This window comes from Gopherus flavomarginatus, chromosome 7 (assembly GCF_025201925.1).
Source record: "Gopherus flavomarginatus isolate rGopFla2 chromosome 7, rGopFla2.mat.asm, whole genome shotgun sequence".
Classification (NCBI taxonomy): domain Eukaryota; kingdom Metazoa; phylum Chordata; order Testudines; family Testudinidae; genus Gopherus; species Gopherus flavomarginatus.
The window spans coordinates 100,627,259-100,915,616 of NC_066623.1; the positions used below are offsets into that span (position 1 = coordinate 100,627,259).

The 288,358-nt window shown below is 42.2% G+C and overlaps 4 protein-coding genes, 3 long non-coding RNA genes and 1 pseudogene across 11 annotated transcripts in view; all 8 read left to right on the top strand.

Moving 5' to 3' along the window:
- The first annotated feature begins 20,157 nt into the window (after window positions 1–20,157).
- Window positions 20,158–40,643, top strand: LOC127055280 (uncharacterized). The gene is made up of 4 exons (XR_007775447.1): window positions 20,158–20,370; window positions 22,065–22,163; window positions 31,661–31,738; window positions 38,685–40,643. It is a non-coding gene; the product is annotated as an uncharacterized LOC127055280 (long non-coding RNA).
- Window positions 40,644–57,643: 17,000 nt separating this feature from the next.
- LOC127056021 (FRAS1-related extracellular matrix protein 1-like) lies at window positions 57,644–158,438 on the top strand (annotated as a pseudogene).
- LOC127055202 (40S ribosomal protein S28-like) lies at window positions 71,261–71,470 on the top strand. The gene has a single exon (XM_050961915.1). It carries the CDS (start codon window positions 71,261–71,263, stop codon window positions 71,468–71,470), a length of 210 nt encoding a protein of 69 aa, XP_050817872.1.
- On the top strand, window positions 79,889–96,093 carry LOC127055284 (uncharacterized). The gene is made up of 3 exons (XR_007775451.1): window positions 79,889–80,077; window positions 93,153–93,208; window positions 94,440–96,093. It is a non-coding gene; the product is annotated as an uncharacterized LOC127055284 (long non-coding RNA).
- A 1,652-nt stretch (window positions 158,439–160,090) lies between the features above and the next one.
- On the top strand, window positions 160,091–182,763 carry LOC127055283 (uncharacterized). 2 transcript variants are annotated; one of them, XR_007775450.1, is made up of 5 exons: window positions 160,091–160,155; window positions 167,560–167,739; window positions 173,425–173,497; window positions 180,713–180,786; window positions 181,541–182,763. It is a non-coding gene; the product is annotated as an uncharacterized LOC127055283 (long non-coding RNA). The 2 variants fall into 2 exon arrangements; XR_007775449.1 differs by lacking the exon at window positions 173,425–173,497.
- Window positions 182,764–201,222: 18,459 nt separating this feature from the next.
- Window positions 201,223–231,105, top strand: C7H1orf87 (chromosome 7 C1orf87 homolog). 4 transcript variants are annotated; one of them, XM_050962047.1, is made up of 12 exons: window positions 201,365–201,460; window positions 202,382–202,539; window positions 205,796–206,015; window positions 210,026–210,154; window positions 210,761–211,024; window positions 212,535–212,656; window positions 214,774–214,912; window positions 216,574–216,671; window positions 218,302–218,372; window positions 224,563–224,606; window positions 227,086–227,284; window positions 228,734–231,105. In XM_050962047.1, exons 2-12 carry the CDS (start codon window positions 202,424–202,426, stop codon window positions 228,892–228,894), a joined length of 1,563 nt encoding a protein of 520 aa, XP_050818004.1. In that variant the 5' UTR covers window positions 201,365–201,460; window positions 202,382–202,423; the 3' UTR covers window positions 228,895–231,105. The 4 variants fall into 4 exon arrangements, with proteins under 4 accessions (XP_050818002.1, XP_050818004.1, XP_050818003.1 ...); XM_050962045.1 differs by lacking the exons at window positions 201,365–201,460; window positions 224,563–224,606 and adding an exon at window positions 201,223–201,300 and having other exon boundaries at window positions 227,192–227,284; XM_050962046.1 differs by lacking the exon at window positions 224,563–224,606 and having other exon boundaries at window positions 201,367–201,460; window positions 210,764–211,024; window positions 227,192–227,284.
- A 16,936-nt stretch (window positions 231,106–248,041) lies between these two features.
- Window positions 248,042–263,398, top strand: LOC127056022 (cytochrome P450 2J2-like). Its single transcript, XM_050963662.1, has 9 exons — window positions 248,042–248,248; window positions 249,833–249,995; window positions 253,562–253,702; window positions 254,954–255,114; window positions 257,805–257,981; window positions 259,136–259,277; window positions 260,284–260,471; window positions 261,995–262,133; window positions 263,016–263,398. Exons 1-9 carry the CDS (start codon window positions 248,042–248,044, stop codon window positions 263,192–263,194), a joined length of 1,497 nt encoding a protein of 498 aa, XP_050819619.1. The 3' UTR covers window positions 263,195–263,398.
- A 7,388-nt stretch (window positions 263,399–270,786) lies between these two features.
- LOC127055254 (cytochrome P450 2J2-like) overlaps window positions 270,787–288,358 on the top strand; it is a 19,445-nt gene continuing 1,873 nt past the window's right edge. The window contains exons 1-8 of the mRNA XM_050962040.1: window positions 270,787–271,245; window positions 274,064–274,226; window positions 281,772–281,921; window positions 282,640–282,800; window positions 284,421–284,597; window positions 285,165–285,300; window positions 286,329–286,516; window positions 287,913–288,051. Coding sequence (XP_050817997.1) covers window positions 271,036–271,245; window positions 274,064–274,226; window positions 281,772–281,921; window positions 282,640–282,800; window positions 284,421–284,597; window positions 285,165–285,300; window positions 286,329–286,516; window positions 287,913–288,051 — 1,324 coding nt within the window. The 5' untranslated portion in view covers window positions 270,787–271,035. The remainder of the gene's footprint in view (window positions 271,246–274,063; window positions 274,227–281,771; window positions 281,922–282,639; window positions 282,801–284,420; window positions 284,598–285,164; window positions 285,301–286,328; window positions 286,517–287,912; window positions 288,052–288,358) is intronic.

Sequence of the window (288,358 nt, forward strand, 5' to 3'; positions counted from 1 at the left end):
AAAACACTCTTTTATGACTCTCGTAGTCTATGCAGTTTTAAAAACACAGAATAAAAAGACTTGGCTGTGGTCCAGTCACCAGAATGATATTTGTTCTATGAATATTTCTTTGGCCACTACTTGCTGTTGATCCTTCTGGTATTTTTCAGTTTCTTGAGTTTTTACATCTTACAATTGACATCTTTTTTTTAATTAAAAAAAAAATCTGGCTTTAGTTGCTTTCAATAAAAAGGCCTAAATCCTACTGATAAAGCTATTTATACTGATATCAGAAACCATCACAAGATTTTAAACTCCAGTGGTAGGGAGGAGGTAGCGTCAAAGAGTGTGATCAAAGGCAGGGCTGGCTCCAGCTTTTTTGCTGCCCCAAGCAGCAAGGGGAAAAAAAAAAACCTGATTGAGCTGCCGCTGAAGTGCTGCTGAAGACAAAGAGAGGGAGTGAAGGACCCGCTGCCGAATTGCTGCCAAAGACCCGCGCATGCCGCCCCAATAATGGATAGAGTTCCACCCCTTTCTATTGGCCTCCCCAGGCACCTGCTTCCTTCACTGGTGCCTGGAGCTGGCCCTGATCAAAGGTCATTTGTCCATCAACTCTTACGGGGCGGCACTTATGTAGAGTAGCATTTACTCATGCACAGAATTCCATAGACATATAAAAGTCAGATTTTGCCATGGTTATGTTGATTAGTAGCTCACTCTGCATGTAGCCCCAGTGACTTTGAAGGCTACTTTAAAATGTTGCATCAAAATCCGTAGGGCTAGTTGCAATGTAAGGAACTACTCAGCTTGTGCACGAGTGTCAGAAACTGGCTACTTGCATAAGTAAGTGATACTCAACTCTAGCATGGGTTGCAGAATCTGCCCCACGATAAAGAGTCTAATAACATCTAACTAGTTGTAAAATACAAGCAGTTCTAAAAAGATCTTGAGTCCATGCCATCAATGTTAATTGTGAAATTAATATTTGGATAAGTGAAGAAAATTTGTTTTTTATAAAACATGCACTCTTTAAAAGTGTATGAATTTTTGATTACCAGTCTCTGACATTTGCAATTATGAAGGGTCCTTGAAATGTTTTAAAGTAGCCTTTTAAATTTCATGTGGAACACACACACACACACACACACACACACACACACACACACACACACACACACACACACACACACACACACACACACACACACAAAATACAGGGAGGTGGCAAAGGGGCTTGCTCAGTTTGAGGTGGCGAAAGAAAAAGGTACAAGCAAAATCACTGAACTTTAGCTTTTACTTGTAACTTGCTCCAATAACGATAGAGAGAGGACGTTAGAGCTCACCCTCAAAGAGTGAAAAGTGCTTTGACTTGGCTTGGTATGGGAAAAATCCTGCAGAGGCCATCAGTGTTGTGGATTTCTTTTCTCTGCAGTAGATAATTTTTTTTAAAAAGTGTTTTGTACACAACTTCCTACAGCCAGATTCTGATATCCATTCTCATGTTGACTAGCATCTTACTACTGGAGTAATTTATTTCAAGGTTACAGCTCATAAATTCATCTTTTTTTTTTTTTTTTTTAGGCCAGAAGGGATCGTTATGATCTTGTCTGACCACGTGCATAATGCAGGCCATAGCCTATCACCCAGTAATTCCTGCACTGAGCTGTTAACTTGTGGTCAAACTAGTGCAGGGGTAGATAACCTATGGCACGGGTGCCGAAGGCGGCACGTGAGCTGATTTTCACTGGCACTCACGCTGCCTGGGTCCTGGCCACCAGTCCAGGGGGTTCTGCATTTTAATTTTAAATGAAGCTTCTTAAACATTTTAAAAACCTTATTTACTTTACATACAATAGTTCAGTTATATATTATAGACTTATAGAAAGAGACCTTCTAAAAACATTAAAATGTATTACTGGCATGCGGAACCTTAAATTAGAGCGAATAAATGAAAACTCGGCACACTACTTCCGAAAGGTTGCCAACCCCTGAACTAGCGCATATCTTTTAGAAAGACATCCTGATTTGATTTAAAGATTTCAAGTAAAAGAAAATCAATCACATCCCTCAGTAAGTTGTTCCAGTGTCTAATTGCCTGCACTGTTAAAAACAGAAAAATAAATATGCTCTTAGAAGGGGGAGGGATAGCTCAGTGGTTTGAGCATTAGCCTGCTAAACCCAGGTTTGTGAGTTCAATTCTTGAGGGGCCACTTAGGGATATGGGGCAAAATCAGTACTTGATCCTATTAGTGAAGGCAGGGGGCTGGACTCCATGACATTTCAGGGTCCCTTCCAGTTCTATGAGATAGGTATATCTCCATTTTTATTTAAATAAAGTACTATTCAGTATGAATGAGGGTATCAGAATCTGGTCATAAAGGCTCACTTCTTGTAGCCGTGACTCCTCCTGAGTAATGTGGAGTGGTGCTGTAGATGATCCCACACTGCAGTTTACTCAGGAATGTAAGGATATCATCAAATCCTTCCCCAAACAAGTCCAGCCTCTTTAATCCTACTGAGTGGCACATACACATACAGTACCACTGTTGTCAATAAAACTGCTCAGAGGAGTACTATTGATCATGGAAAAAGGGCTGCAGAACTGAGTGTAGTACCAAACTATTATTGCCCTAGAGGGACCAAAAGAAATATTAGACAACAAAGACATTTAAAGCCTAGTGATTTTTTTTAATGATCTGTAACCCTAAAATCAGTTTGCATAAATCTGTTTAAAGTTTGAAGAAAAATTCTCCTTTGCCTTCAGAGTAAAAATGGCAGTTTTAGGTCAAATCAGTTTTGCAAGCCAAACTTTAAGGGGACTAAAAATTTAGGTTATAATGGAAGCCGATTGCAACCTCAACTACAGTGTCAGAGAGCCTGTTGTCTCCATAAAATGTAGTTTCTCAATGGAGTTTCAAAGTTCTGAGTGTCCTCAAGTGAGTTTTCTACTCAGAAGTAATGTTCACTTTTACTTCAGGAGAATTTGCCTATATTAAAGGGTTATAATAGTTTGTGAGTAGAGTCAGTCAGTCAAATACTTATCTAATGCCAATGACAGATTCAGTTTCTGAAGTTAAATAAGTTCAGACTTAGGTTCCATTTTTTAAGTGAGGGTAATTAACCACTGGATTCTCCATCAGTTGCAGTCTTTAAGTTGAGACTGGGTATCTTTTAAAAAGATATGCTCTAGCTCAAGAGAAAAGTGATAGATTTGATGCCGGAATTACTGGGTAAAATCCCATGGCCTGTGTTATGCAGGAGGTCAGACTAGTTCAGGGGTTCTCAGACTTTTGAACTGGTGACCCTTTTCACACAGCAAGCCTCTGAGTGTGACCCCCCTTATACATTAAAATACTTTTGCATATATTTAACACCATTATAAATGCTGGAGGCAAAGTGGGTTTTGGGGTGGAGGCTGACAGCTCACGACCCCCCATGTAATAACTTCCTGACTCCCTGAGAGGTCTTGACCCCCAGTTTGAGAACCACTGGACTAGATGATCACCAGGGTCCCTCTTGACCTTAAAAGCTATGTGTTTTCACTCACACTAACACAGCTGTTGTTTTTCAGTTTATCACATTTACTCTAAATTGGCATCTTAAGGATATTGGCACTTTTATTTACCAAATAGCAAGGCTCATCTTTCTTGTCCACGTCTGAATAAACTGTCAAAAGCTGGAAAACAAGAGTTACAGCAGAGCCAACCATAACTCATCAGTTTATAGCAGGTGATACCATCTATGCCCATCTGAATCCATGCTAAATAATCTGGTTCCCAGTGTCCTTAATTGTAGAGAAGGGTGGAGAGTCAAGCATTAGGAATGCTTAGGGAATAAAAGTATGAGCTTGCAATGGAGCAGAAGGGCCCTGCACTGGCAAGGGGTTGGGGAGACTGACTGGCTCTTTGATGACAATGAGAGGGTTAAGAAGAGCCTGTGGACCCAGTTGACCTCTCCCCCACTACATCTGCAGCCAGTGTTGGGCATGGAGAGAATAGCTAAAAGCAGACCTAGCCCATTTCAGAGATTACCAGAAAGGATAGCGGAGCTCTGCTCTTTCCTCAGTGAGGGAAAGGACAAGGGAAGCTTGGCTCCAGGCTAGAGCCTAGGGGAACTTGCTACTGGTGTGAACCCGGTGGTGGATGGGATGACTTAGGCCCCGGGAAAACTGTCAGAAAAAGGCAAGTCTGGAGCCGATGGGCAAGCGTCCTCCTGAAGATCCCATGAGCGAACCAGATTCTGATTGTTTCCTTTTTGTTTGGAATCTGACTTCTTGGAAGGGGTAGGACTACAGTGTGTCTTAGCCAGATGCTGTGACAGCGAATTAATGGAGTGGTGTCCGCAGACCCACAGCGGAGGTGAGTCATGCCCTCATGGGCCACAAGGAGGTGTTGCCTAGACAACCTGGCAACAGAGCTTGTCATACAGGAAGGCTGTTGCCACTGATGGACTTTTGCATGGTGTAAAAATTATGGATGACTTCCCCCTCAAAATGTGGCTGCTGCTAGCTGGATAGCTAAAACCATTAATTCTACTTGCTGGACATGCCCAGCTACATCCTACTGCTGGTTCATCTGAAAAACATGCCATATGCCAGTTCATACAGGTATAGTAGCCTGGCATGGACATCTGTTTACAAGGGAGGTCTACGTCATGCTTCCACCACCACTGCCCTAATTGTTTTCCTATTTCAAATTCATACTCCGATGAATGAAGGTTTGTCCAAGCATCCTTGGACAAGATTTCCTCTCCTCCATGCTGTAGTGCAGCATAATGGGCATTAGTTGTCCATAAGGTGGCTGCCCCTTCATGCCAGAGATAGAATGGCTTTACTCACCACTAAAAGCTTTTTGATATTGCATAGTGTGTAAAGTGCCTTGTGGTCCATAGTCATCCAAAATATCATACAAACATACCAGACTACTACAATATGGATCCAGTTCAGCAACCTCTGTTCACAATGAGTAGCAGTTGCCTATTTGAATAGCTCCATTGAAGTCAATTGGTCTACTAGGTTAAATAAATACTACTCATCCTGAGTAAGGATTGCAGAATCAGGTTCTACATTTACTATAGGGAGCATCAACAACTGCCTACCATATTGGTAATGGTAATTTTTCTGTACTGTAGCCAGAAACCAAAAGTTTCAGGAGCAAACCCTTTCCGGTTTGTTTTGTTGTTGTCAAAGTTGGGCAAAATACAACCTATATAGTAACAATTTATAAATGTCTAAGGAGATGTTTTTAAAAGAACCAGGTGAAAGTATACCAGTCGTCACTCCAGCTCAGTCTTTCTCCAGCACTCTAACCCTATACTTTAGTCACTACTGACAGGTAGAGGGCAAATTTGCATAATGAACTGTTTAAATATTCAGTTTTATCAAGGCTTCAAGGCATTATTTGTCCTCAGCATCTTCCATAGCTAGTGACCCTATCTAAATCAACATCATTTGTCAAATCAAATTAGGTTTGTTGTTAATTTCAGACAGTGATGTTCATCTTTTTGATGCTTTCAAACAACTCTGAGGTAAATCCCTGTGACATAATGCTACTTAGATATGCTAAATGAGTCACTTGTTCAATGCTGCAATTGTCAGAAAAATATGAAACTTAGCTCTAAGGTAAATATTGTTGGGTCACTTGAAATGTATGCAAATTTGACATTTCTTTACTGATTAGCATATCCACACATCAAAGTTTTCTATATATCACTTCAGATATTTTTGATTTAGGAGAGGTAAGGTCAGTAGCACTTGGCATACTCTTTTCTTTATATCTGACAAGATAATAAACTAAAGCCTTCTTGAGGGAAACTTTCTAGCTGAAATCTTATTTTGTGTAAGCTGAGAACATTTTCTTGCAAATGGCTAGAAGAGGGTGAGGGAAGGCACCAATAATGATAATTCTTCAACGTAAAATTAGTAAAGGAGCATACATTGGCTCTCCAGTGCAGTGGTCCCCAAATTATGGTGCGCTCCCTAGGTGGGTGTGGAGGAACATTCAGAGCGGTGTGGTGGGGCCTGAATAAGGCCTCATGGGGGGCTGGGAGCACCGCCTACCCCTACCCTTCCCCAGATCACAGCTCCGACTCCTGGCCCTGACCGTGACTCCACTCACAGACCCGGTCCTGGCCTGACTCTGTCCCTGGCTATACTCCTGGCTACAGCTGCAGCTTCAGCACCCGGTCCCACCCCTGAACCACAGCTCTGTCGGGTGGAGGGGAGTGGGGGGCGGAGACAGATTCCATTATGGGCAAGGGGGGGCACAACATAAAACTTTGGGGACCACTGCTCTAGTGAATCCTCAAAAGGAATGTTGAAAACCAGGGAATTGTACATCCTGGCTCAAAAAACCCTGCAAAATATCCATTACTCTATAACATACAATTTTCTAAATGGCAGCAAATACATATTCATATCCCCTTCATACTGGTTCAGATATCTGATGCCTTTGAAGTGAGTCTTAACTATTTACTAAGAAACAGAAGTTAGATGCATTTGTTTCCATTAAAAATTGCATATTAATGACCCTTTGTGTCTTCATTGGATATAGTGAGAATTTTGCCCGAACTAAAATCTGCAGGATGAGTCAAAACTCTGTTAGGGTTTGATGGAGCAAAATACTTACTCATTTGAGTAACTTTACTCAATGAGTTGTCCCATAGATACCAATGTGACTAGTTACTTGAATAAAGTTATTCATGGGATTTGCAGAATCAGGCCCTTAAGGACCATCGCTGATTTGGTAGGATGGTCTCCAGAAACTCTGTGGATTGTTTTATCCTAAGGACCATCGCTGATTTGGTAGGATGGTCTCCAGAAACTCTGTGGATTGTTTTATCCTATAAGTCCCTTGCTTACTCTTCATGGCAGTGATAAATATTGCTCCTTTAGAATTATAGGTTGCTGTGTAAACACTCACAGAAAGGATTATTTTACTCAACCATTCATACTCCTTCGGAATTCTGTCCTAGTAGCTGAACAGAGCTACATCAATACAGGTGATGACATGCACATCAAACCTGAGGCATGTGCTAAAAATTCAGATGAACATCTTGATAAGAATTAAACACAGCTCGCACTCGCCGTAACTGGCTTTATTTTATTTCAATGCAATAACTCAGTCGGGCAGATTTTTCTTTCAAAAATAGCAAGAGCACCTCATATGCAGGATGCTTTCAACTCCAGCACAATTTTGTTTAAAAATATAACAAACATTTTTCAAATTATTGGAGCAGAAAAAAGTGTCAGACACCACTAACATATGTTTATTTTTCTTTCTCCTCCTATCACTGAAACATGGCCAAACAGCGTTCCCCCTCCCTTTACATTTCTTATATATATATTTACTCTTCCACTGAGACCTCGCATGCTAAATTCTAGGAATGATTGAATGGATGACTTATTAGATCCCAGAAAATAAGGAATGCAAATGTTGATGGATCCATTATTACTGCAGGGCAGATAGCACCACTACAATAAATTAGTAGTTGATGTTTGATGATAAATCAATAATGGCTTTTATCTTCTAAGTAAAAGATATTTTAATCTCCCCTCCCTTCCCATCTTTGATGGCATGGTATAAAACTGGGAAACCGAACACATATTCTTAAGGCAAGATTTAAAAAACTCCTTTAGTGCAAGATTTACATTTGCAAGCTGCCCATGCTTCCCATATTGGCAATGATTTTGACAAATGTAAAAAAGTCACTAATATTTTGACACTTTCACTGCCCAGCTATGATACCAGCTGGCTGTGAATTCAGTTATTCATTGTTCTGCTGTATTTTAAAGACTGGTCCAGAGCCAATGTACTGGACCAGCTCCATTCATTCATTTTCAAGATTGAAGTTTCAGCTAACTGTAATGGCCATTTTTCAAATAGATCTGGAAACCTCTTCCAATTTAACAGGATCATACAAATTACAAGAAGTCAAATGTGCATTCAGATTTAAAGCTATTCTCTCCAAGAGAAATATATTTTTTATTCAATATAGAAATAGCTATTCTTCACATGATTTAGGAACACAGTTCTTTTTTGTGTCACTTTTTTTTGGGGGAGGGTCTGGCCAACACCTTCTCCACAATAAAACAAGCAAAGAAAAGGTATGGTTTCTGTTGATTAGATGCATATAAAATAAAACTAATGTAATTTCCCCCCCTCCAGCTCTCAAAAGAAAAATCACTTGCCATGTGCTCAGTGCAGCTCTTATTCACACTCATTCAATAGCTACTTTAAAAGAAACGAAACAAAAACTTACATATTTGGCTTCAGGTAAACAAACAGAACTTTAAAACAGACTTAGGTGAAACTCCCCTCAGTCCTAAATGCAGCTGCAGTACTTATCAGAACCACAGGATGTTCTTTTCTGCTTGAAAATCTTGGAGAGAGGTAAAGGTTCAAATTTAACTGTCCCTTTTGCAAATACTCTTTTAAAAAAAATAAAAATATGCTTACTTAGTAAGTCTTTTTTATTGTGCCTGCTAACGTTTTACAATATTTTCCAAAGCCAGTAACTATATTCATCCCTCTGGCTTATAACTCACTGATTAAAAAGCAGATTGCCAGCAGTCATCTGCTATTGTCTGGCTTCTTAAATTCTGTTTCTGGTTTAATTTACTTGATTGTCCCATGCACTATTCATGAGTTCTATAATATTCCAAACTTTAATTTCAACAGATTAATTCTTTCTAATTATTCAACATATGAACCTGCACATGAGAATTCTACTGTATGCACCGTCCTGAGGCACAGAATGCAATGTCGAATCGTTTTCTGATTTCAAGTGGAAAACAAACTAATTATGTGGAAATATGATAATATATTGTGCTGCAGGGACCAGCCCTTTGTCTGTTTAGAAATGTTTACTTAAGATCGGCTCCCTGTGTTATTTCTTCCAGGAGAAGCTGCCCTTTCTTAATGCATAAACATTATTGACTGGTCCATGATTCTTTACTTCAAGTAAAGTCAATTTACATAATTTTATATTACTTCCGTCTGGTGAAAACAAACAAGACATCCTAGGAAAGTAATAATTGTACCAATCAAGTGGAAAGATAGGATGCATAAGGTCCTGAAAATAGAGGACTACTTATTTTTCTGTTATTTCTCTTAGCTTTCCTTTACCATCATGCAATTTTACTCCCTTTCTAGTTGACTTCATGAGTATCAGCATCCAGTGCCACCTCACATCGTGATACACACCAGCCATTAGAAATAAACTAGGCCTGATCTATCAGCCTGTTACTCAGATTTTAAGCCAGTGTAACTCCAGTGAAAGCAATGGCTTTACAATGGTGTAACAGAGTGATAAATCAGGGATACTGGGCCAGTTCTCAATGGAGTAATGCGACTTACACCCGTTGAGGACCAGGCTGTTTAAATGTTATGGATTTTCTGTCCCACAAAAAATTGCATTTTTTTCATCTTCAATTGAGACAAAGAGCCAAAATTTCCAAAAATGTTCATGAAAAAAAATTCTGGAAAAAAAGCCTAGGAGAAGGTGAAAAAGCACAACTATAAGGTGACTCCTAGGCAGATGGCCTGGGGAGTGAGAACAGCATGGATAGAGAGGCACCTGAAGGAGCCCCTGAATCAGAGCACTAGCTGAGAGAGGTAAAGGAAAAGCTCATATTGGGCAGAGGAACTATTTTATTTTGGTATTTTGCCTAAGTTTTCAATTAAACCAATAAATTGTGCCCAGAGGCAAGGGCCAGAAACAGACTCTGGTGGGGGATGGATCCTTCCTGGGCTGGTGAGCTTGGCTGCTGGCATACACTGAAGTGAGGTAATTATTCAGTGTGAGTTGGCGGGGACAGAATCTGGCCCATACATGGTCTCCTTCACAAGCACTCTTTTCCTGGCCTTGTGCCTTGTGCATTAATTTTCTGGGCCACACACTCAAATGAGACTTCTGCTCTATACCTGCAGTAACTTCCCCCCTACACTTCTGCGCTCTGTTTTGCACTGCAGAGTTCTGCTACTTCCTGACTTTTCCCTGTACTCCCTTTTTGAAATACACTTGTTAGTTGTGTGTGATCATGACTAGCATTGCTGACTATTACAGCTTGCTACTTGCTCAAGCCCAGTATTTTGATGTTGAATGTGCCAGGTTCAACCCTACAGACAACCATAGCATATGTGTGTATGACAATGGTTCATTGTGCAATGACTATTGTAGGGCATAGCTTTTTAAAAGAACTGATGATTCCTCTCTACTACAGGAATAAAGGGTGAGAGTCAAGTCTATAGACCGCTATTAAAGGGTCCACAAGCAAGACTTGGGAATCTTAAAAGGGGGTACAGTTAAAGATGGGCTCCCTTCGGGAGTGAGGTTAATAACATTTATTTTATATTTTTAATTTGGTTTTTATATGAATCAAACATTTGCCATTTAGAAAAACCTATGGGAATATCTGAGTTGTGTGAAGGTGAATGCTTTTATGCTTAAAGTGATCAGCACATGAGGAAGAGAGATTTAAGAATTTATTGAGCAGTCATCCATTGTTTTCTTTATTTAAAGTTCAAACTTGCACTGTAGTCCACCCTTCTGCTCAGAAACAAGGACTGCGCTAAAACTTGCTTGTGAGGCTGTTTCAGAGCATCTCTCTGAGGCTCTTAATGCTTTTTAAATAATTGAAGTTTAAATATCGTTTGAACTCAGCCGACTGTTTTCTCTCTGTTGCACCAATACTGAGCATGCTGGAAAAGTAACAAAAGAAAATACAGAAAAAAGGAATCGGTTTTTCTGATCCCTGGATACTTTACTCTTTCTGCTATGGCCTGCCGCCATACCACTCGCTATAGGCTGTGAGCTCATCTGATCTTAAACTAAGCTGTGTCAGATCAGGTCAGTACTTGTCTGTGATACGTCCCTGAAAAATCCAGGTGTTGTAGGAAGGGAAGTTGTGAGTTTACTCAGGTCAGTACTGAACTATTGCCCTTAGCTGGGTGTTAGGGAGCAATGTGCTGATGGCAGATGGGACTCTAAAACCGACATCTTCATTGGTGTTACGAGACATAGTTTGAATGAAATGATACCATTTCTGCTGAGAAAGATTATTCTGCTGGCAAAGGAAGATAAACCCATTTGGAAGAATGAACATTGTTTTAGATGTTTGACACAAATCCATCTCATTCAGCATATTTTATTAGTTAATATTTATATTATAGTAGCACATAGAGACCCTGATCAGGATTGGGGTTGGCAGGGACCCCTTCTGCTAGGTGTGTACAAACATATAGAAAAATACATTCCTTGTCCTAAAGAACATATAATCTAAGAAGTCAAATGAAGGAGATAGGGAGTCCATCAAATCATATGTAAAATAATATATACATGTATATTTGTTATTTGAAAAAAACTACACATAGATAAATTAACTCTCTATCTATGGTGTGCATTACTATAACATCTGAGCACCTCACATCTTAAATGTATTCTCACAATACCCCTGTGGAGGAGAGAAGCGCTGTTATCCCCATGTTACAGATGGGTAATTGAGGCACAGAATGATTAAGTGATGTGTCTAAGTTCATACAGGAAGTTTGTGGTAGACCAGGGACTTGAACCCAGCACTCCCAAATTTTTAAGCTAATACCCTCACCAGAGGACCATCCTTCCTCTCCTAAACTAATCTAATCTTTCCGCTGTCTAGCCATCATGAATTGACTGATTTCCTTAGGCATGTTTTTACTGGGAAACATGCATTCATTTTTGCAGAAATCCAGAAATGATTCAGTGAATATACAGAAAATGAAAAAAAATCATACAGAAATATGCAAAGAAATGTAGATTTTTTTTCCAATGCGGTTTTACTAAGATAAGATATTGTTACAGTGGGGATCACCAGATGGCGCTGTTTCACATAGTTCTTTTTCATAGTGTACAAGCACTATTTCAGTCTTTGGAGAAATGCTGCATTGTTGTTAGTTTATGATAGTTACTTTTTGAGAAAGCTGTTGCAAACAGCAGGAAAGTTTGCTCTGCCTTAATCTCTCTAAATAAAGTCAGAATTGCTCCCTGGGATCCAGTCATTCATGTTCTGCTTGAGTTTCCTGAAAGAGGGGCTTGCCACTGTAACCTGCATGCTTTATACTGCAGCATTTGATTTTTTTCCACCCAAACAAAGGGAGAGAAGCAGTGGGGAGGAGACATGGATTTTAGTTAGAATACTGTGTTTCTGCACACCTGCTGAGCTGGGCAGGGCATCTCAGCCACAAAGGCCCAGAAACATCCAGAAGTAGGGTGTGTCTGTTACTGGACAAGTTCAGCAGCTGTTTTGGAAGCTCCACAGGAAGTTTTCATTTAAAGGAAGCAGGTTTTGTAGATCCTATACAAAGTCACCATATCAGACCTGAGTGAATCAGAGCTTGGAAGTGTGAGAAGTGAATTCATAAATATAGGCATTAAAGACATCCCTGTGGACTTAGTGGCTGATTGACAGAGGACCAAGAGATGTGTCTGCTGTGGGGGCTGGGTTCTAGGATGAGTGCGATTCCAGCTTTATGTACGAAGGAAGCCCTCCAGTAGGATGCTGTTTGGTCCCCCATGGTGCTTTTTATACATAGTGGGGAAGTTACATATATGAAGATCCCCAAGACTTACTATCTAATATCTTTTGTTTAAAAACTATTCATAAGTATTCCAAATACCATTTCCAATGGGCTGTGTGTTAAATGTTTGTTTACTAAAAATGGTCTGATGCTGTCTCTATGATGCTGACTGGGCACCATTGTTCACAATTAGATGCATGGTTTTGCATACAATAGTTCTGAGTATCAGGGGGTAGCCATATTAGTCTGTATCCACAAAAACAGCAAGGAGTCTCATGGCACCTTAAAGACTAACAGATTTAGTTGGGCATAAGTTTTTGTGGGTAAAAAAACCCACTTCTTCAGATGCATGGAGTGAAGGCGTTATATAATGACACATGAAGAGAAGGGAGTTACCTCACAAGTGGACAACCAGTGTTGACAGGGCCAATTTGATCAGGGTGGACTTCCAATAGTAGATAAGGAGGTGTCAATTCCAAGAGAAGCAAAGCTGCTTTTGTAATGAGCCAGCCACTCCCAGTCCCTATTCAAGCCCAAATTAATGGTGTTAAATTTGCAAATGAATTTTAGTTCTGCTGTTTCTTTTTGAAGTCTTTCTGAAGTTTTTTTGTTCAAGTATAGCTACTTTAAAATCTGTTATAGAATGTCCAGGGAGATCGAAGTGTTCTCCTAACTGGCTTCTGTATGTTACCATTCCTGATGTTCAATTTGTGTCCATTTATTCTTTTATGTAGGGACTGTCCATTTGGTCAATGTACATGGCAGAAGGGCATTGCTGGCACATGATGGCATACATCACATTAGTAGACGTGCAGGTGAATGAGCCCTTGATGGTGTGGCTGATGTGGTTGGGCCCTCTGGGGTGTCACTAAAGTTGATATGGGGACAGAGTAGGCAACAAGGTTTACTACAGGGATTGGTTCCTGGGTTAGTGTTTCTGTGGTGTGATGTGTAGTTGCTGGTGAATATTTGTTCCAGGTTGGGGGGCTGTCTGTAAGTGAGGACTGGCCTACCTCCCAAGGTCTGTGAGAGTGAGAGATCATTTTCCAGGATAGAGTGTAGATTGTTGATAATGTGCTGGAGAGGTTTTAGCTGGAGGCTGTACATGATGGCCAGTGATTAGCATGTTTTGAGAACTATGTCCTTGCAATTAAGGGCGGAGAACTTTCTGACCCAAGAAAACGTGGCCTCATTCACTGCCTTGGTGCAGAAGGGCAGCGTATATTCTACACTTTTCCCCTTCTGGATGATGAATATGATACTGCACTGTCTGCCTTAAAGAATTTTGTGTCTAAAACAAATGTGGTAGCAGAACACTATACATCCTGCCAGTATGAATAGAAGCTGGGGAGTTGACAGATCAGAATATTGCCGCTTTGAGAGAATTGATTGTCACGTGATTTTGGCAACACAGCAGATGAAATTATTCAAGATCAGTTTTTGGAGCAAACAGTTGTGCCTACAGTTTGAATTGAGTATGACATTACAAAAAGCCACAATCATTGCTAATCACGTAGAGTCAGCTATGGCAGAGGTGAAAATAGTGGGTCCAGATACAGCAGGTGCGATCCAAGCCAGGGAACCACTGCAGAGGTGGACTGCAACAAAGCAGTCGAGGCAATGCAAATGAGAAGTCACAGGTCCAGCGACTTCCAAACACGCAAGGAAAAGTACGTTATTGCTGTGGATCTACACAACATACCGCAAACTACACAGCATGTCCTGCAAAGGCAGCTCAGCGCAATCATTGTGAAAAGACTAAACATTTTGCTAAAGTAGGCTGAAGCAACCAGCCTAATCAACAAACCAGTGCAATTACTGTGCCTGAGGCTACTGTTTTGAGAGTGGACGGAAGCAGCTCTACACGCGTGGCAGATATAAGAATGTGTACTGTTCATATTTCTGCTACAGCAAGAGGAAAGCCCTAGGCAGTGGAACTATGCTACTTGATTTAATTTACTTGTAATACTTTGGGTGGGTGCCACCTACTGAAGCAAACTTACACCTAAGAAGAACAGGAGTACTTGTGGCACCTTACTGCTTGATGACCCACTTTCTTGTGCTTGGTTGCTTGCCTGTAACTGTGATTGTTGATTCATACTGCATACAGGCGGAATTCTGTATTGTGCATGGGGTACTCCTATCTTAGACAGAGATTTGTTTGCTGCACCTAAACATGCAGGTCCTCAATGGGTGCATTGCTTCTACCCCAAGCAGGCACTACTACAGCACAAACTCCAGTCTCTGTGCTTAACGAGGATAGTACAGAGGAGCCCCTTGGCTGTGCAATTGGATTTGTTCACAAAATTTAACTTTGACCTCATATGGCACCCGTATGACAGACGTTGACCATCTATTGATCTCAGTCAGGGATTATCACAAGAGCTTAAAAAACAAATACCATACAGTATTATTGAAGCAATTGCATCACCTGAATAGGTCTCATTGATAGTGATGATGAAGAATTTATCTTTGCATAGGCTTAAGGGAGTCGAAGAAAAGCATTCTGATTGACAGCCAGCCACTCCCACATACAAAATAAGTGTCCATGGAACTTCATGGTGCAAAAATGTTTTCTACTTTTGATCTACAGAGTGCATATCCCCAGCTTGTGCTACAGGAGGTCAGCAGAGATTTCACAGTATTTATTATGCAAATAGACTATTCCACTTTAGACGTGTACCATACAGATTTGAATCAGTACCCAGCACTTTCCAAAGAACGATGTTAGTGATTCTCAATAACCAGCCTGGAGTCCAGAGTTATTTGGGTGATGATATTGTGTTTGTGAAGTCTCCTGAGGAGCACAGAAAAATCTTCACTATATACTATGCCGCATCAGAACAATAGGGCTGAAACTGAATTTGACCAAATGCCAATTCAGATGGCTATAAAAATGTATTACTTGGCAGTTACGTCACAAGACAGTGGTGATGCATGTGCCATCATTACAGCCTCTTTTTTCCAGATGCAACATGGCAAAAACTTGCCATTGATATTAGAGGTCCATTTGACAATGCCCCAAGTGACTGTTGCTATGTTATCACCTTGATCAACTACTTCGGTAAATGGCTGTCAGTGATGTTTACATCTCAGGTTAGCTCTGTTTTGGTGATCAAATTCTTGTTGATGCCTTTAGCAAGAAACAGAACTTGAAAGAATTAGTATCGGACAACAGAATGCAATTTACCTTTCTGGGATCTGAAACTTTTTTGGCAGAGAAGAATATTAGACGTAGAAGATCATCCATGTATGACCCTCAAGAGAAATTAAATGAATCAACAGTAGTTTGAATCTACAGGCAGCTATGTTTGAAAGAAAAGCATGGAGGACCTTCGTTACAGATTTCTTACAAATCTACAGGGCTATGGGCCATGCTACAATGCAAGGGTCACCGCCTGGATTATTACATAGCAGAGAAATGCATACTAAATTAAACATTGCTGAGTTACTGGGAGCCGCATTTGAGATATCTGTGCAGCTGGATATAAGAAAAATATTCAACAGAAACAGCAAAAATATACAGCACATACAGATAAATGTTGTTTTATCTAAAATTTCAATGTGTCTCATTGATAAGAGTACAAAAACCTGAAATCTTACAAAAAAGAGAACCCAGGTTCATGTCTCCACTGAAAATTGCTGTGAAAAAAGGACCATACGCTTACAAACTGTTAGATGGTTGAGTATGGAACTTCATTCATCTTGCACCTGCTTACCAAGAGCAAAGCAGAGATGTTTCAGACCATCTAACTGGTCCTAGTGATTTTACTTTGCCACTGACAACACAGGATAACTGACAGGATGTTGGGCTTGATAGACGTGCCGTCAGAATCAGATGGCCACCTGTAGGGACTGGAGACGGAGTTATGAAATTATTAAAGGAAAATGGGATTAGTTCCTCCGTATAACTAGAATTCTAATTATAGTTACATATTGTTTGCTTTTTAGTTATGGTCAGCAGCTGCTGCTTCAGCAACTGCTTCTGGAGCTACACAATTGTTGTCTTAATAAACCCTTGTTGGTGGTTTTTACTCTTTTGGTCTCGGTCTCCGCTACTCCACAAGAAGCCAGTCAGAATGGCTACTAGATAAAACAAGGAACCATCCCTAGATACAAGCTTCTCTATGTTTTTGATAATGTGGCTGAGTGCAGACTGTTCATCAAATGTTTTATTCTTTCTGGCAGGAAAAGTAAAGTGGATTTTTTTTTAAATGGACAAAAAACCAACTAATTGTGCCTTTTGTCTATAATTTTAGATTTTTCTAGATCCGATTATTTTCCTTTGTAAAACTTGGATCATGCATCTACTGTACATGTCTAGAGATTTATATGGAGCTTGTCATCGTGGCATCTGAGTACATTACAGAACTAAAAACCAGTTCATTCTTGGTCTGACTCTTCTTTCGAACACCTGTTGTGCATTAAAGTAAAATCGATAATAGGGAAAGTGGCAAGTATATCGTTGTAGAAAATACACATTCTTCTAAAGAATGAGATGCAAGTAAAAGAAGCCTTAGCACAGCAGTGACATCTATTTACATGGGGGTTGCATGCACCTGTTCATTAGGCAATAACAAATGCTTACCATGGTGGTAGCTGCATCACACGGTACATATGCTGCTTCTGACATACATAACACCTCTTTAAGGAAACACATGGCCCCATATGTCACAAGAACTTGTTTACATTCTGCAATACAGTAAGGAAAAATATGTTTCATAATAAATGTTTTCATACTTTTTGTGTGTGAGGAGAAAATGGGGATTTTACATCCTGGCTGTCAGTCTTAACATGCTTTTGTATTGTTCTCCTTCAGAGGTGTGTGTGGTTGTGTATTAAAAGAACCCAAACTAACCCCCTCAGATCCTAGCACCCCCAAACTTTGTGACAGTTTGGTTCTGAACTATGGGGATTCTGGGCCCAAGTCTATGGATCAGACAAGAATTTTTAGAGGAAGTAAATTTGTGTGTGTGGAAATTCGTGTATTTAATTATTTTAGTTTTTACTGAAGCTCAGCATTTTAATAAAAGGTAAATCATATTACATACACAATATACACTGTCTCCACAATTCCTTTTAATATTGATATTGTCCACCAAGTAGTAATGTCCCTGTATCTAACCATCTGACATCTTCAGTTCACCCATTAACCATGAGCTGTAGAGAAAAAGAGCTTTGCACTATGTTGACAAAGTTAACATATCCAGATCCCCTGAGTCATGCTGTAAATGAACTATTGTAAGGCTACAGGCAACTAGTGGTGGGGTTTGGTTCAGATAAGTCTCCTTACATAGGCTGGAGCCTTATAAAACCATTTTTAAGGTCTACTTCCTCTGACCATACTTCTTCCCTTGACAACCAAGTTCCCACTGCTGAAACTCTCCAGATCGTATCACAGAACTTTGAGTCATCCATTCCATTTTACTGCTGGTGCAAGATTGTGTCCTACTGTAAAATTTCTAATATTTAAATGTCCCCAATAATGGGGCTTGCTGCTTCCTTTGAAAGATAATTCCAAAGGCTAGGTCTCATTGATGGGAAATTTTACCTTTATTTAGCCCAAGTTTTCCTTTGGATTTATTGTAGTGCTATGCTTGGAGTACTTTTGTAAAACTAATGGAATGACTGAAAATCAAAAAGTCTGTTTTACTCCCCTAGGGGAATGCAGTCTCCCATGGATATTGGTAAAGTGAGAATATCAGAGAGAAATGTGCAAACAGAGCTTTGATTATCCTGATTTAATAAATACACCTCTACCCCGATATAACGAGGTCCTCTGGAGCCAAAAAATCTCACTGCGTTATAGGTGAAACCACATTATATCCAGAGGTTAAAGTAAGCTGGTACAGTCAGGCTTCCCCGGTGGTGATTTAAAGGGCCCGGTGCTCCCCGCTGCTTTACCAGGTTATATCTGAATTCGTGTTATATATGGCCATGTTATATTGGGATAGAGGTGTAGTAAGTAATGTATTGATTTTTCCCACCTCAGCCCCTCTGCAACAGGTATTGAGAATTCCAGCAGTTCATTTAGAGGAAGAGAATAGGAGAATGATTTTTTTTTTTCAAAATTCTGTATCCTAAAATTGTCAAATCTATTTGTTGTTAGGTCATCTAATAATAAAATCAATGACATTCACAATTATTCTGTAACATGCACACCACTTAGGGCTATTGATTACATCAATTCTAACAAAAAAAAACACAACCAAAAAACCAAGGACACCAGGAGCTAAAGAAGTTGTATCTGTATATGCTTCACTTATTTTCAGTATATGAAAGAGCTAAACTGATGTTAAAGGTACTTAAGATGTCCCTGAGCCTATATCCCAAGAAATCAAGAGGGCAGACAGAGAGTAACTTTCATGGATGGATTCAAAACAGAAAAGAATGAGTCTATAGGATATAATTAATGAAGACTCTGGAGCCGAGGACTAGATTCCTGTGTTCTAGGCCCAACAGTTCCACTAACTTCCTGTATGAATTTGAGCAAATTGCATTCAATTTCCCCTTCTTTCAGTTTACCCATCTGGAAAATGGGTGTAGTAGTTGCCTACATCATGGGGGATGTGTGTGTTATGAAACATAGTGGTTATAAAGCACTTTGAAAACCTTTGATTAAAAGGACTATTTAAATATTAAAATAATTATCAAGTAACTAAAAATGGGTTAAAAATCAATACTTAATGCAAGGTTTTCTTTCTTACAAAGGGCACAACATTTAGTTGTTGAGCTACTTTCCTGGCGCTTACACAGGCTCATTGGTATATGCTCAGGAATGAGTTCGCTCTTGGGTGTACATATTAGGAAGCAAAAGATGTCACTGGTCATCTATATAAGATGACTGCCCCCAGCAACTTTGTCTATCAGGCTGCTTGGACTGTCCATTCCAGGCAGTTTGCTCTTGTGTAGTCTAGACTGGAGATCTATCACAAATCAACCATCCTTTAAACCAATAAAATAGGGAGTTGTGCAGAAAGGCCATGTCTGCACTACTGGCTAAATCGGCACCACTGCGATCGATGCAGCTGTTTTGATTTAGTGGGTCTGGTAAAGATACACTAAGTCAATGGGTGAGCGCTCTCCTACCAATGTTTGTACTCCACCTTCCCCAGAGATGGAAGCTGTGTCAACAGGACAGCATCTCCTGCCAACATAGCATGGTGTAGATACTGCTGTAAGTTCACTTCAGGGTTCTTTGAACCATGGGCATTGTGGAAGTGCATATGAGTATTTAATTGGAAAATTGAGTGATCATGGCTGGAGTCAGTGTCAGGGCACTTACTGGTTCCTGTGCCATTTCATCATGCCCCAGCCATCAGGTATAACACTAAATGAATTCATAGCTTATGGGGTGAACATCAAAAGAGCCTTTGTTTTTCTTTGTAAAATCAATTCTCATGGCTTTGTATAACTTCCACTGGATGGTGAAGGATGAAGTTGCTATCTTGAATAATGAGCTTCTGTTGAAGAACTACTGTTGATTATTGTAATTCCCTGTATCTGTGTGTGAAACCCCCAACATTAAAAAGGTTCAATTAGTTCAGAGCACAGCATCCCATTAGCAGCAACTCATGCTACTGAGAGACGTTGCCTCTGACATTACTCCATTCTCTTCACAGGCACTGCATTGGCTGCTGATTAAATTCAAGATTTCAGTTCTCATCTTTGAAGACCCATGTTACCAGAGGGATTTTCTCACCCATGTTGTTATGGCCTCCCATGACAGCAACACTCCAGGGAGACAACAGAGCTGCCAACCTCAGAGTGAAATCCCTGGGTGCAGGAGCTGGAGCTTTCTCAGTACCTAGCCCACAAGCCTGACACTCACTGCCGGGTAAGATCAGAGCATCTGTGATTCTCAGTGCCTACAGAGCAAAAATGCAAACACCACTTCTTTAACAAGTATTCCTACAGTCTCACTACAAAAATAAGAGCCAGACAAAAAACAAACTAAGCTGAGTCCCTGCTGTCTGGCTCGCAGAGAAAGAGAAATATAATGTGGCATGCTTAATAACTCTGGAAAACACTTAGGCCCCAGTTCAGGAAAGTGAATACGCGTATTTAATTCTTATTACCTTCAATGGGATTTAAGCACATGGTTAAAGGTAAGCATGTGCTTGAGTGCCTTGCTGAACTGGGCCTTAGATGATGATATAGGCATCGTATAGAAACCTAGCTGGATGGAATTCAATTTTAGGTATTTTCAGGCTTAGGAGCTCTAGGCTTCATTTATGAATTAACTCCCTGATCTTTAAAAATATCCATGTAATTCACAAAAATACTATGGCTTTTGTCACTGACGTAATTTCCTATCAGCAGAGGGAATTACAGCTAAGGTTCTTTTTCTTCTCTTATTAAAGATTGTTCTTTGATCCAAAGGAGACGTTCTCATTTTTTTTCATCTCACTCCAAATTCCAACCCCTTTTTCTCCTTAAAGAATGAGCCCCAGGACTGCATTTGCATTTATAAAGAGTATGTGAGGAAAAACCAGACTTCCTACATCATGTTTGGACTTAGGATTCATGGGCAGGTAGCTTTTATTTTAATATATATTTGACATGAGTGTATTATTCCTTATAGCTCCATGAATAGAGCCCTTTATATCTTATTTTATTGTGCCTACACACATTTTATTACATAGTAGAGTACTGTATCTTGGTGCTTATTAATATCTTCTAAGAGAGTGAAGTTTTCACTGTCTTCAACTGTGTAAGGGAGGGAATAGTCTCTTTCCAGGTGCCTTTTAATGTGGTATTTATTGTTACCACATTTTTGGGCTCTTGTCTACTAAATGTGCTACTGAAGACTGGAATGAAGTCACTTACATATTTCCTCTGTGAATTCTATTAAAGTACTAATGTTCATTTACTTAGGTGTCTTGCTTAGAGCAGGGTGCTGACAAGCTTCATGAATAGGAGAATGGCATCATTTTAAAAAAAAATAAAGTTAAATCCCTACGGAAGATCTGTTCCTTGGCATTTTGAAAGCAGCATAAAATGTTCCATTGGTCTGAAGCCAACCTTTTTTGATTTATGCTTTTTTAAACGTAAGAAACAATATGATAAAAACATACACAAACTTGGCGCCAGGCTTAAATAATCATTTTCCTGCAGTGTCAGATCTGGGTCATAAAAAAAAAAAATTCTAAAAGATGAAACAAATTTTATTTTGCTATCATATTCTGTGAGTGGTTTCCAAGAAATATTGTTTCATCACTGCAGGGAACCAGAACTTGCTAATACCAGAGCCAAGGAAAATTTTTGAAAATTGTTATTGTAATGTTTATCTAGTGAGATCATTATTTTTCCCTGGTGAAGCACAGGTGCAAAATCTAAATACACTGGTTCCAGTAGTACAATTTTCTAACCATTTCCTTTCTTTGCAGGCCTAACAAACTTAGCCTACTATTAACAGGATACCAAAGACCCCTTGGACTCTCATTTTCTTCACTCCACCATGGCAAAAACCCCAAAATCTTTCTGCCCTTGTAGAATTTATATTTTGTCTGGTCATATTTTTTTTTCAAGGCCCATTCAACCTAAATGATAGCATCTGCTGGGACTGGGGAAGCAGACATGCAGAATCCTCACAAATGGAAATGCCAGGGATGGATCAGATACCAGATGGTAAGAATGTTAACTCGTAATAGGGCTAGGAGGTTCTTTTGCCTTCATAAGAAGGAAGGCAGCACCCTCTAGCACTGAGCCTTTGCTACCACTATGATGACAGAAACTGCCAAACATAAATCAGAGTGATAACAGCCTCTGTTGGGGATTCAGACCCACGTTTTCTGGCATGGAAGATAAAATCTTTTCTTGGTTCTTAATTCAATCACACACCCAACTGGCAATCTTGCATATCAAATTGGGAATCCTGGGAGGCTGCTGGAATATGCAGATCAACAGAAGCTAATTAGCATTTACTCGCAGCCATCCTTAACTGATTGGCAGCACAGCTGTGGGGACCAACCAAAACATGCTGGGTTGCATATTTGTAAGGCCACCTGCCACTTGGTGGAATCTAAAATTGTGTAAACTACCACTTCGTAATAACTCGGTGACCTTAGTTTTGAAGTAATACTGAATGGGTATATTTGGCTAAGTGTATAATTAGTGCTTATTTCACCTGACATGCAGCTCAGCAATAGACGGTGCAGCAGTACCTTCTTAATTTGGCATGTTGATGTCTTAATTAAGTTTGACAACTTGTTAGAGAGGCGCTGTATTTCCAGTGCAGGCTGATATGTACCCCATAGCACCGACTTCACTACCAATATGAAACAATGCACTTTTATGGCTTTATACACATTCCAGCCATTCAAGATGGAACAAGCAAACATTGAAAGAAAAAGGTCTATTTCCTGTATACGTTTATGTAAGTACTTTATTGCCTTACACTCTGAATATAAATTGGGAGAGGATGCGGGAGGAAGAGAGAGATGAGGAGAAATCCCAGAAAATTAAAACATCAAAAAGCATGACAAAGAAAATAGAGGAGAAAGGCATATGTAGATAGAAGGAATTCCAGCATTGTGGTCTTACTTGGAACATAATGGTGAAGTGAAAATTATAACAATGATATATCCTAGGTTGTTTAGAGGAGAATGGTACTTTTCATGGGTAGGCAAAAAAGAGGTTTATAGACTGGTTGCCTCATCCCCTAATTGGAAAACAGAGCTGTCCATGTTTCAAGATGCTCATGCTGAAGCAAAGCAAAGAAGATGAGAAAGATCCAACATGTCTGCATGTGATTAGCCAAATTTTTGACTGGTGTAAGTAAATGCAATTCCATTGGCTTCAGTGTGGTGGCTTATACCAACAGAGAATTTGGTCTTAAATTCAGAGTAGACCAAGGAGGGTTGAAAGGGCAGGTATAAATGTATACAACGATGCCTGGAAGATTGCAGAGAGATGACATTTCATTCAGAACTGTTAATCTTAATGAAAATAAATTGACCATAGTAAAAATTATAATATATAGTTTAGGCCATCTGAAAGAGCCAACAACATGATGGGGAACAACAGAGGAGGTAGGTCTAAAAGACTTCATAAGAAAGCCAGTGAATAGTGAAAAGCAGCTGTTAGGAAACAATTCAGCTTCTTTGTATCTCATTATTAGTGATTAAAAGATACAGTTGGATGCAGGCAGGAGTTTTAAGTTTTCATCTGCTGCTGGATCTTGTTTCTCACTTGAGATCATGATGCTGTGTTGTGGAATCACCATCATATTCTTTATCAGAAAGAGAAGGAAAAAACCCTAAAATATCATTTGCATCCCTGTTCACTGAAGAGAAATTTTGGGGAAAGATGCCAAAGAGCAAATGCATATTTTACAGGGACAATGAAGAAATAATGTTCAGGACAAGCAAATTCATGTGCACTAAGCTCCATACTGCTCTTTCTCTACTTGCATATCCAGAATCCTTGGAATCTAAAATTAACCAGAGATACCTGTAGAGTCTGGGCATCTCTACCAGAAGAATGAGTAGGGCCCTACCAAATTCATGACCACGAAAAATGCATCACAGACTGTAAAATCTGGTCCCCCAATGTGAAATCTGGGCTTTTGAGTGCTTTTACCCTATGCTATACAGATTTAATGCGAGAGACCAGCGTTTCTCAAATTGAGGGTCCTGATCCAAAAGGGAGTTGCAGAGGGGTCACAAGTTTATTTTTGGGGGTCGTGATATTGCCACTCTTACGTCTGTGCTGCCTTCAGAGCTGGGCAGCCAGAGAGCGGCGGTTGTTGGCCAAGTGCCCAGCTCTGAAGGCAGCAGCACAGAAGTCAGGGTAGCAATACCATCCCATCCTTACTTCTGCACTGCTGCTGGCGGCGGCTGTGCTTTCAGAACTCAGCTCCTGATCAGCAGCCACCGCTCTCCAGATGCCCAGCTCCGAAGGCAGAGCCACTGCCAGCAGCAGCACAGAAGTAAGAATAGCAATACTGCAATTTCTGCAATAACTTTGTGACACCCCCCCCAACTCCTTTTTGGGTCAGGACCCCTAACATTACAACAATGTGAAATTTCAGATTTAAATAGCTGAAATAATGAAATTTATCATTTTAAAAATCAAATTACCATGAAATTGACCAACATGGATCAGGAATTTGGTAGGATCCTAGTAATGAGGAGGGAATGGAGAAGGGTGCAGTGCACTTTCTGTCTCCTTTCCAACTCTTATATCTGTTGCTGTTATTGTCTTTGTTGCTGTTAAGGCTACATCCAGCCATACCACAGGACAGGTTCTCATCAATTTTCTCATCATGAACTTAGATGGGGTTACATCTGGTTAGTAGTTTACCAAGGAGCTGCCATGGGAAATAATGGTTGATAGTTTAATGGGTGGCATGCTTTATGTGGAGACAGTACTTAACCAGTGCCACAGTGTGGGGGTAAAGTGCTGTGCTACTGAAGGCCCTAAATAGAACAGAACTGGGATCATAAGAACCTGTGGCCATTAATGAACACAGATCTTTCACAACTCTAAGTCCAGTAGGTTAATGCAGTTTGCATATTAATTGTGTTCTGTTTATTCCCCCCCCCCTCGCCCAGTTTCAGTGGCATGCACTATTCTTCACTCCCTAAACCTAAACAGTTATACAGCATCTTTGCTCACTGGTTTGCAGTTGTCATGCTCTGCACCAGGTTGGCTGCATTTCGGTGGGGTGTGTTTGTGTGAAGTTATTTCTGTGCATTCCATTTAAAAAGGACTTTGGGAATGAAGGTGCACTGAGAGATGCAAAGTGACCTGGCTGTATGAAGTAACACTGCATCCTTTTTTCTTGTAGTTTAAGTTTGAACGTTTGACCCTTGAGCTGACAGTTGTTCCTAAGGAATATCACAAGATATTGAAACAGCAGCTTCCCCTCAAGCAGCAGATGCAGCAGCAGGAGCAATCAGATGCACATAAGAGTGACATGGCATCAGGGCCGGCTTTAGGAAGTGCGGGGCCCAATTTGAACAGTTTCGATGGGGCCCGGCAGGGATGACTTTAAAAAAAAAAAAAAGGGGGTAAAAAAACATGTGGGGCTTGTATTCACCAGGCGGTGATCTGAGTCTTTGGCGGTGTGTCCTTCACTCGCGCCAGGTCTTCAGCGGCACTGAAGGACCTGACGCTGAAGTGCCTCCAAAGACCTGACGTGCCACCAAGTGAGTAAAAATTAAAAAGGCACATCTAGCCAGGGAAGGGATTCTCACTGGGCGCGGGGCCCGATTCGGGGGAATTGGTGGAATAGGCCTAAAGCCGGCCCTGCATGGCATGCTGTAGCAGTTAGCTGCCTTTCATAATATCCTTGTGATATGTACATTTATGGGTGTAACCCTTCTGCCCCTCTGGTTGGCAGCAACAAGGGCCGGGTTCAGTATCCAGGGGTTCCGTTTCAGTAACACAATGCATAACCGGCTCGAGCCCCCACCCAGTGACTTGGGACACTCACACACCACACCCCCCTGGGCGCCTCTAGGAGGCAATACTTCCCCTCTCGCAAGCACGGAGTCTGAGTGTAGCAAAATCTTTTTTAATAAAGGAAGGAATCAATGCGGCATCCCATTGGAGAAACACCACAAACAGGGTTATAACACAAACCATAAACAAAAACCCACCTCCAAGTACGTTTGGCACTGTCCTTTTTCCGCTTAGGGTTTTAAGTCCAATCACCCCAAAGTCCAACAACCCAAAAGTCTCTGGTCAATGCCACCCCAGAGTTCGAGAGTCTATCTGTAGAGGTCCCTCCCCCCAGCCTGGGTAGAAAGGGGCACCTTACGTGGTCCAGGGCCAACTGCCCTGCCTCTCCGTGGGTTCTGCTTCCGCCTTCTCCACGAACTGCTCTGCTTCACCAGCCGCTCCACTCTGCTCCTCCAGCCGTCCTCAGGAACTGCTCCGCTCCACCAGCTGCTCTGCAAAACTGCTTGGCTCCGCTCACTCTGTGGGCCGCTCCACCCGTCCCACAGCTACTCCGCTCTGCCAGCCGCTCTGCTGCCACCAGCTGTCCCGTGATCCACTCCAGCCATCCCCGCAACTGCTCCACTCCGCCAGCTGCTCTGTTCCACAGCATATCTTCAGGCTCCCCCACTAGCTAGCACAATGCTCAGTGCTCTCAGCTCAGTCATTTCAGCTCTTTTGTGATTTCAACTCTTAGTGATCTCAGCTCTTAGTGGGGGAGCCCCAGTGCTAGTGCACCATTAGCCCAAAGTGCATTCAGCTCAGTAACCTGTATTTAGATTCTTGAGGGAATAAAAAAATCAACTCTGACATTCCACAGTGGAGAGAGGAGGGGGTGCAACTGGTGCTTCTGGCTCCACAAGGCACCTGCACCACCAGGCACAGATACCTGTCCCCAGCCTCTCTACTTCACTGGGTTTTGGAACCCATGTCCCTTGTCTAGCAAGTACCACCCAACTGAGGGTGAGTCATTTGTCACCAAGCAGTCCCACCGCTCAGCAGTCTGGGATAGGGTAGGCGTGTCTATGCAAATAAACTCTCTGACATTCTTTCCACCAGATGTCAGGGTAGAGCTTATCCTGACTCTGCTTACATGGGTATTGGGGTTTTTGTGTGTGGGGGGGACATGCAAGACATTTCGCTGTTACAAAACTATTGTGCATTTCTGATATTGCACATAAACAGGTAACAATTTACCAGAAAATACCAAAATACCTTGGTGATTTTCATAAATCATAGAGGGAAATGACTTTTTAGGTCATTCCGTCTATCTCCCTGCCACTGTATGAGTTAGTCCTATAAACCCCTTGATAATAATTGTTCTGAGCGCTCCTCAGTTGTCAGTATCTTTCTGGTAAAGTGGTAACCACAGTTGAAAACCAGAGGGAGAGAGAATTAACTTCCTGCTCTGTGCCGTGTCCTTTCTACAGCCATCTTGCATTTCAAACCATGCTTCATAGGCTCACTAAGTAATTGTTTCCCAGGTTCCTCCCTTCTACACTGAGTGTTTGTGTTTGCAGAATATTTTCCCCCAGATCTATCACACTGCACTTTAATTTTTGCACTCTGCTTCTAAGCACCTCTAAGTCCCTTTGCATTATTTCTCTGTGCTGAATGGTGTTTGAAGGTCCTCCCAGAAAAGTAGATTTGGGAATTTCATTAGTGTGCTGTTCTCTCCATGCTCTCTCATTAAGATATTATATCAGACTAGACATGACCCTTCTGTTTCCCACGACTATATAGGTCAGCATCACCTCCATTTAAAAAACTCTGAAACTCAAGTTCAGACAGGAAGTGACTTCTCTCAGACACACTGTGGTTAAGTGGCACAGGCGTTGCCTTCAGTGTGAAGAGGCCTCTGTCCTAGTCAGGTTCTGAACGTATCCGTTAAGCTTTCTGAGCTTCAGTTTCTGACTCTGTAAATGGCAGTGATTACACAGATTCACTTATAAGTAAATGATAATCGTAAGGTGCAAAGTAGTGTGCCTAAAGGCTTTACCTCAGACTCAGGACTCATTGTGTCAACCACTAGATACAGAGAAACAGGCAATCCCTGTCTTGGAGTCTTTAGTCATGGGGCAGAATTTCCAAGCCACAAAGCCATTAAATAGACAAGACAAATGAAGGGTGGGAGAGAGGAAATATTATAATCCCTCCCAGAGGCCCCGGCCCAGCCTGCCAGATGGACTGCCTAGACTCCGGGACTTGCAGGGTTCTTGGCTCAAGGGAAGCAGGACATGCAGACTACTGTGGAGTTGAGCAACCTTGGGCTCCCTAACTCCTGGGCTAGCTGGCTGCCTCAGCAGGCGGGGATTCAGAAACAGGGCTGACAGAGAGCTGAGGGCATGGAAGCCCTGACAGCATTAGCTGTGAGGCTCTGAGCTAGCCTGGACCCCTTAGGGCTTTCAGGCTCCTAGCTCCATTTCAGCCCGCCAGGCAGGATTTAATTTAAAAATTGTGGTAACAAAACATTTTTGATTTTTCAAAAGTAACTTTTTTTTTTTTTAGATTTCTGTGCCAGAGAGAATATCAGTTTTTTCCCCTTTGCATTCCAAATGGGATTGAAACACATTTTCAAAATACGAAAATGCTCTGCAAAATGGAAACTCCATTCTCTACCCAGCTCTATTCTTATGTTTGTGAAATAACGTGATTTGTGACTGTTACATTCTGTTAATCACCCTGTGTAATTGACAAGCTGATGAAATGCGTGCTTGAGTTGTCACATTGCTTTAGGTGGGTAAAGACATCCTGTGTCCTGCTAAGCAGGTAGAATGGGTAAAGTATCTGGTGACATTCAGATACATTACTGAAAATGCAGAATTCACCTGAAGGGTCACATCAGTGAATCTGACCCCCTCTGTTCCTAGCATTTTGTTAGAGCTTGTAAGAGTTAAAGACTGAAGGTGATCCTAACCAAAGTCTAATTTATCACAGAGCTGATGTGGATATTTTGTAGAAACCAGTTCCCTAAAGATATCTGATCTGGCAGATGGTATCACCTCAGCTTTAGGTCTTACTGATGTGATGACTGATGAAACCTGTTGCCGAAGAGGTTTTGATGTTCTTTGCCCATAAGTGTCTAATGATATGAAAAGGAAGGATTGTCATTTGAAATGAGGAGGAGTGACTCTTCCATATAGAGACCTTTACTTGGTCTGCTAAATGAATGTCTCCAGTAACTCAGTTAGTAGAGAGAACTGTTACTCAGGAATATGTTGTTCATGTATTTTAGCAGAGGGCAACAGGACACAGACACAGGGGAGTATATTCCGGTATATTTTGCAGCTCATGTACTTTCACTGGAGCTTAGGAATTGCTCTATTGCCTCTAGCTGTTGGGTCATTCATATTATAATATGGACACCCTGTTAATAGACATGAGAACTGCATTATCTGAAAACCTCTAGTTCAGTTACAGATTATTGGGCTGGATGCAGGAATCGCCTCAGTTATGCAGGTCAGAATAGGTGGTCACAGTGGATACTTATGGCCCTAAAAATCGATGAATCTATAAGACTCCCCACTTCCCACTAATGATGAAAGTAAGTCAATTCACAGAAGACTGCATGCTGGATTTTCATTTAATGGCAAACATCCATCCCTTGTAACTAGCTGAGATCCCAGGAGTTACGAGATGGTTCATGCATCAGGCAGACTATAGCAAACATCTTCATTAAGATTCATTCTGACCTGTGATGATGCCATTGATGGTTAATGTAATAATGGTTCCAGTTTAAAGTATTGGGTAGTGTCAATGAGAAATCTTTTTCGTAAATATTTTTCTTTTTTTTTTCTACCATGTAAAATAACAAAAAAGACTAATCTTAAAAATGCTGTTAATGACTGTAACCAAAATATTAACAGTAGTAAACAAGAATACATTTGCTCATAACTTGTCATATCAGTGTAATAAATTAAGCCAGGAACACATTAACATTTGACAGCTTAAACAATGCAGGAAAAAATACAAACCTCACAGGGACTACGTGAAGCATGTTGGCAGTTTAACAGACATTTTGAGATGCAGATACATATATCAACCTCTCTGAATTTAGTCTTGATAACTCCTTTTCCAGTTTGTGCCAAAACACTGCCATCCAAAGACTGAGTTCCAGATTTGTTTATCTGTGGTGGCGAAGGCAGATTCATGAGCCCCCTGAACCCATTTTACAGCAGACATGTGATTTTATCATACAACAGCAGAGACAGAAATTTCTTTCTAAATTAATGAATTTAGAGCATATAAAAATATCTTATTAAGAAAGATTTGCCTGGCCATCTAATACAAGGGACCATATCAAACCTGTTTCGGAGGACTCGACTGAATGAGTAGTCCTGCACAATTTGATATAAGTTTCATCCTTGTTTTCGTTCATGTTCCGTCTGGTGCAGGATAACAAATATTGGAAGTAAATCTTGTAACCGGAACCATGTGAGCTGATGTGTAGCATCAAGATGGTGTGACATGCAAGCAACAAATGCATACATATGGATTTCTTTCTTTACCTTTTTGCATTATGTAAATCCTAGGACAAGTAGAGTGTTTACAAAGAAATATTGTGCCCTTACTCCACATAAGTCAAACTCTCTCCCTTTATATATTTCCTCTTTTGGACTTCTGCTGCTTTGTTTCTCCTTTTATTGTTTTTCTATTATGATTTTATGACTGAATATTTATAATTCTCTGCTAAGATCTGCTCACTTTTTCTGATGGTGGAGATTCTGTGAATAAATGTCACCACACTTAATAGATTGCATTTTGTATAGATTTTTGCAATGGAGCAAAGTAATGGAGTTGAGCAGTTTCCTGTTGGAGGTTCCAGTTGATTAAGGCCAGAAGGGACCATTGTGATTGTCTAGTCTGACCTCCTGCACATTGCAGGTCACAGAACCTCACCCACCCACTCCTGTAATAGACCCCTAACCTCTGACTGAGTTGCTGAAGTCCTCAAATCATGATTTAAAGACTTCAAGTTACAGAGAATCTACCATTTATACTAGCTTAAACCTGCAGGTGACCCATGCTGCAGAGGAAGGTGAAAATCCCCTAGGGTCTCTGCCAATTTGACCCAGAGGAAAAGTCCTTTATGGATAGATTTTTTTTGTTCAGTGTTTTGAAGATAGCTAGCCAGACACTTGAGCCTTCTATGGCTGCTTTCCGTCTCTTTGAAAGCACAACATGAATGCAAAGTTGGCTTAAGCAGCCAGTGGAAGAGTCTGTCAGTGTGAGAGAGTTCCTGGATAGCTGATAGTTATTGTAGGGGCTCTTCCACACTGCCCCTTCCAGTTGGAGGAAAACCAGGGAGTGGGCGGTGCACCTCCGAGCATTAGCAATCTGGCTGCAAGAATGGTCCCTGGGGCTGGCCATAGGCAACGGGGCATAAATTGGAACAGCCCTGAGGTGGTTCTAACTTATGCCAGGGCCAAACCTAGTTCTGGTCAAGACTGGAGGTTTGTGAAGTCGCATTTCCTCCTCCGCCCTGAACTCCTGTGCTCAGTGGAGTTTGGACATAACCCAGTATTGAGACAGTAAACTGAAGAACAGCCCTAAATATTACTAATATTGTAGCGGGTCCTATGGCCGAATAACTCTCTAGCTTTCTAGAGTCCCAAAATGAAATGCTTACATTGAAATTTGGTGTAAAACATTAGATCGTTATGTGGTTCTTTTTGCCTTAGCAGGTGCCCTTGAACCAACTAATCCATTGGTTAGTGTTTGAAACACCATAGGAGTCGTACTACAGCCAGCTATTTGTCGTAAGTAATATTTTTCCAATGTTTCTTTGTACAATAGTTATTTGATTATGGTCGAGTAGCATTCTTCAGCGTCAAAATGTTAATAATAAAACTATTAAGACCTTTTCTAAATAAAATCCCAACTCAAGAACAATAAAATCTAAACCCAGCCAAAACAAGCTCATATTTTCTACAGAAATCTGACTCCAGATAATTTTCTTCCAGCGTTTCATGCAGTAATGGGAAGTTGAGGCACTTGTGGATATAAAGAGGCGTTGTGGGGATCTGCTAGTTATTTGAAAACATAATAAATCTTCTGGATAGTTGGATAGAATTCTTGTTCTCTTGACACTTGGCAAAACAGACTTGAGTCCTGTTCATCGCTACCCCTCTAGGATAGAAATTCTGCCTCTGCTGCACGCAAGCTACCCAGTGAAATGAAGCAGTGGTCTGATTTTGTTCACAGCAATGCATTGGACTCCAGTCTAGTTAGGTTAGTCTAGTTAGTTGTAAGAGAGGCCTGAACATCCATTAACTGATTTTTAAATTGCTTACAATGTCCAGCTTTATGGGTTTTCACTAATCCTGGCTATCTTCATTATTTAATATGCGTATTACAGTAATGTCCAGAGACCTCAACCGAGATTGTGCTAGGCACTGTACAAATACATAATGAGTGACATGCCCTGAAGAGTTAACTAAGTAAACAGAAAAAACAGGTGAAAAACATGTGTGTGTGGGGGAGGGGGAGGAAGGATTATTATCTTTGTATTAAATGGGGAACTGAATCAGATAAGAGGGATTGCATCCACAGTTATATCAGGCATCTGTGGCAGAGGTAGGGATTTAACCCGGACCCCCACTTGAAGTCTTTAACCACAAGTTAAGGGCTTTTAAGGGTACTTTCCCAATATGTAGGTTAGGGAGGCTGAAAGCAGCCTCTTATTTCTTATAACAAACATAAAATTTGCCATATCAGATCAGACCAAAGCTCTTTGTTAAGTGTGATATCATTCCACCAGCAATAACTTGTAATATTTTAGTAGAAACCAAACCTCCACATATTTTGTAACTTCTGAACTATTAATTATAATTTCTTTCTTGAACACTTGGACTTGGATCACGTTACTCAATATTTTTATATATCTATATATGTGTTTTTGAAGCTGCTGGGTTTGGGTTATATCTTTTCCATATGCCTAACCCACACAATCCCATCAACACTTTCACACACTAGTCTAACACTCTATATTTGTGTGAAACTCACTGGAGGAAAAAAACCCAACCTATTATTACTATTACTAAAAACTAATTTCTCATCACAATTATTAGTGTTTTCTTTAACACCACAAAATGCATCCAGTGCATTTGGATGTCTAACTTTTCCTCCATTGACTGAATGTAGATTTATGATTTATGTTCAGAATTACCCCACTTCTACCACTACCTGCCCTTTTTTCCTTTTGGTTTGACAAAGCTTCCTTTACAAAAGTTAATCACTTTCTGTATAAGCAATTCCCTAATACATTTTATATTCTGTTGTTCATGGAAAATGACGTTCTGAAAGTTAATGTCCATTGCAATACCAGGTGTTAAGACAGAAGTAGGGAACAAAAGCGCTGACTGCATGAAGAAGTCTAATAATAGACAATTTGTTCACCTGGCACAGGGTGCATTAGCATTTGAGATGAGCTCATTGTTGTCTAGCAATCAGCTTTTTGCTAGTCCGCAGGATAAAAGTATGGAAAATCTAGGTTGTGGAAATAAGGGCTTGCTAATATTAGAATTACATAGTACATTACATGATAGAATTAGAAAGCTACACATTAGCTTTTTTTTAAAAAAAGAGGAGAGACATGGGATTGTAATTATTTAGGTAAGTAATTAATAAAGTGACAATCATATATAATCATATATAGTCTTGCCAAAAAACCATACATAGATAAACATTTTAGATAGCTTTACAACTGGGTAAGCTGTTCAGTGCAAGCTTTCACTCTGAAATGCAACAAAAGCTCTCCCAGTCTCGTTGAGAATGCAGCCTTTAGCCTGGGAAGCTCACCAGGAAAAACAGAGTTATTCAGTGTGTTCAAAATTGAATCACTGCTCCATGAACATGTTCGTGCTCCACTGTGCAATGTAGTCACCAGGGCTTCAGAAACCACTGACAATAGTGAGAACACTTCCACCAGTTGACTCACCACTCAAAACTCCTTGTTCCCTGAGCTATATTGTGATGCAAGACTTTATGCAGCAGGTATCAGAGGGGTAGTCGTATTAGTCTGGATCTGTAAAAGCAGCAAAGAATCCTGTGGCACCTTATAGACTAACAGATGTTTTGGAGCATGAGCTTTCGTGGGTGAATACCCACTTCTTCGGATGCATCTACAAAAGCTCATGCTCCAAAACGTCTGTTAGTCTATAAGGTGCCACAGGATTCTTTGCTGCTTTTGTGCAGCAGGATGATTAGGAAAAGGGGAAGCATGGAATAAGTACCAGGAAACACTCTTAAGCAACAATTATTTGGTTGAAGACACAACCTTGAGTGTTGTTTGAGCCTCCTCCTTAGTTGGTGAGGTGATGACACACCAGAAAGGAGAATCTGAAAGTGAGGGGAAGCAGGAGCTGGTGTTTGTCTGGGCAGTTTCTGGGGCTCTTGATGCATTGGTAGTTGGAATGTGATGGAGAAAGAGAGGCTACCACAGCTGAGCATCACCCATCCACTTCCTGTCTCTAAACAAATCCTACTCCTGCAGCCAACTTCCTTCTGGCTGAGGAAAAGGGGAAGGGTTCACACCAGCTCCTTCTAGGAAAGAGAGAGAAATGAATGTTTATACTTGGTATTTAAAACAAGTCTTTAAAATTTTCTACAATTCAGCAAATTGCGCTATAATTTCATGTGTTTTGTGGAAGAACCCTCTGATCTAATTTTTTTTATGTCCACACACATTCTCCATTCTGGTGAAGTAGAGATGATAGCTTTTATAGGAATGGGGGTGGGAGTTCTAAAAGTGTGCCCCTACTCAACTATGTAAGCTGTGCCTGCAATTTTGTTTGACTTGCTATGGGGTTATGAATATCCATGTATTTATTTCCTGTAGCTATAATGTCAGACCTATGATGACAACCACCAGATTTGGTGAGCTCTCCATCCTGTCTTGTTTTACTTTAACTACTGCTAAAATCCAATATTTATTTTATCAAGACAGTCCAACTTTACAACTCAGTTTTTTATCAATAGTTTTAATGTCTCAGTTTTATAGGTGCAATTACTGGGAAGTAACAATCTTCTGTTTAATTCCACCTAAGCTTTATCACATTTGTCATGTGCCACTGGTCCTGGACTGCCATGTGTACATTGAGCTTACCCCCAAACTAAGAATGAATTAATGTTTGAGTGTTAGTGAACATGTGTTCTTCAGAAATAACAGAAAAAATGAAAGTCTGTCAGTCACGTTTCAGTCAAAGGGCTAGTCTAACTTCCATGCAATCGCTCAACTGCCAGATTTGTTAGCATGAGCATTAACAATGGAAATCTGATTCTAAGAGTTACACTTATCCAATGAGGGAACAGAGAGACACCATATGTCAATGTACGTCCAGTAAAAACACATCAAGATCAGAATACCAAATGCTTGTAATGAACGGCTTGCAGTAGAGCTATCGACCAAAAATTATTCATGATAATTCTTTACTGTACCACATTTCAAATAACATATTTTGGAGAAATTAATAATCTGTTGGTGTTCAAGTCACAAATAGTTAACGAGCTGAAATTTGTTGAATAGGGCCCTAATCCTCCAGTGATGACCCTTATGCAGGCATGGAGCTCCACTGAAGTCAGTGCCCATAGATATGTCATTGTAGGTTTGGAGTCAAATTAGTTGCTCAATATCAGACAACATTTTTAATCTTCCATTAATTCTTTCTGCATAAATGCCTGTTGGAATTCCGAGCAATGGTATCTCAAGAGAGACTAATCCAGAACAGCAGATCAGGTTGCTTTTCCATGTAAAACTCCTCTCAGATCCCAACCCTACAGAATGTTATTGCAATTACATAATATACAGATAACCAAGTGCTTTAAAATGCTAATTACAATATATGATGCCTAACTCTGAGGTTATTTTGTTTATGATGGAATAGAATGGGAAAGCAGAGTTATCCGTTCTCATTATCATCAGAATGTTCTTTTTTTCCTGTTCTTATCCAAGTAATGTATCTCTCCGATCAAAGGAAGTCAATCCATCTAAACAGCATAATTTCTAACAGAAGCTTTTTCTAAAGACAAGGATTCTTTTTTATCCACTTTCCCACCACAGATTCTGAATGGATTGAAGGATAAAACTATCTTAAAGCAATACATGCTAAGCCCTTTGGGTTTTTCCATTTGAAACCATATATTGGAATTGTTATAGCCTGTAATGCTTTCAACGCTGCTCACCGTAAGCAGAAATGCATTCTCATTAATCAAAGGAAAAGCTGAGTAAAGTGGTACGAGCTGTAGTCCCATTCAAGAAAATTAAAAGGCAGTATGATTATTAAAAGGCAGTTCTGCTAAATGTTTTCTGATGGAGAATTGGGACACGCTATACAGTGTCCAGTGACTTTGCCAAAAATATGACACCAGGAGACGCAATAAATGAATGTATAAATAGGAATTTGTTCCAAAGGAGGTAGTCATAAATCACTAAGCAAGGTACAAAATGTTTCCTTTTTGGTGATGCTTAAAATGTGATCTGCCTTCAATTAAAAAAAAACAGATTTTTTTTTTAGTTACATTAAAATGATATCAAAACTGGAAGCATAATTTTTCACCTGGGTGAAATGCGAAGCAGGATGTAACCTCCATACTAAACATCAGCCCAGATAACAAGCTTTGCAAAAGGGGGAGATTTCTTGAAGAATGCAAACCAGCAGTTTGTTGGACTAAGTTATTAATCATATAACATTTAGGAATCTCTGAGATGGTGAAGTTCTGGCCTTGTATCAGCGATGCACTCTAATAAATTGGATTACATCAATAGGAATAGTTATGGCATTTGCTTAAGGTCCTGGGGGGAGAGGAGTCCTGTGTTTCTTCATCACTGTTTAGATCTAGAAAGACTTTTTCCTTCATGAAGCAATTGGTTTTAAAACCAAACACTGGTCTTATAATTTGTGGACATCTGCCTGCAGAATTGAGGCCTTCCTTCTCTTTAGGACTCATGTGGCTTTGCTGTCTGTTCTCTTTCTAAAGGGTTAATCCATCAACCTTTGTTTCCCAAGGGGGCTTCTCCATCAGTAGGTGCATGAGGCTAGGAAGCTGCAGTAGCAACTACTTAGAAGCTGAAGTCAGGAAAGTTTGAAATGGACATAATATGTAAATTAACAGGCAGTAAGTAACCACTGGAATTTATCAGGGGAAGTTGGTGGATTCTCCATCACTTGGAGTCTTTTGAATAAGATAAGATACTTTTCCAAAATGTGTGATCTAGCTCAATCATTAGTTATTGGGCTCGATGCAGTATTCAGTGGGTGAGTCTGTGGCCTATTCTACACTGGAGGTAAATTAGATTATCATAATGGTTTCTCCTGGCCTTAAAAGGTATTAATACCCCCATCCACCTTCATAACCTCCCCTGTCATGCGGATACTGGCCTTGAGCTCCCCAATGTCAGCTTCTTCCATAAATGTCAACCCTGCTTCCTTCTTTCATGCTCCTGTTAATTCTTAAAGCCACAACACTCTCTCCTTCAAATCCCTCCTCAGATCCAATTTCTACTGCAACAACTCCAATAAATCAGCCATCCAGTTGCGGCTAGGTTGAGGGACAGGCTTGGCTGGTGATATGTATCTGATTTTTTTATATCGTTTTTCAACCATTGAGCTTTGCAATAACTATCTCTTATGTATCCATGTGATATTAGTTTTATGACCCTCAACTGCCTATTCCCCTTCCTTCCTATTGTTTGTCATGCTCACTTTTGTCCTGTTTCAAATTAGATTGTAAATTCATCTAGGGATGGACTGTGTCCTGCATCTCTTGGTACAGTTCCTAACACCATGGGGTCCAGATCCTAATTTAGGTCTTTGGACTCTACCACAATTCCCCGGGGTCATCGTAGACTCAGCCTGGGTAGGGAAGGAGCAGTAACATATTGCAGTGTCCCATTAGGCCACAAAGAATTCTCCTAAGCCATGCAGGGGCATGGAAGGAGCGTCACCCACTCCTCTCATCCCTGCCCTGTCATTGAGGTCAAGTAATTGTAGTGGAGACGCCCCTCCCCCACCTGACAACTCAGAAGGATTTGAGACAAAGGGAGCAAAGCCTCCTGACTCGCCTACAGGATTAGGAGAGAATGAGGCCACACGAATGGCAGGCTAAGTCCCCCAATCCTTTCACAAGTCCACAAGTGAGAGGAGGAGGAAGACAGTTTTAGGAGAGGAGGTGCCGCTAGTGCCTTCCTGGGCTGGGAGGGAGAAGAAGAGCAGTGGTGTCATGGAGACCAGTCTCCCAGTCCTGTCATCCTTCCACAAGCCCAAGAGGAGGTAATGTGGTCCTGGTGTAGGGCCAAGAGGGAGAAGAGGAGCCCCTTTCTTGGTTCCTGCTCAGAAGTGCTTGCTATCAGCAGCCATCCCCTAGGGACTCAGTGGCTACTGTAGTAATTTTTAACTTAAAAATGGGAAATGGATTCAAAATAAATTTGTAGAGTGTTCATTACATCTGAGCTGCAATCCAAGTTTCACATAGGAATGGGCTTTTACAGATTTACAAATTCCTGTTATCAGGAATTTAATATGGGAAAGGCAGACTCAACGCATAGGTCACAGGCATATTATTCTGAATCCAAATTGTTGGTTTCTTCACTGGGTCCCTAAACTGATAATATGTACTTTGTGATTCAGTCACTTAAGATGCTTAGAAAATGTTGGTGACTGTACAGTTCTGAAACATTTTTGAAACTAATCTCTCATTCTCATCCAGCGCAGGTGATTCGGTCCCATCTCTTCTGCAGATGAGAAGTTAGCCTGTTTGCTGAGCTGGCTGGTGGAAGGACATCGGGGGAGAGGCCAAGATTTCCAAAAGCGAGAGTGGAAGTGGAAACAGTTGCAGGGTTAGGGGCTTACAGGGTATTTTTGTTCAACGTGGCCTTCAGATTGACCAACACATGGTAATAAACAATTACTGACAATGTTGCCATTCTTCTGCTGTTATAGTGTTTTGAATCTATATGACATAGGAAAAATAACCAAATGCATTGTCAGACTTTTCTTCTGCTAATGCTGGTAGAACTGTGCATATAACCAGTGCCCCAGGCACTGAATACATAACATCTGTGGCTCAACAGCTAACTCTTCTGTGTAGGTATGTGAATCTCATCCAGTCCTGGCATATCTTCTGTCTCATTAATATCTGTATGGTTGACCTGCTTCCTTGCCAGAGATCATTCCGTCAGTAACTAATCAGCTTTCCAATGACTGGTTAGTCACTCTATAAAAATCAAGAAATCTGTCACCACTGTTTCCTTTCTCCCACTTATTTCTGTGTACTACACACTTTCATCCATACCATTAAAACTCATCAAATAAGCATCTGTGAGATAATGGCTGCAACACATTTTATGATACATTTCCAATAAACGAAGAGGTTTCTTTTTCCCAATTATTCACCTAGTTTAAAGTGGGGAAAATAATTCAAAATATTTTGTTTGAAAAATGTTGCCTCTATTTTCATGAATACTCACAAATTATTTGTCCAGCTCTATAAACATCAACAAAAATAATCATAGAAGACAAAAGAAAAAGAGCCGTTAGATAGCTCTTCCTGTTCACTCCAAGACCCCTCAAAGAGAAGTGTTATCTAACTGATGGCAGTTCATCAAATAGCTATGTAAGCAGAGTCAGGATGAGCTCTACCCTGACATCTGGTGGTGAATTATGGGGAGTGTGGAAAGGAATTTTAGGTATTTGCATTGGCACACCCACCTCACCTAGCATAGCCCATGGCAGCCTAGGATGGTTATTTTTACAGCTTTGGGATCCTCAATTTCTTTGTTATTGGGGCAGGAGGAATAAAGTGTTGTCACCCTGATTATGTGAATGAGGAACTATGAGACTGCTTTATGCCAGAGATGTCTCAATATCAATTAAGTAGCACTTGCTAGACAAGGGACATGGGTGCCAAAACCCATTGAAATGAGAGAGGTTGGGGACTGGTGTGTGTATGTGATGGTATGGGGCCCTTTTGAGGGCCTGGAACACTAATTGCACATCTTCCTCTCTCCACTGTTGAAGAGTAGAGCTAATTTTGATTCCATTAGGACTCCATCTAGAGGCTGCTGAGCTGAATTCATGTTGGCCAATGGTGCACCAGCACCAGGGCTCCCCTACTACAAGCTGAAATCACTAAAAGAGCTAAGCTTATTGAGCTGAGATCACTGAGTGCTGTGTTAACTAGTGGGGGAGCCTGAAGACCTGTTGCTAAGCAGCTGGCAGAGTGGAGCAGTTTGCAGCATGTTGGAGCAGCCCATGGAACAGTGAGCGGAGTGGAGCGGTTTGCGGGGACGGCTGGAGGAGTGGCTGGTGTAGTGGAGCTGGTCGTGGTGAAGGCTACAGCAGAACTCCACGGAGAGGCAGAGCAGTTTGCCCTGGCCCATGTAAGGTGCCCCTTAACACCCTGTGTGTGCCCCCCTCCCATTTCCACCCAGGCTGGGGGGGTAAAACTCTGCAGATAAACTTTTGACTCTGGGGTGGCACTGACCAGAGACTTTCAGGTTTTTGGACTTTGGGGTGATTGGACTTAAGACCCTAAGGGGGAAAGGACATTGCCAAACGTACTTGGAGGTGGGTTTTTGCTTATGGTTTGTGTTATAATCCTGTTTGTGGTGTTTCTCCAATGTGATGCTGCATTGTTTCCCTCCTTTATTAAAAGGATTTTGCTACACTCAGACTCCGTGCTTGCGAGTGGGGAAGTATTGCCTCCTAGAGTTGCCCCGGGGGAGGGGGTATGTAATTGTCCCAGGTCACTGGGAGGGGGCTCGAGCCAGTTTTGCATTGCGTTATTGAAATGGAACCCCCTGGATACTGAACCCGGCCCTTGTTGCTGCCAACTCAGAGGGGCAGAAGGGTTACAGCTATAAATAATATATAAATAAAACAGAAAATATTGATATGAAAATTCTGGAATTAACAAGACAGGCTCTGTATCGTGGCTCAGTAATTGCTCTTTATTGCTTACCAGTCCCATCCCTTGTTTGTACATTACAGGCCAAGGACCATAGGCATTTGCAGACCCTGCACTCAGAAAACTGCTCCTTCCTCCAGTGCTAATCTCCTTAAAATGGGTAGGGAGTATGGAAACAGCCCTACATTTACCCCTCCCTCCACAGTGGCCAATGGAGCTGGCTGAGTATGGAAAAGGGAGCACACTTCATCATCCCAAGGGATGATGCAGTTTGTGCCTTCCCCTTGGAATTCTGGAAGGTGTCATGACTCCTAATGTGCTCTCTTGGCCCTGTTTTCATTCCCACCTGCCAGGCTCTTGGCTAAACGGGCTGCAATCCATGCCTGTATAGTTTGAGCCTTGGGGCGCAGGGGCATTGTTTTTATACCTGCCGGTAAAGTGTCTACCTATCATAGAGATGTTATCAAAATGAATAATCCATAATCATTATGCATTCAATCTTCTGCCAGTGCAGGACTGTTCCATACAATACATTGTCTAGTATTTTATCCAGTCTAATTTTGTGCCAAGTCAAAGGAATTCTTCCACTTTCCTTGAGAGAATCTTCTACAGCCTAATACATCTCAATGTCAGAAAGGTTTTCATGATATTCCATCTCAGTGTTCCTTGTCTATCTCATCCCATTAATCTCAGTGTGCCCCTTTGAACGTTTTCTCTCTTCATCCCCCAATGCCTTTAAGTCCACTTGATTATGTTAATGGGTAAACAAGAATATGGCTGTGTGCTTTGCCTGCCTTGATTTGAATCTTGCATTGAGCTTTAATTAACAGGATTTAAGCCAATTATTTTGGCAGCTGTTTCATTGTCCAGATATCCAGCTCTCTCGTTGTATAGCTTTTCTCAGAGAAAGGGAGTTATTAATCCTTCAGAAGTTGCCAGGGATTCGCTCCTTTGCATCTCAGGATGAGTGAAATGACTTGTCTAACATTAGAATCCACTCTGTACACTTGTCTCAAATTTAAGTGGAACTCTTTGGGTTTTTTTAGAGTAACATTTTACCTTGTTATCTTTACATTCTCATCTTTCTTTGTACTTCTGGGTTCTGTCTGGGAGCAGAAGTTAGAGCTGCAAAATCTGGTCCTGATCCTGTAAACACTCATGAATGTGGTTATCGTTATGTGCACAAGTAGTTTCATTGCAGTAAATACAGCTCCATTTGTATTAAGTGAAGTACGCGTGTTTCCAAGGCATTGAGTCTTGTAGAAGGGTGGGACCAGGGCTCAACTCTCCCTGAGAACGGAGGGGAGCCACACCGGCTCACCAAACTCTGTTGGCCCGGGTCCTGCCCTTTGCTTCTGGGCTGAGCGACAATGCACGGTCACTTGGGGCTCCGGCCTCCTGTGGCAAGGCAGAGCAACACCACACAGTTAATTAGGAGCTCAAGCCTTCGGCTGCAAGCCTGAGCAACAGTATACAGTCAGTTGGGAGCTCAGGCCCTTTGTCTCAGGGCTGAGCAGCAATATACAGTCACTTAGGAGCTCAGGCCTTCTACTGCAAGGCTGAGCGGCAATATACGGTCTGTTGGGGGCTCCGGCCCTCGGTCTCAGGGCTGAGCAACAATATACAGTTAGGTGGGGGCTCAGACCCTCTGCTGCAGGGCTGAGCAGCAATATACAGTTAATTAGGGGCCCAGCCCTAGGTTTGGGCGGCGCACCAAACGCACTGGCAAAGCTCAGGCCCTCTGCTGCAGGGCTGAGCAAACAAACAGTCTAGAAGCCCAGGCCCTGGGGCAGGGCGGGGCAATAAGCAGTTCAGGTGTATAAAGCCCAGGCCCTGGCTCAGGGCGGGGCAGCAAGTGATTCAGGGCTCAGGCCCTTCAGGAGGGCTGAGCAAACAACCAGTCTGCGTGGCCTCCTCAGGCCAGGGGGAGGGGGAGTCTGCCATCCTTGGAAGGGTGGCAGGGGGAACGCAGGCCCTCCCACTCCACTGCGTTCCAGCCCGGGGCCCTAGCAGCGGCAAGGATTCGCTGCTGTCAGTGGGGATCCTGGCCGCAACACACTGACATAGGCTCAGGTATGTCATTAGCCTGACTGGGGTCGGCTACCCCTGGGCCACTTCCAAGCTCCCCCTCAGTGGGTACCTGCCAGCCACTGGCGCCGTCCGGTGGGTTCCAGAGCATGGGTTCCTCAGGATACCAGGCGTCGGGAACGCTCAGCCATTCCTCTGTGTACCGGGTGTGGGGTGGCTCAGGCGGCTCCTCTAGATGCCGGGCGTCAGGAAGTGCAGGCAGCTCCTCCGGGTACTGCGCACGGGGCAGGTCAGGCCAGCGCTCCTCCGGGTACCGCGCACGGGGCAGGCTGGGTCCGGCGGGAGCTCGGGCACCAGCGTCTGTTCTCTCCGGCAGCCTCCTCCTAACTGAGCGCCGGGGCCGGGCTTTTATACTTCCTGTCCCACCCCTTGACTTCCGGGGGGCGGGGACAGGTGGGGTGGCTCTGCCCACTGCCACGCCTGTTCTGGCTTGTCCCTCTCAGGCGCGGCAGGGAGTGAGGCCTCCTCACTACAAGTCTACAGAAGGAAGACCTGTCTTTGCCACTCAACATCAGACTGCACGTACTGAAATCTCATGCAAAAGTGCTTCTCATGAGATTCCCAGTGTTTTCTGATTTAGGTCAGACTGGGATATACTGCAATCTTCTGAATCATTTGAAGTTTGCCCGTCTCTATGACTTATAATAGCCAGGGATGTTTATTTTATTCGCCATCATATTTGTTCTTTTTTGTTACACCTTCAGGAAAGTAATGAACTTCAGGAAGGCAGAGTAAATTGTGGCAGAGTATTTAGCTCTGTTGCCCCACTAGCTCTCCCAATAGTTTAGCTTGAAATCAGACAGTTACTCATCTGTGAGCCAATTCCCCATTTCCTCAGGAAAAGTTAACCTCTTTACCCATCAGAGGAACTGTCTCAAGCAGTGAGGGCATCAGCTGTACGCAAGTTTTCTGTTTATATGTCACGATATTTTGACTCTTGGGTTCAACATATGGTATCCACAGATATATAAACAAGCTGTCTCTGTGGTGATGTATTCTGAAAGACACACAGTGGATAAAATGAAGTCCTCTTCTCAGAAGGGTTCAGTTCATCTCTGTGATTTGAGCTGACTGATTATTTAGCGCCTTTTTCCTGTTAATAATTTTAATGTATTCATTATTCTAAATTATAACTATATGTAGATAGATTTTATGTGGATATTTGAGCTATGGATTATTTGTAACTTAAGTATAATTATGGTGTCCTCAGTCACATGACATTGGTTTCTGTTCTGCAGCTGGGTGACCAGTTGGAATCTGATTATATTAGTTCCTCTTTTGCTCAAAACAAATTTCTTTTTTGCCATAAAACAAAATTTCTTTTCTTGATTAAAAAATACTTTGGCAACAGGTCTGAAGTCTGACTTGTGTAAACATTTTTGCAAACCAAACAGCGACATGAATATTCATGATGAGTGAATAATAAACTAGCTTCTAAATCAGTGAACTATTCACAAGCAGTTTATTTCAGGTGTTTTCCCATCAGAAATATTAAGATACAATTAAAATAATTGAGAGGTGTAGTGAATTAGGCACTAAAGTTTGAATACCTTATAAGTTGTTTTCGGTGAGCGCATCATCTGTTTTTAAACCTGTAGCTAAGTACCACAGAATGCTCTTGTACCATACTGCTGCCATTGTACTCAGTGGAGTCACCCGGTAAAAACGTTCTCATTACAGGACAGTCAACAGAACATTCTGCAAATATGCCTTGGCTCAGGCATTTGTCCCTCTGCGTCCTTGGTATAAAACAGTCCAAATCTACTGATTTTCTGGGCGTGTTATAAAGAAAAAAAGTAACTTACAGTTTTAGAGGAAGGCTGATGGCATGGGATTTTGAGTTGGGTGGAATGGGGTATAACATGTTGCTTTATATACTGGCTGGTCAAGTTAAATTGCTTTATTGTGCAGGAGGATTGTTATGCTGCACTCATTCCAACTGAACTGTAAATTTAGCTAATTGCCAGGGCACCTAGAGCTTGTGTATATGCCTCCCCCCCCAAATTAATACCTATAATGTTGTAAAGCTTTGTTTCCTCAGCTGCTGATTGGAAATATGAAACGGAACAAAAATAAAACTTCTCATTTCACACAGATCAGAATTTCAGAGCCAATTACATTAGCCAGAGCAGAACTTTTAATATACTGACACAGTTTATCCCAAAGGCCATGCCATGAAAGGATCTTTGTCTTTGGTCGCTGAGCTTCAGATGGGTACAGTGAACTCTGCATTGGGAGTTAGGGAAACCCTTCCTGACAGGGACTATCCATTCCTCTTTTAAAAGGATGGTGTATAAAACACCACTGCTGTCAAAAACTAGTTAGATTTGTTTTGAAGCTGATCATTGTAGGGCCAGTTTCTCACACAGGTGTCCAGCAGGAATAACTCCTTTAAAGCCAATGCAGTTATACTCATGTAAAACCGGTGTGAGGTCAGCACTTGGCCCATTATTTAAAGATACTCTTAGGGAGCTAGAGCTGGTTTTCTTAGACTAAAGGGCCTGGCTCCATTGATGGGGACTGGACAGTGTCTGAGTAGGGCCTGAGAGCTTGTCTGTCTTTTTTTATTTACAATCTTGATGAAAAGAAAATGCAATTGGCTGCTGGGATTTTCTGTGAAATTCCCTGTGTGCTTGTTCCAGCTCCAACATGTGTCTGTCTCTCATGTATCCAGCAAGGTGCAGGGCCCATCAGGGTTTCTCCTACAGTCACTCCCTGTACGGCTGCCAGAAGCCGCTATGATGCTGGCACTTTGGGCAGAGAGACTCTCCCATACTCCACTTTCAGTGCTCTCCAAAGTGTGGAGATGATGAGGAAAGTGAAGGAAGTGGCTGGCTGTGTGTATGAGAGAGAGAAACCGAGTTTGGGAAGAGATGGAAGGATAGGGGCTCTGAAGGAAACCCCTTCAGCCCCTCCTTCCCTGTCAGCATCTTGTAGGTTCCAGTGTCAGTCAGTTTTTACCATATCAGTGTGCTCTAGTGGATAGGGTACTGGACTGGGCTCTGCTCTATCCCACTCTTCTTCTTCCTTCCTCCTGCGTGACCTCGAATCAGTCCTTCTACCACTCTCTTTCCCCACCTGTTTATTTGCATTATGAGCACTTTAGGGCATGGACTGTCTCTCACTATGTGATGGGGCCTTTGTGTCATTGGAGGTTATTATAATAGCTATAATTCATGCTAATTATGCACACAAACATACTTGTCTGTCTCATTGAAACGTGTCATGGCAAGACTATTATAAATGCATATACTTTATCATTTTAGTAAGATTTGATATATGTTGTCTTGGGAACATGTGAAGGTTGGGCCTATTCTCTTTTGCTTTGCTAAAAGTGGGGCATGATTGTAAAAAGGGAATGATTGGGCTACAGGGCAGTCCTTAGGAAAAGTGTTACACAGTTTCACCGAAAACAGCTCACCACCTAGTTTTCTTTGGTTTGTTTTTGAGACCACACTGAAATGTCTCAGAAAATGATATCCCTGCTATAGTATTCTATAGAAGATTTTTTTAAACTGTTCTACCAGGCTTAGCATTTGCATTTAAATTTTCTAGGTTTTTAGCGTAATTTCAATAGAACCCTATCGTATTTCCTCAAACCCTATTACTTTGATTTTTTAAATTCTGTTGGTAAATCTCAGTAGAAAAATTTGACATATTTCCCTACAAATTTGCAGTGCAGCCTGAGTTTTTTAACCTCCTTGGCTTTGCATTCAATAGGTCAATGGATATCCTATTTGTCATTACTCTTTAATTACCATGGAATCTCTAATCCAGGCCACAAATTCCTCACTGCCCATACTTCTTTTTTCTTCAGAATGCGTATCTAATAGCAACCAATGGCTTTTCCTATTTTCTCACTTGGAATCTGTTTTGGGAGCTTGGAATTGCTATTTAATTGAATCAGTAACATCTGTGACTAGGGGGCAGCTTGAGTGGGAATAGTTAGAGGGTTAGACAGATTTCCTGCATTTTAAGGTTCTTTTCCTCTGAAGAGATTGCTTTGGGACAATTACATTTAATACCCATTTCTTTCTTTCTGTCTTTCTCTCCTCCCCACCCCAAGTTGTTTGGGTTTAAGGAGTAAAGTGACTTTAAGGAACTATACCAGCATTTTGAAAAGTTTCAGTTTCAAACACATGAAAAGAAAAGTCTGAAGGGATTCCTAGAGCTGTATTGCAGCTTGCAGGTATGGCTTTGATTTACCTTTTGGCAGGCTTTTGCCATTCACTCTTTCATTGCCCTTTCAAGAAACACTGCTGGGTGCCTAAAGACCACTATGCTTTTTGCATTTGGCAAGAGCAGATAACACTAATGCTACAGTTTGTGCTTTGAAAGATTAGAAGCAATATTTATTCCTTACAGGACTTTCAAACTTCCTCAAGCTAACTTGAAATCCATTTTAGAAAATGTTGAAATACTAATATTATATATTTTTAAAAAAATCAGTATGTACTGCAACTGTTATTTGAAGCAAATAGGGGTAAATTAAAGCAAGAACAGCTTTTAAAAACTTATTAAAAGCTTTGTGCAGCTTTCTCTGTGTTATGGAAAGGAATGTCCTGTCCTAGAATAACTGGTGTCTTTACAATATGTCTGAAAGTTCTGGCAAGGAATGATCATGCTTTAAGACAGCAGATTTTATTGTTTAGAATTTTTTCTTTTTTTGGTGGCATTGCTAGTTCAGTAGACAACAAAAGTATCATTCTTCTGGTTTATGGGGCTGCAGATAAATTATTCATACTACTAATGAGAAATCTGAATTTTCATGCAAACTGATGGCAGTTTTAAAGACTTGCACCACTTAGTCAACATTTCTCCCACACCTGCATGCTTCAGGCAATCAGGTGTTTAAAATTACACACACAAGTGTTGTTCTTAACAATGGAGTCCTGTGGATATTTTGTGTGTGTGTGAGAATTTCCCCCTAAACTAATTAGTGCAAGGGGAAAGGGGAATCTAATAGGACTCTATTAATTAGCAGCAGGGTATCACATACCTTGGCTTATATTAATTTTCAGTGATAAGGTCCAGGTGCATTTTTATCTTTAATGGGCCACCCTCACACACACACACATTATGCTATGGGCCTGCTGTTACTTTAGGAAGAGTCTCTATCAGAAAATCTCAAAGTAAAGGAAGCTGTTGCTGGAGCTAAGAACTACATGAATTGAAAGGACTGATTATGTTTATATTACATGTTCTTCTGTGGAAAAAATCAAGCCCCCTAGCTAGTGGGGAAAGAAAGGTCACTGGAGCTAAAGAAACAACTGACTCTGTGTCTTAATTCTAAAGGAAACGAGCCCTTTGGAGATTAGAAGGATTTTCTGATCTAGTTCAGTGAAAGGCATGTAATGAAGAAAATAAGCTTTTCCTGCAATGTTGGAGAATAAAGCAGAGAACCAGAAGGACTGGGGGTTGAAAGGCAAAAGAGATTTGCAGTTTTTTTTGTCTTTACATTTGCAAATGCTATAGATAAGATGTTGGGGGGATTGATTGCTATTTATATTACCATAGCACCTATGAGCCCCAGTTATGGACCAGAACCCCCTGGGTTAGGCATTGTACAAACACAGGAAAAAAAGGCAGTCCCTGCCCCAAAGACCTTACAATCTAAGTGTGAGACAATAACAGGTAAATACAGACAGATGGAGAGAACAAAGAAACAGTGAGACAATATTGCTTGGCACAATAGGCAGCCGTCTCAGCACACCAGCTGCCTAACTGTTGTCAAGTGTTTTTGTATGAATTACAGCAAAGGAGAGTTTGAAGGAGGAGCAGGGCCGGCTCCAGGCTTTTTGCCATCCCAAGCAAAAAAAAAAAAAAAAAAAATGCTGAAGTGCCACCGCCCAAGCAAAAACAAAGCTGGAGTGCCGCTGCTGAAGCAAAGTGCCGCCCCGAAGGGCCAGAATGCTGCCCCTTGAAAGGTGCTGCGCCAAGCACGTGCTTGGAATGCTGGTGCCTAGAGTCAGCCCTGAGGAGGAGGAGAAGGTATTTTTGTGGAATGTTTATGGAGAGCTCCTCCCAAGTGTGTGGAGCTGTATGGGAGAAATCATGAGGGCCATTGTTTGAAAATTTAACAAGGGGGTGATGGAGGCTGGTGGTATGGACCCGATTGGAGATGGAAGTTGATCACTCAGTAGAGAACGAGAGATGATAGGTAGTTAATGTTTTATGATTAATGTTAAGTCATTCTCCTTGTATCTCCTTCAGACTGCAATTTAAAAAAACAACAGTAGTAGGCACTGGAAATATTACAAGATTCCTGGTGCATATGTCATTCTCAGATCTCCTTCTCACATGGCCTCCTTGCCAATATTCCAATGTGAGAGGGATGGTGTAGAAGGCTTATGGTCTCAAAAGATGTGATCCTTGTAGAAGATGTGAGCCTACAGAAGATGAGAGCCTTTTACAGCTCTTGGCTGCAGGAGCTGGTCCTTTAGCCAAGCAATACAAGTTTGTGCTTTTAGTTCTGGATGTCCCTAGTTCAGTCCCTGATGTTGACCAAGATGATGGCAGTCATACTAGATTAGCAGGGGGGCTCATGGGTGTTAGGCAAGAGATAAAGAAGACCAGCCATAGCTGGAGGAACGTCACACTCTAGTAGTGTATACATAGCATAATTCTATGCAAAATTACAACATCGTACAGCAGATAACAAAAATAACCATTTTTCAAAACTGAATCACTCTTGGCTCAAATTGCAAAATACAAATAGCAAAATACATTTCTTGGTACAGTCCTTTAATAGACGCACACAGCAAAGTTTGGGACATCAGAAATAAATTAAGAAAGGGCAAATTTGAAAATAAATATTGGGGCTGATAATTTTTCCTTTCTTCTTCTCTTACCTGTTTAGGTCCCAGTTCAGCACTTAAACACGTGCTTAACTCCCACTGCAGTAGGTGCTTAAGTGCTTTGCTGAAATTCAGGGCTTTAGCTTTTTGGCTCAGGGCCTGACTCTTGCTTTATGCTTGTATGTTGGCTAACACAATGAGATCAGTCTTGATGGGACTTCTAAGTGCTCCCCTGATAAGACTGCAACCTAAATACAGTAAATGTATGCAAAACGGTGAGTGACTGCTCAAATGTGAAATCAAAAACCAAACAGGTACGGTTCCTTGGTATCCACTCCCAGTCAGTAGCCATAGGTGCCACTGGGATTCTACCAACTTTCAGGGAGGAATGTCCTCAGCCCCAGAGTAGATCATAGACCTGAAAAGCTCCCAGCATTGGGTCAAGAGGAAGAGGGGAACTGCTACATCTAAGACAGCTCCCTCTCCCTGCCCCATGCCACTGCCTCATATAGAGAATCTCCCTCCCTGTGTAGAACTGGCAGGGTAATGAAATTTTATGCTGATAGTTTATCATGAGTTTTAAAAATTATCAGGATTTTTTAAATTTTAAAACAGTGCTCACTGTTAATATTTATTTCTTTGAGGACTACTCAGCATGTGTTGCACAAACTACTTAGGCACTAATAAGTCAATGTGTTACCAATATGTTTAGCCATTATAATTGCAGCCACATGTCCTTTTTACAAATAGTCCAGACTTAATTGCATCATTTTTCAGAAGGATTTATGTGGACCTCTTTAATTCAAAATTAGTACATGGACAAATGAAGTGCAAACTATTTTCCAGCACTGACCCTTGTAATGCTCAGGAGAGTAAAGGTATAGCAACACGTTCCAAATCTGATACAACAAGCAATTGGCCTAGCTTGTAATATATCAGTTATGAAAATTAGTCTTTACTGGTTTTAAAAATGTAGGGGAAAACTTAGTAAATAAACAGTAAGTTGAACTAAAAACCCCTTCCATTAAAGCAAAGTAAATTGTACAAATATCTGCATATTGTTATAATTAATAACATGAAGGATGGGGAAATCATACATCTATCTTGCTATTTAATAAATGCTGAAAGTTGTTAATATATTATATGTGTGTTAGATTACATCTGTGTATAATGTGAAAATATGTAATGTTGAGAAAACACTAAAGCAACATCTACCCTACACAGCAGTGTTGGTGGTGTGTAGTGTATGAGTAGCCAAGTTGCAGCCATACTACACTGTGGAGCTACACCTGTCAGTGAAACACTCCGGCAGAGGGGAAATGTTTCGGCAGCTCCTTACTGCCAGAGCCTTTCACTGTTGCTATCTGTGCTGGGGGAGGGGGTGTTATGTGCATATGTACACTACATGCTGCTGAAAGAAGTGTGCATTGTAGACATACTTTAAGGTATTTTTAGCGTGTTTTTAAAAACATAGGTTAATTTAAGAACATAAGAATTGCCATACTGGGTCAGACCATTGGTCCATCTGTCCCAGTATCCTGTCCTCTGACAGTGGCCAATGCCAGATGCTTCAAAGGGAATGAACAGAACAGGGCAATCATCAAGCAATCCAGCTCCTATTGTCCAGTCCCAGAATCTGGCAGTCAGTGGCTTAGGGGCACCCAGAGCATGGGGTTGCATCCCTGACCATCTTGGCTAATAGCCATTGGTGGTCCTCCATGAACTTATTTAATCATTTTTTTGAGCCCTGTTATAGTCTTGGCCTTCACAACATCCTCTGGCAAAGAGTTCCACAGGTTGACTGTGTGTTGTGTGAAGAAATATTTCCTTTTGTTTGTTTTAAACCTGCTGCCTATTAATTTCATTGGGTGACCTTTGGTTCTTGTGCTATGTGAAGGAGTAAATAAAACTTCCTTATTTGCTTTTATAGACATCTATCATATCCCCCTTTAGTTGTCTCTTTTCCAAGATGAATGGTCTGTCTTTTTAATCTCTCCTCATATGGAAGCTGTTCCATACCTTTAATCATTTTTGTTTTCCTTCTCTGTACCTTTTCCAATTCTAATATATCTTTTTTTGAGATACAGTGACCAGAACTGCACACAGTATTCAAGATGTGGGTATACCATGGATTTATATAGTGGCATTATATTTTCTGTCTTATTATCTATCCTTTTCCTAATGATTTCTAACATTTTCTTGGCTTTTTGACTGCTGCTGCACATTGAACAGATGTTTTCAGAGAACTATCCACAATGACTCCAAGACTCTTTCTTGAGTGGTACCAGCTAATTTTGACCCCATCATTTTGTATGTATAGTAAGGATTATGTTTTTCAATATGTATTACTTTGCATTTAGCAACTTTGAAATTCATCTGCCATTTTGTTGCCCAGTCACCCTATTTAATGAGATCCCTTTGTATCTCTTTGTAGTCTACTTTGGACTTAGCTATCTTGAGTAATTTTGTATCATCTGCAGACTTTGCCACCTCACTGTTTACTCCTTTTTCAGATCATTTATGAATATGTTGAATGAACACTCAGAAAATGGCAGTGGGATGTTCTCAGTAGAAAGCCTAACATTTCTCTGGTGTATCACAAGAGCCAGAGATTACTGATCTTTGGGGCACAACATAAGATGTCTTGTCAAGCTTTGAGTGACCCCCTGAGTTATTTTGGGGTGAGGACATGAACATTTATTTAGAGATCCTTTTCAGAATTTTATGAATTTTAGTTTGTAAAGAAAGGATGCCTCAACGGCTAAGGTAATTAGCACTGTTTATATGGTGTCTCTTTGTAACTTTGTTTGTCTTTAAGTTACACAGTGGGTTCAGTAATAGTTAGGAATAGAATTAAGGAGGCTTGAATCCTAGACTGATCCTATAACCACTGGCTCACACTATAATTAACAAAGCTTAGCACTTATCTAGGACTTTTAAGCACTTTATGAAAATGGTTATGCATTATTAGCCCCACTTTGGATGGAGGTACATAATACAGATGGGTTGTTTGGAATGTACTCAGAATGAAGATGGGAACTGAAGTGTAGTATTTTTAGAGTTGTCTACATGGGGACACTCCATGAAGTTAATCCAAATTAACGAAAAGATGTGATTTACTACTGGATTAGTTAAATTTCATTAAACTTTTATGTGAACACACTCATTTGACTCTGAAGTGGTTTCAGTTTAGTTTAGCTTTGTTAATTAAGGCATACCAAATTAAGGCCACTTCAGTTCTGAATGAGAGTCTCCACACAGGAGTTTAATGCAGTTTAATTAATCCAGTTGTAATTCATATATTTTAGTTAATTTGGATTAATTTTCCTGAGCATCCCCATGTTGACAAGCCCCACCTATAAACAACCTCTAGATAGGGAGCACACTTAAAAGCTAGGATACACTTATCTAAAGGACTATAATAAATTCAATGGGTGAGCTGTTACTTTTATAGTGGACTAGTTTGACCACATTTGCTGTGAAATTCACCCCTATGCAGAGGGTTTATGTACCTTTTAAACACTATATAAGTGTTGCATAGGCCTTGAAGCACAGTACCAAATAATGGTGATCTTATATACGGAAAGGGTGCAGGCAGGTTGTGCACTATGCTATGTGATAATTATGTTCCATGTATTAACTTCTTTTCTTGAAACCAACCCTCCAACCAACCCTTTGGATATTGTTAGAATCAAGCTACCTTTTCCATTATTGTGTGTGTGTCCTCTGCTTCTGAGGTAAAGTTCTCATGATTTCTCTTACTTTATTGTAGGCTACCATTTCACTTCAGCATCTTTCTTCTCCCTATAGAGTGACTTTAGTCACTTTGAACACCAGGGGAATGATCACCATCTGTTGAACGCTTGTCAAATGAACTGCAAACTATGCTGCTGTAATACCCAACAACACCTGTGAGATACTCAGCTGTAGCCAATTGGGCAACTGGGTGATATGGAGCAAGAAACCACAACAGCATGAGAGAAAATAGGTCATTTTTTTCTTTTACTTTGAAAATAAAACAGGAAGCAAAATGCCCTTTAATATCTGCAGAGCTGCAAGAGCTTTCAAGCCTCTCTTGAGCAAAAAAGGCTTTGGTAACTGCATAAATTAATTACTTTCATCCATTGAATTTCTTTGCCTTATAAAAGGAAATAGCTGAGTCGAAAAGCTGGAAGCTGTGAGCAGTTTTCTGAAGTTGGATATTCTGATATTTCTGGTGCATCTTGGACATGGGGAAGCGGCAAAACTCTTAGTAAACAAAGACATCAGTGTTGAAAGGGGACGGGTGGTGTATGTGACTGATAAGGAATTACATTTTAATGTCTCCAAAGAGAGGTACCCTTGTAAGGTAGAGGTGGTTTTAAATGAGCCAGGTACACACAGAATGGGGAAACTTACACCTCAGGTAAGTGATCCTTCTCATGAGAATCAAAACCTGTCACAATGCAGATGGACTTCTGACCAGTTGCTTTTGTTGTTTTTGTTGTTTGAAATGTAAATCAGCTCGACCAAAGCTCATTGGCAATTAACTTCAGCAGGCTCATCTTCCTGAGCAGGCTCATCTGAACTGAAGTCAATAGAGAGAACAGCTTAGACTGATACATTAATCAGTGTTCCCCGGGGAGATGCACAGTGGTTGGGGGAGCCCAAAGGATCTCATGCCCCTCCCCTACTGCCTGGGGGAGGGGCAAGGAGCCATCAGTCAGGGAAATGAAGCGGGCGGGGCCAAAGTCTCTCCTCTTCTGGCCATGGTGCCTGGGATGCTGCCCAGTGCAGCGCAACGGCTGCACTCTCCCAGGTAGCTGCTGTGCTGCACCGGGGAGATTTGTTGATGCTTTACTTATTTTTTACTGCTCCATCCATTTAGTAAAGCCCTTTTATAAGAGCCATCTTCACAGTTTTGATGTTCATGACACAATTTGCACCCTTCCTCCTATCTTTTCCTCTGTAACAAGCCCTGCACCCAATGGGAGATATAGGGATGGGCAAGTATTGTGAGATTGAGCTTCCCCAAGTGTTGCTGAGATACTAAGAGACATTGAAGTTAACGAGACCTTTCTGAGGAGTAGCCATGTTAGTCTGGATCTGTAAAAAGTGACAAACAGTCCTGTGGCACCTTATAGACTAACAGACATATTGGAGCAAAAGCTTTTGTGGGTGAATACCCACTTCGTCAGATGCCCCTGATGAAGTGGGTATTCACCCACAAAAGCTTATGCTCCAATACATCTGTTAGTCTATAAGGTGCCACAGGACTCTTCATCGCTTTTTTTATAGACCTTTCTGGTTTCCAAGAAATTCCCAGCAAAAATGCCATTCAAATTATGAAGAATGAAAAAGCGGGAGAGATGCTTTTCCTGACATGGTTTGATACGTATTAGGAACATAGGAACTGCATACAGGATCAGACCAATGGGTGCATCTAGTCTAATATCCTGTCTTTCACAATGCCTGGCAGCAAGTGTTTCAGACAAAGGTACAATAAGCCCTGTAGTTATGTCACCCAATATTGATTGTGTAGTCCCTGCCCCCAGGGAAAATTTCTTTCTAGAGTGAATGGGCCCTGTTCAAGACATCTCCATGGAAGTGGGTGAAATAATGGACACAGGGTAAGTAATACTTTTTTACTTGATCTTATGTGATCATTTTAACTGGACAATTTATCCAGAAAGTGTAGTATGTGTCCAATCTGGCAGCCCAATCCTCAGGCAAAACTCCCACTGGTTTCCTGACTGAAGCCTACAAGATTTGACTGATAAAACTACATAAAATTATTTTTATCAGTTTATTGATGCCGCTTACTTTAAGAGAGATTTGACAGCCACTTCTTGCCCAGTGAAGTAAAATATATTCATAATGGCTGCCCACTTTTGGAAGAGGGCCATGTGAGGCTGCAAATTTATAGGTAGGTTCTCATTGGTGCTGAAATAGCAGATATTTAAGTTATTTTCTTTCAAGAGCATATTCATTTGCTGGGATTCAGGGATCATAACAATAAAAAAAAGTCTGAAATTTGTTTACAAAATTTGCATTTTAAGGTATAGCAAAAATCCCTGTCCCTGTATGTGTATTTGAGTAAAATAATTGTAATCCATAAGAAGAAAATCTGAAAACAAAACAATTATATCAAAGTTGGTCTGTGAAATTAAGTGAGGTTTTTGTTGTTGCTGTTTTTGGTCAAAGATTCTTAAATATGTGTGTGTTACTTTCCTTCTAGAGTGACTTTTAGATGAAAAAGTATATCTGTTTGCATCCTTCTCCAGCTCAGATGAAATCAATAGGAGCTTTGCTGTTGATTTCAATTGGAGTAGGATCAGGACCATAATCCTTTTACAATCTCCAATATTCACCATTTATTTATAAGATCCCTCCTGCCCAGGTTGCTCAGTACATGGTGCAGCATTCTAAATTACAGTAGAAACGTCATCCAAAATCGATCCCCTGCATGGAAAAATCCCTAAGGGGGACAGGAAATTCAGGTATGTTGCCCTTGTGAAATTTCAACCACGTCATTGTATTAGGTGAAGCTTTACCCTTCCCTTCTACAGGATGATCCTCAAACTGGTAGCTCTCAGGGGAGCTGCCAGAGACCAAGGCCATTCTGTAGTACCATGTTTTTTCTTAGACCCCTGTTCCTCATCCCTCAAGCTCTGTTAGCTTAGGTCTGATTGAGCCCTGCCAACAGGTCTTTTTGTAGACTGTGGAAGTCCTCCTAAACATAGGTTCACAACTTGAAAAAGGGTTACAATGAGTCAGGACACTCTCTTAGGCTCTATGAACGCTATAGTAGATTGCAATGCCTTGTTAGCAAACCTTCCAAGTCCCATTCCAAGCTGTCTTCTGTGTTATAGCCACCTCACATCCTTGTGGTAAGCCCTTTGCTAGGTCAGGGAACAGGAAGGTATGATGTCTCATAGACATTTTCTCTTCCTCCTCCTCATACAACTGAGGTTTTCATACCCTTCACATGTAGAGATAAAGGTGATGATTTGACCCATTGTTATTTGCTGGAATTTTCAAAGGGGCCTAATGGAATAAGACACCAAGTCCCATTGAAAGCCAACAGGAGTTGAATGCCCAACTTCTTAGATATCTTTGAAAATCCCAGTCATTATTAACATCCCTCCCCCTACCCAAGTTAGACCGTCTCCAGTACTCACAAAGAGCCACTTTGGTCTATGTAATCACGCTTGGAAAGCTCCATTTGAATGTGACACGGAGTTGAAGAGCTTTCAGTTACTGATAAAGTGTTACTATACTAGAGTTTAGTACAACAGAGATTTTCTAATATTTTTCCTCTTAAATATGAATTCAAAGGTAACCTATCAGTTTAATATAAGTTGGGAAGGGGACAAGTATAGTACCACAGAGTGAAATTCACTCCCGTGGAAAAAGCAAGTACAAGGCCCATGCACCACTTAAGCTCTATTTGAGGTCTTAAGTAGAACTTAAGTGATGCATTGCCAGGCTTCTGCACAAGGGTGAATTTTGCCATGTAGAATTCTGATAGGAAGCAAAGATCATGTTAGTGAAACCATAGGCATAAGCTAGTATCCTCAAAGACACATCTCCCCCAGGAAACAGGCAATGATTTTCTTGTCTTTAAATTACTTCTTGTTTTAACAGCAAAGCAGAAATTCAAATTCACAGTGATCTCCCAAGGGTTTACTTTGGTGCAATGTACCTAAGTTTTTCTGACGTACAAGTCTTTCTCAAAGACCACGCACAATGTCAGAGTATTTGAACATTTCTTTGATACACATTTTTATTTTAAAATGCTTGTGCATTGAAGATAGAAACAGGATCTTGTCTTGTCTTATAAATGATTTGCATAGATGGAGATGTTTGCATAGATCTTAGGAAAATGCTAAGACAATGAACAGCATGCTGGGAAGCATCATTGAAAGTATTGATAGGATATTGCCGAGTACAGCAATGATAGTCATTAGGGGCTAGAGTCAGGATATGAGAGTCAGGAATCTTGGGTTCTATCCTCAACAATACCACTGATTGCCTTTGTGAGGTTATGCAGGTCTCTTAGCCATTGTGTGATTTACTTCTCCCAACTATAAAACAGATACATTATCTGTTTCTGGGAGGTATTCTGAACCTTCATTAGTATTTACTGAGACGATCACAGGGAACCAAAAATATATGGAGTCATATCTTCAGCTGCTGTAAATTGACTTATTGATTTGTGACAGCTGAGGATTTGGCCCATAATGCAAGTCCAAAGTATTATTTTTAAGAATTTGATTTTGTGAGGCATTGAGCACCCTCACTTCCTATTGACTGTCTATTTACAATATAGATTTTGCTGAAAGTAAAATTGTACAATAAATGCATTCATAGGTCGCTACATAAATGGCTAAAACAAATTGCATTTCTTTATATAGGATGTAATACAATATTAAATCTCTCACATCTGGTTTACTGAACTGGAGACCATTGTAGAGACTTATGTTCTTCATGTAGAGATCAGGAATCCAACATCAAATATTACTCAGTTTGGAAAAAGCTCTCTAGACATTCCTGAGTTTCTTGGCATATCTTAGCAAGTGGACAGAAGTGTCTTAACTTTCAAGTACAATGCTGATGGGCTAGGTGTACGGTCTGCACCCATTAGGATCATGTCTTCAGAGACCTCACTTCCTGCTTTTGGCCAGATTGTAGCAGAGCATCCTATAGGAGTGGAAATGTACCCAAGCTTCTGAAAAACACTAGAGCTTGGACAAGTGATGAATTTTAAAACATTCAATACATCTACAGTACTTTTTTAGTGGGGCAGAGAGAGATTCTTTTTATTTAAAATCTTGTTAAAAATGTATGTGTTGTATTATTCTTGACAAGGAGATAAAGTTGTACTGTGGGAGCTTTTCCAACTTTGCTCTGCATCTTCCAAATTTCCTCATGCAAAAATAGTAAATCTGTAGAGCAGGGTTTATGTGAATGGGGCTGTGGGCCATAAAACAAGTGCTGAATTCTCCAGAGACGAGGGAATCTTGCCAGCATCCCAAGTAGTTTTATTGATGTAAGAATTGTTTAAAAACAAAATGTTGTTTGAGGAATCATTCAGTCCTGAACATAGAAGAAAGTTGAAAGCAAACTGTGTTCCCCTTCTTGTAGAAAAGTGACAGAAAATAAATAAGAGTAACACACATTTTATTTGCTTGTGTTTTTAAGCTGGTAAATGGTTAACTCTTTCTACAAAAATGCATAACAATAGAACTAAAGGATAGAAATAACAGGATCAGAAGGACCCAGATCAAATCTTCTCATTTTGAAATACTGTAGGATTCAGTATTTGGTTATCTGGTTTGGATTATTATTTAAAGATTAGGGCTTGTGGAAAATTTTCTGTCAAAACTCTTGACCAGTGATTCCCATGATGGAGTACTTCTCCTTTCCAACAGGGGACACAGTGGTTCATCATGAGAAGTGGAAGACAGAAGCATGTGATCAAGAGGCACCCAAACAACAATTTCCATAGGCTCTGCAAGAGATATTTCCAAACTGAAATATTTCAATTTTCTATTTTCTACCAAAAAATTGGAATGTTGTATAGGGGGAATCTCTCCATATTTCAATAATCTTTAATAACTAAGTTACAGCAGCACGTGGATGACCTTGTTAGGTTCTGGATTCCATTGTATTGTGTACTGTACAAACATAGGTGCTAATCTTGAAAAAACCTATGGATGTGCTTAATTTATTATACGTGAGTAATCCCATTGAAGTCTACAGGACTACTTAGATGGTAAAGTTATTTACATGCCTAAATCTGTACAAGATCTGGGCATTTGTATATAGAGTACCTACAGTTATTCCAAAGAGATTAACGTCTAAATTACAAATTCAAACAAATCAATGGCCAATCAAAAGATTGTGATGCAATAATTGTCAGAAGATTTGTTTGACTTAAATGTATGGTTTAATGCCTGCCATCCAGGATCAAAGGAAGTGCATATTCTAAAGACCAACTGTGAAGATTTCCTGGAGATGCAACTCTGATATCAACACCTCAGCCCCCTATCGCCTGACAAAGATTACATCCTCATCCAAGTGGAGATCAGAGATAAAAACAGCCAATGTCCATTACAGGTGAGAGCAGATAACCGATTTTGACAAACACTTGGAAAAACAATAAAACATTGCAAGCTGGATGTCTGTGCCGTATTGAATTATTGGTCTTAACTTGGGTGCACCCTTGGGAATGAGTAGAAAGTAACAGGCTTCATCCTCCATGGGAGTGGCATTACCCTGGTATGACTCACATTTTGAAGTGTCTTAATGAGACTGTGCAATGTAGAGACATATTAGTGATTTCATCACACACACAATTTCTGACATTGCCTGCTTCAAGTTTACAAAACTCATATGAAACTGGAGCAATTTTAATAATTGTTTTAAATGAACTATTTTGCTAATCAAATATTTGCAAAAAGAGAAAAAGCCACTTTTGCTCACGTATTCGCATTTGCAAATTTTGAAAAAGCTGCTGGAGCCAAGCGATGGAAGGAGAGGAGGAAGTATCACCCATCCAAAAGCCAAGTTATCTGGAGGAGTGAGCACTGGCTGGAAGTATGAAGCATTAATAGGACTGGGCAGTAAAAACATATCTCCTCTTGTTTGACTCTTGCATGGCTAAAAAAAAGGCAAATGGAGAGTGCTTGGCCTGTTATTGATAGGCCTGCCTTCCTTCTTCATGTCAAATTGCCTACCACCCTAAGGCAAACAATAGTTGCGTCAATGACTATGAGTGAAATCCATGCCCCATTGAATTCAGTGGCAAAAATTTCACTGTTTTCAACAGGGCCAGGATTTCACCCACTCTTCTGAGATTAACAATCTTGCCATGTCCACCCTGACTAGAGATTTCCCCTTTTGAAGAAGTAAATTGAGAAGGTGGAAGTTGACCTAACTGAAGATATACGTTGATTTCTCTAGTTTCTTTGAATCGTATTGGTCTTGCTTTAGACCTAGGTATGACATAAGTCTGCACTTACTTATTTGATGACCATGGGAAGAGATCAGGTGTCCATTATTATTATTTATCATTAGCAGTATTACGGCAGCACTCTAGGCTCCAGCTGAGATCTGGGTCCCATTCTGCTAGACATGATACAAACACATAGTAAGAGACTGTTCCCAAACTGCTTATGGAATAAATGGCCCAGACCGACAAAATGTAGGAGAGGAAACAGAAGCAAAGAAAGGGGAGATGACTTGCCTAAGATCACACAACAGGTCTGTGACAGAACTAGGAATACAACCCAAGCTTCCAGACTCCCAGCTGAATGCCCTATCCCAGTGGACTACTGCCTTGCTGCTTTTAGATCTTCCAGCAGCCTTTAATCTATGTGATAAGGAGATAAAGTTGACTCCTTTATGAGGCATGGCCAGGGTGAGTGGCTGTTTGTTCTTTTTGAAGGTCCTTTGCTCTAGAACCTGCTCTTGCTGACAATTCTTGAGAACTTGTGCCAATTTATTATTGTTGCATTCTGCATTTCTGGTTTCTTTTTCTTACTTTTCAGGCTTTTCCGTTATTGAGTATTGTTAGTTGGAGGTGTGAAAAGTTTGGGACAAAGTTTGAAAGGGATTTTCTGGTCAATTGTATATTAGTTGTTTCGTTTTGTTTAATAGAGGCCAGGTACTATGGTAAGAACATAAGAATGGCCATACTGGATCAGACCAATGGTCCATCTAGCCCACTGTCCTCTCTTCCAACAGTAGCTGGGGCAGAGGGAATTAATAGAACAGGGCAATTTATTGAGTGATCCATCCCCTGTCATCCAGCTTCTGGCAATTGGAGGTTTAGGGACTCCTACAGCCCGGAGTTGTCCTTGACCATCTTGGCTAATAGCCATTGATGGACTCCATTAACTTATCAATTCTTTTGTGAACCCAGTTATAGTTTTGGCTTTCACAGTATCCCTTGGCAATGAGTTCCAGAGGTTGATCGTGCATTTTGTGAAGAAGTACTTCCTTTTGTTTGTTTTAAATCTGGTGATGGGTCCCCAAAAATTACTTGCAATATATACATTTCTGGATATACATATATTTCCTCTTGAAGAAGTGTTTGCAAAGGGATTAGCTGAGTTCTTGTTTGTAGACAAAAAATGTTTGGATTCCTATGGGGATAAAGGGAGCCATCCCAAATACACAGGCCCAAGCTGCATTTATATCCATGTTCATCTTGGAGATTGATCAATTTATTCTCACCCCACTTACAACAACAGTTCTAGATGCTGAAGCTGGAGAAACCCCAAAAGACAGATTAGTGTTCAGCATTACCAAATGCCCACTAGAAGAGTATATTACCAGGGCCGGCGCTACTATTTAGGCAGCCTAGGCACTCGCCTAGGGCACCAGGATTATTCGGGGGGCGGCATTTTGCCGGGGGCGACAGGTGGCTCCGGTTGACCTGCCGCAGGCATGCCTGCGGAGGGTCCATTGCTCCATGGCTCCGGTGGAGCTGCCGCAGTCATGCCTGCGGGCGGTCGGCTGCTCGCGTGGCTGCGGTGGACCTTCCGCAGGCATGCCTGCGGCAGCTCCACCAGAGCCGCGGGATCAGCGCAGGGGGCGGCGAAATGGCCGTGCGCCTACGGCACGAGAAACCCTAGCGCCAGTCCTGTATATTACCCATTGGGAGGACCACACCAAGGCCATTACATCTTTCACTTGGCATGAAGATTGCCTGTCAGTTGCCCAACATCACTCATTCTGAGAGACAGAACTATGAGGTGAGGCATGGACCTGGAGTGCTCTTAGTCAGGATTACTGTACGTGCATCCACAGCAAGCTTGCCAGTTGCCAAATGTTGCATTAAACTTTCATGGAGTGTTTGTTTTGCTATGTTGAGTTTCAAGCAATTGATAGTGCCTTCATGAGCAGTTCTCCTATCATGGTCCATTTTCCAATCAGAAGTGCTCCTAGGGTTGCATGGAACATGAGTAAGAGGAATTTTATCCAAGGTTGTTTAAATGTATGAATTCACAATGCTTTGGTGTGTAGTGTAAACAATCTGTGCTACAGATGCATCTCTGGTGTTGAGACTAGCACTAAGGTCCTGTAGATTCCTCAGTGGGTCTACAGAATAACTACTCTTAGCTCTGTAATTACCTTCCCTCTCCCCTTCTGTTTTTAAATTGGGCCTCCTCATTTTTTCCATCTGTTTAAGACAGTTAAGTTTTTTGTTACGTTTTATTTCATTTTATTTTCTTGTACATATCTGGCAGGTGCTAGAAAAACAAGCATCCAGAATCCTTTCTCTTACGTTAGTGTAAATCCAGAGTAATCCCACTGGTAGAGTTACACCATTGTAAGCAAGAGGAGAATTTGGTTTGGTTTTGCTGTTCGTTTGTTTTTTCTTATTAGATATAGCCAAATCTTCAAACTCCAGATGGACAAAAACCAAAAGATTCTATGGTTAAGATAAGCACGTTTCAAGTAAAAGGAGATGGTGCTGGAATTTACTGAACACAAATGTGCCTCATTCCAGTTTGCACTTGCGATACACATACTCTGTGAAGTTGACTTTCTATAATTAAAGTTACCGGTTCTAATAATATACCCTTACAGTCACCTACAGTACTGGAGCCTTGAAATTTCACGTCTGGCAAGAAGGAAGCTTTTTTTTTTTTTTTTTTTTTTTTAAAACAGGATCTCTGCTACTTAGTGGATTTCATCCCGCAGACAAGCAATTTTCCGCCAGGCCAAACAGAATTGTAAGGCTCCAGGCTGCAGTACAACGGATCACTAATATCTGACAATCTTCTGGACTATGTAATCACTCAGCGTGCCTGTTTTAGTACAATTAAATGTTGCAATCTTTTTTTAACCTGGTAATTAACACAGTTCTAGTGAACTGTGAACGTACAAAGTTTCCAACAGAAACATGTATATTAATAAAAGATCTCCTCTTAGCAAAAGCTGTTCAGCCTAAAGAAGATGCCAAAGGTACAATACAGATACATTAATGTTGACACAGTTAAGGCATGATATAAAATATGCTTTATTAAACGTAAGCTGGAAATCTCATGAGGACAGACTTTCTTGCAAAGTTTTCAGTACTTTCCTTTATTTCTTATTGAGAACACTTTTAAAACAGTCTTTCCAGCACTGTTATCTGATTTTTCCATCCCGTCCTGGGCAGGATAAGGAAATTCAGGATTTGAGAACACAAATTTGAGAGATGTGTTGAAAAGTGCAAATTCTGCAAGTTTGGTTTGACTGAGCAAAGGTTTGAGCTGACTGTGTTTCTTCTGAAATGGAGTTCCTGTTCCTAAGGGCAAATCTTACCCTCTCCTTCTGTGCCAGGGAGGACTTTAAATGCAGCAAATTGTGTGCAATTCTGATGTGCAGCAGACAGATTGGATAGAATGGGAGCTTATGCAGGGGGTTTTTCACCCCCTGCACACTGCAGATTCTGACTCTGAAAAGGTTCCTTCTGTGTCCTTGTGCAGTGGGGTGTTTGGGAAGTAGACCCACCATCTGTTCACTCTGGGTATGAGGCACAAGGTGATTACTGCAGCCTCAGCAGATCTGCACAGCAGCTTGGGGAAATGACTCTTTCCTCTCTTTACAAGCCCATAAAATCTCCCTTCACCAAGCCCAGCTGTTTAAGCTGAGTCCAAGAGGGAGGATTTAGCCCCCAGTAATTTTGCTGTACCACCTACTGAATAATATTTGAAGAACAGTCTTCCAAATCCTTATGATCGATCCTTAAACTGTTATGCTTACATGTGTACATTATAGGGCTTGACTTATTGGAAGTTCAGTCACATCCAGTTACCTAGGGTACCTTTCAGATTGTGGACAATGATTAACTTGATGCTGTTCAGCTGGTGGTGGTGGAAGAACCACAGCATGGATGGATCACAGTTCGATGTACACTGTATCACAGATGGGCATGAAGGCTTGTGAACTGTCTTGATGAATTGATTATTCAATTTTGAACAGGTTGCTTAACTTCACTTTTCCCAGTGAGCTTCCCAGAACAAAATACCAACCCTCCTATACCCCAACCGATTCCTTGGGCCACGTTTCATATTTTGTTTCTTTTTCAGATGTTCTGGATAAAATAGCTAAAGTTCCCTGAAACTGTAAGAACCTGTAAGATTTGTGATTACTATTTGATTCACCTATCCCTCCAGCTCTCTGAAACTCTTAAACCCGGCCTCATTTTAGAGATGCACCTGAATTGGAACTACTGATCTGAACATCCCTGAAATTTGAGAAAGTGAATTAGAATCCCAAAACTGAAAACTTTGTAACACGGGTTCCGCAATAATCTCACTGTGAAGAACTGATGTTAGCAATGCATATGCAGCCTCTCCTGAAGCTTCAGTTACGTGCTTCCAAACATCCATCGTTAAATTCATAGAACCTTTTCAAACACATGCCCGTAGTGCATTTCTAGGCACAAATGTCTCTTGAGTAGAGCTGATTGAAACATGGAATTTTTGTCCCATGGGAAATTCTGATATTTCATCCCTTGTGTTCATCTTCAATTAGATAAAAAAAAAATCAATATATTAAAAAAAATTGTGCAATGAAAAGTTTTGAAAAATTATGGTTCAGAATGAAACTTCCCATTGAAACATAATGTTTTAACATTCACAAATCAAAATATTACATTTCTGCTTGTTGACCCAAAATGAAACATTCAGTTCCTTATTGATGTTAATCTCGGTTTCTATCTGAGCCATATTACATTTCCCATGATGCACTGCAGTCTCTCTGGCTTGCTTAACACTGTTGTTTTGTTTGAAAATTTTCAACCAGAGCTACTCTGAACACATACCCCTTCCTTTATTCTGCTTCTGTTGTTGTGATATTAGTATTGCCAACTTTTTACTTCTTGAGTGTTACCTCAGTACTTTTCAGGCTGCTTTTTATTACACTGTTTCCCACAGACTCCAGGTGGCTGTTTCAGCAGCTGCAAATTTCTGGGGAATAAGAATACTCAGCCATATGCCCTTTCTCTCTGAAATACCCTTTGCAATGGAAGCTAGGAGGGGAGGCGGTGTAGGAGCTGCTGCAGTGGTTGTATTCTGCCTAAAGATTCCCCTCTACGTGGGTTGGATCTGCTAGGTTTCCAGTTGTTCTGAAGGGCCCTTAGTCTGATCCAAGATCCTCCCCCAGTTCTAGGAGTTTAAAATATAAAATAGATGGATGACCAAACCAGATTAGGCAGCATTTCATAGGGGTTCAGGAGGAAAAAGAGGATAAGGGAAAATAATTCCTGGGAGATTATTGTTCATAGTGACTTCAAAGCATTTATTTTGTTAGTGTTCTGTGTGTGTGGCAGGGGGAGGAGGGACACTATTATAGTTTTAATGCTTCATTTTTGGGAAACTTCAGATAAGCAAATAGATTTGTCCAGTAATAGTTGAAGTATCTTTTTGCTCTAATAAAGGCCTGTTTAATAATCGTGAACCTGTTTTAAAATATTTGAGGAGCTATTAATGCTGTTTAAAAAAACAACAGTTCTTTGAGTTTGAGTGATTCCTAGATGCATGCTGTCTTGTCCATTTGCAGTGTGCAGATCTTCATGGCTTCCAAACTGTCAAAGTCAGTAGGTATTATTACAGTACAGTGTATCTCTGGAAAACATTATCATTTTACTACTTTGGGTCTAGTCTAAAACCTATTGAAGGGAATGGAAAGGGTCTTGTTGGCTGCAAGAGGCTTTGGATCAAGCCCCTACATAGTGGAGTAGAAGCTTTGTGTCATGGCTGCGCAGATGTGAAAACTTTGTTGGTGATTTATGTTGATAGAAGCAGCACATGGTAACTCTCATCCTGTATTTATATAAAAGGAGGCAAAGGCTTCAAATTCACAGTTAAAGATCTCAAAGATGGAGTTGTTGGTTTTCAGCATGATGATAGTGATGCAACCAAGGACTATGCAATCTTCAGAATCTTTGATGGAAGGCACAAGTTTCAGATTAACATCCTCCCTAAAGATGACAGTGCACCATTCCTGATGAGCAACATTGTCTTTCAGCTGGCAGAAGGGGAGACAGTCCTCATAGAAAAGCACATGTTGATGTTGTCTGATTTTGACCCAAGTGATGATTATATTATCCGCAAGATAACCAAGCCACCCAGTGCTGGAGAGATTATCAAGACACACTTTCCAGGTGGATCAGTAGAATACTGATGGTCTCTGAAAGAAACAGTCAATTTCGTATTACTCAACAATTGAATAGCTAGTAACTTTTTGAGATAGGTAGCTTTTTTAAGGATAACGAACAGCTATATAAAACGTACTAGGTATATGCCCCACACTCTAGGATACTACTGTGGTGGGATGGGACTACCAGTTAATGGAAGGGGAGAAAAGCCAAGGATTGTTTTCTGAAAACTATTTGGGCTGTATCTGTTGTATTTTCAAGGTATTCCTGTGTCAACCTTCTTGCAATGGGATGTCTTCCATGGCCTCATTTACTATCACCATCTTGGAGGAGAGATTTTTCAAGACTTGTTTGATTTCATTTTATCTGACAGGAACCTCCTAACCTTTCAGATACTTAAGTGAGTATGGCTAGCTTTTTGACAATGGTCTAACATGCTGTGGTGGTTGTGGGGAAGCCCAGAAGATATAATACTGCATAGCAAGGAACTGTGTGGATGATGGGACTTTTGTAACAAATGTCTTGCTAAAAGCTAACGTTATACTTCATGAGCCTGATTCTCATCTCATACTTGTGGAAAATTAGTTTTACTGCAGTGAAATCAATGGAGTTACTCCTGATTTGCACCAGAATTAAAAAGATCAGGAGCACAATTAAAGATTTAGCTATTAGTTCCCTCCCATGTTTCCTTTGGAAGGATTGCACAAATAAAATAAATGAATAGAAATATCAAGGTATTGGAAAGCACAAGATAAATGGAAAATTGTATTTTTCATTTCCAAACATGTTTTATTGTTAGCAGCAGAGCAGAATTCTCTAGCTGCTGCTGATCAGATTTCATGGTCTACGTCCCCAAATTTTTCAATTCTTTTATAGACTGTAATGATTCATGTTATGCTGGTGAAAGACCAGTTGCCAGAGGAAGTTCCTGGGACTACCAGACAACTTGTTGTCAAAGAAACTGAGATAGCACACGTCACAAAGAATCACCTCCACTTTACAGACACCAAGTCCCCAGAGAATCAGCTTATGTACATGGTTACTAAATCATGTTTCTCTCCTTCTTCTCCTGGGTATGTATGAAACTGTTGGGCTAAATTAGACTTTATAAGCCAATTAAGAAAAGATCTAACATTTTCCCCCTCTTACAGAATTTATATGTGGTGAAGCTAATTTTCATAGACAGCATGGAAAGCTATAAAAAAGATCCTGCTATTTCTATGCTGACATCTTTCACTCAGGTAAACAACTGGAATATTTTAATTACTAGAAATTGTGGTGCTGTTTTGAGTGGGATTTAAACGGTGACTAATCATGATATTGTCCAACTTCAGAGGGCTGGATTTCACCTGCTATGAATGGTGCACTGGGTGCTTCTAAACAAAATTTTGCAGCTTGGTGGTATTTACTTAAACCATAATATATGCAGTGTACTCAGAAATACTGGGGTAAATTCACTCCAGGTGGTAAGTGTATAATATTTTTTAAAGGCACTCATTTTACTGAATCGGATCTTTTGATTAAAGTAGGCATTAGGGGAAGATTTTCCAGTTGGATTTGGACACCTAAATCTCCTTTGTGATTATGAGGTTTTCATTGTTTCTATGATCATGCAGTGGGTCAAATTCCCTTGTTTCAATGGAGTCGCACCAAGGATCAGTTTGGCCCAGCATGGCTGCAATAAGTCCCAATGATCCTGAGTGGTTTCCTTCTTGATAATGTTTTAAAAACATGCAAATGCTCTGCTGTATATGTACATCAAAAGGATCGTGCCAGAAGAACTGCTTGGTTGCATTCATTTTGATTACAGTAAGAGCTTGATTTATGATGAATATGCCAAGTGAGTCAGGGTGCAGTGGTTTTCACCAGTGCCACATCTTGCATTATGTTCTTCATCCATAACTCAAGAAATTAAACTTGTGAGGTCTACATGATACTGTCATGTCTGTTCCCCACAGCATGCTGTAACACATTTAAAACTGGCGTACATGCCTCCAGAGAGAGAGAGTGGTCCTGACCCACTGTTTGTACAGTTTGAGTTTTCTGTTAGTGACCAGCAGGGACAAGTAGTGGCTGGACTCAACTTTAACATCGCAGTGATGCCTGTGGATGATGAAGCACCTGAGGTATTTATCAAATATCCTAATTATCTGTCGACATGATGCCTTCCTAATGACTTTCCACTGTACAGCTCTAGAGTAAACAGGAGAGTTGAGGGATTTGAATCTATGACAAAAAGGATGATTATTCAAGTGTGTGCTGGTTTTTGATTGTTGTGCTTCAAATATTCAAACCAGTCAACCAATTAATTTTTTTGCTTATTTTATGAGGATACATTCCTTTACCCCACACAATTGTTGCCTGACTTCTTCCCATGAGGTGAGGTCCTTCCAGCATTGTCTGAAGCTTTAACACAATTGTTTGCATGCAGCTCTAACTTCCCTTGCTCCATTTTTAAAGCCTTTCCCGTTCAACGTAACTTCTTCTTGACTAAAAAGAACAGCAGCCCTCCATGATAGGGGAGGGTGTTTCTGCTCTCTCTGCATTGGGCTTATTCTGTATTAACATCTTTTAGCCAGAGGTGGGACCCAGCAAGTCCTGTTGGAGCACTGCTTCTCGTCCAATTTAGTGAGTTTGCAAAGACTGCTAAGGCATTGTGAAGCATTTTGTCTCCCTTTAAGCTGAGACCATTACTGCTGTGATTCCTCTGCCTCTTGTTGGCCTAGGCAGTGAAAGGATGAGAATGGGATGTGAATGCAAGACCTTATATGCCAGGACAGTGGTATGGTACTAACTGGCAAATGAGTCATTCCAAAAGCTGTATGCTTGGACTTTCCAGTGTGCTCTCATTCTTTTGAACAGGCTAAACATTTTCTGGTCCTATTAGTTGGAATTATTCACTCTATTTGCTCCATCTATATTTATGCTCCTGCAGGGCTGGCTCTAGCCATTTCGCCGCCCCAAGCATGGCGGCACGCTGCGGGGGGCGCTCTGCCACTTGCCGGTCCCGCGGCTCCGGTGGACCTCCTGCAGGCGTGCTTGCGGATGCTCCACCGGAGCTGTGGGACCAGCTGACCCTCCGCAGGGATGCCTGCGGGAGGTTCACTGGAGCCGCCCTCCGCGGCATGCCGCCCCAAGCACGTGCTTGTCTTGCTAGGGCTTGGAGCCGGCCCTGTGCTCCTGTTACGTGTACTTTCCACAAATATTTTAGCAAATGTGTTCACTGGCAGGAGTGTTCAGCAAAACAGACAGCTCTGTCAGTATTAGAGAATGTCTGTGGAAAGTCACTGTTAAGTACACACTTGGAACCAGTTAATGCACTCCAGTCAAATAACTGAGTCTTTCCTTGAGATCTGTTTGTCCAAGGCAACTGGAATTTAGAATATTAAATACAATGAACTACTCATGAACAATCTACAAACCAAGATTATTTGCAGGAAGTATTTGGCAAGTAATTATGAAAGGTGAATGCTTTTGAGAAAACTGATCTTCCCAAAAATATTAACAGAAAGAGGCAAAACTCATTGAACTATTCAGGCAGTTCTAGTCACTGGCAAGGTTTTGATCATATTCGGAGTAGAAAATGATCACTGATAATATTCTCAAAATAACAGTCAATGTTTGTTAAAGAAGAAAATAAACATTAAGTTTAATTAAAACTTAGTCACTTTCATTGCTGCTTTTTCTTTGAGTTTTTACTTCAGGGCCCTTTTCTTTAAAACTAATAGTTATCGAATATGCATTTGTGCTTGGGGCCATTCTCTGATCTCAGTCTCCTTTATCTAACTATGTCTTTTGTGGCAGGACACCACCTTTACCTTAGTGGCCTCAGCATTTCTCCCTTGGGCAGTGGGGGTGGTGGAATAAATCAGTCCGATTCTGGAGGTTTTTTTTCACCCTCACTCTGGCTTTATTTCCCCCTATTTACATGATTGGCCACAGGGTTATACCAAGGAGTTATCTTAAGCAAAACAACCCCCCCACCCCAACTCACAGTGCAAACAGAAATACTTTCCCCTGCCTCCTCTTCAGGGCGTTACCTTACTACGCTGGCTCCTAGTTACCAGACCTATCCCAAGCAGCTGTTAACTTTCTTTCCCTATAGGGAGGAGAGAGAGCCTTCCACTAGGACAAGTTTTCCCTTCCTGCTGCCAGTGCCTCTGCTGCAGCTTCTCTCATAGCTCTCCCCTCCTTTCTCTCACCCAAAGAGAGGTTTTGAAAGGTCACTGGCAGCCCTTACTGGACTCAGGTGTCTGATTATCCTGAGGTAACCTTTTTTCCACTCATAGGTCACAGGGCCTTCACCATTCTAGGGCTGATATATCTGCCTTCCACCAACCAGAGCAGCCGCCATGGATATGAGCCTCATAGAGCCCCTCAAACTGGCCCAGGTTACCAAGGTGCTGGGCTGGCTGGGTTCACAGGGCCAGTGCACCCAGGTTCATGTTGAATTCATGGACGACACCAGTAGATCCATCATCCAGAATGTAAAGAGGCCTGTCCGTGAGGGGGATGTCCTGATGCTGCTGAAATCTGAGGATGAAGCAAGGAGATTACACTGATCTGCATGCTGCAGCTCAATGGCAAGCCTGATGTGACTACCATTTCTGATTTCCTCTAATGAAGAGGCAACAGTTCATACCTATTCTGCTTGACTTAATGAAGACGAATGTTGTGTTTCAAAGACTAAAATAAAGGATTTTTTTCCAGTTAAAAAACCCCCCAAACCACTCTTATATCTGTATCAGGACTGACTTTGTCACACCTTCCAGCCATTGATAAGCCCTGAAAACCACCACAGTGCAAAGAAAAAGGTTCATGTCCATTACAAAAGTCTCTTTGATAGAGTACTAGGCCATAACTTTTAGCAGCTTAAGTTACGACTCAAAGGTCTCTGGGCAAGTGCATCTAGCCCTTCCTTAGTTGCTTTGTCTGTTATTGAAGGAAGGGGGAAAGCTCTCCTCCTCCTAAAGGAAAGTTAGTTTTTCTTCATAAGCTTTCTTATATCTCAGTGGATAGTCAGTGGTTTTCTGTAGCCCGTGTGCTGTCCCAGTATTTGTTAGGGATGTAGAGACAGCAAACTTTTCTCAGGCAGGCAGATAGAGAAAGATTTTTATTTTAGTTGGAGTTTGAGGAGAAGAGAGAGAGACTCTAAACATTTTTACATTCTCTATCTATGGTTTTACTCACTGAAGTGGGCAATATTTTATGAGCAATGTGATGGAAGCAAACATGTTGTTAAATTGGTTTTCTTCCTGCTGTTTGATTCACAGCACCAGGTCAGAAATATTATAACTCACCTGCGAGTGCTAACTACCTTTCATCAAGCTTATAGTGCTATTGAGTAGACTTGCAACCTTTTTAGTACAAGCTTTCCACCAGAGGGCTGGAGAGAAGGTAACTCATGCCAAGTAGATTTTGGCAGTACTGTTAAGCTCTAAAACAGGGACTCTTGGGACCTGTGAATTCTGCTGATGTGAATGTCAAGCCTAAAAGCCTTCCCGAGGAATGAATGATGTTATCCGCGACCACACGTTCCTCACTGGCCTTGTCTCTCTGACATGCTCTTTTCCTGTCTGCTTCCTTGAGAGTGGCTTTGTCTCCTTGTCTTTTATTTTGCTGGTTTGCTGTTAGTTTGCTGTGGAAATAGCTGTGAGTTTCTGTGGTACGACACATCCACGTGCTGCAGACAGCAAATGCAATTACATGTGCGTAGGGAGCTGGGAGTAGAACTTAGGTGATTCAGTTCCAAACATACAGGCCTCCACCGCTGAGCGTAAGGAGAACTCCTATAGCTGGAATTAGTAGTAAGTCACTTTATCACCTCCATGGATGAGCCGCTACAGGGCAACACCACCTCTACTCATACACACAAAGTGAATACATCCCGGTGGTTATTGATGTTTTTGTTTCATTGTTTGACTGTAGGTTTGTGTATCGAGACTTCTTTGCAGGGCCGGCTGCAGGCAGCTGCGCAGGAAGCAGGTGCTTGGGGCAGCCAATGAAACAGGGCAGCACATCCAGGTCTTCGGCGGCAGGTCCCTCGGTCCCTCTTGGAGGGAAGGACCGGCCACCGAATTGCCACTGAAGAATGAAGTGGCACGGTAGAGCTGCTGCCGAAGTGCCGCCAATTGCGGCTTTATCTTTCTTTTTTAATTTTCTTCGCCCGCTTGGGGCGGCAAAAATGCTGAAGCCAGCCCTGCTTCTTTGTGTTGGGAATCCTCGGGTGTTTTGAGCCTGTCTGCCTGCAAAGGAAGAGGAGACTATGTTTAGTACTTCTGTGAGGGTTTTAGAACTTATTTGAGGGGCTTTGAAAGCACAGGAGGACTGTATGTGCTGATCCAGATTCCAAGCAGCGTTGGGCAAGCCACCTAGTTAAATGAGATGACCTGCATATGTGTTCACTTGTCTCTTGTATCAAACTGAGATGCGCTTTTGTGCAGTTAAGAAAAGATTGGTTAAAGACACTTCTTCCCAAACCTCCCTCCTATGCAAAGAAATGTAGTAGATCACAATATCCTCCTGCTCAGTTATGGCGCTTACTCTGTCTGGTAAATGGCCTGTATTTTTTTGCTTAGTTGGTTTTAATATCTAACTATGCTTCTCCAAGAGAAGTATAGGTCTCATCTGATTGCTAAAATAGGTGGTGTTTACCTGATTAAAGCAGAGATGGGCTGTCATGGTTCTATGTGGGTACAACATTGAAAGCTATCTCCACCCCTGTCACAGGACAGCAACAATAACTTAAACCAGTACTACTTTCCCCATATCCATGTGGTGTGATAGCACCATCTGAAAGTTAACATGGGCAATGCAGGTGGGTTTCTTTCTCATGAGACGTGTGGATGAAATCTGGGAGGCAGACTCTGAACCTGCACTGAGAATGGTTGCAGATCAGTAGGAAATCCAATATAGACACTCCTATGCCAAAGTCTGCCTTTGAAATACTTGTTAATTGCTGACATGTTGAACTCATTATTTTCCCGTGTATATTATTTTGTTATTCCTTATAGTGCCTCAGTGCATTTTGTGAGCTCATCACTGTTTAAGATTTTCACCAATCATTTAACAGAGGAAGGAACCAGTTTCTTCATCTCTTGGGAGAATCTAATGGTGTCAGACTTGGACATCAGGGATGATCTTCGAATCCAGCTGAAGATATGTCCTCAATATGGGCACATTGAACTGTATGGACTCATTATGCAGGAAGGAGATATGTTTACCCTTGAAGATTTGCAGTCTTACAAAGTCAGGTAATGCATTTGGGTTCCACCTTTTATTTATTTAATTATTTATTAAATAAATCTCTGCATTGCAAATAATGTTTCTATTTCAAAAGAATTAACAATGGTTCTGTTTCTCCAATAGAATTTTTTTGGGAAAAAATCATGTTGTCATTAATTTTAGATTGCATTTAGAAAACAGTGCTATCTAAATTGAATACTGTCCAAAAATGTACATGACTAGGTGTGTTAGGTTGTTCACCTATTAGAGGTGAGGACATAAATGTCTTTTACATCATGTCATGCAAGACATTTTCACGATAATGTGCACATGGGATTTTTTCTTTGTTTATGTTCACTAGTGAAGACAATTGTGATTCATGTCATGGACTCATCTCTGTCGCTTACCTCTGAACCACTGCATAATGATCATGATCCAGAGCCTCAGCTGGCATAAATCAGTGTAACTTCATTGAATCCAATGGAGTGATGCTGTTTTATGCTGGTTGAGGATCTAGACCAATATGCTAAGATTAAACAGAAGCATCTCACAGGATCATTTGTAAGTGGTGGGCATTGGTAGACCTTAGTCCTCCCCCCACCCAGCACGTTCTATTTATAGGTTTCTAATTTTCACTACTTAATTAATCACTTTTCATTATAATTATGTTAAAAGGTACCAGCATGATGATTCAGAAACCCTTGAAGATATAGTCATATTTTCAGCAACAGATGGATTTAACACTGCAGATGGAGTGTTAAGAGGGCAGGTAATAACAAATTCAGCAATGTACTCTACTGAAATATAATTGGAAAGTATTAATCACATATTGGTTATTTTAGCTTGACTAAGTAGATTTTTAATTTTCATCAATCTTTTTACCAGATTTCCTGGAAAGATTTCTGCTTAGGCTGAGTCTGACTCCTGGATGAAATGTCTATAAAACGACTCCAGAGTTATTAATGACTAAGGCTCTGATCTTGAAAAGACTTATGCACATGCTTAACTATACACACTAGATGTAGATCCACTGAAGTTAATAAGACTGCTTACTATGTGTGTCTAGCTAAGCATGTGCATAAGTTTTTTTAGAATCAGGAGCCTACCTATAGACCAAAATGGGAAAAGACACTTTGGTTTTCTCTCTTCCTAGCAGCTATTTTCTCCTGCTATTTAACCGTCTCAAATCCTGTGTAATAGACACAGCTACCTCTTTAAAATCACGGTAGCAATTTACCATAGCCCTTTAAAAATCTTTGAACACGTAAATGCAGTTGCACTAGGAGCCCAGCTGGCATTTCAAAGGGAGTCTTGCCTAAGTAAGGAGTGCAAGATTGAGTGGTTTGGTGACTGTTAGTTGTATGCTTTGTTCTCATGCAGATAGATTTCCTTTACTGTATTTCTACAAAACACTACTTCATTTGTGAAGTGAGAAAATAGATCACATGATGTAATCCATCTTCCTTCCTTGGGGAATCTACAGAACAATGAACTTGGGAGTATTGAGTTCTGAATAGAGCTGTTAGAATTTTTCATAGAAAATTTCAATTTGTTGGCAGAAATTGAAAATCAGAAAATTTGTGGCTGAAGAGTGAACTATTTCTGTTTGGAAATGCTGTCACAGAGCCTTATGGGGACTTGTAGATCATGTGTCTCATGCTCGCATTCTCCTTTATAGGCCAGGCTCCCTGGTTGGACTACATATCCCACAATGCACCATGGATTCCCCTTTTGGAGAGAAGGCCCACCATAGTGGGGGAGTGCACCGTGGGAGACGTAATTTGGCCAAGGAACCCTGCCCACAGAGGAGAATAGGGATAAAAGTTAACCAAACTGCAACTCACATAAGTCACCATGGCAGCACAGCCAAATTAAAATATTTAGGTTTTTGGGCATTCTTCCCCCACACCAGCTCCACCAATGAAAAATCAAAATTTTTCTGTGGAAAGCAGATCCTTTCATGAAAAACTTTGTTCAGTTGAAAAACCCATTTTCTGTTGAATAATGTTGATGGACATTTTTTGAACGGCTGTAGGTCTGAAATATAACTCAAAGTTCCATAAGTAATGTTAAAGTGTAATATTTTATCTGAGAAGCTAGATGCCCAGACATAGATGAAGATGGAGTTAAGGCTGAGAGAATATACATCAGAGTGAATAAAACAAATGACAACATTGTAGTTTAAAATAAAAAACAAATGTTGGGAACCCAGGAATTCAGAACTGAGATAAAATGTATAAGCAACCCAAACCTCTTGCCACCTCCTCCCCTAAATTCTCTTCCCTGGTCCCTACCTCATCCTTCAATAAAGGCTAAAGTGTTGAAGGAAAGGGAGGTAGAAAATGGAAGTGTAGGCTCACTCTTAACTATTGCATCTCAACCAATTGCTCCATAACATGTAATAATGTTTGTAACCTCCTCTGCACTGAGTTTGCTATTCAGGATGCTGATAGAAATGAGATATTTACATAATAGCTCATCAAGATGTTTTTGGTGAAGTTACTTTCTAAAGAAAATATTTATTTTTTTTATTTGCTCTCTAATTGGAACACATTTTGTAGGATTTCATCTAACTGGGGAAGCTACCCAGAATTCATTACATCTGTAGTTGGTTGGGAACAAATCCACCAGCACCACTGATGTCCAAAGTTACTGATAGATCCCAGATCCCAGAGACAGACTCAGATGCTAAACATTTGACCGTAACAATTATGATAAACAGCAGCTGATAACCATTATGGATCAAATAACCTTCCCAGAGTGTGAAATGTTCTACATAAATATATTTGAGAGGCAACAGTTTATTACTTGCTTGTTAGATGAGCTCCCCCATATGAATGATAGAGGAAATAAGGTGGTTGTTAGAATAAAATCTAGGCCAATACTGCTTTTTGGACTTTGAACTATAAATGAAATTATCTTTCCTCTCCCTCCTCTTCTCATTCTTTCAAGATTATACCAGTTAATGATAAGACCCCAGAGCTACAGGCAGGATTAAAATCAAGACTGGAGTGTCTGGAGGGAGGACACGTTATCACTACAGAATACCTTTATGCAACAGATGCTGATAGCGATGACACAAAATTGACGTAGATGATTGCTCATCCTTGACTTCAATGCATGTTTGTGTAGAGACATACCATCACCACAGCTTGACGCAGGTATCTCATAGGTGTCTGAAACAAACATTTAATCATCTGCTAATGTGGGTGATTTGAGACAGTTCGTTGAGCCCTAGACCTGCCCTGTGCCACTTTCACTGAGTTACCTGGGCACTACAGGATGAGTTAAGGGTGGAATAGCTGCCTGAATTGTCCTTCCTTTTGCTGTTTTGAGTTAATGTTAAATGTTCAGTGAAATTCTCTCCTGCACCTTTTCTGATTTTACTTTAAAACTGTGTTTGTATATACTAATGAGTATTAGAAGAAGTCTCTGCCAACCCCCTTTCTTGTGCAGTTTTGGTTGCAATAAAGAACATCAAAAGACTGTCTTTTAAAATACTTTAATTACTGTAGGAAAAAATCCTCGTTTCTTACTGGGTTTTTTTTTTTTTTGCTTTTATGTCCACATACATTATCATTCAATTCCTCCTGCACTGCAGCAAGAATGCTCCTGTTGTACAGATTTCAGGCACGGCAGATTATTGTTCATGCCATCAGCCTGGAGAAGAGAACTGCTTCAATACATTCATCTTTCTTTCAAGTTCAAAATCACCTGCTTTCCCTCCTCCCCCACCCTGTGACTGTAGCAGCCTTTGCGATGGGAGACTGCTTTCTCTGTTGCTCTGCTCTTTTCCCCAAGAACCCTGCTATTCATCCTAAGGGCAGAATGGACACTCGAAATATTGCCAGTTTGCACACTAGCATTCTGTATGCTCATCTTGGTGGATACTGTTTTGTCAGTAGATATGTTCTAGTGATTGTTAAATAATATGTCTCCATTGAGATCAGCTGCAGCAACCCTTTATGGAAGTAGAGGTCTTTTGTGTTCTCTTGAATTTTCTGACCAGAGGGCTGGTCTACACTACGGGGGAAAATCGATCGCAGATACGCAACTTCAGCTACGTGAATAACGTAGCTGAAGTCAAAGTATCTAAGATCGAATTACTCACTGTCCTCATGGCGCGGGATCGATGTCCGCGGCTCCCCATGTCGACTCTGCAACTCCGTTCGGGTTGGTGGTGTTCCGGAATTGATATAAGCGTGTTTGGGGATCAATATATCAAGTCTAGATGAGACGCGATATATTGATCCCTGAGCAATCGATTGCTACCCACCGATATGGCGGGTAGTGAAGACGTAGCCACTGTCTTCTATGAGATCCCTTAGTTGTTGGGATTTTTTTTAGCTCTTTTGTTTTCTTAAGGATACAGCTGTTTTTAAGAATATTGGCCTATCTGAAATGAAATCCTGTAACCTGTTAGTTAATAAAGCCCACCCAGTCTAGAGAAATGAATTCTGCTTATATACTGCTATTGTTTTAGTACAGTATGGTACATACAAATTTTTTTTCAAGGATGGGCAATAATTTTTTCCCCTTATGATGCTTTCTACACGTGGCACTTATTGCCTGTTGTACTAAACAGAAGACTTTTATTATTAAAAGGATTTGTGCACTGCACAGGGTTAGATGATCAGATTTCCTCACAGTGGACTGTGTTGTGTAGGGCAGTTAAAAATTTTCTGTTGAAACTGATTGTAAACAGAAAATTATGTTTCTGACCAAGTGACATTTTTATTAAAGAAGCATGTGTGGTCAGTAGAAAATTTAATTTTTTTTTGTCAAAACACTGAACTATTTCAATTTTTGGATACCTTTTTCAGTATTGGAATTTCTGCCACAAATCCGAACATTTCTGTGGAAAGTTAGATGAAAAGAATTTTGGAGGGCATCTGTCAAAATCTTGTGAAGGGACACAGTGAGAACACATTTTTTTAACCAGTTCTAGTACCTGTTATATTTTAGACATTCCTGACTCCATTTGTTTTCTTGCAGCTCTAGACCATGACTGAGAAACCAGACATGTGAGGTATGTTCCTGGCTTTGTCACAGACTTCCTGTGTGACCTTAGACCTATTTTTTTTAAGTATCTACTAATTTTGAGTGCATCCATTTTTGGGGGGCAGGGGTTCAACATGAGACCCTTATGTCCTGACTGAGAGATTATGAGCACCCACAACTTCACTTCAGTCAGAACTGTGAGTGCTCAACATCTCTGAAAGTCAGAGAAAAACTAGCTGATGATATTGAAAGCATAAGCCTTAAACTCTTTGACTCTGTTCTTCCATTTGTAAAATGGAAATAAGACAGGACTTCCTTACCTGACAGGCTTGTTGTGATGTTTAGTTCATTAAAGTATGCAAAGAGCTTTGAGCGCCTCACACTGACGACGCTATGAAAGGGATAATACTGTGCACTATTTCACATGTGATTCTAGTATTAACTTTCCAGTAATATAGCTTACAGGTTTGCTATGTGGGAGAGCATTAAATGGCACTACTTAGGAGTTTGTTGGGCTGGTCTTTTAAATTCAATGGCTGTTATGAGACTGAAATTTATTTGACAGCCAAATCTAAAACATTTCCAAATACACACAAGTTCCTTTGTTTTTTTGATCCAAAGTCCTCAGCCTTTGAAGATACTTGATTGATTTATTGTTTTTCAAGGAAAGATCAGATGATCTTTTTTGCTCTTCTTGTATGCTCTCCTGAGAGTGTGATTTCAGTATCTCTATTCTTTGTTTCTTTCTAGGAGGTGAAATAGGACATAGCCTTTGTGACGACAACTTGACTCTCATTGTCTCAGATGGAGAGGCTGGTACAGTGGATAGTTGTTGTTTTAATAAAGCTCTCTCTCCACCGTTATCTCTTCACACACTCTCCCAGGCTGTGATCTGAACATCACAGTCCTCCCCATCACCAACCAACGTCCCACCATTCATCTGGGTATGTTTACTAACAGTTTCACATTTCAATGTATTCAGTTTGAACTACCGGACTATAATTTTTTCCAGATTATAATTCAGAAGATAGATTTCTTGCCTTAGTCTGGTTTGGAGTTACTGTAATGACACCAAAATACACACCCAAAGCTTGGAAGTGCCATGCTGTACTCCAGGTTGTATAGTTTTTCATGACACAGGATGGAGAGCTGTGCTGTCATAAACCTCATTGCACAGGACCCAATAGACATGGAATGCTTCTGTTCAGAGATCAGTCATGCTACCAAAACCATTTGACTAATTGGTAAACTGAGCTATCTGCTGCTTTGCAGACAATGTAGTATTTGCTTTTTGGTTTGCCTCCATGCAGTGCTCAAAAATTTGGATCCTTCACAATTAGGATTTGAATATAGATAGCATCTAATCCAATTTATCTCATTCACGTTGCCAGTGCAAATAACACCGACAGTTTAGAGAAAATACTTAATTTGGCTAAGTCTTTCTAGTTTACTTCTCAAAATATTAAACATTCTAAAGGCAACAAAAACCCTATACACAACAGGCATTAGGTGTCTATAATATTAATCTGCTTTTTCAAGTTAATTACAATAGGCCAGATACTGCCATCTTTAGGGAAAACTTGTGCTCAAGGCAATGGGAGTTTGCCTGAATAAAGTCTGCAGGATCAGGCCCAATTTTATTATTTGCCCTACTGTTTAACAGTAGCATTTCAACATGATTAAAAAATAGCATTTCAGCTCCTAAGTGAAATACAGAACACTGAAGATTAAATTGTGGACAATATTGTAGCTTGTGGCCTCTACTGCTCAGGTGATATGAAAGGGCTGGATTCTGGCTGTAGCTGGGCAGTGGAGAATTCCTATCTGGGGAGAGGAACATGCTGCTGGTGTAAAGCTGCTGAAGCTGGCTCCTGTACCAATCACTACCCCAGTGAGGTAGGAGTGTGGTGCTCTGTCATGCTATCTGAGTAATTTAGAGCCACCTCAAGGCTGCTCTAACAGATGCCAGGGCCAGGTGCACAGAAGTAGGACTCCAACCCACTATTCTGAGCAGAGTTTGGATTTAGGGCAGAATTGTGCCCTATGTCTTCAAGCCACTGTGCAGCAGTAGAGAATGTAGAGGTGGTAACTTGCAGTCACTGTCCCAGGAGCAGGAACTAGACCTGCAGCAGACCCTGGAGGAAAGCATATAGTGACAACTGCTTCTAAAACTTTTTAATAGCTTGAGGCATGTGCTTGCCCTGTCTGTCCATGCTCCCAGTGGATTTCTAGCATGGCTGTCAGCATTACGGTATCAGGGTCCTTCTACACAGAGGGAGCTCAGTGATAGGTACTGTGTGTATCCTCTGCATGGTCACACAAAATTGGAGAAGACTAACTCTTCCCCTCACCTTGTACATCTGAACAGGTTAAGTACAGTCTAGTCTTAAATGACTTCTCCATTTGGAAAACATGCGTGAAGAGAATAGAGTAGGACAGGTTAGAAGTCAGAAAGCCTGAATGAGAATAGATGTAGAGATGAATTCAAAAATCTATGTCTGGATTTGAAACTTTGCAAGGCTTTTGAGACCCTGTGCTCTTTGAGTCAGGTCCATCTGTAGACTAGAGTTCATCAGAAATTACCCATGTCAATTCTGACTCCTGTATAATCCCATTCCCACTGACAGAAAGCACATATAAAAAGATCCCTCTGCAGTGGATCCTTTAAAACCATCAGATAAGAGCAGGTAATTAACTACTACACTTTCATAGCCTAGATCTCTGGTAATGATTACTGACAATCTCCAGTTATAACAGGGGTGATATACGTTTAGTGCTGCAATGTTATGCTGTGCAATGATGGTTATTCTGCTCACTTGCCAGGGAAATCGTTCTCCTGTCTCTCTTTTTTTTTTGTTTTGTTTTCAAATGAGTGCTTAAAGACATTCCTTTCAATGATGTGTGCTGGCAAGTCACAATACCTCTGAGGATGGAAGGTCCGTAGCTCCAGTAGGAGGAAGAAACTTGAAAAAATGGAGTTGGTGCGGAAGAGTGAACAAGGTCACTGGTGACAGTGCTCCGCTCCATCTGTGCAGGCACACTTTTAGCAGAAGTATTTCAGCAACATGACATTTTAGAACTCCTTAATTCGTCACATTATTTTAATTCCTTTTTTTGTTTTTTAAATTATTATTCATTTCTTTGGTTGCATTTGGTAATGAAACCCAGGCACCTCTTGGCTTAGTAATTCAACTTGGCTGACCCATTTAATGGAGAAATTAAATGCTATTCTCACTGTTAACCCGGGAATCAGTTAATGCAAGAATCATACTCCTCTCATGGGAGAAAGGAGCATAGTCTAGTGAGTAGAGCTGGAGAAGTCAGTGGTGCTCAGCACTTCTGAAAATCAGCTGCTAGGTGCCTTTAACTGACATAAGGAAGAAACCAAAATTAGTGGACATTTCTGAAAATGTTGACCTTAAAATCTCTGTGGCTCTGTTTCTTTTTGTAAAATAGGTATACAAATTACTTCACTTACAGAGGTTTAAGAGCTCAGTCCAGCAAAGCATGTAAGCACGTGCTTAACTTTAAGCATGTGAGCAGATCCCAGAGGGATTACTCACGTGCTTATAGTTAAATGTGCTTAAATGCACTTCTGGAGCAGGGTCTAATTTATTTCTGTTTATAGAAGGCTTTGAGAACTTTGGATGGAGGACATGATAAAAGTGTAAATTAGAGTTGGTTAGAATTTTTTCATCAGTGTTTTGTTTTTGTTTTTGTTTTGAAGAGGGGGCAGGGGATCAAGCCACAATGTTACCATTTTTTCCCCAGATCTACTACAAACTAGATAATGATACTAAATATAAAACTAACCTCACTGCAACAACAAGGTTGAGATAGCGAGCAAACAAAGATCAGGAAATTCAGAAAGTTTAAGATTTCTATTGCAGCATTAACTTATACCATTGAATTGCATATTATAATACACAGGTAATTGAAATTACTCCTTCTGGAAAAATTCTACAAAATTTAAGCAGCAAAGAGTCCTCTGGCACCTTATAGACTAACAGACGTATTAGAGCATGAGTTTTCGTGGGTGAATACCCACTTCATCGGATGCATCTTTTACAGATCCAGAATAACACAGCTACCCCTCCGATACTTTACAAAATTTAAGATTATCAGTTTTTAAAACGAAATTTTATGGATTTCTTTTTTGTAAAGAGATTAATTTTTATAGAGTCCTCTTGATTTTCCTGTGTGTCACCACCCTACCTGAGATCAAAATTTGGACCACTGAACTTTTCTTCATATGACTTTTTTTTTTCTTTTTTTCCATTTCCTTGTTTCTAGTTTTGGCTTATTTTGAGTTATGCAAGTACAAATTTAAGGGGGGAAATTATTTTTCATGTTTGTGGAGCACAAAAATACCTGAAATGATACTAATCAAACTTTCCAAAAGGAGTTTTTACCTTTTGGACCACCATCAAATATGAGAAAAGTTCAGCCATGAAAAAGATTGTCTAAGCTTCTGTCTCCTGATTCTCCATTGCATTCCTTCAGTTGTTTGCCAATGTAACTCTGCTGAAATCAATGGAGTTTTATTCTAATGCAAACATCTGAGAATCAGGCCCATGGTATTTGAGTTGTTGGCTTTTAGTTCTTGAGAAGCGGCAGGGACTTCTCTATGATGATGGCATGTTGAAAAGGATGTCAGTTAAATCTGTGAATAACCACTGCTGGATGCCAGCAAAATGGGGAAGATTTGCTTTGATGTTTGTTTCTTTACACTGGTGTTTCTCCCAACCTCCCCCACATATACAGATGCACATCACACTTTACCATCCCCTTTAAAAATTCTTGTTGAGTCCTTCTTCAACTATTTTACAGGGTACAAGTCCTTAGAGCCTGAGAAGTGCTGAGTACTGTCAATTCTCTGTGGCTTCATTGGGACTTCTGGTTACTTATTCAGTTTCAAAAACACTAGTTTGTATCCATTGCCATGCTCCCTTTTTCCTTTCTGCAACCTCCCACTTGCTTTCAGCTCCATCCTGCCCCCTCACTAAGTTCCAAAATCCCATCTCTGGCTATGTCATGTGCAGCTCCGCCTCTGTGCTGAGCTTCAGCTCTGTTCAAATTTTTTGTGCTCTGATGCTTCCCTGAGGTGGTGAGGGCTGTGGCCCTACTCTGAGTAGGGTTTCAGGTTTCAGAGTGGTAGCCGTGTTAGTCTGTACCAGCAAAAAGAATGAGGAGTCCTTGTGGCACATTAGAGACTAACATATTTATCTGGGCATAAGCTTTCATGGACTAAAATCCGATGAAGTGGGTTTTAGCCCATGAAAGCTTATGCCCAAATAAACTAGTTACAGTGCCTGAAAATAAGTTTAGACTTGAATGTTAGTATAGAATACTATACAATCCTACTGTGATCCTACTCTGATGGTGGACCTGCATGTGGTGATGCAATCTGGGATGAGAAATCAGCACTCCTGTAGGATCTTCCAAAAGGGCAGAGTCTTAGCAGTGGGGAATTAGAGGCACACTGGATACTACAGTGATAGGCGTGCTACGAATGCCTAGCTAGATTGGCTGGAGGAGAAGGGTTCAGAGGAACCAAGTGGGGAGTCAATTCAGACCTCAGTCCCATAATAATATCGACAATAACTGGCACACTGAACTGTGCACATTGCTACAAGTTTGTGGTTTCAGACTTTGCCAGCAATGTCAGAAGACCATTTAACCTCTGGCATTAACTAGAAATGGGCAAAGATACAAGCCAGTGCAGTAGTGTTGATTAATGCATCCTGGGGAGATTTAGTGAGGCACTTGGCACTACACACCTAAGAAGTGCATTAGCTGGCTTGAAGACTCCACTTGGCATGTCCAGTCATAAATATAAACCATGTTTCTTAGAAAAGTCAGGTCTTGCCCATATATTGTAGAATCATAGAAATGTAAGGCTGGAAGGGACCTTGAGAATCATCAATCCAGCCCCCTGTGCTGAGGCAGGACCAATAAAACTAGCCCGTCTTGCACAGATGTTTATCTAACCTGTTCTTTAACAACTTCCAGTGATAGGGATTCCACAACCTCCCTGGGAGCCTAGTCCAGAGCTTAACTACCTTTATAGTTAGAAAAGTTTTCCTAATATCAAACCTAAATCTCCCTTGCTGCAGATTAAGCCCATTACTGCTTGAATGTTCCACCTTCAGTGGACATGGAGAACAATTGATCACTGTCCTCTTTATACCAGCCCTAAACATATTTGAAGACTGTTATCAGGTCTCCCTTCAATTTTCTTTTCTCAAGACTAAACTTGCTCAGTTTTTTAAACCTTTCCTCATAGGTCAGGTTTTCTAAACCTTTTACCATTTTTGTGGTTCTTCTCTATACTCAATCCAATTTGTCCACCTCTTTCCTAAAGTGTGGTGCCCAGAATAGGAAACAATGCTCCATTTGAGGCCTCACCAATGCTGAATACAGCAGGAGAATTACCTCCTTATCTTACATACAACTCTCTGATTAATATCAGAGGGGTAGTCTTGTTAGTCTGGATCTGTAAAAGCAGCAAAGAATCCTGTGGCACCTTATAAACTAACAGACGTTTTGGAGCATGAGCTTTCGTGGGTGAATACCCACTTCCTCAGATGCGTGTAGTGGAAATTTCCAGGGGCAGGTATATATATGCTAGCAAGCAAGCTAGAGATAACGAGGTCAGTTCAATCAGGGAGGATGAGGCCCTGTTCTAGCAGTTGAGGTGTGAAAACCAAGAGAGGAGAAACTGGCTCTGTAGTTGGCAAGCCATTCACAGTCTTTGTTCAATCCTGAGCTGATGGTGTCAAATTTGCAGATGAACTGAAGCTCAGCAGTTTCTCTTTGAAGTCTGGTCCTGAAGTTTTTTTGCTGTAGGATGGCCACCTTAAGGTCTGCTATAGTGTGGCCAGGGAGGTTGAAGTGCTCTCCTACAGGTTTTTGTATATTGCCATTCCTAATGTCTGATTTGTGTCCATTTATCCTTTTCCGTAGAGACTGTCCAGTTTGGCCGATGTACATAGCAGAGGGGCATTGCTGGCATATGATGGCGTATATTACATTGGTGGATGTGCAGGTGAATGAACCGGTGATGGTGTGGCTGATCTGGTTAGGTCCTGTGATAGTGTCGCTGGTGTAGATATGTGGGCAGAGTTGGCATCGAGGTTTGTTGCATGGATTAGTTCCTGAGCTAGAGTTATGTTGCGGTGTGCAGTTACTGGTGAGAATATGTTTCAGGTTGGCAGGTTGTCTGTGGGCAAGGACTGGCCTGCCACCCAAGGCCTATGAAAGTGTGGGATCATTGTCCAGGATGGGTTGTAGATCCTTGATGATGCATTGGAGGGGTTTTAGCTGGGGGCTGTATGTGATGGCCAGTGGAGTTCTGTTGGTTTCTTTCTTGGATTTGTCTTGCAGTAGGAGGCTTCTGGGTACACGTCTGGCTCTGTTGATCTGTTTCCTTATTTCCTCGTGTGGGTATTGTAGTTTTGAGAATGCTTGGTGGAGATTTTGTAGGTGTTGGTCTCTGTCTGAGGGGTTAGAGCAGATGCGGTTGTACCTCAGTGCTTGGCTGTAGACAATGGATCGTGTGGTGTGTCCGGGATGGAAGCTGGAGGCATGAAGGTAGGCATAGTGGTCGGTAGGTTTTCGATATAGGGTGGTGTTAATGTGACCATCACTTATTTGCACCGTGGTGTCTAGAAAGTGGACCTCCCGTGTAGATTGGTCCAGGCTGAGGTTGATGGTGGGGTGGAAGCTGTTGAAATCGTGGTGGAATTTTTCCAGAGTCTCCTTCCCATGGGTCCAGATGATGAAGATGTCATCAATGTAGCGTAGGTAGAGAAGGGGCGTGAGTGGACTAGAGCTGAGGAAGCGTTGTTCCAGGTCGGCCACAAAGATATTGACATATTGTGGGGCCATGCGGGTGCCCATAGCAGTGCCACTGATCTGGAGATATATATTGTCATCAAATTTGAAATACATTCACAGATGGAATACAAGCTGTCAGGAACACTATCCCTGATGATACCACAGCACAACTGGCTGCTGAGCTCTGTGCCTGTTATAACCTTAGTCCCAGTATTGGACCTTAGCGTCCAAAATATGGGGGTTAGCATGAAAACCTCCAAGCTTAGCCACCAGCCTGGACCTGGTACCTGCTGCCACCACCCAAAAAATTAGAGTGTTTTGGGGCACTCTGGTCCCTCTGAAAAACCTTCCCTGGGGACCCCAAGACCCAAATCCCTTGAGTCTCACAACAAAGGGAAATAATCCTTTTTCCCTTCCCCCCTCCAGGTGCTCCTGGAGAGATACACAGACACAAGCTCTGTGAAACTACACAGAGAGACTCCCCCTCTCTGTTCCCAATCCTGAAAACAAAAAGTACTTTCCTATTCCCCCAGAGGGAATGCAAAATCAGGCTAGCAATCCAACACACAGATCTCCCCTTGACTTCTTCCTCCCACCAATTCCCTGGTGAGTACAGACTCAATTTCCCTGAAGTAAAGAAAAACTCCAACAGGTCTTAAAAGAAAGCTTTATATAAAAAGAAAGAAAAATACATCCAAATGTCTCTCTGTATTAAGATGATACAATACAGGGTCAATTGCTTAAAAGAATATTGAATAAACAGCCTTATTCAAAAAGAATACAAATCAAAGCACTCCAGCACTTATATTCATGCAAATACCAAAGAAAAGAAACCATAGAACTTACTATCTGATCTCTTTGTCCTTACACTTAGAAACAGAAGACTAGAAAGTAGAAAGTACTTCTCCAAAGCTCAGAGAAAGCAGGCAGACTCACAAAAGACTTAGACACTCAATTCCCTCCACCCAAAGTTGAAAAAATCCGGTTTCCTGATTGGTCCTCTGGTCAGGTGCTTCAGGTGAAAGAGACATTAACCCTTAGCTATCTGTTTATGACACGCCCCCCAAATTGCAGACAGTGGGGAAGCTTACTGGCGGCGATTTTCTTCTAGAACTTTAAAATAAACAGATTACTACAACACATGCACCTTTACATATACTACTAAGTATATAACTAACAGACTTCTACATTTTAAGAACACTTTTTAACTACTGAATTCTGGGAAACTCTCACGGGAGAGTGCATCAGCAACTTTATTAGAAGCTCCTGTGATGTGTTGAATTTCAAAATTAAAATCTTGGAGAGCTAAACTTCAACGAAGAAGTTTCTTGTTGTTCCCCTTGGCAGTATGAAGCCACTTTAGTGCAGCATGGTCAGTTTGTAGTTGGAACCGCCATCCCCAAACATATGGGCGTAGCTTTTCCAGGGCGTACACAATGGCATAGCATTCCTTTTCACTGACTGACCAGTGACTTTCCCTCTCAGACAGTTTCTTGCTGAGAAACACGACAGGATGGAAGTTGTGATCTGTTGCTTCCTGCATGAGCACTGCTCCTATACCACGCTCAGATGCATCCGTGGTTACTAGGAATGGCTTGTCAAAGTCCGGGGCCCTGAGCACAGGGTCAGACATGAGCATCGCCTTAAGCTGGGTAAAGGCCTTTTGACACTCAACAGTCCACTTAACGGCATTTGGCTGGGTCTTTTTGGTCAGGTCGGTCAATGGGGCAGCGATTTGGCTGTAGTGTGGTACAAATCGCCTGTAGTATCCGGCCAAGCCTAAGAAGGATTGGACCTGCTTCTTTGACTTTGGGACAGGCCACTTTTGGATAGCATCCACCTTGGCCTGTAGGGGGTTTATGGTTCCTCGACCCACCTGGTGCCCCAGGTAAGTCACTCTGTTTTGGCCTATTTGACACTTTTTGGCCTTAACAGTTAGTCAGGGCCTGCCTGATGCGCTCAAAGACCTTTTCCAGGTGTAGTAGGTGTTCGGGCCAGGAGTCTGAAAAAATGGCCACATCATGGAGGTAGGCAACTGCAAATTTTCCAGTTCAGCTAGTAGACCATCTACCAGCCTCTGGAAGGTGGCGGGTGCATTTCGAAGGCCGAAAGGAAGGACATTGAATTCATACACCCCCGCATGGGTGACGAATGCTGACCTCTGCTTGGCAGGTTCATCTAGCGGTACTTGCCAGTACCCCTTGGTTAAGTCTATTGTAGAGATGAACTGGGCACGTCCCAACTTTTCCAATAGCTCATTGGTACGTGGCATTGGATAGTTGTTCGGACGAGTTACAGCATTTAGCTTACGGTAGTCCACGCAAAAGCGTATTTCCCCATCTGGTTTGGGTACCAGAACCACTGGAGATGCCCATGCACTGGTAGATGGGCGGATTATACCCATCTGTAGCATGTTCTGGATCTCCCGTTCTATAGCAGCTTGGGCATGAGGAGACACTCGGTAGGGTGGGGTTGTGATTGGGTGAGCATTACCTGTATCAATGGAGTGGTATGCCCGTTCAGTCCGTCCTGGGGTGGCTGAGAACAATGGGGCGAAGCTGGTGCACAGCTCCTTGATTTGTTGCCGCTGCAGACGTTCCAGGGTGGTTGAGAGGTTCACCTCTTCCACGCCACCGTCTTTTTTCCCGTCGTAGTAGACACCGTCAGGCCACTCAGCATCCTCTCCCTGGACTGTAAACTGACAAACCTGTAAGTCCCTGGAATAGAAAGGCTTGAGAGAATTAACATGGTACACTTTAGGCTTTAGTGAGGAATTGGGAAATGCTATGAGGTAGTTTACAGCTCCCAGGCGCTGTTGGACCGTGAATGGCCCTTCCCATGATGCTTCCATTTTATGGGCCTGTTGTGCCTTGAAGACCATAACCTGGTCTCCTACCTTGAAGGACCGATCTCTGGCATGTCTGTCATACCAGGCCTTTTGCTCTTCTTGAGCATCCTTTAGGTTCTCTCTAGCAAGGGCTAAAGAGTGTCGGAGGGTGCTTTGTAGGTTGCTTACAAAGTCCAGAATGTTAGTTCCTGGAGAAGGCGTAAACCCCTCCCATTGCTGCTTCACCAACTGTAATGGCCCCTTAACCTCGTGACCATACACAAGTTGAAATGGTGAAAACCCTAAACTGGGATGTGGTACAGCCCTGTAGGCAAACAGCAACTGCTGCAACACTAGGTCCCAATTATTGGAGAATTCGTTGATGAATTTTTGTATCATGGCCCCCAAAGTTCCATTGAACCTTTCCACCAGGCCATTGGTTTGATGGTGGTACGGGGTGGCAACCAAGTGATTCACCCCATGAGTTTCCCACAGTTTTTCCATGGTCCCTGCCAGGAAATTAGACCCTGAATCTGTAAGGATGTCAGAGGGCCAACCTACCCTGGCAAAGATGTCTGTTAGGGCCAGGCACACAGTGTTAGCCCTGGTGTTGCCTAGAGCGACTGCTTCTGGCCATCGGGTAGCAAAGTCCACTAAAGTCAGTACGTACTGCTTTCCTCTGGGCGTCTTTTTTGGGAAAGGGCCCAGAATATCCACAGCTACTCGCTGAAATGGGACCTCAATTATGGGGAGTGGCTGGAGAGGGGCCTTGACCTGGTACCTGCTGCCACCACCCAAAAAATTAGAGTGTTTTGGGGCACTCTGGTCCCTCTGAAAAACCTTCCCTGGGGACCCCAAGACCCAAATCCCTTGAGTCTCACAACAAAGGGAAATAATCCTTTTTCCCTTCCCCCCTCCAGGTGCTCCTGGAGAGATACACAGACACAAGCTCTGTGAAACTACACAGAGAGACTCCCCCTCTCTGTTCCCAATCCTGAAAACAAAAAGTACTTTCCTATTCCCCCAGAGGGAATGCAAAATCAGGCTAGCAATCCAACACACAGCTCTCTCCTTGACTTCTTCCTCCCACCAATTCCCTGGTGAGTACAGACTCAATTTCCCTGAAGTAAAGAAAAACTCCAACAGGTCTTAAAAGAAAGCTTTATATAAAAAGAAAGAAAAATACATCCAAATGTCTCTCTGTATTAAGATGATACAATACAGGGTCAATTGCTTAAAAGAATATTGAATAAACAGCCTTATTCAAAAAGAATACAAATCAAAGCACTCCAGCACTTATATTCATGCAAATACCAAAGAAAAGAAACCATAGAACTTACTATCTGATCTCTTTGTCCTTACACTTAGAAACAGAAGACTAGAAAGTAGAAAGTACTTCTCCAAAGCTCAGAGAAAGCAGGCAGACTCACAAAAGACTTAGACACTCAATTCCCTCCACCCAAAGTTGAAAAAATCCGGTTTCCTGATTGGTCCTCTGGTCAGGTGCTTCAGGTGAAAGAGACATTAACCCTTAGCTATCTGTTTATGACAGTGCCTTTATACTTACACACAACTATGCCTACCTTCATGCCTCCAGCTTCCATCCCGGACACATCACACGATCCATTGTCTACAGCCAAGCACTGAGGTACAACCGCATCTGCTCTAACCCCTCAGACAGAGACCAACACCTACAAAATCTCCACCAAGCATTCTCAAAACTACAATACCTGCACGAGGAAATAAGGAAACAGATCAACAGAGCCAGACGTGTACCCAGAAGCCTCCTACTGCAAGACAAACCCAAGAAAGAAACCAACAGAACTCCACTGGCCATCACATACAGCCCCCAGCTAAAACCCCTCCAACGCATCATCAAGGATCTACAACCCATCCTGGACAATGATCCCACACTTTCACAGACCTTGGGTGGCAGGCCAGTCCTTGCCCACAGACAACCTGCCAACCTGAAACATATTCTCACCAGTAACTGCACACCGCACCATAATAACTCTAGCTCAGGAACTAATCCATGCAACAAACCTCGATGCCAACTCTGCCCACATATCTACACCAGCGACATCATCACAGGACCTAACCAGATCAGCCACACCATCACCGGTTCATTCACCTGCACATCCACCAATGTAATATACGCCATCATATGCCAGCAATGCCCCTCTGCTATGTACATCGGCCAAACTGGACAGTCTCTACGGAAAAGGATAAATGGACACAAATCAGACATTAGGAATGGCAATATACAAAAACCTGTAGGAGAGCACTTCAACCTCCCTGGCCACACTATAGCAGACCTTAAGGTGGCCATCCTACAGCAAAAAAACTTCAGGACCAGACTTCAAAGAGAAACTGCTGAGCTTCAGTTCATCTGCAAATTTGACACCATCAGCTCAGGATTGAACAAAGACTGTGAATGGCTTGCCAACTACAGAGCCAGTTTCTCCTCTCTTGGTTTTCACACCTCAACTGCTAGAACAGGGCCTCATCCTCCCTGATTGAACTGACCTCGTTATCTCTAGCTTGCTTGCTAGCATATATCTACCTGCCCCTGGAAATTTCCACTACACGCATCTGAGGAAGTGGGTATTCACCCACGAAAGCTCATGCTCCAAAACGTCTGTTAGTCTATAAGGTGCCACAGGATTCTTTGCTGCTTTCTCTGATTAATGCACCTCAGAATGGTATTAGTCTTTTTTACAACTGCATCACATTGTTGACTCACACTCAATTTGTGATCCACTATAATCTCCAGATCCTTTTCAGCAGTACTACCACCTAACCAGTAATTCCCCATTTTGTAGTTGTACATTTGATTTTTCCTATCTACGTTTAGTATTTTGCATTTGTTTGAATTGAATTTTATCGTGTTCATTTCAGAACAATTCTCTAAATTGTTAAGCTCTTTTTAAATTCTGATCCTGTCTACTAAAATGCTTGCAACGCTTCCCAGCTTGGTGTCATCTGCAAATTGTATGAACACACTCTCCACTCCAATATCCAAGTTATTAATGATAATATTGAATAGTACTGGACCCAGGACTGACCCTGGCAGGACAACTAATAATTGATAACTACTTTTTAAGTATACAGTCTTTCAACCAGTTGTGCCACCCACTTTATAGTAATTTCACCTGGATTACATTTCTCTAGTTTATGAAACTGTCATGTGGGACTGTGTCAAAAGCCTTCCCAAAATCAAGATCTATCACATCTACTGCTTCCCCTTCTTCACTAGGCCAGTAATCCTATCAAAGAAAGAAATTTGATTGGTTTGGTATGATAATTTTCTTGACAAATCCAGGTTGGCAATTACTTATATCTCTATTCTGTAGGTGCTTACAAATGGATTGTTTAATCATTTGTTCCAGTAACTTTCCAGATATCGAAGGTAGGCTGACTGGCCTATTATAATTCCGAGTCCTCTTTTTCCCTTGTTTTACTAAGAATTATGTTTGCCCTTCTCCAGTCCTCTGGGACCTCACTCATCCTCTATGATCCAAGACTGCTTCAGCTAATTCCTTAAGTACCCTAAGATGAATTTCATCAGGCTCTGCCAACTTGAATATATCTAACTTATCTAATGATCTTATTTAACATGTTCTTTCCCTATTTTGCCTTGAATTTTTCCCTCCTTGTTGTTAATATTGTTTGTGTTGAGTATCTGGTTGCTATTAAGCTTTTTAGTGAAGACTGAAGAAAAGTAGGCATTAAACAACTCAGCTTTCCAGATGTCATTAGTTCTTCTTCCTACTAAATAGAGGACCTACACTTTCCTTTGTCTTTCTCTTGCTTCTAATGTATTTAAGGAACCTCTTCTTATTGTCATTTATGTTCCTTGCTAGATGTAACTCATTTTGTGTCTTAACCTTTCTGATTTTGTCCCTATGTGCTTGTGCTATTCATTTGTATATATTTTAAAGAATTTATTTTCAGAAATCGTGTGTGTGTGGTTTTTGAAAATACTTTTTTTTAAAATATGTATGTATGTTTAAATAAATCCTTATAGTACATAGCAAAGAAGAAAAGTTTTAAAAGCAAACACAATGATAGACCTAGTAGACCTGATCTAAAATGACTCTTCAGTTAATTTATTAAGACTTCCTGGCTACCATTTCTCTTACTTTCTATTTTTCTAGAGGGCTTGCTACAGCCCTTGCCCTATGGGGGAGCGACCTCCCTTCCTACAAGTAGGCCAGGAATAGGTGGAGTCTGAATTCCAGCTCCTTAATGCACCAGCGGTCTCATTTGGAAGGGGGAAGTAACCTGCCATTGGTATAGAGCCGGTACCGGATTGTTCCATCTTGGAGCAAGTGAGGAGCCAGGTAGGGATTTGAGCCTTTGAAACTTCTAATTCTCTCCCTGTTCTGCTCCTGGGGCAGAGCAGCTATGGACTGCCCTTTGCTAACAAACTCTCTCGCTAACCCCATAGTAATAAATATCACCACCCCCTTACAAACAGCTACTCCTCTGGTTGACAGTCCCTGTATTAATCAATTGCCCATGTAGCTGTTGGTACTTGGTAATCTTTTGGTTTGATCAATTAACCAGATGTCGATAACTGATGCAACTAAACGACTTGTTCCAAATAGTTAGAATAATGCTGACCTGTCTTTTCTCAGGACACATGTTCGTAGTGGATGAGGGATCTGCAGTATGTATCAGTTTGGAATATCTGAATGCCTCAGAAAAGGACGCAGTCTCTGAGGAACTAACCTTCTTCTTGGAGACAAACTCTCAGTATGGTTACCTAAAAGACACTCTTCCCTCACCTTGCTATGAAAAAAATAATGCTGGAATCAATATAAATGAGTTACAGATTTTTTGTGATGTATTCCTAATAATAAAGGGGCTTATTGGAGTTTAATGTGGTAAAAGATGATTGGGTAATGCTTCACAACTGGTTATATAATGATGAGTATTGGTAGGTGAGAGAGAGAACATCTTGAGGAAATACAGTGCAGCAAGTGGCTTCTAGTTAGCTAATCATTATCTATTTAAACAGCATCAGATCATAGAAACCTATTGTTATCTTGTCCATCGTTCAGCACACAGTTCTTCACAGTGTATTCATGAGTGCTTTGTCTAGTATTATTTTCAATGATCCACTACTTCCTTGGGAAACTAATCCACAGGCTACTAGACCTTACTGGTGCTTATTTGGTCTTATTAATAATATTTAGAGATGGGTCTGACCTACAAAGTTTGAGTCTAAATTTCCCCTAGTTTATTTTTAATCTCACCTACTTTGTACAGAGGTTCATTCAGTCTTCAGAGTCTCTGGGCTGGTTATATCAACTATGTTCTGTCCAAGAATGAATGCTCAGAACCCACTGCCAATCATTTCATGATCTCTGTTTGCGATGATCTTCGTAAGTCCACAGTGATGCCTTTCTACGTTGTCATCAATCCAGTTAATGATGAAATCCTGGACCTGCAATTTGGGAACATAACGGTAACTTTGATCTTACTTTCCAAAGGTTAAAAAACACAAACCTCTGATCTCCCCAGATGTGCATTGGGGAATCTCTGCTAATTGTGAGGGTACACCTCATAAGGATTTATGGAAATATGCTTAAGAATGTATATATGTCATAACTGGAATATGTTTTATGCTACATATGCCGTGTAACATATCTCTGTAAAGGTTATAATCTACTGAATCTATTTGTATGCATGTATCACTTTTGTATTCAAAGTTATGAATATTGGCTGTGTACTTGATTTCTAAGTAGCCTTAGTAAAGCATTTGGCCAGCTTCTTGAGAAAGGAATGTGCAAATTAAGTGCCCCATTGTTCATCAAGTATTTCTTAATTGATCTTGGAAGGCTCCAATCCACATGTGTAGTTTTCTGGGAGACATTCAAGATAGCATGTGGGCAATGGCTGCTGCCTGTAAAAAGTGAGTCATCCATGGACATGTGACTTCTTGGAGCTCAACTTTGCATGGAAGAGAGGAGAGGGTCTCCACCCACAAGAGAGAGTCTATTTAAGCCCATGGGGGACCCCTCCATTTGGTCTTCAGCTGGTTCCACCCCCAAGGAGACATGAGAAAAATTGGAACAAAGGACAGTAACTACAGGGGGTATGAGTGATTGCTGGACCCAGACTAGAAGGAGACTAGTCTGCAAAATAAAGCTTACTGGAACACCTCTGAGGGTGAGGTTTTATCTGTATTCAGTTTTCTTACTGTATTAGGCTTAGACTTGTGTGTTGTATTTTATTTTACTTGGTAATTCACTTTGTTCTGTCTGTTACTACTTGGAACCACTTAAATCCTACTTTCTGTAATTAATAAAATCACTTTTTACTTATTAATTAACCCAGAGTATGTATTAATACCTGGGGGTGGGGCGCAAACAGCTGTGCATATCTTTCTATCAGTGTTATAGAGGGCGAACAATTTGAATTTACCCTGTATAGCTTTGTACAGGGTACGACAGGTTTATTTGGGGTTTGGACCCCATTGGGAGTTGGGCATCTGAGTGCTAAAGACAGGAACACTTCTTAAGCTGCTTTCAATTAAGCCTACAGCTGTTAGGGGACGTGGTTCAGACCTGGGTCTGGGTTTGCAGCAGGCTTGCGGGTCTGGCTTAAACCAGGCAGGGCACGGAAGTCCCAAACTGCCAGGGCAGGAAAGCTGGGGCAGAAGTAGTCTTGGTACATCAGTTGGCAGTTCCCAAGGTGGTTTCTGTGATCCAACCCATCACACTAATATCCTGGTCTTCCTGGGAGCTGATCCCTTATTGGAGACCATAAGAGTTCTCTGCAAGTAGGAAGAGCAGAATACCAAAGTCGACATTCACTATGTGGTTCGAATTCTGCCCTAAACCTTTCCATTAACTAGAGATGGGCCTTTACAGTTCTGATCCAGATTTTCACAAAGTTCAAAGTGTTTGAATCCTGAATATAAGTCTGGTCCATTACAGAATAGGCGTCACCTGTGAAATTTGTAGGAGGACCCATATTATCCCAAATATTGCAGATGTTCAGATCTCAGACTTTGGTCCATCTCTACAATTAACACATTAAATTGTCAGGCTTTTCCCCCCATTGGCCCAAAATCATTACTCAAATTAGATTAGGGCAGTAATTTGTTTTATTACTTACTCCCTGGCTCTATAGATCAGGGATCCCCAATGCGGTGCGGTGCCTGCGGGGGCATCTAAAAGTGTCTGCATCCTGGCTGGCAGTCGAGCATCCGCTGAAATGCTGCCAAAATTCAGCGGCATTTTGGTGGTGACGCCTCTGGATGACACCGCTTACCACCAACAAGCGGCGTCATCCAGAGGCATCGCTGCCGAATTTCGGAGGCATTTCCGTGGATGCTCGACCGCTGCCATGGTCCTTCGTCTGGCAGGTGCCAGATGAAAAAGTTTGGGGACCACTGCTATAGACCATAGAGGTCCTTGGCTGCTCTCACAATTTTCCACCACTTCTTTCTGTCAAGGGCATATTTTCCCCATTGATGGTAATTCACATTAAAAAGGAAAATAATGAACAAAGGCACAATAATTACTAACTTCACTGCATATATTCATTATAATTTGTATTGCAATAGTACCTAGGAGTCCTATGTTTTTTCTAGGCACTGCACAAACGCATGACAAAAAAAGTTCCTCCCTCAAATATCTTGTTGTTTAAATAAATGGGATATGTAGATGAGATTTGCTCCAGAGATGCAGTTGATGGTCTCTCCATTTTAATTTGTACCCTGCCCTTTTAAAGTTAATGTCAACATTTTTGAGAGGAATTGCGAAGAACAGGCTTATCAAGTTGGGTATGCACCTATTTTGCATTCAGAACCTGTTTTGCATGTAGAACCCTATGTTTGCACACACTCTGGGCATGTGGCTGTAAAATGAGCATACACTCACTTTTGTGGATGCAGTCCTGAAGGCTGGCTTGTGGCTAAGTTGACTAGTTGGCCTGACATGCTCTTCCACATGTCAGCTGTGCTGTCATGTTATTACCCGGTATAAAGCAAACTAAATAAAGCCAGATGCCCTATGGTATATAGTACTTGTAGTTTATTTGGTAACTTGGATTATTGTATGTTGCAATGTTTATAAGTGTGTGATAGCCTGTTCTTAATGGTTTGTTGTGGCAACAGTGTTTATAGAACTATTTTTGGGTGGAAGAAGAAATGGACTGTTGCTGATATTTATTGATTTAAAGCTAATACTTGCAAGAACACAGAGATGAGCCATAACTAATGTTGATTTGTACTTTTCTTTCCATACTCCGGAAGGAATTAGAATGAGCTGCACCCTTGTTTTCAACAACAATAAGCAGAGACATTTGAAACTAGAAATGAGAACACAAACTGCCATTCTGGTTCAGACTCTGATCCATTTAAGTCTAGTATCTTGTTTCTGACAGTGGCCAGCACCAGATGCTGCATTTGGCATATGTTGAATAAACTGTCCCCCACTTTAGGTCTCATCCTGGTCTTTAAAACAGTCAAACTGGCTTAAACCCAGAGGCATTCATTCTAAAATTGTTGTTAGTGTTAACTATTATAATCCTGGATATTCTTGTTATCCATATAAATGTCCAGTCTCTTTTTGAATCTTGATAAACTATTAGCCACAATGTTTGCATCACACCATTTAGTGATTCTGTAGGTTGCACTCTTATCAGAGTGAATGTTAAATGAACAGTGTTAAGGGAATCTGTATTACTGGAGGTGCCGTCTTTTAGATGAGACCTCAGGCAAGTTCCTGACCTTTGGTCAGGGCTGCCCAGAGGATTCAGCGGGCGTGGGGCAAAGCAATTTCAGGGACCCCTTCCATAAAAAAAAAGTTGCAATACTATAGAATACTATATTCTTGTGCGGGCCTCTGTGGGACCCGGGGCCTGGGGCAAATTGCCCCACTTGCCCTTCCCTGGGCGGCCCTGCCTTTGATGGTCATGCAAAATCTCATAGACTTTAAGGTCAGAAGGGACCATTATGATCATCTAGTCTGACCTCCTGCACAATGCAGGCCTCAGAATCTCACCCATCCACTCCTGTAACAACCCCCCAACCTATGTCTGAGTTATTGAAGTCCTCAAATTGTGGTTTGAAGACTTCAAGCTGCAGAGAATCCTCTCTTGTATGTCTTCACAAAAATGGAAATGTTAACCCCAGTGATGTAGTCATATTCCAGTTTAGGCTATTGCATTCCACCTCACTAGATCCCGCAGCTAGTTTCACCTTGATTTTAGTAGAGCTGAATGGAAAACATTCTAGAGATCAAAGTTTTTCCACATTCATATGGAAAAAAGATTGTTGGGCCGTTTGCAGAAGTGCAATTTCACAATATTTCCTTTTGGAAACAACAAAATGGTCTTGCAGTGGGACAAGTTTCAGTCTACTGAAATTAAACAAACTCATGGGGCTGCTGAGGGGGCAGGTGGGCAAGGTGGCAGGTTTCCTTTCAAAGCTTAATCAAACCAGATGTGTTCCCGTGGAAAGTTTTACTTTCAATGAATCAGCATTTTCCAGGAGAAACTGCCCAGCTTGAATATTATGTGATCTAATGAGTAATCCTACAGTTTGAATAGCAAATTGCACATTATGCATAATTGAATGAGTACTGTTCTTACAAATAGCTCAATCTATAGGCTGAACTTAGTTAAGATCCATACATTTACCAAATTGCCTATTATTGCGTGGGTTTTGTTTGGTTTTAAATTGCATTCCAAATGCAGTAGCATGTGACTGTTAGGGTGGATGATGGGGTGAGGGCGGGGGAATCAATATTTCTATTTTGAGGAGAAGGAATTTGGAATTTGTCATTGGAGTCAGTCACAAAGGAAAAAAGAGGGAAGACAGAGGGAGAAGGCTAAGTTCAGAGGTGAATCTTAGGGCATCTAACGTGTGACTTGTACCTTATTCCAGTTCTCTCTGTTAATAAGTTACACCTACATAGATTCTCACAAATTAATTTCTAAATGTAGCTCTGAGAGTTGTTTTGGTGGCGCACACAAGGACAGAAATTGTTTCTGAAACTGGACCAGTAAAAGAAGGAGGTAGATATTATCTAATAACAAACATTAAAAGAGAGTGGGGATTTTTAAAAAAAGTTTTAAAAATAAAATAAAGCTGGATTGTTAAATCTTTGGGTTTTTTAGGTAGCATTATTGCAGAATAAGACTTTATAATCCACTGTCTCTAGTGAATGACAAGGCTGCTGTAAATGTTCAACATTCAAATAGAAAATTGTTTCTTGAGGCTTCCATGGCACAAAATAAAAGCTCTGTAAATCTGGGCCTCCATATGTGGTTCTCAGCTGGTGTAAGTCCCTGAATGAATTACGTGCGAACAGAGAAATTAATGTTACACACATGGTGGCCAAACCTGAAAGCAAAAATTGCAGCTGAGAATATTTTGCAGTGGATTATGAAATATTTGAAGATAAATGGAAGCTGGAGTCCTTGTTGATATTATGCATCATTGATGCATTTCAAGGGATACATAACCATAATACTGCAATCACACGGGGAGAGGGTAAGGAATCATTTTCTTAATTGAACAATGCACTGTAATCACAGAATAAGTTAAAAGGGAAAAAGTACAAAAATGAATCCCCATCATAAGTTTGGACATAAAATAGAAGAATGGACCATTTTGTTTCCCTTTTAAAATCCTGAAATGTACTATATTACTATACATGTGTATTATAAAACATAAACTTTGGAATCTGATCATTCAGAGGAATCCTTTTTTAAAGAAATAAACTTGTATTTGATGACAAATTACCCAGAAGTATTTGCACTTTGAAAAAATTGCAATCCCCCCCAGTCTAAGCTGAATGGAGGGAAAGGAAGACTGAGAAACCTGCATATTATGACTAATTCTAAATGAGGCTGTAGTGGGGCAGTTACCCTGCTCCTAGAAAAAGGGCCAGGCTGATTGGGGGAGCAGCCACAGCTGGGGCCACGCCCCAATCAGGCCACACCTGGCCCTGTTATAAGAGCTCAGGGAGGAGTTGGGACAGGCTCTCTCCAGCCTTGGAGGGAGAAGGATCTGGCTGCCTGGGAGCTTAAGGAACAGAGCAGGTCTGGGGAAAGGCAAGAGGAGCTGGGGAGCGCCAGCCTGGTAAATTCCCTGACCGTGGGCCTTGCTAAAAGGCCAAAATAGGTAGTGGGGTTGCAAAGGCTGCAGCCTGGGGTTAGGCAGAGGCAGCTGGTCTGACCCTCCCTGGCTAATGATGAGTGGCCTTTTACAGATTGCAGTTTGCCCCAGTGAGCGGGGGCTAGATGAGGACTGGCAGTAGCCACTGAGGCAAGGTGGGGATAGAGGGTTGGGGGTTCCCCTAGGAGGGGAGACCCAGACTGTGGGTTACTCCTGGGGGCAGAACCCAGAGGAAAAGGGGCACTGGGGTCTGGGAGGGACATGGGAGCCCTAAGGCAGGTGAGCACCTTCCTGTAAAGGGTACTCTGGGCTGGACAAGAGCTAATTCCTAGGATAACCAGCAGGAGGTGCCGTGCCATTAAGTCTCACTTTGCTACAGAGGCCCATGCCTTTCATGTGCCTATGAAGCTATGCAAAGCAGTACAAATATTGCCCTTTTTCAACCTGAGCAACTAGTCAAATTTCAAGGCCCTGGGGATGTGCCAGTAGGAAGTTGAAATTGATGGCATATGGCATTTTCTTTGATGCAATCGGTTTTATTTATAAGACATGTACAAAGTTCTGCTTCTCCAAACACAGGAGGAACCAAAACTAACACCAGCAATTTTTAGCTTACAGCTCCAAATCTCTTTAGCCAACAGACTCAAAAATTCTCTCTTTTTCCACACTGTGTTCAGAGGCTGCTTGCTTTTTGCCATTGCCTCTCTCTGTATCCTTGCCTGTTCTCAGTTTCTGTGTGATTTCTCTTCCCTCTTGCACAGTCCTCCCCCACACCAAGTCACAATCCCAGTGGAACCTTCTGCCCACAAAGTTTTTGTTTCTGGGCAGACTCCCTGAGGAGTTCTTTTGGGCATGGCCCCTTAACCATACCCTGTCTTAAATGGTTCACAAATCAGTTTGAATGAGGTTTTAGCTCAACCCATAGCAAGGTTTCATCCAACTCAGAACAATGATAAATAAATAAAACAACTGAAACCCTCTTAATTCATTCATGAGCATCAGTGTTTCAAGTAGGCAGTGCTGTTAAAACTAAGAGCTGCTCTACCTTGAAAGCTTACATTGGCATAGCCACATCTCTCAGGGGTGTGTAAAATCCACACCCTTGAGCTATGCCAGCCTAACCCCCTAGGGGTCAATGGAAGAATTCTTCTGTCAACTTTGCTACAGCCTCTCTGGAGGTGAACTAACTACCACCATCGGAGAACCCCTCCTGCTGCTGTAGTGACTATACTGAAGCACCATGGTGGTGCAGCTGCAGCTGTAGTGCTTCAGTGTAGACATACCAGTAGCCTACATGTTCTGGAAGAGATGGAACTAGTGAAGGGGCTGCTACTTGAACAATGTCCTTTACTTGAATTACATATTTGTCAGCACTGTATTTTCTAATGCCTAGGAGTCTGTTGATTCAACACTTTAAATACTAGAGAACTATCAAATGTACCTGATACAAAGGATACCAACTGATACACTTTGACCCCTATACAAGCTATGTCCTTTGGAAATACTAACATTCCAATAGCACATTCTGAAGAATGCCTTCTACCCCAGTAAAACATTTCAGCAACTATGAGAGGGGCAATGACCATGTGTTATCACAGTACATTTTGTGTCATCCCAAAGCACAATTATTTTCAGGGATTGGACCTTGTAAATTGTTAGATATAATATTATGTACATTAATGCAAGGACATCTGTGTGGAATAGTGGACAGAGTACAGTGAACATAAGAATGGTCCTACTGGGTCAGACCAAGTGTCCATCTAGCCTAGTACCCTGTCTTGCAACAGTGGCCAGTGCCAAGTGCCCCAGAGGGAATGAACAGAACATCCCCTGTTGTTCATTCCTAGCTTCTGGCAAGCAGAGGCTAGGGACACCATTCCTGTAGGAGGCACGAAATGTTGAAAAGCTGCAAGCAAATTGTGATTTCCTCAAATTTGCTCATTATTTCAATCTTGCCAGTTTTTGTCAAGTTTTTTTCTTCTAAATCTATGGATTGATCAGGAGCAATTGGAAATAGTCACTGTTTCATAGATGTAATTTAAACTGTGTTTGCTAGCTGTGACTGGTCACCTAAGATGCATAGTTTTAATTTTTTTCCCTATATGGAAAGAGGTATGTTTTGTACTCAGGAATAGGGTTTGACAAAGGCACTGGGGCTCTGAATGGAACAGTGTAGGCAATAGTAACAGATATAGAACTTGTAAGCTTTTGGGGCAGGGGACTGTCTTTTTGTTCTGTATTTGTACAGCACTTAACACCGTGGTATACTAGTGCATAAACAGAGTCGCAGCGGGGTGGGGGGGCACTTTGCCCTGTGACCCCATTTGAGAGGGCTCCCGAAATGATGGAAGGGCTGCCAGGCTAAATTTCAGTGAGACGCATTTCAACCTGGCACACACAGTCAGAATGCCACTCAAGTTTGGCTTCGCCATCAATAGCATGTTCCTCCCTGACCTCCTAAACAGGCGATTGACTGGACCCACAACATTTGTTAGGCTGTATTCCCATTCCTAGTTTGTGTGGATAGAGTGGGCTGCTGGAATGGACCTGAAAGAGGCTCCCCACAGGGCTAAATCTTGGGAGCTGGGAAATGCTGGCCAATCAGCACCCCTCTGCTTCAGCTGGCCAATGGGTGCCAGAGACTGCCGAGGGGAGGAGCTTCCTACTGTCACTTGGTGAATGTCTCCCTCTCTTGCTACTGGAACTACCCCCTTTCACTGTTGGCCCCATCAAGTTCCCCCATCCATTGATTCAGGTGCATGGCATTGATGCCTTTCTTCTCTTAGGTAAGTTCATGGGGGATATGTTCATCAATGGCTATTAACCAAGATGGTCAGGGACGCAACCCCATCCCTAAAGCACTGACTGCCAGAAGCTGGGACTGGACAACAGCAGATAGATCACTTGATAATTGCCCTGTTCTGTTAATTCCCTCTGAATCCTCTGGCACCAGGCCCTGTCATAAGACAGGATACTGGGCTAGATGGACCTTTGGTCTGATCCAGTATGACCATTCTTATGTTCTCTGGGTATCCCTTGTATAAATTGAGAATGCCAAGGATTCAGTTCTGAGTTCTTAAGGGACTCTGTGAGCACAAAATTCATGAGACACTTGAGATTATTAACAATGTAAAGATTTAAAAATCTACTTGGCTGTTTGTTTATTGCACTTCAGTCAGCTCAGGCAATGAACGTAGGCTGAACAGCTTCCCTTGGGTTTCCGGTCCCAGGTTCTGGTTCTCATGCCCTGGAACAGTGCTGCTGTGCTGAGCTCACAGCACTGCAGAAAAATGAATATTTAACTTTTTTTCAGAGTGACTTTTTAATTGAAATATTAAATATTTCATGAGCCTTTTCTGTTCAGAAGGGAAAAACGCCAAATGAAGAAATTGGGCCTGGTTTGCAGTTACGCAAATAACCCTTTATGCTGTAGTGGCAGCCTAACAGTGACGGAAATGGGAGCTACACCCTCCACAGAGGACATCCCTGTCTTGTCTAGGGCTGGTGTGTGGATTGTATCCCAGATCTGCTCTCAGTCCTGCCCCCAGCCCCTGGTATAGGGATATGTCAGGTGTGGGGCAGGGTGTGACCAGATTGCACTGTGCTGTGGCTATTGTCTGCTTCCCAGGGCCTGATGGGAACAAGAACAGAAGCTAGGACAGCTTGGAGGCTACTCTAATTTATCCTAGGAGCTGAGCAGGCCCTGTCTGCCCCAGAATACAGGGATCACAAAGGTGCTTTAAAGCTACCTTTATGGGCCCCCTCTTCTCCCCCAACTTCAGGAATGGAGGAACTGAGAACAGGAGCCAATCCGAGAAAGGATTTAAGAGTTGGCTAATTCAAATGGCTTTGAAATGAGGTATTCACAGAGGTTTACACCGTTGACTCCCAATCTTTCCATTACCTGCACAGATGGCCTTGTCTCATCCCCTTGAGTTTACAGTGATTCTAATGCTCATTGATGTCAAGATGCCATTGGCCTGTGCCAGGATTTCAGGATCAGGCCTATATAACCAATCCAAACTTTGGTAGGTAGGGCTGCAGCTTGCCTCCAACATTCCAGCTGGGGAAAAAATGATCTGTCATGGTCCTTTGTGAGAGCATTTGCTTCGTAAGTGAATTTGTCTAACACTCCAGTTCCACTCAAATAAAATCTGTAATCAAAACAGATGACACTTCTAATTTAGTGAGGGCCTCTCTGATGGCACTAACCTACAGCACTTTGAGTGGGACCATCAGTTCACATTCCTTTTCCCAATTAAATGACAAAAGATTGTTAACTAATGGAATCAAGGAATATCCTAGAATGGTGAGCTATGTAAGAAGGTATCTGAACTGTTTACGCACACTTGTTTGCTTTTTCATGACTTGAAATTAAAATGTCAGCTCTATATTGTGTTATACTCTACTCTTGAAGGGCAAAAAAAAAGTATACTGGGGATATATACAATATTTTTTAAAAGGTGCATTTATTGAGGGGCAGGGAGAGCTCATATAATGCAGATAGATTTTTTCATCATTGATGAAATCTAGAGTTCCTTGGATGAAGGCAGTGCAAGCAAATCCGGGCATGCTTGTGAAGTATCTAGCTTCCAGTTGTGGGGAGGAAGGAGCCTGCATAAATTTATTTAAGGAAAACAATGCAGTCTGACCCACTGCTCTTCCCTCTCTCCTCTGTCCTGGGTGCCCACTGCAATTGCAGCAGATCTGTCAGGTTATCTCAGTCAGTCCCAGTTAAAAGACTTGCCCAAACCTTGTGTTTTCTCACTCTCACCTGTGTGCATCTGGTCTCCAGAAATCAGCCTTTACTGACAATAGGAAACCAATGTTTCCCATATGATTTTTAATCTCTCTCTCTCAGCACAGTAAACCTTGAGAGGAATCTCTTGGGAAATGCCCTTTGATAGCCTCCAATATCTTTCACTCTGCTTTAAAAATTCCTCCTCCTCCGTCTCAGAAATCTCTGAAATGTCCTTTACTTCTCCCTCTTCCCCATGATAACAGAAGGTGACGAGTGAGCTGGGGCCTGGCACTTTGAATGCTGAAGATCTTGATGTCCCTCATAATGCACTGAGTTTCTCTGTCTTTGCCCCGCACCCCCCGTTCATGGATTGATATTAAATGGAGTCTATGGCAGAGATGTCAGCTAGTACAAGGAGCTGGACTCAGCAGTCCTTTATCGAGACTTACAGCTTCACAGCTTTTCCTTGGCTGAACTCAAGCAAGGTCTGAGTAATGGAACTTTGGCTTTTCCTTTACTGGCTTTTATTGTTCGTACACTTTAGCTGCATCAGGGCTACGTGGGTTATATATGATTGCACGTGTACAAAATGGTCTCCTTGGTCTCACAGTGTTAACACACTGTTATGAGTCTTGGATTAATTACAGCCTCTCTTGTGGCCCTTTCAGGAGGAATATGGTCATCTGTTCATAGGATGTTTTGTCTTTACTGAACAAGACTTTTAAAAGGCTGGGGTCAGCTCCTTGGTGCTGAATGCTTAATAATTTTCATTTATCAGCTTTGCAGCTCAAGAGCTTGCCTCTGATCTAACTAGATTTATGTTGTATGAGCTGCGGATGTCCTCTGCTGGAAACCACAGTTCATTGCAACAAGCTTGATATATGCTTAAGCTTTTCAGACTCAAGAAAGAGGATGAATTGCACTTACCTTAATATTGTCTGTGCAAAATGAGCTGGGGATATCACTTTGAAAACAGAACTGAGACTATAGTGATAATTTATAGTGTACGTACTGTATAGAATGTTTGACTTGCTTGAAGGTCAGTGGGATGGTAGCTTTCTGCAAATATAAGAAATAACTGCACAAATCTTCCTTCCTTTCTCCTCTCCCCCATCTTTTTTTCTAACCACACTAGAGCTTCCAGACTGACTGTACAGATTTCCACAAGAGCTTGTTCTTAAGTGGATGAAAGTGTACATACCCTCCACAACACAAGCCAAGCCAAAGGGAAATGATGTGAAAGAGAACTGACCAGTTCAGGCTGTAGCTTAACCATGTGATGGACCCAAAGGCATCTCTGAAGCTGCCAATACAACTGCCTCTAGAATCTGCTAAAGAACCAGATGTACATTGCATAGCTTGGCATCTGCGTCCTATTCTTGCCAAGTGAGGAGAAAAGAGCAGGGCGTGGAGGAGAAGCAGTATAGGGCTGTGGGCTATTTGATTATGATTTAAGATGAGAAACCAACCACAGAGATTTGTTTAATGTGTGTGTTTAAAATTTGTAAAGACCTACTTTACATTTTTAAGAAACTAGCAACAGAAATTTCTGTAAATTGAATTAAGTGAGATATAAACCTTTTTCACAGAGAAAGACCTTGGAGTGGACAGAAAGAAATCTCAGATTTGTGCATAGATTAAACTGATTGCAACTATAAGGGAATAAAGCCCTATTCATTGCAGACTTAATAGTTACATTAAAGAATGTACAGAACATTTCCTAGAATCTTATGCATACTACTCCTATAGTCCCAAATGGATTCAACTGCTTGAAGTTGATATACTCATCATTTGAAGCCAGATATTAGATAGACGTTTGAAACTTTTGGAAAGTTTACTATCAGTTATCTTAATTTCTTATTCCCAGGAAAGTCTGAAAAGCTGAATGGGTCCTTTTCTATTATTTAAATGTACTTTTCCATAAATATTTGTTTTGAAACTTAAACCAAAAATGATCATAGGATATTGTGGGGGCATTGGTGGGCCAGATCCTTAGCTGATGTAAACTGGCCTTGCTCAGTTAATTCCAGTGAAATCATGGAGCCATACTGATTAACTCCAGTTAAGGATCCAGCCCAGTGACCCCAGCTAAGGATATGTAGAGTTTCAATCCATTAGATTAGAGCTTTCTCAGATGGAGCACATCTGAACATATGCATGTTCCACAGAGCGATTTCAAGGAGATGAATACATCATTTAGATCCATCTTCCACACTGTTTGGATTGCACACTCCAGAGAAGTGTAATGGCCCTTAAGGAACTTGTACATAATGGCTGCTTCCGTTTTTGAAAAAAATGAGACTAGAGGAAATTAGCTTCCTGAACCTGATTTATTAGAAAAAACTTATTTTGCAAACTGGAAGGGAATCTATCTGTGCATTCCATATATACCAGGGCCATTCACGAAACACAGTCCACAGTTTCCTAGAAATAAGAAGCTTGTTCAGCTTTTATACAATGAGTTAAAAACCCTTTACAGATGTGATCGAATTTGAGTTCTGTTTTCTTAGGCCTCTCTTTTGCAAGTCGCACTATACTGGCATCAGAGTCTGCAAGCACAGAACATTTTAACCCAGCAAACACGATACATTTGGTGAATAACAATTATTAGAATTGGCAGAGCACATTTTGTGGCAAGGAGATAAATCTAAATTAAACAGAGAGGCACTTGGTTAAAGTGCTGCTTAAAAACTTTCATCAGCAATGGAAGGAATAAGACCTTGTAAAATATTTGTTGCTGTATCTCTTGCAATTGCTCAGGACAACTTTATTTATTCAATTAACACCTGATTATTTTTAGGAATGTCTTTCCTTTAATGCTGTTTTAAAATTCCAGCATATTCAAATACCTTCTCATTGCATTCAAGTCCCTTTTGAATTTGACAAACTCTTGATTTATTTAGTTAGGTGCTTTTCAAGACAATCGCTATCCCAGTTTTAGGTAAGTCCAGTCCATGAAGAGCCTGATCGCACATTTCTTCTGTAGCCAGCTCTCCCAACAATGGTAGAATCATGGTCTAGCAGATAGGATGCTAGATTAGGACTCTGGAGACCTTGATTCCCACCCTAGCCACAGACTTCCTATGTGACCTGGGCAATTCACTTAATCTGCCCTGTGCATCTGTTCTCATTTATTTTGAGAAAAAAATGGCTTAGTACTTCTCTACCTTGCCAGAGGTGTTGGGACGATAAAATCCATAATGGTTGTGAAGCACTTCAATGTTATGATGCTGAGGGCTATGCAAGTACCTAGAGAGATTGCCTTTAATGGCAGTTCTAGCTGTGGAAGACATGCTGGATCAGGCCCAGGATATCCAAAACTATTTTAAAGGCCCCGAAAACACATTCAAGAAGCTGTCATGATCTCACCTCTGGTACGGAACTCACTGACGGTCTCCACGGAAGCTTGTCAAGCTCTGATAGTGATGAACTAATAAGGTGGAGGGACTTCCACTGAGATTGTTCACCACTGGCTGTGCACGAACAGGAATAACCGCAAGAGCAGCCAAGTGGATCTCAGTTGCCATAATCTAATGTAAAAAGGATCGTGCCCTAAGGCTGATGCTGCTTCCACTGAAATGAATGGCAAAATTCCTACTCATTTCAACAGGAGCATGATTGGGCCATGAGATGACTGGGTCCCAGGCTTTGTAGTTGTACTTTGATTCCCAGTGATTGGGGTTTGAATCCCATGACTGGTGTCCATTTGAAGATGACTTGAGTATTCTGTTCTAAGTTTTCACTGTCCAGTTCCCCTCACCCTCCCGCCTTCCTATAGGACTGATGCTAGTTTACATGCATGATGACACAGAAAGCCTAGAGGATAGTTTTACCATACAGCTGACAGATGGCAAGCACACAGTCCAAGGGACACTTTACATCTACATCATGCCAGTCAACGATGAAATCCCTCATCTTTCCAGGTTAGCTATTTAAGTGACATTGAACGCAAAATGACTTTAAGAAAAAACTGCATGCACTAGCCAGGGAAAACATGGTTTCTTTCTAATTGTTAGTATTTTGAGTAAATTGTTGTTGGTAGGAAAAAAAATATTTTTTCCTTGTACAGTAATGATATTGAATTGTGACCTGAGCCAGAGTTCAGCTAAAGCCTTGACAGACTAAATATGATTGAGTGAATGTAGGGGCATTTTAAGGACATGGCAAAATCCTGGCTGCATTGAAGTCAAGGGCAAAACTCCCACTGATTTAATTTGGGCTAGGATTTTACCCTTCCTTCTCCTCTTCCTTCATCACCTTCTCCCCGCCCTCCTTCCCAACCCACAACACATTTTTCATTTTCCCCAGTCTACTTTTGACAATTACCCTCATTTACTGCAGTGTGATGAGGTCCCTACTGATGCTCGTTAGCAGATAGGGGCTGAATCTGCTCTCTTTACATGTTAACCCTCCTACCGACTTCAACAGGTGCTGAATGGATCCAGAGCGCGCAACCTGCAGTGCCAAATGCTCTGAACATGCCTTTTGCGAGGTGCTATTGTTGCTATTCTTACAATGTTTTTAAATTGACTCCTGCTCTGACTGGAGAGCAATAATCTCGTGTGTTATAGCCCATTCATGATCTTGCTAAAACAACAGTGTTCTTTTTAATTTGGAAATATTCTATGGTAAATGCAGGAAAAGCTAATTTTCCTTAAAACAAGTTTATTTGTATGTAATGTGATGAGCTGGGATTTCCTTGTACAAAACCTGAAAGTTAAGCTTACAAGTATTAAGGCCACGTTTTCCAATTCCAGTGTTTAGGCCCCAAAGTAAATGGCCTGATTTTCAGGAAAACACCTACAAAATTGACTTTAATTGTCAACCTTCTGTAAATCAGACAGTTTGTTCAGCTGCATAATTACTACAGCTAGTGGAAATATTTTTCCAGAAAAAAAGATGAAAAATAATTTTTTGATTAAGGGTTTGTAAAGCCACAAACCTCAAAACAAAATAAAACAACAAAAGTTGAAAGTGATCGGAATCTGAAAATGGTTTGTTTTTCATTAACTGATTTTGTTGTTGTTGTTGTTGAAAGTTGAAAATAATGAAGGAAAAATTTCAATTAACTTTTTTTATGGGGAAAAAATTATACATTTGCCCACCAGTTCTATTAGTTGCAGATTTAGATGCCCAACTTTAGGTACCGAGCTTTAAAAACTGAGCCCCAAACACTTATTTAGATATCTATGTGCTGATTTTCATTTGAAAATTTGACCCATAATCTAAGGTGCAGTGCAGACGTGGCTGTTGCTCCCACTCTGGGGTAGGGAGTGGGGAGTGACACTGTGGTATGTTCCAACTGGTATGACTTGTTTATAGATGCTGTAAACATTGAACAGCTACAAAATGGTAGAGTCTCTGCTTTCTGCCTGGATTTCCTCTGCGGCTCACCTGTTCAGAGTGTGCAAAACTTTCTCCTCTATGAGGGAAACCGCTAACCTTTCATCCCTGACTTTCAGGTTATGGAACCCTGGGGCAATGGAGATTTATGAACCCCCCTTAAATGTCACAGTGTAACATCAGAAATTTGACGGTACTCGACTGTACTTAATAATATTCAGGGCTGGCCTTTGGTCAAACAGCTCTCTGGAGGAGCCAGAGTTTGGAGCTTCCCAGAGTACAGAAGGCTATCAGGGAGCAAGGGACAGGCTACACCATGTGACCTATTGAGGCCACTTCCAGCCCTACATTTCTATGATTCTCAGTTATTTGATGCATTTAACCATTTTTTTGTCTCATGGAATCTCCATCACAGTTTGCTGTGATTAGTCAGATTTAGTTGGTGTTCAAATTAATTAAACAAATAACTTTTTAATTTGTTACACTCTGGGACTGAGCAATATTATTCAAAATTTGAGCTGTGCAGCTTAGTCATGATAAATCAGAGGATGCAAATGGTATTGTTTCTTTTTCCTGGTTGGATAAAGATGGAAGCACTTACACCAACAGTGAGTACCAGAGTTTGTGCAACCTTTACCCTTGTTGGTGGGTACTTACATGACTAATGTTATTGATGACAATGGGATTACCCAGAGAGTAAGTGTTCACCATCATGAGTAAGAGTTGTACAACTGGGCCTTGTAAATTTACTACACAAGTATTTATGCATGTAATTTTGACATTTCCTTTCTGCAAACTATATGTCAGAAGAACATGATCACTTGAATGTCTGTGCAATGCAAACGCAAAAAGAGAGGATGACAGCAGTTGAACAAATTTAAAATATTTTCTTGCAAAAAAGTTTTTGTATTCACCAATTTACTCGTAAATAGGATTGAAAATTTTCTGCTCCTTCTTGCCTGTTAACTTAGGAATTATAAGGCTTAATTGGCTTCTATGATTGTAATAGAAAGCAGTGTAAACATTTAAAATAACTACCAAGTTTTGAAAGATCTTCTTCCAGCAAAGGAAAGCCACACAATGCTACTTGTGCACCATCCATAGTCTGTGATTCTGGAAAAGGACATAACTCATATGTTGACATAGGCAGGACTTTTCATTCAAGTACCATAGTAAATGTTTGTTTAAAGTAAAGATAAACAACCCTCGGTGCTTGATGCTAAGACAAGCCTGTTCATGCCTAATAAATTGGAGAAATTGCTCAAGAATACTTCATCCATAAGAAAACACGAGTACTGCTGCCAAGAGAAGTGAGACCTGTGGTCTCATGCTGTGTAAAGTGATGGACAAATTAGTGTGTCCTGGGTATGGCTCTCTTTCGAACACAATTTTCCAGAAATGTGAAAACATTCTAGGGAAATTACTAGATATTATTTACTTTTTCCAGCCAAATATTCCCTGTTTGGGTACGTTCACCTTTTTGCAGAGCTGTTTAGCTTACCAAGCCCCACACCAGAGCCTAAGGTACCATCTTTAGATAATCTGAACAGCAGAGCAACATCACACCACGTCCTCCATTTAAAATTCAAGGGAGATATGGGGCCAGGCAGGACCGTCCTTAGGATTTATGGGGCCCTACGCAGTATTATTAAACTGGTGCCCCTATGCCGGATGGCAGCCCAAGCTCACAGCCTGGTGGGGGAGGGGGAGGAGGGACTTGACAGCAAAGGATAATGAGATGCCCAGCCTGCCTCATGGTGGCGGAGAGTCACAGTTCCCCGCAGAGACTTCCATGCACTCTCCCTCATGCAGAATGGACATGAAGAAAGTACCTAATTAAAAGCACTAAAATTTGGGAATAAAAAATGTCAGTCACAGGTTTTTTGATGTGCCCTGAAGTTTGTCAGAGATTTATTTGCAAAAACTTCATAGTAAGGGTGAGTCAGCTGTCCTGCTGAATACAACATTACATATAATGGAATACATGATGCAGCTCTTCTCTGTTTTACATTTTCTTCATCAGTATTTCTAAATTGAATTTATATTTTAAATTTACTCAAATCTTAAACCAGCATTCCAGATTACTACATATTTAACTCACTGAAACAAATCAGAGAGGTTTAGTGTGTTCATAACAATGTTCATTGCTTTTAGAAAAACGGAACAGTAATTTACTTTGTGTGATCTCCATAACAAGAGTCATGATTATGAAATTTCACCAACTTTAAAAAAATATGTTTCCAAAGATTTTAGGTATAACAAGGATTTTGTCTTACTAAGGTACTGATTTTGCTGGAGGGTTCTTTTAAAACTACTTTGTCGGATAGTCAGAAGTAAAGAAAGGGAACTCTTTGTCCAGCTATCTGGAAGGGAAGGACTGTTGTCCCTTTAAGCGCTCTCTTCAGTGGGGAGTGAGGGGAGAGGTGGTGAAGGGATGGACAGAAAGGACAGGAAGACTTGGAAGCACTTTTTTTTTTTAACTATAGTAATTAAAATGTGTATTTTAGATAAGGGAGGTTTTTTGAAGGATTTATTTAAAAAACTATGTGTGAAGATCCACACATTTAAGGCTAAAGATGATTGTGCATCTAAAACTCTATGCAAGTATTTTTTAGAAATGTGATTTTATAATCTTCACCAGCTCACTAATGAAATATTTTTAAAGCAAATTTTAAACTAAGGTCCTGTAGACTGACATGTTCTGTGTAAATATTACATTAATGCACAACTGTTTTTGTCAGTAAAGTCAGAAACTGACAGTATAAAAATTTATTTGGGCATAAGCTTTCGTGGACATCTGATGAAATGGGTTCTAGTCCACAAAAGCTTATGCCCAAATAATTTGTTAGTCTTTGAGGTGACACAAGGACTCGTCCTTGTTTTTGCTGATACAGACTAATAGGACTACCACTCTGAAACCTGTCAGTATATACCTTGGGGTTGGCAAATGCCTGTTAAATGGCTTTATTACCCCTTGAATGTCTCTTTAACAGTTTCAATGTTGTGCTAATAGGTCTGGCAGGCTGGAGGTTTTTTCACTTTTAACTACTAGATTCCCTCCCAAGGAAGACTCACCAGGCTAGAGCAGCCATCTGTGGGAGCCTGCAGGAAGGGTCAGAACAGGGATAGGAAAACAAGAGGCTGGACACTAAGACCCAGTGGTGCCCCAAATTTTCAGGTGCCCTACGCAGCTGCCTATGTTGCCTATGCCTAAGGACGGCCCTGCAGAGACCCCAGCAGCCAATCCCATTCCTCAGACTGTGCTGCATTCGGCTCTCTCTAGGACCCAGCAGCCCTGCTTCTACACTGTCTGGGCTGCCTGCAGAGTGGTGCCCCCAGGCAGAGTGAGGCCCTACGCCGCTGCCTATTCTGCCTATGCCTAAGGACGGCCCTGGGGCCAGGGAGGGATAAAGCATGGGCAGGAAGCCTTTTTGGCAGCATTCTTGTGTCGAGTGCTGTACAAACATATAAAGACATTCTGTGCCATCTCCAAGAGTTTCCAGATTTAAAATAAAATGGATCATCTCCTTGCTCACACCCCAACTGACCACTACTATGTCCAGGAACTAGATGACCTTTCTGTCAAGCCACTTCACTCATATTCTTTTCAATGCGTCGTTTCCCTCCCCTCCCTTGTTAGTACTGCTGCTGCTTTAGTGGCAGCCTAAGTTTTCTACCTCCCAAAGGTTTTGGCCTCACCCCTGGGAGATGGCCATGGCTGGACCCAAGGAGGTAGCATAGGATAATGGTACTGGAGCTGAGGGCTGGATAGGGGAGCTGCTTTCTGCCATTTCTATTTATTTTTCTGACCAGCTCAGAAAAAGAGCAACCCTCCATTGCACTGATCTGAGTGTAGTGTTATGTAAAATACATCCTCAGAAGCTAGTAGCTGCTGTGCAAGATAGAGACATGGCTAAGTGCAAAGAGGGACAGCAATTTCAGCTCACAGATTATAGTTGTACGATGCCAGTTGTGAAGTGATGTGCCTTTAGTTTACTCACTTGGAGTCCTGTTTTGTGTATTCCTCAGGAATACAGGTTTGGAAGTTGAAGTTGATGAGCATAAGGTCATTTTCAGTGTAGCATTAGAAGCAGAAGACAAAGATTCCCCCAGAGATAAATTCCATTACATCATCAACAATGTGCAAAAATTAGGAGACTTAAAGTTAAGGGGGTTACGTCTTTCAGTGTCCATCTATTTTTTTCTTGTAAGCATGCAGCATTTCCACTTAATTCTGAACACAGTATTTGCACACCTGAAGTGGTCCACACTTAACCTCTTGCATGGTTTGCCTTTATTGATAACACAAATAGTAACAATAAAACAATCTGCAGCCAAAATTCTCCTGATTTTGATTAGTCCTAGGAGTTCACCCTGTAGTACCTCTCTTTATCTTCCTCAAATTTCCTTTGCCTCAGGAATAAAAGGATTTCAGTGTCTACCCTTTTTGAATTAAAGCTAATAGGACCCACCTGATCTGACATCAACACGAGCCAGTAGACATAACCCTACATCACTGCGCAGAGTCTTAGCATCTGACATTAGGATAAGTCAGCAGAAAAATATCACCTCTCTATACTGGGTCCTAGAAACTGACACTTTGCTCCCTGACTCTTTGAACCATCTCTTGTAATAAAACATTTTATCTGACTTTTATATTGGTTCACTAAGCCACTATGCTGTCTTCTTTCTTTTATAATTAAGCAACTTGAGAAATCCATTGGGGTCGATAAATTTTGAGAACTCTTATATAAAACAGAATATAAAGTGGATAGTCTTGCCATCAGAAGCCAGTAAAAGTCAATCCCTTTATGTGGCACCTCTACAAAGAGCATTATGTCATTGCAAAATATTAGTAAGAAATTGTAAGGTTTTAATGCAGGGCTATAAAATGTAATGAGTCTCACATAATTTACTAATATAAATGCGTATGTGTGGAGGGAGAGAGGGAGTGATTTTTAACAGTAGAATTCCAACTTTTTGGCATTTTGTGTGCATGAGGAAATCTAGCTCATAGAAATATATTACAGTGTATTTCAGCATTTTTTTGTTTTGCTTTGCTTGCTGGGAATGCCCAAAAAATCGTTCCAGGAATCAGGTGGTCATGCTTGACAATTTTTCAGTAAAAATAGCAAAATGGTAAGAAAATGGAAAATGTTACGGTGCTAGTTAGGATGGCTATATTAGTTCTTGGCTATGGTATAGTGCTTTACCTGTCTGCTGATGCCTGCTAGATGAAGCAAAAATGTTGTAGGTTTAAAAAAAACAAGCAAGGTGGTATATGTCAGTGCTCAAAGTTTGCTTTTATTTTTTTTTAAATGATATATAATTATATGACCAATCTTTTGAGTCATTAATTTTATAAGGGGCTCATCTGATTGAGGTTTCATGTTACAGTTCTGAATGCTTGAGTTGTGTCAAAGTTAAACATGATCTGTGAAGTTGGGGAAATAAGTTCATTGCTTCTTCACTGTTCAGTCTCATGGACATAAGCAAACACGTTTGCTAATAAAAATGTATAGTAGGGATTGAGCCTTCTGAATAAAAAGCCCAAGTTCTCTGAGAGATGGTTTAAATTACAAGCTCAGCTTTTTGTCCTGTCTGATAATACCGGTCAATAATGACAGCAAGCTGATCAAAAGTGGAGGAGGAAAGGGTATGATAGACCTTATTCATTAAATATCCATGCTAGACATTATATTGGAGCAAGAGTAAATATTTCAATAGTGAGACTATTTAACCGAATCAAAACTCTTTTCAGGTGCCACAACTGTTCACTATTGCGTGTACGAACAAACTGGCTTTTCCGTCCAACGACAGCTTCATTAATATTCTTAACTCCTTAGCAGATTCAGACCTAAAGAGTTAGAAGTTCTAAAAGATGGCAAACAATCAAATTGCCCAATTTTTATGGGTTTTGGAAGCGGGATTTTGTAGGACTGTAAACAGGGCTATGGCTTCAATGAAAGTAATATATATAATATATATTCAGATTTGGAACCCAACATATTTGGGTATTTTCAGCATTGCTACCTCTTCTGATGTGCGCTAAGTCTTCTTTGGGCAGGTGAGATGCAGTGCAGGAGCTTGCTGGGTGGGATGATGCTGAGGTGTGATGGTCACCGTGTAGGGTAAGTTATCAGCCATAAAGAATAGGATAATAATTTTGCACGCATTTATTAACTTGTGCCTCTGTTTTTCAAAAGACTAACAGGTATGGTGGCAACACTGAACTTGAAGAAGAATATGATTGGGTTCAAAGTGCCTGCTGTGATTGGTGCCAGCCTAGGTGGACTCCTAACCCTCTTCTGCCCTCCCATCCCCATCACTATAGCAATACCCTCACATTCCGACAAGTTCTTGCTTCCCCAGTCTCTCCCTGCCTTTTCCCTGGCAGACTCCATACACTTGGAAGATATTCTTCTCTAGGTTCCTCAAAGAGGTAAGTGACCTACTGTAACTCTCCTTCCAGCAGACTCCCAGCACCCCACAGCCTTGTCCTACCCTGTAGCTCTTGGCAAACATAGAATGCTCAGTTAAGGGCAACATTCACCTGAATCATTTAAAGTATTTGTCTTTGGAAAAGGTTCTGGAGTGAATTTTGATCATGTTCTTACTCCAGAAGTCAGTTCATAAAGGTGTAAGCTATTTCTAGTACTGTGGACATAAATGATTGTAGATGCTACAGGTTTCTGCAGGGTGGTACGTAATGCCTCTTGGCAATAGCCAGGACAATTATGAATGTACCCTAGGGTGTGAAGCTGCTGTTTGTGGTGTCTAGACTTGTGATTACTGAAATTGAATTAAACTGGAGGAAATTAGGCTGGAAGGAGAGTGGGCTCCTGGGGGGAGGGAGTGGGGAGGATGGAAAAGATAAAAGAAACTATGGTACTCATCTTAAGAACCCTGTACATCCTCTGAACAGCAAAAGTCCCCACATGTCATCCTCATGTGTGGAAGAAGGCTATTTTGCTGCTGCTTGGTTGTTATTTGTTTTTGTTTTTTAAAGTGAGCTGGGAAGAAGCCATGATGGCACTTTTTACCATGCCCTATACAAGCAATGCATGCATACCAGTGGCTGCCAGTCTGAAAAGGCCAAGCAGACTAAACATCCTCAGAAACTCCCTGCCCATCCTGCCTCCACCTGGGCATTTTGATGAGTTGCTTTAGAGCTAACAAAACTTTGCAGTGGGTGATAGGTCCCAGCTGAACTACTCTAACTCTAGACAGAATTATTCTGGCAAAGAGCTGAAAACATAATCCAGTATTGAGACAAAGTTTGGGATGGAGTGGAAGGGACACTGGACCACTGATGGGAAAAGGTTATTGATAGTGGACTAATCCATCTCTTGCTCTGGGCAACCCCTTTCTTGTTCCTCTCTTCTATTTCTTTAGTTGTCTTATTCTAATATCTTCTCATCATGATATCTAAGTGCTTTGTGCCTCTCCTTTGGCAGAACACTCCTTCTGGCCAGCTAGCAAGTACAAATAGAAACACCTGAATGTCAGCTATGAACATTACAGTGTGCTACAATGGATCCATCTGCAGTATTTGGCACATGTCAGGGATTTTTATGTGTGACTGGCTGGGAAGTAGGATACCACAGAGAGACAGAGCCGTGTGTGAGCATCCACTGAGCAGACAGAAAACATTGTTTTGGCTAGGGTGCCAACTAGGGTTAGGTGGGACAGTCTGGATTTCTCCCAGCTAATGCATTCAATAAAAATTTCTAGGTTGATTCCAGAAAGGCAGGAGGTAGTTTTTCCAGAAGGACAAGCTTAGATATTGACATTAGTGGTTGTTTCATTTCTTTAGAGAATAAAGCTAGTACCCCTAATAATACTTCAGTCAAAAGTCTTATTGTATGTTACTCCATTGCATGTACCGTGTCTTGTGGATTGGCCCATGTGTTAGCTATGGAAAAGGCGCCCCAGTGGGTTTTTCTTTTTTCATTTGTGGGTACAGATCCAACCATTTCATTCTGTTTTTCAGGCCGTGTCATCTTGGACCACTCTGTATCCTGGAATGAATTTCACTCCAGAGGATGTGGACATGTGCCTCCTCTGGTATTTCCATACTAACATCCTGGGTGTAAAGAGTTGTGGTTGTTTCCAGTTTTACGTGACAGATGGGGAGAACAGCTGCCCACCGGAAAGCTTCTACATCTCCATTAGAAATGTGGGCAAAGGTAGGAAATGAGCCTACAGCAATCTTGGGAAGGTTTAGCCCAATGTATCTAGTTCACCTAAGTGGAAACTGCAGTGTGTTAAAAAGAAAGGAAATGCTCCTTTTCCCTTTATGTGGCACTGATGTATTTTAAAATGCATGGGCAAAGTTTGTAGTTCATTTCCTCTGTGGAGGCCAGCTCCTCCTGGCATTCTGATGAACAAACTCATTAGAATAAAATCCATTATGCGCATAACTAATGACACAAGTTGACAAATCTGTTGACAATTATGGCCACATCCCTCGTGCATTTACTCATAACTGATTGAAGTGGCCAAGAGAAGGGAGTTCAGTCCAGAAGTCTTACAGCTCACCAGCTCCAAGTGCAGTGGTCTGAGATTATTTCCCCACTGGATTATAAAACTGTCATTAGTGAAGGTAACTCTCTTTGTAGGCAGGGTGGGGGTATTCCTGGGCTCTTATTTTTTTGGCTGGGTGGAAAAAAAAATCACACAAGGTCTGTTCCAAGTACTATCACTTGTCCTTTAGAAATGAATAGAAATCAAATTGAGACACCAGTGTCCTCAGAATGTTAAATTTTACTAAATTCTTGCCAGGCGGCTGTAATTTATTGAATGTAGGTTTTGTGAAATAGTGCTCCAGTCAGTGAGAAATTGGCACAAGAGAAATGGAGGCAGCTAATTCTCAGGGGGTCCTTGTTGGCAAAAACTCTCTATTGAGTCCTCATGCTACTTGTGCTCATAACTGCCGAAAAACCAGGAGTGCCATCTGCAAACTGTGATTCATAAACACTCTGTCAGTCTGCCATGTACCCTGACATCACGAAATAACAAGCAGCATTGTAATAAAGAGAGGAGGTTTGCAGTCGACCAATTAAATGCATCTAATTTATTTCTGTTACAGCTGAGGCTTTATTTATTAGTAAACAGCTGCATTTGTTACATTTTTTTTCTTTAACTAGGAGTGTGCCAACTGGCACTTTTGATAATCCATTAATCCTAAATAATCATCTGGGTACTTCATGGATGCTGGGGAAAAAAGAGAGAAAAGGTTATTAAAAATTAAAATGTAACCTTGCAAGTAGGATGGAGGGTATTATACTGCAGTTGGCCTACATGAGTTACAGAGACATAAAGTTAGCAAGGCAACTTGTGTGCTAAGTATACACCCTCATGCACCTGCCTTGGCAGTCAACTGCAAGGGAGGTAAACCCCATGCAGGATCTGAGCCTATGAATTTTAAATATAGCCTGTATGTGGAGAAGGAGCATTTTGCCTGCTGGTTTCCCTTCCCTGCCCCTTTCTTAATGCTAACTTGATTCTCAGCTTCACTAAGAGTCTGCTAATTGGTTGTCAAAGTCTAATTAGCTGATATTACAAAAAGTGTGTGTGTGTGTATATATATATATATATGTGTGTGTGTATATATATAGAGAGAGAGATTTGCCTTTTATAATTGGAGCTGAAAACCCAATCTTTTCCCCTTCTCCCCCAGTGTGTGTTAATTGAGTTCTAGGACTTTTCAGTGTATTTTTAATGCTCTCTCCTTTTCAGTGCTCTGGAAAGCTTGGCAGTTAATGAGACAATAATATGTGCAATTAAGGAAAAATGTGGTACAAAATAGGCAAAAGCTTGTGCAATTGGTAGTGGTGACTGGACTGTGTGTGTAGGGGAGGGAGTGGGTCTCTCTAAATTGGGGTCACAAAACTAATACAAATCCATGAATTTTCCCCTTGTATGCGTTTTCTACCCACCTCCACTTCCTAAGTGGGAATAATACTTGTAAAGAACTGTTTTACTATCTAAAAGGGAGGCCCTCCTGACAAGTGTCTGATGCAGGAGCAACTGGATGAAATTCTCTGGTTTGTGTTATTCAGAAGGTCACACTAGATGAACTGATGTACCCTTTTGGTCTTAAAATCTATGACTACATTAAGAGCCTCTCCCATGACTCTGCCCTTCTAATATATGTTCTAATACTGTGCTCATCACCATGGTATCTGATCACCTCCCAGCAGTGCCTTATGCATCATGACTAACATCTGCCATGTGTTGTTTATTCCCTCATCCTCTTCCCAGGGGGAGAAGTGTATGCAGTGGAGTGTCTTGTTTTGGTAGGGTTTTTAAAATATACATGTTACAGTATATTTTTTAAAAGGCACTGCTCCTAAAAAGAGGTGGGCGCCCATAGGTGTCCTGTATGTGATACACAATACATTTACTTTTTCAGCCATATTGTCCTCTTTTCTACCTTCTTTCTTCCTCCCCAGCACCATTCCCTCTGGACCTGCTTTTAAACTGTCCCCCCTGCTCCTCTTGTCATCCTAACTTCTCTGTTCCTTCTACCGCAAACCCATCAATGTTCTGTTTTAAGTAGAACGTTCAAGCCCACGATGTTTGAGCAAGTTCATAACAAAAGGCACACAAATCTGCCCCGACCCTGGCAAAGAGAGAGAGAGAGAGAGAAAGCACAGTGGCCATTTAAACCTAATGGAACTTTCAGGAAGCTGCCTGCAAAAACGCTGAGGGCTGAGAATGCCTAAGTCAGAGAGGCTGGGCAATATTACCAGTCTTGGGAGTCCAACTGTGTTTTTTCTCTAGGTTATTGGATATGGAAATGATTTCTTTTTTTTTCTTTTTTTAAATACTAGGACGAAAATCTGCCATCAAATAAAAATGACTTCACTAGAGATCTGGTGCTAGAATTTGTAGCCTGTGTCAATTTGTACCCTATGTATATTGAAATATAAGAAAAAAGTGATGATAACAGTAATTGATTGGACTAATCAGAAGATAACAGACATCTTTATGTATTGATCTGATTTTGATATATGATTCTAATTCCAGATGCTACAGTATTATATTGCAAAGATTTTATTTTTAATAAATTACTAGATGATGTGCAATGACCAAGCTATTCAAACATAGGTGCTTAAAGTGAGTCACCTAGGCTCCACTTCAGAATGTTCTGATGTCAATGTGACGTATGTGTGTGTTTTAAGAGCTTTGTTGAATCTGGGCTCTAATTCCATAGTTAGAGACCTAACTAGATGGCCTAATCTTCAGAGGTGCTTGGTACCTGCGGCTTTTATAAATTCCATTACAAGTGTGGACCCTCAACATCTGACTTCATTCCTAGGGCCTTGCGTGCACTGACAGTTTTTGGGACGTCTCCTACCATTGCACAACTCAGGTGCAACTCCACTGGTACTAGCAATGGTATGGACGCTGCTCTCGACCAGCTGCTGGCATTCTTGGCACTGCATCATCTAGTACGACTCTGAGAATGATTTGATAACTTGATATTGTTGGTCTACACAGCCCCATGATAGGAAGCCCAGCAAGGGAAAGATTCCCCAGAACTGCCAGTTAGACACAACTTAAGCATCTCAAGTTGAGCATCTCTATATAAAGGCCCCAAACCTTTCTGTCTTATTTTTCCCCTTCTATAAAATGGAGATAATAATACTTGCCCACCTTGCTGGTGTTTTGTGATGATCAATTCACTAGCGTTTGAAAAATACCTTATACACTTTGCAAAGAAAACTAAATTCCTTAGTTGTTCTAAGATGTAAATATGAGTGGCTAAATCCTCAGCTTGTGTAAATTGCCATAGCTGCATGGCCTTCAAGTGAGCAACAACAATTTCCACAAGTTGAGGCTCTGGCTTGCTACAGCTGAGTATCTGCATAATCTTATATTTGTAACCTCTGTGCTCCATCCCCTCTATTTCCCTGCACCCCTGGATGTTTGTTCCTCTCATTTGTTTAGTCTTGTCTTTTATTTAGATAGAAGCTCTTTAGAGCAGGGGATGTGCCTGTCTTGGTTAATGTAATGCTTAGCACACTATGGATCCCAGAAATCTAAGAAATAATAACACTAGAATGAACATAGAACCCTCCAATGACTGGCAGCCTTCTGTCACCACGGGCTTGGAAGTATTTTTTTAAACATTGCCATTGGGTTACAGAATTACCTTGGGCAACTTCACCTCCCCATGCCTCACTTTCCCATCTCTAAAATGGGGATAATGATACTGATCTTGGAAAGTGCTTTGAAGTATATTGATGACAGTACCTATGCTGACCCTACCTACAGAGTAGACACTACCTACACTGATAGGAGGGATTCTCCCATTGGCGTAGGTAATACACGTCCCTGAAAGACTGGCTTAACTATACTGCTCACCCTTAACTGATGTTGGTAAACTGACCTAATTGTCTAATGTCTAACAAGCCGTATGGGCTTCTCCCTCAAATCTTCAAGGTGCTCTTATGCTGAGTGTTGTGATCACAGTGGACTGAAGTAAGTTACATTTTGGGGACAGGGAAAAAATTGTTTTATAGGCCCACTCAAAAATGCTAAGGCTTTGTGTAGCTGCCACAAAGCCTGATTAAGGTGGGGCACAGAGGCTGTATCTCCTGAGTTTCGGGCAAGCTTCCTGACCTCTGGACCCATCCTTCCTCTGCCAGCTTTGTTCCTCTCTCCTTGACTTTGATGTTTCTTCCCACACTCCTTGATCTCTTTTGGAAATAGCCTGGAAATGGCTCCCAGACTTCAGATGAGCCTTATGAATGTAGTAATACGCTTTCCTAGAGACAACATATAACTGGAAATCCCCCACCTCTCTTTAAAACACAACTTTAATGACTTGACTTCTGCCAAATGTTCCAAGTCCTGCATTTTCAAGTATGTGTTCCAAGGAAGAGTTTTGTGGTGGTGGTTGTTTATTTTTTTTATTTCCAAAAAAAGTTGCTTTCAATTCACTTGATAAAGGCAAAATAACTAATTGTGTTTATACTGTGGTTAACCATGAATAAGTTCCTAAGAAATTAGTCACCTGCTTAATGCACGAAATATAGTAGATGCAGTACATCCAAGTGTCCCATTGGTTTCAGTGGCATACCAGTACAGCACAGCAGATGCAGTGGGAAACCAGCAATGATGGTTTTCATGGTTAATAGCCATGAAAGATTTTGGGAAAGATTGAACCATCAAACTTGTTTTGAGAGCAGTGCCGCAAACTTGGTGCAGAACAGAGTTTGCAGCAGGAATAAAAAATTGCATATTTAAAATCAACCCTCCCCAGTATTGCTATCTGAAGTGAATAATAGGAACTCTGTTGTACATAAAAGTCAGCTGGCAACATTATAAGAAGGTAAGAGGCTTGAAAACTGCTGGCTCAGTGCTACAAACACCCTGCTTGTCCGTTATCATCAACATGTTAATCTGCAGCAGTGCATTAGGAAATTGGCATGGCATTTTTTCTTTTTATATATACTATCAAATGTAAAGTTTCTCTTTGCTTCAGCCTTTGGCTTTCTCCTGGCAATATGAAGATCACTCATCCTGGGCCCTGGGATAGTCCAAGATGCCATTCTCCAGTTTTGTCCCATTGTTGTCAACCAGCTCATTGTGTTGTAATTTTAACACTTTCATTTTTTATAACCTGGGAGAATTAAGAGTGGATATGATAGAACTGTATCAGAGGGCTGTGAACTGGCAAATTATTTCCACTTCTGATCCTAGTTGTCCAGCTCCTCATTTTTTAAATGTATTTTGGCTGCTGTTTTGTAAATAGGAGAGAATTGTGTTGATCTTCCTGTGCCGCTGTGATTTTAAAAAATAAATCTAATGGATATGGAACCTCTGTTGCCGAGATTACAGCATCACGTAGCGCTATCAGCTTAAAATGCAATGTTGTGCTTAGTGCTTAGTTCATTAAGGCATTTTGTCAATCGGCTCATTTGGGCCTATTAACTTAATTGTTCTTTGTGAACAAATGGGTCATTCTCTCTCCACAAAGAGAGAACCTCAAAGCCAGTTTCAATATTTTGGGGAACTCACATACATGCAAAGTGGAATCTCCATATTGTATGGATCAGATTGGAAGTTAAAAATCAGAAGGAGGAATGTTTTGTTTCTAAAACAAATGCTTCTAGATCTGTATGGTTGTACTGTTGCAAATGTCTTGAATGCACCTAAGTTAAAATTTCTTTGTGCTATAAAAGATAGTAATTTAACTGAGGAAAATCCAAAACCTGGCAACCTAAAACAAAAAATCCTTTCCCAAGCTGTTTTGATAAAGTTCTCTTTGTTAAATCCCCTACAGTGTTTTGTGGTTCATTTCCCCGACCTCTTTCTCTCTCTCTCTCTCTCTCTCTCTCTCTCTCTCTCTCTCTGTAAAAAAAAAAAAAAAAAAAAAAAGCTGATTTCTGACCCTCTTCATCCCCCCCTTGGAATGTAAAAGGATTATCCCCCCTTTTAATTTCTCTTCCTGAGATTTTTTTTTTATTATTATTTTTAGGGGACATTGTTCTACTCACCAAACCTGTAACTTTAACAGAGGGTGACAGGGTGACCTTGACGACAGATGTTCTTATGGCAACAGATGGCACTAACAAACCCGAGAAGCTGCTGTATGCCGTCTCTGTGCCACCTGTGCACGGTCAGATTGAGTACATCAATTATCCCGGCATGCCCATTTCCAGTTACAGCCAGTTGGATGTGGTGGCCCAGAAGGTCTGCTACGTTCATGACAATAGCCATGAGGCTAGTAAGGATTCATTCAGGTGAGAAGGCTTCCCGGTTACTCTCCAATGTATTTAAAGACCTTGAGTAGGCTAAGGGTTAAATTTGCTTCTCATTTACTCCCTATACCATACAATAAGTGCAGTATTTAATGACCGATATGGTAGTACCAAAGAGACTGCTTCAATAATATTGTGGTATATTATCATCAGTACAGTCATGACATATTTTTATTATTGAAGTCATATGTCCAAAGGCAATAGGAGACATGCTTAGTATTGAGGGATACCTGGCTAGATGTTTGTAATCAATTAGCATGTGAAATCAAAATATGTTAGTACATGTAAGAGGGTTCTTTTCCCCCTTGCCCTTTCCAAGGTCTCAGGTGGCAGGGCAAGGGAAATGATCTATTCCCTATCTGAAAAGTAGTTGCTCTCTGGCCAGTTTCTTCCTCCTGAAGAAAAAAAAACGGTAACATTGTCTGAAATTATCAGTAGAACTTAATCCAGATGGTGGTGTCGTTTCTAAGAAAAAGCATATGTTGGCTATTATGATACTTAAATATAATGGTTTTATATTCCTCCAGTGGGTAAAAAAGGCACACAACAGGGCTGGTTTTTTATCCTATGAATGGAGTTGGGGAGGCAGGAGATTTTATCTTCCAGAATGGTGTGTTTCCCAAAAGATGTGGCAAATTCAATTGATAAGAACCTGCTGTGAAAACCATACTCCAGTGGAATGTAAATTTCTGAGCAACTCTGCCCAGTAACAGGGCAGAGACTTGATTTACTGCCCACTCTGAAATATCATTTTCTATATTCTTCTGGGCTTTTTTAACATGTTTTTCTTTCCGATCTGCTTTAAAAGTTATTTACGCTCCCTTTGCAGCAAAATGGGGACTATAGCTAATTTTATTCTTACTATGATTAACTAGGAATAATTTCCTAAGAAATGAGTCAAATTAACAAGGGGAAGAAGCAAGCAATAAATCATGAAAGCGGTCTATTTCTAAGTGGGGTTAAAACCACCATTAAATAAATCATCGATTCTAAATTATGACCCACTTGGATATGAGACAGAATCTCTTTTTTTCCCCCTTCAAAACTCTTGGAGAAAGGGAAAATTAAAAAGTAGGTGCAAGCTTTTATAGCCCCTTTACCTCAACCAGGAAGTGTAAAGGAGATGGAGCCACCTGCAGGAATCTTCCCCAGTATAAGCGGTTTCCATGGGCTGCTGTAGTAATACCCAAAATGCTGCCCTGAGCTTGGGCTTTGGCAGGGAGGGAGGGGGTGTAGTCACAGCTGCATGCTGCCTACTCTCAGCTGTGAAATGGCTGTTAAAGGGATGTAACTGCCTAACATAAGTTGGAGTATCCATGGGGCCAATCTAATTTATGCTGGGGATCAGACCCGGACTATGGAGGGCACAAAAGTTGCTTAAAGTACCTTTGCCTCCCCACTGGTGTGCCTGCACCAAGCACATGAACAGAGGGTATGTCTACACTGCAGTTACACACTTGCAGCTGGCCTGTGTCAGCTGACTTAGACTCATGGGGCTCGGGCTATGGGGCTGTTTAATTACAGTGTAGACATTCAGGCTTGAGCTGGAACCCTCCCACCTTGCAGGGTCCTAGTTCCTAGGCTCCAGTCTGACCCCTAATGTCTACACTACAGTTAAACAGCTCCTTAGCTTGCAGGGCCGGTGCAAGGATGTTTCACGCCCTAGGTGAAACTTCCACCTTGTTCCCTCCCCCCCTGCACTCCAGCTCTGAGGTGTCTCCCCATGGCAGCTCCCCCTCTCCACCCTGACGTGCCCCCCCTTGCGGCAGCTCCCCACCCTCCCCAGCTCACCCCTGCTCTGTCTCCACCCTGAGCACGCCATTGCTGCTTCACTTCTCCCACCCTAAGCTGATTGGCGCCACAAGCCTAGGAGGCGGGAGAAGTGAAGCAGCTAACCCCTGCCCCGCTTCCTCCCTGAGCACGCCGTGGCTGCTTCACTTCTCCTGCCTCCAAGGCTTATGGCGCCAGTCAGCTTAGGGTGGGAGAAGTGAAGCAGCCACGGTGTGCTCGGGGAGGAGGCGGGGCAGGGAGTTCCCCTGCGTGTGTCCCCCCCCTTACTTGCTGTAAGCGGCCCTCCCCGTGCTCCTCTGCCCCAGCTCCGTCTGCCTAAATGCCAGAGGCAACTGGGGCGGCCGAAGATCCAGCCGCCACGGTCTCTACCGAAGAAAATGGTGCCCCCCAAAACCTTGTGCCCTAGGCGAGCACCTAGGTTGCCTAAATGGTTGCACCAGCCCTGTTAGTCTGAACCCCTGAGTTTCTGAGCTTGAGTCAGCTGGCACAGGTCAGCCACAGGTTTTTAATTGTAGTGTAGTGTAGTGTAGAGGGCTAGTGTGACTAGTCCTCTTGATCTAGGACCTGCCTGATCATTTTTATTATATTTTTTTCTTTATATTGTTGCTTTGACTTTGCTATCACTCATGCTGGCATAACTCCATTCATTTTAATACAATGACTTCTGATTTGCACCAGGGGAAATGAGTTCAGAATCAGACCTGCTGTGACTATTACCTAGTTTATATTCTATTTCCTCTGCCTTGCATCAAGTGTTGTCACTTACCCCTTTGCAAAGTGAATGCAGAAAGCACACAAGGTGCAAGGTGTGACACTCCACTCTGTAATGTTTTATGGAAATATGCTTATGAGTATGAATATAATGTAACTGGAATATGTTTTATGCAAAAGGTCTCTTGTAAGGTATCCTTAAGAATCGTATAATCTACTGAGTGTTCATCCTATTTGTATGTATGTAATTATGCAAAGTGTGGGCCATTGATGGTGATTTAGAATCTTGATGGCTCCCATTGGTTAGGACAATTGGTTGTAAATGGTCTGTTTACTTACAAACCTTCCCTGGCTGCATGCAGTCTAGCCCTGGAAGAATGAAGGCTGGGGTCTCACAGGACATGTGAACATGTCACCTGATACTGGAATCCATCTTAAACCTTCCATTTAGAAGGAGGGGCAGGAACCCAGAGAGATGAAAGATTCCTGCCTTGTGCAAAAGCTATAAAACAGGGTGGAACAGAACATAGGGGGTCCCAGTCATGAGAAAGCCCCTGCTTTTCACCTAAGATGCCTGCTGGAACTAACAAAGACTGTACCAGGGAAATGATTGGGCCAAGACTAGGAAGGCGTCTAGTCTGTGAAAGAAGCTTATTGGAACATATCTGAGGGTGAGATTTACCTGTAAACAAAAACAACGAGGAGTCCTTGTGGCACCACAGAGACTAACAAATTTATTTCTTAATGTTTTGGACTTAGACTTGTGTGTTTTGTTTTATTTTGCTTAGTGACTTACTTTGTTCTGTCTGTTATTACTTGAAACCACTTAAATCCTACTTTTTATACTTAATAAAATCACTTTTGTTTATTAGTAAACCCAGAGTAAGTTATTAATACCTGGGGGGAGCAAACAGCTGTGCATCCCTCTATCAGTGTTATAGAGGGCGGACAATTTATGAGTTTACCCTCTATAAGCTTTATAAAGAGTAAAACAGATTTATTTGGAGTTTGGGAGCTGGATGTCTGGGTACTGGAGATAGATGACCTGCTGAGTAGTTTTTGGCTAAAGTCTGCTGCTACGGGGCCTTGGACCAGACCTGGGTCTGTGTTGCAGCAGGCTAGTGTGTCTGGCTCTACAAGGGAGGGTTCTGGAGTTCCAAGCTGGTAGAGGTAACTTCAGCACGTTAGGTGACAGTTCCCAGGGGATCTCCGTGACTGAACCCATCACACAAGGTAGTTGAGAATTACAGCCCTGTTTCTTTTGGAAATGGTTTTTATTTAAGGAATGCTATCAGTAAAGCAGAGGAGCTGTGCAAACACCATCCACTCTATGAAAATGTACAGAACCTTTTAACTAGAACTGCTAAAACATCTCAAAATTTAGAAATTTCAGCAAACTTTTTCCTCAAAATTTTCATGGGGAAAAGAGATCGAAAGGAGCATTCCATTTTCTAAGCAGCTCTTCTTTTAACCTCATATTTGCAATTATTTTTATGAACTATTTTCCTCCCTAAAAACATCCATAAAATGGAACCAATTCACTTGTGTCTGTGGGCCCAATTCCCTTGAGGTCACTTGAGCTATGTTTGCTTATGCCGGTGAAGAATGGTTCCCCAATGTTTTGTATTCTAGGCCAACGCTGTTAGCTGATGTAAAACTGCATTTATTTCAGTTGTGCTACGTCCATTTTTACTTTATAAAGAAAGTTCATAATGCTGCTGCTAAGAGTTTCCTTATTTTGTAATGTGCTTTTCTGTCCAGAGCATTGTGTGTGTTTGTGTGAGTGATTCTTTTGGATTCATTCAGTTGTTTGGTTTGGTTTCCATGGAGTAAATCCTGGTCCATCTTTTACAGGTGTGAAGTGTTTTCTGGCAGTGGAACTGGTATATTTCCTCTGGACATGGTGTGTGTGTGTGTGTGTGTGTGTGTGTGTATGTAAGTAATTAGAGGGGCTACACAAGGGATGCACACACGTTCCCCATGTGGCACAGAGATCAGTTCCACATCTGCTCCCATCAGCAAGTAGGTGTTGTGAAAGGCCAGGGGCCTCAGTCTTTCCTCTGAAAATTAAAATCTTTTGAAACTGTAAAGCCCTATGGGCTAAACTGTGCTTGTTGGCCCAGTGTTGAGCTACGGGTGCTGTGTGAGCTCCTTTCCCCCCCCCGCCCTGCCCTATGAAGGACTAGTGCATGCCACTAGGACTCAGACACACCTCCGGAATTGTAACTCTTTCTTTACTTCCCCCTTGCTTTAGGGCAGTGGTTCTTAACCTGGGGTGCACGTGCTCCTGGGGGTGTGAGATGCCCTTTCTGGGGGTGCAAGACATGCCAGATTTTTTTAGACAGTAAATCATGGAAAACACAAATTAAGCACAGGCACGTAAGTACAACTACTTTGATTAATCAAACCTATGTATTTATTAACATTATACATTTTAAAATGATTACTGTAATATACAAACAAAAATATTTCTAGGTCTAAAGAACTGAGCTACTTCAATGATTTTCGATCAGAGATGTGAGAACATACTTTGAGAACCAAAGGGGTGCAGGCTGCAGTAAAGGTTAATAACCCCTGCTCTAGGGAGAATAGTAGTTTGTTTCTGGCCTGTACCAGCAGTGAATTCTGACAATTCCATGGTGCGTCACCTGAAGTGGCCAGTGAGGAGAGGGATGGTAGAGCCAAGACTCCACCTCTCTCACTGCCAATTTTCCACTCTCCTCTTCTGGGACCAGCGGGGGAATGCAACACCTACTTACTCCTACACGTGTAAGATGAAATCCTGGTCCTATTGAAGTCAATTGCAAAGCTTCCATCAACTTCAGCGGGGAAGGAATTAACGTCTGGACTCAAAGGCCATGTCTTGATGGGTAAACGGTGGTTTTTCCCCAGTCATGTTAGCTCAACAAGGCCAGCTAACCTAACTTCAGATATATTTACCTGCATTTTAATGGAGTTTCTTAATCTTGTTAAACTATCTTGAGCTAACATGATTGAAAAATATGCCCTTTTTTCCTACCCAGACATACCCAAAGTCTGGGTAGCTCATGCAGGGATGTGAGCAGAGTTCTTGCTTTGTGCTACAGGTATGTAATGCATGTCACACTCTGGCTCCAGGTAGCTGCTAATTGTTATTGCTATACCCTTACCATTATATGAACTGCGCTGTTAAGGAATTGGCCAATCAATGTTGGGCGAAACTACAGCATCATTTTTGGGGGTAGAGATTTCACCAGCCAGAGTTAGCAAGACTCACCACATTTAGCATAACACACAAGTAATATCTGGGCTCCTCCTATGTGCTATTCACACACTCCTATCCACAAACATGGCTTCAAATATCATAACTGCATTTATGACTCAAGTCTTCCTCTATACTAAAGACCTGTTCACCCCCTATCCTATTGTGCATCCTGGCCTGTCTTCTTGTGACCCACTCGTGGATATTCAGCTGACAACTTCAAGCTCAACACTGCCAAAAATAAGCTTCTGATTTCCCTCTTCTTCCTCTCTCTTTCCCTCATGGACCTTTCTTCTTCTCTGCCATGTCTCTGTCACCATGGATACCACACCATCCTCCCTATCATGCAAACCTTCAATCGAGGAATCATTTTTGATTTGGCTCTTGACTTATGCTATCAGGCCATAGCCAAGTCTCGGCACCTCTGCCTACATAACACTTCAAAGATTCAGCCTCTTTGTCTGTCCTGCCAAGTCTCTTGTCCAAGTCCTGACCATCTCATCCCTTGACTAATGTAGTCCCCTCCTCTCTGGCCTGGAGGTCAGCCACGTTGCCACTTCAAGTCCATTCAGAATGCTGCTGTATCTTCTTGATGTGTTGCTCCAACTGCATCAATTCCCTCTTTGTGTTCCTTCACTGAAAAAGCCTGATCACCTTATCTCTCACCTTTGCTCTGCTGGTGCTTTAGCCTCTGTCACCAGCCAGTCCACTTTTCTCAAGCACCTTCACTCTCATGCATGGGAAATCTCTCCATCAAAATCCATACAGCCACCATTTTATCCTCTTTCAAATCCCTTCTTAAAACCTACTTCTGCTGTGACACCTACAAATCACTCCTGCTTGGCATTGGTTGGTCAAGTGGCGAGTCAGGACCTCTGTTATTCTGCTAAACACGCTACCTTATGTTATCTCCTCTCCCTTCTTACCCATGTCCTGTCCGTCTGTTTTGTTCAACTGCCCTGCCCTATCTTTCATCTATAGACTATAAACTCTCTGAAGCAGGGGCTGTCATCTTTGCTATTTGTCTGCTTGGCTCTGCTTGTCAGCATAATTGGGCCCTGACCCCTGACTGGGGTTCCTAAGCACTATTGTAATACAAATAAAGTAATGATAAATAGCCCTTGATCTACAAGTATTAACAGTGAGCAGCCTAGAAATGACTCATCCAAAAACCGATTGCATTTGGAGATACTGGACATTTTCCTATATCTGCTCAGACTACAGCTAATATTTAGGTTCTCTCTATTGAAGATGAAATCCAAATACTAGCCTGGAGTTGCACTGGTGGGATAGCATTGTCAGTTCCACATTCGCGGCTAGATTTGGCTCCCCGGCAATAAATGGAGGGTGATCACACAAAAGAGATTATGTGCTAAGTACCTGTAGCAGAGAGCATCGTCTGTATGGCTCTTCCACCACTCTGCCAAAGGTGATTTAAAACAGGTACACTGGGTTGTTGTGGGGAGGCATGGAGGAGAGAGAGATGCCTGCTTTTCAAGAACAAAGGAATTAAAAATCATTTTTAAAAAAACCCTGCACCCTAAAATTAATTTCTGCTGGTAATCTATATTGGGTTAAATAACTCCTCATTATTCTTCAACACAGCTGAGGCTTCTCAAAATGTTTATCTTGTTTTGTAACTGCTACCTTCTGGCATGTTCCAGTGCCAACTCTCCTAGCCCTTGCTATATTTCATTCTCACTATTTTTGGAATGGAGCTGCTGGTTCCAGGTGATTTAATAAATTGCTTCTTTTTTTTTCCTGTGTTCCTTTTAACTTACCCATCTGCTCAACACATGCGTAACTTGCAATCTGTCGGCAGTTTGCAGAAAGACAAACTGTCAGAGCTGCGTGCATTTGACAACTTTGTTCCCAATTAGATTAGTGGTAATTTTAACAGATTTCAGGGCAATCGAAAAAAGAGATGACATGTTATTAAAGCATCAATTTTGACAAACCCGAGCACATACAATTTCAGTGTAAATTATTTTAAATGCTTTAATTAAAGCGATGAAAGATTTACCCTTTTAAGCAGGAAGTGACTGCAAGACAAATATAAAGGGAAAGTGGATGAGAGAGTTTCCTAAATGGTTTATGCTGCGCATGGCAGTCCACCAGTCACCACCACCATAATCTTATGACTGTAATGTTGGAGGCATAGTTAATTATTCAGAGCCTCCTCTCTGTAGCAGATGTGATTAAGAACGTGAAGTGCAGTATTTAGAGATCTAAGCATTACCTATGAAAATCTCAGCTCAAGCCTCTTTTAGATTAAAAGCTGTCAGAAAATTGCCTGGGAATCTAAAATGGTGGATATATTTGTAAATATCACCCTTTTGCTCTTCCTTCTGCAACTCGTCCTGTAGTACAGATGTCCAAACCCATAAGTGGAAGTGAGTGGTTATCTGGAGCAAGCATTGCTTTTCCTACACTTGAGGACATGTTACCGCCTTAGGAGCCCAGTAAAAGAATGCAACATATATTATTTAAACGGAATACAGCACTCAAAATTCATCAGTACCAGAGTGCTTATACCATATGTATAGTACACTTAACCATTTAAACATCTTCATGAATTATGACACCAATCCAGCATTCTTCATGCAACAAACCTCCCATTGGCTTTACTAGATGATTTTCACAGTACGGAGCGCAGGACCCATATGTTATCCAGCCCTAGTGTGTTGTTGGCCTAACTGATTTGTTCTACTAGAAGGAAATAATCCCTTAGTCGCATCATCTTGGTGGCTGGAAACTGAAGTGCACACATTTAGCTGCACCCATGTGGATGCTCAAAATGGGGGGGGAGGGTTGGGAAGGGAACAAAGAGCCTTTGATATCTCCTTGCAGCTGCTATGCAGGATCCAGGCACAATTGCAGTCCTACCCTCTTGTCTGTACAGAGATGGCTCCCCACTAGCACCCTGTAGGATGCAGGTGTCTCCAAGGGAAACAAGAAGAGGTTAAATGGTGCAGCAGGCATGCTTTTCCTAGGCATCAAGGATTTTGGGGTAAACAGGTTAAAGTTTTGGAGTAATGTGACTCCACATTACCCCAAAGTGGGACTGTCCTTAAAGCCATAACTGAATCCTTATATCTTATATCCTGATTCTGCAAAGCCTTTAAGAACACACTTAAGTGTTTTGCTGAATCAGAGCCTAAGTCTTCGAGGAAGATCTCATTATTGGACAGTGAAAATAAAGAGCTGCATTCTTGTAGAATTCTGCAAGGTTATTTGTGCCTCTTATTTTTCATCAAAAGTTTCTTTCATTCAGATGTTCTTCAGCTCACAGACCTGAATAGTCCATTAAAAAACCTTACATAATTACCAAGCACCCACATAGTATGGTCATCTCTACATGACAGAGACTGTCTTGTACTGGGGCCAGTTTACACAGATGGATATCAATAACATGGAAGCGTTCTACACACACAATGGAGGTGCTGGGCAAATTGATAGATTTTCATTTGTAGCTACCGACAAAGTCCATCATGGTTTTCTGGTCAATGGGCAAATGAGAGAAGAGGCAATGGAATTTACAATATAGGTAACTATGGTTATTAAATGTAGCTATCTCGCTTCTGAAGCATCTCTAAAATTAAAAAGTATCTAATAAAAGAACACTAAGTCCTAACTAGAGCTGTGGTGTTAACAGATTTTGTGGTTTGCAGGCAATTCTGACATTTAAAAAAAATAGTTTGGGGACAAATTGAAAATGAACCTTTTCAAGAATTGTGGCAAATCAAAATTCAGAAAAATCCTTTTTGGGTCAAACAAAACTTTTCATTTTAACAAAATCAAAGTATCTTGTTTTGATTTTGACCATTTTCAACCTTTTTGATTGTTTTTTTTTAAAAGAAAATTTTGAACTGAAAAGTCATTTCTAACCAGAAAAACGAAACATTTCATTTTGAAAATGTCAACAAATTGTTTCAGTATTTTTCAGGGTTCTTTTCCCAACTGAAATAATTTGTCAAAATAGACACAAATTTATGAAACATTTTAGTGTTGCCAAATCTGCATTTTTTGCCCAAAAAGATTTCAGCCAATTTTTTTTGCCCAGCTCTAGTTCTAACTATGAGGAAGAAACGAACCGTTTGCTTTTTTTTGCTTGCTTTTGGGAAAACTGACCTCCCTGATACCATTATTTTTCATTTTGATATAGCTTTACCCTTTTCAGTTCAAGCCAAGAATTGCTGAAAATCTTGTGTGAGAGAATGTTTCCATGAAAAATCTGGGCCAAAACTGTAGGCTCAAGAGGCTCAGATAGATTGAAAATCATGTGAATTTGAAGGTGCTTCTCTGAATGCAATGGAACCATTAAAATATCTGAGATCAAATATCTATTAACTGCATCTGAAAGTATGTACCAAGTCTATTGGGCCTCTTAACTGCAAAATACTGTAAACTGAAATAGCCGGTGTTCATTAACTAATTAGTAATTAACAATAGTTATTTCTGTAACTTAAAAGGCTTACATAGAACAAAAAATAATTTGCGCTGTTTCCCAAAACTTGGAGCAAACAAATGTTATTTTTTTTAAAGTGATCAGATTTTTGGTGATTTTATTGATTTACTTATTTTTTTGTGCATTTACCTTGGAGCCTCCTGATTTTGATTTACACTGCTGGCAAAGATAGTATGTAATGTTTCTTGTGGTATTTCTGACCCAACCAGGTACTGGAAATCTCACAAGACTATTTGATTTCTCTACTAAAGCTGTTCAGATAAGCAAATCAGGAATATGAACGCTAACCAGTGTAAAGCAAACAAAAGCTTTTAAGATTCACCCATTGAGTGAATACTATCCATTGTTTTTCTGATACTCCACATTGTATAGTCTCATTTCAGTTGTTGGGTTTAGTGTGCAGGTGCTGGGTGGCATTTGTGACCTGTGAGATATAGGACATCAGACTAGATGATCTGGCAGTCCCTTCTGGCCTTAAACTCTATGGCAACTGTGGGTTTTTCAGAAGAAACTACATCACTATATAGAGTTTGTTCCAAGCTATATAGATTAATAATGGGCATACACTATAAAGTTCAGATCTGGATTTGAACTTTGCCAGAGTTTGGAGGTTATAAGACCTGGCCAGTTCTACATTTCTATGATCCTATGATTTAGGAACAAAAGGCCAATTAACTTTCATTGAAAATCCTTTGTCTCTTGATTGCTAGAGATATTCACCTTTATTCTCTGTAACCTAGAGTATACTAATTTTCCTTCAGTGTCATTGGTATTTTCTGATCTTCTTGTAGATAAGTTGGACAATCGACAGTAATGTCATCTGAAATTTGAGGTGCTGGATATTGAAAAATTATAGCTAGTGTGAGGTTTGTCAGGCTAACATTTCAACAACGAATGAATTGTTTCTTGTTCCTTATCTCTCTCATTTTTATCAGTATGTAGCGAGGCGATGTGGCTCCCCTCCCCCTCAGGGATGGTCAAGCCCCGTCAGTCATCCATGGGGGCAGGGCCACTGGGCGGAAGTCCCGCCCCTCAAAGGGTCAGGCGGCGACCTGGAAGAATAAAAGCCGGGCCCCAGCCTTCAGTTGCGGCTCGGCCACTGGTAGGAGCAGACGTGCCTGCCGACGCTCGTGACTGGGAGGCTGCCCGAGCCAGAGGTCGAGACCAGGAGCTGCCAGAGCTGCCTCGCCCCTACTACAACGCGGAGCAGCCAGAGCTGCCTCGCCCCTACTATGACAAGGAGCTGCCAGAGCTGCCTCTCCACTACTACGGCCCCGAGGAGCCCCCAGACCAGGCGTGGCCCGAATTCCCCGAAACCCTACCGGACCTGCCGCCCAGCCCGGATTGGGAGGAACCGATGGTCCTGGACGTCTCCAGAACAGAGGCCCCCGGACCAGGTAGGAATAGAGGGGGAATTAGGAAGTAGCCCGGGGGCAGCTGACTCCAGTCAGGCTGCAGAGCTACCTTTGCCCATGTCAGTGTGTTGCGGTCAGGACCCCACTGACCACCGGTAGAGGTGACAACCGCTACCAGGTCCCCGGGCTGGAACGCAGAGGAGTGGGTGGGCCTGCGTTCCCCCTGCCACCCGCAACCGGGTGGCAGATTCCCCCTCTTCCCAGTCGGAGAGGCCTGTAACTGTTTAAGCTGTGTTTGGTGCCCCGCCCGAACCAAGGGCTGGGCCCCCGCTGACTTTGCCACTGTTCTGCCCTGCTCCAAAGGGCCAGAGCTGTTTAGAACTGTGTTTGGTGCCCCGCCCGAACCAAGGGCTGGGCCCCCGCTGACTTTGCCACTGCGCTGCCCTGCTCCAAAGGACCAGGGCTGTTTAAACTGTGTTTGGTGCCCCGCCCGAACCAAGGGCTGGGCCCCCTTTGACTTTGTCACTGCTCTGACCTGCCGAAAGGCCAGAGCAGACTGTAATTGCAGGGAAGACCTCGAGGCCGGTGTGGCTCCCCTCCTCCTCAGGGAGGGTCGAGCCCCGGCAGAACCAGTCTACAACTGGCACCTGACCAGGGACCTTCTGAACCCGTGCCCCTGTGAGAAGGGGCTGGTAGAAGGACGCTAGCACATCTGTTGTCCCCAGGGCAGGGAACATGGATGTCGAACGGCTAGTCCAGCTGCTGATGGAGAGCCAGGAGCGGCAGCAGGCGGCGCAACTGCTGCAGCAGCAGGCCGCCCATCTCGAGCAGCGGCAACAGCGAGATGCCGCCCACCTCCAGCAGCAACGATAGCAACATGCCGGTTCCTCCTCAGCTGGAGCACCAGCAACAACTCATCCAGCAACTCGGGGCCCAGCTACAGACGCTTCTCGGGCCCGCCATCCGAGTCCTCGAAGGGGCCACGGGGGAGGACCCCGCGGGACCCCGGCCACCGGCGCCCCTGAGCCTGACCAAGATGGATGGGCCCGACCCCAATGGGCCACCTTTCTGGCCCCGTATTTAATCGGGCCCGCCCAGCTGGCCTACCGCGGGTTGGCCATGGAGGATGCCAAGGACTATGACCAGGTGAAGGCCGCGATCCTCGACGCCTTGGACGTCATCCCCGAAACCTTCCGACAACGGTTCCGGGGCCAGACCTATCCGACCGGCGCCCGTCCCCGCTTAATTGCACAAGGCCTGAAAGAGGCATGCCGCCGCTGGCTGCAGCCAGAAACCCGGACGGCGGAGGAAGTGACCGAGCAGGTGGTCCTTGAACAATTCGTATATATCCTGCTGGTTCGAGGAAGGGCCTGGGTGCTCCGCCACCGGCCTACCACCCTGGGGGCAGCAGTCTCCCTGATGGAGGATTTCCTTGTGGCGGAGGCTCCTGTGGGGCTGGCCTTCCGGCCACCCGCCCCGGGGCCCGACCAAACTCGTGGAAGCCGGAGAGGATCTGGCCCGCTGGGACAGCGGTGGCTGAGTCATGGACTAGGCCCTGAACCGGCGCCGCGGACCCAACGCACGTATCCTGGCCTGCACACGGGTTCGGGGACCTCCCCTTCGGGTCCGTCGGAGCCCCACTGAAGCCCCAAGCCCTCAAGCCACCGGTCCCCGGCGCGGACACTCCGAAGTAGGACCTTGCTTTAGATGCGGGGGGACCGGCCACTTACAGTGGGACTGCCCGGAGATGGAGTGTGACTTCGGGCAGGTCTGCGCAGGAGAGGGCCGGGCCCGGCAGCCTCAGCCCCCTAAGCTCACAGTCCCGGTACTAGTGGGGACCAAGCCACCATGGCCCTGGTCGACTCAGGCTGTGGTCAAACGCTGGTCCGTCAGGCTCTGGGGCCCCCGATCGATCCTAGTCTGGGGCCCATTCACCTACAATGTATCCACAGGGATGTTCGGCCCTATTCCAGTGCTCGGGCCCGCCTGACTGTTAACGGCCTCACTCGGTCTCTGATCGTCGGCGTGGCCCCTCGACTGGCCTATCCTGTCATCCTGGGACGTGACTGGCCCGCCTTTGACGGGCTCCTTCGGTCTATACCGGCCCTAGCGGCCGAATCCCCGGAAACCCCTGTGGAAGCCAAGACAGACGCCGTGGGGGCCGGACTAGAAACCCCAGAGGCCGAGGAGTTAATCGAGGTAGCGCCCCCTGCACCCCGTTTTGACACGGACTTCTGCTGGGACCAGCGGGCCGACTCCACTCTCCGACGGGCCTACGAACAGCTGGCCGCAATTGATGGGTCCATTATTGACCCTGGCCGGGCTACGCAGTGGCCCCACTTTGAGCTCCGCCGGGACCAGCTTTATCGGGTGGAGGGGGACCCCCGCACACAAGAACCGCGGACACAGCTCCTCGTGCCCCGATGCCATCGGCAGGCCGTCATGAGCTTGGCCCATGATGTACCAGCCGCGGGCCACCTGGGGTATGAAAAGACCCTGGCACGAATTCGGGCTCGATTCTTCTGGCCGGGGCTGGACGGAGAGGTAAAACAATACTGCAACTCCTGCCCAGAGTGTCAGTTGGCCGCACCAGCCCGAACACCCAAAGCGCCCTTGGTTCCCATGCAGTTGATTGACACCGCCTTTGAGCGCATCGCAATGGACTTGGTCGGCCCGCTTCCCCGGAGCGCAGCCGGCTTTCAATACGTCCTGGTCCTGGTCGACTATGCCACCCAGTTTCCAGAGGCCATCCCCTTGCGGAGCATCACGGCCCGGAACATCGCGGGCGAATTAGTGAAGGTCTTCGCCCGCGTGGGGCTGCGTAAGGAGATCTTGACGGACCAAGGCACTAATTTTACATCCCGGTGGCTAAACCAAGTCTGCCGACTTCTGGGGGTAAAACAACTACAGACCTCTGTCTACCACCCCCAAACCAACGGATTGGTAGAGCGGTTCAACCGGACCCTCAAGGACATGATGAGAAGGTTCCCGCCAGACAAGCTACACCATTGGGACCAACTCCTCCCGCCGCTGCTCCTGGCTGTCCGAGAGGTCCCCCAGGCGTCGACCAAATTCTCCCCCTTTGAGCTCCTATACGGGCGGAGGCCTCGGGGCCTGCTGGACCTGATGAAGGAGATGTGGGAGCAGTCGGCCTCCCCGACCCAGGGACTCCTCCAGTACGTCTTCCGGCTACGGGAACGCCTAACTCAAGCGGGGTCCCTAGCGCGGGAAAACCTAAAAGCAGCCCAGGAGAGGCAGGAGTGAAGCTATAAACAAGGCGTGCGCGCACGGGGATTTGGCCCCGGAGACCAAGTCCTACTGCTCTTGCCCTCCAGTGAATCGAAATTGTTGGCCCGGTGGCAGGGCCCCTACGAAGTACTCAGGTAAGTGGGACCCGTCAACTATGAGATCTGCCAACCCGGTCGCCGGAGGGAGAAGAAAATATACCATATTAATCTGCTGAAATCGTGGCGTGACCGAGAGGGCCTGTTAATTGACCCATGCCCGCCAGAGCTGGAACTAGGTCCAGAGGTGGCCCAGACGGAGGAGGTGATGGAACCCGCACTGGGGAGTGCCCTGACGGTCGAGCAACAGCGACAGGCCAAATGTCTCTTGCGGGCCTTCCGACAGACCTTCACGGCCCTACCGGGCTGCACGACTGTCACCTGTCATAGGATCCAGACCGAACCAGGGAAGGTCGTGCGGGAGACCGCCCGGCCGATACCATACAGAATGCGCCAGGTGGTGGAGGAAGAGGTTCAAGCCATGCTCGCCCTGGGGGTCGTTGAACCGTCCCGGAGCGAGTGGCGCAGTCCGGTGGTCCTGGTACCCAAGCCTGATGGCTTCTGTATAGATTTCTGGAAAGTTAATGCCATATCCCGTTTCGATGCCTACCCGATGCCCCGAGTTGACGAGCTGCTCGGCCGCCTCGGGGAGGCCCGGTACATCACCACGCTGGACCTCAGCAAGGGGTACTGGCAAATCCTGCTGGAAGAGACGTCCAAAGAGAAGACCGCCTTTGCCACTCCGTCCGGACTGTACCAGTTCACCAGGATGCCTTTTGGTCTCTATGGGGCCCTGTCATAACCTAGTCCCAGATTTGGACCTTAGCGTCCAAAATATGGGGGTTAGCATGAAAACCTCCAAGCTTAGTTACCAGCTTGGACCTGGTAAAGCTGCCACCACCCAAAAAATTAGAGTGTTTTGGGGCACTCTGGTCCCCCCAAACCTTCCCTGGGGACCCCAAGACCCAAGTCCCTTGAGTTTCACAACAAAGGGAAATAAACCTTTTCCCTTCCCCCCTCAAGGTGTTCCTGGAGAGAGACACAGAAGCAAGCTCCGTGAATCTAAACAGAGGGATTCCAGCCTCCCCGTTTCCAGCCTTGGAAAACAGAAGTACCGAGAGCTAATCTCTCTTCCCCCCTCACCCAGAGGGAATGCAAAGTCAGGCTAGTAAATCTAACACACACAGATTTCCCCCTGACTTCTTTCTCCCACCAATTCCCTGGTGAGCACAGACTCAATTCCCTCGAGTTCCCCACTAAAGAAAAACTCCAACAGGTCTTAAAAAGAAAGCTTTATGTAAAAAGAAAGAAAAATACATAAAAATGGTCTCTGTATCAAGGTGACAAATACAGGGTCAATTGCTTAAAAGAAATATGAATAAACAGCCTTATTCAAAAGGAATACAATTCAAAACACTCCAGCAACTATACCCATGTAAATACAAAAGAAAAACAATAGAAACCTTACTGCCTTACTATATTTGTACTTACAACTTGGAAACAGAAGATTAGAAAGCAGGAAACAGAAATCCTCCCATAGCCGAGAGAGAGACAGGCAGAAGACCAAAGAACAAAGGACTCACACACAAACTTCCCTCCACCCAGATCTGAAAAAGTCTGTTTTCCTGATTGGTCCTCTGGTCAGGTGTTTCAGGTACTTCTTTCCAGGTGTAAGAGACATCAACCCTTAGCTATCTGTTTATGACAGGCCCCCACGACCTTTCAATGGCTCATGGATCACATCTTGCGGCCACACCAAGAGTATGCCGCTGCCTACCTGGATGACGTGGTGATCTACAGCCGCTGCTGGGACGACCACCTAACCTGGGTCGCGGCGATTCTCCGGACCCTTCGACAGGCGGGGTTGACCGCAAACCCCAAAAAGTGCTGGATAGCCTGAGAAGAGACGATGTACCTCAGCTATACCGTCGGACAGGGACAGGTGAAGCTCCTCGTGGGGAAAGTGCAGGCCCTAGCGGAGTGCCCCACCCCGACAACAAAGCGGCAGGTGCGGCGCTCCTGGGGCTCGTGGGTTATTATCGGCGGTTTATTCCCCATTTCGCGTCCACAGCAGCCCCCCTGACCGAGCTACTAAAGAAGAGCAGCCCTCGGACGGTACAATGGAACCCCGAGTGTGAGGCAGCCTTCAGGACGCTCCGTAGCTGCTTGTGTCGAGAACGAGTTCTATACAGCCCCGACTTCGACAAGCCCTTCGTCCTCCAGATGGATGTGTCTGACATTGGCTTGGGGGCCGTCTTGTCCCAAGAAGGCGACGGAGGTGATAACCCCGTGCTGTATATCAGTTGGAAACTGTTTCCTCGAGAGCGGAATTATGCCACCATTGAGAAGGAGGCCCTCGCGGTCAAGTGGGCCTGCGAGGCCCTCCAGTTCTTCCTCTTGGGTGGCCCCTTCACCCTCATTACGGACCACGCCCCCCTTCAATGGCTTATGAGAATGAAGGACAACAATGCCCGCATCATGAGCTGGTATTTGGCCTTGCAGCCCTATGCGTTCACCATCCAGCATAGGGCAGGCAAGGACCATGCCAACGCGGATTTTCTGTCCCGCCTCGAGGAGATGGGACAGCCCGGCCCCGACAGGTGGGGGCCGGACTTGAGGGGGGGGTGTAGCGAGGCGGTGTGGCTCCCCTCCCCCTCAGGGAGGGTCGAGCTCCATCAGTCATCCACGGGGGCAGGGCCGCTGGGCAGAAATCCCGCCCCTCAAAGGGTCAGACGGCGACCCGGAAGAATAAAAGCCGGGCCCCAGCCTTCAGTTGCGGCTCGGCCACCGGCAGAAGCAGACGTGCCCGCCGCCGCTCGTGACTGGGAGGCTGCCCGAGCCAGAGGTCGAGACCAGGAGCTGCCAGAGCTGCCTCGCCCTACTACGATGAGGGGCCGCCAGAACTGCCTCACCTCCGCTACGGCCCCGAGGAGCCCCCAGACCAGGCGTGGCCCGAATTCCCCGAAACCCTAGCGGACCTGCCGCCCAGCCCGGATTGGGAGGAACCGATGGTCCTGGACGTCTCCGGAACAGAGGCCCCCGGACCAGGTAGGAATAGAGGGGGAATTAGGAAGTAGCCCGGGGGCAGCTGACTCCAGTCAGGCTGCAGAGCTACCATTGCCCATGTCAGTGTGTTGCGGTCAGGACCCCACTGACCACCGGTAGAGGTGACAACCGCTACCAGGTCCCCGGGCTGGAACGCAGAGGAGTGGGTGGGCCTGCGTTCCCCCTGCCACCCGCAACCGGGTGGCAGATTCCCCCTCTTCCCAGTCGGAGAGGCCTGTAACTGTTTAAACTGTGTTTGGTGCCCCGCCCGAACCAAGGGCTGGGCCCCCGCTGACTTTGCCACTGCTCTGTCCTGCTCCAAAGGGCCAGAGCTGTTATAACTGTGTTTGGTGCCCCGCTCGAACCAAGGGGTGGGCCCCCGCTGACTTTGCCACTGCGCTGCCCTGCTCCAAAGGACCAGGGCTGTTTAGAACTGTGTTTGGTGCCCCACCTGAATCAAGGGCTGGGCCCCCTGACTTTGTCACTGCTCTGTCCTGCCGAAAGGCCAGAGCAGACTGTAATTGCAGGGAAGACCTCGAGGCCGGTGTGGCTCCCCTCCTCCTCAGGGAGGGTCGAGCCCCGGCGGAACCCGTCTACACAGTAATTCAGAATTCCATAACAACTGAAATGTGTATGATATAGAAAAGCAGAGTTCAACATTTTAGAGAGCAGAGGACAAGATTCCTAGTCAGTGTAAATCAATGTAGTTTCACTGGTTTACTGGAATTTATTCCAGTTCAGTGAGAATCTGGTCCAAAATCTCCAGCTAAAGATTTGTAAACCTTCTGGTATAAATTCAAATTCTGTAGCTTGCTTGCAAAATAAAACACTGTACCTTTAAGCATACTCTTTACTGTGTGCGCTTACTTAACTGCTTATTCAAAACTGACAGGTTTAACATGTCTGGTAAATCAGCCTTCACAGTCACCAGAGAGAGGCACCTCTGGTAAAAGTTCAGAAGTCAGTGTTTTGGAAAGATTGGTTTGACCAGCTCTCAAGTGAGAGCGAATCCCAGACCAAACACAGGTAAATCTTAAACGACATTTAGCCACTATGATGCTGAGGCTAGTTGCTGTTGAAATGCCTTCAAACCTCAAGAGATATTCACCCATTTAAATCTCAGGTTATATTTATTGTGATTTAGCTCTTCTACTTGTTTGCTGTTGTTTTAAAATCCTAACTCAATATCTCATGATTTATTGGATAGGCTTCTGCCAGAAATTTTAAAAATATGCCTTTACACCTAGACATTATAATAAAGGTTTTGTCTTACTTTTCAGAACATATCTCCATGATTGCATCTTCAATACCTATTGTTAGGATGCTTTCTTTATTCTAGTTGGTGTCTTAAACAGTCATTTGGCAAACATGTTTTCATCCAGATTGTTTCATATTTAGTTCACAAAAATAAAAAATAAAAAGGTATATAAAGAGTTAATAGGAAGTAGTGCCCAAATTACATATTTCTTAAACTCATGGCCTAGTTTACTAATCAGTTGTCATACGTTGTCATGTGGGGAACCATCACTTAAGAACTGCAGAATGCAGTCAGTGAAGCAACTAATTAGTTGGACAGTGGCATGAAGGTGTGCATCCCAAAGGAGTGCAAATTATCAGAACAGGTGAAGAAAGTTTTGATACATCAGTAGCTCAATGGTATAAAACTCAGCAGTTGGCTGAATTACAGTGACACAGACAGCTAGGCAGCTTTGTTCCTTTTTTAGGGACTGTACTCTACAGGGGATTGAAACACCAAGCCACTGGACTTCCTGGAATGTAAATAAAGCTCCAAAAACACTTCCTCCCCTGCCCCAAATTTTGCAGCCAATCTACTGTATGGCCATTTAAAATATTGTACATGTTCTCCCTATGTTCTCAGGCACCCCTGATCCCCAAAAGTGGTGAACCTCCTTCTTTCTCTGCAGGGACTCTGCCCTCCCCCACATTACCAATGGACCCAATGTGTGGGGGGGAAGCATGTAAAGGACAGAGAGATGATGACATAAGGCACCCACCAATCCCACAACAACAACTAAAAGCCCTCAGTGATATCAGTATAATGGTGGGCAGAACCCCTTCCCTTCCCAAAGCCTCCCCACAGGTCTGATCTGGGCAGTAGGACTGGAGCTGAGGAGTAGGGCTGGTAACCCTCCCCATGTAGCCAGTGGCTCTTCTTCTAGCTTGTTGGTGTCCCAGGCACTGTCAAGCCCTGGTTGGCTCCTGGGTCCTGCTGCAGAAGGAGCCTACAGGCTTCACTAGTTTTAATGTACCACAGCTTCTTGGGGATCAGGCTCTCTGTGGTGAAACAGGGAAGAGCTCTGGATAGGTCCCAGGCTGTCTGAGTGGGAGAGTCAAAATGGCTGCTTCTGCTCCAGCAGTGGAGAGCAACAACCAGCCTCTTTCCCCCAGTCTCTCTCCCCCTGGCTACACAGTCCTTCAGAAGGAACCTCACACCAGCCAGCCTGGTCCAGGCTCTTTGGAGCCTGCTGCTGGTCACCCTAATATGCCAATAAAATTCCTTGTTGTGTCTCCTCCAGCAGAGGCAACACAGACTGGCCCATTGGAGGTATTTACTTCTGTGCTGCTATCTGTGGTAGCTGCTGGAAGCTGCAGCTCTGAAGCCCTCAAACTGGCAGAGGCTGCAATACAATACAATAAGTGGGTATTACCACCTAATATTAAGGTTGCTTTGCATTATAACACCCTGTTTTCAGTTGTTTATGACTCTGCCAAACTTTAACTATTTGCCTGTAGGATGACCAGATGTCCTGATTTTATAAGGACAGTCCCGATATTTGGGGCTTTTTTTAACATGGGCTCCTATTATCCCCCACCCCGTCCCGATTTTTCACACTTGCTATCTGGTCACCCTACCATAGAGTGACTAAACATGCCCCAGCCCAGTACTATAGGTTCAAAGCCGGACTCTCTCTGTAATTTCTGCTCTGGGTTGAGTGAGGCTGGGCACCAGAACTGAGAAATCCCTGCTCTCAATGACCCCTCTGCTGATGCCCAGGCAGCATGGAGAAGGAAGCTGTCTGACTCAAATGCAGATGGGACCAAGGCTAGGCCAGGGCAGGGAAAGAAGTAGATTAGGATAAGGAATCTGAGGCTAGAGAGTAGAAGAGAGAGAGAGACACACACACACTGGAAGTTTGAGTGGGGAGACTTGGACTGGTTAGGCAAGGATACTGGGCCAGGATGGGAAGGCAGGTTGGGACTGGTTGGGCAGGGAGGCTGGGCCTGGTAGCTGTGGAGGCCGATGCCTGGGACTTGGAACTGTGAAGGAGAAACTATGAGTAGGAGGCTGTGAGGAAAGGTAGCAGGGGTGATTGGGAACCAGCTACTTAAGGGGAACTTTGAGATTGGATGAGGAGCTGGGAGGAGGAAGGGAGACTGGGACTAGGAAAGAGTGGTAGAGGGGAGAAAGACAGATCAGATGAGGAGCTGAGATGGGGAGGAAATGGGCCTGGCTGGACAAGGAGACTAGGGGCAAAGAATTGGGGTAGGGAACATTAGGGCTGACTGGGCAAGGAGACTGAGATAAGCACTCTGAGTTGTGGAGATGGATTGAGTAGGTGAAGAGAATGGGACTGGGACAAGGAAAGTTTGGAGGGAGTGGAGCAGAAGGGGAGATCAAGCTTTGGGGAAATAGGCAGAAGAGTCTGTGCCCACAGAGTACATTCCCCTCCAGGGCCTGGAATGGGACCCAAGATCCCTGAGTCTCAATATTCCTGTGCTGTCAGCAAAGGTCTGTGAAACCCCCTGCAAAGATTCCCCTCTAGGGCTGGTCCACTCAGAAGATGACAATGTACCACTGCTATCAGTTACTCCATTCACTCAAGGCACAGAGGTTTGTGTGCTGATGATCCCTGTGGGTGTCAATACGATGCCATGCGATAGTTTGTTTTTTCATTTTGCTTTTCTAAAAACCTAGGAGAACATACACAAAAATTGTATGTTAAAAGTAGATTATTGAGGTTACAAAGTTAAGCACTCAAAAATTTGGAAATGCCAGAATTAAGGTTGCTTGTGCAAGATGTTATAAGTAAATTGCCCAAAGGAATATAGCCAGATCATCAGCTGGTGTAAATTGGTGTAGTTCCATCTGAAGTAAATGGAGCTGTTTGGCACCTCTGTATTCTGTCAAGTGCTGTATTCATTTATGACTTTATATAAATATGGATGGGTGAATTGCATGGGTTTAAATAAGAGCAATGATGAGATATTGTATGATACTATGGTGATAAGCACCTTAGAAATATCTTGGATGGATGGATAGAAAAATCTCTGCCCAACTCTCAGTCGAAGTTGAATCCTGATTTAGTGTGATAAATGCCAAACCACCCAATGAACAATTCTGGCCAACTTCTTACCCACAGTACCAAATCTTCTGGAGGGCAGACACTTAGTGGCTTGATGCCCACCAGTCTGGTTTCCATGAGGTCACTCCAGTGTGTCCCCTCTTCAGAGGGGATGTTAGGTGAGGTGCACCAAATGGAGGAAGATGCCACCCACATATGTGAATTTTAGAATTTAGAACAGCTTCTAAATGTTTCAGCTCTGGCCTCTGATAATGTTTGATGAAAGCTGAAAATAGAAGAACTTGAAGAATAAGGTCACAAGGCAAACTTCAGAGCTAGCATAAACAGATGTAACTCCACTGAAGATAATAGAGTTTTGCCATTTTATTGCAGAGGTGAATTTGGCCTATCGTTTCATAAGGAATGGAGAAAGCCCTTTTGGAAAGAATAAGAACTCGCTACTCTTCTCTGAAATTACACTCTGCAACTAACTTTTAGGTTCAGAAATTGGGTTTGGATTAATTTTTGTGCCCATCTACCTTACCAGGATCCAACTGGAATCAGAAGTAGAAAGTTCTGGAAATCCTGTGAAACAACCTGGAATTTCTGGAATTTCCAGCATAGCTTTGGAGACTGAGAAAAGACTTCATTAACCTGGATAAGATCCAAAATTTTGGGTGTCTGCCTGATTCTTGCATTCAGCAATGTTTAGCCTCACCATTACTATTTATTAGGTTGAAGTGTTTTATGTTTTAGAGCAGTGGTAGGCAACCTATGACATACATGCCGAAGGCAGCACGCGAGCTGATTTTCAGTGGCACTCACTGCCCGGGTCCTGGCCACTGGTCCAGTGGGCTCTGCATTTTAATTTAGTTTTAAATGAAGCTTCTTAAGCATTTTAAAATCTTATTGACTTTACATACAACAATAGTTTGGTTATATATTATAGACTTATAGAAAGAGACCTTCTAAAAATGTTAAAATGTATTACTGGCACGCCAAACCTTACATTAGAGTGATTACATGAAAACTCAGCACATCACTTCTGAAAGGTTGCTGACCCCTGTTTTAGAGGCTGAACTCTGCTATCCAACTTAAGCAAGGGGCAGTGCAGTTATGCTCTGAAAATCAAAATTGGGCCCTAACTGCCCCCTTGATTCCTCCATGTGCCCAACCTTTTCTCAGTGGAGATTATTTCCCCCTCCATACCAGCACAGCTGCTCTTGCTGGTGCATTGTGGGGGATGGAGTCAAGGCTCCTCCCACTCTCCGCCTCTGCCCACCCAGCTGCAAAAGATGGGAAGTAACAGCCCAGTGGTGGCTCCCCTGCACAGATGCACTGCTTGGCTCACTGTTGAGCACTCAGTGATTATGAAAAATACCCAACCAAAGGTCCATTATCCTCTGATAACACCTGAATTTAGGCAAGATAAATGTCTAAAGGATAGAGTCTTATTTCCAAAAATCTAATAGGTTTTAAGATATTAAATTGCTTCCCCCCTCCATCTCCATCTTTCTTTTCTAGTATAATGCAGCTACTCTGAGTCACTGTTTATCTAATTTAATTAACATTTGCCAGTGCCTGCAACCTAAAACACTGTCTTAAAACATTTGCTTGAAAAGCCTCCTTGTCCCAGAGCTGTCATTTTTAGCATGATGGATAATGGATAGAAATAATTATCCTGAATAAGGTTAGACAGCTTAAATGATTTGAGTTTCAAAGAATTAGTAGTCTTAGCTAAACATCTTATTTTTCAAGACACATTAATAATAAAAAATACAGCAGTGACCATAATGAATTGGAAAATCTGAGCTCTGCTATAATGGTACATTGTCTATTGCAGGTAGTTATGTACACAGTACTTTTACCCAGAATGATTTAAACCAGCAGATCATCCGGTACCTCATAAATCCCTCCACTGAAGTGACTTCAGATAGCTTTGAATTTCAAGTATCAGATGTGGCAGGAAATACAATGGTTCCAGAAATGTAAGTGTCAGAGTCCAGTCAAGTATATTCACTCGGGGACGAGGGAAGGGGGTGGTATAATCTGTCTAGGGAGGGGAGTATATGATCTTCACAAATAGCAGTGTGTTTCCCTTTTAAAATATCAAGGTGCTTATAGCTTTTCTGAGATGAAATTTTATCCCTGCCGAAAGAATTTATTTTAAATTTCAGGCCCATTTTCAGAATCTAACATGGTTTTAGATGGAGTTTGAAGGTTCTGTTGTTTGCTCCCTGGCCAGGTCTAATACTTGATGGAAAAATAAAACATTCAGTGAGAATCCGGGCCTGATTTTGACCTTGCCTACTTCAGTGTAAATTGGGAATAATCTCCTGAAGTAACTGATAAAAGGTTCTCAGCCACTTCTGTGATTCCTTGGTCCTGGTGCTACCTGGGGGTCCACAGTCCACACTGTTTTGTTTTGTTTTTTATCTTTTCTCAAACACTATGATTTACATTTTTTGGAAGCTTGGGGAATTTAAACAAAAATCATCATAAAAATAATGTACCATTTCGCTTCTAAAACCAAATCAAATGTCTATTTTAAAAAGGAGGCTTTTCAAGAAAGAAAATTTCTATACATAGTATAATCCAGAACTTTCCCTTTAACCCTCACTTTTTATCTTTTATATTTCTATTTTTAAGATTTCTCCCTGGTGTAGAACAATGATTTTCAATTCCTCTAGCGATGTACAGTTTTATGGCTCCTGAGATAGCATAAAATTGCATCGTAGGCTGTATTTCAAGTGAGGAACTATGGGCCAATGCAGTTTGCAAATGGTAATAGAGCTCAGAAACTGAACTCTGGCCTTTCTATTCAGTGCTCTTTTTATTATTAAGTCACAGAAGAAGTGAAATGTTACAGGAAGATGTTAAATCTGCACTTTTTTTTGGTATAGCAGCTGATAAATATGTGATGGGGAAGAAAATGAAGAATGCCTGGATACTGAACATAAGTAAAACATTAGACGTTGAGGGGTCAAGTATGTCAAATTATGGGATACAGTTAAATCTGCAGATTCTATCTGTCCTGAAAGATGCTGGGTGTACTATTTACAGTTGTGCAGGGTTAGTATGGTAGATTACTTTGTCCAATAGCTGCATGGTGCAGAGGATGTTAGCCCTAGGGCTCGATCCACAGCTGTATTGAGCTCCCCTGAACCCAGCTAGGAGCAGGAAACAATGGTGGCTACAAGCCACATTTCTGTGCTGCATATGCTGTAGCAATAAGGAATATTTTAAGATCTAATTTCTTTTCAGACTTGAAATGAAATGGTCCAGAGTTGAACTGGCAGAAACTTGCTATTGTGTCTGTGAAAATGTTGGGACTGTTGCCATTAAGGTGGTAAGGACAGGACAGAGTGCAGAGGCATTATTTGTTGGCATAAGGGTAGGAGATGAGCCCTGTTTCTATGGCTGGATCCCTACAGACTGCATTTTTGTTGCCATTAACACTTGCTAACAATATGAAACCAAAATTCCTGGTTGCTGTGTCTATTGCAGTTTATTGGTGTCTTGTTTTGCTTTTAAGGTCCAAGACGTTTCAGCTAGAGTTGGCTTAGACTTCACTCACAGTACTGCATGCAAGTTTAGTGCAGTTTGATCCTGGTGCAGCATTCATTTCACTTCTTTCATCTTGAATGTATTAGGTATAGTTTCATAAACTGGCTACAGTCATTTTTTCTTTCATACAGCAGATCTTAAACCAATCAATCCCTTCCCTTATCTGCTGGAGAGCAGCAGAAAAACAGCAATTATAGCTACACATTTGGGAGCCTTAGCTTTTGGGTGCCCAGCTTAATGCCAAATTTCTCTGAGAATCTCACCCTTTTAAGCAGTATGAAGTTGATTGTCCTAAGGTTGAGTCACTGTAAATCACTGATTATTTTTATTTATGTCTTGTTTTTTTATATACTCTCATTTTAAGTCTGCAGTCATTACCAGAAGAAGTCTCTTTCTGCATTTCTTCTGTTCTCTTCCTTCTTTGCCAGTAAGATAGGATGACTGCCCTCAGATCCTAGTCTGGAGGTAGATTTTGTTTTGATAGGATCAGGACAGTCTCCATACACCAGTGTTTGAATAAAAAACCTTTAGGAAAGTGACACTAGCCCAAGCAATATTAAAATCTTGTTACTACTGTAGACGAGTGCTTCATTGCTCACGGTACAAATTCGCTGGAGACCACTCTTTCACACACCAGTGCCCTTTTATTTCCCAGTATTTTCCCACCACCACATACACACAGCTATATACAGTTCAATACCTATCAGGTAGCCCCTTAGGGAACAGCTTGCTCTTACAGCAGCTGGGAGCAACAGGCCCTCACTTTCCTGTTCCTCCTTTCCTACTTCCTTCCTGCTAGCTTTATAGGCCTTCCCCTCAGCAGGCTCCCCGGTGATTACTCTCAGGCTCCTTTAATGAGCCACACCCTGCCAGCTCCGACCAGTTCCCCTTGATGGGAGCTATGCTAGCAGTTTCTGAACTAACAGGGGCTGGTTCAGGGCCTCTTAAGCCAGCACCCTGTTCCACATACATACACATGTTTCTCTCTGTTCCTCTCCAACATATCTCAAGATGCTGACACACAGGCTTTCCTTTACGTCCCAGCTAATCTGAGCCTGCTGCAGCCTAGACTCCTTCATGTCCAACTTCTAACTTGTCCGAGTCACTGCAAATTTGAAAGATCGTGTCTGGTGTTCAAAAGATAGAATTCTACCTGGTCATTACCTCAGGGAGGAGCTGGTAGACATGGAGGCTGTTTGCCATCTGCAGTCTTAAGATCAAACACAATGGTATCAATGTCCTTGATAACACTCATCCCACTCACAGTGGTGATGATCTCAATGGAAGAAAATGTGGCAGGAGGGTCAGATGCGTTTTCAAAGATGTTTCATTACGGATTCATTAATAGATGCTCACGGGCACATTATAAGAAGATGGCAGCAAATGATCCTATTTGTGTATTTAAGTAGTCCACAGGGCAGTTTTCACTCTAGAACATTTGGGACTAGCCCCTTTGGAATTCTGTAGTGTGAATATTTTATAAATCCCCATGGAATGCTTCAGTCCTGCTCTGGACCTTTTACATGATATGAAAGGGCCCTAAAAGCCCTGGTTCCAGCTGTGGGAGAATTGCCTGGGTGCTCACAGGGATGTCTTTTGAGGCTTCCTTTGCAAGCCCCAGTGTAGGGCCAGGAGGTTGTGTGATGAAGATGTGGCTGCTGCAAGTAGTGGTGCAGAGATTCTAGATGGTGCTGTGTAGGGCAACCCTGGGAGTCTTCTAAGGGGGTCTAAATTATTCTGGGGTCCTCTCCAGCTCTCAGAGCAGCCCAGGAGCACTTTGAAGTGGCTTTATCCCTGCCTCCTCTTGGGCTACAAGTTCTGTGCCGCACCTCTCCCCCTCTCTCTGCCTACATGAGAGGTGCACTTTATGCAGCCATGCGCATAATGCTTCCAGGTGTACTTGTTTGGTTCTGTGACCCTTGTAGTGAGGAGTGGACCACGCATGTTGTTTGGACCTGTCACTGAGCTACTGTGTTGGCGGGGATGCTTCTATCTGCTCTTTCCCCTGCAGCACTGATGTTGTGTTGAGAGAGGCTTGTAGAAGCAGCACCACAGATGTTTCACCCACTCTGGTGACTGATTGTTTTTCAAGTGGCTTCTTAGAGCAGCTGTTCCTATGTGGGTGCCCTCGTTGCCTCTTCTAACAGCATCTCCACACAAATACCCAGCTGCACGGCAGCAGTGTAACTAGAGAGAAAAATCCAGTGCAGCAATGGGGCCATCTTTCCCCTCTGTGACACTCCGACTACTTTGGCTAGGTCAGTTTTTTTAGTTTTTCCTACATGACTTTCATATCCACCAGCGGCCCAAACAGCAGTCGCTCTGTTCCTCCTCTGTAGAAATAGGGATGCTACTTCTCTACCTAAAAGTGTGGGGATAAATATATTAAAGATTGTGAGGTGCTTTGCTACTACAGTGACAGAGGTCATAAGCATCTAGTTAGATAAAAATGACTTGCCCACAAGCTACCATTGATATTTATGCAGCACTGGATAAAGATTTCAGATTTATTCACACTTAGCCCTATGCACAAGCATCCCCTTTCTCAGTAGTGGCCAGGTGCTGGAAAAAAGGTAGACAGAGGAATATTCTAAGTGGGTATATGGACTCCATCACTGCAGTATCTGAGCACCTCACAATCCTTAATGCAGGCATCATCATGCTTTTAGATCAGGAAGTGTCTGTAAAAATACAAACAACCACAAGGAACAGAGTGATTTGCTCAAGTTCATAGAGGAAGTCTGTAGTAGAGAAGGGAATAGAACCCAGGCCTCTATAATTCCAGGAGTACCAATGCCTTAACCACAAGACCTTCCTTTCTGTTTAGGCCAGTTGGACCCAAATTTCCAAAAGTGTCATCCACTGGGAATCTCAATGTTTGGGTGCCCAACTATAGATATACAGACCCAGATCTTCAAAAGCTCTCAGTACCCAATGTGTAAAATGGAGACAGTCAGTCTCACAGAGGTGTTGTGGGAATTAATTTATTCATTTTTGTAAAGTGTCTTGATAGTCTTGGATGGACACACAATTGAAATACTAAGTATTATTTCTGCTACCGTACACTTGGGAGGAGAACATCACACAGAACAGCTTTCCTGTGAGTGATGCTGACCATCTTCCATGGCCTATGTTGGCTGGTGCTTGGGATTTATTTCACTTTCTAACCACTGCCAAGCCAGTTCCCTACGGACTTCTGTTGGTGCTGATGCCTCTGTATTCACCCACCACTCTTGTTCTGGCCTCTTTGCTCCTTTTCTTGCTTTTATGGCTGTTTAGGAGGGGCGATAATTACCACTTGAATTCACTGAGCGTATAATGAAATAGTTTATTCTCCTGTTGTAACTTCCCCTTCTCTTCACATGGATTTCACAGATTACGTGCTTCCCTGCTAACCATCTCCCACCTCTACCTGTCCTGACAGAGCAAACAAGAAGGTTAAAGATTATTTTTGTGAGAACATTTTTAATATACAAGTAATGGCTCTAAAATCATGAGGATTTTTTGTCTCTGTTTTTAATACTAAGGATGAGCACTGCAAGGTGACCCACAAGCTACCCTGCCCACCTGAAGGGCTGAGCATACGCTTGACATCAAATGTTTAGATTTGGTTCAACAAACCAAAAGCAAATATTTTGCTTCGGGAATATTGCAATGTTTCGTTTCAATCCACCGTTCAACATTTCTGCACTGAAATTTTTTGTTCTGTGAAAATTTTGATATTTTAACTTTTGTCCCAATTTAGGGTGAAATATCAGAATTTCCCATTATGCTGTGCCAAAAAATGAGAGAGAAAACGCTTTCCTTTTGATTTACTTGCAGTTATTTGTTGATAGTTTATAAAATGGCCCAAATGTTTTGTCCAATAACATAACCTCAGGGAATTCAGTGAAGCTGAGCATAATTTTTAAATGAATTTGTGGTGTTTGCTTTAGTAAATTTCACTCCAGTTGGAGTATTTTTCCTCTTTTTTTTATTTCTCTCCGATTATTAGGTATTTGTGGTGGACATTCTGCTGCAGGGCTCAGATTCAGGAAAGCACTTAAGCATATGTTTAAATCTCATCGATTTTAAGGAGACATGAGTACATACTTTCCTGATTTGGGGATCTGGATGGGAATGAACCTTCCTCTGGAGTACAAATCAAGTCTCTCTCACCACTCATCCTACAGCCAGATTAGTACTTGTGCTAGACGTTGTCTAATATGCAGCGTGTATGAATCATTTCCCCAAACCTCTCATCTTCTCTGCAGCCGAATGCAGGCCTGTAACACCAGCTGCACACAGCCCTCATAGCCCAGGTGTAGTTTCTGCAGTCAAGAGCCACGGTTAATTTCAGGCTACTAAATGTTAATTCGCAAAGCCATTGTCTATAGTAAACAGCCCTGTCCCCCCATTAGCTCTTTAAACCATGTACAAGTAGTTTATTGCTGTCTGAAGTAAACTGTGGCTCTAGATACAGGGCCAGTTTCTGATCTTTGTTACTTTGGTGTAAATCAAAGGAACTATTGATTCCAGTGGAATCACTCCATTTTATAACCGTTTGCATGATTCGAATCTGGCCCATATGATAAGAATACACCTAAATTCTTAAAGTATAGGCCTTTGCAGACAGGCCTGAATATCTATATCCTAACACTGTTTTTCCTGCAGTTTTGTAAAAGAAAAATTGGGCAAAGCTGAATTTGCGGTGGGGGATGGAATTCTATTAAATCTTCATACAGGTAAATATCCAGTGTGCTCTGTATTTCTATGAAAACAGGCTAAGAATTTGGTTACAAAGGCTTAATAAAGACCATAATGACACTCAAGGTAATAGCACTTGATTGCTACACCACAGTGGTAGCAGTGACTTTCTGGACTTAACCGTTCTAAGCAATGAAGATGCAGCATGAAGCAGGTGTCTCAAGGATGTGAAAGAGGTAATGTGAAACAAAGAACTGACTTTGGAGTGCTTATGATGTTGCTTTTGCTTCTTAAGAGATAGCACTAGAAAAGGTCTATGGAAATTTGCCAAACTATTGCACTCTACTAGGTGGTAGCTGTGTTAGTCTGTATCCACAAAAACAACAAGGAGTCTGGTGGCACATTAAAGACTAACAGATTCTACCTTTTATCAGCTGGTACTGCTGTGAGTGTGGAAGTTATAATCAATGGAAAAGTAACATAGACAGGATGGAACTGGAGCTAACAGCTGCTAGATGTGGTTTGTTAGTTCATTTTTTAGTGTTAGTTCCCTCCTCCAGCTGTCACCTCTGCAGCTGCTTTTCCCTCTACTAGATGGGTCTGATTGAGAATGCTTTCTAGTTGTTATCCAAAGAACTTATGGATACTGACATTTATCCACATATACTAGCCACTTTTTAAACCAGTCCAGTTGCTTCTGAAACTCAGTGATATTACCCACAGTAAAGAATCTGCAGTGTTTCCTGTACTATGTTTATAGGAGCCTAGCCAATATCATAAACCACTGCAACTGTGCTTTTATTTTACTTTAGAGAGAGGTTCAAGGAGGAGTAAACCCTGATCAGCTCAGTCAGTACAAACCTCTGCTTGCCCTTGTCTGTGCTTAGAATCAGCAGCAGTAGAGCTACATCAGTGATGGCTGACGTGAGGCTATTTTCAAGTGCCTTTATGTCCAGGTAGAAATGATTCTGTGATGCAAATTTGCTATGTTAAAGGTAGGTGGTACTATAAATGAATTAATACAATGAGAACTTCCTATTTTAGGGTGTTACTGACACAGCACTCTCTCTCCAGTCCTCACTTCTATAATTAAAATTTGGTTTTGCTGCTTACTTTGATCTTTATTTAGAAAAGGTTTTGGTGTAGTCACATGTCTTTTTTTTTTTTTGTCATGCTGCATAAAAGCCATTTTCCAGTGTTACTGAGATTCATTCATTTGCTTTTACACATTGCAGGTGTTTCCATAAAGTCTTGGAATATCCACATTAAGGATGATGGCCTGGAGGAAAACCATGAAGTGTTAAAAATAATACTGAGCATGCCTTAAAATGCTGTTCTGGAGCAGAAGAATGAACTGACTGTAGAAATTATAGATTCAAGAGCAGGTAAGATTGATTTTAAATACTACTTTGTGCAGTGCCTTTTTTGAAGCTAAGAGTCTGGTCCTGCAAGGTGATAAGTGTTCCTTCCAAGGTAGATAGCACCCCTGCTCTCAATATATGCGCTCAGCACCTTGTGGAATGCTTCAAAGCATAATTGACGGATGGCTGCGGTGAAGAACTCATGTGATGTAAATGATAGTCACCTGAATCATACACTATACACATAGGGACAAATCGCATCCCAATCAGCACTGCCAGGGGAGCAGGGATTCTTGCAAATGTGTCCTCTGCTTCAGGGCTCTTGCCAGAGAGGACACACACTAGGTCACATTTTGCTGATGCTTTGAAAAAGAGCAGCCTGCTCCTTAGCTGGCATGCTGCTGACCGCAGCATTCCCACTAGCCTGCTGGGTAGTCAGACTCGTAACTAGTAGATCATATCCCTGTGTGAGCCCATTTAGAAGCCTGCTCACTATCCAAGCATTGTGTTTAGCACCAAGCAGAGGTCTTGCCCTGCTGCTTGGGTGGGAAGTGCAGGTGAGTGGCAGGTCCTGTTCCCAACCCCGGCACACAAGTGCAGCAAGGGTCATGCCTTTTACTTACCTAAGACTCTGAAATACACAGTGCAGTTTCAAGAGTTGGCTGAATGTAGGAGAAGTCTAGTTAAGACTTGCAGAATTTGACAAGCCCATACCAGAACTTGATGAAGAAATGATGCCGTTATTTTTTGGTTTCTTTGAAAGTGGAACTAAAAACCAGCTCCTACTTCATCAGAAAATGGTTTCTGAGGGGCACTAGCACTTGAAAGCAGAGCATTATCAGCACTCCTTCTTCTTAATGTTTGCGCAACCTGCCGTGGGTGTCACATGACCAGGATTCCTCCCCAGATTTGGTCCTCTGGTTGGATCCTTAGCTTCCCTGACCTGGGGAAGGTGCTGATGGGGAGTGCGACATGAACGCTGATCCAGGCTCTCCATCAGCACTTAATCTACATAATCCAACTCTAGACACCTATCAAACTTCTTGCCATGGGAGACCATACTATAGAGTCTTGCACAGATTAACATACATGGAACATAGAGCACCTGGAAGGAACAAACAGGGAGTCATAGTAGCACCAGGAAATTCTTGGAATCCTGGCTTTGAGGATTAATTTTATATTAAACCAAAATGTTTTTTAAAATTGCAGAGGTGAATGGAAAATATATTCTATAGTCTTTTCTTTTTTCCTCCTTTTACATAACTGAAACACAGACCAAAGTGACTGCTCTTACCTAACCTTAAACCAGCTGTATCCCATGCCTAGAGTAATTTCCTTTCCTCCTTCCGTCTTACATTCTCCCAGGTGTTGATTTCAATAGTGGAGTTTCTTGAAGGCTGCTGATCCAGATGTTCCACAGGATAAAGATCACATATAATTAAGTCAAGAAGGAGAAGCCACAGTGCACCGCAAACATGAATGCGGCTCTGAGTGGAATGTTTTTTCTGAACCACCATCTTTTCTATTTTTCTGAAAGTTAGAAAGCTACTGAGATCAGGACACCCTTTTCTTTAGCTAGCTTTAGTGCCAATCTTAGAGAGTTCTACCAGTGACATTAAGAAAGCAGCACACAGTATGTTTGGGGGGGTTAAATGCATAAAATTATCTGTGCCATCCAGTATTTAGTGTTAGAGTGAATGTAAGGCTTATTACGAATCTGCAACGAAACACATTTCCTGCTGCCATAGACAAGGTTGTATGCTGACCCAAATGTGGGTCAAGAGTGACACCCTGTGGTCAAGTTATTCTTTTTAACTCCTCCAAGATTACTCTCCATCTCTCCCCCCTGCTTTTTGTTTTGAGTGAACATTTATAAAAGGCAGAGACTGATAGCCCAATGGATGAATGAATAGCTTCAAGCTATGCTTGTGCTCTTCAGTCCTGACCCACAACAACCCTCCTTGACTTTTTGGGAGCTGAGACTGTCACCTGAGCTGATGCTGCAGGATCCCTCCGCTCCATGGTTATATGGATCCAAACTCACAAGAAACTAAAACAAGGGGATAACAGGGCTTTGGGATCCTCACAAAGGTTGACAGGTCCCTTGCTTTCCTCCCAACAGTTTAACACTCTCCAGTCCTCAAAGCCTAGCATGGTAACCACTAGCTTAGACTGGATTTCTTTCTAATGACAGGTCTACGTTAGAAACTTTTGCTGCTGTAATGATGTTGGTTAGGAGCAAGGCTGGTGCAACCATTTAGGCAAACTAGGCGGCCGCCTAGGGCGCCTAAAAGTCCCCTCAGGCGAGGAGGTGGAGTGGAGGTGAGTGAGCTGGGGGGGGGGGCACGCGGGGAGGGCTGCCCGCAGTAACGGGGGGGGGGTGCACAGGAGAACAACTCCCCGCCCCAGCTAACCTCCACTCTGCCTCCTCCACTGAGCACACAGCCCCTGCTCTAAGTCTCCTCCAATCGGCGCTGCACGCCTGGGCGGGGACGAGAATTAGAGTGGTGCCAGCGTGCTCAGTGGAGGAGGCGGAGCCGAGGTGAGCTGGATGGGGGAAAGCCCAGGCAGGGTTAGCTGCCGTGGGGGGACGGGGTGGAGAGGGATTAGCTGTCATGGTGAGGGGGTAGCTGCTGCGGGGGGGGGGTCCCTGGGTGGGGGGCTGAGTTAGCTGCCGTGGGTGGGCGGGGTTAGCTGGGTGGGAGGTGCAAGGTGGAAGTTTCGCCTAGGGCGCGAAACTTCTTTGCACCGGCCCTGGTTAAGAGTGTGATTTTGTTATGACATTTTTATTCTGGCAAAAGCCCTATGCCAGCAAAAAAGTGCTTTTGCCAGTATAGCTTATTTCGTCCAGGAACTATGAAGGCAAAGCACACATTTGCTAGGTAGAAGCTTTCTCTACACTACGAGGGTTTCCTGGGATAGCTATACTTTTCTAGTGTAGACTATTCTTAAGCCTGTCCTTGTGAGTTTAAATATTAGCTAGGAAGGGTTCTCTTTAGAGCAGGCCTGCACAACATGTGGCCCTGCGTGGGCTCACTGTGCGGCTCGCGGCAGGTGAGTGGGCAAGCGGGGGCTGAGGGAGGGGGGGCTCAAGAGGCGGGCGGGCAGTGGCGAGGGCTGAGTAGGTGCCACTGCCCGCCCCCCCGCTCGCCTCCTCAGCTCCCCAGCCCCCAGCTCACAAAGCAGGGGTGGGGGAACAATGGTGCAGCGACAAAGCAGGGAAAAAAACAAAACAAAAAACCCTACAGATTGGCCGGAGCCAGGGGGACTCCCTGTGCTGCAGAGTGCGCGCCTGGTCTAGTGGGGGGGAAGGGGAGGGAGCGAGAAGGGTGGCGGCTAGGGCTTCAGCGGGGCACTCACCGTGTGGCCCCTTCTGCCGGGAGGGCTCCGCTCTGGTCGGCAGGGAGGGAAGGACCTGGGCTGCCTTGCTGAGTTTGCTGCAGGTTGCTCCCCTCCTCTGCAGTGCCGCCCCCTACAGGCCGGCTAGAGCAGTGAACAAAAAAAAAAAAAAGCGGCTGTGCCACCCTAGGGTTGGGCGGAATGCCACCCCGTAGAATCTGCTGCCCCAAACACGAGCTTGCTCGGCTGGTGTCTGGAGCCAGCCCTGGGCAAGTCCTTGTGGGGGAGGGATAGCTCAGTGGTTTGAGCATTGGCCCACTAAACCCCAGGCTGTGAGCTCAACCCTTGAGGAGGGCCATTTGGGGATTTAGCTCGGGATTGGTCCTGCTTTGAGCAGGGGGTTGGACTAGATGACCTTCCAAACCTATTATTCTACATTTTTCTTCCATAAGAACATAAAAACAGCCGTACTGAGTCAGACCAAAGGTCCATCTAGTCCAGTATCTGTCTACCGGCAGTGTCCAATGCCAGGTGCCCCAGAGGGAATGAAGCTAACAGGCAATGTTCAAGTGATCTCTCTCCTGCCATCCATCTCCATCCTCTGACGAACAGAGGCTAGGGACACCATTCTTTACCCATCCTGGCTAATAGCCATTTATGGACTTCACCACCATGAATTTATCCAGTTCTCTTTTAAACACTGTTATAGTCCTAGCCTTCACAACCTCCTCAGGTAAGGAGTTCCACAAGTTGACTGTGTGCTGTGTGAAGAAGAACTTCCTTTTATTTGTTTTAAACCTGCTGCCTATTAATTTCATTTGGTGACCCCCTAGTTCTTGTATTATGGGAATAAGTAAATAATTTTTCCTTATCTGCTTTCTCAACATCACTTATGATTTTATATACCTCTATCATATCCCCCCTTAGTCTCCTCTTTTCCAAGCTGCAGAGACCTAGCCTCTTTAATCTTTCTTCATATGGGACCTTCTCCAAACCCCTAATCATTTTAGTTGCCCTTTTCTGAACCTTTTCTAGTGCTAGAATATCTTTTTTGAGGTGAGGAGACCACATCTGTACACAGTATTCAAGATGTGGTCATACCATGGATTTATATAAGGGCAATAATATATTCTCAGTCTTATTATTTATCCTCTTTTTAATATTCCTAACATTCTGTTTGCTTTTTTGACCGCCTCTGCACACTGCGTGGACATCTTCAGAGAACTATCCACGATGACTCCAAGATATTTTGCCTGACTCGTTGTAGCTAAATTAGCCCCCATCATATTGTATGTATAGTTGGGGCTATTTTTTCCAATGTGCATTACTCTACATTTATCCACATTAAATTTCATTTGCCATTTTGTTGCCCAGTCACTTAGTTTTGTGAGATCTTTTTGAAGTTCTTCACAATCTGCTTTGGTCTTAACTATCTTGAGTAGTTTAGTATCATCTGCAGACTTTGCCACCTCACTGTTTACCCCTTTCTCCAGATCATTTATGAATAAATTGAATAGGATTCGTTCTAGGACTGACCCTTAGGGAAGACCACTAGTTACTGCTTTCCATTCTGAGAATTTACCATTAATTCCTACCCTTTGTTCCCTGTCTTTAACCAGTTCTCAATCCATGAAAGGACCTTCCCTTTTATCCCATGACAGCTTAATTTACGTAAGAGCCTTTGGTGAGGGACCTTGTCAAAGGCTTTCTGGAAATCTAAGTACACTATGTCCATTGGATCCCCCTAGTCCCCCTAGTGTTTGTTGACCCCTTCAAAGAACTCTAATAGATTAGTAAGATATGATTTCCCTTTACAGAAACCATGTTGACTGTTGCTCAACAGTTTGTTTTTCTACGAGTGTGACAATTTTATTCTTAACTATTTTTTCGACTAATTTGCCCTGTACTGATGTTAGACTTACCGGTCTGTAATTGCCGGGATCACCTCTAGAACCCTTTTTAAATATTGGAGTTACATTAGCTAACTTCCAGTCATTGGGTACCAAAGCCGATTTAAAGGACAAGTTACAAACCTTAGTTAATAGTTCCGCAACTTCACATTTGAGTTCTTTCAGAACTCTTGGGTGAATGCCATCGGGTCCTGGTGACTTGTTAATGTTGAGTTTATCAATTAATTCCAAAACTTCCTCTAGTAACACTTCAATCTGTGACAGTTCCTCAGATTTGTCACCTACAAAAGCCAGCTCAGGTTTGGGAATCTCCCTAACATCCTCAGCTGTGAAGACTGAAGCAAAGAATCCATTTAGTTTCTCCGCAATGACTTTATCGTCTTTAAACGCTCCTTTTGTATTTCGATTGTCAAGGGGCCCCACTGGTTGTTTAGTAGGCTTCCTGCTTCTGATGTACTTAAAAAACATTTTGTTACTACCTTTGGAGTTTTTGGCTAGCCATTCTTCAAACTCCTCTTTGGCTTTTCTTATTACACTCTTGCACTTAATTTGGCAGTGTTTATGTTCCTTTCTATTTGCCTCACTAGGATTTGACTTCCACTTTTTAAAGGAAGTCTTTTTATCTCTCACTGCTTCTTTTACATGGTTGTTAAGCCATGGTGGCTCTTTTTTAGTTCTTTTACTGTGTTTCTTAATTTGGGGTATACATTGAAGTTGGGCCTCTATTATGGCGTCTTTAAAAAGCACCCATGCAGCTTGCAGAGATTTCACTTTAGTCACTGTACCTTTTAACTTTTGTTTAACTAACCCCGTCATTTTTGTATTGTTCCTCCTTTTGAAATTAAATGTCATAGTGTTGGACTGTTGAGATGTTCTTCCCACCACAGGGATGTTAAATGTTATTATATTATGGTCACTATTTGCAAGCAGTCCTGCTATAGTTACCTCTTGGACCAGCTCCTGCGCTCCACTCAGGATTAAATCTAGAGTTGCCTCTCCCCTTGTGGGATTCCGTACCAGCTGCTCCATGAAGCAGTCATTTAAAGTATCGAGAAATTTTATCTCTGCATTTCATCTGAAGTGAAATGTTCCCAGTCAATATGTGGATAATTGAAATCCCCCCCCCTATTATTGGGTTCTTAATTTTGAATGCCTCTCTAATTTCCCTTAGCATTTCATCATCACTATTACTGTCCTGGTCAGGTGGTCGATAATAGATCCCTAATGTTATATTTTTATTAGAGCATGACATTTCTATCCATAGAGATTCTATGGAACATGTGGATTCGCTTAAGATTTTTACTTCATTTGAATCTACAATTTCTTTCACATATAGTGCCACTCCTCCCCCTGCACAACCTGTTCTGTCCTTCCGATATATTTTGTACCCTGGAATGATTGTGTCCCATTGATTGCTCTCAGTCCACCAGGTTTCTGTGATGCCTATTATATCAATATCCTCCTTTATCACAAGGCACTCTAGTTTACCCATCTTATTATTTAGACTTCTAGCATTTTTGTACAAGCACTTTAAAAACTTGTCCCTGTTTATTTGTCTGCCCTTTACTGATGTGCCAGATTCTTTTTTATGTGACTGTTTATCATCTGATCTGGCCCTTACATTATCCTCTTCCGTCCTCTGCTCCTGACTATAACCTGGAGATTCTCTATCATCAGACTCTCCCCTAAGAGAAGTCTGTGTCCACATGCTCCTCTGCAGCAGTCAGCTTTCTCCCATCTTCTAGTTTAAAAACTGCTCTACAACCTTTTTAATGTTTAGTGCCAGCAGCCTGGTTCCACCTTGGTTTAGGTGGAGCCCATCTCTCCTGTATAGGCTCCCCCCATCCCAAAAGTTTCCCCAGTTCCTAATGAACGTAAACCCCTCCTCTCTACACCATTGTCTCATCCACGCATTGAGACTCTGAAACTCTGCCTGCCTACCTGGCCCTGCACGTGGAACTGGGAGCATTTCTGAGAATGGTACCATAGAGGTCCTGGATTTCAGTCTCTTCCTTAGCAGCCTAAATTTGGCTTCCAGGACATCTCTCCTACCCTTCCCTATGTCATTGGTACCTACATGTACCACGACCACCGACTCCTCCCCAGCACTACACATAAGTATGTCTAGATGCCTCGAGAGATCCGCAACCTTCGCACCAGGCAGGCAAGTCACCATACAGTTCTCCCAGTTATCACAAACCCAGCTATCTACATTTCTAATCATCGAATCTCCCATTACTAACACCTGCCTTTTCCTAGAAACTGGAGTTCCTTCCCCCAGGGAGGTATCCTCAGTGTGAGAGGCAACCCCAGCACCATCTGGAAGGAGGGTCCCAACTATGGGAAGGTTTCCCTCTGCTCCCATTGACTGCTCTGCTCCCTGGGCCTTTCTTCCTCCTCAACAGCGCAGGGGCTTTCTGACCGGAGGTGGGACAATTCTACAGTATCCTGGAAAGCCTCATCAACATACCTCTCTGCCTCTCTTAGCTCCTCCAGTTCCGCCATCCTTGCCTCCAAAGTCCATACGTGGTCTCTGAGGGTCAGGAGCTCCTTGCACCGACTGCACACATATGCTACCCACCCACAGGCAGGTAATCATACATGCTACCCTCGGCACAATAACCTGGATAGCCCCCACTCTGCTGCGGGGCTTCTGCCTACATTGTCTCCTAGTTGATGAAAGGGTGGTTTAAAGAAAGAGGTTTTGGATGTAGTTTCCAGGTGCTCAAGTGAACTCTGCATGTTCTGACTTGTGTCGCTCCACTATTTGTCCATATATTTTGGTGTAGAACTCTGAGTGGCTACACTTAATATATTTGGATATGTTTCATTGCCTTACATTCAACAATCACATTCAGCTAAATTGTGGCCCATTATGGAGATCGTTTCTGTACTTTGTTAATAATAAAACCACTATAAAGTTTCATCCTCTTCCAAGGTATTGTGATAGTCTTGTTGCAGTCCTATAAGAGAGAGAGAGACTTTTCCCAAAGGAGAAAGACTAATGGTCTCTCTTCCTGGCTCTGCTGCTGGCTTGCTTTGTGACCTTGGGCAAATTCTCAACCTCTCTGAGCCAGAGTTTGCACAACTGTAAAATAGAGATTAACCATAGGTGAAGCTGTGCCTGGTTTAATTTGACCACGCATCTGTAATTGATGGTATGTGGCTAAATCCCCTGCACTACTTTGAAAATAATCTATAGATTTTTATACCAGGACACCTTTTCTGAGCATTAAATTGACTTTTTAAAATGTTTGGTTTCCTACTTTCCCCTTGCCAATTCTCAGACAACCTCTCCGTTCAGATGGTCTGAGCAGAATCAGCATCCTTTGTTAAAAAAGGGCTGCAAAGTAATTAATGAAATGGGTAGAGAACTGCCCTATCTGACTTCTGCTTTTCACTATGGCCTTGAATGGATTTCATGACCAACCTCACAAAAATACAGAAAATCTGGGGGACCTGATTTAGGAGCTGCAAAAACAATGGAGTAGATTCCCAGCTGAAGAAAATTAAGATAGCTCTGTTGACTTGAATGGAACTATGTGCATTTACACCAGTGGAAGATTTGACCTAGTATTTGTAGAAGTGCTGTCATTGCATTTTTACAGAAATCAGGTGTCCAGCGTTATGGTCCTTCAACAGGAACAAATGTTATTAAATAATAGATTTTCTTCAGCCTCTTACACTAAATGAGGGCAAAAAAGTAAAGAGGAAACACTGTGAACCTATTAAGGACAGTTCAGATTCCTGCTGATGCTGCAAAAGGGTAGGTGTAAAATTATGAAGATCGTTCCCTTCACAGGTGAGTTAACTATACAGAAAAGTTGTAATAGGAAAAAGAAATAAATGGAAATTATGTTGTTGAAACAGTACAGTGAAAATGTAAGTTAGAGATGGAAGAAATCTATTGGGTCCCATCCAGTTAATTGCCTGCCACATAGGATTGTTACCTCCAGTATTTTATGACATAGCCAAGGAAATGAAACAAGGTTTCTTTTAATATTGAATTATGATGATACTCCATGCATACATAGTTCATGCTCCCAAGGCACTTTTCGAAAAGAAGTTAAGTATTATTATCCCCACTTTGCAGATGGGTGAGTTGGGGCTGGTTAAGTTACGTGCCAAAGGTCGCACACAAGATTGGTAGAAAAGTCAGGACTAGAAAGTAGGTCTCTTAATTCCCAGACCCTCTCTCTAACTACCTGACTACAGAGTTACCCAATTTATTATGTGTATTAGAGTAAACCACTAGAGGCCCCAATTAAGACTGATGATCGATTGTGCTAAGTGCTGTACAAATACAGAATAAAAGACAATCCCTGCCCCAAAGTGCTTACAATCTAAATAGATAAGACGAAGTGTGTGGGGGAGGGAAGCTGAAGCACAGGGAAGGGAAGTGACTTGTGGTAGAGTCATACAGCATGTCAGTGACAGAGCTGGGAGTAAAACCCAGCTCTCTTGAATCTCAGCCCCTTGCGCTAGCCACCATGATATGCTCTAGGAATGATTTTGGGGAAGTTCTATGGCTTGTGCTATGCAGGTCGGTCGGTCTAGATGGTACAATGGTCCCTCTGATGGAATGGCCTTGGAATCTGTGAATACCAAGCTTAAAATGGCTGCTTATTAAAGAAAAAATCTTTAATATTTGATCTGCTTTTCCTTTTTACTTTTTTTATTATTATTTTTTATTATAGTACCAAGGAAGACTCCCATCAAGGACCAGAAAGCAATATTTCTCATCATCTAACATCAAGGCAGCTGACAGCTGGCCCCTGCCTGTCTTATCTTTCCAACTCAATAGCAGACAAGACCTTCCTCAGAGAGACTTGGGGATGAGGAATGAACACAACATTTTGCAAAACAGCACAAAGCAGGTAAAATTAGCTTTCAAAGAAAAATTCCTATGGAAAAATGTATGTTCCCTGGGATCCAAATAATAATAATAATAATTCCAAACAAAACAAGCCAACCCACCCTGAGCTCCCAGAGCGTATTCTAAGTTACAATATACCATATGACCTTGACTATTGGGTAGCATTTCAAATTTTATGAAGACTAAATCTGCAACAACATGTTCTGTGGACAATCTGCTGGCAGAAACCCATACTCTATAGCCCAGGGGTTCTCAAACTGGGGGTTGGAACCCCTCAGGGGGTCGCGAGGTTATTACATGTGAGGTCGCGAGCTGTCAGCCTCCACTCCAAACCCCGCTTTGTCTCTAGCATTTATAATGGTGTTAAATATATAAAAAAGTGTTTTTAATGTATAAGGGGGGGTTGCACTCAGAGACTTGCTGTGTGAAAGGGGTCACCAGTACAAAAGTCTGAGAACCCCTGCTATAGACTAAGCTGGGGGAGAAACTGTCCGTCAAGGGCATGATCCAAAGTCAAATGAAGACAATGGAAAGACTCCCAAGGACTTCAATAGATTTTAGATCAGGTCCCAAATGCCCAATGTGGATAAAAGATATTAAAGAGGATTGAAGTGTTATAATCAATAGACATCACCTTGTTTGGGACTTTAACCATGGCTTACTAGGCAGTGATGGGTTGCCTTACCTTACCTTGATCTTAGCTCCTCCTGTGTCTCTGACACATCGGGCAGTCCAGTTCCTCCATGAATTACAGTCACTTGCTAGTTGTGGTTCTTCTTCCCAGGTGATGCCAGCACATTCAATATCCTCTGTCATTGTCTTCTAACAGGTTTGGTTTCTGGTTCTGATCTTTTTCTGAACTATTCAGACCTGCCAAGGCTGCAGAATTGGACTGGAAATCACAGGAATTCAGGATTTCTTGTGAGATTCCTGGCACTTCTGTTTGTCATTTTGACAGGATACCAGATGTGAGAAAACATTTATCAAAACGTTTTGGAAAATTTTTTGTTCGTGTTTGGTTCTAAATGTGGGTGAAGATTCAGGCGTCTAATTTTGTGTCTTCCATTTCACTCAGAAGTAGTTGTAAGATGACTGCATTAGAATGGGCTCAGTCACATGAAAGAGAGAGAGAGTTGCACAGAGACCTCCAGGTCAGTTTAGACCCAAAGTGTAGCTACTGCAACTCCAACATTAAAGAATTGTTCTAGTAAATAAGAATTAAAACATTAAAATGACTACAGACAAAAACCTTTTTCAGGTCACCATTAACATTAACACTTTGCACTTCAGTCAGATGTGATGGTGAAAATAGATTAGACAACTCAGGGTTGTTTTTTTGTCTATAGTCATTTTAATGTTTGATTTCTCAAGCACAATGTTTATAACCAGGAAACAAAGAAAATTAACATAAGAGGAAAAATATAGCACAGCGGCATTTTGCCTTCCCATAGGCTCTTGCCCAAGCAGATGATTTATAGTCCTTCCCCCTAGCTTCTCTTTAAGGAGAGTGGGAAACTTAGATTCATCTCTTGTTCCCCAAGGAACTCTGTCACACGGAGGAGGAGGAGGAGGAGGAAATGTTTGATAATATGTGGCCTGATCCAAAACTCACTGAAGTCAATAGGCTATTTCAATGGAACATCAGTGGGCTTTGGGTCAGGCCTATATGGAGAAAAGTTTCATGGCAGAGAACCAGACAATGGGTATGGCCGGCAGGGGGCTGGGAAATGAAAGGTGAGGAGAAAAGGGGCAGGCAGTCACCAAGCAACCCGACCCACCGGAGTATTTTGGTGATCCTGGCCTGCTTGTAAATGATTAGGGTTGGTTAGAGTCCGGAGCAGCTTTTCCCTGCCAGAATGTTCAGCGTAAGCCCAGATCAAATGGAATTTTTAAACATCAGTGTTGTCACTTCTGTCAAATAATTAGCACTTGGTTACTAGGCTACTGTATACTCACACATGCTCAAGACAACATGACAGAAGGCTGGCTTATCCAGGAGTCCAAGGAAACTTAGGCCATAATAATGGCACGTGGGGAGTGCTGCCAACTCTCATGATATTTGGTGTTTTCCTTAAAGTCCCTAGAGCCTGAAGTGACACATACACAAGAATCTCCTTTTTTTTTTTTTTTTTTTTTTAAAAGGCAGTGTCTAGCCTTCATGACTGCAGAGAAAACCCTCAAGGTTCAAAAGCCAGAATGCAAACGAACTGAACTCTGATGTATATTAGTTTTAGACGTTCATGAATTTGCGGGAGGGGGAGGGAGGGCATGTCTGACTCATGATTTTTTGAATTCTTGGGGTTGGCGATTCTGCTGATAACACACTGGGTTCATAGACCTCTTTTTTGGCCTAATTGGAGGTTGGCTCACTTGGTGTTTCTCCCTCTGCTGGACTTGCTGTTGCTCACTGGCCCAGTGGTACTGCTGTGTATTATTGTGTATTGTGGCAGGGAGATGACTTACTGGCACAGCGCCTCCTGCTGGTTGTCCAGGAAATTAGCTCTTCCAGCATGGAGTGCCCTCTGCAGGCCGGTGTCTCGTGTGCCCCTGGCTCCCCAAATCCCTTCTAGACCCCGGTGCCCTTTGCCCAGGGCTGCCCACCACAGCACCCCCTCTCTCTGGGTCTCCCCTCCCTGGGGAACCCCCAACCCCCTATCCCTACCTTGCCTCAGTGGCTGCTGACAGTTTCCATCTAGCCCTTGCTTTCTGGGGCAGACTGCAGTCTATAAACCACTCATCATCAGCACGGGGGGTTGGACCAGCTGCCTCTGCCTGTCTCAGCAGCCCCAGTACCTGTTGTAGGCCTTTAACAAGGCCTGCAGCCTGGGGTTTTACTAGGCTGGAGCTCCCCAACTTCCTCTGCCCTTCCCCAGCACTGTTCCACCTCAGGTACCCTCCTCAGCTTCTCATGCAGCCAGGCCCTTCTCTCCCTAAGGAGCTAGAGAGAGTGTCTCCTCCTGAGCTCCTGGCTCACAACCTTTTTATAGGGCCAGCTGTAGCTTGACCGGGGCATGGTCTCAGCTGTGGCTTCCCCAATCAGCCTTTCCCAGCCATAGCCCCCTCTAGGGCTGCTTTTAACCCTTTCAGGGCTAGAGCAGGGTAATCACCCCACTACATGTATATATAAAACTTCACTCATATTAGAAAGGGGCAGTTTTTACAGGAGTTGGCTTGTACATATAGTATATATTTGCAGTCTCCTAAATATTGCATTTTTCCCTAAGGGGTGACATCCAGGAAATGTCCTTCTGGGTGGAGTCCCTGGGATAAACATTGCTGCCTTCTGACTCTAGTTAGAAATGCAACCTGAAAGAGCACTGAAAGATCCTGCAGAAAATGGTAAGGAGGAAGGGGTCTTCCCATTGTTCTTCATTTGTCCTTCCCGCTTAATCTGTTACTCCAGCTCAACTGCCTCTGTGGACATGGGCAAGTGCGAATAACACACTGTCACCCTGTTTCTGGCTATTTGCTTAAGGGAAGACCTACTAAGAAACACACTTTATTAACTTGATATTTGTGTGCTTGAATTCATGAGACAGAGTTTGTAAAACTGAACCCCTAAGGCTGAGATTTTATGAAAATGATTTCAGGTCTGGAAAAATTGCCTTAACGTGAAAGGTTTAAGGTGCTTGATCTATTTAGACTATCAAAAAGCAGATCAGGAGGTAACTTGATTACAATGTACAAATACCTTCATGGGGAGAAAATATCAGGTACTAAAGGGCTCTTCAGTCTAGCAGAGAAAGGCATAACATGACCAATGGCTGGAATTAAAGCCGGACAAATTCAGATTAGAAATAAGGCAAATGTTTTTTACAATGAGAGTAATAAACAATTTGGAACAAACTACCAAGGGAAGTGATGGATTCTCCATGTTATGAAGTCTTCAAATCAAGACTGGATGCCTTTCTGGAAGATATGTCTTAGCCAAACACAAGTCATTGGGCTCAATTCAAGAGTAACTGAATGAAATTCTCAGGCCTGTATTATACTGGAGGTCAGAGTAGATGGTCTAATGGTCCCTTCTAGATGATAAAAGAACCATAAGGGAGGTAGAAGCCCAAATCCCATTGAATTTAATTCATTATCTCCCTTAAACTCTGAAAGTTCCAGCCTAATAGTTTGTATCGGAAAGGACATTTGGTTTGCTTTGTGTTCTCTGCTTACTGAGGAGTAGAACTACATACACCATTACCTACTGTTAGCATACAGCATCAACTTGTAGCTGGTTTTCCCCTTTATTTGTTTAAAAACTAAAAATATCTCCTGAGAGAGCTATTAGTCACTTTGCCCACATATTAATAAATTGCATAATGATGCCACGAGGCATCCAAAAACCTTTCAAAATGTTATAAGTTACTTTTTGGATAATTTTCTATAAAGCCAGTGAATCCAAGTGGAGCCATATGTGTATGTATTTAATCCAGAAATCCGGAATAGTCTAAGATCTAATCTAATATATAAATTAGAATAATATACAGTGTGATTTTTTCCATCTTAATTTGCTCTGTCTTCATAGCATATTTTGTATGCATCATCTTAGATTTGTAGACCCAGTTCTTAGCTTAATTGCTTAGGACTCCACTCAGTAATAATTCAGCCTGCCAGCTGTTGGCTTAAGGAAGTTTTACAGATCCACTACCTAAATTTAGTGGCAAAAATCATGAGGGTTATTGAGGAATTCTTAGGGCTTTTGGTTCTGTCCGCTCCTGTATTGTTCTTTTGCCCCAGTTGTCATATGTATATTGCAGTGATGCAGTGGAGAATGGCTTTAGGGGGACTCCATGGAGCATTTAATAATAATATTTTGCGTTCATCGAGTGCTTTCCTTTCCAAGTTCTCAGAGCTTTATAAAGATGGGTACCTGATATCCTCATTTTACTGATGGGCAGTTCTAGGAAGCTGGGCATAGGCTTGAACTGTATAGTCCAGATCCAGATGTTTCCCAGGCTGGGAGATGTTTGGATCTGGGATTCCAGTGTGGGGCCCATTTTTAGAAATTCAGCCCATAAAAGAGGCCAGATCTACTATAGTTCTCTTGAGCAAGGAGAGGCAGGGTCCTGGGAAGGTTTAGGTATTGGTGTTTTGAAATAGTTTTTCCATAGGCCCTAACTTGTGGCATCTGAAAAGCAGGTCATGGGAGAAGTGTCAGACAGTAAGCTGGTAAGAGGTGAATGAATTCAGTCCCTTCCTTCTGGTCCATTTCCTTTCCTTCCTCGTCCCACCATACTATCAGACCCTCCATTAAAGCTGTAAGTGATTTCTTCCGAGGCAGGGCTCTGAAGGCATTCCAGTTGTTCCCCCTATGTAATTAATATGCTGTTGCTATGGATGTCAATTGGCAGAGGAGATCAAGGGTTGCGGAATGGAGCTTTCGCAGAGTGGGACCAGAATATCTACGTATTTTGTTTTGTGGGCCCTTTAATTGATCAGAACATACCAATTTGCAGGCTTTGAAGAGCCTTTTACAGGTCACCTTTCAGCAGGCTTCCAGTGGTTTACTGTGGATGCTATGGTCTACCTCCTAGTCACTGCAACTCAAGACTGCGGTATGTATCTTGAGTTGGAGTTAACCTCCCTTACTGGGGTAAAAATCACTTAATTCCCCTTGCATGAGAATGAAGGTACTTCAGTCCATGGAAGGAGGAGAGTTTATTTACATATCTCAATATGCTCTGCTCTGCAGCTTGGCATCATGTAAAAAGAAAAGCCAGCTTTAAAAAAAAAACAATTGGATGACTTCTTGTTGGATCAGTTAGGTAGGGGCAAAGCATATTCTAAAAAATGGGGCATGTTTTTAATGGATATTTTTAAAATGTGGGAATTAAACACTTCCTGAGGGGCAACTTGACGGGTTGACTGTATGTATTAGGAATGAGCAGTTTTGGATAAGATGAGAATTGAACCCAACATCTGTTGATCTCCTTTGTGGTGTTCTCTGACCACTCAGTGCTTAAAGTGCTTGAAAAAGATCTGCTAAAACTACAGTGACCAGGTTTTTTTTGGTCCCATGATCGCGCACTGTACCAGCACAGAGTGATTTTTGTTTCCCCATTTCACACTCAGGAGATTTTGCATCTAAAAAACTAATCTTAAAGGAGATCGGACAGACTCATCAATTATAGTGAGCTGTAAAGATGCCACAAGGGGATTGGGAGGAATTTCGAGGGAAGCCTACGACTGGCATAATCAATCCACTGCTGGTCTCTTCACAGGTTGTGGGGCAAGGCGCATCATAGTGGTAGGGGCAGGAGGGCACATGTCAGGAATGGGAGAAAAATATTACTGGAAGGGGAGTGTGTATTTTTACAGGATCTTGAGATAATATTGTTGCAGGCCAGTAGTCCCCCTTTTAATAGACTTTGTAGTCTAGCTTCTTTGAGGTCTTTGGTTTTTTGCCTGCCCAATATCCACCTTGACATCCAGTTCCAACAATAAAACCCTGAGCTTTTGATCTATTGTTTCCATGCTTGCTGACCACCTCTGGGCAATTTAAGAAGGGAGCAGGGAATGGGATAGTCACACTTGTTAATATTTCTCCCTTCCAGCACGATGTAGGGCTGACCTTGAAATGCTGGCTTTGAATAATACTTGTGAAACGGTTCCACTAAGCTGAAACAAAATCTGCAAGCGAAGGTTGCATGTTTCCTGGAAAGACCTAGAAACAAACATAGGTCTTAAACTTTGTATTTCTGCAGTGAACATTTTGTCCTGTTTACAGTATCTCAGCAGAATACTAGGGTTTTTGTCTTGTTCATATGTTTTTCATAAGGGAAAATATCCATGCAGTTTTAAAATTTTATTAGATTCAAACAGGAAAGAGAGAGGATGTGGTTTTTAAAAATGCTGTTCACTTTCTGCCTTTTTTGCATCGTTTTTTTAAAAACTCCTTTGAAGTTCTTTTTAAAAAAGTCAGGTAAATTAAAGAGGGGGAAGTGATTACTCATAATTGCTTTGTGGGTAAATTAAGACAATGTGGGCTAAATTTAAAGAAAAAAAAATACCGGCAAGGCATATTGGCTGGGATGTATGCTCAACATATGAAGAGAAGGAAAAACCTGCCTTATTTTCAAAGCTTTTCTACTTAGAAACAGGAACACTGATAGATAGGAAGGGCTCAGGTCCATAAGTAATAATAAAAGCATTTCCACTCCTCTGCCTTCTTCCTTCTTAAAAGTGAGAGCTGCAAAGTGAATGAGAAAATTATGTTAAATTCAGATGACAATCTGGGTTGTGGGAAAGCATCATTAAACAAATGTTAAGTAACCAGTTTTATTGTTTGTCAGTTTTTCCCTCCTTGGTTCCCTGAAGCTTTCCCAGAATGAACATGAGAGATACTATGGGTTATGTAGATTGCACTGAGCGTTCTGATACACCTCTACCTCAATATAACGCGACCTGATATAACGCGAATTCAGATATAACGTGGTAAAGCAGCGCTCGGGGGGCGGGGGAGACTGTGCACTCCGGTGGATCAAAGCAAGTTCGATATAACACAGTTTCACCTATAATGCGGTAAGATTTTTTGGCTCCCAAGGACAGCATTTTGTTGAGGTAGAGGTGTATTTGTGATTCTTCTGGGGCATGTTCAGTGAACCAGGAAGTTCTAGAAGGGTTTTACAGACGGAAAAAAGCATTTTAAAAAAATGACTTTTCTTTTTGCTGACTGTCCCTCACCTTTTGGGTAATGGGGATATTAACAAAGAAATTAGTGCTTAGCCTAGTTGTCATTTTGCTTTGCATTTCATCTTTGATAAATTAATCATGTAGACCTGAATAATTAGTCTCATCATTATTACTTATTTACTTTTGGTAGCACCTGCAATGCACTAAAGAGTCCTGTGGCACCTTATAGACTAACAGATGTATTGGAGCATAAGATTTCGTGGGTGAATACCCACTTCGTTAGTGGGTATTCACCCATGAAAGCTCATGCTCCAATACATCTGTTAGTCTATAAGGTGCCACAGGATTCTTGTTGCTTTTTACAAATCCAGACTAACATGGCTACCCCTCTGATAGTTGCAATGCACTAGGCACTCTCCAGACATAAAAGAAATAGTCCTTGCCCTAATGAGCTTACAAACTAATGCCTGATCCTGCAAATCCATATGCACATGCTTGTAACTTTACATATGTGTGTGGTTCCGTTAAATTCATTGCATAAAGTTGAACACGTGATTGGGGGCCTAAAAGACAAATGAACAATTTGGCCAAGGTGGTAATAGGTCATAGTAATGTAAAATCTGAGTAACGCAATGTGTGCAAACGAGCACTGTAGTTGTAGGGATAGACAGAAATAGTCAGATCTTGGAGATGTTTTTGAGGAAAAAGTGATAGGATTTGACTATGACTTGGATAGGTGGGCTAAGGGAAAGGGTGGTATAAAAAACGGACCCCCAGGTTACAGGCCTGGATGACGGGGATTATGGTGTAGCTGTCAACAATGATGAAGAATGGGAAGAAGTATAGTGCTTGGGAGTAAGGATAAGATGGGTATGTTTTGTCCATGTTAAGATGGACAACCCCATGCTCCGGGTGTCCCTAACCCTCTGCCAGAAGCTAGGACTGGATTTATCACTTGATAAATTGCCTTGTTCTTTTCATTCCCTCTGAAGCATCTGGCACTGGCCACTTATTGTATATTTATATAATACCTTTATATATATTTATTGAAGAAAATTTCTTAATTGTCTTCTGCTATATTTAAATTTGGAGATAAGCAGTAAATCTATATTGTAAGTCTTTTTTGTTGGTATATTCTCTCCCTGGGTGACATGGTAGTTGTAGTTCAAATATATTTATCAGCTCCTGCGCCTATTTAAATGTTTATTTTTCTATCATTGAATAATATAGAGGGAATCTAAATTCCTCTAGTTCAGTGGTTCTAAAACTTTTTTTTCCGCAGATCACTTGAAAATTGCTGAGGGTCTCAGTGGACCACTTAATGATCTTTTCAAATGTTGTTTGTACCGTTAGCTAACTATTGTAACACACTTTGGATAAAAGCGCTATATAAAAAAACTTAATAATTATTAACTTTTTTTTGTTCTACAAATAAAAACACACAACTTATATTTTAATATCAATAGTCTTATCTTTCTATGCCCCCCAAGGTCACCACCTCACCTTACATGTGCGTCTTCTCCAGGGTCCAGGCACCTAATTAGAAGAGCCATGCCTGTGCGGCTCCATTAATTAGGTGGGTGGGCCTTCTTTCTCTAGTGTGAGGCCACCCAGGTGTGCACCTTAGAGGGAACTATCCGCGGACCACCTGAATGGAGCTCGCAGACCACTGATGGTCCACGGACCACAGTTTGAGAACCTCTAGTCTAGATTTCCCATTTAATAAAATTGTACATGTATAGATATTTAAGTAAGGGTAGAATCAGGCAAATTGGTATATGAAACCATGGCTGCTGCTGTGCTGATAGTGGCTTTAGGAACCAGTCACAAGAGTTTATTTCAGTTCTATTTTCTTCTCTACCAGCCTTCCGCACCCTCGCCCTTCCCCCTGCAAGTTTACTTTCCAATAAACCTGTGGGTTTATAAAGTTCTCTGTTTAGACTTTTTCACAGAAAGTGAGTAAATTAAAATCAAAAGAGAAAGTAAATATGAATTCAGATGTCTCCTAGAGTCATGGAGAGTGTTTTAATGAAATTAAGAATTGAGGCTCAGCTCCTAATTATTATTGAACTGGGAAGTTTACCAAGGCACTTGGACCCCCCTCTGACATTTGAGTTTGACTCTGAATACGCTGGTCTTTGATGGACTGGTTTTATTTGTCCTTCTCAACCTGCCAAGGCTCAAATGTGGCCCATGACTGTTCACAAAGACCTAACAAGAGAGAAACACAAGACATTTATGGAGGAAAACTATACAATTCTGTGGGATTTGTCTCTTGGCATATATATGTTTCCATAACCCCCATTTCATTATGCTTTATATCTGATGTAAATATACTTCAACAATAAAAGTGAGGGCCCCAGATTTGCATGGAACATGGGTAATTTGAGGATTAAAATGAGCGATGTCTCTCCAAATAAAGAGCATTTTGAGTTGTGTTCCTGGTTAATGCAGCTGAAAGTTAAAGTCAAACAATAAAGGGGCTGGGGGAGCTACACTAGTCTGTTTTTCTGCAGATGTGCCATTGTTGCTTCCACCCGTGCAGGTTCACCAGTGGTTGCACCAGCATTGACGGGCTTGTGGGCATTTTAATCACCATCTCGTTTACCTCTGCTTAGAGCAGGTGTAGATGATATGGTGGTTAAAATGCCAGTGCCTGGTCTACACTAGTATTCACACCATTACTACCACTGTGGGGAAAAATACTAAGTTAAGAGATTTTTAATTTTCCTCAGGCCAGTGGGTAGGAAATCTCCGTTTTCACCAAGAACATGCTGTTTGGGAATTGTTTTTGGCCTGCTGTAGAAAGACTGGGAATAACAGATTCCTCCTTACCTTTCTTTCTCATGGGATAGCAGAAACTTCCTTCTCATGTCCTGCTCAGTCCAACCAGAGGAGAAGGTGATAATCCTCTTGGACTGTATCATTTTATCCTGATCCAGTAGATGATAATTGTGCATCCCAAGAGGATTAGCAGGATGGGGAGGAAAGATTTCTCTAAGGCTGTGCCTGTGCTAGGCTTTGTTCCTGACCATTTTCCACCATCATTACCACCTGTTCAGCTCCACCAGGGGTAGCAATGGTGGGAGGGGCTAGTGAAGATAAGGCTTCAGGAAGCTGTTAAATGCCATATCATCTAATTCCCTTCTTAAAATCTATCTTGGCCATCATCTCTGAAAATCACTGTCATATGATGCTGGTGAGACTGGTGGTACCCTGTGACTATTGAAAGGACTGTGTTTCCCTGCTGCTACCTGGTCCTTCCAGCCCAACTTATCCGTTTATTCATCTGTTGCGCAATGTCTAACGCCAGGATTGAGATGTCTGGGGCAGGGCCTGCCTTTGTGTTATTTTTTTGTACAGTGCCTAGCATAATGGTGCTGTGATCCTTGTTCAGTATCCCAAGATGTCAGCACAATAGAAATAACAAGGACTATTAGGCTTGTTTATTGCACATGCACTGTGTGGTATGCAGCTCCAAAATGTCTACTCACATTAGATATCATAGTCACATCTTAGGAGCCTTCACACGCTGTCAAGTCAAAACTCACTTATTTAAAAAGCTTCTAAATATGGGTCTATAGATCACAGTAGCTTCATTAGTACAGTAAACTCACGTATAAAAATTTGTATAAATACTGTATGTTTCAGCAAGGCAGGCCATCTGCTGTACACAGCACACACTTTCAAAGCTGGCTGGCCGGAGGTACAGTATGTGTTTACAGAAAACCATAGCAGTTCTAAAGAAGTCAGTTAGGTTTATCATGTCAATTTTCATAGAACTCAAAGGCAGGGGAGCTGAGGTTTCTTCAAACTGACAAAGAAAGGACAAACAGACCCGTTTTGATCTCTTTAAAAAGATATGATAAGTCATGCTCATTGGAGGAATAAACTATTTGTCATGGCAAGGACCTCGTGATTTTTTTGAGCTTTCAAGCAATAGAGTTACGGAACACAACATCCATTGATAGAGGATAACATAAGAACAAGTCTCTTGCATTTGTTTTTCTTTCGATGTACGGATGCAAGAGTTCTATAAATACTACCCAGTGAGAGTCATTGTGAAAAAGTCGTATAGAGAAATGGCTTCGTTTCAAAATGATACAGAGGCCAAGATCCAAAATTCATTTCTTTTCTTCAAAATGAAATGACAACGGGATTAGAAATGTTATGTTTTGGGTATATGAGCTATATTGGTCTAATCAGCCATTCAAAATATGCTGCCTTCATATTGCTCCTTAGCAATACAAATAATCAAACTGAAAGCATGTGTCTGCATGCCAAACATGTTTACAGTATCTCATAAACATCCATCTTACTATGACTGTGTAGCTTATAAAGCACCGAGGGTTATTTAACTTGCAAAGTACCATTACTCTGTGTGCATGCAATAAAACAGAATAGAAGTTTAGATTGAGCAGTGAGGATAGTTGGATGTTGAATTTTCAAGAGATGAGTCAAGTAGTTGTGTTTAGAGATCAACTGGCTCAATGAATGTACAAAGCCACTATCACTATTTATTAAGCATATATTTTAATGTAGAGATTAAGGTGGAATTTCGTTATAAGTACAGAAGAGTCCAAGCCCCATAGAGTTGGAGTGCACCAAGTTTAAAGGGGAGTGGGTGTTCAGATTGGAAGTGTTAGATTGGCCCACAACAGAGGGATCAGCCATGATTTGTTCTCTGATGAATCCTCTGGCAATGAACATAAAATGTTTCCTAAACAGCTAGTCAGGTCTCAAGAGTTTTCTGGATTTCGTTCAGCTTTCTTAGTTGCTGATTCCTACTGATGGAACGCGACAAGTTCAGTGTGGGCTAGTGGATAGGACGCTGGACTAGCATCTGGAGACCTAACTTCTATTCACAGCTCTGTCACTGATGTGTTTTACCTCTCCATGGTTTTGTTTCCCCTCCCATCTTTTGTTTGCTTATATTGTAAAGATCTTCAAGGCAGAAACTGTCTCTTACTAGCACAATGATCACAGTGGAATCTTTTAGGAATTACTGCAGTACAAATAATACATTAAAATCATGTCAATGACATGTACGCAGAGCTTGCTCAATGCTAGTATCTCTTTTGTAAATATTCCTGATAAAGAACCTGAATCTTGGTCAGAACTGCAGGACTAGAGCTGCAATATTTACGTTTTGAATGTAAATAGTGGTTATTACATTGACTCTAAAAGGTTGGAAGACATTCTTTCTTTGGCCTTTGTTGTCTGAGGTGTGGGTCCCACGGTCACTTAGCCAGTGTGCATTCCCCCAAAGAAATGTCATGGCTCTGGAAGTTTGCCAGTAAACAGCCATTTTGGGTTGGTAAGTAACTTTACTTCGGTTGTCTTCTCAGATTGCACGTTACTCATTTACAAAGGAATATAAAGATGGATGTCGTATATTTTCAGTGCTTGGACAATATTTAAGGTACAGAAGCATGTGGATCTGGCTTTTTATTTCTTTCTGTCTTGTATTTTTCAAAGAAGTTTCATACCTAATACATTGACTGCTAAGAGTACAGTTGTTTATATTTTCACCACTGATCATTTTTTACTGTTGGAAAAATTAATAAAACAGAAGGACTTTTCATCAAGTCGTTATTTATATTGTATGATGGGACAGATTGTAAACTGAAGAACTTTTATCTGTAGTGGCTGTTTTAAACATGTTCTGAGCATCCCAAAGGGTACCAACGCTGTAAATAATAAAGGGTATGAACGCTGGGCCACATCGGCAGCTGATGTAAACAGGTGTAGTGTCACTGAAGTCAGTGGAGCTGTGCAAACATACATCAGCTGAGGATCTGGTACATCATCTCTAATCCTATCTTCAAACTTTGTACTGAGCCTTCTAAGTCAAAACAAAAGTGCTGCAGGATCACCAGCCAATGTGTGTGGGAGTGTTTTGTTTCTCTGTGAGCAGACCTCCCCTACTTTATGAAAAAAAAAAGTGCCTTAATTTTTTTTATCAATACATTGTCCGGAAATAGATGTATTTAAAGTTTTGGTAAGTATTTTGGCTCCATTTTTATATGACAGATTTTCCTTTTCATTGATTTTTTTCCCCACTCACATACAGTCATTGAAAGCCTTTGAAAAAGCAAACCATCTAATTTTGTAAATAGAACATACTGTGCATTTTATTGGTTGTGAGTTTCCTAACTGCAGTTTCTCTTTTGCAGGACTTCTGGAAAAATGTGAGAAGGACAGGTGGGTCTGGAGTAATGGATAGCCAGTGACCTTTCATAACTTTTAGGAAGGAAAACCATCAGCAAACCAGACAGCTCAACTGAGATGTGTTCTTGTACAAAAATAAAATAAAATAAAAATAAAAAAGGAAAAATGGGTGACAAGACAGTGCAGTCAGGATTACAAAGAGACATATGTTTGTTCTATTCCTTTGATAACTGACTTTGCCTCTCAGAACCCAAAGTTTTCAAATATTCCAGTATCTGCTTTGGAAAAAGGGGGATGTGATGGAGGTGGCACATGGTCAGAAAAGTCATTGCAATCTAGAAAGAAAAGCTGTTAGCCAAATTATATTAAATATCATATTAATAGAGGAAAGTATTCTAGCAAGTATTCTAAATCCATCTCTATTTTCCTTCTAGAGAGCTAAATCCATGTAAACCTTGCCAGAGCTGATAAAAAACAATGGACAAGCTGAGAAGTGCCCAGGTTTTTAATTCACTGGGAGATTTCATGCATTTCCCCATAAATTTGCCTGACAGCTCACAGTGGTCTCTCTTTAAACATTTACCTTTACCATTTGGAAGTAATTAGCCTTACCACATTATTAGAGGCAGCTGGCACAGGTCAGTAGTATGGGCATTGGCTCAGCAACCAGTGCTGTAGTGGTAAAAAAAAAAGAAAAAGAAATGAGTAAACACCTAAACTAAACTCCACAGTCCCCAGAGGAGAAGTGGGTAAACTTAATTTGCCCTCGACTTCACTAGTGTCTGCAGTTACCCAGATCCACTGGTCTAAGTCCCCATAATAAGGGGTGGGTGTTGAGAACCTACTACCCAGTTGTGCTGGTGCCTGCTGCCTTGGGAAAGAAAGGATTTCGTCGCCCTCTGCTCTTGTAACCATCACCTGTGCAAGATCCAGTTACTCAGACGTGGCACAGGGCTCTAGAATTTTACTCTTCAAGGTCCTGATCCTGCACAATTGAAGTTAATGAGAGTTTTGCCATTGAAGTCAACAAGGGCATTAGGCCCCAGTGTAAAGAGTCTGGGGTCTCATGCATAGCATCAAATGGAACCGTATCCCATTATCAGGACAGGAGTCAATAAAGATTTAGAAAATCTGGTGCAGCAGAGTAGGCCCTAAGCTCATGCAGAGCTGCAATATGCCTTCACTTAGGTTTCTGTGTTCCTCTTAGGCCTACAATTAAATGCTCAGTGGAAACTTCCTCATATGAAAGACAGGAAACTCTTGATCAGGAAAATACAGCACAACAGCTTATTGCAGCCCACGGGCCACTCGTGGCCAGTTAGGGTGAGCAGCCTGCGGCCCATGGGCCACATGTGGCCAGTTAGGGCAAGCCGCTGGCAGACTGCCAGACTGTTTGGGCCAGGTCTGTGCCACTTCCCGCAGCTCCCATTAGCCAGGAACAGCAAAGTGCAGCCATTGGGAACTGCGGGCGGCTGTGCAAGCCGCCAGTGGCTTGCCCTGATGGGCCACATGTGGGCCGCAGATTGTTCACCATAGGCTTATTGCATGGACTAGACAAGGATTTGATCTTTGACTAAAAATCTTAACACCAATCCACCGAATCTTTCCTGCTCACGATAATTTCACTCTTAAAAAAGTGGAACGTAAAAACCCAGTTAACTCTGCTAGGATAGCATAGCAATACCATGTGTATGGGAATGCTCCATTCCTAGACTGAAAGTTCTGTAAAGTTACCCTGCTGCTGTCTAGAATTTTTGTTACTTTAATAAGATTGCATCCTTAAATGAAGGATTAGAGTTAGCTTGATATGTTTATTGTCCTCTGTCAGACTGATAATAACATTCTCTTTCTACATTAAAATACACACCATTGCTTATATAGTTGCATATTTATTCCCCCCTCACCACACTTTCACTACTGTTCCCTTTAATCATTAATGAGTAGTATTCAGGTTCCAGATGATTTCAAACTATGATCCACAGAGACCTTGGCAGTATCTTTGCTGGAATAACATTGATCCTCTAATTTTAAGACTTTAAATTCAAAACACATGGCTCTGCCACTTCTAACTCTCAAAACAAGTCTTGGAGTTCAGCGATTATCACTAGAGTACAAACCACAGCTACCCAGTAACTCTTAGCAAACCAAAACCATAGAATTTAAATTGTGGTTCTGGTTAGAAAAGTGACTATTTTAATAATTGCTCCCTTTTACTCAAGAGATCTGCTCTCTCTGCATGCTGCAAATATCTCTCCTGATTTTATTGACTGAAATAAGATTTTACTGCTTTTCACTCCTCGTAGTACTGCAAATGCCAGGCAACTGGGAGAGTGAGCCAGATTCTTTACAGGCTCACACATCCACAGAATTGTTAACTAGGTTCCAACTGCAGAACATTTATTACTGATGATGTGAGAGCCAGGACAAACACACTTCGACTTTCAAATCCCAGGGAGAGTTTGCAGGGTAAATGGCAGTTAAACAAAACTAATTTGTTTTCTACTTGTATATTGGGTTATTTTGAAACTGAATCGCGTAAAGGCAAAAGAGATGGAACCATGCAATGTTATTTTTAAGGGGTAACTTTTCAGATTATATTCATTCTTTAGATCTTGTCAGGAATCTGGTGTCTGAACAAAGGAAAGCATAGAAAGAAACTGCCTGAAATGTGGGGTGGAGAGAAGATGAAAATTGAAAACATAAGGATGTCAGAGCCTCAAATGTTATGTTTTCTGCTTAGTTTGAGACAATAATTTCACTCCTTTTGCGTCGCCCTGATGTGGATTTCTTCCATCTACCTTTGGGGTTGAGCTTGGGCATTTATTAGTTAATGTTAAACCAGACATCCTTTCCCCCTTGCTTAAGACCCTTCTACATGTGTTTACTACTTCACAAAATTAGATTCTGGTTTCCAAGCTTATTGTTTAAAGTCACTGCCTTAAATGTTATACATGTATTAAATGTTATACATGCATTTTGTGTCTACAAATATGTCTCTCATTACAATATTGTGAACGTTAGCTCTGATATGTATATGTACTGTATATGCAAAATAAATAAAATGTTGGTAGGATGAGAGCAAATTCATTACAAACATTTTTAGGTGTCTCAGTTTACTATAAATAACAAGTCTCAGTATATTTCATTGATATTTAAATATATGTGCTTATTAATTAACTGGTTGGAATTTTGTAGTACTTGAGCAGTTGATGTCCAAAATGTGACATTTGGTTTTAAGGGATGACTGTTTAGCTTGTATGCAGAATGTTTTGGTCTTCTTGGAATGTATCTTACAAGCAAGTAAAAGTAAGCCCAGTGCATTTCTAAATGTCAAATGTGCTGAACTACTTTTCCCTTGTGCTGTTAGAGGAAATATTTGTAATAGTTTGTGATGTGGAAATATTCTTAGGATGGTCAAGGATCTCCAGGGAAATTTCAGTCCTGTCCTATACTAGATATCAGGGTGTTTCCCAAGGACTTAATGCAATATATATAACCCTTCTAAATTAATGATGCCCAGAAAAATCCCATGAAAGATTTCAACAAGGTGTCATGTCTCAGGTTGCTTTTAATAAACACTTCGACATCATGGTATGCCATGATGCAATCTGTTTGCCAGAAGCTGGGAATGGGCGACAGGGGATGGATCACTTGATGATTACCTGTTCTGTTCATATCCTCTGAAGACCCTGGCATTGGCCACTGTCGAAAGACCGGATACTGGGCTAGATGGACCTTTGGTCTGACCCAGTATGGCTGTTCGTATGTTTTATGTTCTTATATAAAGAACAAACAGATTTTCTGGATACATGCAGAATTGCTGGTGGTCTACATGCAAAGAAAACTTTCAGTGTTGTCCTGTGAGCTTGTCTTCTATCTATCTAAGTACTAATATGTTCCCCAATGCCATAGTGTCTGAAGTGTTCTCTGATCAAACCTGGGATGGCTCCTCTGAGGGCTATTTCTTATTTGGTTGTTCCAAGGACATGATCAGGAACAAAAGGTGAGATCTTGCTCCCTTTGAAGTCAATAGCAAAACTCATACACTTCAATGGTGCAGGTACACAAAAGATATCTTTCCAGGGTATTATACAAGGCATATTTGTTTGTAGCAGAGTAATCATGCTAAGACCATCATTTCTTTTCAGCATCTGGCTGGAATATGGTGCGTTAGTAAGAAAGAGAGGGGGCAGATCAAGCCCATACCCACTGAGAGCTCTAGAAGCTAAGCAGAACAAATCTCCATAGGGGGACACAAAGGCCCATTAAAACTTCTGAATAGTTGTCTATTGAATGTAACCTGGCAGGCAGGAAGGATCCTTTATTTTTATTTTTTTTCCTTCTATGGCTGATCCCATTCTCCTCTTTTCTGGAAGCCAGGTTCAAAGATATGTCAAATGCAGCAATACTTCAACAATAATGCTGCCACCATGCCAAGAAAATCTAGGAAGTGTTTTGGGAGCTCTCAGAATGTTTTTCAGGACTAGGCATGGCAAATCATTTGCACCGTTACCATTAACAATGATGCAAATTGTGCTTTTAATTCCCTGGAAATTAAATCTTCATCTGTTCAGGGGAAAATAGGAACCAAAAGAGATTAAATATTGGAACAGGAAAAATCTTTTTAAAAACATGCTGTCTTTTCAGATAGGAAATTTCCCAGTCCATCCACTATCCAGCTATTGAGTTTACTATTTGAATCATATACTTAATTCATTCTTTAAAATGATTTTTGCTGTATACTGCTCAGAATTAGGAGATTAGGAAAAGTATCCGGACTCTTTCAGTGTCTTGAAGTGGTAACAATCCGCCATGGGAACTGCATAATTAAACGAGAGTTAGTGTGGGTAGGGAGCCCTGTGAGGTATAAATTCCCTTCCTCTTCATCTTGCTCTTGGACCTCATTGCTGGAAACTTTTCTGTGCCTGAGAGCAGCCAGAAGAAAGATGTTGTCTTTCTGACCTTAAACTATATTTCATACTCACCTTCTGGACCCTGACTCACATCCTCTTTTTGTATTAGTGAAAAATTTTGCTTCAGAGCCACTGGATACTCATTGGCTCTGCACCCAAGGTAGGTGTGAATGGCTCTATCCCCATTTCCCCAATACTGCCTCATTAATTTCAGAGGTGTACCAGTGAGGGCAGAACTTGGACAGAAATGTTCTTACCCCTATTATTATTATTTATTAAATATTTGTATTGAGGTAGACCCTGCAAGTCCTGATCAGGGCCCAGTTGTGCCAAACACCATACACATACAAAATAAAAAGACATTCTCTGCTTCCTAATATCTCTATTCTTTGTAGTGCTTCCTTTTAAATGATGAAAGACAAAACTATGGTACTTTTTTCTAAAAGCAGTTCCCCTGTGCATTTTATTGAAGAAGCCTAGAGCTTCCCTTATATGCTTTATTTTTCTCTTCCCTCAGAAACGATCGTTAGAAGCCGTTTCGCTGCTGATTAATCAAGAGAGTGACATGACCTTGCATTTTAATGCTAAACCAATTAGCAGGATTTGACGACATGCCATTCCACTGCTTGAAACAAAAATCAAGGAGAGTGCAATGCATCTCGAAAAGAGTAATAACTCTCAGCAATGCCCTGGTGAAGGGGAAATCAGAAATTTGGCTGTGTGTGTAATTTCTAACCCCTCTCCCCACAAAACCTATGCATTTGAGATGAAGCAGCTAAACAATAAGGAGATGTGTAATTTTTAGTCCCAATCAAGTTATCTTTAAATACATTGGCTTCTAACACAGAAATCACTGTTGATGTTTCTGAACCAGCACAAATTATTTGCTTTCTAAAACAAATTTGAGTCAAAATGATCCCTGAGAAATTTCCATTGCACCGTTTTCTATCCTATATCTACCCAGTGTTCCATGCAGAGCATTAAACCTATGGGGTGGGGGGCCTGTTGAGCTGTCTAGCGTAGTGGTACCATTCCTTTAGTTTATCTTGATCAGTGGTTCTCTCACTTTTGTACTGGTGACCCCTTTCGCACAGGAAGCCTCTGAGTGTGACCTCCCCTTATAAATTAAAAACACTTGTTTATATATTTAACACTATCATAAATGCTGGAGGCAAAGCGGGGTTTGGGGTGGAGGCTGACAGCTCACAACCCCTCCTTCCCCCACGTAATAACCTCGCGAGCCCCTGAAGGGTCCCAACCCCCTGTTTGGAGAACTCCTGATCTTGATAATGCACAAACATTTGGAATTCCCAAGAAACAAATTAACATACGTGACAAAGTGTTCTAGGTTTGAGCACAAACTCCAGATACAGTTGATTTGTTTAAATTTCTTTTAATCTAGTTTCCTTTTACTTTTCCTTGAAGAAATGCGTTTTAAAGTTCATGAAGAGCCAGTCCCCACAGATGGTTGCCACCAACAGGAGTGTTGTCTATGAGTAGTCCCTTCCACCCACTCAGTAGGGACAACTGCACTAGCAGGCAAGCACAGCACGATGCTCTGGGTAACCCAAAGATGTCTGCAGTGCTGGGACCCCAGCTGGATGAACATGGATGCTGTGCATAAGTAATAACCTTGCTACAATGTGCAGTTACAGTAAAACATAGGCAGACCCTGGAGTGTGGTATTTGAAGCACGAATGCCTCCAGCACACAGATGACTCTACTCCTTACTATGACCACATGTCGTGGAGACTTCTGGTATACAGCTTGAACATAAGTAAAATGCAATAACTGCTCATAAAGCAGCATATGGGTAGAGCACATATGGATAGTTTTTATGTTCTGTGTGATACTTCCACTGATATTTATTGTGATTTAATTTAGCTAATGCGAGGTAAAAATTAAATTGCCACTATGCTTTTTAAGATCTGAACATTTTTAGTTATTTTTAGCACACTGGCAGCAATTTGTACAGTGGATGCCAACTGCAAAAAACCCTGACTCAGGCCCCCGGAAATCATGGGATTTACTTAAAAAGCATTAGATTTTAAAATAGTCAGTGTTGGATTCTTCTGAAAACCTTCTGGGGTTTGAGCCTTTTGGAGTCATATTTTCAAAGCTTTTTCTGTACAATCGGAAGTGCTAGAAACATACTTGAAGTGCGGTACTTCTCCTGTTAATGAAAGCTGAGACTCTGCCGTAATCACGGGACTCCGAGGACATGGGGCTTTAAGAAAAGCATCAAATGTGGTGAGCATCACAAGAAAATTGCCAGAGGTGACAACACTCACCACTTCCAATTTTGACAGACCGGTGACTGAAGATGGGGTAGAAGAGCAGGGGAAGTATAGTCCAGTGGTTAAGGCATGAGTTTTGAAGCCGTCCCTGCTCTACCACAGACTTTTTGTGTGACCTTGGGCAATTCACTTAGCCTCTCTGTGCCTTAATTTCCCAACTGTAAAATGGGGATAAAAGCACTTCCCTACTTCACTGAGGTGTAGTGGAGATAAAGACATTAAAATCTGGGGGGTGCTCAGATACCACAAAAAAAGGTGGATATATAAGTACCTTTGAAAGATCGGTGGCTCAAGAAGAATGCGGAAGTTTTCCCCAAAACTGGTAGCACTTAAAAATATCCTACTTCTTTCTCTGCAAGCATACCTTCAAAGATCTATCAAATCTCCATTTTGAGAAGAAAGGATGAGAGGAAGCATGATGTTGTGGTTAAGGCAAAATGTTGGGTAGGGAGATCTGCGTTCTGCCCAGTGCTTCCTGTATAATCTTCAACCAGTCGCTTAGGACTAAATTTTCAATAACAGCCATTGATTTTTGGGTGTCTGACATGCTACACCGTAGTAGTCCTTTTCACCCTGCAGGCCACAGGTGTCTCACATCGACCATCCAAAAATGCAGGCATCCCAAATAGACCACTGATGAAAACGTGGGCTTTAATCTCTTAGTTCCTCCATCTGTAAATATGGGAATGAAATATTTATTTACTTCTATAGGGGAGTTTGAGGCAAGATTCTATAATGTTCTGAAGGCATTGACCTATCATTGTAGGGAAGGCACCATAGAACTATACTCGATTATAACAATGTTTTTTAACATCTCTGGGACAAAACTGCATTCTCTCTAAACCCAATCAATCAATTAAACACAGCCTCTTGACTTGAAACTGCTGCCAGGATAGCAAAAAGGACTACAGATAAGAGGGTCCCAAAGTCTGTAAAGTATTTGTTTAATTTGTGGTACATCCTAAAAGCAAATCTGTAGTGAGCACCCAGTTTAGAAGTTTTGTTTGTTTTTCTTTTAGTAATAAAATCCATTTGCATGACTTTCCCTGGGTTCTCTGTCTAACCATTTTTAACTCATACTATTATTTATTATTTGTGGTATCTTTGCACTTGGGAACTCTAGTGATGGATCAGGGCTGCATTGTGTTAGGCTTTGTACAAACATAGAACCAAAAGACTGCCGTCCAAGTGTTTACAATCCCAGTTGTTCCATGTTAATTTTGGCAGCACGCTGACAGTGAGTGAGAACAAAATAACCACGTTCAGTCAACAGTGGTTCACCTACTATGCTTAGAGAGACACTTCCTGCCACATTCATCTCTCAGTTACATTGGTGTAAATCTAGAAGTCAAGTGTGAAAAACTGTGACAAGGGATGGGGGGAATAGGAGCCTATATAAGAAAAAGACCCAAAAATTGGGACTGTCCCTATAAAATCCGGACATCTGGTCACCCTATCTCTATGATTCTGTGGCCTGGTAAAGAGGCCACTAGTGTATCTTGGAAAGGGCAAGCCGTCAGCATGAGAATTTGTACTGGTAATTTTCAGTAAGCATAATCATATTCATGGATGATGCCCACTCAATGCTCACAAGAAACCTTAATTAAAAAAAGAAATCCTAGCCAATGTATTTTAGGAGGAAGAGTTTTTCCTGATCCTCAATATGGCAATCGGTTAAGACAAATGAACATTTCCTTGGTTTTCAGCTCCTCAGAAAGCCCTCGCTGTCATAATCCAAAGCAAAACACCTACCCGTAGGAATCTGGTGGTTGTACTTTAATCCCCCATTCCTAGGTTTTATTTGCTCCTGTCATTTAATTTCCCACCACAATATGAGCTAAGGTCTTATCTGATATCCCCCCTTTCTTTCCTTTGTTAGTAAAATAATAAAATAATAATAATACTTTGCACTTATCTCTATGTTAGGTGCCTATCACCACATTGTATGTAGATAGTGCCTTCCATCCACAAATGACCAGTCAGCAAAGTTTCAGAACATTGAAAAGTTCAGAACACTACAGGACTATTACTTAGATATATATGAGGGATAAAAAGTGTAATAGTGGGAAAGGTGTAAAATGTAAGCAGTGTCTTAGGGGTGTCATTGTGCACTCCCTTTGGATGGCAGTTGTAATCTCCACCATGGTCTTAAAGCTCTTGTTTTTTCTGTAGATTATAAGGCCAGAAGGGACCACTGTGAACATCTACTCTGACCTCTTGCATCAAACAGGCCATAGGATTTTCCTCACTTTAATGCCTGTTGGAACTAGAGCACGTCTTTTAGAGAAACATCCAACCTTGATTTAACAATTGCCAGTGATGGAGAATCAAGCACAATCTTTGGTGAGTTGTTCCACTGGATAATTAGTCTCACTGTTAAATGCTTGTGCCTTAGTAGAGGACCACTCTGTTTCATTCTAGAGGGTGCTCTGTGCATGCTTATTAGTACTTCACCTATGTGCAGCTTTTAATTCTTATAACTGATCTATGTCTTTAAATAGTTTAAAAGCCATCAAAAGAAGCACAAAAGAATTATAGCAACAGCTTCTATGCTCTGGAGGAGAAAAAAACCCCTTGTGTCCTAAAGAGCTCTCTTTATTAATGTAATATGGCAAATGTTTTTTCTGTTTATTAAATCATATGAAAGGTTAATTGTGGTTAGCGACTGTGGGTAGAAAACAATTCTTGGAAGACGCTTTTGTAACAACAGGTTGGCAGTTTGCCGAAGCCATCTGCTTCCTGCAAATGTGAAGGTACAATCTCAAACTTGTGAGGTTAAAACCTACAGATTGCATAGTAGTTTGGTAGAAGGAAAATCCATGTTGTGTTGATGTAAAGTTTCTGAATCTCCTTGACACACACTCTGGAAGGAATGCCAAGTTTCCTAAAGGACTGTATTTGGTTATAGAGGATCTGGCACAAGGGTATTTTGTACTCATGCTGACTGTCTCCTAACCTAATTAAACCGCTTTTGTACTATGCTGTTTTGTTTTAAATTTGGTTTTGTCTTGACCCACAAAGGAGAATAGACAGTGATACGATATTGGTTTCTTTTAAGCAAATAATTTGGTTTTCTCCACAAAGGAACAAAAAATTTTGCTATGAGTATCAAGGTGAATTGCTTCACAAGACTTGCTGCTACAGTTTGAGATGCTGTAAGCTTACCCTGGTTTGTAAACTCTTCAGGTCAGGGGTATCTATTTAAAAGGACAAACTATTCATACTGTTTTACAGGGTGCGCTGGTGCAGAGCGAGATTAAATGATTTGTACAAGATCACACAGAGAGTCTGAGGTAGGCTGGGAATTAAACCTGGATTTCTCAACTCAGTCAAAAGTGCTAATGACTCCTTTCTGTGGATCAGGTATGGTAGTTTCAACATTTTACCTGGATCTTCAGAAATATGTATCTGCCTTCAAAAATCAAGTTAATAGCACAAAATTTGAAACTTCCACATTAGTCCTCATCCAGCTCTTCCTTAAAGATCCAGTAACAGAATTAATATTCTCTCTCTCCTTCCTTTCAGAAAGAATTTGCGGATTCAGCACACAGTAAGACAAAGAACTTGTTACTCTGGCAGACATGTGGCTTCTTCCCATCATCCTCTCTGCACCTTTCTTGTGTGGGAAGGAACTCTTATCGTATGCTCTGTGCATCGGAGGGCTCAAGTCTGGGAAAGGTAACTTTTCGCTCGTGTTCCCTGCAGGTTGCCTTGTCTTGCTGCTGTCTTGAATGCCTGAGAACTTCACTATACCTATCCTGCTGGTCTGAATGCACCCTGGAATGCAGTAACACTGGACTGAGTTGAAGAGCACATTCCTTAATGTCTCCAACAACACAGCTGCAGCTGCCAAAATGTTTTCCATGAAATAAAGAGGAACAGGTCCTTATTTCTAGTGTGTATACCCAGTACAGCTACAGTCAAGGCATGTTTTTTAAGTGTTCTTTCTCCCCAGTTTTAACCAGAACATTTCCAGGTGCAGATTTTTAAATGCCTTTTAGAGTACTTCTGTACCTCCTACTTCTGCTTTGTATCCGGTGTGCTGCTCCATCAACCCAGCCATCTAATCCGTTTATCTTTTAATCCATTACCAAAAACCTGTTCTCCAGTAAAGCTGATACTTGCAGCTTTACTGTCCTCGCTAGGATCAATACCAATAAATCCTACCCTAATCTACTGTATCCTTCAGTGCTGCAGCAGCCTCGGTCTGCTTCATCAGGATTGCAGAACTTCTTGTAGGTGGCAGCTTAAGAAATCTTCTATGCCTGGGCCAAATTCCCTGCTGGTGTAAATGGGCACCGCTCCATTGACTTCCATGGCATTTCATCCATTTGCATTAACAAAGTCTGGCCCTCTAGTTTTATTTTTGCTCTTTAATCTCCTTTTACTGTGAGATAACAATGGCTAATACTTGGCACCTGAAGTTCCCCTTTCATCCAAGGATCTCAACACACTCTACAAAAGCAGTTTTGTGCCCTTACCCCTTTTTAAAGAGACACTGAGGCACAGAGAAATCAGGGCTGAGATTTTCAAAGCTCTCTCAGATTTGGATGCTCAATTTCCACTAATATTCATGGATATTAGACAGCTGTCTCCATTGATGGCTTCAGTGCAAGTGATAGCAAGTCTGTACTAGTTAACACCTGGACACTTCAGTCTGCAATTCCAATTCAATATCCTATTTTCAGACAAACTCTGCAGCCCTGTCCTACTGCCCCACTCCAACCCACCAGTTACTTCTCCTGTGACAGCACAGGGTTTCTTTCATCTCTCGCAATTTCTACTGTACAGGGAGTACAATGAAAATTGCTAATGTGTTGGTAAGTTAGTGAGTGATGTAAAAGGTTGATCATCCATCATGATAAAGGTCCTTCAAAAAGTGACAAACATTTGTGCAGGTCATTCTGCCTACACTATATGAGGACATATGAAGAGGAGTAAAAGTTCGGCATAATCATATGCAGGGAAGGTATGCACACAAATCACAGCTGCTATTAATTGGGTTCACAGATCTAACTGGTCCCTCATGACCGGCCAGTGGCGACATGCTGGCAATGCTAGGTCCATGGGGTTTTTCATAGCAGTTACTATCCTTGGCAGGAGTGTGTGAAAGAAGTGCAGATAGATACAGTTGCACTTATCAATAGACTTTTGGCTGCCAGGGGCTCCTTTTCTGCATATCCATGGGTTTGGGGCTTCCCAGAACAGCTTGAGGTGCTTTGTTTTTAACTCTCTGGCAGACGGGGCTGACGTTTGCAGGCCATGCCATTTTGCAGAGAATTTATTTAGTACCTGGGGTTCACTGGGAGGGTCTGCCATTGGGACACGTAGAGCAGTGCCTAACCCAGAAAGAGTATGTGCGAAGGATAATAGGTTTACCATCCTTGCAGTTCTGTTTGTCATCCACAGTAAATAACTCAGCCAAATGACTCTGGATCATACAGGGACAATGCCTCTGCAGAGTGCATGATCCAGTAAGTATCTTCAGAACAAGGAATTCATTGAACAGCCTGTGAGCTAATACACTGCACTGAGGGATTCTTTGAAAAGTGCCCTGTTAATGAGCACCCATACAGTCATGACACATTATAGTGCCCTGCTGAAAGTCTTGACCCACTGCTGCCTCTGCTACGGGCCATTGTGACCTGCCTATCTACTGAGAAGAATGTTGTTCTTGATCAAGAGTCTTCTTGTGGCTCTGGGTGATGTCACAGCTGCAGTAACTTCTAAGGTTTACATGAGTCCAACCTACAACATAAAGATCTGGAGTCAAACTTCCCCATAGTGTTTGGATCTAGGGTTTAACTTAGCCCAGTAGAGAAATGAGGACAGCCAGAACACTCAGCCACAATCTACTGAGTCGATCAGTTCAGATTCATTTTAATCTAAGGAAAGGTTTGTGTCTACTCTTATTTTATGCAAATCAACTCCCCCAATCCTATTTTTCAGTAAAGTTGATAAATCATTGTACCACAGCCAAGGACAAGGGCTTGTGCTACAGTGTTTCTTGAAGCTGTATTCTTAAATGAATTACTGTATGGATAATTACTTTTTGACTTAAATTGGACACGATGAACTCTCTTTAAAAGAAATAAAAAAACTCTTAGCAAGTTATAAATAAGCTCGAGGGGGAAAAGAGGGATATCTACAAATTGTCCACATTCTTTTTATAAGCAGCACCATAAAGGCCAGGTTTTCGAAGGGGAGCGTTGCTTGCACAGGCAAGCTTCATTGTAGCATTTCCTACCTTGAAAGCTTGACTTCGTAACCTTAAAAATGTTCTTTTAATATATTATGTATATGTATATAATATGCACCTACACAAATCAGTTTACCCACTGCTGAAGTGCAACCCTTTCTGGGGTGAAATGTGACAGCTGTTTAACAGCTTAACGCAACACAAAAACTTATGTTTTATGAGAGGAAGAGAATAAAAATACGATTCACAGTTAAAAGTGATGAAAGTTAAAAGAAAAAAAGGGCAACCCCCTGGGTTGATTTTCTTCTTGGGGGGAAAATGAGGGTTTCACAATGTTGCTAGGCAGACCTGGCCTCTTGTACGTTTCACTGTATTTTTTTTGTTTGGATCTAATGTCACTGGAAAGAGAACTCATTGTAAGTGGTGTAAGGATATGCCACAAAGGTGATAGCTCGGGGCAAGTGCTTCCTGACACAGCTAACACAGACATGAAAATTTAATGAGTCAGGCCTTTCAATTTGCCCTGTTTGCCTTAAGAATCAAGTTCATTTGGCAGATGTAGAAAACTGCAAATCATTTGAGCAGCTGTGAACTTCTGATGTTAGCTGGTTCACGAACAAACCAGAAAACACATCTCAAGTTGTGCGTCTTCAGGAAATTAACATTATGAAAAATACTTCAGGGTACATTTGGCAAAATTCTTGAGGTCAGCTCTCCGCATTCTGCAGGGTACATTTCTACCCACAACCTGAATTGTAGGCATGTCAATCAGGACCTGCTTTGACCATTTGTTGGTGACATCTCACACTTACACCAACCGAGGTCTGAAGCTATTCACTGGTTATTTGAACGTTGTAGTCACCTCTACCTGCTCTATACCAACAATCAGGCAGATTGTAAATACCAAATTCAACTGTGACTGTACAACTGCAGTTCAGAATTATGCTTGTGAAGCTGGGGCTGCAAAACCTTATTTCAGTCTCTTTGTGCATGTGCGTTATGATTTAGTCTTTAGCTATGTGATATTATATAATGATTTTTCAACAGGACACGTACAGTCTGGTCATGGGCAAGAGCTGCGGAGGGACAGCGCATGCCTTGTGGTGATGGTGTAGGCGCAGTGTGGTCTGAGGCAGTCTCCCTCATTACTCCCAGTTTGTCCTCCCTATACTTAGTCTAGCCTCCTGGCTGAGCCAATCCCAGGTCTCCCTTCTTGACTCCTCTTGTGATCTGTTTCTCTCCTCTGCCTCCCTGGAATTCTCATTCAGTCTCAGTCTTTCCCCCAGCCACTTCCCTGGCTCCTTGGCTCAGTGTTCCCCTATACCCAAGCTCTTTGTCCAGTCTCAATTTCCAGCCATTCCCAGTTCTTCCACACATACCTTGTCAGATCTATCCCCATTACTCGCATCGGTTCCTAATCCCAGTCTCCCTCCTCTCCCAGTTCCTCTGTCAGTCTCATTGTTCCTGTTCCCAGCCAACTGACTTCCAATTCCCTCCCTATTTCCTTCACCAACTCCAAGTCCCAGCCTCTCCCCATGTCCAGCTCCCAGTCTCCTTGCCCAGCCAGCCCAGCCTCCCCTCCCGCAAAGCTCCCGTCCTAATCTCCTGGCCCAGCCAGTCCCAGTCTCCCCTCCCCCAAAGCTCCTAGTCCCAGTCTCACCTGATTCCTTGGCCCAATCGACTCCTTTCCCTCTCCCCAGTTCTGCTATTTGCCCCTCTTCATTGGAATCAAATGGCTTCCTTCTCCATGTTGCCTGAGCACCAGCAGAGAGGTCACTGAAAGCACAGAGAAAACAGGCTCCTTGCTTTCAGTATTAGTGTCCAGCCCAGAGCCAGCTGGGAGAAGCAAACCGGGAAAGTCTGATTTAGCCCTGGGCTAGACCATGCTCAGTCAGATGGCACGTGAGCCAGGTCATCAGCATTAGGAGCTGTAAGTAGCTGGAGCATGCTCAGTAAGGATGGAATCTTCAGAGATTTTAGCTGCTAAAATGAAAAGTTTCTCCTGAGCATGTGTGAAGTGTGATCTTTCAAAGGCTTGTAATTCGGACAAATCTGGGCAGATTTTCATCGATGGCAAAAGGCGTAATACTCCCTTCCCCCACCACCAAAATTTCAAAGCATGGGGTTGCTACAGCAGTTCAAAATATAGGTCTCAATAATTTTGTAACATGGTCAACGCAACATATTTTTCCCTAGCCTCATTCTTGGAAATGGTGGGACTGTTTTGGGTGAAATTTTCCAAAATAATAATAAAAATATATATATATATTTTTAAATCACTCTGAGGGAGAAGCCTGGAATGGAACCCTTCAGCCAAATGGTTAAAGTTTGGCAAAGTTATAAGCAACTGAAAATGGGGTCTTATGATGGCAAGTACCAGGCAACCTTAATGATGGGTAAGGTTTAAGTCATAGGTATTTTTAGTAGAAGTCATGGACAGGTCCCAGGCAGTAAACAAAAATTCATGGCCTGGGACCTGTCCATGACTTGTACTATATAACCCTGACTAAATGTTGGGTGTTCAGGGGGGCGGAGGGAGGGGGCGGGCCACCACATGCAGCCCAGGACCCCCGCTGCTGCTGCTGGGGGCAGGGAGGGGGATGGCCCGAGACTTCCGCTGCTGCTGCTGGGGGTCAGGGGGCACGTCAGCCTGAGATCCCCCATGCTGCTGCTGGGGGATGGGAGGGTGCAGAGGCCTGAGACCTGCTGCTACTGGAGGGGCCTGCAGTGGCCCGAGACTGCCCCAGCAGCAGCTGGTGCAGCTGGCTCCAGGGCTGCCCAAGCATCTCTGGCAGCCCCTGGGCCAGCCCCACTGGCCGCTGCAGAAGTCAGAATTCATGACTTCCGTGACCTCCATGACACACTCACGGCCTTCATAATGGGCCATGCTTCCAATCCCACCTATGATATATAACACACACACACACACACACACACACACACACACACACACACACACACACATATATGAAATTTAAAATCCTTTGGGGGAGAAAAGTACTACATAAAATGTAAGATTGTTTTATTTTGTCAACTGAAAGTTCAATGCTTATTTTCAAAACATTCCCACCAAATATTCTAGCATATATATATATGGAAAATGATCATGAACAGCACGGTAAACTGGGCTTTCAAAAGCAATAATATGCAAATCAATACTGCCATTCAACTTTACACTCCTGTACATGTGCCAAGGTAAAGCTGAAAAGGCTGCGATTTCATGGTTTATAAAAGGTTATAACTGAATACACGTTTCAGCCACCTCTGAATTTCCAGACTTTTATGTATTTAAAATACTATCTGAATTCAACTATCATTTTGCTATAGACTTTATTTTAATTTTCCAGGAATATAAATGCTTGGCAACCCTTTTGAGTAACTGCTGTGCTTTTGTAGTAAAAGAAAATCTACATTTAAAATGAGCTTTGCATAGAAAAAGCTAAATGGCTCCTTATAGATATATTCTTTTGAAATGGGATTAATGAGCTAACAGTAGATTGTATTGTTTATATATAGTGCTTTCAATTAAGAAAAATGTATGTGCTGGTGATCACATAAAAACAATAAAAAAGCATATGTTTTGGACCAATTATTTTATGACAAGGTATTTTCTATGCAGTAGTAACACACGTGCACAAAGAATCCAGAAAAGAAAATGATTTAAATTGTCCATTATTCATGTAACCATTATGTTTATCATGTTTAGCTCAGCTAATGTATCAAATGCTACATTACAATATTTCACATTGCATATGCCTTCATCAAATTCTAATCGGATTTTCTTTTTTGGTCGAAATTTCTATTGTAATGCCATCTAGTGATCAGAACTAGAATTGCAGTTTCCAGTTTCATGGTTACAAACCCTTTATTGCAGAGGTTGGCAACCTTTCAGAAGTGGTGCGCCGAGTCTTCATTTATTCACTCTAATTTAAGGTCTTGTGTGCCAGTAATACACTTTAACCTTTTTAGAAGGTCTCTTTCTATAAGTCTAAAATATGTAACTAAACTATTGTTGTATGTAAAGTAAATAAGGTTTCAAAATGTTTATGAAGCTTCATTTAAAATTGAAATAAAATGCAGAGTGCCCTGAACTGATGGCCAGGACCTGGGCAGTGTGAGTGCCACTGAAAATCAGCTCACGTGCCACCTTCAGCACTCGTGCCATAGGTTGCCTACCCCTGCTTTATTGCATACTTGCCACTCATTCAAATGTAATGTGTACTAGACATGAGATACAAAGGCATTTTCAATTAACATTGCATGGATTGGATCTTGACAGTAAAAATGGCTGCATTTGTGGAAAAGGAAATGTAAGTTATTAAGCTGTTTTATAAGTGTTCTGGGAAAATCTTAATATATGCTATGATATTTGCAATATAAAATTGATCCGGATTTTTTTCTGGGGAGGGAATGTTGCCTCATTTTTATAGCAGAAGTGGCCTACATGATCTCCCCCTTTCCCCCTCATGTCTTTCTATAGTGTTATCATAGCTTTTCTATGGCTTAGCAGACACAGGATGTGTAATAAGAGTAACATTTTCCTTATTCAATCACCAATGGTTCTCAACCTATTTTCCATTGTGGGCCACATATGCGGCCTACAAAGTGTTACGTAGGGTGCATCCAATACTATCCGTATGGCTGTGAGGATGTCACATGGGCCGCAGCTCCGGGCCGCAGGTTGACAACCACTGAATCAGTCCCTGAAGGACAGAGACTAGGAGTTAGAGTCACTCATGAATCTGTTGTCTCTGTAAAAAACAGGACTTGCTGTCCAACACTCTGGAAAAGGACTGAACTGTGATTGCTAATGAACTTTCTTCAGATACTTGGTTGCTCATGTCATCAACTGGGAATGGATATAGTTTTGAAAAACTTCATCAGTTATGGTTTGATTTTGCAAAATCAAAACTTAATCCCATTTTATCCTAACCACCAAGTCTGGAAGTTGGTGCATTGCATAAATGGTCCAAGTTGTGGCCCATTTCCAACTGTATATAGTGTGAAAATAAATCATATGAATCTACTTAAACCAACAGGGAATGTGGCCTATTGACATAGTAAATGTAAGTGTTCACAACATTTTTATTTGACTGCTTTGATAACTGGGCTGCACTGAGAGTTCTAGTAGTAAAAGAAAGAACTGGCTTTTAACAATGATATGTTCAGAGGTGCTGGAACACTTTTTATAGTGAGGGTGCTGATGACAGAAACTGTGGCATCACGTATTTGACGATTGTTACCACTACTTCAAGCAAGCTGCCGCACTCCAGTCCCCAGCTCCAACACCAGGGATCTGTTATGTCTGTTAGGCTATTATTATGGCAATGGTATTAGCTGCTTATCTTGAGGATGTCAACTTGCCTTCTAGTTAGTGTTTCTGCTTAAGAAAAAAAATGCGCTTGTCAAGAAACCATTGCAAACATACCTTACACCTTTTTTTCCTCTGTGCATTCCTTACATGTATATGCTTGTGAAAAACTGGAATGTGCTGTGGTCTCTGCACCGTGGCTTTAACATCCGTCTTTGTTCACACTCAGGGAAGACTTCATCCCAATGTAAAATATCCATCCTTTGAAATAGATCTGTAATTAAACTTTCTGGCAAAACAGTTTTCATAACTGCCAGTAAAGAAATGTTTTGTATTTTGACTTTGGAACCTCTCCATAGGAGTTGGATTTCCTTTTATACCTAGTCCATTTCAACACGAAAGGGGAGGTTTAAAAAGAGCTAATTTTTAATTTATTTGTTACCGCTTTTCCTTTTCACATCACGTGCTAAATTGAGAGTGCTGAGTGAACGCTGTCTCCCGGTGACTTTTAGCGATGCTCCTCCAGGTCAGGGATTCAGTGACAAGCAAGAGGGTCTATCCCTGGGCCCGATCCTGCATTCTTGTGTACCCCCAAATTCCCATTTGAATTTAGTGCCACTAATGACCTGAAGCCCCGATTCAGCCGACGTAAGACTCCCTCTACTTTCACTGGGCTCTGGGTCAGATCTATATGAGCAGGTATGTGCCCGGGCGGAGCGTGGGTTTTTGCTTCGGCCGGGCTGCAGCTGCGCCGCTCAGCTGGCCAGACGGCGCGAGCGCTGCACGGGCCCGGGGCGCCTGCAGTGGAGCGAGCCCCGGCTCGGCCCATCTCCCCGCTGCCTCCCGGAACAACCGGAGCCGCCCCTGGCAACGGCTGCTTGGCCGGCTGGGGCCTGGAGCCGCCCCTGGCAACAGCGCTCCGCGTCCCTAGCAACAGCCGCCGCCTGCTGCCAGACGGGCCCCGGCTGCAGCGGGGCTCCCCGGGGCTCTCCGCGGCCGGCTCGCAGCTCCGGACAGACGCGCCCAGGCAGGGGCTGCAGAAGTGGTGAGCGAGGACGGAGGCGTCTCCCTGGGGGTGATGCACCTGGGTCTGCTTGGCTCCTCCCTGCCCGGGCGGGTCACAGGAACACAGTGGGGCCCCTGTGCTTTCCTCTCCGGTTTGGGTAGATGAGCAGCTCGTGGGAGGGAGGGAGCAGGGGCCCCAGGTTTGTATCATTTTGGGTGGTGCCCAGAACAGGTCCAAGCAGAGCCATCCCGTCCATAGGACGGACCAGGGCAACTGCCCCCGGCCCTGCTTCAGCGAGATGCAGGGTCCAGGGCGGCCTGGGGGGGTTAGCAAATGACTCAGCCCCAGCTCACCCCTCCCTGTCCCCCATTCCTCTCCTTCCCCCAAACGCCAGCCTCGCCTCTTTCTGGCGTCAGTCCCCCAAGCAACGCTGGGAGCCGGCAGAGCGGGACAGACTGGGGCCTGGGCACTAGCTGCTGTCAGCATCAGGCCCCCTGCTAAGCCCCCAGGCTGCCCTGGACCCCGAGTTCCCCTGAAGCACAGGGCCCCCCAAAGCATGGTAAACCTAAACATTGGTGGATCCAGCCCAAGTTCCTAAATATTGGTGGAACACGGGCCCCATGGACCCATATAGCTCACCACCTATGGGAGAGGGGCATCAGGAAGGGCCATGTCAGTGTCCCCTGAGAAGCTGAGCCTTATCTGTATACCAGGTGCCTTTATGCCCTGTAGTTTTCTTCAGAGGGAAAACCATTCCTTCCCCTTCCTAGCCCATGAAACATCCTGATATGATCTTTGCTCAGCCGATTCCTTCCAATGCTGCCAACATGATCGTTTATCAGAAGCTGGGTTTTATTTTTTTTCCTACCAAGAAATTTTGGATTTGAATCTGCAGTCCAGGAAGGAGTGAGTTTGTACAGGCGCACTGGGCAGTTGAAGTAAATCCACATAGATCCATCTAAGTCAATGCAGCTACACCGATATACTATACGCCAGCCGAGGCTCTGTCCCCACCCGTTTTGCGGTTCCATTCATAAATGGAGAGAGGCAACTTTCTCTATCCCACTGCCCTCTTACCAGTCAAATACAGTTGGTGATGATATCCTGTTTAATGTTACAGGAGAGTGGGAATGGACAATATATAGACGGCTATTTGTACTTGATGCCAATCATGTCTTCAGTCAGGAATGTTCCCTATGGGGCTGATGCACATACTGAGACTATTGTAAAAATCATTGGGAGCAAGTATGTCCGGTGCATTGTGGAAAAACCAAAAATGTAAGTATAATGCTGAAGAACTCTATAGCATATGAATATAATTGTTTGTTTCAGGAAGCATCACTGAAGGAATTTGAAATGCTGGATAGGTTTAAGACTACAATAAAAATAAAAACAAGACTGCAAATTGTACTTGTTGATTACAGATTGCTCTCGCCCCTCGCTCCACCGATATGGCCACCAGGTGCCCGTTATCTACCGGGTAATGAGCGTTGGAATAGGGCGGAGGTTCGATCACTGGATGCCCTGGGGGGGGTGACAAGTGCCCAAGGGTAGTGACGGGGATAACGCAAGCAATCAGTCGTAGTGTTAAAGATTAAGGATTTATTAAAGGAGTCACAGATAAGGATAAGGGATAACACAATTAGTTACAGCTTGGGCTTACAATATAATACTAGAACAAATAACACAAACACTACAATTACAAATAGAAGTTGGCCCTGGTATTTTTCTAAGTCCCAGTAATTATTCAGGTCGTCCCAGGGGTTAATAAAAGTGATATTGGTGCTGTTAGTACTCATAAATGCAGCAACTAATCTTAGTAGACACAAATTGCTAGGCTCAACTGGTCCCCCTTGCGTTCAAGGTTTCCTGGTCAACGGGTTTCCCCTAGCAGGAGCCTTGGGGCGGCTGGAACCAGTCTCTGCCTCTTATCTAGCAACACAGATATACAGATATCCTTAACAACTAATTATACTTACACATACAAACCACAAAAGTTTCATTACGGCCGGCAAGCAGTCAGGCTCTGGGGAATGCGTGAGCCAGGAGAGAGCCAGGTTGATCAATCCTGGATACGGTTCGACGGGAATTCGAGTTCTCTCTCCCCCCGTCCCCGGGAGGGGGTCAGGAATATATAGCGAATTTTTCGTCATAATTTGTGATAAGCCAATTGCGGGGTCGCGAGTGGCTTATGCCCATACAAGGGAGGCAGTCGGGCCCCTACATCCTTACCCAGGAAGCAACCGTCGTGAGGGGAACTTCGTCCCTTCAGGCCGGCTGACCACAAGGCTGCCTTTCCTGTTACAAGTTCTGCTTTCCGAGCAGCTACGTGATCAGTGGCAGCTTTGGGGGCTGGGGGAAAAATCCGTTGGGGGTGGAGGCCGGAGCACCAGCTGCCTGGCCCTAGGGCCCAACTTGGGGGTCCAACAGTACTCTATATGTACTTAGGGCCAAGATTTTTTTTTAAAGTGGGTGCTTAATGTTAGGCTCATAAATCTATGTGTAAGCATCTAATTATGCAGCCTGATTTTCAGATTGTGCAGATATTATTAAATTCCAGTGGCATCCTAGGTATTCAGCACTTTTGAAAATCAGGCACCTCACATGCCAAAATATGGTCCAGGTTATCAAAAGAGCTCAGCAAAAAATGAGGTATTCAGCACCCACCAGCTTCCACTGAGACCACTGGGAGTTGCCAAAAGCTGAGGATGCTTAAGGAGCTGGCCACTTAATTTAGTGACCTAAATAGGATGTAATCTGCTCTGAAAATCTGGCCTTTAGGAGTTGGGTTTGCAAAGCTGCCCAGGAGCTGTGGAAACCCAGGGCAACATTTTCAAAAGCACCTAAGTGATTTAGGAGCCTACATTCCATTGAAAGTCAGTAGGCGTTAAGCACTTTTGAAAATTGTAACCCTCATTTATTTCTAATGGGAATTAGTTGTCTGAATCCCTTAGTGATTTTGAAGATCCCACTTCTAACTTTAGGCCCCTGTTTTGAAAACCTTGGCCTAAAAAAAAGATAGCTGGATGACAAATAGGAATTGGCTACTTAAAAAGAAAATGAAACGAGAGATGTTAATATCTAACTTCTAAATCTAGCAATAGAAAACATTTTATCGTATGTGCAAGTAAAACTAAATAAATCAAGCATTAGTTAGGTAGCATTATAGGCAAAATAGCAGCAGTCACAGGAAATGAGATAGTTTTCTTGCAGTTGTGCTTTCAAAAAAACCTCCACCGACTCTCTTTTAAAAACACAATCCTATATTTCTCTTCGTGAACTAGACTGGAAAATTTGGACACCATGACTTATAAAAATTAATGACTTACCACTGGTTCTTCTCATCTAGTTGATAACATATCACATGTAGTAATTTGATGGTGGTGTTTAGTTAACTTGTTTATCATGCATAAAAAAGAAGGGTATTAATAATAGATTATCAATGGTAAGAATTTTCCATGGGCGTTGCCTTTCTTCCTTTTGCCATAAGGGCCGGTCATCAAAAAGAAAATTCAGAAGAATTTGAGTGGTCTGTCTTCCAATTCAGTGTGACCTGCAGTCTTAATTAAAGTACATTTGATGATCTCACCCAGTCAGCAGGGAAGAATAGTCCCTTCTTCTAGGACATTACAGTGGGCTATAAGAAATGACCTGCCTTACACAGGAAACCGAGCTTGATGATTACTAACAGAATATGAGTCCAGTTGTTGAAAGTCCAATCTAACATCAGTGAAAGAGTGAGGGAAACTGTGTATAAACCCAGTGGAACCTTTAAGCAAAGATCCATTTTACATTCTAGAACATCCACAGACAAGTGTCTTTGGCTAATCTCTCTGTGCCATCTGTGTGAGATCGAAATCATTGCTTCGACAGGATAATACCACTCCAGTTAGGTCAGTGGTTCAGTGACGCTCACTAGACCTGAGCCAATTTGACAGAGGAGGTGAACTTGTCCCATGGTGCGGTAAATGTTCAATTGGGGCCGGGGAGCAAAAGGGGAAGCTACTGAGGCCCGGTGATTTAAAAGGGCCTGGGGTTCCGGCCACTACCGCAGCAGTCGCTGGAGTCCCAGGTCCTTTAAATTGCTGCCGGAGCCCTGGACAGCGTGGGCCAGGCAGCGTTGAAGGGCTGGCTGGGAAAGTCTGACCCCAGCCCTGCCCCTTCCACCCGAGGCCCCGCTCCTTCCATGGGCCCAGAGCTGTCCCCACCCCCCCACAGCACCACCTTGCCCAGGACTCCTGCGTACCGGTAAGTCCTTTAAGTTACTTTCACCCCTGTCTACAAGTAACGGGACTCAGTACAGGAGTAACTGGATGAAATTCTCTAGCCTGTTACATAGGAGATCAGACTAGATGATCTAATGGTCTTGTCTGGCTTTAAAAGATATGAATCTAGATTCCACTGATAATATCTGAGGGCTTCAATCCAAGCAACTAACTTTCTAAGAACAGAATTTTGTACTTTACTGTCTAATCTAAATGCATATGGAATATATATTTGCATAAGGCTATGTCTCTGCTCCTGTTTTTCGCAGCAAGGCAAAGGAAGGCACGAAAGTGGAAACTCAGTCTGCACTCCGGAAATTGCCAGCTTGTAATACAAGACAGACACATGGAAATCCTCCCGGTTTCAATAACCCTCTTTGTCAACAAATCAGTTATGACCTAGATTATGAAAGACGAAGCAGAGACAAACAGGAAGAACACGAGTCTAAACAACTGCAAACAAGCAACAGCAGATTTCTGGATGGCAAAGTGAGTTGCTATAAACTGTAGCCGCAACATTTTGAATTGCATAATCAGTTACAGGGAAGATCCATGGATAATACTTAATGTTGAAATAACCAGGTCTCTTTGCAGCAATATGAATATTATGTGCACTAGGAACCTAGCAACACAATCCTTAGGTTTGTGAGCACTCACTCATGCAAATAGTCCTGCTGAAGTCAAGTTGTATAAGTATTTTGTCCTTAGTACCTTGAGGTTCTCAAAAGGCATTGCTGATGTTAATTCAGCTGCACTGTGTCCCATGAGATAAATAAGAAGGATTACACTCATCTCACAGATGGATAAACTGGTTCACAAAAGTTCGAACAAGAGCTAAACATAATTTTCTGATAGGGCTATCAATTAATCATGGTTAACTCATGCAATTGACTCAAAAAAATTAATCACAATTAAAAAATTAATCGTGATTAATAGCTGTTTTAATCGCACTGTTAAACAATAGAATATCAATTGAAATTTATTAAATATTTTTGGATGTTTTTCTACATTTTCAAATATATTGATTTCAGTTAAAACACAGAATACAAAGTGCACAGTCCTTATTTTATATTACAAATATTTGCACTGTAAAAACGTTAAACAAAAGAATTAGTATTTTTCAATCCACCTCATACAAATACTGTAGTGCAATCTCTTTGTGAGAAAGTGCAACTTAAAAATATAGATTTTTTTGTTACATAACTGCACTCAAAAACAAAACAATGTGAAACTTTAGAGCCTACAAGTCCACTCAGTCCTACTTCTTATTCAGCCAATTGCTAAGACAAACAAGTTTATTTACATTTACAGGAGATAATGCTGGCTGCTTATTATTTACAATGTCACCCAAAAGTGAGAACAGCCATTTGCATGGCACTTTTGTAGCCGGCATTGCAAGGTATTTATGTGCCAGATATGCTAAACATTCGTGTGCCCATTCATGCTTCGGCCACCATTCCAGAGGACATTCTTCCATGCTGATGATGTTCATTAAAAAAATAATAGTATGTCTCCTGCTCTGTTTTACCTGCATTCTGCCATTATTTCATATTATAGCCATCTCAGATGATGACCCAGCACATGTTGTTCTTTTTAAGAACACTTTCACTGCAGATTTGAAAAAACACAAAGAAGATACTAATGTGAGATTTCTAAAGATAGCTACAGCATTCGACCCAAGGTTTAAGAATCTGAAGAGCCTTCCAAAATCTGAGAAGGACAAGGTGTGGAGCATGCTTTCAGAAGTCTGAAAAGAGCAACACTCCAATGCGGAAACTACAGAAGCCAACCACCCCCCCCCCCCTCCAAAAGAAAATCAACTGCTGGTGGCATCTGACTCAAATGACGAAAGTGAACATGCATCGATCTGCACTGCTTTGGATCATTATTGAGCAGAACCCATCATTAGCATGGATGCATGACCTCTGGAATAGTGGCTGAAGATGAAGGGACATATGAATCATTATAGCATCTGGCATGTAATTATCTTGCGACACTGGCTACAGCAGTGCCATGAGAACGCCCGTTCTCACTTTCAGATGACATTGTAAACAAGAAGTGGGCAGCATTATCTCCTGCAAAAGTAAACAAACTTGTTTGTCTGAGGGACTGGCTGAAAAAGAAGTAGGACTGAGTGGACTTGTAGGCTCTAAAGTTTTAAATTGTTTAATTTTTGAATGTAGATTTTTTTGTACATAATTCGACATTTGTAAGTTCAACTTTCATGATAAAGAGATTGCACTACAGTATTTGTATGAGGTGAATTGAAAAATACAATTTCTTTTGTTTTTTACAACACAAATATTTGTAATCAAAATAAATATAAAGTGAGTACTATATACTTTGTATTCTCTGTTGTAATTGAAATCAAGATATTTGAAAATGTAGAAAACATCCAAAATATTTAAATAAATGGTATTCTGTTATTGTTTAGCAGTGTGATTAATCACAATTAATTTTTTTAATTGTTTGACAGCCTTATTTTCTGGACAAAACTTTTTTCAACAAAAAAATTAGATGTAGTCTAACTGTAATGTTTTGCCAATTCATGTTGGTTTTCCCATATTGTTTGTGTTGGAACACCTACCCACGCTCCCCAATGTTAGAAAAAATCAAACCTCTTCAATTTTTCAGTTCTAAATTATTTTTCTTTTCTTTTTGAAATTTTCTTCCATTTTATTTTTTTAAAAATTCAGAAACATTAAAAATGCTTGAAATTGAAATGGAACATTTTGTTTTGGGTCAAAAGAAATATTTATTTTTTCTTTCTTTCTTCAGAATAGCTAGCAAACCAAAAAAATCCATTATTTGCCCAGCTGTACCTGCACCCTAGATTTTTAGAAGTGTTTTGGGTACCTCCCTTTGTGGGTGCACAGCTTGGAATGCCCGGCCTGACTTTGAGAGGCACTGTACACCCCTGAGTCAAACTGAGTCAGTCCTCGAGGTTGTGCTTAGGGGAGGTATGACTTTAAAAATTTAGACTCTGCCTCACTCATGGGACAGTGCATAACAGCATTGTCCTGGGGGGGAATTGTGCCTTTTTGACTGTTGCTCCCTTGCTTGGGGGAATTAACTCACTGGAGCCCTTTACTAGGTACAGCTGACTTCCCCATTTGTGCTAGCTCAGCATGTTAACTCTGCCTATTCCCTGCCCCTTTGACCCTCCCTCTGCCCCCTGCTTGGAGAAGTACCAGACTCACAGTTCGTGGTCTATCCCCCATGTTCGATCCCCTGCGCCAAGAGCAAAAATGAAGGGAGCGTTCATGTGGCCATATAGGTGGAAGGGATCTTATTTGCCTTTATTCCACTGCACAGGGTCACAGTCCTGCCCTTTGGTTTTAAGACCAGAGACAAATTTCCATAGGAGAAGCTACAGAGATTTCTCCTGCCTCAGGGAGAGAACGTGTCTGTTTCTTGTTCAGTATGTTCAATAACTTCCCAGTCAGGAAACATATTTCTTCCTTCTCTTCCTCTCTCCTTTGGTTTGCAGTGTCCTTTGCTAAATACCTAACAATGCTCTACATTGTTCCATGCCCAACTCTGCGGTCTTTGTGCAGCTTCCCCTCCATACCTAGGAATTTCATAAATAAACCACTTCAGCCCTTGTTTTGAAAGGCTGATATTTGGGTCATCGTTTCCGTATTTGGGACCTACTGTATTTTTAAAGCAAAGCAAACCACTTCAGGTGGTAGGAGATTAAGAATGCAGAGCGTGGGGAGGATGGTTGTATATGCAGTAGTTATAAGAAAGGGTAATATTTGGGGACTGTCAGAACTGAAAGTAGCTAATCATTTGTTTATGTTTTAAACCTATTGCAAAAGGCAGCTCCTGGCATTCATTTCTTCACACATCAGGGCAGGTTTAGACTTCAGCAAAGGAATAAAGGAAAGACGTTACCAGTTCAGATATTTGTGCAATAAACTGATTCATTTATGCCAGGTTGCTTTTAGAAATGTTGGGCTTTAATTAATCTTTTGCTGAAAATAATGTGGACTGTTAACCCTAATCTCTAATGCAGGAGAGCATTTCTAATGCTCAGTATGAAACACTAAACAATGAGACTTTCTACCCCTGCTACTGGAAAGTTGGATGCATTCCATGATTGTAACAAAATGGCTAGTATTTGGGAGCACCACTGCCTTCTATTAGATGGAATTAGAATGGCACATCTATGAGTCATAGCCACTATAATGCCAGCAGCTGATGGAGAGTTTCCTTCATCTTAGGTGGTAGGGGAATGTTTTCAGAGCTGGAGAAGCTAATTATACTAATAAAATGAGAACTAATTTAATAGCTGTTCCAGTTAAGTATGTCTTCAGGATGTATTATTGTTGGAGTTTAAACATGTTTGCTTTCTGAAAAGGAATCACCAGCATATATTTTGTATGACAAAATATTTGTGTATGTCAATATTTGTACTCAGAGTATATTTTGGTTAGAACACAACTATTTCTTTTTCTTTGATTGCCTTATGTCTAATTCCACGTTTGTTCTTCAAGGTTTTGAAACCACCAAATATTCATTGTGTGTCTGTCCCATCGGGAGATCAGTCTTTGTCCTACATTCATGCCCTCCAAAAGCCATCCCTTAGAGCTCGGTCTTTAAGACAACATGTAGGACATCACCAGGTAAATGTTGTGAAATATTGCCATAACTTGTCATCTATTAAATATTTTCAATGACAATTTGGTTCAAGTGTTGGCCTGCTAATGATGGGCTCAGTCCTCAGCTAGACCAAGTTTACAATCTGAACAGGTGAGGGGAAAGAGGGGGAAAGGAGTCGGGGGAGGGGGACTCTAAGCCACCTTTTTATCTCCCTGATCCTGAGCCTGACAAAACAGCCTTTGCTGTAACTGAGAGCAGCTGCAGGGCTGCTCTAAATTATATCACCAGCAGCTGAGAATCTGGAAACCACCACAAGCTCCCATCTTCCAACATTTGACCCTAGCATGTCCCCTAGACCAAAGAGGGGAACTGCAGCTTTGCCAGCTTTGTGCAGCCCCAGGATTCCTCTGTGGCAAATGGAATCCTCAGCTGTCCATGTAGGGGCAGCTTTTCTTCTGTTCCTCAGCTTTAGCATGCAGCCAGGGGGCTGACTGAACCGCTGTTTTGCTCAGCACAGCCATTGTAACGACGTTGTAAAGCAATCTCCATTCAACCATCTGCTTTACCATTCTTCAGTTGAGTTACTGTATATTATATAACCAGATGTTTCTTTTCTAAATGATTTCCAGCAGATCATATGCCAAGGGCCAACAGAGTCACCTGAGGAAGAGGATTCTCTCCTGGCTCTCGTCAGAAATGAACTCAGGCTGGGTCCTGTTAGGTTAGCCGAGTTAGAAAAACTGCAGAGAGAACTTAAGACTCTGCATCCCATCTCCAGATTTCTTCCTCAGTCCCAGCTGAGCTCCCTCCTTCTGAAGCATGAAGTCCCTCTACAATTACCAACTGTCAAGCTCCTCTTTGAGAGGTTTTCTGAGGCAAATGACTCTGAATTGGTATGTTCATCTGAATGTCTTAACTGGGGGAAAAAATCAATTAATCTTTTTCAAAAAAAATTTTTTTTTTTTTTACTTATCCATGCAAGTCAAGTAAATAGAATAGAGAGGTTAATGAGCAGTAATGTCCTTAGCTTAGACATGCTCGTATGTTAGGCTTTATTTGTTATTTGGGGATTAATCAGCAAATGTGGCCAAAACAACCTTTGTGTTTTAGACATTTTCTGTCTTCTAACATGCCTCCAGTGTTGCTATTGTAATTGATTACAGTAACTGAGAGCAGAAGGGAAGTCGCAATATACTGGCAATTTTGCTTATGTATCACTGCCCATAGTGATTGAACTACAGATGTAATCAGATGGGATTTTCAGAATCATTCAGCGTCATCCTAATTCTGGAAGTTTTACCCTCGATTTGAAAGGGAATCGAGTTCGTCCAACATTGATTTTTTGCAAATCCCACCCATTGGCTCCAACACAACCGCTAATGTAGATTCTTCTTCAGCTCAGGTAGTAGAGATGTGTATTATTGTGCTAAGTATCATGCCTTGTGCCTTGTGTGCTAAGTATCATGCTACTACATTCAGTGGTGCTGGACCAATTTTTTTTAGTAGGTGTGCTGAAGGTGGAAACTATGTATTTGGGTTGTTATTAATACTTCAAGCCAGGGGATGGCAACACCCCCAGCACTCCTTGTTCCAGCACCTTTGGCCACTGTCAGCATATTCCACTCTCTCTCATACCGGTACATTTACAGTTACATTTATGACCTACTTTGCACCCCTTTCCTGGACCCCCCGAATGATGCCTTCTCTTGTGCAGGGGACGCAGGGGTAGGATTTGCTCCTCAGTTTTAACATTAGCACTTTCTAAATAACAATTAGCAGGAAGGCAGGCTGTGTGGTGTGAGGGCTCGGTCAGCTTAGCAGTGCAGTGGGTATTGAGTCCTGTTAGGGGTATGCGGAACGAGGCACAGGGGAGCCCTTGTCTCATGGAGTCATTTCTGTAATACTGACGTAGGCCTGTATATCAGTCCTCTGACGCACACCCTCACCCAGCTCTTCCTGCCAGATCTCCCCATACACACACAAGACTTCCAGCTGCCCAACTCTTTCTTATCCCCCAAAATGTTCTGCTGCTACTCCACTAATCCGAGACCTGTCTCCCTCTTCTCCTTTTGCCCTCCACTGGCCTGTAAGAGCCTGGCGCAAAGTCCAGTGAAGTCAAGAGAAAAGACTCCCATTGATTTCAATGGACTTCAGTGGGCTTAACTGTTCATTTCAGGGGATTCATTATACATCATGTACAAACATAAAAAGGCGCAAATCCAATATTTTTCATGTGTGAGACACCTTTTAACTTTGTAAGTAAAATTAAATGTGATTTTCTCCCCTAAAGCACTTTACTTTCACTTTAATTTTCTCAGGAAGATGCAATTTACGGGAGAGGTTATAACAGACTGACATTTTCCTATGCTCTTTGCTTGTGTTTGTACCTACCTGTTTTTTAAGGTAAATTCTGAAGAGCTGATTCAGTTTCTAAGACTAGCTGCAGCAGCTGAAATGCAGAATATCAAGACACCTGATCTGAGTCTTCAAGCGAAGAGTGTAACTTTAAAGGATCAAAGCAAAAGGTTCTAGTTCTATTTTTAAAATGTATTTATTACTCTAAACAAATGAGAAAAGTGTCTAAGAAATCCTCCTTGTCCTGGTTTTCATTTGAGTGTTGTATTTTCAGAATATTTTCAAGCCTACTCTTTTCACTGAGGATTCTGAAAGCAAAACTGATTCTTCAATTATGAAATTAAAATGCATTGTATATAGCGTAGAAGCGCACAGATTTTCTCTTGCATCCATTCAAACCACTACGTGTTTTGGGTCGCTGATCACCTACGCTACATACTGCTAGAAGAATCATCTGAGATTATGCAGACTCCCCTTTACTTAACCTTGGCAAGGGAAACAGTTTCAATTAGAGTCAAGTATCAGAGGGGTAGCCGTGTTAGTCTGGATCTGTAAAAGCAGCAAAGAATCCTGTGGCACCTTATAGACTAACAGACGTTTTGGAGCATGAGCTTTCGTGGGTGAATACCCGCTTCGTCAGATGCATCTGACGAAGCGGGTATTCACCCACGAAAGCTCATGCTCCAAAACGTCTGTTAGTCTATAAGGTGCCACAGGATTCTTTGCTAGTTTCAATTAGAGACAATTTTAATAATTACCTTTTTATCCTTGTGTGTGTAATTGTGTGTGTGTGTATATATATATAAGAGAAATGCTGTTTTGAAATCACTGGAGACTGAAGTATTCTATGTACAGAATAAGTACAGTACATACTCCCCCATCAACGTAACTCATCTGGATGAGAAAGGCTCCCACTGTTAGAGCAATGATCACACTGCTGAAACTGACAACAAGGGTGTTGACAGTGACTGTGACCTTATGTGATGTGAATATCAGTACACTAGAAATTGGATTTGAAACCATCATCTCATTTCTTGTAGTCCACTGAGCAGCCAACAGAGGGCAACAGACTTCTGTTACCGCTAGCCAAGGCTGGAGTTTAGAACCTGAGGCCCAGTGGTGACATCTTTTGTAGAGCTGGGAGAAGTTTTTATCAAAACTCTTTTTCAGGAAAAAATGCAGATCCAGATTGCGTCAAACTCACCAATTTATTTTAATCGAATAAACAAAATGAAAAGGACTTGATTGTTCATTTTTTAATGAATTGTTTTGATTTTTGATTCAAAATGACTTTTTGGTTTGAATTTCCTTCAATTTTATTTAATTTTTTAAAATGTTTTTAAAAAGCTCAAAATCAAAACAAAACATTACCTTATGGGACAAACAAAATGTTTCATTCAACCCATTTTTTTTTTTTTTTTTACTTTTCACTTTGCTGAAAATTTCAGAAACTTTTCATTGTGGGTGGACCTGAAATAATTTTTTTTTACCTTTTTTTTTGTTGCAACTGACAGACAATCAAAAAACTCAGTTATTGATTCTCTTTTGCTCTATTATCAGTCCACGGAGCCACCCCTTGTACTGTACATTCCAGTCACTGTGTGGCACAGCAGCATTACGCAGTACCAACAATGTAACAAAGTTAGGAGCCATACACAAGTATGTCATTTTATTTACACATGTATTGAGCTATGCTGTACCAGAAAAATCCTGAAGCAAAGATCAGGCAGGTATTTATGATGTACAGCCAGCAGTCATATCAGCTCACCTATTCTTGGATCAGATCCTAAAAACAGTTGGCCCGGTTGATTACTGAATGGGAAACCTCCAAAGAAACCCCAGGAGACATTACTGGTGGTTCAGTAGATGGCTTTCCTTCTTTCTGAGTCAGTATTGAACCAGGCCCCAGCATGGAGATAGGAGGCATTTAGAAGTACCATCTTTTAGGTGAAACCAAAAATCCAAGGTGCATATACCATTAAAAAAATCTTAAGGCATTTTTCAGATGAATCACAGTGTTAAGCCTGATAATATAGCCAAAATGTAATTATGTTTTCCTTACCATGGCATTTTAGCTGGATTTGCTGTTTTTCTTTGCTTTCTACCCAACCCTGTTTTGTTGTGTTGCTGCGATCCGTTAAACAGCTGCCCCAGAACACCTCAGGGGTTCTGTATGGCCTGAGAGGGCAGTATACTTGTAGAACACTTTGGGATCCCCTTTGGGGCAAGTGAACTGGAAAATATTATGTATTATTTTTATGGTAATCTGTATATTTTGATCTTCCAGCTCACTGGCTCCCGAAGACCCATTACAGATCTTGAAGCAAATATTGAAGGAATATAAGGGGGAACTAGACATGGAGAAACTGAGCCTGAGTTTTCAAAAAGAAGATAAGTCTTTCTCCGGCCTTCTCTCTCTAAATGAGGTAAATAGGCCCCAGCACAGGGTTCGGTCTAGTCATGTAATCACAGGCAGACCACTCTCATTTAATAGCAGTGTAACACACTTACAGCCACAGATGGACCATTTGTGTCAGTTATACGCATAGATCCTGTTACTATTGCAGAATGCATTTCAAAGCTTTATTTTTATGCTTAAAAATAAGAAAAGAATGTGAATCCTGCAGAACTGCTCTAAAAATATATGTCTACACTGCAATTAAACACTGGTGGCTGGCCCGTGTCAGCTGACATGTGTCACAGGGCATGGGCTGGAGGGCTATACAACAGCAGCAGTGTAGACATCCAGGCTTGGTCTGGATCCCAAGCTCTGGGACCCTCTCCCCTTGTGGGATCTCAGAGGCCAGGCTACAACCCAAGCCTGAATGTCTGCACTGAAGTTTTATAGCCCCGCAGCCCAAGCCCCACAAACTTGACTCAGCTGACCTGGGCCAGCCCCAGATCTCTTAGTGGAATGCAGACATATCTAGAGACACAGACTTTAAGAAGTGGGGAGACCCTCAAAAACCAATGAAGGCAATGGGAGTTGAGAACACTTGATACTTCGCAGAATGTGCTGGGCTTATATTGCTTTTGGTTACTGCTCTGCCATATCCCAACAGCAGTGATCCTATGTCTTTGTTAAGGTAAAAAATTGAAAGTCTGTGGAGTGGGAAGAGCTGAAGAGAGGGATGAGTGAAGAGGCTAAAAGCTAAATCCTGGATTTGTTATACTTTGTAGCTTTTGTCAAGTTGTGGCTTTTGTCAAGTTCCTATATGACTCCCATGGGCTTTAAAATAATAGAAAGGCTTTAGAAAACAGTACATTATCTAAGTGATAAATGATGTGCCTCATGCCTACAGGTTGGCTCCTTGGAAATACAGTGGTGAATCTGAGAAGAATTTCTAAGCAGAGTGAATGCTTGAGGCTTCATACCATTCAGGAGGCAGGAACGAGCTGAGGGCCATGGTGTCAGAGATCTGAAAAAAGGAGGAAGGGACGAATTAGATGAACTGTGTTGAATGTTGTTCAGTTTGGGGGTATTCAGCACAGAATTCTGAGCTCATCTATTGTTTTTTTTTTAAAAAAAGATTTATGAGTTATGCTTAAGAATTATTGTAGAGCTGATTGGAAAATGGGGGAAAAAATTCTGTAGAAAATTTCGTTTTGTCAAAAAACAAAAACAAAAACTGAACATGTATGGCAGAAAACTGCCAGATCTGCCCAAACTTTGGGGTTTTCAGCTTTCCAATGACAAAACAAAAATGTTCAAGGAAATTGGATGCTTTCTGTGAAAACTTTCATTTAGTTGAAAACCCATTTTCTATCCTAGAAATGGTTTTGAAGGAAATTTTTCAGCCAGACCTTATTCTTAATAAGATCTGCTGGTAATTTTTCTGCACTGACACTTGATTCCGTTTGCAGAATTTGCACATGGAGTTTAGCATGTTAAATGACTGCAGAATCAGGCTCACAAGAAGAAATGGCTCAGTCCTGGTCACAACTGCATATGTGCATATGCTGTTTTACTAGACTGTTTGAAAACACTTTGCCATGTATCTTTTATATTGCAGCTGATGGCTGTGATGTGCTTTGCCGTAGATAATGATACCCCAAATTTCAGTGGGAAATCTTATCTTGTTTCCAGATTGAGACCATTTGCCAGAAGCATAGACTAACTCTAACTCCTTTATTGCTGGAAGCTTTGCTCAACAACCATGACTTGTGCAAACAAGGCAAAATACAGTAAGTTTTTAATACCATTCAGACTTGATAATTCCTTCTAAAATAGGCATTTGATTGTACAGGGTCAGCCTCACACACAAACGACAAAGCCAGTTGCTCTGTGCATGGGCCTCTCCCATCCCACTGTTTTTAGGTGTGTCATGGAGACTTTCAATTCACAGGCTGGCCCAATCTTCGCTCTGCCAGTGACACTGAAATGGGAGATCACTCACTGATTTTCCATATCCCCTTCCTGGGAGCTTGAGATCCCACTCTTAGTTGGGACCCTGCCAGTTATAAGATTAAAATCGGGCTGACTTTGGTCACGGATACAGGATAGAGCTCCTCATAGCATGACTGGAAGGAAGAAACCAACCCAAAGCCCTTTTCACATAAGCAGAACTTAGGAGAACCTTACAACGAAATCAAAGTACCTTAGCCCGTACGAGGCTAATTTGCCCTTAGCCTGCAGCAAAGACCTTAACCGAACTGTAGTGGAGTCTTTGTGTGGATTCTCATGTCTTGATTTAGCAGGACTCTCTTGGCTCTCAGCAAACCACAGACTTCTCAAGGCTTACCTGCCAGTGCTGTACATGTCGCTGCATGGTGTGATGAAGGGCACCTTCACTCCTATGACCTGCAGTGAGGAATTACATTTGTAAAGGATAAACTCTTCCATGCACATGCCATCTTTGGCTAAGGCCTTGCTTGTTAAATTAAAGCCATTTTGTTAAGGGCCACTTGCCCATAGACTGAATTACGTCCCTTTAGAGATTAAAAAAATCCAATATAAACAAAATAAATCTGGAAGCTGAATGCATGAATCATTGTTTTAGTATATACTGTCCATTCTAATCTGCAGTCCAATTGTGAAGCCATTCGGGAGGCTGTTCCTCAAGTAATTAGCAGGAATCTAGCTCTGAGCCACTTTCTGATTAAATGTGCTTAAAATCAATAAAACATGATGAGTGATTACAGTCACGTGAGATTAGCCTTGTCAAACAAAGCGAAACAAGTTATGTCCTCTCTGTAACTTGTCAACAAGAAAAATGGGGGCTAGGAGAAGAAATGCCTGATATTTCTGTGCAGATTTTTCTACCTCTCTTCTTTAATTTATTTCTCCTGGAGAATTGAGGGGATCAGTTCAGTTTCTGGAAGTTACAGGATTAGGGAGATAAAGCTTTTGTAGCACCACCAAAAAACCGCCACAGATTAACTCAACTGGTGGAAATTGGCATAGCTCTGTTGACTTCAACTCTCCGCACTGAGGATGTGGCTCATAAAGTCAAGTTTGTGTCCATCCTTTGCTTCAGTTGTAGATAGATAGTATTTTAAAAAATCCCAGAGCTGCAAAGTACACTGGCAAATAGAGAGTCTGCCCTTTGGAAAATGTTGTCCCAAATGTATAGACAGTGCATCATGTGATGTATTGCATTTATGTGCACAAGCTAAGCTTCGTGCTGGTGATTGTGGTATGCTTTGCTGCATATTTATAATGTCATTTCTTTCTTTATTTCAAAAAACCTTTTTGTAAATGTTTTGTTTATTTCTAATGATGTCTCTGACCTCCATTACCTAGCTCTCGGGAGTCAGACTGTTTGGGGTTTGTTTTCAGATATTATATTTCATTTTAAAATGTTTGCGCACGCAGGTGGAAGACGTTTATGGAGTTGCTCAAGGAAGCTCATTCTGATGCGATTCCTAATTTGCCTGTTCCTGTGGGTAAGTGAAGTGGCTGTCACTTTAAATCACACCCAGGAGATATAACAGGCACCCTGAAAACACTACCTTTTCCAAGACCAAAGCTCCCTGAAACATCTTCATCTTACATAGTGAGCTTTTTTCCAACAAGTGACCTACTGTTGATAATGCCACCCTGTCAAAGTGCCATGCTGAGCATTGGCCTTGTTTTTAAGAAATGAAAAGGTCTCACAAGTCTGGAACAACAACAACAAAAATCCCACAACTCACCACCACCAAAGCAAGTTCAGTAAATGTTTCTCTTCACTTTAAAGAGCAGTACAGTGTGTATTCTCCAAAGGAAAACTGTGCATAATAATTGTGCACTCCTGGATCCATGCTGTCAGTACAGGAATTTCACTAGTTTGATATTCAAAAGCTATTCTTCTCTCTCTCTCTCTAGCAGGTAGCATGCACCTGTTTGGTTGCATGTAACCTCTCTTTTTTGCAGGTTTTCCAGTTGCTGTTGCAGAATTTTCAACTTAGAGAAAATGAAGAAATAGTGCAGTGTATAGGCCAGATCTGAAGCTGGGATAAATCGATGTCACTCGAGTATCCGTAAGGGAGCTTTCCTAATTTAAACCAGCTGAGGATTTGGCTCCATTATGCTCAGAAAGTAATTATCCTGGCTTCAAAGAAGACATTGGGCCTGTTGCTCCACTGCCTGACACCTTATCTAGGCATTTTCACCAGTGCCAAGTGGGTGTCACCTGCTACCAAATCATGAGAATATTTTACATTCACTTTGCATTGGTGCAAACAAGAACACATAGTGCAGGTCAATGCAGAATCAGGCCCTTTCCATGCAGAATTGGTGAGCAAGCACATCAACGTCACTGGGAGCTTTTGGTGCTTGTCCCCTCTGAAAACAAGACCCATATTTACAATGGCAAAATAAATGCAGTGTTTCAGGGGCAATCTAGCCACTAATTAAGGATCTGTTGTTCAGGTAGATTCCATTTGGCTGGCGCATCTGTACAGGGAGTCTGCTGACCGTATATTCTAGCCCATGTTTGGAAATCTTCAATGTGTTTCTCTTGTTCCAGTTACCTACACTGTCTGGGTACCGTCAGGGATCCATTTTCAATAATCTTTTCCTGTGTTTACTGATGAGTGGTACTTTTTTAACACTCTCCTTGATCCCGCAGTGCAATCAGCCTCACTCAGAACATGTGTATTTTGCCTGTGTCTATTGCTCATTTAATAGCCTACAAAATGCTAGCAAAGCGCAGCCATATTGCAGATTTCCCTTCCAAGCTCCACCTATATGCCATAGGCCAGGGGTCGGCAACCTTTCAGAAGTGGTGTGCCGAGTCTTCATTTATTCACTCTAATTTAAGGTTTCGCGTGCCAGTAATACATTTTAATGTTTTTGGAAGGTCTCTTACTATAAGTCTATAATATATAACTAAACTATTGTAAAGCAAATCAGGTTTTTAAAATGTTTAAGAAGCTTCATTTAAAATTAAATTAAAATGCAGACCCCCCCCGGACTGATGGCGAGGACCCGGACAGGGTGAGTGCCACTGAAAATCAGCTCGTGTGCCACATGCGTGTCATAGGTTGCCTACCCCTGCTATAGGCCAAATTCTAGACTTGGATTCATTGATGGGGCTCACAGTGAAATTCATAGTAGTGACTCACAGGCATGTAAATCCAGAATTTGGCCTAAGTGAGCCAGATTAGGAGATGAGTGCATGGGAGTCTAATTAGGCATAATCTACACGCTAAGAGATAGCAGAGAGCAGTGCAAATGGCATAAATTACAATAGCCCAACCTTTTCCATTTGTAGCTACTTACACTTTCCTGTTAGTCGCTTTTTCTCCTACCAATCCTCCCTTCTAGGCTCTTGGTAGGTGAGTCAAACTAGTTTAGACTCGCTAAGATTCCAGGGACAAATTCTAAGGAGTTATGTAAATAGGTGTAAGTTACACCTGGGTAATGGCCTTATTCGGAGGGGATCTGCGAGTGCAAGTCAGAGTAACTTGCACACTGAAGGGGCTTGAAGCAACTGTAAATCACAGCAGCTTAAACTCCTTTAGATTCTTCTCCATGCACTGACTCACTTCTGAATTTTGATCTTCCTGTCCAGAGCTTATTTCAGAGAGTTAATTAGCACATTCTTGACTGTCTGGCTGGACTGTGCATTCCTGAGAGGCACATGTTTTATGCACACATAATCACCAGAGCATTTATGTGCATAGATAATCACAATAGTTTATAAAAATTCACTTGGCCCTGATAATTACTCTAGTTTGCTTTTTCTCTTTCATTTGTCCTAATATGGTCTCCTACTTCCCTGTCTAACTTGATTGGAAAAAAAGACAAACCAAAACAAAAAAAAAAATAGGTAGATTTTCTTCAAACTCATTGATTTCTTTTGGTTCTACTGAATTTTTGACTGGCTGTAGTCACAAATCTTTTTGAAGAACCAATGTATCAGATGAACCTGAGCTCTATTTCAGGACAATGATTTTGTGTGAAAAACGTGATTGTTTCAGTTAAGTTTTGCTTTGAAATTTCAGATTCTTTCAAAGAGAAAAACTGGGATGAAGACAGAAATTTAAAAAAAAAAAGAAAAAAAAAGAAAAAAGGTGGAATGCCTAGTTTTCAAAATTTTCTGGGATATGTTAATACCTCTTTATAGTTTGTCCTGTTTGGAAAAGCTATTTCCAAACTGTAGTGTGAAACAAAAATTATTCATTTTAAAAGACTTGAATAATATATAATTTATAATTATTAATAATATAATATAAACAAATAATATAAAGTCTAGTTGAATAATTAGTGAAGATTCTCTCAAACCACAAAATTTATATCCCAATCCAGATTTTAAAACCCCAAAATGTCTGGGATGTTTGTAAGGAGAAGTTTGGTTCAGCTAATGACTATTTGCAAAATTTGGATCCAGCTCCACATTTTGAATGTCCTCAAGGACCCTGATGTGTGAGGTAGGATCCATCATTTGGATTCGGGCCCAGCTTTAATAGTCAATGTGTTTGCTTATAGAGAGGCAGCTGGGTTTTGAGGGCTACTTCTTCCTGCTTCTGGTTTTTCAAAGCTGTAATGAAGGCTGGATTGTGAGCTATTGACAGGGACACCACACTAATCTAATAATTCTTAGAAAGTGTTATGGAGTTTTTAATATTCATATGATGGCCAAACCCTGTGTTCAGTCTATCATAATCATAGCATAGGAGCATATTCAGGATTTTAAGTTTGGACATGAACCTATTACCATCTGGTTGGAGACAAACCAGCTGTCTGTTGAACTATAAACACCCTTCATTCATGGTGATAATTCATCTTTCCTCCCATTGAAATTTTATGCTGCAATCCATCTTGCTGTGCATAAATCAGGGTAATCTCCAAATAGATGGATATTAAGCAGGTATTGGAAGAGAATTGATTTACAGTACTTAGCTAGAGAATCGTATACAAGGGCTTGAATTTTAAGCTGCAACAGAGTAACTGTGAAAACACAGGGACGGGTTGGGCCAGCTAGGCATTGATCCTCTTGCATGGAGGAAAGCCTCTTGAAGTGGGTAGGTGTGGGGGACAGAGAGGAGAGACCATGCCTGCCATATAACCCCTTGATGGGGTGCAGTATGTGTAATCCTTTGTAGCTGGCCAGTTCTGGAAAGTGAACACACGTGAACTAAAACTGGGGGAAAAACTGGCCTCTCAAAACCTTGCACATTTTACACATGCTGGATAGGACTAGGGTGACCAGACAGCAAGTGGAAAAAATGGAGACAGAGGGTGGGGAGTAATAGGCTTCTATATAAGAAAAAGCCTCAAATATCGAGATTGTCCCTATAAAATTGGGACGTCTGGTCACCCTAGATAGGACACATACAGCAGTAAAATAAAAGATAGTAACAGAGATTAGAAACTGGGAATAAACATCACTGGTAACAATCTATTGGTAGGTACCCAGATGCCATGGTAATGAGCGGGATTCGAGAAGCTGAGCCAAATTCTGCCCTGAGGTGTGTGTCTATCACTGAAATTGCATGGGGTCATCACAGAATTTGACCCAGTGGGAGCGGAAAGGCTACCTACAAAGGCCAGATTTTCCCTTAAAGAGAGGGAGAGAAAGAGGAGTTTTGACAACACTCTTGGCTGCATTGTATGTCTGTCTAAAATCTTGAATTTTAAAAAAGTTCCCATAAAACTATAGCAAAGGCAATGAATCGAGGCACAGAATTCACCAATGCAAAGTACTGAGATAGATGAGGGTTATGAGACAGTCGACTGCCCTTGTATGCGTTGCACCTGGGAAAACTGTGTAACGAGATGAGGATTTGAGCCAGTTCACCCCACAGAGAAGGGCACTTATTTGGTAAAAGTAGGGGAAAGATTTTTTTATGATTATGATTTTTAAAAAAATTAACATTAAAACTCTATCCTTCTCCACACACACACCCCTCAACACCTGAACATCTGATCTAGCACTCAGTTACACCAGTGTAAATCCAGAGTGATTCCATGATGTTAGGTTGAGTCAGTATGAATTTATATATGTGTAACTGGTAGCAGAATCTGGCTCTGGAGACTTTAGGAGCATATGGGACCCTAAAGTGTGGCAGGTGCTGTTTGGAAAATGGTACTCGCAGAGCCCAGCTGGTAGCCACAGCTGAAATCTGCATAATCAAAATCTTCAGACTCAGCTGCTGTGCCTGGTTCAATTTCCATGGAAACAGATGCAGAACTGTAGAAAATTATGTACAGGTGTTTCCATTAAAAGGTCATTTTTAGCCAACAGCGATGACAAAATGGTAACTGACATGCCTCAGTTAATTCCCTGTATTTAGAACAGGAAATGGTGGCTGTCTCTTAGATATCACTGGGTAATAATTTTTGGCAAATGCTGCTATTTCATTAATGGCAACTTCTGTGAGTGCTTTATTAACACACTGTTTCTACAGAATCCAGGCAATCCAGATCTGTTTTGGCCCATATCTTTGTGCTCTCCTCTCCATTTCTGCCCAAAGCAACCTTGCATAAACTCCTAGTTCTGTCATAATTTTCTTCAAATGGATCTGCTGACCATCATTCTGTTAGGGCTGGCTAAGAAATGGAATGTTTTTCCAACAGGAAACGTTGACATTCCAAAGTTAGGGTCCATTCTGAATAGGCCCAGAAAGTGGAAATACTGGAAAACTTCACTAGGTGAAATGTGGCAAAATATTCCATATCAGAAATCTTGAAATGAAAACTGGTGGGCCTTTAAACATGGCAACATATTTTGTTTTAATTCTCATGATTGGAAAATGGCAAAAAATGTTGTCCACATTGCTGTGTTCTCACCCAAAATGTTGATGGAGACAGGTTTCCAGATAGGAATATTTTTGCATGAAAAATTTTGACCAGCTGCACTTATTCCAAAACATCAACACAATTCTGACTCTTTCCTTGCTGAAATTCACTTGGCTTGAGCTGTAACCTACCTACATTCCATTGATTGGAATGTAACTGCCTGCAAAGCATTTTGTTGTTGCTTTGCATGAAAGATACCATACAATTGACAAGTTGCATTTCTGCTGTGATTGGCTGCAGCTGGGCTGGATTCCTGTGTGACCCACTTGAATAGAAGGAGGGATTTCTCACCATACACTGAGGGTGCAGAGCAGTAGCAGAGCTGCTCTCTGGAGACTGCTCCATTCCCCTTGCTGGAGAATCCTTCAAAGTCCTTGCCCACACAGGGATCCCCTCCAGAGATACTCATTGAATTTACAAAGGTGGTACACAACCACCTCACTTGCACAGCAGAAAAGAACTGGTTCTCAATGGTGGGGGCAGCTTTTGCTTATGAGAGAAGTTAAACTTTACTAGAGTGATTGAAAAACTAAAAGTAGCACCTTTGTTCCCTGCACAGTGGTGGGCAATTTGAGTATCGAGATCATCAATAACAGCCAGGCCAGTTGGGCATTTGAACCCAAGCATTTGCTCATATTTTAAAAATGTATTTGAAAATGTGTGTTGCACTAAGCATTGGTGACATAGTCCTTCATGTTTATTCAGGGCCCGATCCAGTGCTCGACTGAAGTTATTTCCATTGGCTTCAATGAGCATTGCATCGGGCTCGTTGTTTCCAAAACCCATTCTTGCGACTATTTTTATGGAGCATCTAGATGCAAGAAATTCTTATGAATGTTTCCATTTTAGGGGAATTCAAAGAGGAAATCAGCGATGATGTGGCTGCCCATCTGGTATGCTCAATAGAATGGATATAGACAAATAGCTGATAAGTATCTTTGGTTGGTATGTTACAGATGATCTTTTTTAGAACTGTCTCTACAAAGGAGAAGGCAAGTCTGTAACTTGTTTTTTCTTAATTAATAAACCAAATATTAATATCCAGTCAACAGCATGGGCCAGACCCTGAGCCTACTGAAGTCACTAGTGGTTTTTCCTGGCCTCAATGCCCCAAAACTCAGCCCAGCAAAGCACCAAAGTGCATGCGTAACTTTAGCATATGAGTACTCCCATTGGCTTCAGTGGAATGACCTTCATGCTTAAAGTTGCACAAGTTAGTGAACTGGGGTCCTATGACTTAATGGGAAGGGACATGCCCAGTCTTTCCTTTGTGTTTGGAACACTTGCATAAGTCTGGGAGTGTCTGTATTTATTATTATTATTATTATTAAAAGTGACCCAGCCTCTCGCTACACTTGCTTCCTGCTGTAAAACACTTCAGAAAATACTATCAATATTGGCAGCCCATGTGAAAGGAAATAATGACAAAATCCCCTCAGTCTTGGCTTGAGAGCTGTCTTCTGACTACTATTGCAAATGAGGTTGTGGAAAAGTGCAGTAACGCTACATGGTATAACGGCTGGTAGCCAAAACTAGACAAATTCAGAGTGGAAAGAAAGCATACATTGTTAACAGTGCGGGTAGTTAGCCATTGGAACAATTTACCAAGGGTCATGGTGGATTCTCCATCACTGACAATTGTTAAATCAAGATTGGATGTTTTACTAAAAGATCTGCTCTAGGAATTATTTTGGGGAAGTTCCCTGGCCTGTGTTATACAGCAGGTCAGACTAGATTATCACAATGGTCCATACTGGCCTTGGAATTGATGAATCTATGAAAAAATACCTGCTCCTTGGTAAGCAATGGGGTAACCGCAGCTCAGCTTCCTCAACCCATCCCATCGTGACTATCAATTGACAGAAAGGAGAATGCCTGTGGGAAGGAAGAGCTCCAGGATCACTGGGTTTCATCCCAGGCTGGGGGATTTTTTTGTTGATTTGTTTTTAATTTCCTTGTGATTTAATATTTGGTCATCAATGTGATTTCAATGGGATTTAGGCATCTTAATAACTTTAAGGATCTGGGCTCCATAATCCATATTTAAGAACTTCACTGTGGATTTAGAAGCCTAACTTTACACTCCCAGGTTTGAAAGTTTTGGCCCATTATTCCTTGAGGGTAAACACTTGCTGGGCTGTGTTTCTGCTGAAGCCTCCACCAGCTGGCGAGGTTGTCTTAAGGCTATCCAGACTTGGAAATTGCCCTGACTTGGCCTTTGGTCGTCAGCAGTCAGTTCAGTGCACCAGTGCATACCCTGGAAGCATAGACAGTGGGTACTGACTGGGCAGAAATCGACCTCAGTTAGTGAATCCAAAGCTTGCCCTAGTCTACATGTGGGGGTCAGCACAAGTGCAGCTTCAGCAATGGCTGAGTTTGGGCTATTTCCGGAAGTGGACAACACTCTAGACCAAGCCCACGACTGTGGTGTTCATAGCTGCCTTAAACACAAAAATATTCTGTGGTTGCCATTTACCCAGCATTACACTGTGGTTAACAGTTTTAATCTTACATTTCCATTTAAATTTCTTGGTAGCAACTTGTGATTGAACAGCAGGGACTGAATTTTCTTTGCACTCACCATTGACTGAAAAGAATTGTCATGTGGAGGAAACCACCGCTTTAGACCCCATACAGTGCTACCAGTTTCTCAGTAGGCCTCATTCTTTCGCTTGACACCATACCATAGATTATTGTGAGTGGGGACCTCCCTGGCAGAACAAATTGCTTTTATGGCACCCCTAGTGGAAACAGGATGCTAATTAGCCCTTCATCATGAGACTCCGCCATTCAGAGGAATACTTGCTGAAGGAAAAGAGAGGAACTTCACAGATAACTTTTAAAATAGCCATTGTATGAACTGTTAAAATGGAGAGGGTGTGGTCAAAGAAAAAAACTGAATGTGACTAATTTGTTCAGTAGCCAGGGAAGAGGCAGGAAATAAGGGAAGGGATCAGAGTTAGCAAATGTATGCTGGCTGTCTTCAGATCACAGCTCTAAACTATGGTGAGTAGGCCTGAAAATAACCTGTTGTGCCAACTTTGTGCTTTAGCCAGTCACTGAAATGCAATACACTGTAAACCTAGCCTGCCAACTGTACCAGTGAAGTGAAGAAGCTGGTTATCAGAAAACCCATTAAGTGAGTTCTGGGCAACGTGGGCCTTGTTACGTTTTTCCTTCCAAGTAAGGATGGTCAGACTGAGAAGGAGGGGTGTGCTGTGCTGGGCAATGCCTTGTGGTGGAATCACACCAGCCTAGGGAGATTTGTTGTACCTCCATTCGCCTCTTCCTAGGATCAACTCTGTCTTCCCTCTGTAGAAAACTGTTAGTGGTTAGTCTTTGATTCACACCATTCAGTCCTTCCCTTTGCAGGAAAACACCAAAGAGCATGAAATTCTTGCTTCCAAGACTTGGGTTCGAAACTATCCCACCACTGAAAGAAAAGAAAGACCAGCGATCCAATCTTTCTTCATTTCAGCTGACTCCAGTGACTCTGAAGAGCAGGAGGCCTGGATAGACCGGTTCAGAAAACTAGAGAAAGCTCTTTATTTGTGCGATATAAAAAACACAGGTAATGTTTTAAAAGACAGCCTGTAGGCTTTACTCAATGGACCACCCACCCGAGTAAGGGATCAGAGCTATTATCTGAAAGTAATTTGCTTTCTAAAACACTCAAGGTCAGATGGATGTCAGTTTGGGTTCTAGTCCCAGCTCTACTATGAACTACTTGCATGACACTGGACAAGTCACTTAAAATCTCTGTGACTTATTTTCCTTATACGTACAATAGAGCTAATAATACTGCCCAATGTCAGAGGGGTGTGGGGTGCTCTTCAATATTCTGCCAAGGAGTGCCATAGGAATGCCTATGAAGAAATCCATCTCAAAAGAAAAAATATTAATTACTATTGAAGCCAGAAGGAAGGGTCTGAAAGTCGGGTGGGTCATATTCTGCTCTTGGGTGCACATGTGTAGCTCCTTTGGCTTTACAAGCTACCTGCTGTCATCTCCATTGTGGTTCCTTCCTTCCACCAGCCAGACGTCCTGATAGATCCCCTGAGCTCCTTGGCTCATTCCCAGCCTGAGGGAGGGCTGAAGAACTAACAGGATGAATTGGGCAGGCTGAGGACAAAGGTTGTTGCCAGCAGACAAGAGGGGTTTTGCACCACTAAAAGATCCCATCCCATCCACACTGCCTATCGCCTAGACGGCCTGCTTCCTCCTCACACAACCTCTGCTCCTGGCTGAGCCTTAATGTTTAAGGACTGGCCAGTCTCCAAGCTGGTAAATACCTGATGCTTAGCCAGGGTCCTCAGGATTAATGCACAGATATTTGCCAGGCAACAACTGTGCAAAACAACATACCTCTCTTTTGCCTTTGGTCACACAAACACACACCCAGCCAGGAAAGAATTTCACTGGCACAGTTAGGCAGGGCAGGGAAAGGAGAGGACTCAGCTGTTCCCTTTTGGTGACCAGTCTGCAGTGTTTGGTTTGTTGGTTATTCCCTGGCTCTGAATGTTCAATAATTTCCTATCCAGGGAGTGTATTGTGACTCTTCATAGATCTCTCTGTTTCACGTAGTCTTTTGCTAAACATATAATCTTGGTCCACTACGAGACCTTTCTGTAACTTTCCGCCCTTCATATGAATCACACTCCACAGTGCTCAAAGATGATCTTGAATCAAATGTGCTAACATTTAGGCTCCTTCCCTGTACAGGATACTCACCTGGCTCCCGCCACCAAAGTCCTGTTTGGTTTGCTGGACTTTGCCTTTTTGGCAAAATGAGGTACATGCTTTGAGAACATGCTAAATAACAATTTACTATGATGGCTTCTTTCATGTCTCTTTGACCCTCTTATAAATGCGGAATATATAACCTTTATGGTATTTGGGAACCATATTCTAATAAGGAACAAGAGTCATCAAAGGGTTTGATTTTGCTGAAGAAAATGAGTTGATAATCTGTAGAAAAATGAACCAGGTTTTTTTTTGGCCTTTTTTTTTTTAAATGTAGGCATGCTGGAAAAGGAAAAAGCAAAGCGTCTAATCCACAACTACAACCTCATCTATGATCTATCCCTGAGTCCTCTGAAAATTGATCAAGCTTTCCGAAACTTCCGTTCTGGAGAAAACATGCCATTGCAGCCGGTGCTGCAGTATTTAAAGGAGTTGTAACAAATACTTACTATACCATTCTCACGAGTTCCGTTTTTCACCCAATGTCAGATTTCTCACAGACTGAATGTTGGTGATGTCCTAATTACTACAGCATGTTAATAACTCTCCAGGCGCTAAAAAAGAGGAAGCAAAACCAGAAACAGCTGCATCTTATACCTGAGTGAAATGTTAATAAAGCTAAATGGCCAAGTAGAGTCAGGGCTTTGGCTCTGATACTTAGAGATGAGCTCAAGCTTCAGAACTCAGAGACTGATGTAGTTCTGGATTTCTAAACCCAAAGCCTGAGAATATCTGGATTGGAATTCTGGCTGCACTCATTGTAAAGATAGCAATATTTGGATGAAGGGCTACATCTGGATTTTGAACACTGTCCAGGTGTTCAGTAGATGTTCAAATTTGGGCCCCATCTCTGTTGATTATGGTGGTAAAATTGATAGATGATTTCAGTGAGATTTTAAATCAAGAAAATGGGAAAGTGGTCACTCTTAAGAACATTCACCTGTTTGAAAGATTCTACTGATTCTAAAGGAATTCCCCATCTTAATAACAGGGCTGCTCTCTAGAACCGGTGGACTCAAACCAGTGAGACTTTTTAAGCACATCCACTGTAGGTCATTCAAGCAGGGCTATAAACGATAGACTTCATATACTAACATTGCAGAAAATAGCCCAAAATTGTAACCCTGAAGACTCACCCAAGTGCCTCCATGGTTTAATTGTCCATAGCTTCCTCTTCTGCAGTCCCAACCCCTCTCCCTAATGATGTCTCCTGATCTTGTTCTTGTCTTTATTCTAGGAACAAATTCTGAAACCCTTACTTAGCATGGGCCTCCAGTCAGGAAAACCTTTAAGTACATGGTGTAAACTTTAAGCTCATGCTTAAGTCCCATTCACTTCAATGGGACTTACACACATACTGAAAGTTAAGCATGTGCTTAAGTGCCCATCCCAAAGAGGAATGTTTTACAGGGTCAAGTCAGCGCATCTTCCACAAGTAGTCAGTGAAGTGAGTGGGATACTGTACTTTTGGGAGTATGCATCATTCTTGGTAGTGCATCATGTCCGTAGACTGTAAACTCTTCGGGGTGGGGAATCTGCAAAACATCTTACACATCTATGGTGCTATATAGATAGTAATAATAATACGTTGCATAGCTGCTGTTCTGCTTAATTCATAACATGGTGGTGAAGTGTGTAAAGCTTCCTAGGGCAGGATCTAACAGTAACATTCTTTATCTGCATAAAGTTTAATGTGTGTCATTAGTAGAGTGTGAGATTTACATTTAAGATTAAAGAGTGGGATTTTCAAAAACATTTAGGGGAGTTAGGTGCCCAACTCTCATTCAATTCCAGTAGGATTTTGAACATCTTAGTCTAAAAGCTTGTGTGTTAGAACTGAACGAAATGAAGTTACTAATACTGAACTTACTTGGGATGCACAATATATTGTAGAGTCTGAGATCCAGTGTTTTAAAGCCATGTTAAACCCTGAATTTACAATTGTAACTATACCCTCCCTGCTGCTTTTCTTTTAAAACGCAGATGTTCTTGTCCCACGGGGAGTTTGTATGAAAACGTGCATGTTCTGTTGTGAAGCCATGTGATGTTCTTATCTAAGAAATTGGGTTTTTTAAACCTTATGCTTGAGCAATTGTCTATCTGTGTTTCTGTGCTGTGTCCTTTGAAAAACAGGGTTCATAGTTTTGCTTTATAGAGTGCCAATCCAGGTGCTAGACACTCAGTGTAGCCTTGGAAAAGCTTGGAATCAGGCTAGTCTGTGAGCCTGTTGCTCAATCTTAGCCTCTGTGATGACTCATGTGGATACTGCTCTCCTGTAAGGAAGGGGTTCAAAATTAGAGGTGGAAGAGACCTAGGCCCAGATTCTTTCAAAGGCATTTAGGCATTGTTCTGTTCTGTGTTGCAAGGTCTATGTGACTTAAATGGCAGATTCCCATTTTCAGAAGTGACTTAGGCACGTAGCCATTTGAGTTACCTGGGCCTTGTAATGCTGAGTGGAGCAATGCCTAAATACCTTTACAAATCTGGGCCCCAGAGCCTAATTCTGGTCTTTATTGCACTGGTGTAAAGCAGGAGTAGCTCCACAGAAGGTAACAAAATTACACTGTGTAAGCCAGATGTGAGATTGGAACCACCCTGTAAAGTCCATTGTCATGTCAGCCTCATTTGTCCCATACACCTTGTTCTCTATTCTTTGTCTCAGTTTTGTTTTAAATGGATCAGATGATGGGTCTCAAGTGCTGGAAAATTATTGCTGTGGCTCAGGGGACCTCAAACTTCATTGCTCTGCGACCCCCCTTCTGACAATAAAGTTACTGCATGACCCCTGGTTGGGAGAGTGTCAGAGCCCAAGCCGGTCCTCTCCAAGTTGGGGGGAAAGGCAGGGCCACCCAGAGGGAAGGGCAAGAGGGGCAATTTGCCGCAGGCCCTGGGTCCCACAGGGGCCCCCATGAGAATTTTTCAGGGCCCCTGGAGCGGGGTCCTTCACTTGCTCTGGGGGGCCCAGAAAACTCTTGCGGGGCCCAGGCCCTGGAGCTTCTTCCACTCCGGGTCTTCGGCGGTAATTCGGTTGCGGGGGGTCCTTTCACTCTGGGACCCGCCGCCGAAGTGCCCCAAAAACCTGTGGCAGGGTGTCCTTCCACCCTGGAAAGTGCCGAAGTGCTGGGTCTTCGGCAGCAGTTTGGTGGCAGGGGCCCCCTGTCGTCGAAGACCCCAGGCCCCCTGAATCCTCTGGGCGGGCCTGTTCATCTCTCCACCTCCTGGCTCCAGCAGTGCCTCCTCCTCACTTGTCCTCATTCCTTTTCCCAGGTGCACTTCCTTTCCCCCATTTCCCCTTCTTCCTCTCTACCTGATGTGCAGGATCAGGCCCTGTTGAAGTATATGATCCATGCTGCATGCAGCCGGTTCCTGCTTCAGTTTGCACATTTACCCCTGTTCCTTGAAGAGTTGCACAGGCATTTGGCCCCACGACTCTTGATTTTTGTGTGAATCATGTGGCCATGAAAACAAGAATTTCTTTGCTAAATTTCTTTCCTTTTCACCCATCATCACTGAGCCCGATCCAGCTCCCATTGAAGTCATCAGCTGCAGCACATGTAACTTTGCACGAGGCCTCTCTTTACACTGGTGTCTTGCTCCATAGATGGTATTTAGATCACATTTTAGGAAATAAATGTTTTTAAATTGGGTTTACAAATTAAAATCACAAACATTATTCAGGAAGGATTTGACTGCAGACACCACAAACATCTTGACAGACCAAATGGCCTTTTTAATATTTTCTATTCCTTTCATTTTGCTGCACACTCTCGTTCCCTGCCATCTCCAGTATTTTTAGGGCAGTCCTTACCCTCCAAAGCACTTCACACAAGTTACTTTATGCCACCACTGAAATGCAGCCATTGCTGGGGTGAAAGATAGTAGCTGATTAGCAGCCCATCAGAACATCTTATAAGCATATACTCCTGTGGTTCAGGACATAAGCCAAGCGTTTAGAGTTAGGACGAGACTTCCCTTGCGGGCAGGTCATTCCATCACTTCCTTCTCCAATTTTTTGTGCCTTCTTCTGAAGCAGCTGGTCTTGGCCACTGTCAGAAACAGGAGATGGACTGCTGGTCTGATTCATTCTGGAATTTTTTTTTTCTATATGGGGAATGAAGAATCCCGTATCCAGCTGAAACTGCAGGGAGAAGTTCAATGGGCAGAAATCTGCATGTTGCGCAGGACTATTTGGAAAGCTATGGCAAGATTTCACTGGCAGTCTGAGCCCATATTTCAAATGTGGGTGCATAAGGGGAGATTTCAGTTTTTTCATTTACGAGCCTAATTTGGGGATTTGAACATAAACCTCTGTGCTAAAAATTTTGCACTATTGAGGCAGTCAGCGTCGGGTCTGGCCCTGACCTCGGCAGCTGAAGTATAGATGCCCAAGTGTAAAAATGTGGCTCTAAAGCAAATTCTTTCTCTTTCTCTGTCATTAGCAGATGAGTCTTTGGCATCCCTCCCCTTTGATGTGGAACATATGTGCTAAAGATGCAGGCCAATCTGCTAAAACCCAGATATGGGACACAGTCCTTAAAAGCCCTGGATTGCTGGTAAAGAAGTGACCCAAAATAAGTCCAATAAGAACCAAACAACAACAGAAAAAATATTTTGTTGGGGGAGCTGAGGAGGGGAAGCTTGACCATTATGTGGGCTTCACCTTTTAACACTGGTAACTCTTTCACTTGGATCCAGCACATTTAACGGTTTTTAAATCACTGCTCAGACGCTTGTAAATCCACACGACACCTAACTAGCTTTTGAATACTTAACTCATATGCCCCCATGTCAACTCATTGCTTTCATTATCCACCCAAGAGGGGAGATCTGTAGGCTATGACCAGATAATCTGGACCTTCAGAGGCTCAGTATGGGCTGTCAGTTACCCCAGTATAACTCTGAAGTAATTACACTGAAGTTAATGGTATTACACTGGAGGTAACCAAGAGCACAATTTGGCTTTATATCTCTCCAGGTTGGATTATGACTGGGCCTTAATCCTGATTAGCAGAATTATATTGCCAGAAGTTAAAACTATTTCGTCTGCCCCATCCTCTTAGTAACAGAAGGTAACACTAGCTTGTCCGACAACCTTACCTAGTTTTGATATTTTTCAAGAAAAGAAAGACATATGTAGACTGGCAGATCTGAGTTAATAGAAGAAGCAATTTATCACATAGAATAGGTGGAATTGGTAGCATCACCTATATATATAAAGCTGCCCAGCACTTCCCTGTTTTCCATTGCCTGTAACGGTAACCATGTGTCAGCCATTTCCAAGAATGAGATTTGGAGAAATATATTACTTGCCCATGTTAAAATTATTCTTACAACTGTTTTGTTGAGAAGCTTTAGTGCCTGCTTAATTTAGAGCAGAGATATGAAATGCAGCAGAAGGATTGCCCTGGATGTGCCTTTTTGCTGTCCCTGTGGAAACTCACCCAGGAGCAGGGCAGTGTAGGAGCCTGGAAAGAAGTGAGAGGATCAGGAGCCAGGGAAGGGGGTGGATAGGAGTGGGGGTCAGGAGGAGGGAGGCAAAAAGCAGTGTGGATGTGGGGGTGGATGATAACAGAGGCAGACAGAGACAGGCTGGGGTTACAGGGGTAGGAGCACCTATAACCACAGAAGGACATGCCCTTGTAGAACCTAGAACGGAATTAAGGAGTCCTCAGCCTCTACGTTCCTCTGCTGTCAGCAAATAGCTGTGAAACCCACTGACAAAATTGTGTCTCGTCTCCCCTTGCCCCTCAGTAGTAGACTGTTAGAGGATAACAGTCTACTACTGCTACTACCTGATTGGATCAAGTAGTAGAGGTCTGTGCTGTGGAGCTGAGGGTCTGAAACCTGCTGATGACCCACATTTTGTCAGTAGAAAGTCAATATTGACTTGAGTGGCAGCAGAATCAGGCCCTATTTTGGAGTTTTTTGAGGTTCAGTTTTATTTTTTGTTTTTATATAATGAAGATATAAAAAGGCTGAAAGCTATTTCTCCAGGGAGTGAATAAGAAATGGAACCACAAGCACTGCAAAGGATCCATGTGAATAAATGCGTAAATATGCATAAATAATGCAAATAGGCTGTTTGAAAAACACACATTATTAACCTGCCTACAAGAATTGCCATTATATCCATCTAAGATGCATGAAATTATGACCCTCTTATGAATTGTATGATGCCTCAGCTCCCTAATTTTGAAACTGACATTCAAAGCAGCTCCAGTTTACAAATAGACCTTTTTTTCTTTTCATTCCCCCCAGAAACAGTTTTTCCATCTGTTTGTCCCATTTTCCCATCTGTTCCTGACGTCTCAGGGTCTTGTTCAGGTTGTTTATAAGGGGCGACTGAAAAGAAATATTTCGCCCCTCCCAGGATTATTGTATGTAATAAGACAGTTCGTTTTTTTAAAAAATCCCTTTGTGAAATGGTTTTGTTTCTGTTCTGGCCAAGGGTTTTTATCTACCCCTTAAATGCACATATTGAGCCTGATTCATTGAAGTGAATGAGAGTTTTATGTAGGAAAGGAATGCAGAGCTGGGCCTAGAATGCTGGTTTAATTTTCTCCTTCCTCTCATGTCTTCTGTCTCAGTTAAATAATTCTTCCCACTGAGCTGTGACATCTGGCCACAGCTTGTAGTAAGGGGCAATGCTGGATGAAGCCCTTGAGGGCCACTGGTGATGTTCTGCCTCCGTAGAGGGAGCACAGTATAGGACACCACAAGATGACCTCCCTGCATGGCTGGGCAACTTCTGGGAACCTTGGCTACAACACACCCAGCTAATGTACCTCTAGATCGGTGTTAAGGTGTGTTCACATGCATGCTCCTGTGGTGAGGGTGGTCTGAGGTTTCAGTCGTGTTACCATATCTCAACTCAGCTAGCTTAATTTAAAAGAGCCTCTTTCAACACCCTTTGTTACACAGACCATAAGAAAAGATGAAGATTAGACAAGCTAACCAACTATTTATCCAAGGACAGTGGGTCTGGCCACCTCCTGACTAGGACTGAGAAGCATGCCATAGTAGTCTCAGATGGTGTGTCACAATTCCACCACTTCTGGGCCAGCAGAGCAATGAGTTAGTTCCCTTGCCCACATCAGCAGAGCCTGGAGGTTGTTCTTGTACTGCTGATATCCCAGACTCTAAGTGCCCAACAGAGCAGTTGGGAATCAGCAGGATGTAGGTGCATGCTAGCCATGTTCCTTCTCCTCCCAGTTACATCAATGTTATGCCAACATAGATTCTCTCTTCACCAGGGTAACCCCCTTGGCCAGTTCCATGGCAATTTTGTGCCAATGATGTGATCTCAGCATAAAAACATAGTGGGTTTTTAATTGTATTCTACACAATGGCCCTGCCAGTCCATTCAGAGATTCTAGTAGTGCGAGGCAAGCAGGAATGGACCATTTAAAAATTAAAAAATAAATTACCATCGAGGCGATGACCCCTTCTCTGCAGAAATCTGCACTGAGCCACCTTTCAGGATTTAATTCCTTCAGCTACTGAGGAAAGCATAGCCTCCATGCACTTTTAAACTAATGATTAAGGTGCTTTGAGTAATCCCAAGCCCATATCTGATCAACTGGGAAAAACTCTTTCGACTCACGTATTACAGATAGATCAGAAGTTTGATTTGAGTCATCCCTCTATAATTGGCCTACAGACACAGGTAAGAGCTCTTCTAAGGACTATATCATTTTTACTACAAGACGAGTACAAAGCAGTGAGTCACTTTGCATCTCTCCAGGCCCAAATGGCTCTTCGATTTGTGGAAATACTTCTTTCCATAGCAGAATTGAGACTTTGGAAAATATCTAAAAACTGCATTAATCTATTTTTAAAATTCCCTTTTTATGTAACAGGGAGATCGAAGAAAAGCTTGCAAATCAGCTTAAGAGATATTTAAAAATGCGTTGGGAAAGTCTGCCACCTAGCCAGATGACATTTTTTTTTCTGTATTCCTATATGCGATTGCCTTCAATCATTGCCTTCTAAAGATTGCCAGCAGGGGCAAGTTTTGAGTGATTCTATTGTTGCGATAGTCTCAGGAATTCTAAATGCACTTTTATTGTTATCCTTTCCTTTCCTTTGGATTGTGACTGGATGCTTCATTTAGCTAAGGAGAGGAAAGATGTTTTATTTTGAGGCTGTCAAGTGTCTGTTTTTCCAGATGCAACTAGAGAAACCACTATTCACAGAAAATGTTTTTTGTTATTCAGCACAAGGTTAAAAACATCCATTCATGACCTGCCAAGGCAGCTGTGCTCCACTTTTCAGCTAGAATGGCCCAGGCTAAGTCTCTGTGGTGCCAGGAGAGAAGCATTTTCAGTTGCAAGACCATAGCTCAGGGCTACTTTCCCAGATGAGAGCAGACCAAGCTCAACCCTGTATGTATAAAAGCAAGATCCATCTCTCCAATGAGGCCTTCTCCCCGTAAAAGCACCTTTCCAGGTCCAGTAGGAAATAGGGAAGAAGAAAAGGTGAGAAAAGAAAAAGCAACTCCTCTGATACTCTGATCCTGCAAAGAGAGCTAGGTGGGCATTGACTTCACAGGGGCTCTGCACGGATGTGAGCGTCCAATTATGTGGATGCCTTTGCGGGACTGGGGGCTAAATGTGCATGCCAGGAATAAGAGAGGCTGTGGGAACATTTCCTATAGCGCTACCTTAAGGTGATTAGATACCACAGTGTCTTAGGGTATGTCAACACTGGTAAATTTCTGAACAACATGTTATACCCCTTTTATTAAACTGCTGGAATTAAACCACTGTTGCATGTCCACACTGTACTCCTTGTGATGCTGGAGTGCATCCATATTAGCAGCTCTTGCAACGGCAAAGACATCAGTGCATTGTGGTAGCTATCCCACTATGCAACTGGCTGCAGAGTGCTTTGGGAAGGGTTTGCAATGCCTCATGGGGCAGGCACAGTGTCACATGATGCAGGATTCCCAATGCCATTGTTCCATGGGCATCCTGCTACTTTGCCAGCGGCTTTTCAACTGAAATGGGGGGAAGAGTGTGTGACAGGGAGTTTGTGTGTGTGTGTGTGTGTGTGTGTGTGTGTGTGTGTGTGTGTGTGTGTGTGTGTGTATGGGGGGGAGACAGTGTGTTTTGGGGGACAGTGTCAACATGCTGTCTTATAAGTGCAGACAGTGGCAGGAAACAACCAGTCCTGAGGCAGGGGGAGGGGGAAACCCCAACATCATCCCCCACCTTCCTCCCTGGGCTCTCTGCGCAGCAGATCAGCACAGCTCACAAGAACTGTCAGACACAGTGCTTTGAAAGGGGAGGGGCACATGTCTCCAGGGCAGCCGAGTTCAAAACAATGAGCAGAGCGGTCACTTGAGGCATTATGGGACAGCTCCGGAGGCCAATTACAGGGCAGAAAGCAACTAAAGGTATGACTACACTTGAAACGTCAAAGCGCTGCCATGGCACTGCTGCCACGGCAGCGCTTTGAAGTGCAAGTGTGGTTGCAGTGCCAGCACTGGGAGAGAGTTCTCCCAGCACTGCACGTACTCCACATCCTGATGGGGTTTAGCTTGCAGCGCTGGGAGCCGCGCTCGCAGCGCTGCGGCACTGTTTACACTGGTGCTTTACAGCGCTGTATCTTGCAGCGCTCGGGGGGGTGTTTTTTTCACACCCTTGAGCGAGAAAGTTGCAGTGCTGTAAAGCGCCAGTGTAGCTAAGGCCTAAGTGTTTACACTGGCAATAGAGCGCTGGTGCCTCTGTGCAAATAGCCTTACGACTCCCATCAAGGTGGGTTTTTTTGCAGTGCTGCAACTGAGGAATTTCTGTGCACAAAATGGCTTGGCAGTGTGTATACGGCTGCAGTTTGAGCACAAAAAGCTGCTTTACTGCACAGAAACTTGCCAGTGTAGACAAGCCATCAGAAAAATGACAGACTAGATACGTAGTAAGATAGATAGTTTGCCAGACCAAATTAGAAAATACACATAGAGATATTTCTTGATCTTTACCCTCTCTCTAAAAAAAACAACAAGGAGTCCGGTAGCAACTTTAAGACTAACAGATTTATTTGGGCATAAGCTTTCGTGGGTAAAAAACCCATTTCTTTAGATGCAGTGAGGTTTTTTTACCCATGAAAGCTTATGCCCAAATAAATCTGTTAGTCTTTAAGGTGCCACCAGACTCCTTGTTTTTATGGCTTCAGACTAACACGGCTACCCCCTGATACCCTCTCTCTCTCTCTCTCTTTTTTTTTTTACAAAGCTGTTTGTAAGCCCTTGATCCTGCAGTGGAATCCACTAAGACATAAGAGGCTGCAGGATCAAGAAGTCATTCTTTGAACTATTGTTTTTAAGTGAAAGTCAGCAGGACACTGGGGTTGCTGAGCTCCTGTGTTTTAACATATATAACAGCAACTGTCTATATATGTTGTTACAGACTGATAGGGTATTTGCTGCTATATTGCCCTATTTTTTTGTAAACTAAACTGTCATTTGAATTTATTGGCTGAGATTCAGTAGTCAAAAATTCTGCAATGCATTTAACAACCCATACAAAGGGAAATTCTAGCCTCATTGAAGTCAATGGCCAAACTCCCATTGAATTCAATGAGCCCAGGAGGTCACCTGCAGGTCTTACTTAGTTAATCTTGCTGCAGTCAAATATGTTTTTTAATGCACAGTTTATTTATGAAAGCAAATGTATGAAGGTTGATTGCATTTTATTTATCCAAAGAATATGCACAGAAAGGGTAGCTGCCCTATGGCACATTTTTTCATACTGCGCTGCCAACATGCATCTGCTGTGACCTGGTGGTGAAAAGGTTTTAGGAGTCAAATTCCAAACTGATGTCAATGGAAGCAACTCCTTGCATTTCTGTGATAAGCCTACTTGGACTGAGTCAGTGGGCGACTTCTCTGTAATCTACAGCAAAGATGCCAATTGTGGCCAGTGCTATTGGTTTTTTTAAGGTGATTACCTGCTCATTGGCAGCTGAACTCAAACAAACCATATGTTTAATCATGAACTCCTGCAGCTGGATCACTGGGGTTCCACATAGGCACAAGGTTCTGCCCCTGTGGATCTGATTGCAGGATTAGGGCCTTAAATTAGATCATTGCATAGTTTGGTAACGTGTTTCGATCGCCACCAGCCTGCCTTAAGTTTGGCCCATTGAGCTAGTGTTAAATGGTATCTCATTCCACTGCTAATTCCACGAGCCACATTTGGACTTTTCAGGTAAATGAGCAAGTTGTTGGATAAAAACCCAGCTTTATGTGCCACAGAACTGATATGAGTGTAAAATATACGCCCTAAAGAGGGCATCCAGATAACACTGTTTGCCAGTTAGGCTCTGTGACACTATTATTTGTATTGTGGTAGCCCTAGAAACCCCACTTGGGTGCCCCAGGACCCCATTGTTCTAGCCAATAAACAAGCAGAGACCAAAAAGATGGTCTCTGCCCCAAAGAGCCTGCAATCTAAGTATAAGATGAGTTGGAGACAGACAGATGAAGGAACAATTAGACAATATCGGTTGTTGGCATGCTAGGCAGTGACTGAGTGTTCTGAAGCCATCCTGATGTTTCAATAACATAGTAAAGCCAGGTTCTGATCTTGGTTACATTTATGTAAGTCTAGGGTTAACCTCATTAACCAAAGATAACCAGCGGGTTCTCTCAGATGTGTATCACTAGCCTGATCTAGAATTTCACGATCTATGGTTTATGGGTTTTTGTGAAGGCTCCCAAAGCCCTTGTGTTTTTTTAACAAATATCCTGACCTAAAAATCCTTTTCAGTGTTTATGAAACACACAAAGGAAAGAAATAAAACAAGGAAGATTGAAAATACTTAGAACAAGATTTTTAAACTTGAATTCCTAACAGTGGGCTCCTATGACTAACTATAGCCAGTGCCACCTCAATAAATGGCCTCACCCTCAAAAGCGCCATGGCCCCAACTGCATGCATTGACTGCAGAAAGAACTCTTGGGTTTGCATCACTTTTGAAAGTCAGACCACATTTTTGGGTGCCTTGATACGGATGTTTTTAAAGTCTTGGCCCTGGAAATTATAAATTACGGCCAAGATTTTCATAGGTGACAAGGGATTGTGGATGTCTTAATTTTTAGTGCCTATCTTGAGACCCCTTCCGGGGTGGTCCTGATTTACAGAGGGTAACTCCTCAGCACTCTTTGAGAATCAAGCCACTTTAAGGGATCTCAAGTTGGGCCCCAGCGATTGGGACACCCACAATCATGAGTCATTTTTAAAAATCTTGGGTGGCATTTTCAATCATTTTGGAAAGGTTCCCCCTTCTTTCTTTTGGCAGTTGCATAAAGCCTCTTGCTTAGGATTTTCAGTTACTCTTTTCATCATAAACCTCTTTTTTGGCAGAAGGAGCTGGTCAAATTTGAATTTTGGCTTAGTAATTCACTTAGTCATAACACACAGGAAGAGAACGAGAAGAAATAGAAAAATGTCTGCCAGATGCTTGCTTCATTCATGTAAGATGAAACCTGGTGCAAGGCACCTGAGCCTCACACAGGTTGCTTTAGCTGATGAATCCCAGCTTGCTTCCTGGTCTAGTATTGCATCTGGCTGGCAGGATCTACTCTCCTCCCACTGGTCCTTACTTCTACCAGGACATGGTTGTTCATCCTGATTTCAGCCTGCTGTGCTCATAACAGCAAGGGAATAATGGAGATGAGTAATCTGAATGCCAGCCAATCTTGGGAAATGATTGGACAGGAAATAGAAAGGGATAGGAAGGAGTAGAGAAAATAGACCAGTGCTCAGGACCCAGTGGATTTGGTGCTAACCATGCCTCCTCCAGTGCCCAGGGCAGTGTAATTCCATTTCCATTCTCGAGTAGCTCTGCCTAAAAGGGCATCATTTTGACCTCTGGGTAGAAAGGGAGACAACTGCCTGGAAAGGGCATAATGTTCCTATTATGATGGATTTTCAGACTGACTGATTTTGAGTATAGCCGAGGAAAAGGTAAGCCTACTCCACATCGAGCCATTTAATATTCTAATTTGCATTTTGAATATTCAGAATTCATGCTGAAAATATGCCAAACATCTGCTCTGGCTTTTCAAAATTCCTTGGTGACAATCACACTCCCGAACATCATCAGCACCAGGATTTGTAATAATCTGTGCCATTAAAAAAAGCAAAAAACCCCAAACACCCTCAAACCTGTGAAAATCCAGTTGTAAAATGATTGCATTTGACACTTCCATCCAGGCCTGCACAGATGCCTGCGTAGCAACTCATCTTTTTCTTCTTCTCCTATAATTAAAAGGTAGTTAAGAAAGATGCTGTTACTGATAGATTCCACCTTCTGTTTTTTCCTTTGTATGCGTATTATTTATTAGCAGTCTAATAAGAGTTTTGAAATGCACTATGCCTGTGCCAGCAGGGCATATGTACATAGACATGTGCTTGTGACAGATAAGTACATAAACAGCATATTGGCACCAGAAAGACATCTGTGCCTAAAAAAAACCCGCTTGTGATATGTACATAAATGAGATTTTATCTCCAGTTAAGTCCTTGTGGCATTGAAAGAAATGTGTGACTGTACTCTTCTCTGTAAATACTGAGAAGGTGCATATTCACAATGGACAGTAAGAGTAACAATAAGAGATTTTAGGTACAATGATTGCCATGTCAGCACACTCTTACCGGGTTCTGCCAGTGGGAGCGAGGCTGTGGTATAAGGCAGCAGAATATCTATGTAGAGAGGGGTTGGAGTGGCACAAGTGTGAGCCATAATGGTCTGGGGCAGACAATGAAGTCACCATGGTCACTTCGGGAGGAAAGAGGGAATAGCACCAGGCCATATTCCGATTCAGTGTATCGCCCAAGGAGCCTGTGTCAAGGAGTGCTACGGGGCTCAAACCAAAGCCAAACTGACTTCAGAGGGCCAAAGTCTAAGCTGCCATTTGCAGCCCCTGCATGCCCAGCTTTGAATCAAGCCTTATAATTTTGCAAACAATGGTATTTAGCCCATTTCCTTTTTTTTCTATCTAGCATTAGTTATCTGGCTTATAAATGCATACAAAAAAAATCACTTCATCACAATCAGCTGTTTCTGTAGGGAGAGACTGTATTCTAATAGAGCAGGGCACCAGAGTCAGACCTGCTGGAGTCTACGCTAGGCTCTGCCATGGGCTACCTGTGTGAGTCCAGGCAAAACACCTGACTTGACCTCAGAGTGCCTCAGTTTACCCATCTGTAACAGCATTTACCTTCTTTACAGGATTAGCTAATATTGGCAGAACTCTAGATGCCCAGAAAGATTAATTTCATAGGGACTATTAGATTGGAGAGAAAAAGAAGACACAAACCAGGAGGTGTTAAAGTATCATCCACCAAAGCACAAGCACTAAAATTTCCAAAATCACCTGAGTGAGTTAAGAACTTCCTAAGTTACTTAGATGCTTCTGAAAGTTTTACCCAACATAAGGATTAAAATGTATGTTGCTTCAGTTTGCTAAGGGAGGCAAAGCTCACCACAAGCCTCATCAAATGCTCACTGACGTGAATGAAAGGCCTCTCATAGACTTTAAGAGGCATTGGGTCATGCCCCATGTACCAAATGTGGCATTAGTGGCAGTTGTGGATGCTCATTTCAAGGCACTGGAGGTTTAGTACAATCAACCACCAGTGGTAGTGGCCCTAAAATGGGAGCTGCGGGTGTGAAACCCCTTTCAGAATTTGAGCCTAAGATAGGGATCAAAACACTAAGAAGTCTGAAATTCCACAGAAGTTGTTTGCTATCTCATTGCTGTTGAAGACTCATTGACCAGCTGGGGATCAGGTGCAGGGAGAAAATAAGGGTGAGATGCTCAACAGCTGTAAATCAGTGTGTAGTTCTGTTAAGTTCACTGGAACTATGACAATTTACATCCAGGGCCGGTGCAACCATTTGGGCGACCTAGGCGGTCACCCAGGGAGATAGGATTTGGGAGGCACATTTTCTTCGGCAGTGACCGTGGCGCCCGGATCTTCGGCTGCCCTGGTCGCCGCTGGCATTCGGGTGGAGGGAGCTGGGGCAGGGGAGCACGGGGGGGGCTGCCTGCAGCAAGGGGGCGGGTGGCATGCAGGGGAACTCCCCACCCCAGCTCACCCTTGTCCCGCCTCCTCCCTGAGCACGCCACAAGCCTGGGAGGTGGGAGAAGTGAAGCAGCCACGGCATGTTCGGGGAGGAGGCGCGACGGGTGAGCTGGGGCGGGGAATTCCCCTGCATGCCACCCCCCCCTTACTTGCTGTAAGCGGCCCTCCCCGTGCTCCCCTGCCCCAGCTCCCTCCACCCAAATGCCAGCGGCGACCGGGGCGGCCGAAGATCTGGGCGCCTCGGTCGCTGCCAAAGAAAATGTGCCCCCCAAATCTTAGTGCCCTGGGTGACCGCCTAGGTTGCCTAAATGGTTGCACCGGCCCTGGATGTAAATTGTCATAGTTCCAGTGAACTTAACAGAACTACATGCTGATTTACGGCTGTTGAGCATCTCTCCCTTATTTTCTCCCTGCACCTGATGCCCAGCTCGGGGTGGAGGCAGGGCAGGAGTGAGCTGGGGCGGGGGCGGTGCCTCAGGGCGGAGGATGGGGAGCTGCTGCAGGTGGGGCACCTCAGGGTGGAGAGGGGGAGCTGCGGTGGGGGGGGCACCTCAGGGTGGGGGCTCGGGGACGGGGGAGGGCGCAAGGTGGAAATTTTGCCTAAGGCACAAAACATCCTTGCACCGGCCCTGTTTACATCTGCTAAGGATCTGGCCCTACAGACTTGTGGAAATCTGACTCATATTGTATGTCACGTCACTGATTTGCAAAGGCTTGAAAGGTGAGTTGCAATGGTTAATATATTGCTATTTGAGTCAATAAAAATGGTTTGGAACAAAAATTGTATCCACTTATTTTCAATATCAAGTTATTTCCCTACATATGTTTCTAATCATTAAGAAATTCTGTCACTTAAATAATGTTCTTAAAATACGGTAACAGTTGAACTACATTCTGTTATTACCTTATTGAATTTCATTCCCCGAAAAAGATATCGGGATACTAGATCACAAAACACAAATGGCAATTACATTTGTAACAGAATGTTTCAAAACCTTCTGCAAACAGTTAGACATCTAGCCAGGGAAGAAGGTAGAAAGCATATGGGCCAATTGCTGTCTCTTGGCTGTTAAAGATGCTTTGGTGTATAAGCAGCTGTGTTTGTCCATTCAATACCCTTATTCTTTGTGGGCCCTCTACACTCATATCTGCAAGCTCAGACAGCATGGTCAAGAAGTTGCAGACAATGGATTATCACATAGAGGAAAGATGACCCAGAGCTTAGGGTGCTGGTGGGAGACCTGGGTTCAATTCCCTGCTCTGTCACAGATGTCCTGTATGACCTTTGGCAAATCACTTAATCCCTCTGCACCTCAGTTCCACATCTGTAAAATGTGGATAATAATATTCCCCTCCCTCACAGGAAGTGTTGTGAGGATTAAAGCATGTGAGGTGCTCAGACACTATGGTAAAGGGGACTATTTAAGTATCTAAGATGATTAACTATTGTACAGATTGCTGTGCAGGAAAAATATGTTATAATGGAAGCCTTCACACTACCATGTATTGTGTTAGTGCCAAAAATACTGTTATCACAATGCAACACTCTAATGTGCTGGTTTATGAGAACGGAATCACTATGGTGAAATTGTAACACTCCCTCAAAATTTGTAACGGGCTAATTAAGCCCCATGGGGAGAGATACATTTGGACAAGCAAAACCGGAGATGTGACATTTCTGACTGACAGGGCACAGGTAAGTGTATGTACTCATACACTTTGTACTTGTACAAATGTACTTATGATGCAGAAAATAACATTCCTCATGTGACACCTTCCCCAGCCACGATTCAGCACCCATACTACAGAACATGTTTCGCAACTGAACTTAACACATATCCCAGTTCACTTGGTACTCTGTTCCATGCTGATAAATCATCTCATCTATCCAACAACAGAGGAGCGAAACTGGGCTTCCAGCATAATGATGGAAGTTGGTGACTTATTATCCCATTCTCTTTCAAGACAATGTAGCATGGTAGGCAGGCACCAACACCAACAGAGTCATATCCATGATGTCAGGATTAAGGACTCCATTCTATACTCCTTACTCAGATGGAGGAAGGACTGGACCAACAAGTGTGCCCTTGTTGCCAAGAAGGCTAACGGCATTTTGGACTGCATAAGTAGGAGCATTGCCAGCAGATCGAGGGATGTGATCATTCGCCTCGATTCGACATTGGTGAGGCCTCATCTGGAGAACTGTGTCCCGTTTTGGGCCCCACTCTACAAGAAGGATGTGGAAAAATTGGAAAGAGTCCGGTGGAGGGCAACAAAAATGATTAGGGAGCTGGAGCACATGACTTCTGAGGAGAGGCTGAGGGAACTGGGATTGTTAAGTCTGCGGAAGAGAAGAATGAGGGGGGATTTGATAGCTGCTTTCAACTACCTGAAAGGGGGTTCCAAAGAGGATGGATCTAGACTGTTCTCCGTGGTACCAGATGACAGAACAAGGAGTAATGGTCTCAAGTTGCAGTGGGTGAGGTTTAGGTTGGATATTAGGAAAAACTAATGAGGAGAGTGTTGAAGCACTGGAATGGGTTACCTAGGGAGGTGGTAGTATCTCCTTCCCTAGAGGTTTTTAAGGTCATACTTGACAAAGCCCTGGCTGGGATAATTTAGTTGGGGATTGGTCCTGCTTTGAGCAGGGGATTGGACTAGATAATCTCCTGAGGTCCCTTCCAACCCTGATATTCTATGAACTCACAGCATGGGATGGTGCTAGTAGATACTTAGGTACAAACTGTAAAACCAGAATGTCACAGAAAACTGCATGGGGGTTGGGTGGGCCCATGGGCCCACTGTACTCATCTAAGCCTCCATCTGAGAGGACAAACTGTGGAATGCAGTAGCAAGGCGTGCAACTGTCTGCTTTTGTAGTGTCCCCTTGAGTATAAACCCAGTGGCCCATTTTTGAGAAACTGGCCCATAAGCAAAAATGCATTTGCTGCATGCTGATGGCTCTGCACTGGTCACAAATTCAGCTGTGCAAGTGTCTGTCCAAGCAAAAGAGCTGGCCTGCTGGCAAAGTTAATAGCTAGCTTGTTGCCTGGGTTAGTTTGTTTTCATGGCTCTGTTAGGCTGACGGATGGTATTTACATTGACGTTAACCTGCAGCTTGTGATATAGTGTGCCGCTTGCAACATTGCTCCTCACTATAGGATTCAAAAACTGGTTGGCAATCCTACAATGGCTCACAGGGGATGGGGCAGAATTGGGTTCCGATCAGGCTGTAGCTCAAAAAAAGCATTACTGTTCATTACACTTACTATTGTAGCTTAGCACATATACTTCTAATGGAGCCACTAATGTATACAGTCCTCCAGCTACAGCAATGAATAGCAGCCCAGCAGAAATTAGATCTGGAAAAGACTTTGCACAAAAGGTTTTTCCTAGACCAGGGCACCATTTTTCATAAATTAAAACTCTCACAATATTATCAATATTTTCCATGAAATTTTGCATTATATTTGCTCCTGAAATTTTTACCAAAATGACTTTAAAAATCATAACTGACATTTTTACTTGACTGCTAATTGAGTTTTGGTAAATGAAAATTTTTTTAAAGAATTTCCATATAAATGTTGGTTAAAATGTAGCCAGTAAGCGATGAGCTAATTCACTGCTGCTCCATCCTGCTACTCACCCTGGAGAGTGTGGGCATTTATTTAGGGGATAGCTTCACAAAAGGCCTAGGAGATTTAGGTGCACAAACCCCAATCATGTGAGGTGTTCAGCTGAAGTCAGTGGGTGTTTAGGGTGCTCAGCACCTTACAGGACTGGGCTCTGAGGGCCTGCTTCTGCCAGCCTTCCTCAGACTAAACTTCTTTTGACTTCAGTGAGCTTCCCAGACTGCAGTGGGAGTTGAGGATGCACAGCACCTCTTAAATGGTGATCAGCACTTAAGAGGATCAGCCTCTTGGGCATTTGTATGGCGCCCATCACCTCAGGTGCCTTACAAGTTTTTAAATTATATAACTCCCTACATATGTAATTAGTGAAGTAAGCTGCTTTCACTGTAACCTAAAATATTTGTAATGCTTATAATCCCAATTAGGTATCTGTATAAAGGAGCTCACTGTTAATTAAAGGCAGAGAGGAGGGAATGGTTTTCCAGAAAAAAAAAACTGAGGGACCTGGCAGAGGGGTAAAGCTGCAAATAAGCTTGCAAGACTGCTTCTGTTTAGCTGAATAATCAGGATTTTATTTGCTGTGACAGAGCCTTTTTTGCAGCCCCCAAGCAAAAAAAAAATGCATGTGCCACCGCACGTGCTTTATCCGCTGGTGTGTGGAGCTGGCCCTGCCTGCTTATTTTGTGAGCATTCTGACAACAGAAGTTCATGAGAAAGCAGCAAGTCCTGCCAACCAGGCCACTATTGGCATCTTAGCCAGTTTACTTTACTCACCTCTACCTCCCATTGCAGCAAGACTAGACAAGGGTCAGAGCCCAGGTCCCTTTGGGGATTAAAAAAATCTGTCCTTTGACAGTCAAGATGCAGCTGTGCTTGTGGTGCATTTTAACTTCCCTTTGGGAAAAGATGACTCCTCAGATTCTCTTCGTCATTCTGGTTGTGCTTCTTTTGATTGCTGATCACGTGAAAAAGAGACGTCCCAAGAATTTTCCTCCTGGGCCACTACTTTTTCCTTTTGTTGGCACTGTGGTGGACTTTAAGCAGCCCATCCACCTCGCTCTGCAGAAGGTAAGAGCCTGACTGAGATTCATCTTATTAATGCTTTGCATGTACGGAGGGTGTTCTGTAGCAGACCCTTGGAAATGCTTTACAGACAGTAAGCCTTACAACACCCTATGATATGGGTAACTTTTACTGGGCCTCCCTGGGTGCAGAAGGGACCTAAATGCAACAGAAATCCAGCGGAGAGGGTGTGTACAGGCTGACTCCATCCCACCGCTGCCTCTCTGTGGTATCATGGAAGGGCTGAGACAGATTGTGGCAGGGATGATAGGTGATTGGTGGATCCACAGCTATGCAGACTTATGAAAAGCCTTTGTCCATTTACTTTGCCTTTGTTCTGGTGTCCAGGATTTGCCTCAATCCATCTATTTTACAGATGGAAAAACTAAGGCACAAAGAAGTTAAGTGCCCATGTGACTTGCTCAGGGTCACACAGAGAAGCAGTGGCAGAGCCAGGAATAGCGTCCAAGAGTCTTAACTGCCCGTGAAGTCAATGGTGCTATGACAGTTGACACCAGCTGAGGAGCTTCCCCGAAAAAGTGAAGGGGGCTTACCCTCCATTATAACTGGCTGGACAAAGTAACATCCCTCTGGGGTCTGGCTTGTTTTCTTTTGCTATTACTTTAAAATGCACCTTCTCTTGTGTTGCATCCAGCCTAGGCCTGGGTGCTGTTCTCACAGGCTCCCATTCCTCCTGAGTGAAGGCAGGGGAAACTTGAGAAACACTTATCAGGAGTCCTACATGCCTGGTAGCTTTTAGTCATCAACATAACAATTACACTTGTAACACAAGGGCCCTTTATAATTCCTTTACTCATTTTGCTGGGCCGAAGAAGTATCCTACAAATAACAAAGACATCCCTTTTGGGCAGAGTGTTAAGGGCATTATCAATGCTTTTAGGCCACTGATTTCTCCTCTTCTTCCCACTCAGCACTGTTATAATCTGATGAAGAAAACATTCCTGATCCTAAATGGCAATGGTATCTTCCATTCCTGGAAAAAGAGAACATGTGGGACCAAAAGCTAATGTTCAGTGAGGGAAGTATTAACCTGCTGAGGAAGATAAGGGCTGGCCTAAACAATAGGCACAGTCTGACTCTGATTGGTGGTGGCAGGTGTCTTAAACCCTGTCCATATAGACACTATATGCACACATTGGTAAGGGAATGTGCCATGGAGAATCCAGGCCATGGCAGATGCTGCATAAGCCAATATGCAAAGTTTGAGTTCTAACCGCTTAGGATTAGTTCTAAGTATGTAAAAGTGGGTGGGGGGGGCAATGGAGCTGATGAGGAACCATTATAATGGAGTTAATCTTTTTTTGATGTCAACTTTGGCCCAACATTGGTCCCACATGTTACCTAACATTCTAGGATGATCATTTGGATCATCCTCTAGCATTAGTGTTCCAGTGTGTAAGAGTCATGTCAAAGTTATACAGAGCAGAGCTTTAGGCGATTCCTAGGGTCAGCTTGCTAAGAAGACATCTCTCCTATAGTACAGCTTGCCAGTATTTATGTACCACCTCCATCCTTCCAGTGGTTAGTTTGACACAGAAGGTAACTAAATCAGAGGAATGTGTCTTTCAGCTTACTGGCCAGTATGGCAACATTTTCAGTGTGCAGTTTGGAAATCTGACATTTGTGGTAGTCAACGGATACCAACTCGTGAAGGAAGCTCTTGTCCATCAAGCTGAAGTATTTGCAGATCGACCACATATACCACTTCTCCATGAAATTTTTAAAGGCCTAGGTGAGTTCCCGTGATGTGGTTGTCATTGTTTGCTACTTTGCCTGATTGGCATCATGACCATTCAATCAATCAATCAATCAATCAATCAATCAAATTAATAAATAACTAGGCTGAATTCTGCCCTTGGCTACAATCCCAGCAACTTTATCTGGGATTCACAGATGCACAGGAGAGCTGGAATTATTCCAATGTTTCTAAATCTCAATGGGGAAATGTTATTTTACTCTCTCTTTCTTTCTCTCTCTCTCTGAAAGATTGGGAGATGGGATGGTTCTGACTGGTTTCACTGAATTTAACATGAGAGATAATAAGGAGTGTAAACAGCCCCTTCCTACTTGGGTCAGCTGGACACCATAACATAGAAAGCACTTTTGCAGAATAGGGCCCAGATTTGTTTAAGGTGTTGAAACTACCTTTAAACATCTGGCCGTAGGCTAGCTACATATTTACTGCATGTTTGGTATTTCTGAACCTCAATCAATTCCCTAAATCTGAATGACCTGGAAAACATGACCTAGCAATGGGGAAGAGACAGAGCTATCTTTTAGGGCAAAATTTTCAAACCTTGGCTACCTGAGGCCAGGGTCCTAAGCAGAAGTGGTCTGATTTCCAAAGGTGCTGCACCACTTGTAGCTTCCAGTACTTTGGACCGTTGGCCACTTTGGTTGAGGTGCCTACATAGCTTTGGGACCCTAACCTCTGGCAACAAAGTTGGAAAATTTTGACCTTAAAAACCATTGTCTGCAATGTTGTTGTAGCTGTGTTGATCCCAGGATATTAGAGAGACAAGAAGGGTGAGGTAATATCTGTTATTGGAGCAACTTCTGCTGCTGAGTGAGACAAGCTTTCACTCATACATAGAGCTCTGTAGAAGACAAGCTCCCTGAAGAAGAGCTCTGTGTAGCTTGAAAGCGTTTGTCTCTCACCAACAGAAGTTGTTCCACTAATAGATATTATCTCATCTACCTAGGCGACCTTAAAATCTGTCAGACACTGATACCTCAGCAATGAACACAGTAAAAAGAGTTAGATCCGTAGTTTACTGTCCTATCAATAATAGTCATGTAGGAGAAGCATACTGTACAATAACTAAAGCCTGTGCTTGTTGCTGCACAATGAAAACTCCCTGCTAACTATAAAGACTCAGAAACTGTACACTTAAATGCCAACATATTTCCCCCATGTAATTTCAGGTGGGTACAATTACCTAGCTAATACTCCCGGTCATTCTGCAAATCATTCTGTTGGGTTCATGTGAATTGCAAAACATCTCTTGTATTTCACAGGGGTGCACTTCAGTGTTTGGCAAAGTGACCTGTCTACATAGAGCCAGAATCAAACTTAGTCCTGACTGAGGTAAACTCCCTCTGACATGGGAAAGTTTGTCTTCTACTAGGGGCTGCCTACTATTGGGAAGAAACAGAAGAAAAAAACAGAATAAGAGAAGAAAAGAAGAGTAAAATATTTGGAGTAAACAGAGATGGTGGTTACATTTTGAGCACTTCTGAGTGCAGTTGCCCTTAAGCTTTCCCATCCGTGTCTTTCTCTCTTTCAATGCTCAATAATAAACAGCATTGGAATGTTAATGCTTTTGATCATCCTGTGAGAGGCACACAGGTAACTGCCACTGAAGATAATGGGAGTCTGTCAGTAAAAACGAAGTGTCTGATTCTGCTGCCTATACTCAGGCTGAGTAGTAATTACAGGAGGAGTCCACTGAGGTCAGTGGACTGCTCACCCAAACAGCTATTACTCAGTGTGAGTGAGACTGGTGCAATCAGGCCCTTAGTAATCACCTCAGCATTTGGCCCAGATATTCTAGAATCTGTTTATACCTGGGGATCTATTTAGATGAAAGGAGCTAAATAAATGCAAGGGGCCAGACACATTTAAAGAGTGTCACAGGAGATGGGACATTGGGAGCGGTGGCCAGAGCTCTGAGGCGGCACTGAGCATTCTTTCTCTCATGTGCTTGGCTGGCTGGTTCTTGCTCATGTGCTCAGAATCTAACTGATTGCCTATGTGGGGTCGGGCAGTAATTTTCCCCCAGGTCAGATTGGCAGTCACTGGGGGGGGGGTTCTTTTTTTTTTTTTTTTTTTGCCTCCTCCTGCAGCATGTGGATGTAGGTCACTTGCCAGGGTTTTGTGGGTATAGCTCACTGAATCATTTCCCTGCCATTGCAAGGACCTTCGGCACTGGTCCCCCTCCATCCCTCCTATAGCACAGAACAGTCTGGTCTCCTATGGACTGCAATACTTTAGTCTCTTTCAGTTGTTGGGTGGTCTTGGTGGACTGTGATATACAGGAGGTCAGGCTAGATGATCTAGAGGTTATCTCTTAGGAATGTGGATTTTTCATAACCCGGAGAGATGTAGCTCCACTGACATAAGTTTTCTGTGTAGACCAGCCTCTGTGACTCTTTTTTTTTTATTCCCCCATTACTTTTCTTTCCTCCAGCTGCACACAGCACCACAGCTGAAGCTTACAAAGAAAATCACATCCCACATGCAGGTCTCCCAGTCCCAACACTGTAATAGTGCTAACAGTAAACTACTTGTGCTTACCCCTTTTATTCACATAAAGCACAAGAGAAAAGGGGAAAAAGGCAGATTAAAGCAAATCTATAAAGCTAGCTCCTGAGTGTAAGCTGATTGCTTTTGGATTTTAATTCCCATGCAAAAATGTAATTTAAAAATAAGGGTATTTTTTTAAATACTCTTGTCAAGGTTCCTTCCCCACTCTGAACTTTAGGGTACAAATGTGGGGACCTGCATGGACACTTCTAAGCTTAATTACTAGCTTAGATCTGGTAACTCTGCCACCATCCAGAAATTTCAGTGTCTGGAGCACTTCCTGACCCTGCCTCTCCCTGGGTGGCCTTGAGGGACTTCACCAATTCCCTGGTGAACACAGATCCAAACCCCTTGGATCTTAAAACAAGGAGAAATTAATCATCCCCCCTTCTTTCCCCCACCAATCCCTGGTGAGTCCAGATCCAATCCCTTTGGATCTTAAAACAAAGAAAAATCAATCACGTTCTTAAAAATAAAACTTTTAATTAAAGAAGAAAGGTAAAAATCATCTCTGTAAAATCAGGATGGAAAAATACTTTACAGGGTAATCAAATTTGTATAGCCCAGAGGAACACCCTCTAGCCTTAGGTTCAAAGTTACAGCAAGCAGAGGTAAAATCCTCTCAGCAAAAAAAAAAATTTAGAAGTTGAGAAAACAAAATTAAGACTAACACACCTTGCCTGACTATACTTACAAGTTTGAAACATGAGAGACTGATTCAGAAAGATTTGGAGAGCCTGGATGGACGTCTGGTCCCTCTTAGTCCTAAGAGTGAACAACACCCAAAACAAAGAGCACAAAGACTTCCCTCCACCAAGATTTGAAAGTATCTTGTCCCCTTATTGGTCCTCTGGTCAGGTGTCAGCCAGGTTCACTGAGCTTCTTAACCCTTTACAGGTAAAAGAGGCATTAACCCTTAACTATCTGTTTATGACAACTCTAATGAGCATTTTAAAACTGTTTCCTGCATACGGCAAAATATATCACTGCAGGGCTGATATCTTCAAATGGACGTATCTGGAGGCAACAAAGAAAATTTGTTTTATCAGCCCTGAAAAGCATTGGCGTAAGCTTTGAAGAAAGAATACAGGAAGAGAGTAGATATCTTACTGAAGCAATAGAGGAAGAGAAAGGTAAGAAATGAACTTACATTATTTTGTCCTAAGATTTTAGCTGTGCTTTTCTCAGGACAATCACACAGACATCTTGATCAGCCTCCTTGATCAGCACCAGCCCTACCCATGGTCTTTGGTGAGGGTAGGCCAGAAACAACTGGAATGGTTGTGACTCATAAATATATGCACCATGATGGCATCAGTGAAAGGAATAAACATAGGAAAATAGAAATTGCCATATGCAATCAAGATCAGGGCTCCATCTACACTGATAGCTCATCTCCAAAAGTGGCCAGCACAAAATGCTTCAGAAGGAAGTGCAAAGAGGTCCGTAATGCACAATTATGCAATAATCTGCCCATACAAGAGGTTTATCTATTATTTTATTATTTTTATTATGATAGGGCCTAGGAGCCCCAATCAAGAATCAAGGCTTCTTTGCGCTAGAGAATATGTTTTATATGTATTGGGAAACTAAACAAGAGATTTCAATAGCATTTGGATAAATAACAGAATGGTGCATGCAATGCATGATGTAATCCTTATTTTTAAAAAAGCACATTATTTATATGTATTATTTTATCAAATAATGCATTTTTTAGCAGCCATCCAGACTTGTTATCCTCCCATAACTTTCTATTTGTCCTTTATAATTGTTTAGGCTTGCCAAGAAATCCATTGCCATGGTGTTTGTGGAATACAGTTAAGATGCAATGTGTAGAGGAGGGCTAATGTTTAAAGGGATGCAGTTTGGTTAATGTTATATTAATATAAATGTTTTCCTGGATATTTTAGTTGGGTTTCCCATGCAATATTTAAAACCCAAACATGTTAGCTTTGTGCTAGCGCACAAAAGTTGAAAGTGAAATTGACTAGAAACTGACAGTAGAACTGTTAGAAAATAAGAATGCTTAGACCTTATGTAGAGCTTTCCCATATGTAGATGTTAATATGCTTTAAGTGGATGAGTAAGCAAATATTAACCCCATTTAACAGATGGGAACCTGAAGTCCACAGAGGTTCAGTGGATTGTCCCAGGTGCTAACAAGCCAGTGTAGAGCTAGAAATAGGACCCAGGTCTCCTGACTCATAGTCTGGGAGTCCCTATTCATTTGCCACACTGAATGTAGCACAAAACCAAAACAGTATAAGTGGTGAAAAGTACATTGGATTTAAAATAATATTTCAGTTTTAAGAATCTACAGTGGTATTATTACACTTGTCTGGAATGTTTTTAAACCAACACTGTCACTGTATTTTCTCCTCCAGGGCAACCATTTGACCCTCATTATAAAATTAATAGTGCTGTTTCAAATATTATCTGTTCCATCACTTTTGGGGAGCGCTTTGAATACCATGACAGTCAATTCCAAGAATTACTGCATTTGCTGGCTGAGACATTACTCCTCATAGGAAATTTTTGGGGCCAGGTAAAGCTGGTTTGTTTTTTGACTTCAGACACCTGAAAAGTAAAGTAGTTAGAGTGAGAACAGAATCAAGAGAGGTGAATCTGACTTTTCCTGTGCAAAAAAGTATAATGATATATGGTAAATGACCATGTAGTCCTTAATTCTGGTTTTTATTAGGGCTGTCGATTAATCACAGTTAACTCACAAGATTAACTCAGAAAAATTAATCGTGATTAATAAAATTAATTGTGATTAATCACAGTTTTAATTGCACTGTTAAACAATGGAATACCAATTGAAATTTACTAAATATTTTTGGATGTTTTTCTACATTTTCAAATATATTGATTTCAATTACAACACTGAATACAAAGTGTGCAGTGCTCACTTTTTATTATTATTTTTATTACAAATATTTATACTGCAAAAATGATAAAAGAAATAGAATTTTTCAGTTCACCTCATACAACGCCATAACGCAATCTCTTAATCGTGAAAGTGTAACTTACAAATATAGATTTTTTTGTTACATAACTGCACTTAAAAAAAAAATTGTAAAACTTTAGAGCCTACAAGTCCACTCAGTCCTACTTCTTGTTCAGCCAATCACTAAGACAAACAAGTTTGTTTACATTTACGGGAGATACTGCTGCCAGCTTTTTATTTACAATGTCAACTGAAAGTGAGAACAGGCATTCGCATGGCACTTTTGTAGCCGGCATTGCAAGGTATTTATGTGCCAGATATGCTAAATGTTCATATGCCCCTTCATGCTTCGGCCACCATTCCAGAAGACATGCTTCCATGCTGATGATGACGCCCATTAAAAAAAAATGTGTTAATTAAATTTGTGACTGAACTCCTTGGGGGAGAATAATATGTCTCCTGCTCTGGTTTACCCACATTCTGCCATGTCTTTCATATTATATCAATCTTGGATGATGACCCAGCACATGTTGTTCATTTTAAGAATACCTTCACTGCAGATTTGACAAAACGCAAAAAAGGTACCAATGTGAGACTTCTAAAGATAGCTACGGCACTTGACCCAAGATTTAAGAATCTGAATTGCCTTCCAAAATCTGAGAGGAACGAGGTGTGGAGCATGCTTTTGGTAGTCTTAAAAGAGCAACACTCCAATGTGGAAACTACAGAACCCGAACCACCAAAAAAGAAAATCAGCCTACTGCTAGTGGCATCTGACTCAGATGATGAAAATGATCATGCGTCGGTCTGCAGTGCTTTGGATCATTATTGAGCAGAACCGTCATTAGAATGGATGCATGTTCTCTGGAATGGTAGTTGAAGCATGAAGGAACATGTGAATCTTTAATGGATTTGGCACGTAAATATCTTGTGAAGCTAGCTACAACAGTGCCATGTGAATACCTGTTCTCACTTTCAGTTGACACTGTAAACAAGAAGCAGGCAGCATTATCTCCTGCAAATGTAAACAAACTTTTTGTTTGAGTGACTGACAGCAAGAAATGGGACTGAGTGGACTTTTAGGCTTAAAAGTTTTACACTATTTTATTTTTGAATGCAGGTTGTTTTGGTATATTATTCTACATTTGTAAGTTCAACTTTTATGATAAAGAGATTGTATTGCATTACTTGTATGAGGTGAATTGAAAAATACTATTTCTTGTTTTTTATAGCACAAATATTTGTAATAAAAATAAATATAAAGTGAGCACCGTACACTTTGTGATTTGTGTTGTAATTTAAATCAATTTATTTGAAAATGGAGAAAACATCCAAAATATTTAAATAAATTTTGTTTAACAATGCAATTAATTGTGATTATTTTTTATATTTCTTCACAGCTCTAGTTTTCACATAAAATCCCACACTTTGATAATATGGTGTGGTTGCTAGAAAGAAAGAGAAAGACACCACCAAGTATGATGTTTTTTCACATCCAAGCCACATGAAAACACAAATCTGTGGTCGTGATACAAATCCTATATCAAGTCAGGTTCATTTAAAAGGTTTATCAGTAGATGTATCTGGGAAATTTCATAATCTTCTACGATTTCTACGGAAAATGGATAAAATGATCCTTAAAATTTTCTGCTGATTTTCCCCCCACCCTCATTTTTTAACCAGCTTTATTTGTGAATCATACTGGGGATGATCATAGCACTTACCTACCTCACAGAGGTGTTGCGATGATAAATACATTTAAGATTGTGATTGAGATCTATTGATGAAAAGCACTATACAAGAACTAGATATTAATTATTATTAGTTGTTAGTGGGCTGGCCTGAGTTTCCAGATTTATAACCGGATCAGGCCAATACTGACTGATTTGGAGTTTAACTGTGAATGGATTATGCAATTCTGCATAATGTGTGTCAGACTCTGATCTCAGTTACATCTGTAGAACTCCACAGTCAATTGATTTATTATTCTGGGTCTACACCATGAGACTCTGATTGGTTTTTTTAAGCTTTTATTTCAGATTAAGGGACTTTATTGGCTAGCATGAGTTCTAAAAAAATAAACTTTTATTATCAGAAAATAGTGGGCCTGAATCACACCAATTTCACACCAGTGTAACTCCATTGACTTCAGTGGAATAACTTCTGATTTGTACTGGTGTAAATGTTTGGAGAATCAGGCTAACACTAGATGTGTTAAACTGTAATGGAAATTTTTCTTGATCTAAGAGGTATTCATTTGTCTGGTTCACCTTACATCTTAACAGCTGTATAATGCTTTCCCCTGGCTAATGAGGTGGGTCCCAGGGCCCCATAATAAAATTTTCAAACATTGGAAGAAACTTAAATATTTTGTGAATGGAGTGATTGCAAAGCACAAGGAGGACTGGAATTCATCTGAAACCCGAGACTTCATTGACTGTTATCTGAAGGAAATAGAAAAGGTAAGAGGACAATGAGGACAAACAACTTACCGTGCAACAGAAAGAAATCAATAGACAACACTCAGAATTTAGACACTAGCTGCTCAGACAAACTATCTGGAGCTGTGTATGTCATTCAGATTTTGCCATTCTAAATTGCCCTGTGCTCACTTTTAGGGAAAAATTTTCTAACAGAAGCTGTTTGAATGGATAGTTATTTTTCATTTAAAAGTACTTAAAATGGAGAGAAAGCTCAGCTTATGTACAGCATGCTGTTTTAAAGCACTTGAAAGGTCACCTAACCTAATGTCTATGAGATTTCTCATATAAATTATTTTTTATGAAATTTAATATTAAAAAATGCAGTCCTTGATTTGCCAAAATCACTGCCCTGCCACAATGCATATGGAATTTTCAAAATGGTGTAGGAGATTTAAGGATGTATCACAAACTAATTAATGTAAATCAGAGACCCAGTCCTGAAACTCTGATGAACATGAGTAATATCAAAGACATCAATAGGACTGTTCAATGGAATATTGTTTTATAACGTGACTATGATTTACAAGATTGCAACACAGAAAGAATGAGCGGTGGGTGGGGGGTGCTACGGTGTATTTAAGTCAACTTTGCATCCTCCTCCTCTAGGTGCCAGAAAGACCCCTGGAGTAACTTAGACAGCCCTGGGGGCCTAAGTTACAGAACACTTCCTGGCTGGCTTTATGGGCCACAGCGCTGAACAGACTCTTTGCAGTGCATCATGCTGTGGCTATGCTCCTGACACATTTCCTGCCCTGGGATTAGGAAAGCGGTCCTGGGAAGACGTCCTGACAGCCATCTGTCCCATTGCCTCTATTGGGGGGATCCTCCTCTAGTTGTCACCAGGGCTTTTGGGGCCTCCTGCTTTGACCTTCTTACCCAATGTAAAGGGGCTGGCAGTGGGGTGCAGTTGTCACCCTAGATATATGAAAAAGCCAAGACTGAGATTTCCGAGGCAGTGTAGCAGATTTAGACACACATCTTCTCTTAATTTAACAATGACATCAATTTGGTGAGGCCTTCGGTTTTCTTTTGAGGGGGGATAATTTGCCCATCCATGCGATAAAAATGGGTTTTTACCACATATAACTAATATATATATATATATATATATTTTCACTTACATTTTTTTAAAGTCTAAGGATGATTCCATCTCTTATTTCAATGAGGAAAATCTACTGTGTTCCACACTGGATCTATTTTTAACTGGGACCGAAACAGCTGCCACAACCATACGCTGGGCTCTGCTCTACATGGCAGTGTATCCCAAAATTCAAGGTAGATTTTGTAATGGTTTAAAATTGAAATTGTCCTTCCTTCCTTTCAGTTTATTTCCTAGAGGTCTGAGCCAAAGCCCACTGAAGCCAATGGAATTCTTCCCTCTGACTTCCGTGAACTTTGAATCAGGCCTTATGTTCTGCCTTTAAATTCTTCAGTGAGCCCTAGTAGCTGAAAGATTGGCTTTCTCACTTCCCTGGGAACAGCACTGAGAACAACAAATGAAGTCTTATTGTACTGGCTAGATCTGAGTTCTGGCACTGGAAATCCTCAAGCTAGTGTTGTCTTTGCAGTTCCAAGTGCATAGGTCTCTGCAGAACAACCACCACAACTAGGAGGGGGAAAGGACTGTCTAGTGGTAAATGCACAGAACTGGGAGTCCTGGGAACTGACTTCTTGGCTTTGCATTGACTTCATGTGTGACCTTGGACAAGTCACTTCACCTCTCTGCATTAGTTTCCCTATCTGTAAAATAGGAATAATGATTCTTAGCTACCTCACAGGGGTAATGTGATGCTTAATTAATTAATAATGAAAGGCAAATTGAAATCTTGAGCGAGAAAGCTCCATAAATGTATGATGATTTATTATTAATTAGCACTTTTTCTCACAGCCTCTACAGGCATCCCAATGACAGGGTGGTCATGAAAAATGAAGGCCTGACCCAAAATCCATTGAAGTCAGTGGAAAAACTCCCATCGACTTCAATGGGCTTTGAGCCAGGTCCTGACTTACCTTCCATCACTTGAGGTCTAATTCCTTGCAAGCATGGTCAAGGCAGGTTTGGCAAGGCAATGCGAGGGAGCCTTGCACTGCTATTGCTGATGCTGTACCTTTTTGTGACCATGCTTAGCATTTATATCCAGGATTTGGAAGGAGGCATCTGTCACTCTAAGCACTTTGAAAATAAAAGTGCAGCTGAAAATCTGAACAATTGAAGACTCTCTAAATAGAAAACTGCTCCTCCTTGTCATAACTGTTAATGTGGCTATTGGCTTCTTTTCAGAGAAAGTGCAAAGAGAAATTGACACAGTGATTGGCCAGTCCCGGCAACCAATGATGGATGACAAAGAGAATATGCCGTATACCAACGCAGTCCTCAATGAAGTACAAAGGATGGGCAATGTAGTCCCTATAAATGTGCCCAGAATGGCAACCAGTGACACTACACTGGCAGGATTCCATTTGCCAAAAGTAACCTGAAAGGAAACTAAGCCTTCCTTTATTCTTCTGTTGGTTTGATGTTAGACCTAACTTTTAATTCTTTTATGGCAAAATCTCATATAATTTAAAAAGTGGTGAAATCATTAGGTTTCAATAGCAATTTGACAGAGTACTTTAGAAATTTCTCTAAACAGTAAAAGAATTTAATAGATATTGGTATCATTTTCATGACTTTTAAAATCCATCCTATAGAATTCTAAAGCAGATATATAATTCTTCATTACATTATATATGATGCATCTAAAATTCCATAGAAAATTATAATTTTCTATTAAGTTCTGCAGAAGTTCTCTATAAAGGTAAATTTTCTGGAGAAAGGAACTATGTAAAAAAGGCTTCGTTCTCATTTTACAAAAAATTAAAATATTCATTTAATTCCTTGATTTTTCTGTGAACTGCACAGACTTCAATTTTGGTGTTAAGAAAAATACAATATAGGGTTTTTTCATGAATTATATGAAAAAGGGATCCAATAGGAAGAGGACCTAGAGTTTTGATATGTTAGACTTAAGTGTCTTAGGAAACTCTGCTATGATAAATAAATAGCACTAATTAAAAGCTAGTTTTTAGCAGCACACACACAAGCACCAAGCTCTCCTTATAACAGTAAATATCAAACAGCCTGTAATTTCTTACATCTCCCAGTAACATGATCAGTTGCCTCATGGAAAGTAACATGATCAGTTGCCTCATGACTCCTTAATGTTTGTACAATCGATCCTATAACTTGACTGCAGTGTTTGCCCCTCTCTGGTGGAGGGTGGGAAGTTTCTTGTTATATGGTAGCAATTTTAGTTAGCTGGGAAAAAAAGAAAGAAAGAAAAAGCATAGGTGAAGCAAGTTTTAGTTTAAAACCTTGTCTACACACAGAAATTGCACTAATTTAACTAAAATCAGTTTGAAAAGTTAAACCGATGCAAACTCCTGTGTGGACACATTTTTATTGATTTTAAACTGGTTTCCATTGGTTTAGCTGTACTAACATAATTGTAATTTACTGACACAAGCCAAACCAATAAAAACCAGACTGCAAATGAACTAAGAGTGTCTGTGCAAGTGTTGCATTGGTTTAATGAAGGCCTTGTCTATATAAGGCTGTACAGGAAAATTAATCTGCGTTAACTAAATCTGTGAATTTGAAGTGGATTAGTTAAACAGCACTAAATCCCTGTGTGGACACAGTTATTAAACTGAATTAAATCCACTTTAATTCTGAACTAGTGCATTCACTCAGGGGTTTAATTAATTGAATTAGTCCACTTCAAATTCACACCTTTAGTTAATTTGGATTAATTTTCTTGGATGTCCTTGTATAGACAAGCCTTAAATTGTTTAAGAAACACACCTTTAATTAAACCAATTCCACTGTGTGTGTAGGTCAGGTCTAAAAGAAGTAATAAAATAGTTTTCAAAACAAAATGGCTCAATATGTAACCTTTGAGCACACTCACTGACATGTTTTTAGTTCCCATTCTCCTCCTTTCCTTTTGCAGGGTACCACTTTGATCCCCAGTTTGACATCAATAATGTTTGACAAGAATGTGTGGGAAACTCCTGATACATTTAATCCTGACCATTTCCTGGAAAATGGCCAGTTTGAGAAGCAGGATGCCTTTCTGCCCTTTTCTGCAGGTGAGACCATGTGTGAGGGAATGTTTTTGCATAAAAAGGCCAATGTCATATTTTAAAAAAGATGAAGATAGGAAGTGCCATCCCAGGACAGACCAAGAATACATCTTGTCCAGCATTCTGTCTCTGACACTAGCCATTACCTGATGCTTCAGAGGAAAACTTAAAATCCTGGTAATGGGCAATACTAATGGGGCAATACCGTACCACAAAGAAAAATTCCCTCCTCGCTCCATCTACCAATGCAGGTTTTTCTACTATATTCATTAATAGTGTAAGTCGGCTGTTAACTGGTTTTCAGAATTTGCCTCTAAGAACAATCTGGTAAAGCTCTGAGGACAGGTCCCACAATCTTGTTGGAGAACATTCCCCTCCCCACTGTCTACGAAGAGATGTCTCATGCAGGAGAATGTTCAGTGGACATATGAGAGGAGGAAATATAGGGAAGAGGATATCTAGGAGCCATCATAATTCTAGCTAAGTACAAAGGATGATCATAAAGTCCTATTCAGTGTCTCATAGTGGGGATTTGTCTGTTCAGTATTAGCTCAGAGGTAGTAGCAGACTCATAGTCCAGCCACTAGAGGGGTTCAAAGACCCACAATGTTAATGTGGGTATAATTAGAGGTGCCTAGAGCTCCTCTGAGGCTATCAGTACATTTTATAATAATAATCGCCCCCAAATCTTACATAGTGTTTTTTCATCTTAGAAAGAACATGGCAAACACCATGGTAATAGTACTGATTAAATTAAGGCAATGGGCAAGTTTTTCAGGGAATGTACTGTATGAGTGAATTTTTAATGGAACAGAACTCTGTGTTTGCTATCACTTAACCCCATAATTGTAGCAGTAATTCATCAGCTGCTCTTTCATCCCTTTCCAGGAAAGCGGGTATGCCCTGGAGAGCAGCTGGCTAGAACAGAGCTATTCCTCTTCTTCACCACCCTTATTCAGAAATTCACATTCCGAGCGCCAGAGAACATGGAGTTAAATTTTGAATTCACAACAAGCCTCACACGCTGTCCAAAGCCGTTCCAGATTTGTGCTGTTTCTCGCTGCTGAAGATCAGGAAGATTTTGTTGGTTTTGTTTCTCATTAAACACCTGCTTTTCACGCAGAAAAGCTCCCCTCCCTCCTCATCCACCCCATTACTTTAGCTTTCTCTATTTTCATTTTTCCCCCAATTATTTTGTGCTAGGAGATTCCTAGCAACCAGATGTTGGGTTGTGGGACATCTGTGCCACTGAGGTTGCTCTGAGCAGCAGTAACAGGTATGTTACCTAGCGTACACTGCCCTTTGGTGGGAGTAGCCTGATTCTCCCTGAGGTCTGCCAAGGAAATGGCTCTTACTTGATGCCCCTTGTCTCAAAGTGACAAGACAGTGGTCCCATTATGGCAGTGAAAGCACTCAGATACAGTTGGGAGCCTGGGACATGAAAGCAGCAGTTGGACTTGCCAGTGATTTTTAAACAATTGTGGAGGTGAATGGAGGTTCACAAGTAGCACTAGAACCCAAATCTCCTAGATTTCAGGGTGGGTCAGGGAACTAGTCAAACCTTTAGCAGACTCTAGTCAGGGTTCCTGTATTACATTCCCAACCCTGCCACTGACATGTACTGTAGCCTTGGGTAAGTTGCTTACGTCAAAATTTTCAAAAGCAGCCTTTGATCTGGTGTACCTGCATTGACGTCTCATGTTGGTAAAGCACTTCATTGGGTGACATGGAGGGCAAGTCAGAAAGGTAACTGAAAATGGGCACCCAAAAATTGAAGCCAAAATCAGAGGCCACGTTTGAACATTTTGGCCTTATCCACTCTGAGCCTCTGTTAATCACCTTCAGAAATGGTTATATTACTAGACTCACACAGATGATGTCAGTAAAGCTGGTCAGATAATAGGGCTTTTTTTTTTTCCTGTTGACATACCATATTTTTTTAGCAAAAAGTCAAATATCAAAATATTTTGGCCAACCCCCCCAAAATGTTCCTGGAAAACAGTAACATTTCAATTTGGTAATGTTGCTATCATGACTCATGGGAGTTGTAGTTCACGTACATCCTGCTCCCATTCTCCTTTCTTGGCTGGACTCTCTGACTGAAATACATTTCCTATGATGTACCATGATTTCCCCTCTTGGAGGAAGAGGGATGCATCATGGGAGTCCCTAGTCATGGTGGCTCATGGGAAATGTAGCCTGGCCCATAAAGGAAAATGGAAACATGAGCCAGTCAAACTACAACTCCCACAATGCACTGCAGAAACATATCCAACCCTAAATATTTTGGTTTTCAGGAGTTTGGAAAGCAGACACTTTCTGCAAAAAGTTCAGCTTAGTCAACCGCCCCAAATTTTCCATAAAAAAATTAAGTGCAAAATTTTCAATCAACCCAGTTGTGAAGCTTAATTAACAAATGCTTCCAAAGTGTGTTGGGAGGGCCATAGATGCACAAGCCATTATATCCACTTAAAAAGTTAAATACAATTATATCTGGTCATTTGGAGTTATCCAAGGTTGTGAGTGTTTTACACTTAAATTATTTTTCAAAGTATTATTTTTGTGAGTCCAGCTCAAAAATCTCCTTCATTTAAGTTCAATTTTGGCATATAAGTTACTCCTCCATGAGGAAATCATGCTTAGTTAAGAAAATGTTGACTAGCTAGCTGATATTCTGATGGTTTTGGATATTCCCCGCAATCCTTGTAAAATCACGGTTTATCTTTACTAAAAATAGCTTATTATGCATTTCCTTATCAGCTTATATATCCCAAGTGTGCAGCAATTCAAATAAATACACTCACAAGCATACTTACAGTATATGTGAGAAGGACACATTTAGATAAATTTAACTAAACAACTTCCAATTATCGTACGGAATGCATCAGCTGAATGCCCAATTAGTTCTGCATTGAAATAAAAGCACGCCATTGGACAAATTCCACCCTCAGCCACACCCGTGAAGATAACAAGATTGCACAGTTGCAAGCAAGGGCAGAATTTGGCCTACTGTGTCTGTTTCAGTGTGGGAACTTATAGTAGCATCTGAGATCATTTAAATGATCACATATTTGAAAATTATAGGGACTGAGAGGCTATGTACCACGTTTTCTTAGAGCTTGGGCAGTGCGAGGGGCCTCTGAGTTTTGGAACAGGAGGTTCTGGGTACTATCCAGACTACCTATGTTAACTTGAAGTTCGAATTAGCTTTGTCAAGCAGCGTAGTGACAGCTGTGAAGCCCTAATTAGTAATGGATTTCTTACAGCAGGAGTGCATAACTTATGGCCCACAGGCCATACACAGCTCACCAGAGCATTTCATGAGGCCCATGGCCTGCTTCTACACAGTATACTAATGGCCAATTAATTAGTGTTTTGTCATTATGTTTACGTCATCTTAGTTTACACAAGTATGTAAATAGATAATATTGTACATGGAAACAGCCTATCTAAATGCATATGAAACAAGCTGAACTTAAATTGTAAATTAATACAGGTGACTTTAAATCTTATTAAAATATGTAGAGTCTGTTTGGGCCACATGAGTTTGTGTTTAGGTTTATGTGGCCCTCCTGTGTAATACGGTTGGGCACCATTGTCTTATAATATGAATTCCTCATGATGTTGCATTAGAGTTTTGTACTGATTAATGATTATTCCTAAGCAAGGATGGTTATTGTCCCTCTTTAAACACTGGAAATGCAACATTTCATTTACTATCTCTTTGCTGTATGCAGAATAAATATGAAATTGTAGTATGGTATAAACATAAATTATGCTTTGGACATAGTCATGAGGGTTATATGACAGCTGCACTCTTCCTGACTGATTGAACTTTGTTGTAAAAATGTAATATTGCAATTGTCTAACGATGGAGCGTTTATTCAACTAATAAAATGCACACTGAAAAAATAACAGCTTCAAGAAATCAGTGACTTGGCATTGATATGGTAGGTTTGCAATTTGGGTGTCCAATATAATCATGTTGATAAGACACTTCTCGGGGCGCTAATCAGAATTCAGTAGCTGAGCCTATAAAAGAATGTGGTGTCTGTCATCAAGAGCAAATGATGGTTGTAGGGGAAGGAAGCAGCAGTGGAGAGGCATAGCTCTGTCTGCAGACTTTGCAGTAGACAATCAGAAGCAGGTGCAATTTCCTCTTTTGCATTCTAGTTCTTCATCATTGGTCATTGTATCACTATTAAGGCTATGTTTTAGTGATGGGTATTTTTAGTAAAATTCATGGACAGCTCATGGGCAGTAAACAATAATTCACGGCCTGTGACCTGTCCATGACTTGTACTATATACCCTTGACTAAATCTTGGGGCGGGCATCCCGGGGGTGCCATGGATGCTGGGGGAGGATGCCACGTGTGCTGTGGGGATGGACAGGCGGTGAGGTGCAGGGGGGACAGTTGGTGGCGCTGGCAGACTCCCTACCTGACTCCATGCCTCCCTGGAAGCAGCTACATCCCCCACAACCTCAGCTCCTAGGTGGAGGTGTGGCCAGGCCGCTCTGCACGCTGCCTCCACCCTGAGTGCAAGCTGCACAGCTCCCATTGGATGGGACTTACAGCTAATGGGAGCTGTGGGGACGGTGTCTGCAGGCAAAGACAGCACACATAGGGAATTTTTTGTTTCAACTCATTTAATTTCCTCCACATCTTGCAGGGGCAAGGTTTTCACCCAACAGTGGTAGAGTAGCCCTCCTCACCTGCTGTGAATATCCTAAGATCATCATAAGGCATCTGCATAAAACTGAGGCAGTCGTGCAGAAGTCATAATAATAATAATACCAAGCATTTATAGAGTGGCTTTTTAATCAGTAGATCCCAAAGCCCTTTACACAGGAGGTTAATGTCATTATCCCCCATTTTAAAGGTGGGGAAACCGAGGCACATAGTGGGGAAGTGACTTGTATCCAGCAGGGCCTTGATAGAGCCAAAACTAGAACCCATGTTTCCTTAGTCCTAGTCCAGTGCTCTATCCAGTAGATCACACTGTCTCCCTTACTGGTGCCTACATATGATTCCCTGGCCTCCCTCCACTGACTCCTTATGTCAGAAGTAATTGTGGCCCACAGAGAAGATATTTTCTCTGCTGTATAGAACTTGTAAGGAGGTGAATAAGTAATATATTTAAAGATTTCTCTTGTGTGAAAGGCCGTGTGTCTATATAGGTTTTTCTCTTTAAGGGTTCTCCATTCTTAGTCCTATTATTAAAGACTATTAATTATTTAGAAACCCACCCATATTTAATCTGGAATTGCAATTTGTAGAGATTTTGCCTATTCACGTGGCCAAAATATTGATAAGCTTAAAAAAAAAAAGCTTTTAATGTTGCTAAATGGACTGCCTTTTGTTTGCTAATAGGTTTAGAATATAGATACCGTAAAGATTTTTCATGAGGATTTTCTATATTTCATAAGTGGCATTTTCTTTTTATATGAGACACTCACTAATTAATAGAAAAAATAACTGAGTAAATAAAGCACATTTCCACTGACTTGCAATAGAAATCTCAAGGAATACAATAATCTGGCTGTTGTTGCTGAGCAATTATTGTGTAATTTCACGTTTATGCCACATGGGAGAGTCCTCGGCACATCTCATCACAGTATCTATTATTCAGAGGGGGGTTTTGTGAATGGGCTGTACTTCGATCATTTTAACCCTTGTTCATTTTTAATTAAGGCTTTGTGGTTAGACTCATAATTTTTCTAAAGAGAAAATGTAAGATGTTCCAAAATGTGGATGTTCCAGAAGTTTTAAGAGATACTCTTTGTGTTCACATTCAATTTCATGTGACTCCGTTTGAGATCTATGATTAGAGTTACCACCTCCAAGGTAAAACCAGTCACTGACCAACACCCCTTTCTCCCCACAATAAATAGGGTCCTAGTGCTGACTATGGCTAATTGTTACTAAAAGTTTTAGAGAAACACAGTTTACACACACACACACACACACATGCATGCATGCATGTATGTGTACTTTTAGATTATTTTGATCATGTGTCTTACCTTATCCTAACACAGCACCACTGCGCAGACCATAGGGGTGTGAACTGTAGAGCACTATGACATGGAAACACAAATGGCAGATTAAATCTTTTAATCAAAAAGGTACTACAATTACCAGCTAGGCTGATTAAAAACCTTCCAGATAGCAACCAGGTACATGCACACAATTTGTGTGAAGCACAATGTATCTTACAATGCAAAATCTGGTCTGTTTTATTTTCTATTTCAAACACAGAACCAGCCCATTACTATAACTTTTCCTTCCTGACATCACTCATAGGCAAAATGAGACACAGAACCAATTACAAAAAGAAAAAGTTTTGAAATGTAATGGTCTGATCCTATAAAGGCTTAAACATATAATTTTAAATTTCATACCACAGAAGAATAAATGTAACTTTTTCCTTAAAAAAAAACCTATCGATAACAGGAAAAAAACATTAAAAAAAATTCAAACATTTAGGATTAGATTTTTAAACCTCTAACTGACTTTGAATAGTAAATCATATGAGTAATCCCTTTGAAATCAATGGATCCACTCTCCTGTGGTTGGCTCTTAATTAATGGTGGCATCCACCATGTGCCAAATTTCCCCAAAGATGGTATATGCATGCACAGAAACAGCAGCATGGCCAGAAGTGGTGCAATTGACACAAACCCAACCATTTATCCATCCTGTGTGTGTAAAGGCTCTTTATTGCACACACAGGTACTAGTTTTCCAAAAGCGAATGTACAACATAGCATTGCACTCAAATGGAAGCCAGACTGTGCTCACTTTGCACATCTGGCCCTGTGTCCACTTTTAAAAAATGTAACTATGCTTATGAAACCATCTAAAACTGAGATTCTGTGTGTGCGTGTTTATGTTTAAAAACAGCAAATTGCTGTGTACGCCAGAGAGTGGAGTAGTACACATATCGGAGACAATGGATGCACATTACCAATAGCACCATGGTAGAGTTTCTGGGAATTAAATCACTGAAGCTCCACAGCTGATTGGGCTTTTAGATCCTGCGTGAGGAAAGGAGTTACACACTTGTTTAGCTTTAAGCACATACTTAATCGATTTCAGTGGACTTAAGCATGTGTTTAAAGTTAAGCATGTGCTTAAGGACCATTTCTGAAGAGGGTTCATTTCCTGAACTGTGGCCTTTTACTGCAAGCTGTCAAGGTATTCTTCCCACTTTGAACTTTAGCGTCCTAAAAGTGGGGACCTGCATTTACCCTTCTAAGCTTAATTCCTATCTTAGATCTGATAGCACTGCCACCAGCCAAAAATATAGCGTTTTGGCACACTTTCTGTTCCCCCAAAATCTTCCCTGGGGAACCCAAGACCCAAACCCCTTGGGTCTTAAAACAAAGAGAAATAAACCATTCCCCCTTCTTTCCCCCTATCAGACTTTCCCCTCCCTGGGTTACCCTGAGAGATTACACTGATCCAAACTCCTTGGATCTTAAAACAGAGAAGAATTAACCTTTCCCCCCTCCTTTCCCCCACCAATCCTGGTGAGTTCAGACCCAATCCCCTTGGGTCTTAAACAAGGAAAAAAATCAATCAGGTTCTTAAAAAGAAAGCTTTGAATTAAAGAAAGAAAAAGTAAAAATTATCTCTGTAAAATCAAGATGGAAAATGTTTACAGGGTCTTCAGCTCATATAGACTAGAGGGACTCCCTCCCCCCAGCCTAAGATACAAGTTACTGCAAACAGAGATAAAATCCTTCTAGCAAAATACACATTCACAAGTTAAGAAAACAAACATAAGACTAATCCCCCTTTTCTAGCTAGTACTTACTATTTTGAACATAAAAGACTGTTTCAGAAAGATTGGAGAAACCTAGGGTGCACATCTGGTCCCTCTTAGCCCCAAGAGCAAACAAAGAACAAAAAAACCAGCATAAATAAAGACTTCCCTCCACCAAGATTTGAAAGTATCTTGTCCCCCCATTGGTCCTCTGGTCAGGTGTCAGCCAGGTTCACTGAGCTTCTTAACCCTTTACAGGTAAAAGGGACATTAACCCTTAAGTATCTGTTTATGACACAAGCTTTTTTTGGGGCAGGAACTGTCGTTTACTGTATGTATGTAGAGCAGCTAGTGTAATGGGGTCCCATCTGATTGGCCTCTTGGAGCTACTACAATAGGTATGTTCCATTACAATTATGTAACATAATCTCTGTGGCCCCCTCTTTGATCTGATTGCAGGCCTGGGGGCTAAATTCTTAAATGAAATGGCCAGTGAAAGTATAATTGTAAATGCCCTTGGTGATGGGAGCTAAAAAAGAAAAAAAAAATCTTGTCATTGAGGACAGTGGAAGTTGATTGCTCAGAGAATTAACGCATCAGACTCGAATGTAAGCCCTCCAAACATTAATTGCAATAAAAATGATGCATTCAAAACATTTAACACCTATTGTAAAAAGATCTTTTTCATTCCTGACTATCAGATTTGCAGAAAATCTGGTTTTACTGGATATTTTTCATGACAGAGGATGCGGGAGGAGGGAATCTGTAATTGATATTTTAGGAAGCACCAGGAGAAAATGAGAAATAACTCATGAGGAAAATTTGACAAACCTTAGCTGATGAGTTGAAGGAACCAGTAGAGGGGGTCTTAGTAGGGCTTCCGGGTTAGGACTCTGGCATCGAAAGCTCTTATGTAACTGTTTGAGGGTGTGTTGATTTTGCTTGTAAACTTTATCCTCCGCCAGTGTCAGCAGTAAGTGGATGGGCAGGGCTGTGCCTGTTGATTTTGCTTGTAAACTTTGTCCTCCGCCAGTGTCAGCAGCAAGTGGATGGGCAGGGCTGTGCCTGCTGCTATCAGGTTTCCCTCTACCCCAATCACTCCTCCCTCCTACAGCTGCAGGGGTGCACCTGGCTGGGGAAGATGCCGCTGCAGGCTGTCCCTGGGTTAATGTGGCTCTGGCAGAACATGCCCTTTCAGACACTGGCCATGTTCTTAGGCCTATTCCTGCTGATTGCTGATTACACGAAAAGGAGACGGCCAAAGAATTTCCCTCCAGGACCTTTGCCCCTGCCCTTCCTGGGCCACATCCTCCATATTGATGTCAAACAGCCCCATAGAACTGTAGAGAAGGTAAGTGGGGAAGGGAAGCAAGTGTAGGAGTTCTGTTTGCAAGAGCTTTTTTTTTACCAGGGAGTAGTGGGTGAGAGAGATGCTGGGTCAGACCCTCAGCTGTGCCAGAAGAATGTATGGCACAGCTCATGATGGCACCACCCCTGCACTGCCATGACCTTGGGGTTGTCCTGGTGCTGCTCTGGCCCCTGGCATAAATTAGAGCCATCTCTAGACTGCTCTGAGTTGTACCCGCTACTAACAGTCCCAGTGGGCCAGTCCAGAAGCCTGCTGCCCAGGATCACCAGAGCACAGGGAAATCTCTGGTCAAACCCCTTTTCCCTCAGCCAGTGTCTAGGATCCATCTGTGGATTCCTTTCCACATGGAAATCCTCTGGAGGCAGGACCCACCAGGTTTGTCTGTCTTGTGCTGGGGTACAGTTTAAATTAGATTTAATGTATCAGTGAATTGAGGCCTGATTACGTGTGGATGTCAGTGTGTGATGCAGTGCACAATGTACCATGGCTTGAAGGTAGCTTGTGGGAAGTTGTGAGTGTGACAGGGGGCTTGCAATGTGTGCAGGGGCTTGGGCAGTGCAGGAGCAGGCCCACAAGGACTTACAGGTAAGAAGAGGCTCATAAAAAGTTACCAAATATAGAAGGACTGAGACTTGGAAGGGGCTGTGTAGCATTTGAGGTTGGTGCTCATCAGGGTTGGAAAGAGCTCACAAGGAACTAGGTTGTGTGGGAATTTTCTGTGACATTTCGAAGGGGCTTGAGGGAATTTAATTACAGGCTTTTAAACAGGTTTGTGAAGATTGCAAGCTTGGTAAACACTTGTATGGAGTACGGGGAGTTGGGCAAGGGTCGGAAGTTATGGGGAGTTGGGCAAGGGTTGGAAGCACCCTGCCCTAGGCGGGAGGATGTGATTAAATGGGAGCTCATCAGGGTTAGAAAGTGACTTATGAAGCCGAAGGGAGTTTGGAAGGTTACTTGTGAGGGCTGTTCCCTTGCAAGGGCTAGCAGGGCCAGTGCAAGGAAGTGAATCTTCCACCTTGCACCCCTCCCTCCCCAGCTAACTCTGCCCCTTACGGAAGCTAACCCAGCCCCTCTCCCGGGGAGCCCGCCCCCCACTCCACGGCAGCTAACCTCACCCGGGGAGACCCCTACCCCACCCCTGCGGCAGCTAACCCCGTCCGGGGAGCCCCCCCTGCCACAGCTAACCCCGCCCGAGGAGAGTCCCCACCCTCGGCGGAAGCTATCCCTGCTCGGGGAGCCCCCTCCTGCAGCAGGTACCCCCCCCAAGAAATCCCCCGCCAAGGCGGCTAACCCTGTCTGAGGAGACTCCCCCTCTGTGGTTGCTAACCCTGCTTGCGGAGCCCCCCCTCCCCTCTGCAGCAGCTAACCCCGCCTGGAGAAACTCCCCCCATGGCAGATAACCCCGCCTGGGGGTCCCCCTCCCCCGCAGCAGCTAACCCCGCCTGGGAAGACTCCCACCACTGCAGCTAACCCCGCCTGGGGATCCCACTCCCCCGAAACAGCTAACCCTGCCTGGGGATCCCTCCCCCCGCAGCAGCTAACCCCACCTGGGGAGACTCCCCGCATGGCAACTAACCTCGCCTGGGGAGCCCCCCCTCCTCCTCTGCAGCAGCTAACCCCGCCTGGGGATCCCCCTCCCCCACGGCAGCTAACCCCGCCTGGGGATCCCTCCCCCCGCGGCAGCTAACCCTGCCTGGGGAGCCCCCCCTCCCCCTCTGAGGCAGCTAACCCTGCCTGAGGAGACTCCTCCCATGGCAGATAACCCTGCCTGGGGCGACTCCCTCCATGGCAGCTAACCCTGCTTGGGGACCCCGCCCCAGCTCTCCTCGGCTCCGCTGAGCACGCCGGCATAACTCTAATTCTCTGCCGCTCCCAGGCTTGCGGCGCCGATTGGAGGAGACTTAGAGTGGGGGCTGTGTGCTCAGCAGAGGAGGCAGAGTGGAGGTGAGCTGGGGCGGGGAGCGATTCCCCTGTGCACCTCTCCCCCCGGTTACTGTGGGTGGCCCTCCCCGTGCCCCCCGCCCTAGCTCACCTCCACTCCACTTTCTCGCCTGAGAGGGCTTTTAAGCGCCCCCAACCACTTGGCACCCTAGGCGGCCGCATAGTTTGCCTAAATGGTTGCACCGGCCCTGAGAACTAGAATGGGTTCCTTTCGTACAGGCCTCTGCGGAAGCCACTAATTTGTTCTCTGCAGCTTTCAGTCACACCCCCTGAGTGCCCCAGAGAGCTATGTAGTTTATTCTGAGGTGGGTGTAGGCCAGAAGGAAGGAGTGCTTCTGACAGAACTGGAGTGTCTTTTGTTTAAACCAGAATATTGATTTCTTCACTGGTAGCAATACTGACTGCAGATATGTTGTCCTTCAACTATCATCCCTATAACAATCGTTGAAGGGCAACGTATCTGCAGTCAGTATTGCTTCCAGCTAAGAAGGTGTCTGCTCCTCTGAGCTTAGAGTGGGCTGATTTTCAATAATTATTATTTACCAATAGGTCTGTTTCACTTTGACATCCCCTAGGAAAAGGCACAGGGCATTCATTGTCCTTAGATATGCTTGTTTTACCATTATCTCATTTTCCTCCCCATTTACATGCTTCATCCACCTGTTATATTCACTTGTGAGCTCATTCTTTTTAATCAGTTCTTGAACAGCCGGGCCCTTGAGTGCTCTTGTTATACAAATACTTTTTTTTACAGTTATTATTATTATTAATTAAGTAGTCATTACAAGGGCTCTAGTTCTGGTTATCAAACAAATTAAATATGAACTAAACCACATGCTCTTTTTATTTTTTTTTCCAGCTTGCTGGAAAATATGGCAACATTTTCAGCTTGCAGTTAGGTAACCTGACATTTGTGAATGTAAATGGATTCCAGCTAGTGAAGGAAGTGCTTGTCCATCGAGGTGAATACTTTCTTGATCGCCCACAAATTCCTCTGATTTACGAAATCTTCGGTACATTTGGTGAGTTTCTTTTCTTATCTTTTTCTTCAAGTATTTTAGATATAACATTTTTAATTATCAAGGCACCAATCCTGCAAACACTTACAAATGGGCTTCACCTTATGCACATGAACAGTCTCACTGACGTGTGCTCTGGGGTAGTAACTTAGGGCCAGATCCTCAAAGGTGTTTAGGTGCCTAACTTCTAGTAAAATCAATGGGAGTTAGGCACCTAAATACCTTTGAGGATCTGGGCCTTAGTAACTTCCTCAATTCTGCAAAAACTTACACACGTGCTCATGTCTCATTGACTTCTCATGTTTACATTCCAACTGCCATATTCCTGGTGACAGTAGCAGCAGATTATCATGACTACCATGTACCTGTGATTGCATGTAGAATGGACTTCCATCCTGGATGGTCTCTTGCAAGTTTTCCTTCAGCAGGAGTCAGAATGGGAGGATTTAGGCTTCTGAAATCCCTCAAAATTGCATCTTCCAACCTCATTCGTTGTCGGCATTGCAGCCTACTTCCTTGAACCTCAGCTCTATACATCTTCTGTAAAAGTGTAACTTCTGCATGTTGGACATGACTCCACCATTGCTAGAGCCCAGGCACTCTGATATAACAGTGCAGGGCCGCCCAAAGGATTCAGGGGGCCTGGGGCAAAGCAATTTTGGGGGCCCCTTCCATAAAAAAAAGGTGCAATATTCTAGTAACATGTATTTGGAAATGTAAAAACTAACCAGTCAAATACACTCAAAAATTAAATTTTAATAATTTGAAAACATACAAAATACATTATTTGAAAACATTAAAGGCTTTAATGCTATGTATACATTTGCAATTACATAATGCTTCTTATGAAATCATTTTCTTACAAATTGTTCAGAACATTACACAGTTGTGCAGAGATATAGGAAGAAGGGGACACACATCAGGGCCCAAATGGGGCTCTGAGTGATCACTACTTCCCACCACCCAACACAGATGTAATGAGGTTAAGTGGTGTCTGTATAAAGAAATTAAAACTACTGATTATTCCTCAAGATAGGCTTTTAATGACTTACGGCTATAAATGCATTACAGACCGAATAAGAAAAGAAAAATTAAAGACCAGCATTGAATAAGGATTAATATAAATGCCAAATTATACTGCAAACAAGCACAAGTACCGGTAATGTTATGCATTAGCTACTTATTATTATAAAAGCATGTCCTTAACATTGGCAGTTTTTACTGATGACAGGCATGAGTACATGCAAAGCTATTATTGCTTATTAACTATTAACCTTACAAGTTCTATTCCTGCCCTTAATAACCTTAAGTATAAACAAAGATGCTATAAATTGCCAATTTTCTACTACTTCTAAACAACACTAGTATTAAACTTTTACTACTATTTTTAATACTGCAGCATTAATATAATCAGAGATCAAATTATCCCGACACTACCATTCCTAATACTATAGTGTCAGTATCACTTGAGCAGCTCGGGCAACCCAGACTTAACCACAAGTTTCAAAGGTGGTCTTAATAAGCTGTACCCATGGGCATGACCTATTTTACTACATGGGAGTCAGCATAAAATGTTGCCTGGTTGCAGGTGTCTTTTGACCACAAGTTGTAACTTAATTTTGCAAAGCTTGCTTTTTAAAGATAATTTTACAAAACTCACTCTATAAAGCTTCCGGAAGTTTTAGGCCTAACACTGGCAACACTGGACAAATTGGAGAAATGGTCTGAGGTAAACAGGATGAAGTTCAATAAAGATAAATGCAAAGTGCTCCACCTAGGAAGGAACAATCAGTTTCACACATACAGAATGGGAAGGGACTGTCTAGGAAGGAGTATGGCAGAAAGAGATCTAGGGGTCATAGTAGACCACAAGCTTAATATGAGTCAACAGTGTGATACTGTTGCCAAAAAAGCAAACGTGATTCTGGGATGCATTAACAGGTGTGTTGTAAACAAGCCACGAGAAGTCATTCTTCCGCTTTACTCTGCGCTGGTTAGGCCTCAACTGGAGTATTGTGTCCAGTTCTGGGCACCGCATTTCAAGAAAGATGTGGAGAAATTGGAGAGGGTCCAGAGAAGAGCAACAAGAATGATTAAAGGTCTTGAGAACATGACCTATGAAGGAAGGCTGAAGGAATTGGGTTTGTTTAGTTTGGAAAAGAGAAGACTGAGAGGGGACATGATAGCAGTTTTCAGGTATCTAAAAGGGTGTCATCAGGAGGAGGGAGAAAACTTGTTCACCTTAGCCTCCAATGATAGAACAAGAAGCAATGGGCTTAAACTGCAGCAAGGGAGATTTAGGTTGGACATTAGGAAAAAGTTCCTAACTGTCAGGGTAGTTAAACACTGGAATAGATTGCCTAGGGAAGTTGTGGAATCTCCATCTCTGGAGATATTTAAGAGTAGGTTAGATAAATGTCTATTAGGGATGGTCTAGGCAGTATTTGGTCCTGCCATGAGGGCAGGGGACTGGACTCGATGACCTCTCGAGGTCCCTTCCAGTCCTAGAGTCTATGAGTCTATGAGTCTATGAATACTGCTGTTCATCTTAAGCTTCCCAACACTCTTGCTCAAAGTAATCACAAGTTGCAATTTTTTTCCTTGCTTTCATTTTGGCAAACTCATTAATAATGTCATCAAAACTTATGTCGCTGGCCATTTCATATTCTGTGCTCAAAGTGAGCAAATAGTTGAGCCTTTCCTGCTTAGTGGCTGAACGCAAACGATTTTTAATCAATGTTAGCTTACTAAATGCACGCTCTCCTGATGCTACTGACACTGGCAACACTATTAGTAGGCGCAAACAAATACAAATCTGTGGAAACACATTTTCCAACCCTTTTTTGAAGAGAGCATTAAGAAGTGTAAGTACAGAGGTTATATGTCCATCAACTCTTAAGTTGGAATCGTCTTTTATCTTGTAAAAGATTCTAAGTTCCTCTTTAAGATCTTCTCTCTGGAGGTCTTTTGGATATGCTGTGGCCAAAGTGTCAACAAAATTTTCTATAGAAGATTCATCCACTGTATCTGGTGGAAACAAAATAGGTGAAAATAAATTTGAGACTTCAGCCATTCTTTCGCCAAGACCTCCTAGCTCTGATAGAAGCAAATCCATTGACAGGAAGAACACCTGTACTTTGAACTGAATATGGCAAGAGTCAAATGTATAGTCTGCATCCCCTGTGTCATCAAAGAATTGCTTTTTCTTCCGAATCCTTGAGTCACTTTTCATTTTTGGGTCAATGCCAAGTCTTGAAGCGACTTGTTTAGCTTCTTTAAAAAAAATTGGCCAAGAATCTTTCAATGTTTGAATTTCCTTGACTAAGTTGCTCACGTGTTTAGCTCCCTCTTCCATTGTTAATTTGGAGCTTTGTAGGACCTTGTTCTTATCATCAATACACTGAAGCACTTTAAACCATATTGTAGTAAGAAGTGCAAATTCAAAAGACTTAAGCCACTTAATCAAACAGTCAACATCTGCCTGGATTTCAGGAGGTAAATGAAACTCTTCTTCAATTTTAATTAAACTTTCCAGCACGCCTGTGTGGTTTTTGATTAGGGGGCGAACAGCATCAACTCTTGCGCTCCACCTACTTTTAGATACAGAGTGAAGAGATATATTAGCAGTAGTCTGCAAAATTTTCCATCTCGCAGGGCTAAGAGCAAATACTTTATAGAGTTAATGAACATTTCCAAAATATGTTTTTACCTCTACACTGGTTTCCATAGCGTGGGTGCCACAGAGGTTCAGCGTGTGAGCGCTGCATGGAAAGAAATAGGCTTGGCCATTTTCTTCCAAAATTCTTGTCTTTACTCCCTGAAATCTTCCTGACATGTTAGAGGCATTGTCATATCCCTGCCCTCTACACCAAGATAGTTCTAAGTCACATTCTTTTAAAAACCTCTTTATCTGTTCTGTGATATCTGCCCCAGTCTTCTTTTCAAAATCTACTAGTTTAACAAATCTTTCATTCACATCCCAATTTCGATCTTTTTGCATCACATATCTGAGAATAAAAACTAACTGCTCTGTGTGTGAAGCATCAGGTGTACCATCAACAACAATGCTGAAATATCGGGCTTTTCTTACCTCTTCAAGAACAGAGTTTAAAACTTTCTCCCCACACAGTTTCAAGAACTCATTCTGACTACGCCATGACAGATAGTGAGCCTGCATTCTTCGACCAGACTCTCTGCATTGAGCTACCATCTCTAGATGTTGTTTCACCTCAGGATTGTACCTGCACACAAGCTTCAGTGTTGACAAGAAAAGCCCACAGTCATCATAATCAGCAGTAGAATGGCTACCACGAAATGGCAGATTATTCTTTGCTAGGAAAAGAATTACATCAACAATGGCAGTTAATATTTTACGCCATTTTTCCTCCTCCTGTTTAATACTATGTTGTACTGCTGCATCAATGCTTCTTTTATCACTGAGTGTCTGAAATAATTCCTTCCACTTAATTTAATTGCTCAAACCTGAAGCGTTTTCTTCATGGTTTTTGATTTTCTCGTAAATCTTTTTCCAATTATCTGCAATTCCACCTTTGACAAATTTTGAGTGCTGTAATTGCTTAGTTTGAGTTTCACTTCTGTAGAGACTGCAGGGAAAACAAAATATTGCTGCAGCATCTTTACTCCATACCATCCAGTCTCTTTCAATAGATTCGCCATTACTCAGATGTTTAGAAAAAAGGGTTATTGGCAATTTCCTGCCAAAAGAATCACGAGGAAAGGTTTTGGGCTTCTGTGGTTGACCCTTCAATACAATAAGATCTCTTTTCTTTATATCTAGGTACTTCCAAGAGGCTGGGTCATTACTGCACAACGCTTCTTTGTCATTCCCACCTATAGCTGCAGGACTAGTTGACTGTACCAGTTTCTCAGTTGTAGCAGTGTTACTGCCGTATTCTCCATTGTCTATCCAAAGAGGCTGGATTTCCTTCTCTTCCTCCACAACAACCATAAAACTGTTTTCTGAATGTGTTAATATTTCGGATTCCTCACACACTTCCTTTTCTTTTTCTCTTACAACACCACTTTCACTTCCCACCTCTGAAGAGCCTTGAATGTGAACATCGCTCAACTCAGTCAACTGACTTGACTTGGATTGTGCCTGAAGAAATTTGTGAAGAGTTATTTTTCCCTTTTCTTCTTGCGTCTGTCTAGCTATCTTCTGCTTTCTCTTCTTAAATCCTGAAAGATATGTACGTTTCATTTTTCTAACCCCACAATCGTTGACTATGTGATGATACCTGCAAACAAATTAATTCCCTTGGTATCTTTCATTTTGTTAGTGGGACACTGTACCGCATAATGCTTTATAGGAATATGACGTAACTAGAATATGATATACTGAATCTATGCTACATATGTTATGTAACATATCTATATAAAGGCTATGATCCACTGAATCTATTCATCTATTAATCCTATCTGCATGCATGTATCATTTTTTAATTCAAAATATTGGCTGTGTACTGGCTTGATTTCTAAACAACCTTAGTAGAGCATTTGGTTAGTTTCTGGAGAAAGGAATGTTGAAGTTAAGTACCTAATCAAGAGACAAAAAAAAGGACAATGGATCTTGGAATGCTCCAATCCAGATAAGAAGTCTACTTGAGGACCCACGGCTGCTACCTAGTAAGAAACTGTGAGTCATGCATGAACATGTCACTTGCCCAGGTAACTCCTAAACTCCATTTTGGAGCTGGACTGTGAGTGCATACAAGTGAGAGGTCTCCAGTCCATCAACAAGAAAATGTCTATTTAAACCCTTGGGAGACCCCTCCATGGTGGTCTTCAGCTGACTAAAGAGAGAGCCTCCCTACCCCCAAGGATAATTGAAAGAAACTGGAGCAAAGAACAGTAACTACAGGGGGTGCGAGTGATTACTGGACCCAGGCTAAAAGGAGATTAGTCTGTAAAAGGGAGCATTCTGGAACTGGTGAGGATCTTATCTTTATTTACTTTGATTAGACATAGGCCATGGCTACACTGGCGCTTTACAGCGCTGCAACTTTTGCGCTCAGGGGTGTGAAAAAAACACCCCCCTGAGCGCTGCAAGATACAGCGCTGTAAAGCCTCAGTGTAAACAGTGCCGCAGCGCTGCAAGCTACACCCGTAAGGGGTGTGGAGTATGCGCAGCGCCGGGAAAGCTCTCTCCCAGCGCTGGCACTGCGACCACACTCACACTTCAAAGCGCTGCCGTGGCAGCGCTTTGAAATTTCAAGTGTAGCCATAGCCATAGATGTGCACATTTTATTTGGCTTGGTGACTTACTTTGTTCTGGCTGTTAGTACTTGGAACAACTTAAATCCTATTTTCTGTATTTAATAAAATCACTTTTTACTTAATTAACTCAAAGTATGTATTAATACTTGGGGGAGCAAACAACTGTGCAGCTCTCTCTATCAGTGTTATAGAGGGCGAACAATTTATGAGTTTACCTTGCATGAGCTTTATACAGGATAAAATGGATTTATTTGGGTTTAGATCCCATTGCGAGTTGGTCCTCTGAGAGTTAAAAACAGGAGCACTTTTGTTAGCAGCTTTCAGGTAAACCTGCAGCTTTGGGGCAAGTAATTCAGACCCTGGGTCTTTGTTGGAGCAAATGGATGGGTCTGTCTCAGCAAGGCAGGGTGCTGGGGTCCTGACCGGGCAGGGAAAGCAGGGATAAAATAAGTAGTCTCTGAGCATATCAGGTGAGGTGGTGGCAGCTCCCAGCGGGTTTCTGTGAGCCAAACCATCCCAGGGTAGTTAATTTAAAAGTTCCTTATGTACACCATGTATTCCCCCCGCTCCTCCCCATGTGGCTTACCCCTGCCTCTCCTGGTCTCCCTTCTCTAACATACCCCATGTGTTGCCCCCACCATGTGGTTTACCCCTGCCTCTCCTGGTCTCCCCACTCTCAGAGCCTCAGCCACTTTGGCGCCCAGCTGCTGCCCTCGACAACACTGCAGCAGCGTGGCTACGGCGTGACTGGAGATCACAGCCCTGCCCCCTTATCGCGCGGCTGCGGCTCTGACTTAGCGGAAGGAGGCGGAGCTCTGGCCCCTCGGGAGCCACGCTGCTGCTGCAGTGCTATCCAGGGGTATTCCTGGCTGGGTTACCGCCACGCCTATCCCCTCTTTTGGAGCCTCAGCGCTTGGCCCCTGCAGCGTGGCTCCAGCAGGAGTGGAGCTCTCAGCCCCACCCGCTTAGCTCGGGGCTCTGTCTCAGCGGAAGGAGGCAATGCTCAGGCTGCTGCTGTACTGTCTGGGGCCGCTCCTCCTGACAGCACGCTGAGGCGCCGGGGCCGGAGGAGTATCAGACAGTCTCATGAGGCCGGGGGCCCCTGCGGGGCCCAGGGCAAATTGCCACACTTGCCCCCCCCCCCCCCCGGGCGGCCCTGTAACAGTGATGAGCATGGCAAACAGAACAGAAGAAAGTATCCTGTGGAAAGATAGCCAGGCCTCACTTAAACTTGAAAAAGGAAAGGAGGGTTCAAGTTTTCTAACCTTCTAATGACCATTACAATATACCAGATGTCATTTTTCACCCCAGGATTAATCTTCTCTAATGGACTTAGCTGGAAACAACATAGAAGATTTGCTTTATCAACTCTAAGAAACTTTGGCCTGGGGAAGAGGAGTTTAGAAGAACGAATACAGGAGGAGAGCAGATACCTCACAGATGCAATTGAGGAAGAAAAAGGTGAGAACTAGAGAGAATGACACTTTAATTATTCTATCAAAAATTGTAGCTCTTCTTTGGCAATGAACGTGAAATAACAGAGATGTGCCTGAAACATGAGGTTTGAATCTAAGATCTTTCCTAATGCTCAGTTCAGATGAGGGATTTGGCTTAGCCCATTAGCCATGTATGAACCTTAGTTCCATGGTCCAGATCTGGATACGGATCCAAAAGTTTGGTGGTGTTTGGGATTCATGTTTTTATATCGGTCAGTAATGGCACTAAATGCTGAGTTGTCAGCATCAATGTAGCCAAACAAATTTACAAAACAGTCCCACAAAAATGATCATTGCCAAGATTAATGACCATGGAGAGAAAGTGGTTCCTAATCACATATATGTAAAACCTCCCTACACTATAACAAAGGCAGAGACCTGTATGAAAAAATATAAATGTCTCTATACATAGCAAAAACTGACTTGAACTGGTAGATTTGATATGCTGCATGCATCAAAATGCAGCTGATCCCATCTATGTGTTTAACAATTTTTCAATAGTCAGTTAGGTTACAATGCAGAAAATGTTGCTCAAGGGATATGTATGAATATGTGATATATGCATATGTTCAGGTTTTATTCATGGATTTCATACACATCAAATAGTTTATGTCTGTCAACAACTTTCTTCTCCTTTTCTAAGAAACCAGAACACCACCAATTTCTCCCATTTTCTCTTCTAGGGCAACCTTTTGACCCTCACTTTAAAATTAACAATGCTGTTTCCAACATAATCTGTTCTGTCACTTTTGGGGACCGGTTTGAATATCATGATAGTCACTTCCAGAAGTTACTGCGGTTGATTGATGAGACGTTGTACCTCCAGGGAAGTATTTGGAGCCAGGTGAGCTTGTTTGATTTTGACTTTAAACATAGGAAAACAATGGCAAAACCCTGAGCAGTTTCACTGGAAGCAGGGCTGAGTGTGACAGCGTTGTCCCAGATTCACTTCTATGATAGCCTGATTGCGGCGTCCATGCTCTCATTTTCCCCAACAAATCTCTCTCCACCTCAGTTCCCCCTTCGGCTAGTCTTTTTCACCTGGCCTCCCTGAAGGTATTGTGCGAGAAGATCCTCAAACCTGATTTTCTATACCAGTGCCGCCACCCCACAGGCACTTAACGTGATCTCTAAAGGGCTGACAGCCCAGTGGGCTGTTTCAGTGGGCATCAGGGAGAGTGTGTAGGAGAGAGGAAGAAGAAAAGGTGCCAAATCCTCACTGCTCCCAAGCAATTCCCTTCCTTGCTGTCACACTGTGCATTGGACTCTGTGCTCAGGGGAGGGTTGGCTCAAGGACCTGTGTGGCAGGGGTAGATTTGCTTGATACTCTTGCGGCAGTGAGGATGGCAGGGTATCATTACACAACAGGCCTGGTGGCAGGTGACCTCCGGAGGCACAGCCAACCTCTGTAAGGGTCAAAGGCTCATCCAGCTGGCAGCTTCTTCAGGTGGCCCCATTTGTAGGGACAAACAACTGTGTTTCATAATGGTGCTGGTTCATTGACAGTGGCCCTGAAAAAAGGGGCAATCGTGGTTTCCAGGGACACATTGTTATCCAGCCCCTGTTGGACCTTGCTCCTCTTGTGCCTCCAGTTCAGCACAGCTGTGTCTCATCTCAGCACAGTAGTGGCTGAGATGAGACATAATCCTGCTACTGCAGCAGCAGTCATATTGAGAAGCAAAACACAGTGTCTGCATCTATCTGCTCATGTTGCTGGGCCCAGGCAGTCTTCCATGTGTTTTACAAACCCTCCAATACCAAAGTCCAATCTCCAATAAAAACTTTGGTAACATCAATATTATCAATATCATGTGTCAGAATGTGAGACCGGATTCTGACATCGTGACTTTTATATGCTTCCTCACTGGTAAATCAACCAGTCGTTACCAGGGTGGCCATTCAGTCTTCTGCAGTGCTGCTGCTGCACTGCCTCAGGCAATACAGCACATTGTCCTGTAGGGGGCGCCAAAGCAACAGGAGCAATAGCTGGTGAGCAGGCCAGCAGTCACAGCAGAGGGCTGAGAGAAGACAGTGCATATCTTAACAAGAAAGAACGGGCTTGTGGTTAAAACGCTGCACTGGGACTCAGGACCCCTAGCCTCATTTTCTGGCTTGGTAACAGATGCCTGTGCGGTCTTGGCCAAGTCATTTAATATCTCTCTGCCGTTCTCACTCTGTAAAATGATGATAATATTTCCTTTCTCTCACTCTTTGTCTCTCCTGTCTCTTTAGATTCTAGGCTCCTCCGGTCAGGGACTCACTGTTATGTATCTGTCAAGTGCCTACCATAGTGGGGTCCTGATCTCAGTTGAGGGCTCTGAGCACATCCATAATACAATTATGTATCAATGTAGTTTAATATATGCAGTGTCTTTAGCAGAATGCATGTGGGTGTATTAAACCGTGAGATGCATGTTTCTGAAACTAGGCTAAAATGTATTATGGTCCCTTTGTATGTCAAAAGCTGTATAACTCCTTCCCCACCATAATGAAGTGGATACCTGGACCCCATCACACCATTTTTAAAAACTGGGAAAAATTGAAGAGTTTTGTGAGGGAAATGACTGTAAAGCACAGAGAGGACTGGAATCCATCTGAAACCAGAGACTTCATTGACTGTTATCTGAAGGAAATAGCAAAGGTAAGAGAGCAAAGAACAAAGTGAACAGGAACAAACCACTTCTGTGTTTTAAAAATTAGAAGTAGAATGACAGTAACAGGGCTCACCAATTGAGTTGTCTGAGCATCTGACCCTCCATTAGTTAACAGCTAGAAACCCTAGGTAGGAAAGAACTGATTCAGCAAAGCCTTTAAGCACATGTTTTCCTTTGAGCCGTGGAGAGCAGTCAGTGGGACTACTCGGATGCTTGAGCACTTTGCTGATTTGGGCCCTAAAATGTAAGGTTACCTGTGCCTTAGGGGCCAGACCCAAAGCCAGTTGAAGTGCATGGGAGTCTTTCATTCACTTCAGCAGGACCTCTGCTCAGACCTAAAATCAGCTCAAACTTTTCACTCTCAAGAATGATGCTAAAAGTACAGTCTTTCTCTCTAATGGTGCTGTCCTGGCACTCTCAACTCTCACTGAAGGCAATGGAAATTCAGGGCGCCCGGCACCTTGCAGAATTGAGCCTAGAATGATGTTTCCATGGCTTTGTATAATACTAATAAATATTGTTGTAGTCCCACCCACATATATCTTTGTTCCAAGGCTGATGCTGATTCTAGTTTCTGTGAAGAAAATCTGATATTTTCCACACTGGATCTTTTTTTTGCTGGAACTGAGACGACATCTACAACCATCCGCTGGGCTCTGCTGTACATGGCCCTATATCCAGACGTTCAAGGTAAATGGTAATGGTTTATATTTCTAATCTCTTAAGAGCTCTTGAATTTCTTCCCTTAACCCTTGCCACATCGGGGACTTTTCACAGAACTCAGAATGTTGATTTATGAAATATCTGTGCAAAGGTGCTTTCTTCCCACAGTAATCATTTTTCCCCATACAGAAAGCCTTTCTTTTATTGGAATAGTTTCTTTTTTCTGCCCTCAGTTACACCTCCACCAACTACTGCAAGGGCACGGAGTGCAATCCATATTTGCAATACCCTTGATTAAGGAGGAAGATGGCCTTGTGGCTAATTAAGAGGACTGGGACTCAGGATATCCAAGTCCTGGTCCAGGCTCTGCCTCAGGTTTCCTGTGAGACATTGGGAAAATCATTTAATTCTGTAAATGTGGCTTGTGGATTTCTAAAAGGTGCTACACAGTCAGTGTCCTTTTCAGCCTTGAGATTTGACCCATGGAGGCTCCAAGGGGGCCTTTGTTGAAAATAATGGCAGATATAATCTGCTTCATTTAGTGCAAAATAGGTGCATTCCTTGGACTCTTTGCAAGCTGCTGGAATAACCCTGTGCCCCCCCAAAATTGAGTCTTGCCTGACACAGAAAACCAGCAGATAAGTATTTTCATACTCCAATATCTCTTGGGTCAGCCCTGTAATTGACTTTGCTATTTTGAATAGGGACAAAATACTTATTGATAATGCCTTTACATTTGATTTTCAGAAGTGGAGTGAACGCCTCTTGCCTTCCATATAGGTTGTAAAGGAGGTCTTCCTATTATGCCTACATTACATTTTAAAATTCCTTTTACCACCTTACAATTGCATTTGTCTCAGGCTAACCAGCTGTAGTTTTCTTATGTATTTGTATGTTCAGATCTCTACATTGCTCACTGATGCTGTTTCCAATGCTTGAATCAAGCTTTGTTAGGTATAGACTTAAAAACAATGAACTCTAAACCCTGCACAACTTAAGCTTGTTCCAAGAACAAATTATTCTTGGAACAATGGTGAACTCTGCTCCTTTCATAGAAAGAGTGCAAGCGGAGATTGACGCAGTGATTGGCCAGTCTCGCCAGCCAGCCATGGACGACAGGGACAACATGCCATACACCAATGCAGTTATTCATGAAGTGCAAAGGATAAGCAACATCGTGCCTTTAAATGTGCCCAGAATGGCAACTAGTGACACAACACTGGCCGGATTCTATGTACCAAAAGTAAGCTGGAAGGAAATGTAGTTTTCACTTCTTGTCTTAGTTTAAGAAATTAAGAGATGAGCCCAAACCAAAGTCCCAGATAGAAACACCTTCGCACCTCGGAGTAGACCCAGTTGTGAATCTGAACCCATTTTGGGACTAAACCGAGATCCAGAGCAGCATTTTACAGGTAGCCCCTATTTCTGTAGTGAGCTAAAATTCCTTAACCAAAACCTTGGATGCTCACATTCTCAAGCTTTGAGGAAGTTGAAATCTAGGTCAGACTTTTGCAGGCTGTCTTCATAAAACATGATGTAAGTTATTTATTTTTAATTGCATGAAACCATAGTAAAAGGACTAAGAAGTAAGTCCAGCACAAGTTCACCACTATGGCTATTGACTCATGAAAGGTCAGCCAGGCACTTGGACGCAGAGACTTAAAGGTATTTAGGCACCTAACTCTTCTGGAAATCAATGGGCATTACGTACCTAAATACCTTTGAGAGTCTGGGCCTTGGTGTCTGCAGATGGGAGCGGCTGCTTCTTTTTACTGGTGGGGCGTATCTCATCTTCAGCCACTCCTGAATTCTGAACTGCTTTCCTCTCAAGCTGCAGCATTTCTGACTTCACCTAGCCATGCTGCTGAGCCACAATTTCTCCCTATGGAAGGGAGCAGGCTGGAATTCCTACCCCAGCGTTCCCGGAACATGTTCAGTGGAAGCTCTCCTCAGGTCCTAACACATGGGCGTATTCTTCTTCTCCAGCTTGTGGACCGATCCTCAGTGAAATGGGGACAAACTCACACTCAAGGGCAGCGAGCTCATTCTGGAACTCAGCCAGGCAGAGGACCATTCTACCAACAAGTGTGCTGCAGGAGACCATTGCCTGTGGCAACCTTCCATTCTGCTGATAGTAACCCTTCATTAATATAACTTATGGGAAATATTTTTACACAGGAGCAGGGGGAGAGTGCATTATATCTGCAGATAGCAATTAGGAGTGCAAAAAAGAACTTTAGCGCACATGAGTGTTAGTTTGGTTTGTTTGTCTGTTGTGGTATTAACACCTGAAATTCTTCAAAACCAGTTGGGAGAAAAGCTCTCTTTCTTCAAAGATTAACAGTCCACTCCTTCATCTAAAGTCTGTGATGGCTTCCATTCTTCTCTCTCTGAGACCTCCAGAGAGACTACCCTCAAAACCAGGGAAAGCCAGATTTGAAATTCTAGATAAATGTAAGGTAAAGAACTAGCTAGAAAATTATCCTTTTTTTAAAAAAACCAACCTCCTTTTGTGCCTTTTTTGTACATCATAAAAGATTAAAATGAAAGGCATGACCCCTTCTTTTTTGCCTCTTTGCAGGTCACAAATAAAAATGGAATCAGGGAAGGTTTAAATTCCTTTATTTCTCCTTCTTTAGGGCACCGTTTTGATTCCCAATTTGACATCAGTGCTGTTTGACAAGAATGAGTGGGAAACCCCTCATACTTTTAATCCTAAGCATTTCCTGGAGGATGGTCAGTTCAAGAACAGAGAAACTTTCCTTCCATTCTCTGCAGGTGAGATGTGTCTGACTCTGTCCATTTGCACTATAGCACCAAGTCTTGGCCTCTCTCATTTTCAGTTTAGAAAAACCCACAGCATTTATTAGTGACAGAGGCACATGGAAAATGGAAAGCTCAGAAGTGAAAGCCATGGCCAGAGTTTGTGTCCCAGGGCTGGGATTCTGGATTGTGCAGTTTTTTCATAGGTAGAAGGCACATCATTCTTGAGAAAGTGCTCTCTCCTAGAACAAGGCTCGACACAACAACAGCAAAGAGCGGCCTCAGCTCTGCTACCCTCAGGGGTATGTGTACACTGGAGCTG

Bases quoted from the DNA above. Each gene is read 5' to 3' on its own strand.
- LOC127055202 (XM_050961915.1), top strand. From the start codon at position 71,261: ATGGATATGAGCCTCATAGAGCCCCTCAAACTGGCCCAGGTTACCAAG.
- C7H1orf87 (XM_050962047.1), top strand. From the start codon at position 202,424: ATGCCAATCATGTCTTCAGTCAGGAATGTTCCCTATGGGGCTGATGCA. The intron at 202,540-205,795 runs GTAAGTATAATG...TGTTTTTCGCAG, and splicing joins ATTGTGGAAAAACCAAAAAT to CAAGGCAAAGGAAGGCACGA. The intron at 212,657-214,773 runs GTTCTAGTTCTA...TTGATCTTCCAG, and splicing joins TTAAAGGATCAAAGCAAAAG to CTCACTGGCTCCCGAAGACC.
- LOC127056022 (XM_050963662.1), top strand. From the start codon at position 248,042: ATGCAGCTGTGCTTGTGGTGCATTTTAACTTCCCTTTGGGAAAAGATG. The intron at 257,982-259,135 runs GTAAGAGGACAA...ATTTTTTTAAAG, and splicing joins ATCTGAAGGAAATAGAAAAG to TCTAAGGATGATTCCATCTC. The intron at 259,278-260,283 runs GTAGATTTTGTA...GCTTCTTTTCAG, and splicing joins AGTGTATCCCAAAATTCAAG to AGAAAGTGCAAAGAGAAATT.